The sequence below is a fragment of the Salmo salar genome, chromosome ssa12, assembly GCF_905237065.1.
Source record: "Salmo salar chromosome ssa12, Ssal_v3.1, whole genome shotgun sequence".
Taxonomy (NCBI): Eukaryota; Metazoa; Chordata; class Actinopteri; order Salmoniformes; family Salmonidae; genus Salmo; species Salmo salar.
Window position 1 is genome coordinate 48,194,343 of NC_059453.1, and position 288,358 is coordinate 48,482,700.

General features: G+C 42.3%; 5 protein-coding genes across 9 annotated transcripts; 3 read left to right on the forward strand and 2 right to left on the reverse strand.

Annotated features, from left to right (window-relative positions):
- The first annotated feature begins 17,713 nt into the window (after positions 1-17,713).
- On the forward strand, positions 17,714-28,586 carry LOC106565236 (heme transporter hrg1-A). 2 transcript variants are annotated; one of them, XM_014132130.2, is made up of 4 exons: positions 17,714-17,855; positions 23,175-23,321; positions 26,011-26,178; positions 26,679-28,586. In XM_014132130.2, exons 2-4 carry the CDS (start codon positions 23,192-23,194, stop codon positions 26,813-26,815), a joined length of 435 nt encoding a protein of 144 aa, XP_013987605.1. In that variant the 5' UTR covers positions 17,714-17,855; positions 23,175-23,191; the 3' UTR covers positions 26,816-28,586. The 2 variants fall into 2 exon arrangements, with proteins under 2 accessions (XP_013987605.1, XP_013987604.1); XM_014132129.2 differs by lacking the exon at positions 17,714-17,855 and adding an exon at positions 18,483-18,590.
- A 12,693-nt stretch (positions 28,587-41,279) lies between these two features.
- On the forward strand, positions 41,280-48,992 carry LOC106565235 (twist-related protein 2). The gene is made up of 2 exons (XM_014132128.2): positions 41,280-42,603; positions 47,684-48,992. Exon 1 carries the CDS (start codon positions 41,630-41,632, stop codon positions 42,233-42,235), a length of 606 nt encoding a protein of 201 aa, XP_013987603.1. The 5' UTR covers positions 41,280-41,629; the 3' UTR covers positions 42,236-42,603; positions 47,684-48,992.
- A 4,850-nt stretch (positions 48,993-53,842) lies between these two features.
- On the reverse strand, positions 53,843-149,388 carry LOC106565234 (histone deacetylase 7). Of its 2 annotated transcripts, none has more exons than XM_014132125.2 (25): positions 141,809-142,169; positions 141,440-141,508; positions 105,500-105,693; positions 105,175-105,268; positions 104,245-104,368; positions 103,626-103,732; positions 101,942-102,064; positions 101,442-101,542; positions 98,029-98,284; positions 96,647-96,846; positions 95,610-95,816; positions 92,139-92,376; positions 91,775-91,908; positions 91,124-91,244; positions 87,718-87,767; positions 86,197-86,304; positions 85,851-85,906; positions 84,788-84,875; positions 84,343-84,462; positions 82,842-82,939; positions 63,872-63,990; positions 59,984-60,117; positions 59,029-59,113; positions 57,449-57,602; positions 53,843-55,851 (listed from the first exon to the last, which is right to left on the reverse strand). In XM_014132125.2, exons 3-25 carry the CDS (start codon positions 105,638-105,640, stop codon positions 55,806-55,808), a joined length of 2,904 nt encoding a protein of 967 aa, XP_013987600.1. In that variant the 5' UTR covers positions 105,641-105,693; positions 141,440-141,508; positions 141,809-142,169; the 3' UTR covers positions 53,843-55,805. The 2 variants fall into 2 exon arrangements, with proteins under 2 accessions (XP_013987600.1, XP_013987599.1); XM_014132124.2 differs by lacking the exon at positions 141,809-142,169 and adding an exon at positions 149,220-149,388 and having other exon boundaries at positions 53,844-55,851.
- A 23,722-nt stretch (positions 149,389-173,110) lies between these two features.
- Positions 173,111-175,045, forward strand: LOC106565302 (lysophosphatidic acid receptor 6-like). The gene is made up of 2 exons (XM_014132248.2): positions 173,111-173,185; positions 173,621-175,045. The coding sequence occupies exons 1-2, from the start codon at positions 173,130-173,132 to the stop codon at positions 174,600-174,602; spliced, it is 1,038 nt and encodes a 345-aa protein (XP_013987723.2). The 5' UTR covers positions 173,111-173,129; the 3' UTR covers positions 174,603-175,045.
- Positions 175,046-205,540: 30,495 nt separating this feature from the next.
- On the reverse strand, positions 205,541-287,686 carry LOC106565233 (vitamin D3 receptor B). 3 transcript variants are annotated; one of them, XM_014132121.2, is made up of 11 exons: positions 287,407-287,686; positions 286,734-286,816; positions 242,806-242,953; positions 233,558-233,688; positions 229,267-229,451; positions 226,390-226,489; positions 221,920-222,100; positions 219,765-219,916; positions 216,375-216,491; positions 213,370-213,614; positions 205,541-206,494 (listed from the first exon to the last, which is right to left on the reverse strand). In XM_014132121.2, the coding sequence occupies exons 2-11, from the start codon at positions 286,798-286,800 to the stop codon at positions 206,471-206,473; spliced, it is 1,350 nt and encodes a 449-aa protein (XP_013987596.1). In that variant the 5' UTR covers positions 286,801-286,816; positions 287,407-287,686; the 3' UTR covers positions 205,541-206,470. The 3 variants fall into 3 exon arrangements, with proteins under 3 accessions (XP_013987596.1, XP_013987594.1, XP_013987598.1); XM_014132119.2 differs by having other exon boundaries at positions 287,067-287,686; XM_014132123.2 differs by lacking the exon at positions 205,541-206,494 and having other exon boundaries at positions 213,196-213,614; positions 287,067-287,684.
- Between the last annotated feature and the right edge of the window lie 672 nt (positions 287,687-288,358).

The window sequence follows — 288,358 nt, forward strand, 5'->3', positions numbered from 1 at the left end:
TGGGAAGGTGCACTGGAGGCCTGGTGCATGGAGCCGGCACAGGTTGAACCGGACTGATGACACGCTCTTCAGGGCACCTGTGCTGCAGAATACATCTAACCAACATCTCTCACCGATATCCTTCCTCCAACTGCTCCCTCGACTCCCAGACAGTCTCTGGTACTCTCCTCGGCTCGACCGACTGCCCCTTGTGCCCCCCCCCCCAAAAAAACTTGGGGTTGCCCTTGGGCTGTTTGTGGCCGCGGACCCCGGCGTCGTCGCTGTCCTCCTTTACTCCTCGGCGACTCCCGCCAAGGAAGGGTCTCGCATCCACCCAGTATCTCTTCCCATGTCCAACTCTCCTTCACCTCCTGGGCACGCTGCTTGGTCCTGTAATGGTGGGATATTCTGTCACGATCGTCATATAAATAATTGGACCAAGACGCAGCGTTAGTAGAGTTCCACATTTTAATAATAGTGAAACTTCTCAAAACAACAAAGATATAACGATGTGAAATACATAGCACACATAAGCACTCATACAAAACAAACAATATCCCAAATCGCAGGTGTGAAAAGGAACACACTAAGTATGATCCCCAATTAGAGGCAACGATTATAAGCTGCCTCCAATTGGGAACCATACACATACACCAACATAGAAATATATCTATCTAGAAACCCCCCTAGTCACGACCTGACCTACAACACCATGGAGAACCCCGAGGGCTCTCTATGGTCAGGGCGTGACATAAATAATTCTCTTTACTATTATTCTGACATTTCACATTCTTAAAATAAAGTGGTGATCCTAACTGACCTCAGACAGGGAATCTTTACTAGAATTAAATGTCAGGAATTGTGAAAAACTGAGTTTAAATGTATTTGGCTAAGGTGCATGTAAACTTCCGACTTCAACTGTACATATTGTCCTGCTAATAACAGGGTTAATAATATATCTGTAAGAATATCTAAGGGGCTTTTATATCATTCTAAATGAATAATAGTAATAATAATAATCGCTTTGTTTAAAAAATATCAATATTTTGGAGATGATTTCGTTTTCAAATAACGGAAAATGAGTGAGAAAAAGGCAATTTTTATGGGGTGAGACATTTGTAAATAAAGCGAGTTTGTTATTTAGAATTATTTATTAATATTTTTAGAGGGAGAGAAACCAAAAACCTACAGTCTTCTCATGGATCTCCCAGTTGAGGCCGACACGGGTATTGAACTAGCATCTGTTGCGCCACTAAGGCGGTGTACAACATGACTGGTCGGGAGTAGGCTACAGTACTAAAGATACACAGTAGCACCATGGGACCCAAAATCATAATTAGTGCTCTAACTCCCCCTTGCTTTGGTCTGGAGCAATGAAGTAGTGACACAGGGTACCGTACTAAACCACAAATTACCTCTTAAGTCCTGCAGCATGATTGCAAAACTTTTTGTGGAGCAACCACTGTATGTAATCGATTGAAACACAGACACAGAGCTGTTAGTGCTTAATGAATGTTTATTAAGACCTTTACTTTATTTATTTTACCAGTCCCATTGAGACCAAAGACTCTTTTGCAACTCACAATTACACATAAATCACAGCAGCATAGAAAATACAAACAATCATGTAGAACAACCACATTCCTCAGTAAAGAGGTCCTCAGATCATTTTCTGAATTGATGATGACGTCGCCATAGTCTAGGACCGGAAGAAACGGAGGTGAGGAAACATGGCAACAAATGCGCCGAAATCTCCACTAGAGTGTCATCAGGCAAATCATATTTCCCTGGATGGGTTCAGAGGTGAGGGGTCAGGTGTCAACGTCAGGAGACCAGGCTGCTCCTGAGGGAGGTGGTGACGGCCTTCTCCCTCTCCTGCTGGAGAGAGAGACAGAGAGAAAGAGGCAGGGGTGGTGTATTATTTCAGAAAGCATAGTTGTCATCTGAGCTCTAGGCAATAGGACTATCTTCATCTTGAGTTTTCATCTTCATCAGAGTCATCAAAGTAGAGAGACAGAGAAACACAAACTTTTCTACCTTCAGGCCACTGCTGCACCTCAGCAACTCACTCCTGAAGCACAGCATCGTTGACGTCCTGCTTGACTTCCTTTTCTGGTTGAGTTGCTGGTACCAGGCTGATTGCGGCCTCCCCATTTGATCTATAATGCCATAATGAACAAATACATTTTTTAAATAATGTATTCTATTATTTAAAAAGTCTTTACAATATCCTTTCTGCATACCTCACAAGACCATTCATGCGCCTTCGCATGCTTGACGGAGAGGGTGCATTTTTAGACGCTCCTCCAACTCTGGGCATGCCTGCATGACTTTCTGCAAATATGGCCAGTATTTGCATGCAACATCGCAGCAGAAGAAGCCCACCATGCCAACAGAACACAACTCCTTCTGCAAGTACACTGCGTAGGCATACATTTCGCATCTGCACATGTTGAGGGCCTTGAGGAGCATGTCGGCAAACTGCTATGTCAAGGCCCTCCTCATCTTTAGCAGATGATTTTTCTGTCGTCTCTTTGGCCGCTGTCCACTCTGATGTGCCACACACTCCTTTGCCTGGCATCTACAACATAATAATCACAGTGAAGTGCAGAGATTAACTTAAAGCTATGTTATAGAAACTGTAAGAGAATAATTACACGCTTGGACTTTTTATGGGCATGCCTTTCGCCTGGAAGACACTGTCATAGAAGCCCTTCTCAGAACTAAACAGAGAGTCAGACTGCAAGATTACATCACAAAATTCTACATCAAAGGTGGACGGTAGCTTAGAGGTAAGAGAGGTGGGTTGCTGGTTCATATACCAGACATCTGACAGTGTTGCTCCAACCTCTCGGAGGTGTTTGGATAAAGCAAAAAAATGAATAACTTATTCCCTGAACAAAACATCAACACATAAGAAGGTAGTACAAACCTTGAGGCTTTCTGTAAGTGTTATTGATTGCGATTTCCATTCACTGATATAGCAAGCATCTCCTGTGAGCAGGCAGGACAACGGAGGTCGATTCCACAAAGAATATCTATTTCAAACTGCCAAACTTTTTTTTTGTATTGCATTTCGAATTACAATACAATAACAAAAAAACATAGGTCATTACTACATGTATATTTTCTCTGAAGAAACATAAAATAACATTAAAGTAAAAGACTAAAACCACTACACATAAATTGAGTTTCAAAAGTGAAATTACAAATAATAAAATAAGGTCAGGGGTTACAAATGTACAAACCTATATATAGAGTTGTAAGAATAAATTTTTTTGTTATTGATTAACTCTCGAGATTTGATAAAATCTTGCATTTCAAGTAAAAATGTATTGCACAGATTTCAAATATTTGTTTTTGTATATATAACATTTACCAGAGAGAATGAAGAAATGAATGACTAATTCAGTATCAAATCAAATCAAATGTATTTATAAAGCCCTTCTTACATCAGCTGATATCAGCTGATATCTCAAAGTGCTGTACAGAAAAGTCGTTTTGTTTTAATATGAATAATAACATTTGACATATTTCATTGTAAATACATGGGTCTTATTAGTGAAATAGAAAATGTTGATACTTACCTCACTCCAATAAAATGTGTATAATAGTTTCCCCTTCTTTATCAAAGAAAAGGCATATGTCCTCTAAGTCCATGAATTTAGACACGTTATTGCAAGGGTATATTTTTTGCAAGATATTAAAGTTCATTTATTTTACTTTATTTGATATACAAAATGTGTGAGGGAGCAACCAAGCTTTCTTCCATTCAATTACTCCAGAAGAATTTCCCTCTAGATCTTTTTCTTGGATTAAAAAAGCTTTGTTAAGAATGTATTATTACATTTTTATCCCGTAGGGGGCAACCTTCTGACATAAATTGTGCATCTATCTTGACATGTTCTCCAAAACACAAAGGAGATTTGATTAATTGAGTAAGTCCTGAGGGTATTGCTTTGCGTATAAAATTGTATTCTGTATAATGTATTGGGAAGTTATATGTTTCTAAGAACTTTCTCTAAGAGAGTATATTTACTTCTTTATCAAATAAATCAAGCACAAATATAACCTATCTTTCAAACCACTTAAGAACAAAGACTTGTATTTAACAACAATATCTTTGTTGTTCCACAGAAGTGCCTTGTGAGGGGTGAAGTTGTGAACATGACAGTTTCCAGGCTAAAAGGGCTTGTCAATGAAATTTGATGGGTAATTTTGCTGGAGAATATTTGCACATCCACAAAAATGGAAGACCTCACAATTTCATAAAAATATGACAGGGAATGAAGTACCATATATATTTAGAGCTAAGCATACATATTTGAATACAGTTTACTTTAAAGGTATTGTTGATATCAATGAAGTCTAGTACTTCAAGGTCACCATCAGCTCTTTGTTGGTTTTACAGACTTAAGTTTGTGTTGTTTATTTTTCCAGATAAAGTCTAGGAAAGTTTTGTTGATATCCTTGCTGGTTTGATCAGCTACAAATAAGGATAGAGCAGGGTAGACAAAACATGACAGACCGTCTTCTTTGGACAATAAAACCCTTCCAATAATAGAGATGTCACGCTATCTCTTGAGAGAAATTGAGATGTTGACGGACAATATGGTTTTTCGCCATGTGCACCCACAGATTGGTAATTTGAGTTATGTGTGGACAATATTTCGCATTTATTTAAATTAAGTTCCAGACCAGAAGCAGAAGAGAATGATTTGATAATATTAAGTGCAATAGCAACCCGATCCTTATCTTTTAGAAACAGAGCTGTATTGTCTGCTAATTGAGATATTTGTATTTATTTTCCAAATATTGAAATACCTTTTAATTCAGGGTTGTTTAAAATGCTAATAGATAGTAATTCTACAACTAAAAGGAATAAGAAAGCTGAAATAGGGCAACCCTGGCATACACTACGGTGAATATTAAATATTTTAGATGTGTTACGATTAAACATAATATAACTATTAATATCTTTATAAAACATATTGATAACAGAGGCAAAGCTAGTCCCGAAACCAAAAGTGTACAATGAATGTATTAGTCATTTGTGTTCAATTTTATCAAATGCTTTACAAAAGTGGAGGAATAAAACAATATCCTCTGAGTCAATTGAATCAGCGTAATCAATCAAGTCTAAAACTAACCTAATGTTACAGCTGATGTGGCGTCCTTTCATGAAACCAGTTTGGGTTTCATTAATAAGGTGGTTTAGGCTGCTTTTATGTCTATTAGCATATGCTAAAGTTATCAATTTATAATCTGTATTTAATAATGTAATAGGTCTCCAATTATCTATGAAAAGGGGATCTTTATCAGGTTTTGGTATTAAGGAAATAACCCATTGTTTCATGGTAGTAATCATCTCACCCTTACACGGAACCCAAACCGGCTGCGCGCGTGCGCCATCGTGCGCCATCGTGCATACATTTATTTTGTCCCCCTACACCAAACGCGATCACGACACACAGGTTAAAATATCAAAACAAACTCTGAACAATTACATTAGTTTGGGGACAGGTCGAAAAGCATTAAATATTTATGGCAATTTAGCTAGTTAGCTTGCACTTGCTAGCTAATTTGTCCTATTTAGCTAGCTTGCTGTTGCTAGCTAATTTGTCCTGGGATATAAACATTGAGTTGTTATTTTACCTGAAATGCACAAGGTCCTCTACTCTGACAATTAATCCACACATAAAACGGTCAACCGAATCATTTCTAGTCATCTCTCCTCCTTCCAGGCTTTTTCTTCTTTGAACTTATATGGTGATTGGCATCTAAACTTTCATAGTATTACCACGACGACAGGCAACACAGTTCATCTTTCAATCACCCATGTGGGTATAACCAATGAGGAGATGGCACGTGGGTACCTGCTTCTATAAACCAATGAGGAGATGGGAGAGGCAGGACTTGCAGCGAGAACTGCGTCAGAAATACAAAGGACTTCTACTTTAGTCCTTGGCAATGCAGACGCTCGTTGACGCGCGCAAGCAGTGTGGGTGCAATAATTGAATAACATAGATTTCTACATTTATTTTGCAACGCTTGCACACGCGACACGAGCGGTGTAGTCAGGGTATTAGCTAGGCATTCTTGAGACATGTTGAATACTGGTCCCTCTAAATGTTCCCAAAAGTGTAAATAAAATTAAACAGAAAAAATATCTGTTCCAGTTGCTTTGCCCATCTTCATAGATTTAAGCGCATCTCTAATCTCTACTATAGAAACTCATGTTCACATATGGACTTCAACTCATCAGAACTAATTGGAACATGACCATGGACATGTTTCATAAAATGCTCACATTCAATCCCATTAAAATTAGATTTAAATAGAATTTCATAGAAAGAATACACAAAGCTAGAGATGATCTTAAGGTGGTAGGTAGCCTAGCGGTTAGTGTTTGGCCAGTAAACAAAAGGTTGCCAGTTTGAATCCCTGAGCTGGCAGTGTGAAAAATCTGTCAATGTGCCCTTGAGCAAACCACATAACCGTAATTTGCTCCAGGTGCGCAGTACTACCTACTATGGCTGACCTACACAGTTCACTGCACTCATGTGGCGATATATATATTTTGGGCTCCCGAGTGGTGCTGCAGTCTAAGACACTGAATCTCAGTGCTAGATGTTTCACTACAGACCCTGGTTTGATTCCAGGCTGTATCACAACCGGCCGTGATTGGGAGTCCCATAGGGTGGCGCACAATTGGCCCAGCGTTGTTTTAGGGGTAGGCCATCATTGTAAATAAGAATTTGTTCTTAACTGACTTGCCTTGTTAAATAAAAGTTAAATAAATAAATTGGGTCTTTACACAAGGTATTATCAATATTTAAGGTAGAAAGAGATTTTCTCTTATAATTCCTTTCTTGAAGAGCAAAACAATTGCTTGTGTGTTTTCTCAACCTCCTCAACCCATTTTGCTCTAGATATAATCAAGGTCACTTTAGCTAAATCAATGTACATTTGATCTAGTTATATTTGAGATTTATTCAAGTCTGTTTCTTCCACTGCTGAAAGGGTATCCTTTTCTAAAAGAACAGTCCATTTATTCATAAGCTCATCTTCTTTCAAAAATGTTTGCCTCTTTAGTTCCTTACTGCGTGTAATGGTGATAGAGCTTACTTTGAATTTAAATATTTCCCAGTTACTTCCATGCTTTGGTTCTAAATCATTTGAATTAAATGAGTCTATGATCAAGTTCTTTATGTTCTTGCTAAAGACTGGATAATTTAGGAGTGAATTATTAAATTTCCAGTGTCCTTGAATGCCACTGGATTTTTCAGAATATTCTAACTTCAATAATATATACCGCTCAAAAATATAAAGGGAACACTAAAATAACACATCCTAGGTCTGAATGAATGAAATAATCTTATTAAATACTTTTTTCTTTACATAGTTGAATGTGCTGACAACAAAATCACACAAAAATAATCAATGGAAATCCAATTTAACAACCCATGGAGGTCTGGATTTGGAGTCACACTCAAAATTAAAGTGGAAAACCACACTACAGGCTGATCCAACTTTGATGTAATGTCCTTAAAACAAGTCAAAATGAGGCTCAGTAGTGTGTGTGGCCTCCACGTGCCTGTATGACCTCCCTACAACGCCTGGGCATGCTCCTGATGAGGTGGCGGATGGTCTCCTGAGGGATCTCCTCCCAGACCTGGACTAAAGCATCCGCGAACTCCTGGACAGTCTGTGGTGCAACGTGGCGTTGGTGGATGGAGCGAGACATGATGTCCCAGATGTGCTCAATTGGATTCAGGTCTGGGGAACGGGCGGGCCAGTCCATAGCATCAATGCTTTCCTCTTGCAGGAACTGCTGACACACTCCAGCCACATGAGGTCTAGCATTGTCTTGCATTAGGAGGAACCCAGGGCCAACTGCATAAGCATATGGTCTCACAAGGGGTCTGAGGATCTCATCTCGGTACCTAATGGCAGTCAGGCTACCTCTGGCGAGCACATGGAGGGCTGTGCGGCCCCCCAAAGAAATGCCACCCCACACCATGACTGACCCACCGCCAAACCGGTCATGCTGGAGGATGTTACAGGCAGCAGAACGTTCTCCACGGCATCTCCAGACTGTCACGTCTGTCACATGTGCTCAGTGTGAACCTGCTTTCATCTGTGAAGAGCACAGGGCGCCAGTGGCGAATTTGCCAATCTTGGTGTTCTCTGGCAAATGCCAAACGTCCTGCACGGTTTTGGGCTGTAAGCACAACCCCCACCTGTGGACGTCGGGCCCTCAAACCACCCTCATGGAGTCTGTTTCTGACCGTTTGAGCAGACACATGCACATTTGTGGCCTGCTGGAGGTCATTTTGCAGGGCTCTGCCAGTGCTCCTCCTGCTCCTCCTTGCACAAAGGCGGAGGTAGCGGTCCTGCAGCTGGGTTGTTGCCCTCCTACGGCCTCCTCCACGTCTCCTGATGTACTGGCCTGTCTCCTGGTAGCGCCTCCATGCTCTGGACACTACGCTGACAGACACAGCAAACCTTCTTGCCACAGCTCGCATTGATGTGCCATCCTGGATGAGCTGCACTACCTGAGCCACTTGTGTGGGTTGTAGACTCCGTCTCATTCTACCACTAGAGTGAAAGCACCACCAGCATTCAAAAGTGACCAAAACATCAGCCAGGAAGCATAGGAACTGAGAAGTGCTCTGTGGTCACCACCTGCAGAACCACTCTTTTATTGGGGGTGTCTTGCTAATTGCCTATAATTTCCACCTGTTGTCTATTCCATTTGCACAACAGCATGTGAAATGTATTGTCAATCAGTGTTGCTTCCTAAGTGGACAGTTTGATTTCACAGAAGTGTGATTGACTTGGAGTTACATTGTGTTGTTTAAGTGTTCCCTTTATTTTTTTGAGCAGTGTACTTTTATGATCAGTGAAAGGAGCATGTTTATGACTTACTTCTTGTACATACTGTAAAAGTGGTGGAGAAATGAGAAACAGATCAATTCTGGATCTGACCATCATTGACCTATAACACCAGGTGTATTCGTTAAAGTGGGTATTAAAGAAATGCCATGTATCAACCACTATCAGTTTACTGCAAAAAGAGGTGACGATGTCACTATTCTGAGATATTTGAGCTATTCTAGGTGGAAATCAATCTAAAGAGTTATCAGGTGTTTCATTCAAGTTTCCAGCTATTACAAGCCATGTATTTGTATGCTTGTTTTGCAGCTCAGTAAGCTTATCAGCAAGATCCAAAAATAAAGTCTTATTTGAGGTGTGAGAATTGTACCCATACACATTGCATATAATAAAACAAGCATTGTCTAGTCAACTCCCCCCAAGAAAAAAAATGATAGCAAATAAAATAAAATAAAATTAATTCCCCACCCCCAAGAACCCCCCCCCAATGCACCAGCAACCAAGAAAATGAACTCATGAGAAAAAAGAAAAAGACAAAAGAAAACAGAAAACAACAATGCAAAAAAACAAAGGACATCAAGGACAACTAAAATCATAACAGCAAGGCCAACTGTATATGTTTGAGTGCATGTCTGGCACTATTTACATATATGTGTGTATTTGAATGAGATTGTGCAAATGTACACACACCTCCACGGCATCAGCCTCGGGCAAACCGGCATTAGCTGTAAAAACACTTACTTTCTATTATGTTTTATTTTGACTTTATTTTTTATATATTATCTTTGACCATCATCCTCCCTCCATGCAACTCCACTCCCACTTGTTTCCAATTCCACATCCCAACCCTCAGCTTCCCTCAGCCCATCTCACCTATCTCTGCTGGCCACCATCTTCGGATTTCAACGCAACTTATATCTTTCAACTATGCTGTGATGTTTAACGTACAATTTCAATCTAATTGAATAGAATCCACAGATTGTGAGTTGAAGATAAATACTTTTACTAAGAGTGTTTGTATATTAGTAATTGACTGACCCAGTTTTTCTTGTAGCTACATCTTGTTTGGCCAGCGTTGTGTCAAGTCACTCAGGTTCACACTGACTGTGGCGTGTGCAGAAAGTAGCAAATCACTAATTCAAATTGATCAGGGCATCAATGTTGTTGAGAAAAGTAGCAAAACTTTCGTAGTTCTCGATGGCTAATGTTATATATTTAAAAAATGGCACAGTTGAAAGGACTATCAACACATACTGAGAAGCTCACTTTATAAACAGAAGCATGCTACATTGCAGACCAATCCAAACTCATCTGCCGGCATGTCCAGCCCATCCATTATGTGCAACATATGCCTAGTTTCCTGAAACGAGTCACATACAGTGGATTTAAAAAGTCTACACTCCCCTGTTAAAATGCCAGGTTTTTGTGATGTAAAATAATGAGACAAAGATAAATCATGTCAGAACTTTTCCACCTTTAACGTGACCTATAACGTGAACAATTCAATTGAAAAACAAACTGAAATCTTTGATGGGGAAAAATAAAAAATAAAAAACTCACAATAACCAGGTTGCGTAAGTGTGCACACCCTTAAACTAATACTTTGTTGAAGCACCTTTTGATTTTATTACAGCACTCAGTCTTTTTGGGTAGGAGTCTATTAGCATGGCACATTTCATGTGGCAATATTGGCCCACTCTTCTTTGAAAAAGCACTCCAAATCTGTCAGATTGCGAGGACATCTCCTGTGCACAGCCCTCTTCAGATCACCCCAGAGATGTTCAATTGGATTCAGGTCTGGGCTCTGGCTGGGCCATTCCAAAACGTTAATCTTCTTCTGGTGAAGCCATGCTTTCGTGGATTTGGATGTGTGCTTTGGGTCGTTGTCGTGCTGAAAGGTGAACTTCCTCTTCAGCTTTCTAACGGACGCCTGAAGGTTTTGTGCCAAAATTGCCTGGTATTTGGAATTGTTCATAATTCCCTCCACCCTGACTAAGGCCCCGGTTCCAGCTGAAGAAAAATAGCCCCAAAGCATGACGCTGCCACCACCATGCTTCACTGTGGTGTTCTTTGGGTGATGTGCAGTGTTGTTTTTGCGCCAAACATACCTTTTGGAATTATGGCCAAAAGGTTCAACCTTGGTTTCATCAGACCATAACACATTTTCCCACGTGCTTTTGGGGGACTTGATGTTTGTTTTTGCAAACTTCAGCCGGGCTTGGATGTTTTTCATTGTAAGAAAAGGCTTCCGTCTTGCTACCCTACCCCATAGCCCATTCATATGAAGAATACGGGAGATTGTTTTCACATGTAGCACACAGCCAGTACTTGCCAGAAATTCCTGCAGTTCATTTAATGTTGCTGTAGGCCTCTTGGAAGCCTCCCTGACCAGTTTTCTTCTCGAGGGACGTCCAGTTCTTGGTAATGTCTCTGTGGTGCCATATTTTCTCCACTTGATGATGACTGTCTTCACTGTGTTCCATGGTATATGTAATGCTTTGGAAATTCTTTTGTACCCTTCTCCTGACTGATATCTTTCAACAATGAGATCCCTCTGATGATTTGGAAGCTCTCTGCGGACCATGGCTTTTGCTCTGAGATGCAACAAAGAAAATGTCTGTAAAATCCTGCTAGAACAGCTGAACTTTATTTGTGATTAATCAGAGTCACTTTAAATGATGGCAGGTGTGTAATGACTTGTATTTAACATGAGTTTGAATGTGATTGGTTAATTCTGAACACAGCCACATCCCCAGTTATAAGAGGGTGTGCACACTTATGCAACCAGGTTATTGTAAGGTTTTTATTTTTCATTTTTCCCCCTCGAAGATTTCAGTTTTTTTTCAATTGAATTGTTCACATTATAGGTCACATTAACAGTAGAAAAAGTTCTGACATGATTTATCTTTGTCTCATTCTTTTACATCACAAAAACCTGGCATTTTAACAGGGGTGTGTAGACTTTTTATATCCACTGTATGTCATAAAATGATTATATACTGTAGGTCGTTATATATTATTATTATTATTGATATATATATATATATATATATATAAAATTAAACTACAAGTGCATATCTATGTGGTTTTAATGTACATTAGCTGTGGTTCCTCTTATGTTGGGAGTAATACACCATTTAGATTCTATTTTCAATACATCATTAGGTTAGTCAATCGGTCAGAGGATTTTAAAATGTTATAGCACTACTTTGTATTTAATCCCACATTGAAATGAAATCCAGTGAGCCGCAACAATTGGTCAGTATATTGCAACTGCATTTAGTACTCGTTAGAAAAGTCCTAACAAGGAAGTCATGCTGCCTGACAGTTGAACAACGCTAGCCTTGATGAGGCCCTTACTCTCTTGGGGTTGTTATGTGTAGTGTGATCAAGGGACCTGGCTTGAAGTCTACCTCAGGTCAATACCCCCGCCTACCCTTTGCTACTCTGATGCACAGAAGTGCATGAGGGTCAAAAGAAAGTCCTGTTAAGGCGTGAGGGATTTGTGATAGAGAAAGCACAGGTTGTGTTTTCTGAACCGAGGGAGTAGTGTAACGATCCTAGCCTTGATACGTCTGTTAAGAAATCCCCCAAGGGAGATCTCGTTTTGGCATCTCCCTTGGTGTTCCTTTATGGCAGGGTTTCCCAACCCTCTCCTCACCCTCTATTTTATGCCATTTTTATCGTAAAAAAGCGATAATATTCCGACCGGGAATCTGTGTTTTAGTACAAAGAGAGAGAAACTAAAAACATGGTGTCGCCCCGTGCACGCGCCTCAGCTCATTGTCCTCTGATAGACCACTTAACCAAAGGCGCTAAAGTTTTTCAGCCAGCGGCTGGAATTACATCATTCAGCTTTTTCCCGGGTTCTGAAAGCCTATGGGAGCCGTAGGAAGTGTCACGTTACAGCAAAGATCCTACATTTTCAATAAACAGAGCCAAGAAGCCCAAGGAATGGTCAGAGAGGGTACTTCCTGTACAGAATCTTCTCAGGTTTTTGCCTGCCATATGAGTTCTGTTATACTCACAGACACCATTCAAACAGTTTTAGAAACTTTAGCGTGTTTTCTATCCAAAGCCAATAATTATATGCATATTCTAGTTTCTGGGCAGTAGTAATAACCAGATTAAATCGGGTATGTTTTTTATCCGGCCGTGTAAATACTGCCCCCTAGCCCTAACAGGTTAACATGATTTTTGAATGACTACCTGATCTCTGTTTATTTTATTTTTTTATTTGACCTTTATTTAACCAGGTAGGCCAGTTCTCATTTACAACTGCGACCTGGCCAAGATAAAGCAAAGTAGTGCGACAAAAACAACAACACAGAGTTACACATGGTATAAACAAAAGTACAGTCAATAACACACTAGAAAAGTCTGTATACAGTGTGTGCAAATAAATAGGCCATAGTGGCGAAGTAATTACAATGTAGCAATTAGCACTGGAGTGATAGATGTGCAGATGAGGATGTGCAAGTAGAAATACTGGTGTGCAAAAGAGCAGAAAAACAAAACCAAATATGGGGATGAGGAAGGTAGTTGGTTGGATGGGCTATTTACAGATGGGCTGTGTACAGCTGCAGGGATCGGTAAGATGCTCTGACAGCTGATGCTTTAAGTTAGTGAGGGAGATATAAGTCTCCAACTTCAGTGATTTTTGCAATTCGTTCCAGTCATTGGCAGCAGAGAACTGGAAGGAAAGGCGGCCAAAGCAAGTGTTGGCTTTGGGGATGACCAGTGAAATATACCTGCTGGAGCACGTGCTACGGGTGGGTGTTGCTATGGTGACCAGTGAGCTGAGATAAGGCAGAGCTTTACCTAGCAAAGACTTATAGATGACCTGGAGCCAGTGGGTTTTGTGACGAATATGTAGCGAGGACCAGCCAACGAGAGCATACAGGTCGCAGTGGTGGGTAGTATATGGGACTTTGGTGACAAAACGGATGGCACTGTGATAGACTGCATCCAATTTGCTGAGTAGAGTGTTGGAGTCGATTTTGTAAATGACATCGCCGAAGTCAAGGATCGGTAGGATAGTCAGTTTTACGAGGGTATGTTTGGCAGCATGAGTGAAGGAGGCTTTATTGCGAAATAGGAGGCCGATCTAGATTTCATTTTGGATTGGAGATGCTTAATATGAGTCTAGAAGGAGAGTTTACAGTCTAGCCAGACACCTAGGTATTTATAGTTGTCCACATATTCTAAGTCAGAACTGTCTAGAGTAGTGATGCTAGTCGGGCGGGCGGGTGCGGGCAGCGATCGGTTGAAGAGCATGCATTTCATTTTAATAGCATTTAAGAGCAGTTGGAGGCCACGGAAGGAATGTTGAATGGCATTAAAGCTCGTTTGGAGGTTTGTTAACACAGTAACTAAAGAAGGCCCAGATGTATACAGAATGGTGTCGTCTGTGTAGAGGTGGATCAAAGAATCACCCGCAGCAAGAGCGACATCATTGATATATACAGAGAAAAGAGTTGGCCCGAGATTTGAACCCTGTGGCACCCCCATAGAGACTGCCAGAGGTCCAGACAACAGGCCCTCCGATATGACACACTGAACACTATCTGAGAAGTAGTTGGTGAACCAGGCGAGGCAGTCATTTGAGAAACCAAGGCTGTTGAGTCTGCCAATAAGAATACGGTGATTGACAGAGTCGAAAGCCTTGACCAGGTTGATGAAGACAGCTGCACAGTACTGTCTTTTATCGATGGTGGTTATGATATCGTTTAGGACCTTGAGCGTGGCTGAGGTGCACCCGTGACCAGCTCGGAAACCGGATTGCATAGCGGAGAAGGTACAGTGGGATTCAAAATGGTCGGTGATCTGTTTGTTCACTTGGCTTTCGAAGACTTTAGAAAGGCAGGGCAGGATGGATATAGGTCTGTAACAGTTTGGGTCTAGAGTGTCTCCCCTTTGAAGAGGGGGATGACCGCGGCCACTTTCCAATCTTTAGGAATCTCAGATGATACGAAAAAGAGGTTGAACAGACTAGTAATAGGGGTTGCAACAATGGCAGCAGATACGCTCTCGTTGGTTGGCCTTCGCTTCATACTCGTCGCCAAACCCACTGGCTACAGGTTATCTACAAGTCTCTGCTAGGTAAAGCCTCGCCTTATCTCAGCTCACTGGTCACCATAGCAGCACCCACTCGTAGCACGCGCTCCAGCAGGTATATCTTACTGGTCACCCCCAAAGCCAATTCCTCCTTGGTCGTATTTCCTTCCAGTTCTCTGCTGCCAATGACTGGAATGAACTGCAAAAATCTCTGAAGCTGGAGACTCATATCTCCCTCACTAGCTTTAAGCACCAGCTGTCAGAGCAGCTCACAGATCACTGTACCTGTACATAGCCCATCTGTAAACAGCCCATCTATCTACCTACCTCATCCCCATACTGTATGTATTTATTTTGCTCTTTTGCACCCCAGTATCTCTACTTGCACATTCATCTTCTGCACATCTACCATTCCAGTGTTTAATTGCTATATTGTAATTACTTCGCTACCATGGCCTATTTATTGCCTTAACTTACCTCATTTGCACTCACTATATAGACTTTTTGTTTTCTTTTGTTCTACTGTATTATTGACTGTATGTTTTGTTTATTCCATGTGTAACTCTGTGTTGTTGTATGTGTCGAATTGCTATGCTTTATCTTGGCCAGGTCGCAGTTGCAAATGAGAACTTATTCTCAACTAGCCTACCTGGTTAAATAAAGGTGAAATAAAAAAATGTAATAAAAAAAATTGTCTAGCCCAGCTGATTTGCAGGGATCCAGATTTTGCAGCTCTTTCAGAACATCAGCTGTCTGGATTTGGGTGAAGGAGAAGGGGGGGAGGGGGGGGGCTTGGGCCAGTTGCTGCGGGGGGTACAGAGCTGTTGGCCGGGGTTGGAGTAGCCAGGTGGAGAGCTTGGCCAGCCATAGAGAAATGCTTATTGAAATTCTCGATTATCGTGGATTTATCTGTGGTGACAGTGTTTCCTAGCCTCAGTGCAGTGGGCAGCTGGGAGGAGGTGCTCTTATTCTCCATGGACTTTACAGTGTCCCAAAACTTTTTTGAATAAGTGCTACAGGATGAAAATTTCTGTTTGAAAAAGCTAGCCTTTGCTTTCCTAACAGACTGTGTATATTGGTTCCTGACTTCCCTGAAAAGTTGCATATCACGGGGACTATTCGATGCTAGTGCGTACACCGCAGGATGTTTTTGTGCTGGTCAAGGGCAGTCAAGTCTGGAGTGAACCCAGGGCTATATCTGTTCTTAGTTCTACATTTTTTTGTATGTGTGTGTACCCCACACATACAATTATCTGTAATGTCCCTCAGTCGAGCAGTGAATTTCAAACACAGATTCAACCAGGGAGGTTTTTCAATGCCTGGCAAAGAAGGACACCTATTGGTAGACAGGTAAAAAAAGAAAAAAAAGCTGACATTTAATATCCCTTTGAGCATGGTGAACTTATTAATTACACTTTGGATGGTGTATAAATACACCCAGTCACTACAAAGATACAGGCGTCCTTCATAACTCAGTTGCCGGAGAGGAAGGAAACTGCTCAGGGATTTCATCATGAGGCCAATGGTGACTGTAAAACAGTTACATAGTTTTTTATTAACCTTTATTTAACTAGTTTAATGGCTGTGATAGGAGAAAACTGAGGATGGATCAACAACATTGTAGTTACTCCACAATACTAACCTAATTGACAGAGTGAAAAGAAGGAAGCCTGTACACAATAAAAAATATTCCAAAACATCCATCCCGTTTGCAACAAGGCAATAAAGTAGTACAGCAAAAATATTAAATGTTATGTTTGGGGCAAATCCAACACATTACTGAGTACCACTCTCCATATTTTCAAACATAGTGGTGGCTGCATCATGTTAAGTGTATGCTTGTAATCGTTAAGGACTGGGGGATGTTCCTGAGTAGCTGAGTTACACTTTGACTTACGTCTGCTTGAAAATGTGGCAAGACCTGAAAATGATCAACAACCAATTTGACAGAGCTTTGAGAATTTTAAAATGAGTAATAGGCAAATGTTGCACAATCAAGGTGTTGAAAGCTCTTAGAGACTTACCCAGAAAGACTCACAGTTGTAATTGCTGCCAAAGGTGCTTCTACAAAGTATTGACTCAGGGGTGTGAATTAGGGTAGAATGGCGGGACCCAGTTACCGAGATTTACAGGCCAAAACCACTCCCTTTTCCCGGGATAAATAACTGCGAGAAACCAGTCAATTTTGGCGTGAAATGGAACTGTTAAATGATATGCAATGTCTAAATCTGGTTGCTCTACGGCCTCTGCATGATGAATCAACGCTCAGGGTGGGGACAGACAGCCCATCTCAGTATGGAGTGCAGTTCACAATGCATGTAGACCTATCTTCTCATCATGGTCCATTTTTTCTTGTGACAGGTAGGCCTACATTTGCTACAGAATAGCCTATGCTACAGTAATATAAAGACAGAATGCGCGTCTAATTTACCATTATAAACTGGGTGGTTCGAGCCCTGACTGCTGATTGGCTGAAAACTGTGATATATGAGACCGTATAACACGTGTATGACAAAACATTTATTTTTACTGCTCTAATTACATTGGTAACCAGTTTATAATAGCAATAAGGCACCTCGGGGGTTTGTGGTATATGGCCAATATACCACGGCCACGAGGTGCCTTATGCTTAAATAGACTATTCGAAGAGGGACGCAAGCTAAATGTTAAATACAGTAGCCAATAGAACTCGGTGGTTTGAAAGAATAGCGAATGCGCAATGGCGGTAAGCTATAGCAGTTATTTATTCAGACCCATAACCAATCTTCGTGAAGAGAAGTGAAAGCCTTTTGCATCTAATTATATTCCTATATTATTCAAAGATGACATTAGAATGATGAAGATAAGGACAACGAAACTCAATTCATTTACCTGTTGAAAGCGAGGAAGGAATGAAGCAACACTAGAGAGAGAAAGAGGAGGTAGGCTAATAACATTAGGGGAAATATTATGAAAGGTATATGTGTCAGCCTACTAATTATACAAATAGGTCCTATTACATTTCTAAATTAAAATCAAATTCTCTAGCCTATGCTTGTAACTTTGTAGGCCATGTTCTCTCCCTGCTTTATCGTGGTTTGAACGATGTTTGGAATTCCAGTCCGTATAATACAATACAGTAATACAGTTCACACTCAAAAATATTAGCCTACTGGAGCTCATTATATGTATTTAGCGAAGAGAGCATATAGCTAGCTACGTCTATGGGCTTTAATGTTTTTATGTCGTGCATAACGGCAGTAGCCTATATCATGTGTATTGGCTAAAGGCACAATCCTCTGGGCTTTTTGGGGCTTGGGCTCATTAAATGGGTTTAATATATGGCTCATCAGGCTCAGGTAGCATCAGGCTTGCATATTCAATCAAAGCTCTAATCAAATAAAGACATAGGCTTATTTATATGCTTTATAATGCTGTTGAATGACACTTCCGGTTTTGGCGGGAAATATCGGGTTACCTGGGAGAAAAGTGATTTATTTTCAAGATGGAACATTTGTAAAATACTGGGAAAATATTCAACCCTAACGAGCCTCCTAGGTTTTGTATTGAAGTCAATGTACCAAGAGGAGGACAGAAACTAGCTGTCGTCCGGCTCCACCATGGTGCTACCCTACAGAGTGCTGTTGAGGCTACTGTAGATCCTTCACTGCAAAACAGTATGTTTAAATCAATTATTTGTTGACGTGAATTTATTTAGTCGTTTTATCTAAAAAATGAGAACTTTTTTTGTGTTTCACTATTTACATTTTTCAGAAATTCACTGAGGAGGATGGTCCTCCCCTATTTGTTGATGTGAAAATGTTATATATTTTGCCTGCTGCTTTGCAAGAATATCACAGAAGTCTTCCAAGACTACAGTAGGCGCTGTTTCTCATGATTCCGCAGTCGCTCGAGCATGACACCTATATCTGGTGTGAGGATTTCTTTGACACATCATTGGCTGTAAATATTAGATAACAACATTGTTGAGCTAATGTTTTTTTGTTTTACAAATAGGACACACTGTTCATGTCGTGTAGCCTTTTATATATGTTTCAACTTTGCCATTTATTTGTTGTCGCCTTTGCAGCTACATAATGTATTGTCATTCAGACGTTTTTATACTAGCATGCACAAGCTAGTATTCTGCCTGCAGCACAATCGATGATGACACGATTTATGGTAATGACGAAACCTTCCAAATAAAAGCCATCATTTTAAAACATTGACATTTGGATAACTCGTTCAAAAGAAAAAACTTCCAAATGTTCTCTACACCACATGCCAAAATGCCTTGAATTGCTTAGGGCCCTGACTGTCCCCCTCAAAAACTAACCATGCCTTGTTAGTAGAGACCCTACTGAGTATTTCCCACCTCACTTTAGCTGAGACAGGTAGAACATTTTTCGCTCTACAAGCAAATATGGCGACAACAATTAAATGGCAAAGTCTATTACAGCATTGGGGGCTATGGGGGGGTGGAGAACAAAGTGCTGCTGGATATGTATGGCACAGTCGCCTCCAAAACGACACATATTTGGTTATTAGAGACCCGACAGTATTTCTCAGCCCAGTTTATATGAGACATGTAGTCAAGTTTTTTCTCTACAACCCAAAAAGTATCCCATATACAGTGTATTGCATTGCAGTGAATGGAGTGGGTGGAGTAAGGAGTCACCAGCACTCTGTATTAAACCCGTTGCCCAGCACAATAAATCAATTTAAGTTTTGTAGACTCTATTGAGTAATTTCAATAACAGATATTTGTATTTTATGAAAAGTGTATTTCTTAAATATAAGGGTTCCCAAACCTTTTCACTCGTGGCCCCCCTTCCAGCATTGAGGAACTACCCGCACATACGCGCCACGTCTGTTTCTATGGGCACAAGCACTGTTCATAACACAAACTCTTCACACCCCTCTTGTTGGTGGAGAGAATTTTGTAGGTTTAAAGCTTATTTCCTGCAATTCTACACATTTTGTCATGGGTGCAAAGACAATTTAGCAGTATTAAAGCTCATTTTCTTGCATTTCCATATAGTTTGCAATATCTAATGTGTATTCATGTGATATTTGAGTGACAAAAAAATTACAACAAAATCTATGGGCTAATTATAATTTTTTTTTTTAAATACTTTAGCTGACATGGGCTAGTTGATCAGGACATTTCTGACAAGTTATAAATAGTTCTCTACGGTATGCAATGACTAACATGACAAGAGGAACTGATGATGCATGTATTTGCGTTGTTTGCTCTATAACCCATTAATTAATACGCCACTGTGATATACAATAAGGCAGTGACAACAAATAGACAACAGTCACACAGTGGCGGAATAAATTCATACATTTGTTTCATCACAAAACCAGAGAGCAACATCTGTCCTGTGAAGTCCAAAAAGCAAATATTGCATTTAACAAACAGTTATATGCAGCATGGTCAAGCAAGTTAATTTTTTCAACAGTTTACTAAACAACGACTGATTTAGAACCATGGAGTTACCGCAAGTCAGCACAAAGACAACGGGAGCACTGCCTCGGCTATTCCAGCTCCATTTCAACTTAAACATTTAAACATCATCAAATCAACAAAGCTATATATATGCTTAGTTTAATACATTGAAAACAAACTTAAATATACCAAAAACAATTTAGTCCAATCAATGTTGCTAAATATCATGTGGCTGTCCATGGTACTTATTTCTTGTGTGTGTGCATGTGCAAGTAAAACACATTTTGGGGACTACTTGTAGACTAGTTGAACGCCAATACCGTCCTCTACTCTTTCATGTTGGGAAAACGGTCTATGGCTCCATACGCTTTTCGTTTTTGTTTTCATAGGCTACCTATCAAAAATGCTTGCTAGCCTAACTTCCTCGAATGGGCAACAAATAACCAGCTAAGTTAGCTAGCTAGTTAACATGAGCCTGCTAGCCTGTTAGGGCTAGGGGGCAGTATTGACACGGCCGGATAAAAAACATACCCGATTTAATCTGGTTACTAGTCCTGCCCAGTAACTAGAATATGCATATAATTATTGACTTTGGATAGAAAACACCCTAAAGTTTCTAAAACGGTTTGAATGGTGTCTGTGAGTATAACAGAACTCATATGGCAGGCAAAAACCTGAGAAGATTCCTTACAGGAAGTGCCCTCTCTGACAAGATCTTGTTCTTCTTGTCTCTGTTTATTGAAGACTGAGGATCTTTGCTGTAACGTGACACTTCCTACGGCTCCCATAGGCTCTCAGAGCCCGGGAAAAAGCTGAATGATATCGAGGCAGCCCCAGGCTGAAACACATTATCGCGTTTGCATAGTGGCCGGTCAGAGTACTCTGAGACTCAGGCTCGTGCACGAGGGCACGAGATGTTTTTATTTTTTCTCTCTTTGTACGTATACACGCTTTCCCGGTCGGAATATCATCGCTTTTTTTACGAGAAAAATGGCTTAAAAATTGATTTTAAACAGTGGTTGACATGCTTCGAAGTACGGTAATGGAATATTTAGAATTTTTTTGTCACGAAATGCGCCATGCTCGTCACCCTTATTTACCCTTTCGGATAGTGTCTTGAACGCACGAACAAAACGCCGCTATTTGGATATAACAATGGATTATTTGGGACCAAACCAACATTTGTTATTGAAGTAGAAGTCCTGGGAGTGCATTCTGACGAAGAACAGCAAAGGTAATAACATTTTTCTTATAGTAAATCTGACTTTGGTGAGTGCTAAACTTGCTGGGTGTCTAAATAGCTAGCCCTGTGATGCCGGGCTATCTACTTAGAATATTGCAAAATGTGCTTTCACCGAAAAGCTATTTTAAAATCGGACATATCGAGTGCATAGAGGAGTTCTGTATCTATAATTCTTAAAATAATTGTTATGTTTTTTGTGAACGTTTATCGTGAGTAATTTAGTAAATTCACCAGCAGTGTTCGGTGGGAATGCTAGTCACATGCTAGTCACATGCTAATGTAAAAAGCAGTTTTTTTATATAAATATGAACTTGATTGAACAAAACATGCATGTATTGTATAACATAATGTCCTAGGGTTGTCATCTGATGAAGATCATCAAAGGTTAGTGCTGCATTTAGCTGTGGTTTGGGTTTATGTGACATTATATGCTAGCTTGAAAAATGGTTGTCTGATTATTTCTGGCTGGGTACTCTGCTGACATAATCTAATGTTTTGCTTTCGTTGTAAAGCCTTTTTGAAATCGGACAGTGTGGTTAGATTAACGAGAGTCTTGTCTTTAAAATGGTGTAAAATAGTCATATGTTTGAAAAATTGAAGTTTTTGCATTTTTGAGGTATTTGAATATCGCGCCACGGGATTACACTGGCTGTTGAGCCCAGAGAGGCTAGGCTACATCTAGGCTACATATTGAACTTGAATTGTCTCAGGCCAGTGGCACAATATATTAATTTATGGTTAGATCAGAATCGCCGTCATAATCATTTGCCTGTATGGAGAATTAAGTCAAAACAACAAGTTCAAATCCCCATCTCCATCTATGGTTTAGGAAAAGGCCAATTTAACAAGCTAGCTACTGCAAGACATCACCACAAGCGGACCAGAAACAGACACGTTTTTCTGACAATTATGATGTATTTCTCAGGATGTCATTTAATTGGTGTGAAGCCAAATCCAAACTGGCCTCCCTTGGGGGACATTTTGCTGCACTAGGACAACCCACAGTTGAGCTCAGTTCAATGCTGATTGGCTAATTATTTTATAATTGTTTTATCAAGGGAGGCCAAACGCTTGCTGGCATCAATCAATCAAACGCTACAGCAGCAACATGTCATACTCTTTTGTTCCAGACAGTATCAGATACATGGGCTACACATACTGAGTCAGAGGGGCACTGTTTCCCTCACTCAGATGATTTCTCCAGTGAGATTCAGCCACTTGTGAATTGATGGAAAATTATGAAAACACAGAGAGACGAAAGATACATTATTTTATAATTGTTTTAGTTTTTTTATTGGTCAAACCTGGGTTCCCTTGGCATCTATGAATACACAACATTGACTGCACTAGAGTGCAAAAATAAGATATTCCCAAAGTTTAGCATGTCTTGTGGGGGGACTTTTATTTTGAAACAGTCCACGATCGTGTTGGCAGCATAATATCCTGCTGCTAGGATAACTGTAATTACTTGTTTAGCTAGCTTGAGTCATACAGAGGTGAGCTTCTAAAAATAAGGCACTTGTTTTTAAACGTTGACGTTATTGTTTTTTCCCATTGTATTTGTAGCGTGTCACCTGTGCCCAATGGGGTTCAATAAGACGTACATCAGTATTGGGTATGCCTCTTTTGGCATGCTTATGGGATTCTCAGCGTTTCTCGTGTGGAACATCGCGTACAACCAACCATGGACAGCTGCAATGGGAGGATTATCAGGTAAAGACAAGTATTAGCCAGAATGTAAACAATTATTTATTTTTGTGGATGAGTTTGTGGACAATATGTAACAGTATACACTGCAGTATTTTAAGGATTTACCTGTCCATTGGACTCGCATGAGCTGAATATTGCCACAGTAGGCTACCCATCTCTTACAGTACTGTTACACGATTTTAGAGTGACAAATAGTCAGAAGCCCACACTTTCATTTATCTTTTTAAATTTCTAAACGTTCTACCTAAAGTCCTAAACGCTTTACCTCAGGTATTCTAGAAAAGTTGGACTTTTCAACTTCAGAGAATAGCTACATGGCTATACACCACGCTCCATGATCTCTAAAACGGTAGCTAACATTACAACTTTGGCAAAAAAATGTAGTAACATTACATAGGTCTTATACCATGAATATCTAGGATAACTTTATTACCCAGTAAAAAATAAATGGGTGTATATCCAGCACTGTCTACTTTCGTGTATCCAAAGCATTTTATATTACCAGCTTGGTTAACCTGGAATTCTGGATCTTCCTGATGCTTAAACCACACTGGCCAAAAAACAGTCTGGTGTCAACTCAAACTGTGTTATTTCTGCTTACACTGCTTATTGGGACTAAAAGCTTTTGATACGTTTCCTCAGATGAATTTATCACACGTGTCCCTCTACTCATCCCATTTGAAGTTCTCAGCATCACCATTACAATTTGCTGGCCTAGAGCGGAAGCCTGAACCTACCGTAAAGTAATACTTATCTTGGCATTGAACATAATCTACTCTACGCCTAGTTAACAACCATGTAAAAAAAAAAGTTACTTTAGAATTAAACATTGAATTGCTTAGGCCTAGTATTTGCATGAAGTGACTTTAAAGTATTATTTATGTATTACATAATGGCCCACTAGGGAAGGGGTTCCCAAACTTTTTCACGCAGCCCTCCTTCCAGCATTGGGGAACACATTTTTATCATGGGGTGCAGAGAATTTTTAGCTGACATGGGCTAGTTGATCTGGACATTTCTGCCAAGTTATAAATATCTCTCTAAGGTATGCAATAACTGATGATGCACTACCTAATTTTGTAATTGCGCCTTGTGCTTTCTACTATTACAACTTTCAAGAGTAAATTGAAAGCTGGACCTTCAAATAAAGGAAGTCCCCCCCTGCCAACCCCTCGCGCCCTGCACAGTTTGGGAACCACTGCACTAGGTAACAAGTGGCGCATTTATGGCTGTGAACTTTGTCCTCTCAGGTCAGCAAGCTGATATCAGTGTGACTTTCTTCTCATCTCTCTGATGTAGGCCTATTGGCAAACAGAACAGTAGCTACATTTGCATATTTAGTATTGTAGGCAAATGTCACTGACAGTGCAGGTCTTGCTATTTTAACATGAATGAGAAGGACCTTTTATAAAGTGCACTGTCACTGATGTTCTTATTGAGGCCAAATCCATATCTTTCTTGTGGAGTTGTGATAACAGCATGTGGTGCCTGTGCCAATACAGAGAGAATCAATAAGGGTGCAATTCTTGCTAGGGTTTTTCGTGGCATGTGCTTGGTTGGTCATATGATTCTAGAGACCATGAGATGGGGAAATGAGTGGGGTCAGTATGGCAGATTGACACAGCCGAATAAGCCTATTCCCTCTAGAAATGACTCATGAGGGTCAATTGAACTTACTAGCTTGGCTGCATCCCGATTCTCTTCCCTAAAAAACTCTTCCCTAAAAAACTCCCATCACGGATTTAAAAGCATTGGATTGATATGGCCCTAAGCATTGGCTAGAGGGAATTTCAACAACCATTGTTAGAGCTACGACAGGATGCGTGCAAGTGCACACTTCAGTAGAAGGGTGGGGAACTGTGGCTCAGCTCCACTCACTATCTGACCATGCTTGAAAGGAAGCAAGTCTGGTACTTTCCAACCTCAAACACTGTTTTAACAACCAACCCTGAAGAAAAAAACCAAAAGTTGTGTAGGCTACTTGCTCATTAGTTTTGGGCCCGTATTCAAAAGGAGTGTCGGCGTAGGTGATGATTTAGGATCTTTGTCCATACGGCCCTTGACATTGCCACTTTGTCCTATCTAGCATGGCCAACTAGTGAAGACCATTTTAGCCTAATATTGTGTAAGATGCGGTGAAAGTGGATTCATGAAGGATAGTGCTAAACACTAGTGCTATGTCCAGACCCAAATGTGTGTGGTTATGAAACAGTAAAAGAGGAACATGGAGGAGTGAGTGACAGAACAGTGTGATTTGAGACACACAGCAAAATATTACATTGTTCACCCCTAAAATGTACATGACATTTTAGTAATTTAGCTGACGCTCTTGTCCAGAGCCACTTACAGTAGTGAGTTCATACTTTTTTTTCATACTGGTCCCCCATGGGAATCGAACCCACAACCCTGGCATTGCAAGAGCCATGCTCTACTAACTGAGCCACACACTGACATAGTCTACGCCAACAAGACCTAAACCTCAAATATTGTCTACGGACAGCTCAAGATTGCAGTTAGACAAGCAAAGGCATGTCTTGACTTGAGAGAACCCCTCATCCTCCCAATTCTATGCCATGCAAATACTTGCGATAGTTACACGTGCTTTTCTCATGTCAGTAATTAACTTAGTGTAGGGATTGTGAACGGCCAGCCCCTGACTGTGAATGTGTGTGCATGTGTCTTTCTCCCACAGGTGTGCTGGCGCTCTGGGCCCTCATCACCCACATCATGTACCTGCAGGACTACTGGCGCACCTGGCTGAAGGGCCTCAAATTCTTTCTCTTCATCGGAGTCGTCTTCTCCCTGCTGGCCGTGGTGGCTTTCATCACCTTCCTCTCCCTCGCCATTACCAACAAAGAGTGTGAGTCTCACACACACCTCCCCCTTCTCTCATTCATTCATTCATTCACTCCTCCTTTCATCCTAATTTGCTTCTCCTCTCCCCTTCACTTGCTTTACTGTTCATTCGCAAATGGCTACGTCTCTCCTCCATTTGCTTCCCTTCCCATCCTCTGTTTCATCCATTGTACTTTTTCTTGTTGTGCATTAGGATGTATTTAGTGATTTAGTATTGCATGTTTTAATCCCTTAGGGCACGTCCACATAATGAAATCTATTTCCACACAAAATGACTGCTTGCCAGAGATTGTTTGCTCTGGCATCACATGACTCCATGGGGTTATTCAATGGGAGATCCTTGCCCTTTGTGTATGCTACGAGCCTGAAGCTTTGGTCACTTTTCCTACAGGAACCTTCATTGAGAAGCACCTGACTCAATGAATTGTGTAACAGTGTGCCAACCATGGCTTTTTCTCTGAGTCTGCAAGTCTCTAATGTCTGTCGTATCTCTGTGGTTCCCAGCTATGACTGACCCGAGGAGCCTGTTTCTTTCGGGCGTGTGGAGCTTCATGACTCTAAAGTGGTCCTTCCTGCTGGCCCTCTATTCCCACCGCTACCGCAAGGAGTTTGCCGACGTCAGCATCCTCAGTGACTTTTGATGAGGGCCGTTGAACACCCCCCCCTCCCACCTAATGGAGGTCTATGGAAGACTAACAAGCAGGGCTCCTAACCTGAGGGTGCTAACTAGGGGAGAAGGGAGGGAGTGAAGATTTAAGGTGTTGGTGAAGCCAAGTAGTCATGACGAGGATGAGCGATGGAATGAGGGTTGATCTGAAAGGTGTGGGGTAGCTGCAAATACACGAGATGTCTTCCACCAATCGCTTGATTATAAATCCACGAGGAGGAGTTAACGGGTACACACTTTGGAGAAAAGGGTAGTGAATCGGAACGCAGCCTGTGTATTGTCTGTGTTAATGAGAGAATTAGTTCCTGGACCTCTGTCCATGCCCGCACCTTCTCAGTTAGGTCACACACACACACACACACACACACCCCCTTCTGTATCTGTAAACAGGGTATGCTCAACTCCTGCTAGGCCAGTCTATCCACAAGTTCATCCATATGTTATGGCTTTGACTCTGTTCCTATGCGTATGTATGTGACACTGTCTGTGCTCCTCTTGTATGTCTTAAAAACATGTTTTTAGAGTGAATATCTCCCTTTTTTAATGAGATTTGAATCTTCTTTTTGATGACTTTGTAGGTAATCCTTGTTAATTGTGTACATCACGTGTTAAACTCATTCCACGGAGGGTCTAGTGTCTGTGGGTTTTCGTTCCTCCCTTGTACTTGATTGATGAAGGTCACTAATTAGTAAAACAAACTCCTTTCACCTGGTTGCCTCTGTTTTAATTGAAAGGAAACCCCCAAAACCTGCAGACCCTAGGCCATTTGTGGGAATGAGTTTAACAACCCTGCTGTACATCTTCCTGTGCTTATATAACTAGGAACATATTCTTAACAAGATATACAATTTTTCTCATATAATTGATGTGGTTATGACAGAGAATTCATTTCCATTCTCTTGCCACAAGGGGGAGTCAGTCGATCAAATGTTGCGGCTGTTGGTAAAACAGCCCACTCGTTTAGAAAGTTGTTAGAAAACAAAGTTTATCTGCACACATCATATAATACATACATTATACACAACAAAAGGACACGTCACAGGCCTGTTTGGGAAATCCTAGTAGTCTTTTTTTAATTTTTAATTTATTTTTTAGGATGACTGTTTTGATCTGTGTTATCCATGTGTGAACTTTTAGTCCACAGAAAGCTGCTGTCACCTGGAGTCAGTGTATGTGATGAAGCAACTACATTTAGAGTATCGTGTCGCAACACTATTTGGTAACACTTTGTATTATGATACAGTTATAATGCTTTGGAAATGAGACTTGTATAATGTCTTATAGCGTTATACCTGTCAGTGTTCGACACTATTTCAAAACATCCCCACAAATAGTTTAAAAAAAAAGATTTATATGAAGAAGGATTGCACTACCATCACAGAATGTTAGAACAACTGCTTTTTCACAACAGTTGCCCATGGAAACCCAACTGCCTCGTCTTATTTGAATGGAGAACGTTCAAACGAGGGAGTTCGTTTTGTGGAATTTGTGTTATTGCTGTGCCTTCGCTTTAGCTCGCAAACGTTATTGTTCATCAAACTGCTGTTTATGGAGATTAATTTGATTGTGCTCTACCTTTTTTCCTTTACATCTGTTTGCTTCTCTGTGTGCTACCACATGTATCATATTGTAATATAAAGAAACATGACATTGTGTATATCCACTTGTGTGTATGTAGGAATGTATGTCTGTTGTACAGGTATGTCTGTGTGAGAGCCATATTAATAAAATATAATTTTATGACAGCCGCGTGTATTCCATTGGTAGCGTAGTACATCTCGTACAAATTCATACACAACAGTTGTAACTTTGTGTTGCACATCGTTTGTACAACCGGAGTGTGTACTAGGCCTTGGGTATAGTGGCCATAGACTAATTCGATTTTTATAGTTCTTTTGAATTTGTTTTACTAGTAGACATAATGCTTTGATGGAAAGGCTTAGCTTAACTACATTGTGGAGGAGGAAGTGATTGCACTGTTGCTGTGGTGCACCCAGGGAAGGGGTTGAATTGAAGGGGGGGGGGAGAGGAATTGGGTTCTATCACCTTAATATTTGGACACAACACACAATACATGACCATAAGGATATGGACACCTGTTCATCGAACATCTCATTCCAAAATCATAGGCATTCATATTTTGCTGCTATAACACCCTCCACTCTTCTGGGAAGGCATTCCACCTCCATGTTGGAACATTGCTGTGGGGATTTGCTTCCATTCAGCCATGAGCATTAGGGAGGTCGGGCACTGATGTTGGCCGATTAGGCCTGGCTTGCAGTCAGCGTTCCAATTCATCCCAAAGGCGTTTGACGGGGTTGAGGTCAGGGCTCTGTGCAGGCCAGACAAGTTCTTCCACACCGATCTTGACAAACCATTTCTGTATGGACCTTGCTTTGTGCACGGGGGCATTGTCATGCTGAAACAGAAAAGGGACTTCCCCAAACTGTTGCCACAAAATTGGAAGCACAGAATCATCTAGAATATCACTGTATGCTGTAGCATTAAGATTTCCCTTCACTGGAACTAAGGGGCCCAGCCCAAACCATGAAAAACAGCCCCAGACCATTATTTGTCCTCCACCAAACTTTACAGTTGGCACTATGCATTCGGGCAGGTAGCGATCTCCTAGCATCCGTCAAACCAGATTTGTCCATTGGACTGCCAGATGGTGAAGCGTGATTCATCACTCCAGAGAATGCGTTTCCAGAGTCCAATGGCGGCGAGCTTTACACCACTCCAGTCGACGCTTGGCATTGCGCATGGTGATATTAGGCTGCTCGGCCATGGAAACCCATTTCATTACGCTGCCGACTAACAGTTATTGTGCTGATGTTGCTTCCAATGGCAGTTTGGAACTCGGTAGTGAGTGTTGCAACCGAGCACAGACGATTTTTATGCGCTTCAGCACTCTGCGGTCCCGTTCTGTGAGCTTGTGTGGCCTACCACTTCACTTCACGGCTGAGCCCTTGTTGCTCCTAGATGTTTCCACTTCGCAATACAGTTTTTCCCAATTACCAAAACACAGTTTTGCAAACTAGGCTGGTTTTTATCAAAATAATTAACACAATTCACAAAACCACACACCCAAACTGCAAAATACCTCATATATCCTGCAAAATGAAGCACTGCAACCAAAACTACATATAGCATTATCAAAATCAAACGTTTGCACGAAATGGCACACACTTCATTCATATTACCAGATTTTTGTCTAACCAACTACACACTGTTGGGCATAATGAAAAACACTCTCATCTTTAGTATACTTTGCCATAATACTAAAATAGTTCAAATTGTAGAAAATTCTTCAGATGCACAGAAATATTTGCAGATACACACACATGCTTTTGAAACATTTTATTTTTTATTTTTCACCAAACAAGTCATTGCAACATATGCACAGCAGATATATTTACATTGGACTGAACAAAAATATGCTCACAAAAAAACAGTAAACTGAAAAAGAAAATTGCAGAAAAAATGTGCAGAAAAATTATATAGAAAAAAAGAGGCAAGAAAAATAATTAGGCAGCATCTTGCCGCACAGCTGGGTCTGGCCACAACGCCTCGTCCACATCACAGGCAATATCTTCCCTTGCCAGCCATCGAGGGAAGAAGCGCCTTGAGTGCCTTATCCATCCCTGAATCGCACCCACATCAATCTCATCACATGCCTCTTCCATAGCCTGCACAAGAGGCATGCGCACAAAGGGCTGCCGGTCGTATACCTTCCACCGCCATGCCGAAAATAACTCTTCTATGGGGTTCAGAAATGGTGAGTATGGTGGGAGGTATTGCACGAGAAATGGTGGGTGGTCAGCAAACCAGTTTTGGACTGGGGCTGCACGATGAAAGCTCACGTCGTCCCATACTACAACGTACCGGGTTCTTTGATGGTCTGCATCATTCATACGCTCTGGTGGCATGAGAATGTTGTGGAGTCTGTCCAGAAATGTGAGAATATGGGCTGTGTTGTATGGTCCAAGGTTGGCATGACGGTGGAGGACACCATGCGTATTGGAGATGGCAACGCACATTGTGATGTTCCCACCACGTTGGCCAGGAACATCTATAATGGCTCTGTGGCCAATGACGTTTCTCCCCCTTCTTCTGGTCTTTGCTAGGTTGAACCCAGCCTTATCTATAAAGATGAACTCATGTGGGATTGCATCAGCATCCATTTCCAGTACTCCCTGAAAACAAAGAACAAAAGCAGTCAATATGGTGTTATCCAGTACACTGGGAAACAATGTTGCGTGTAGTGTTCTGCAGTCAATATTGTACTGACATCCACATATGCTCGTCTGACCTCTTTGTTTCTTTGAGAGTTTCTCTCAAACCGCACCTTATAAAGTTGTTTCATTATGATTTGGTTTCGCTTGAGAATGCGAGCCAATGTGGACAGACTGACTCGTTGAATGTTGTTGAATATGGTGGTGTCTTGGATGATGTGGCTTTGAATTTCTCGTAATCTGATTTCATTATTTTCCAAAACCAAGTTTACAATGGCAGCTTCCTGTACCCCGGTGAACATTTGGCCCCTTCCTCCACCATGGTTGTGTCTCTCAGTCCTTTAGAAAAACTAAAATATAGGGCTTGGACAATGCAGCCTAAAGATATTTTCCCCCACAGTAGAGTAAATTCTACAGGAAATTTGTGCAGTTAGTGTATGACAACAGCCATTCATGAAGTAAACAGGTGTCACCCAACTGATACACTATGACATGGGGTGTACTACATAGTGTGAAAGAAATGTTGGTTACATACCTGTACTCCAGTCTAAATGTCCAGATGACACAGGCGACAGTAAAACGGCTCAAGTTGGGCTGCACTCTCTGTCCAGCCTCTCGCATTGTCAGCCCATGGTTGATGACATGATCAACTAAGGTTGCTCTGATTTCATTTGAAAGTTGTTGTCTTCTTTGGCCATGAACTCCTCTAACAGCTCTGCCCCTACCTCTCACTCTTCCTCCCCCTCTCATTCTCACCTTCCCTCTTCCTCTTCCTCTCTCTGCAACGGCTTCCATTGTTGTTGTAAAACAAAAGGTGCTCACCTGTGGTCTTTTCATAGTGCTTACTTCCTGATTGAAGTGGTAACAATTAACCATTGAAGTGTTTGGCCAGGTGGCACATGTATTGGCCAATTAGCTCATGTAGTGTCATTTTGAATGGCAGTGTTTTGAAATGGCAAACATGTGACTTTATGTCAGATTGTTGTGTCTTATGCAGAGAACCGTGTGCAGTGCATTTAAAAAGTGCCATTTTGAATTGCAAAATGTGTGTAAAGCAGAAAATGTGTTTAGACTTTTGGTGACTTGAGAAGAGGTTTTGCTCTCTGTGGGTCAGTTTAAATAATTGTGCTGTGCATGTCATTTTAGTGTGTTAGCAATTGGAAAAAACTGTAACAGCGCAAACAATTGAGCGGGGCAGCTCCAGCAGGGCAGAAATCTGACAAACTTACTTGTTGGAAAGATGGCATCCTATGACGGTGCCACGTTTAAAGTCACTGAGCTCTTCAGTAAGGCCATTCTACTGCCAATGATAGGCTATGGAGATTGCATGGCTCTGTGCTCAATTTTATACACCTGTCAGCAACAGGTGTGGCTGAAATAGCCGAATCCACTTATTTGAAGGGGTGTCCACATTCAGATGCATTATAGGACTTCTCATGGCAAACCTTATTAAACAACATTATAAAGGCTAATACATGGTTATAGCAATTTATAAAGCATTATAGCTTCAAGCTGTTATATATCTGCAGGCTGTTACCCAGTGCTAAAGTAAAAGTAGTGTCACTCATATTATTGTCTAATAAAAATGAATTTAATTCTGCCACCTACAAACCCCAAATGTATCACCTGTATGTATTTTGGTGGTTGTAGTTTAGTTACCATGGTAATGTTTCTCAGATGGAATCTATGAGGGGACTAGGGTTAGAGTGTCTGGGGAGCCCAGTGTGTTTTTTTGAGGGAAGGAAACATTGTCGTTTTTATTTAGCCAGGTCAGCAGGCTAGAGACAGACCCCGGCATTAGAGTGGGATTTACACTGAGGCAGCCATTTTCCAACTCACTCAGCCCACATTATAAAAGAAAACACCCTATAGCACTGCAGGCAACAGTAAACGCTCGGGCAATAACCTGCGCTTTGAAGTTAGGCAATTATTCAAATCCATCCACATTTTTATTTTGCCCCCTCAAAGGGGAGGTGGGAGGATGCAAGGAGTTTTGGTGTATGATTTGGTTTAGACATGTGTATGATAAAAGGGACTTTGAAGTTCATATGAAAAATATGTAAATTACATGTTGGTTACCTCTGTTGAGTTGATTGACGCAACAGATGCAAACGCTGATAGATTGCCAATAACTTTTTAAATATAGTTTTAAAAAAAAATGAGATTACCATAACAGGAAAGCAGTGTGAGTGAAACTAGCACATAGCTCTACCAATTATTTAATTAAATATCTTCAACTTTGATCCTTTATAAGAGACCATTTTGCTGCCCTCATGCTACTTCCCTCATTCTACTCTTTTGTTTTAACAGGATTCTTGTTGGTACTTATATATTTATTGCATTACATTGGTTTGTTTGCAAGCCCTCAGAGTCACGTTGTATAAAGGTAATTGCAATGTTGTGGTTAAGTAGCCATAGCAACATTTTTTTTTTTAAATCTTGCTTGTTATAACATTTTACATTAAGACACTGAAAAACAATCCTCATTACTTTCTATTGAACAAGTCGTAGGGGTTGGACCAAAAGCCCGTCCTATTAAGTTTATGCTGTAGGCAGTAAAATGTGTGTGTCTTTGTGTGGTATGTAAAGGGGGGGGGGGGACTCCTTTCCAGCAAAATCAAGGAAGGAAGTCATCTAAGACTTAACTGGCAGAAATCATGAAATTGAAAAAAGAAAAGGAAACTTAAAAAATGCAGGAATATTTCAAATTTCCTGTTGGAAAAAAAATAACAAAGGTAAAAGGTAAAACCTTTGCGTGTCATTTCACACTACACATCTTAATCAAATGTATTCAAATAATTTTTCATAATCTGATATTTGATATTTTTTTATTTTATATATTCAAATTATATATTCATTTTGTCAGACATACTTAAAATATATTGGTAAATGCCAAACAGCAATTGCACCTAAAATATTGATGGGCCGCATATGACCTATGCATAAAGTAAAGTGATTAATTCTTCATTATAGTATAGTACAGATGGGACAGTCACAGTAGGCTTTACCTGTTCACCTTTTCTTGTTCTTATAACTTCATCATATGGTAACATCTATATAGGAGGTCGTATAGCATTTATAAGGCCATATCCACATGATACCATAGGTACAGTATATACTGCCTTCTATATAAGGTGAACACATTTTGAAGTTTATCTGTATAACCGTCTAAATATGAACAAGACCTTGTTTTCTATATTGGTTATGTGTATTTAAAGTAGGCCTACATCTGTGTGACAACGATATCCATTGTTGCACTTTGCATACAGGAAAAAACGGCTATTAGGAAAATACCCATTCAGCCTCAAACATACTTTGGTTCCTGAGTATTTATAAAAAAGAAAGTATAAAAAAAATACGTGAATGAAAGCGAACATCTTGATTTAGTAGAGAACCAGATGGCTGCTTTGACATTAAAAAGGCGCTTTGGCATTTTGGAGAAGGCAGTTTCGGAATGATTTCCGAGGAACTTCCGCAAAACGCAGTACAAAGCCCACAGATATTTAAGCAATATCCATTGCAATTTACTGTTTTATTTACAAACTGAAACATATGTCTCTGGACCTTTGGCTTCTTTTCCCTTTTCCCCACTCTCTTTCTTCTTCCTCTCTTTTACTGCTAAACCCTCTCTCTCTCCCCCCCCCTCTTTCTTTATAAGTAACATCAGGTGATTAACCCCTTCACTTGGCAGCAGTACAGTAGGATGGCCGACCTTCAGGTTCAATCAATGTTTGCCTCTCCGACTCTTTTGTTTTCTGTGTTGCTTCGCCCATGGACCACAGAACCTTGCATCTGAAACATTTTAGGAGACACATATTTGCAGTTTTAGAGCACAAAGGGATATGCCATGGCAGGGGCAGGCGTTTGAAGTGGCTTCATAGGGAGAACCAGTACCAGAACACGTAGCCGAACATAACTTTCGTAAGGTAATCTAATCTAATGGAAAAGGGGGATTGATTTGACTTTAAAGTATTACGCTTTGAAGCTAGCTACAGAGTTATGTTGATATTTCTAATGCAATTGCTCTGTTCTACGAATGGTGGTACACAGGGCCTGGTCAGAGACATCTTCTGGGTTCACTCTAATGCGTTAGATGTGTTCGGATTGAAATGAATTTTCCTCATGCCCAGTTGGTGCAATGTGTGATCCACCCACTCATCAATGCATTCTGACTCCTTGAGGGGTAGCAATAGATCACTATCCAATCACCCCCTCCACTGTAATGTCTGTGATCTAAGGTTACCTCAGTTGGATGCACCATCCAGAGACAATCCCATCTATCAGATGTTGGGATAGTTCTTAGAAGGGCCCAGCACTGGTTTTGTCACACCGTTAAGATAGAAAACTGCGTAAATCTTGTTCTAAATCTCGATTTTCTGCATATTAATAGCAATGGGCAATGCTAGCTGGCTTAATGTGCTGTACATCAAGTAGTGATAGGGCACTTGTTCAGTCTACGTTCATTTTGTGACAAATGTGAAAGGAGTTAGCAATGCTAATCTAGCTAAGGCTAGCTTTCACTACATAGTTCTGCTTGGCTGTGATTTGGAATGAGCTATGCTAACCTAGCCTAGCCTAACGTGCTCTATATAGTTCTGCTTGGCTGTGAACTCCGCTGGGACTGTTTGTAATGTGCCATGGATGGACCCTGGGACTTAAACACTGTAATCAGAGCCAGCGCAGGATATTGGCTAAATTACACATGAAAGCAGGGACATTTAAGGGAAGCTTAAGTGCTAAATATTATTATAAATTATAGCCTAATATAGGGAGATAAGTCTCAGGCAAACTGGAATAACACAGGTTAGCACGCAGAAGTGTAGAAAAACCCCCGCTTTTAAAGCAGGATTTTTCTTTTTATCTGCCTCAACAGAAAAAGACTTTCCGGTGATGCCTTGCTCTGTCCACACACACAAATGCGGCATAGCGACAAACTGTATGTGTGTGTGTTTTCAAAAGACCAGATTTGCCATAAGAATACATGGATTTCATTTCATTAGCCATCAAAAAGAAAAGTGGAGGAAAAATCTATTTTGCTGGCTGTTGAAGTGAATAAAAGTGCCCAAGACCTGCATCTCTCCCAGCTTCAAACCTCTCAACCCCTCATCACTACTTATACTCTATATCTATATACATCACCATTCGCCCTCTGTTCACCACCCCCGTCCTTCACCGCCATGCACCCTCACTCTCCACCCACCCCCCTCTCAGTCGATACCCCACAGGATGTCCTGCTCTACAGGGGGAAATGGGTCCCAGATGTCTGCTTGTGTCCCATGGGCTCCAGAGGAGGGATGGAGCAGCAGCGGTAGGAGGGATGGGTAGGGGGAATGGGGTGAGCGAACTTTTAAGGTGAGAAGTTTGGTGAAGAGTATATTCTCGGACTCATTTTCAACGGAAACTACATTACTCAATGCTTACATATTATGAGATCGACATGCCATCGATCAGTTGTCTCTCCTCAGAATTTTCTAAGAACTTTACAGGAAGGCAGTAATTGAATTGACAGTATTATGGGTTTAAGAAACGTTTTTTTCTTCGTTGCTCAAAAACTTCAAAAGTCCGTCCTCATTCAACATACACATTCCTCAGTACAGTATTTCAGTACTATGGATCAGTTCGGACTAAACCATATGTGCCAAACTTAAAGTGGACATTACGATTGCCTGTTCTCCTCTTTGATATCGAAGCCATCTCTATATACAGTGGGGGCCGAAATTGTTTGAAAATAAATACTTCAAATACTGAGGTATATTGTATGCAAAAAATAATAATATTTTATGCTAATACAATTGCTCAGATAAATAGATTTTTTCATAAAGGTAGGGGTGAAAATTATTGACACCCTTAAAGATTCTTATAAATAAAGTAGTCAACAAACTCTACAAACTTTTTGGAGGAATTTGCTTTTTGTTTTGGTTGTGTTTCAGATTATCTTATGTCCAATAGAAATTCATTATAAATAATGTATTTTGGAGTCACTTTTATTGTAAATAGGAATATAATGTTTCTAAACACATACATTAATATGGATGCTACCATGATTACAGATATTCCTGAATGAATTGTGAATAATGATGAGTGAGAAATTACAGAGGGTCAAAGATCATACCCCCAAGACATGCTAACCTCCCTTGTTATTTATTGTCTCTGTTTATAAGAATATTTAGGGGTGTCAATAAAAAACGTATTACTTGTTAAACAAAATCTCTTTCTCTGAGTAATTGTATTAGTATAAAATAATATCATTTCCCAATTTTTTGGAGCATACAATATAGCTCAGTATTTGAATTTTAAAATTTTTACAGTCATTATTGCTCATCTTTATCAAGGGTGTCAATCATTTCAGACCCCACTGTATATCCTTTTGATATGGTGCAGTCTATTTGCACCTACAGGAGAGGTTCATTATTACCCCCCGAAAATAAAAGTCAAAAGAGAAACGGGCCGGAGTGTTTAGTGAAACATTATGTAGAGACTCTGACAAGGAAATGAAATGTGCAACATCAATCAGCCTATGAGGACGGAGATCAAACGGCCCTCCACACTCCTGCATCTGGTTCTGTTTGGACTGGCCTTTCTTTTTTCTCTTTCCCTCCTTTCTTTCTTCTCTCTTTTCCCTTCCTTTATTCCTCTCCCATTCTCTGTCCCTCTCTTTCTTTTCTCCCTCTGTTCTGCGTGAGGGGTGCGTGTTCCATGCTGTTCCTGTTAGGCTGTCGTTCGCTCATTCTTTCCATGATGGTGGCATGGAGGCATGCTCGGCTAAGGTAAGCAACCCCAAGGTTAGCCCTGGACGGCCCAACACAACAATGGGCTACGTGTCCCTCTTCACAAATCCACTGTCTCCACCCGGAGGTTGGAGCCAATTTACATCTAATTCCAGGGAAATGACCTGGGAATTTTGGTTGAAAATGTTAAAGGGCCTGTTGCGTAAATAAGACCTGTTACAATTCCAGTGTGATGTTCACTTTGGCAACAATGCATTATTAGCATGTATAAACCTTTATAATCTCTTATAATAAGGCTATGTCAGATTACATATCAACATTTCAACAGACTGAAATTGGCTGGTATATAGTCAGGATCAATATGAGATTATTATACGACATTATAAGGGGGGGTCATACATGATCATAACAAGTCTTACATTGCATTTTAACTGCATCATAATGCATTATACCTACATGCTAATGCACAGTGTTACCTCCACTTCAATACCTTAGCTGCTGGAATTCATATTCTGAGTTGATTGAAGTTGAGTGGAGTTGATCCCAGCTCTCTTCAATACCCCCAAATTAAACGTACCCTTTGCAATCACAGAGTTCACTAACCCCTCTACAAAACCCCTCTCGAATTCTCTATCTTTCTTTAAGTCCTGCTATAAAACTGTCATAACACAAATATAACATCTATCATAACCGAAAATTACAATTCCTATAATTTACTAGAAGTAACTATTCATGTCTACTGATATATTTGAAATCCACGAGAAGGCATACAGAACTATGTTCATTGTCAAGATTTGAAATGGTGGGTTCTTTCTCATTCACTTATTGAACTTTTTGCTATCAACAGCTGTAACTACAGACAATGTTACGTATTCTTTATTTCTCATCCACAGTAAGAATTACTTTTGTATTATGATAGAAGACAGATGTTCTAAGCTAATGTAACACATTTATAAGTTTGACTCTTGCAGAAATCGAGAGTAATGTTCCAGTATTTTAAATGAGCAATGGGAAATTTTCAGGATTGCACCTTTACTGATGAGTAACATCACTGTCATGCATGAAACGGTAAACCTATGCAACAGTTGGTTTTAATGCATATTATTGTCATATTATGTAATTTTTTTATTTTTTATTTAACCTTTATTTAACTAGGAAAGTCAGTTAAGGACAAATTCTTATTTTCAATGACGGCCTAGGAACAGTGGGTTAACTGCCTTGTTCAGGGGCAGAACGACAGATTTTTACCTTGTCAGCTTTGGGATTCAATCCAGCAACATTTCGGTTACTGGCACAACGCCTTAACCACTAGGCTACCTGTGCCAACACCCCCCCCCATCCTATTTGTTTTAGTTTCAGTAGATATAGATCCTTCACATATTGACAATTCTATGTGTGTGTGCGTGCGTTTCTACGTGCATTTGTATGAGTGTGTGTGTTGTCCCTTGTGGTGTGGACCTGCAAGCCCAGATGTGTGTTCCCCTGGGTTACTGGTGTGGAGAGAGAACATGTGTCTACTTCACCAGAGGGCATGGATGGCAAAATTAGCAGCCCTCTCACCTTAGTGGTCACAGGGTCAGAGCTTATACAGGGTCAGAGCTGGGCCATCCCCATGGCTACATCTCTCCCATATAGTGATTGCAGTAGATAATACATGGAGATCGAATTACTTAAATGGAGACACCCATTCTAGTTATTCTATTTCTATGGGATAATGATGGGAATATTAATACAGTAGATTTACCTGTCTGTTTTGAAAAATTATTTAGGAATTCATATTTTGACTGATCTTAATGTACTTTTGATTTATTAGGTTGTGTGGCATATTTTCTATTTTTATACTGAGAAAATGTAAATTCTCTGTGGCAGTATGGTATTAAGGTGTAAAGGTCATGAACAGGCAAAATCATGTTTAATGAAATTGGATGATACTTGAAGGAAACCAGATCAAAGTATGAAGACCAAGGTATGAAAAATGACTGTTGCTTCTACATTGATAAAGTTTGATCATGAAGTTACTGGTCTCCTCCCCCATGTCAAACACTTGGATTCATAATTAAGGTGACATCACCTTGACTCTAATTTTAATACACCAATGTTAACATTCAATTCTCTTACCTAATTTAAATAAGTACCGCCTTGAAACCAACATCGGAGAAGGCGTGTTTGCAGAGGGGCGCGGTTTAAATAGCTAAATAGCTACTCTACTCACGCCAAAATTTGACTGTAGGGAGTCAACAAATATAATAAAAATTGACCCTATTCATCTATGGCAAAGATACTTATAGGTTTCAGCTTTCATCTGGGTCTGGTGTTAGATAGTTACAGGCTAGCTAGGTCTTCAGACAGCATGGGACAAAGGGGGGGGGGTATGTCTTTCAAAACTCAGACTCAGTTGTCAAGTCAACACATCCGTCAGTGCTGCTATGAACCGCATCACAAGAGACATGTTAAACGGGAGGTGTAGAAAACCTACATATAACTGATGCAATTTCAATGTTTTTTAGTTGCTTTGTGTACCACCACATTTGCTTGAAATGATTTTACTGCAAGACTGCTCACTGCATCCAAGTTGCTTGACATTTCAAAGAGCTGTCAGTCGAGGCAAGCTCCCGCCCACTCAGTATTTTCACAATGACTGTTCAGGACTTTTCAAATAATAATAACAGTTGTTTTTTTTTAAGCTTGTGTGAGTTGTCTTGGTGAAATTTCTATTTAGGTAATTTTGTAAACAGAAACGCAAGATCACAACGTTTATGTGAAAATCCGTCTAAAGATATTAATCCACATGTTATTTTCCCCGACTGGCACTGAGGAGTGACCCTTGGCTCGAGGGCTATGTTTTTATAGTATCATGTGATAGATATTAACTATGGCACACAAATACTAGGGAGATCACTTTGACACACTTAATAAATAAGACCTAATCCTATATCTTTTTTATAGAAAACTGTGGTCCTTGAGATATCACGCATAAAATGTTTTCAGTGTAAACTTAGTTTTAGGTATTAAATCGACTTAATCTTCCCCTACCAAAGCATTCACATGTAAGCATATTCATGCAGTACTAACACAATGGCTTTTATCGTCCCCCTTAATCAACAAAGAAAATGTTTCATGTCTTTGAAGTTGTAGTGCATAACAGACCTATGAGTCTCAAAGCATGTAATTAATTGATGAGAAGAGAGACAAGAGACAAACAGACAAGCGGGTGCAGGAGAAAGCCAGGAGTGCTCCAGCAGCAGAAATCTGGAACCTATAAAGACGTGGACAACTTCAGCCGCTTTAACAAGGCCTCTCGCAATTGGCTGAGAAGGCTACTTACCCCCTTTTAAGCCATCCACCAACCTCAAGCTCACTTCCTGCTTCCAAACCACACCCAAAGAAGCCGGTGCTGGCCAATCGCAGCTGCCCGCAGGCCCAGAGTTTGCGGGCGAGTATAAAGGGACAGGAGTTAGCCCAGCAAAGCAGATGGTTTGTTGTTGTTCTGCATGCAGGTTGAGGAGATGGGAAACTGTAGGTGAGGAATTCAGCAAAGAGACACAGGGAGAGACAGAAGTTTTGACTGGGAGTAAAGCCAAAACCTATGGATCTTCAACAGATTGCAGATTAGAAGCGTGAAGTGTATCGGCCTCATTCTTCTTGGTTTCACTGGAGGAAGAAGACTTCTAGGCCTTTGACTCTCTATCAGAACTTCCTGGGATAACGGTTGTCCCACACGGCTATCTGAAGAAGAGAAAAGACAGGGAAAGAGAGAAATAAAGTGCAAAAACCACCCTGCCTCGGAAGGGGAAGAAGGACGGTGGTCCTAAGAGGGAGGAGGAGATGCGCGAGGAGGTGTCCTGCGCCAACTCCCCCGAGGGGGGGCTGGGGGCCAGCGAGGAGGAGCTGGAGAGGGGTTCCAAGAAGAGCGGGCAAACAGGGGGCCGAAAACGGGTGCCGTACCACAAGAAAGACAATCTGGGTCGGGCCGAGGAGAGGGCCGTTGTCAGCGGGAGCCCCAACAGCCTGGTTCCGTCGGGGCCCAAGCGGCAGAAGAAGCAACAGAACTCCCCCACGGCAGTGGTGTGTGTGGCCCCATCCTCGCTGGGCTCCAGCGGCCTCGGCTTAGGCTCGGGCGGCGAGCCCTTCGAGGACCTGCACACGCAGCGAGTGATCGCCAACGTGCGCGAGCGCCAGCGTACGCAGTCGCTGAACGACGCCTTCGCCTCACTGCGTAAGATCATTCCCACGCTGCCATCGGACAAGCTGAGCAAGATTCAGATCCTGAAGCTAGCGTCGCGCTACATCGACTTCCTCTACCAGGTACTGCAGAGCGATGAGATGGACGCCAAGCTGGCCAGCTGCAACTACCTGGCCCACGAACGGCTCAGCTATGCCTTTTCCGTCTGGAGGATGGAGGGCGCCTGGGCCATGTCGGCCAGCCACTAGTGTCCCCATCTGTCCTGCTCTACCCATCCTGTTCTGTCCTAACCCCACTATCTCTGTCCTCCACCTAAGCCACTATCTCTGCCCCCTCTTGTAACCCCTAACCCACTATCGATGTAACCCCTAAAGCCACCATCTCTGTCCTCCTTTAAGCCATTATCTCTGCCCCTCCTTTTATCCACAACCCAGAGTGACTGTTCACTCCCTAACCTTTTTACCCGTTCTGTCCCAACGTGTCACCTACCTATCCACTGCCCCATCACTCCCACCATAGCCGTTCACCATTCGACCTTGCCCCTCCCCTTCCACCTCAAATGCCCCCTGATAATGTAGCCCCTAACTCCACAAGCGTCTACAGTGCACCCCTGCAGGTATGTATAAAAACATGCGCGCGCACGCACACACACACACACACACACACACACACACACACACACACACACACACACACACACACACACACACACACACACACACACACACACACACACACACACACACACACACACACACGTGTCACATATGGCCAAACAGCCAGGCCTGTGGTTTCCCAAAAGTATCTTAAGTATATTGTTAAAACCTTGGCAGGAGCGTTGTTAAATCTGTGAACTGATATTATTTTTTTCTTCAGATTTACCATGTTATACCTTTACTTTGAAGTTTTTTTTTATGAACATGAATGACAACAATGATGAGAGCATGTGTTATCATTCAATACACAGGTTAGAAAAATGAACACATCTGACATATTTGTGCATGAAAGTAATGTAAATATGCCTTTTCTAATTACATTTAACCAACCAAGTGGCCCTTAGGGTGATTCACAATGCAGCATGGTTAGCAAGCTAACCTTAGTAAACATTGCCAAACAAATCAGGATTTCCGACTCCAGCATGTTTAGAAAAGCGAGTTTTCTGTAATGTTCAGATATTGATTTGCATCTTCCTCCAAGGAAAGCTGTTTTTATTTGTTTTGATTCAAGTTTAGTTACATTAAGTGGTAAGTGGGAATGAGTAGGAAATAGTACATGTTGTTTTTAATTTAATAAGGCAAAAATGTGCGCAATAGATAAAAAGGTATAGCCTATTCCTAATCGATTAGTGGGTAAATGTATTTGATAAATATCAGACTGTCACATGTCCATTGCAGTTGTGCATGAGTGCATGCACATCTCTGTATGTTGGTAACTATTGTATAACTTTTAAAAAATGATAAATTTTTAACATAATAAAAAGTAACAACATAGTTCAAACAAAATGACAAATTATGAAATAAGAGTATTTGTATACTAGTCTAAATTACAAATTATAACACCTAGTAATGTGGGATCATAATTACAATATACAATATTACATTTGCTTTCAAATTTTTATTTCAACATATGGTGTGCAGTTTGACAAGATGACAAACATAAAAAAAATACTATTTTCATTCATATCAAATTATTTATATACAGTAATTATAGTATAACAATTGTCTTCTTTTATCATAGAATGCATTATCAATCAAATTGGCTAAACATTAAAACAATAATATTTCAGTTACACAAATATGTTGCTACCAAATGTCGTATGTCATGAAAAAAGCATTTGAATGAAAAAATGTTACTGTAACAAATTATCATAACACGGAATCATTTTACACTTTTTGACATAAATATTTAGCTATCTGTCTTGGTGTACTCTTAAGATAAGAAAAGAGAATGCCTGAAAATCAATTTTCTGTTTTACATAATAGTTCAACCTTATACCAGCCATAACAAATACCAGTAGCCCACTACCTGAAAATCAAATTATTGTTATAGTAACAATATAACACTTTAATTGCGCAAATATATATATATATAACATCATAGAACATTTTCAACAACGGAAAATTGTTAAGTACATCAATGATCGTTGAATGTGTTCGTTTTTTTTTTACCATGTTACCATGTTGTACTTTTTAAGTATTTTTATCCAGAGCCTTATCTAACATACCTCAGGCAGACTAGACCAGAGGAAACAGAAACTGGGGTCCTGCACAGGTATATCAGGTGAAATAAAGAGAGGGAAAGGGAAGGAAAGAGAAAAAGCAGCTCTCCCTCTCTCTCTCTCCTTTTCTCCCCTGCAGCCTTGCCCTTTCTCCTCCAGGATCTTGTATCCAGTGTCGTGCAATCAGGCCCTGCCGGGTCCCAGACAAGCAGGAACCTTTAGATTGGAAACAGTTGTGAGGCATTAGGAAGGTGTATGTGCCAAGGGAGAGTTTGATGGTGTGTGTGCGTGAGCCAATGTATATATATGTGTGTGTGTGTGTGTGTGTGTGTGTGTGTGTGTGTGTGTGTGTGTGTGTGTGTGTGTGTGTGTGTGTGTGTGTGTGTGTGTGTGTGTGTGTGTGTGTCTTGTTTACGTGGAGTTTTGATGTGTTTGTGTATCACTGTGTGTAGCCTATGCACTGGTATGTGTATACTTGTGTGTTTACATGTGCGTGTGTGTGTGTGTGTGTGTGTGTGTGTGTGTGTGTGTGTGTGTGTGTGTGTGTGTGTGTGTGTGTGTGTGTGTGTGTGTGTGTGCACATACATACATGTGCGTGAGTGCATGCCATTTCTTCGATATTATCTGACTTTGTTATCTGTCTTTCCTCTCAGTCTCTTGAAAAATCACAAAGTAAACTTTGCGGAATTGGCGGACACACTCTTCTGAACGCAGATAAGAATCTACAAGATAAGCGTTAATTAAAAGATAAAAGATGAGTGTGGGCTAACTGAAAAGCCTATCAGATAACCAGGAAGACAGGATGAAAAGGGAGAGGTAGGAGAGAATGACGAGCCAAAGAAAGGATGATGCGGTGCAGAGACCAGAGGTAATCCATCAGAAGCCAAACTCATGTTAACCTGGACTAGGCTGTCAAGGGAGAGCAACACAGGAAAGGCAAAGCTGTAGAACCCCTAACCCTAATCCTAACCCAGCGTTTCCCAATCTTGGTCCTGGGGACCCCAAGGGGTGCACGCTTTGGTTGTTGCCCTCACACTACACAGCTGATTCAAATAATCAAACCAGCGAAATGTCCCCACTTTTCAGAATTGTCCTTGTTTTACTATCCTTGTGAGGACTTCTGGTCCATGTGCAGTCTCCAGGTGTTCCCCTTACATTACTATAAAATCCTCGACGGCCTCAAACGCCAGACTTTGAGAGGTCAACCACTGTGGTTGGAAACCCAAACCCTACATGTGGATGAGATTGTCCTTGAAGAGAGGCATAGTCATTACCTACTGTTCTGCTTTCTAACGTTATTCACTCACCTGTGGACAGTTAAATGAACTGAAATGGACAACTGAAATGGACAACTGAAATGGACAATGTCAGTATAAGGAAGACCTAAAATGGTTGTAATTGATTCTGCTTTTAACATATCGGGGATAAAGAAGAATAAAGTGGAAAAAATAGAAATTTCTTCCTAAATGAAATGTGTATGTGCATATTTGTGTACGTTCACAGTATGCTCCTGGTGTGTGCACAAAGCATATTTTTGTTGTGTGCAACAAGTGTTCGGATAAGGTGTGTGTTTATGTGAGTGGTGCATCTTGGATGCATTTGTGTGGCTGTTTTATGAGGATGTGCGTGTTGTTGGTTGCATGTGTGTGCAGCATGTGGCGTGTATTTATGCGGATGTGTGTGTTGTTGGGCGCATATGTGTGTATTGCATTTGTGTGTATTTAAGCGGATATGCGCGTTACTGGGTGTATGCGTGTGTGTGTATATGTGGATCTGTGTGTGTGTGTGTGTGTGTGTGTGTGTGTGTGTGTGTGTGTGTGTGTGTGTGTGTGTGTGTGTGTAGCTGTGATTTAGAATAGACTGCTGTGTTTAACCTGGCAACAACAAGCTCCACTCTGTTTATCCTCCAATTAAAGGGCTGTCACTGTTCTTCCCTCTGCCAGAACCTCTGGCTTTGCATGTGTTTGAGTGGGTTGCAGTTCCTTTGGACTGATCTTGGACCAGTCCAAAGTAACATGTGCATGTATTTTGGGGTTTCCATTTTCACATTGGATCTGATCTCAAACCAGCTGTTATAGGTCCTCTGTGGCACATCTGCTTTTTTTAAGAGCTTCAGAGCCTTGCAAACAGGCCGGTGGTTCCAAGAGTTGTGGGCTTCTGATACTCATCTTTATTTTTAGGGGTTTGAACTTTGAGCTGATGCTAGAGCAGGTGCTGTGTGGATGGATGTGTGAGCATGGGCTGGGCTGTTCCAACAGCTGTAGTGCGTAAGTAGTGTACGTAGTGCACCCCTGAGTTATACACTTTGGGTTTGACACGTATGCAGGAGCAGAGCACAAACCAAGTGGGAGTGTGTAGAAACAGTAGACCATATTAAGATATTGGTCTAATGCAAAGGGAGGTATGATATAGCTCTTCATCTATTATCAATACAGTGTTACAGACCATGTCAGGCAATAGGCAACAAAACAATATACATCATCCATGTGTTAAAGGTATAGTTCAGCGAGATTGCATATTTAGATAGGAAACGCGTATCTAAATGATGTAATATCGCTGAACTATCCCTTTAAGTTGTTGTACACACAGGTTTAACATGAGTAGGCCTCTGCCTTAGAAGCGTTGCAGATGAGGTCAATGCGGCGTAGGAAGACTAAAACGCTCCTGTGCAAGTGCGTGTGCATGTTTGTGCCTAAAACGGCATCAGTTGCTCCTTTGTAAATCAGCCGCACTTAACTTTTCATTTTGGTAGAAAGGGAGATAAACAAATGCCAAGGAGGCTCTACAGGATAGCTATTGTTACTCTGCCCAAATGCAGGCAGTAGAATGGGATCTACTGTACTTTTGTTCAAAGTGACGCTAAGATCACACCACTTGTTATTCGCTGCTGTAGCGTACCCCCATTTGGTATACCGAGTAAACAAGTCATTCCTGGCAATTAGTGCATTATGACGTAAGCACAGCCATCTGAAAGAGGACACCCACAAACACACATGCTTACTGGACAGCTTTCTCTCTCTTGTCTTTTGTCCCTCTTCCCTTTCTCTCTTCCTCGCTCTTATCTTTCTCTCTCAGCATGAAAAGAAACACTGTAATTACAGACAATTGGGAACACTCCAGATGGAATATTGGCTTGTTTAAACAAGAGAAAGAGCAGAAGTTTAGCGCTGTGGGCTTTTTTTTACACTATGTGAGAAGAATTAACTTTGTTTGCCGGTTTATGTGTTTGTTTGGGACAACGACTTGCACGCACGACACATTAACGACTTCTCTGCGGATTTTCGCTCTCAGATATTATTTTCCTATACTGACAAAATGTACACATCCATGTCGGTTTCTTCAGTAAAACAAATGTAAAAAAAAAAGCTTTTTTGCATCAGGTTGTGTGGTTGAATTAGGCTGAAATATGAGGTATAAAACACTAAAACCAAGAAAGAAACTGTTGTTCACGCAGTCTATTTTTCTTTCTCTTTTTTAGGAAGGACGCCAAATGGATGGACTCATCTCCCTCTCTTAAAAAGGTCTGTTCCTGTCGAACCAGTAGTTCCCCCCGCTATACCCTTATCTCTCCTTCTTTGGAAGCCCTGCCCCACAGACATGGGCATTGGACCGGACACATGCTTTGGTTTAAGGACAGATATCCAGTCAACTCTCCTTTTGCAGCCTGACAGACAGTATGATAATGCCAACATACATTATGTGACAAACTTCAGAACTGAAGTGAGGAGGATACTTAAGGGTCACATGATGAACTTTCTGTACGTTAAAAACGTCCAACGCGTTGGCCTGTCACTGAGGCATGACGATGATCTGCCATTTTTATGCCACTTCAAAGACTCTTTAAAAGAGGAAGATTCTTTGACAACTGAGATGACTTAGGATCGTGATAATTGCAATGATGATCATCATAAGGATGCCAAAGTAATCGATAGCTGGTGGTCCCAGCCCAATGAATGTTTACAGCAAAGATGCTTATAAGCTTTAGGCTTTTCAACCTCAAATGTATAGGTAGGAAAAGTCAAAGAAGCCTGACACACATTTTCAGCAGTTGTATAAACTAATCTGCTAGATTTCTGTTGCCTTGTACATGTGTTTCTCTGTTGCATTATTTCCCTTCATAGCGAATGGATTTAGCATGTGCATATGCATTTTACATTATAATGACTTTATATTAGAGTAATTAAGCAATAATCTATGCAGGCAACTTGAGTAATGAGTAATGCACACAGTTTTGTAGCATGCACAGATTATGGATAGATTAGACATAGTGGATAGATTCCACTAAGGTCTTTCTGATATATTGTTATTTGTCTGTAGGATTTAAGTATGAAAACGTGATATGCAAAACAACAATGAAATAATACATTAGAAAAAGAGTAACAGATAAACATATTGTTGTACATTGTAGAAGTAACGGTCTAGTAGTTTTAAATGCAAGATGAGAGGAAAATATAGTTTGAATATTGTAAGTTTAGTAATTCCTCAGGATTTCTGTTTAAGATAGTACTATGCACATACTGCAATACACTATCAGTAAATTGAGAATGTATTAAGAATGGAAAACAGTGCCATGTACTTTTTAAAAACATTTGATAAATTCAGATTTTGTGCTACTGGCTATTGTTAGGTCGTGGCAATGTTATCTGATATACTGTCGCCAGAAAATGTAGTTTGTCAATATTTTTTCATGCTAATGCCCAGCTGTAGTTGTCTTAGAAGATTTTTTTGTCTCCAGCTTTTCATTACATGTGGAAAATAATAATAAATGCTGTTTTAATAAAATACCACTGAAATAGTCTGAAAAAGCAAATTTTCAAAGACACTTTGCATCTTTCTGTCTCATAGAAACTTGTCTAACACTGTGAACATATTGACAGTGTAGTATGTATAACAAAGAGTACATGGATAGGCAAGACAATGCCTTATATGTTATATCTTATAAAATAAGATACAAAAGAAGTGGATAGTAATACCCTTTGTATTTGGACACTGCATCCAAGGATGGATCCAAGATTTTTGTCAAAATGTGTGTTACATTACAAAGTCATGTGTTTTTATATTACCAAAATAGCTGAGTGCTTGGTGTAAGTAAAATATTGCCCAATATTTCAAACATTATTGAAAGGATACAAAATATACACTTCAGAAAAAAACTACGTTAAGAACTTAGTTACCCTTTTATTGAGGAAAACAGTTTATAGAAAAAAATTGAGAAAAAAACAAAAATACAACATCATTTTTTACTGTACAGGTACAAAGTACAAACCAATAAAGACAAACAGTGAGAAAAAAATCCCTATCTAATCTCGACTTGGCTTGTTTTCTAAATTAAGATTCAGTTCAATAAAGCTTCCTTTCTATAGGTTTGTCAGTATAATTCAAAGCACAGGATGTCTGTATTTGGTCTCAGTAGCTATCGACAACATCAATAACCAACCACTCAGAGGAAGAGCAATAATTCAAATTAAGACAATTAAAGGGATTGTTGATTCTTAAAAAATAGATTTACATTTACAGAACATAAATATTCTCAGAAGAATTGAATTAAACAGGAAATAAACCACAATAAAATATGAAATAGAACCCCTCTGATAAAGATATCAACAATGTATTTGTGGTGGCCATTTTGTTCTACTTGATCATAGTCAAATGTATTATTTCATTCTCAATGATGTCATTTTCACATTGTCAATGTAATTAATATCATACATATATTGCAGGGTCTTGTCATGTACACTCTTAGAAAAAAAGGTCCTATCTAGAACCTAAAAGGCTGTCCCCATAGGAGAAGTCTTTGAAGAACCCTTTTTGGTTTCAAGTAGAACCTTTTGGGGTTCCATGTAGAACCATTTCCACAGAGGGTCCTACATTGAACCCAAAAGGGTTCTACCTGGAACCAAAAAGGGTTCTACCTGGAATCAAAAATAGTTACCCTATGGGGACAACCGAATAACCCTTTTAGAACCCTTTTTCTAAGAGTGTAAGGTCTTGGTTGTATAATGTATATTATACAGCACCATTATAAACTATCACATGATAGTTCAAATTATTCTGTAGCACCATCATATTTTCATAAAACACAATACATAAGCACAGCACTGCAAAGGAATTAAAAGGACAACATAGAAATCTATTACATCATTATCTCATGGAAAGGGCTAACAAGAAATGTAAGCAGTTTTTAATCTTTCTTTGGTGATATTTAGCTGCAAAATCTCTGTTTAGATACAATTACTATCAGGAATTCACAAGAATCTTTGAAGTTATGCTCAGAGGCCCTACCAGTTCACGACTGGCATATTGTTCAAATAAGACTTTTAAGCTTTTATTTCTCTCAACCTGTGTCCAATTGTTCTACATGGATAGTCAACTAGCTCAACAAGCTAACTAAATGCTAACTGTCCAACAGCACTTTGGTCCAGGAACAAAAATCATTGACTGTTTTTGTAAATAGAGTGGTTTCAGATGTGAACAAATCCTAGTTCACCTGCCTTTTATATTTGTAGAAAAGTAAGTATCAAGAAATACAGCCTATAGATATATAAAATAGAGCAGGAATGTCAATCAATCCACATATTAAAACACTGGTCTTTGTGAAATCACAACAGAACAACAATTAAAAAAAAGGCATCGCCAGAGTGGAATACACGTAAAAAATAGGTCATTTTACTAAAGCACAATTCCAATACTTAAGACATCGTAAGTGCATTTCTTTTTTGTGAGTCCGGTGTTGTCTACATACAACTTTTAAGTGCCATCCATAATAAAATAACTAATTTATAGTAACTGATCTGAAGTCCATTCAACTGTTTTAATAATCTGCGTTAAACCCAGCACCATTATTATAATATATATTTTTAACCTTATGTTAACACTCGCAAGCTGCCAGCCCAGACAGCATACCAATCTGCCTCCTCAGTGCATGCACAGACCAGCTGGCTGGAGTGTTTACAGACATAAGTCTGTTGTCCCCACTTGCTTCAAGATGTCCACCATTTTCCTGTACCCAAGCAAGCTAAGGTAACTGAACTAAATGACTATCGCCCCGTAGCACTCACCTCTGTCATCATGAAGTATTTTGAGAGTCTCGTCAAGGACCATATCACTTCCACCTTACCCGACACCCGAGACCAATTACAATTTGCATACCACCCTAAAAAGATCCACGGATGATGTGATCGCAGTGCACTGCACACCGCCCTATCCCACGTGAACAAGAGGAATACCTATGTGAGAATGTTGTTTATCGACTACAGCTCTGCTTTCAACACCATAGTGCCCTCCAAGCTTGTCACTAAGCTCAGTGCCCTGGGTCTGAACTCCTCCCTGTGCAACTGGGTCCTAGACTTCCTGACGGGCCGACCCCAGATGGAGAGGGTAGGCAACAACACCACTGCCACGCTGATCCTCAATAGGGGCCCCTCAGGGGTGTGTGCTCAGCCCCCTCCTGTATTCCCGGTTCACCTATGACTGTGTCTATACACAACTCCAACAATCATTGAGTTTCCTGACAACACGACAGTGGTAGGACTGATTACCAACAATGACGAGAGCTTACAGAAAAGAGGTTAGAGTCCTGGTGGAGTGGTGCCAGGAAAATAACCTCTCCCTCAATGTAAAAAAAAAACAAAGGAGCTGATCGTGGACTATAGGAGACAGAAGAGGGAGCACACCCCCATCCACATTGACAGGGCCGCATTTGAGAGGGTCAAAAGCTTCAAGTTTTTTGGCATACACATCACTGAGGACCTGAAATGGTCCCACCACACTGACACCATAGTGAAGAAGGCGCAACCGCACCTCTTCAATCTCAGGCGGCTGAAGAAAATCAGCACTTCTACAGATGCACCATTGAGAGCATTCTGTCGGGGTGCATAACCGCCTGGTATGGCACCTGCACCGCCCTCAACTACATGGCTCTCCAGAGGTTGGTGTAGTCAGCCCAACGCATAACCAGAGCCACGCTGTCTGCACTCCAGGACATTTACAACACTCAGTATCCGCCTGGTAAGGAAGGCCAAAGAGATCATCAAGGACTTCAGCCACCTGAGTCACAGTCTGTTCACTCTGCTACCATCTAGCAGACAGAGACAGTACAGGTGCATCAGAGCCGGGACCGAGAGTCTGAAAAACAGCTTCTATCACCAGGCCATCAGACTGTTGAACAACCATCACTAGCCAGCTGCCTGCCCGGTACTCTACCCTGCACCTTGAGACTAATGCCCCATGTACAGTACATTCGGATCAATCTACACACAATACCCCATAATGACAAAGCGAAAAAACGGGGTTTTATAATTTTTTGCAAATGGTATAAATTAAAAAAAAAAAAAAACTTTATTTACATAAGTATTCAGACCCTTTGCGATGAGACTCGAAATTGAGCTCAGGTGCATCCTGTTTCCATTGATCATCCTTGATGTTTCTACAACTTGTTCAGATTCCACCTGTGGTAAATTCAATTGATTGGACATGATTTGAAAAGGCAACACTTGTTAATATAAGGTCCCACAGTTAACACTGCATGTCAGAGCAAAAACCAAGCCTTGAGATTGAAGGAATTGTCCGTAGAGCTCAGAGACAGGATTGTGTTGAGGCACAGATCTGGGGAAGGGTACCAAAACATTTCTGCAGCATTGAAGGTCCCTAAGAACACAGTGACCTCCATCATTCTTACATGGAAGAAGTTTGGAACCATCAAGACTCTTCGTAGAGCTGGCCACCAGGGCAAACTGAGTAATTGGGGAAGAAGGGCCTTGGATCAGGGAGATGACCAATAACCTGATGGTCACTCTGACAGAGCTCCAGAGTTCCTATGTGGAGAACCTTCCAGAAAGACAACCATCTCTGCAGCACTCCACCAATCAGGCCTTTATGGTAGAGTGGCCAGACAGAGGCCCCTCCTCAGTAAAAGGCACATGACAGCCCGCTTGGAGTTTGCCAAAAGGCACCTAAAGGACTCTCAGACCATGAGAAACAAGATTCTCTGTTCTGATTAAACAAAGATTGAATTCTTTGGCCTGAATGCCAAGTGTCAAGTCTGGAGGAAACCTGGCATCATCCCTACAGTGAAGCATGGTGGTGGCAGAATCATGCTGGGGGGGATGTTTTTCAGCGGCAGGGACTGGGAGACTTGTCAGGATCGAGGGAAAGATGAACGGAGCAAAGTAGAGAGAGATCCTTGATTAAAACCTGCTCCAGAGCGCTCAGGACCTCAGACTGGGGTGAAGGTTCACCTTCTAACAGGACAACGACCCTAAGCACACAGCCAAGACAACGAAGCAGTGGCTTCGTGACAAGTCTCTGAATGTCTTTGAGTGGCCAGACTTGAACCCAATCGAACATCTCTGGAGAGACCTGAAGATAGCTGTGCAGCGACGCTTCCCATCCAACCTGACAGAGCTTGAGACGATCTGCAGAGAAGAATGGGAGAAACTCCCAAAATACAGGTGTGGCGAGCTTGTAGTGTCATACCCAAGAAGACTCAAGGATTTAATCACTGCCAAATGTGCTTCAACAAAGTACTGAGTAAAGGGTCTGAAAACGTATGTAAATGTGATATTTCAGTTATTTATTTTTTTATACATTTGCAAAAATTTCTAAAACCCTGTTTTTGCTTCGTCATTATGGGGTATTGTGTGTTCTCGTTCTGTCATTTCTTTATTTATTTTTTTGATTATTTGTATATTTGTATTGTATTTGTATGACATTCTACTGCACTGTTGGAGCCAGTCAAATCAAATCAAATGTTATTGGTCACATATTTAGCAGATGTTATTGCGGGTGTAGCGAATAAGCATTTCACTGCACCTGTTATAACACCTGCAAATCTGTGTATGGGACCAATACATTTTGATTTGCATTTGATTTGACATCCATAAACATTTATTTTGTGTGTGGTCAAGTGTTGAGTAGGACTTCTCCGTACAGTATGACGGTGTGTGTAATTGGCTGAAACAGCTTTGGAACGTTTGATCCGACTGCCTGTGTTTCCTGATTGAATTGTCTCACTGATCATATGATTAATTCCTAATAACTTTTATCACTAGAATGATAAAGAATGTGAAGATGCCCTCAACTGCTGTCTGAAAGGGAGTGTTAACAAAGTCTTACCCTCACTTTTGCATGTTTTTTGTCCTATGGAAGGAAAACAACTATAAAACCTATCAGGGCCATGCACAGATCTTTCAGGGGGCAGGTGCTCCCCCCCCCAAAAAATGGCACCCCACTACCAAAACAAATACTATTATTCATATCTTGAAATTCCTAACATACCAAATGCCTCTTTTGTGAAAATGTTTACATTTTTTTGCATAGTAAGGCCAGTAGTATTGTTAAATCTCTGTACATGGCAGACTGGGAAACTGGTACAACCGGGCGTGTGGGTTGGCACAACCAATGGACGGGGTGTGGGGTGGCGAACTTGACGACGTCACGACGACTTCTGAACCACAATGACACATTTTTTTTTACAAAAAAATTAATTTGGGGGGAAATTATACCACCACCCAAAAGGCCACTTTGGAGACTGGAAGGGAAAAGGGGCATATGCTTTGCACAGGTAGAGCCCTATCTGTGCACGTGAATCATAGGGTTCGCTATGTGATAATAAAAAAATATTACCATTATGTATTGACGTTTGCAATACAATATGCAATAGATAAAACTTACAATAATTCAATCAGCTTAAAAACACAAATATGATCATTTATATGTTTTATCACCAATCCCAGGAGAGCTTCAATGTGGTCTATACTGTCATTCTCTCCTTGGTTCACATTACAAAATGCACAGTGCAAAAAAAAGTCTGTACAAAATTCTCAGTCTCCTCTCTCTTTTTCTTCATTTTGTTGGCGACGCATAAATACGAATGACATCATCAGAACGAGATGCATTTTAGGTGTCCCCTGGTGAGTGTCCAATGTCTGTTTTCCTTCATAGTGACTTCCTGTGGGGACATGGGACAACTTCCTACTTCCTTTTGTGATTCGGCTCTGTCGGCCTGGCGATGCTCCGCGGTAACCTGTGACCGAGGCAAAAAACAGTTGTCCTCCTCCCCAGAGACACTCTGTTCACAGCCTGCCGTCTAGCTGGTCTTTGTCAAGTCACTTCATGATACAAGTCAAGTCGTAACCTCCCCAGTGGTGTTTGAAAGCGGTTTGGACTAAGGATGTATATTTCACCCTTCCAGTTTCTGCTCAGGTCTGGTGCTCCTCTCCTTCTGTGTCCTCACAATTCACAATGTTATATGGTAATGGGGGAGTAACACACCTGGAAAGGCACGGAGTGGCATGTCAAGAACACAAGTGTTCATTGTCCTTCCTCTTGGTCCTCCTTTTCCCTGTTCATGGGATGTCTTCTCGGTGTGTGGTTAAGTTGCGGTCGAAGCAGGCGAGTGGTCTTAGTAAGGCCAGTAGTACTGTGTTCTGATGAGGTGTAGGAGTGTGTGAGGCGTACACTAGTCAGTTTGACTATAAGAGGTCAGAATGTGGTCTGTACAGTGACAACTGGAGGCAGTGGATTCTGGTCAAGTGAAGCAGCGCCGAGTGGATGACAGTGTGTTTGTCTGTGATGATAGGTTTATCAGAAAGTGCACTTGTCTACATGGAGTCACAGTCCCCCTCCATGAGTTCATCTCTGTGTGTCCTGAATAGCAGGGAGAGAGGAGAGAATAGATTTATATAGCATTCTGGTGAGTAGCCTATTGTAGTATTACAGCGTTAATGTTGTATCTTTCCACAGGATACAGATGTTGCAAATAGTTCTAGAGAATACTGATGCAAGTACCTTTAAGCAAATAGATGTGATGCATATGTTTGAAGACAACACCTGTTTAAATCGGGTTTTAAAGGGAGAGGGATGGTGGTGTCAATGTTGTGTCTTTTGTCAGGGCGTTGTATAGCTAATGGGCAAACGGAATGCCATACCTTGAGAAATATGAATGTATTTTTGTTTTCTCACACTCTCTTCCAAAGAAATTAGAACACTAATTGATTTATCTTCTGGTTCAAAAGCCTAGGGATTAGTGTTGGAAAATAGCACTAATCAAAAGCAGTATGGTGATATTCAGCTGACAGCTGAGGGCTTAATATTTGAAATGTAGTAAGGCAATGTTTTAATTGAATACATATTTTTAAAAAACGGGTGGTTCACCGATGTTTTTCCTCATACCTACAGTAGGCTGCCAGCTTTCAGTCTAGGAAAGACAATGCTAGGCAGAGGCTGCTGAAAGTAACTAAACAACCTAAATTTGCACTTAGGTCGAAAAACAAGCCTACATTTGAAGTTTGATTGAACCATCCCTTTAACTATAATTTCATGTCATAACACTTCACTTAATATTTCATTATATTATACTGATATCATTTGCGACTACAGGGTGTCAGTGATGTTACCTGTCTGTCTGGACGTCTTGAGTGAACCATCCCTTTTAATATAATTTCACGTTATCACTTCACATGATAGATATTATATTATCTTGAAATTATATGAGATGACATTGTGTCAGTGCTGTTACTACATGGTGTCAGTGCTGTTACTACATGGTGTCAGTGCTGTTACTACATGGTGTCAGCGATATAACTACATGTTGTCAGTGCTTTTGTTGGCCTGGTCTTGTTTGATGTTCTTAGAATGTAGAGTTTTTAAAACTCCATTCTGATTTTTATTTTTGTGAGATTGATGCGCAGTTTCTCTAGTGATAAATCAGATCAAAACCGAACTGTGTGATGTAGTAGGGAGTTATAGTTTCTAAGAGGCCAATATTCTACATCATTTAGAAAGTGTGGTAATTAACTACAACGACCATAATCCATTTCGCACCTAGTTGTCCGGTCTGTGTGGGACACGGAGAAGGAGAGAAGAGCGTGCGATCGAGAGGGATAGAAAGCATTTGCCTCACAAGGTATCTCTACCTAAAACTACATGATCTAAATGACTGATAGTTGGTATTCAGCAGTCATTAAAGTATGCCTTATTTACTTTGAAGACCCTTATTTACTTTGAAGACAGTAAAGTCATATGAATAAAGGATGGCTAATAAGCAGTAACGGGCAATCACTACCATCATGGGCCTGTTATTGTTTTATTCTGTGTTCAGCCCACATAACGCACAGTGCATTTAATGTCCACCTTTTTTTTTTAAACGAAATCGAAAACCGTGACTATTTCAAATAAATTATCAAACTGAAGACGAACCGACCTAAAAAAAAAAGCACAAATCGCTCAGCACTAGTAATGTTACCTGTCTGTGGTGAGGCTAGCCATGGAGAGAGAGGCCATTGCGGACACTGTGTTGTTGTGGTCCTCTGAGTTCCGTCTCAGACTCTGTCCCTGGGCTTGCAGGTAGGACTGATCCACTGTGTGGGCCACTGCCCTCAACGACCGCCAGTACTCACCTGGATAGAGAGGGAGAGAAATAGAGAGGGAGAGAGAGAGGGCAAGAGAGAGAGAGAGAGAGAGAGAGAGAGAGAGTTTTTTGGGGGGTTGGGTATCATGTTGCCTCCATGGCGAGTACTGTCTTAAAAATGTAGCTACTCTGTCTTTGAAATGTGTGAACTGTATTCTATTAAGCAATATTGCAGCTACAGTAATACGTGTCTGTGTGTGGTCGGAATAATGGACCAATACGGCCATTTTAATTCAGCATTAGTGTAATTTAAATCGCACAAGTATATCACAAAAACACACATTATGCCACATTCACATGTCATCAATCCCATCTTCAGAACAAGCTTGATTTATACAATATTTTGAGTTGCATGTGTGATTCTGACATTAACATAAATCAATACGGGTTCATACTTCTCATCTTCTCAAGCTCTTTTCATTTAGGACATGCGTGTGTCTCTTGACACATGGCGGAAGGAAAATAAATCATTGGATATTTGTGTGTTGAAGAGCCTCGGTGTGTGTGATGTGTGTGTAAGAGAGCGAGAGGGGGCCATAGTGTGTTTGCGTGTGTGCACGCATGTGTGTTCCCAGTATTCACCACACATATATTTCACCCTCTGCCTAAATGAAGGGGCTTAACATTCTTGTGGCTTTGCAAATATTTTGTATTAATCTAATTGGATTGGGATAACATTTGTGCGCAATCAAGAGGGGATGTTGTGAAGGTCGTGTGCCAGAGAAGTGTTTGAAGATAATTGGAGCCAGGAAGGCTCTCTCTCTCTCTCTCTGTGTGTGTGTGTGTATGTGTGTGTGTGTGTGTGTGTGTGTGTGTGTGTGTGTGTGTGTGTGTGTGTGTGTGTGTGTGTGTGTGTGTGTGTGTGTGTGTGTGTGTGTGTGTGTGTGTGTGTGTGTGTGCGTGTGTGTGTCAGAGAGAGAGCGAGGGAAGGAAAGAATGAGAAGGAAGGAGGGATGAAGGCAGGAGAAAGGGATGGGATGGAGAGAGAGGTGGTCGGAGAGAGAAATGACAGCAAGACAGATGGAGAGAAGAGATACTACAGATAGAGGGATAAAATAAATAGAATGACCGAGGCTGGAGTGGTAGAGATGGAAGAGATGTGGGAAAGAGTGGATGGAACAAGAGAGGTGTACAGGGAAGGCGTGAAGAAAAACAACGAGAGAGAGGGACATGCAGAGTAAGAGAAGTAAAGGAAGACAGAGAGAAAAGAAGATGGGGAGAGCGGGAGAGAAAGAGAAGTGAACATAAAAACAGCAAGAGAGAGACTTGAGATGGTGTAAGAAAGTGAGAGAGACTGAGATAGAGGGAAGATACTCTAGAGTGAAAGACAGATTGGCAGAGGGAAGAGTGATGAAGACAGTAAGACAATGATAATGAGAGAGAAAGTAGATTAGTGTTTATCATCAGATGTTTACCCTGGGCCTGTATGACTCTCTGTAGAGAGAGGACAGCGTTGCGACAGGGTCTCCTCTCCAGAACCGCTTGAGACAGGGGCTCCACCTGGAAGGGAACACACAGAGGAAGACGGGGGGGCGGACGGACGTCAAACGTGGTACTGCATGGCTAGAGCAAAAGCCTGAACCCACAACAGGGTAAGACTACCCAACACTGCCCTAGACAATAATATAAAGGTCAGCAATGTTCTGTTCTCCCTAATAGTTATGGTTAGGATTTAGGGAGGGGTAAGATCTGTGCCTAAGGGGCAACATCCTCCCGCAGGGTAAAGGCATCGGCACGCTTCAGTTCGGCTGGCGGCTAGCCGAAGTTGGCTAGACGAACCGAAAGAGTGTGCTCGCATACTCCCTTAAAAGACCTTCGCTTCAAAAACAAGAAAAAAATGGCAATAGTACTGTTTGGCCATTTTGAGAAGCTGTAGCCACTTCCTCAAAATAGTCAGAATTAATCTAAGATAACTCAAGGTATCTATAATTAATTTTGACGTTTTTTGCAGAGGAGATCTTAGTCGCGCAATTTTACATCTGACTAAGATGTTTAGTGCAGCATTTCTCAATGAAAACATGTGCATAAAAACTAGTCGAATAAAAACGTTGAATGAAAACAAAGACTTTATTGAAGAATCCCTACAGTTGACCAATCACAGACGAAAGGGCGTACACTTCGACTCTTCAACTTTGGCTGGCCTCGAGAAAAAATGTGGTGTACTCGAACAGCCGAAAAAACCCTTACCGAAGTCCAAAACTAACAAAAACGTCACAAAATGTCATCATAATATATGCACGAACTCTTCTGAACTGTTTCGGCTGGGAAGCCCTAGATGCTGATCAAAGGTCAGCATTGTGTTTTTCCCCCTTATGGCTAGGGTTAGAATTTACAGAGGGTTAAGCTGGTTTTAGATCTGTGACTACTGACCTGAGTGCCTAGCAGGATGCGGACGCAGGCCTCCGACGCATCGCAGATGGCCGTGAGGTCGTGACCCCCCTCCAGTGCCATGACAACCCGGCCCCCCGCCAGCCCCATCAGCTGACGTGTCAGGAAGCCAAAACCTGAGGGAGAGATACATTTAAACACTTTATTAGAATTCACAAACTAAAATGAAAAGGGTTAAAACATTCCAAAGGTCACAGATGCATGGATAAAATTGTTGATACAAAAAGCCCCTTCTTCTCCATGTTGCCAAGCACACACACAGGATGTGTGAGAACCCTGAGGAAAAGAGCTGTAATGCTGAAATGTGCTGTTTTTTAAAGATACAGTGCCTTCAGAAAGTACTGTATTCACACCCCTTGACTTATTCCACATTTTGTTGTGTTACAGCCTGCATTTAAAATGTATTCAGTTGAGATTGTATGTCACTGGCCTACACTGGCCTACACACAATACCACATAAGTGGAATTATGTTTTTACAAATTTTTACGAATTAATAAAAAATGAAAAGATGAAATGTCTTGAGTCAATAAGCATTCAACCCCTTTGCTATGTCAAGCCTAAATAAGTTATTGAGTAAAAAGGTGCTTAACAAGTCATATAATAAGTTGCATGGACTCTGTGCAACAATAGTGTTTAACATGATTTTTGAATGACTAGGTCATCTACAGTATGTACCCCATAAATACAATTATCTGTAAGGTCCCTCGGTCGAGCAGTGAATTTCAAACACAGATTCAACCACAAAGACCAGGGAAGTTTTCCAATTCCTCACAAAGAAGGGCACCTATTGGTAGATGGGTAAAAAAAAAAAAAAAGAGAAATTGAATATTCCTTTGAGCATGTTGAAGTTATTGATTACATTTTGATGGTGTATCAATACAACCAGTCACTACAAAGTAACAGGGGTCCTTCCTAACGCCGTTGCCAGAAAAGAAAGGAAACCGCTCAGTGATTTCACCATGAAACCAATGGTGATTTTAAAACAGTTACAGTATAAGGGCTGTGATAGGAGAAAACCTAATTGACATAGTGAAACGAAGGATGCCTGAACACAATAAAAAATATTCTTAAACATGTATCCTGTTTCCGACAAGGCACTAAAGTAATATTGCAAAAAATGTGGCAAAGCAATTAACTTTTTGTCCTGAATACAAAGTGTTATCTTTTGGGGAAATCCAATACAACACATTACTAAGTACCACTCTCTATATTTTCAAGAATTGTGGTGGCTGCATCAAGTTATGGATATGTGTCATAGGCGTCGATGAACGGTGACCAAAATGCAGCGGGTATAGTGCTCATCTTTCTTCTTTATTTGAAAGAACACTCAAAACAAAATAAACAGAGGACGAAACAGTTCCATAAGGCACACAGGCTATACAGAAAATAACCACCCACAAAAACACAGGAAAAAACAGGCTGCCTAAGTATGGCGTCCAATCAGAGACAACGAAAGACACCTGCCTCTGATTGGAAGCCATACCTGGCCACACATAGAAAAAGAAACATAGAAATAGAAAACTAGAACCAAAATCCCCTAGAACCAAAAAACCCCAAAACACAAAACAAACACCCCCTGCCATGCCTTGACCATACTACAATTACAAATGACCCCTTTACTGGTCAGGACGTGACAATATGCTTGTAATCATTAAGGACTGGGGAGTTTTTCAGGATAAAAAATAAACGGAATGAAGATAAGTACAGGCATATTCCTAAAGGAAAACCTGGTTCAGTCTGCTTTCCACCATACACTGGGAAATGAATTCAATTTTCAGCAGGACAATAACCTAAAACACAAGGCCAAATCTACACTGGAGTTGCTTACCAAGAAGACAGTGAATGCTTCTGAGTGGCCTAGTTATAGTTTTGACTTAAATCTGCTTAAAAATCTATGGCAAGACTTTAAAATGGCTGTCTAGCAATGATTAAAAATCAATTTGACAGAGCTTGAAGAATTTTGAAAAGAATGGGCAAAAATTGTACAATCCAGGTGTGCAAAGCTTTTCAGTGACTTACCCAGAAAGATGCACAGCTGTAATCGCTGCCAAAGGTGATTCTAACATGTATTGACTCAGAGGTGTGAATAATTATGTAAATTAGATATTTCTGTATTTCATTTTCTATAAATTTGCTCAAATTTCTAAAAACAAGTTTTCACTTTGTCATTATGGGGTATTGTGTGAGAAAAAAACTATTTTATAAATGTTTAATTCATTTGAACATAATGTGGAATAAGTCAAGGTGTCACGACTTCTACCGAAGGTGGCTCCTCTCTCTGTTCGGGTGGCGCTCGGCGGTCGTCGTCGCCGGTCTACTAGCTGCCACCGATCCTTTTTTCCTTTTCGTTTGGTTTTGTCTGTCTTTTGTTGCACCTGTTTTTAGTTGGCTAATTAGTGGGGTATTTAGTCTCGCTTGTCTAGGTTGGGTTCGTGCGGGATTGTTTGTTGTTACCTGTTGTGGGTTTTGGGGTTACGTTAATTTTTTTCTTTGTCTATTGTGGGCTTGCGTTTTTCTCTGGACTGCGTCCCAGCCCTTTTTGAAGGTGGACATTTATTGTCTGGTTTGTTTCATACCTGTTCATGGTATTTTTGGACTCTGGAATAATAACGCTCTGCGAGTGCAATTTTGGTCTCCTGCGCCTGACTTCTCCCCCTCCCCACCACTCCTTGAGAGCAGTGAAACAAGGGGTATGAATACTTTCTGAAGACACTGTATACCCCTTGATTTATTCCAGCTTTTGTGTTAGAGCTTGAACTCAAAATGGATAAAATATATATTTTTCTCACTTGTCTACACACAATACCCCTTAATGACATGGTCAAAACTTGACTTATTCCACATTTTGTTGTGTTACAGCCTGAATTCAAAATTGATAAAATCTTATTTTTTTCCTCACCTATCTAAACACAATGCCCCATAATGACAAAGTGAAAACTTGTTTTTACAAAGTAGACTCAGCGATATGACATCATCATACACAGTGGGGCGACTTCCTGCTCACAGACATAAACATCAAATCTGCCAAGACTGACACTGCTCTTTGTCAGGAACTAATACAGACAAAACTACTGAATAAACCCCGTGAAATATAGAACAGTCTGATCGACGAAGTAGAACTCCTAAGATAGTTAGGATGAGGTAGAAATAGGTTGCTCTTAGAACAGTATAGAAGGTTAATTTCAACCTGTAAGATCTATAGAAGGTAGAGTAAGGTATTAATTTACCTTCACAATCACATTTTCGCTCTATTTGATATCTATTCTAATCAAGCCGTTTTGGATTGGCTCAGCTAGAGCCAATAGTGAACCAGTAAAGATAGTTAGCTTGATTCTTATTGTGCCAGCTAAAAGTAAAAGGTTGGAAAATAAACCATCTGAATGAATGGTATTTAAATTCCCACAGGTGATAAAACTAATTTGAATAAAAGTAATAATAAAGAACAATTTGAGTACTTTGCTACATCAATCCTTTTGATTTGCTTTGACATGGGAAAACACCAAGGAATCAAAGATGGCTGCCAACATGAGATTATTGAACACTACTTTAAACAAACTGTAGCATAGGCTACTCAATTTGTGCAAGTTTATTTTACCACTGTTACATTTTTGACTCTCTAGCTATAAATAGGCAATGTACTGTAATAAAATAAAGCATTGTTATAAAGTAGTTAGATATTAGGAGAGGATTAGTATTTACAAAAACATTACCATTAAGTCTCAATTATGCTTGTCAAGTACAATTTTTTTTCATAATGTGTGATCCCATGAACTTTTGAATGTGTGTGTGCGTACGTTCAAACGTCTATTTGCATGTGTGTCCTTGCATATGATTCAGTGAGGAACTGACGAGGTGTTTAGTGAGCTTACACTTGGCCGACACTTTGTAGCCCCCCAGCGGCGCCGGATGTCCATTGACGGCATCGAAACCAGATGAGACCAGCACCATGTCAGGAGAGAACTCATGGGCAATCGGCATCACCACAGTCCTGGAGACAGACAGGAGAGAGAAATCAGACCGTTAAACCCATTGACAAGAAAGAGCCATTCAAGTCTTCAACGCTGTTGTAGGTCAAGCACACAAACTAGTACGTTTTCCTGAATCGTCTCAAAATCATTTAAAACAGCATAGCTCATAAGGCGTAGTAAATGTGCTTATAATGCAGGGTATTCATAGAAAGTGTCCCAAAAAAAAGTAGTTAGATATTAGGAGAGGATGTATCCACGTGAGAAAGTAATTTCTGAGCCTGTGTGACAGACGAACGTAGTTGCTAGCAAGACCTTGACACGATTCTTCGGGTCACAAGAGAATAGCATACTATATGTGACTTTGACCCTTTAACTGACTGTACATTTCACACCAGGCTTGGGCGGTATACAGTTGAAGTCGGAAGTTTACATACACTTAGGTTGGAGTCATTGAAACTAGTTTTTCAACCACTCCACACATTTCTTGCTAACAAACTATAGTTTTGTCAAGTCGATTAGGACATCTACTTTGTGCATGACACAAGTAATTTTCCAACAATTGTTTACAGACATTATTTCACTTATAATTCACTGTATCACAATTCCAGTGGGTCAGAAGTTTACATGCACTAAGCTGACTATGCCTTTAAACAGCTTGGAAAATTCCAGAAAATTATGTCATGGTTTTAGAAGCTTCTGATAGGCTAATTGATACCATTTGAATCAATTGGAGGTGTACCTGTGGATGTATTTCAAGGTCGACCTTCAAACTCAGTGCCTCTTTGCTTGACATCATGGGAAAATCAAAAGAAATCAGCCAAGACATCAGGAAAAAAAAATTGTAGACCTCCACAAGTCTGATTTATCCTTGGGAGCAATTTCCAAATGCCTGATGGTACCACGTTCATCTGTACAAACAATAGTACGCAAGTATAAACACCACACAACCACGCAGCCTTCATACCGCTCAGAATGGAGACGTGTTCTGTCTCCTAGAGATGAACGTACTTTGGAGCGAAAAGTGCAAATCAATCCCAGAACAACAGTAAAGGACATTGTGAAGATGCTGGAGGAAACCGGTACAAAAGTATCTATATCCACAGTAAAACGAGCCTTATATCGACCTAACCTGAAAGGCTGCTCAGCAAGGAAGAAGCCACTGCTCCAAAACCGCCATAAAAAAGCCAGACTACGGTTTGCAACTGCACATGTGGACACATATCATACTTTTTGGTCTGTCCTCTGGTCTGATGAAACAAAAATAGAACTGTTTGGCCATAATGACCATCGTTCTGTTTGGAGGAAAAAGGGGGAGGCTTGCAAGCAGAAGAACACCATCCCAACCGTGAAGCACGGGGGTGGCAGGATCATGTTGTGGGTGTGCTTTGCTGCAGGAGGGTTGGTCGCAAATGGGTCTTCCAAATGGACAATGACCACAAGCATACTTCCAAAGTTGTGGCAAAATGGCCTAAGGACCACAAAGTCAAGGTATTAGAGTGGCCATCACAAAGCCCTGATCTCAATCCCGTAGAAAATCTGTGGGCAGAACTAAAAAAGCGTGTGCGAGCAAGGAGGCCTACAAACCTGACTCAGTTACACCAGCTCTGTCAGGAGGAATGGGCCAAAATTCACACAATTTATTGTGGAAAGCTTGTGGAAGGCTACCCAAAATGTTTGACCCAAATGAAACAATTTAAAGGCAATGCTACCAAATTATAATTGAGTGTATGTAAACTTCTGACCCACTGGGAATGATGATGAAAGAAATAAAAGTTGAAATAAATAATTCTCTCTACTATTATTCTGACATTTCACATTCTTAAAATAAAGTGGTGATCCTAACTGACCCGAGACAGGGAATTCTTACTAGGATTAAATGTCAGGAATTGTGAAAAACTGAGTTTAAACGTATTTGTCTAAGGTGTATGTAAACTTCCGACTTCAACTGAACCATACAGTGAGGGAAAAAAGTATTTGATCCCCTGCTGATTTTGTACGTTTGCACACTGACAAAGAAATGATTAGTCTATAAGTTTAATGGTAGGTTTATTTGAACAGTGAGAGACAGAATAACAACAAAAACATCCAGAAAAACGCATGTCAAAAATGTTATAAAATGATTTGCATTTTAGTGAGGGAAATAAGTTTTGACCCCTCTGCAAAACATGACTTAGTACTTGGTGGCAAAACCCTTGTTGGCTATCACAGAGGTCAGACGTTTCTTGTAGTTGGCCACCAGGTTTGCACACATCTCAGGAGGGATTTTGTCCCACACCTCTTTGCAGATCTTCTCCAAGTCATCAAGGTTTCGAGGCTGACGTTTGGCAACTCGAACCTTCAGCTCTCGCCACAGATTTTCTATGGGATTAAGGTCTGGAGACTGGCTAGGCCACTCCAGGACCTTAATGTGCTTCTTCTTGAGCCACTCCTTTGTTGCCTTGGCCGTGTGTTTTCGGTCATTGTCATGCTGGAATACCCATCCACGACCCATTTTCAATGCCCTGGCTGAGGGAAGGAGGTTCTCACCCAAGATTTGACAGAACATGGCCCCGTCCATCGTCCCTTTGATGTGGTGAAGTTGTCCTATCCCCTTACCAGAAAAACACCCCCAAAGCATAATGTTTCCACCTCCATGTTTGACGGTGGGGATGGTATTCTTGGGGTCATAGGCAGCATTCCTCCTCCTCCAAACACGGCGAGTTGAGTTGATGCCAAAGAGCTCCATTTTGGTCTCATCTGAACACAACACTTTCACCCAGTTGTCCTCTGAATCATTCAGATGTTCATTGGCAAACTTCAGACGGGCATGTATATGTGCTTTCTTGAGCAGGGGGACCTTGCGGGCGCTGCAGGATTTCAGTCCTTCACGGCGTAGTGTGTTACCAATTGTTTTTTTGGTGACTATGGGCCCAGCTGCCTTGAGATCATTGACAAGATGCTCCCGTGTAGTTCTGGGCTGATTCCTCACCGTTCTCATGATCATTGCAACTCCACGAGGTGAGATCTTGCATGGAGCCCCAGGCCGAGGGAGATTGACAGTTCTTTTGTGTTTCTTCCATTTGCGAATAATCGCACCAACTGTTGTCACCTTCTCACCAAGCTGCTTGGCGATGGTCTTGTAGCCCATTCCAGCCTTGTGTAGGTCTACAATCTTGTCCCTGACATCCTTGGAGAGCTCTTTGGTCTTGGCCATGGTGGAGAGTTTGGAATCTGATTGATTGATTGCTCCTGTGGACAGGTGTCTTTTATAAAGGTAACAAGCTGAGATTAGGAGCACTCCTTTTAAGAGTGTGCTCCTAATCTCAGCTTGTTACCTGTATAAAAGACAGCTGGGAGCCAGAAATCTTTCTGATTGAGAGGGGGTCAAATACTTATTTTCCTCATTAAAATGCAAATCAATTTATAACATTTTTGACATGAGTTTTTCTGGATTTTTTTGTTGTTATTCTGTCTCTCACTGTTCAAATAAACCTACCATAAAATTATAGACTGATAATTTCTTTGTCAGTGGGCAAACGTACAAAATCAGCAGGGGATCAAATACTTTTTCCCCCTCACTGTATATACCCTGTACCGGGGTATTTGTAAATAGCCACGGGACGGTTTTCAATATCGTCAATATCGTTGTAACTATTTCTTTGAAGTTTTTCAATACATTTGAATATTTGTAGCTATTTTTTAAGTAAATACCTGCAGTCAACTTGTGCAATTCATTAGGAGATAAAGCAGATCACGTTCTTATTTCACCTGTCACATTATTATTATTATTTTACGTTATGAAGTGTACTTAGTTCTCCAGCACAGTTGAGCCAGTCACGTGTTTGTTTGTAAATAGCACAATGGGAGAAAGCGGGAGCAGGTGAGTAAAGCTGTGTCACAGGGGTCATGTTTTATATTGAAAGTCAACAGTGTTTTTCTGCTTCATTAGAGTGATCAGGGACGTGCAACTATAGTCTATAGTTTTCCTTCACAGAAAATAAGTTAGTGCACCACATTCTACATAATATAGCTTCATTTTCATCAGATGACAACAGAAGAGCAATGCTATTTGGCTGGCAGCCACACAAGTAGATGAGCTTACAATGAAAAAGAAAGTTTTTTTTTTTTCAAAAACTATGCATGGCCTTCCTATGTCTAATGTTTAAGCTTATCATAGAAAGAATGTAGCCAGATACATTTCCTAATGTTTTGCGTAAATTTTATTTTGCATTTTACCAGAGAAAAATAGGTTGGCTACACCGAGAAAAGTACCAGAGAAAAGAAGCTACACATCAGTCTGAGCTCTGTCTGCTGATAGAATGCCAGTTGTGAATTCTCATCCGAGTTTAGAAGTGCAGCTGAAGCACAAAATGAGTCTGATGCCGAGCAGAAATTACAATAAGAAGCATTTTAGATCTGCGTTTACAAAACGCAGCAAGATATTTCTTAAGCGTTTTACCTATTTTTCTGGCGTGAAAAACGCAGAATGTGTTACGTGTTAACATGACCCCTAGTTTAACTTGCTATCTAGGTACGTAGCTGAGTTAATAAGGTGACGGGGCATCATATTGTGTTAGTTTCTGACGTGTTTGAGAAGGCAAAGTTGCTATCTTGATTTCCTTGACTTTTTTCCTCCTCTCCGTTCTCCGCCTGTCTGCTAGTTTTTCTGGTGCCCCCTTGTGTACTAAACCGGTAATACCGTAAATCCCGAGATGAAAGGACGGTATGACGATATGAAAATCTGGATACCGCACAACCCTATTTCACACCCTAGCCTCTCCTGACACACAAAACATGCTGTGCTTTATTGCTTACCGTATATGACATGCTCTTGAAGAGAAAAGCGTGATGTAACATTTTTGGTTGGGAGAGATGTACAGTATGTGTATGACCACATGACAAGGCAATTCACAAATAAATGACTGACTACCAAGTCACATTGGGTAACATTTTGAAGAGACATGGTCAAATTAAACCCCATGTTCCACAGATCTAACTTGGTCCAGATCAGTTTGTGCGGTCTTGCCAACACCTATGGTCATTGCGAAACAGCACAAATAAATCCAGAACCAGGCTACCATTGATCAGTCCAACTGTCTGAACCGTTTCAACAAACTCCTAGGTAACATACCCAGGTATGTGACACAATGTCCCGAGTGGCGCAGCGGTCTAAGGCACTGCATCTCAGTGCTAGAGGCGTCCCTACCGACACCCTGGTTTGAATCCAGGCTGTGTCACAACTGGCTGTGATTGGGAGTCCCCTAGGGTGGCACACAATTGGCCCAGCGTCGGCCGGGGTAGGCCGTCATTGTTTTTAAGAATTTGTTCTTAACTGATTTGCGTAGTTAAATAAAGGTCAAATATATATATATATATATATATATATATATATAATTTTTTTTTATTAAAAGTAGATGAAATTTGAAATGCTAACCACATGGTGCTCTAACTCCAGCCTCACATAATAGACGGACAAACATTACATCAAATCGCACAGATACCTTGTAGCCGAACGATAGTTACACAGCATTTACATATCTCTGTTTGATGACATTTCGTGTGAAAACACAGTCACTAAAACTTAATTAAAAATAAACATTTGGACTCTTCCTTGAAATGTAATAATAGTTATATGTGTCTTATATGCAGTGGCAAGGTACACTTGAGTACCTACTCCTTCTCTCTTTCTCTCTCCATCCCCCCCTCTGTCAACCCCTCCGTCCCCGTCTCTCTCTCTCCACTCTCTCTCTCTCTCTCCGGCCGCCAGTTCAAAGCGTTTCGGCGGGCGTCTGGTTCCCATTAGGGGCTCGTCCCTCTTCTCACGTCACTGACAGCCAGCCATCTGGGATCCATTGGGCTTAATTACGCCGTCTTTGGATTCCCTAACAATGCACCCCTCCCACGCCCCCCCCTCCCCATTTTCCCCCGCCATGCACTACCAGACCTTGCAGCCCGTGTTGTGGGGGTGCACCTCCTCATACGCACACATGAATGTACATGCATGTGTACACGCACAAATACATACAGGCGTGCACGCACGCAAACACACACACACGCAAATACACATGGTTGTGCACACCCGCACACAACCACACCAACAAACACACACACTTCCTCTTCAATACACACACACAAGTACCACCCCCCTCCCACCAAGCTTCACAAAAATCCACCAGGCTATATCAACCTCCACCCATAAAAAACACTACCTCATCAGATTCTAACCCCTACCACTGACCCCCTACGCCCCCACATACAGCCCCTTTACCTGACCCTCCTGCCTAGTACCACATACACACAGCACGTTTTACCCCCAACTCCAAAGGAATCCACCAGATTATACTGAAATCCCCCCAAACCACTTAAAATCCTTTTCAACCAGAATCTACCCCTTCCCCTTTGACACACGCTATTTACCCCCCCCCCCCACACACACACACACACACACTATATACGGAAGAGAGGTTGCCATTTTGGAGGCAACCCAAGATCCCTCAGCCTCTGAATGGCAAGATGTGAAATAAACAGAACCGGTCCATTTCTATGCACCAGTACATATGCTTCTAACTGGGAGATTGAAATCTCAATCATGAATATGAATCAAATTAGAAAGATGGCAGGAAGAATGGAACCAGTCACTGCACTTATTACATTTACGGCCATTGCAGAAACTCTTCAAATTGGGTGCAACTTGTCTGGCTGTACAGAAAGTCTAGGGAAAAGTGGCTCAGTCACAGAGATTTTCCTTGCACAGAATCTACACTATATTGCTTTACAGTGTTCGTTGGTGGAATACGGTGGGGGGGAACGCTGTGAAATAATTTTCACATGTAAATAAGTGTTTTAAAGGTGAACTCCTGGGATTTTACATTAGGATTTTTCAATTCCACACCAGGATATAGCCTATAGGCATACAAGAAACAGTTGCTAGGTAACATCTACATGTAGGCTACTGGAAACTAAGTGATAGTTGCTAGGTAACATTTACCTGTATTGAGAGATACTGTAAAAAAAAGGTTGTTGGTAAGCTAAGAAAACATTACTAGAAAAAGTTACTAAGTTACGAGGTAACATCTGTATTAGGTAACATCTAGGTAACAAACACCTGTATTGATAACTACGTGAGATTTGCTAGATTACTGGGAACTACCTGTACACAAAACGAAGGTAGAGTTGCTAGTTAACATACACTTAAACTAAGGGACATTTATCAGTTTCATTTTTCCTTTTATACATCCAGTGAATCAACACAGACTATACTGCCTAAGTGGTTCTCAGATAGTTAGCAAATAGCATAGCATGCTAAGGGCAAACATTGGGCTTAGCGTCTGCCTGTTGCAACCGATGGCTTGTAACGGTACAGCATGGCTTTAGCCGTTAGCATCGTGAGTTTGACGAGCTTGGCCCACCCACGGTGTGTGTATGCACCATACAGACCTCACATACTGTTTAACTGCCTGGTGGCGAGCCAACACCGCTGACAGGAACGCTCAAAGTTCATTATGCTGTAAACCGAGCAGCTATTCATTCAGGGGCTGTGGCTTGAATGAAGTGGAAAGTGCGGTGCACAGAAAAAAAGACATTGGGACGCACTTCCATACAGTGGCATGGATTTACACCATGGGCTCTATTTCCGGCTGCCGTTAAGCCAGCGCCATTGTCAAACACAAAATGTGAGCGGAAAAATTATTTTAGCCAGCTACTGTTATTATTTTGGATATGCGTAAAACCCCTCATGTAGCCTACATGTCCATAAACCCATCATGGTATGAGAGATGACTGATACCGCTGACCCTATTTAGAAACATTTAAGTTATTTTTCTGTTACAATTGCTCGTTTTCTGTTTCATGTGATTAAAAAACAAGCTCTCAGTAGGCTACCCTTACCCTAGGGCTATTACAACGAAAGCTGTTTCAACAGCAATAAGTTGCGTGTATTTCTTATCCTGGCCATGCATTAGCCAAGGAGCCTATCTATAAAATATTTCTAGGTCACACTTTAGTTGGATAGTCCGGATAGTCCATCTGTAGATGCTCTACATTGTCATGCTAAAACAGAAAAGGGCCTTCTCCAAACTGTTGCCACAAAGTTGGAAGCACAGAATCGTCTAGAATGTCATTGTATGCTGTAGCGTTAAGATTTCCCTTCACTGGAACTAAGGGGCCTAGCCCGAACCATGAAAAACAGCCCCAGACCATTATTCCTCCTCCACCAAACTTTACAGTTGACACTATGCATTGGGGCAGGTAGCATTCTCCCAGCCTCCGCCAATCCCAGATTAGTCCGTCGGACTTCCAGATGTTGAAGCGTGATTCATCACTCCAGAGAACGCGTTTCCACTGCTCTAGAGTCCAATGGCGGCGAGCTTTACACCACTCCAGCCGAGGCTTGGTATTGCGCATGGTGATCTCAGGCTTGTTTGAGGCTGCTCTGCCATGGAAACCCATTTTATGAAGCTCCAGACGAACAGTTCTTGTGCTGACGTTGCTTCCAGAGGTAGTTTGGAACTCGGTAGTAGGTGTTGCAACCCCGTTAATAATGTCATAGTAATACGTGTACACACTCCCTTACATAAATAGACCCACCGAGGTCAAAAGAGATTGGCTGGTATTGATGCGTTTATATATATCTGTGAGCAAGTTTCTGATAAAGTCAGGCCTCTATTGTTAGGCTACTATTGTTGGTCCAAGTTTGTCTGTAACATAAAAAAAGGGGAAATAGTTGCTGTGAAAAACGGTAATACAGTTTTTTGCTCATGTTTGGGTCCCCTGTGTTGCCAACCAGAAATATGGGAGAATGTGAGACTCAGAAAGTATTCACACCCCTTTCCCACATTTTGTTGTGTTAGAGCCTGAATTTAAAATTGATTAAATGTATATATTTTTTGTCACTAGCCTACACACAATACCCTATAATGTCAAAGTGGAATTATGTTTTTCAATTTTCTTTTAACAAATTAATTAAAAATGAAAAGCTGAAATGTCTTCAATCAATACATATTCAACCCCTTTGTTATGGCAAGCCTAAATACGTTCAGGAGTAAACATTTGCTTAACAAGTCACGTAATAAGTTGTATGCACTCACTCGGTGTGCAATAATAGTGTTTAATATGATTTATGAATGACTACCTCATCTCTGGACCCCTTGCTCTTGTGCTTAGTTGAGCAGTGCATTTCAAACACAGATTCAGCCACAAAGACAGAGCCACAAAGGGAGGTTTCCAATGCCTCACAAATAAGGGCACCTATTGAGCAGACATTGAATATCCCTTTGAGCATTGTGAAGTTATTAATACACCTAGTCACTACAAAGATACAGGCTTATTTCCTGACTCAGTTGCTGGAGAGGAAGGACAATGGTGACTTTAAAAGTTACAGTTTAAAAGCTGTGATAGAAAGAATCTGAGGATGAATCAACAACATTCTAGTTACTCCACAATACTAATCTAATTGGCAGAGTGAAAAGAAGAAAGCCTGTACAGAATAAAAAAAATCCCAAAAATGCATCCTGTTTGCAATAAGGCACTAAAGTAATATTGCAAAAAATGTGGCAAAGCAATTAACTTTTTGTCCTGAACACAAAGTGTTACGTTTGGGGGAAATCCATTATAACGCATTACTGAGTACGACTCTCTATATTTTCAAGCATAGTGGTAGCTGCATCATGTTATGGGTATGTTTGTAATTGTAAAGGACTGGGGAGTTTTTCAGGATAAAAAATAAACAGAATGGAGCTAAGTTCAGGCAAAATCCTAGAAGAAAACCTGGTTCAGTTTGCTTTCCACTAGACACTGGGAAATGATTTCACCTTTCAGCAGGACAATAACCTAAAACACAAGGCCAAATGTGCACTGGAGTTGCTTACCAAGAAGACAGTGAATGTTCTGTAACTTGGCCACACAGGAACATTCACTGTCTTCTTGGTAAGCAACTCCAGTGCACATTTGGCCTTGTGTTTTGACTGAAATCTACTTGAAAATCTATGACAAGCCTTGAAAATGGTTTTCTAGCAATGATCAACAACCAATTTGACAGGGCTTGAAGAATTCTGAAAAGAATAATGGGCATATTTTGCACAATCCAGGTGTTGAAAGTTCTTTGAAACTTACCCATAAAGACTCACAGCTGTAATCACTGCCAAATGTGCTTCTACAAAGTATTGACTCAGGGATGTGAATACTTACGTAATTGTTTTTGTATTTTATTTTCAAAACATTTGGAAACATTTCTGAAAACATGTTTCATTTTGTCATTATGGAGTATTGTGTGTACAGTAGAAGGGTGAGAAAAAAAATCTATTTAATCCATTTTGAATTCAGGCTGTAACACAACAAAATGTGGAGTAGGTTAAGAGGTATAAATATTTTCTGAAGGTACTGTATATAGTACAGTAGCCTAATCTTTGGCATTTTGTAATCATGTATTTATAGTCAAGGGATGTTATGCTTGTTTTGGCCCACAGAGGGGGCAGCTCGCTCTAGTGCTTAGTTTACGCAGTGTTGCCAATTTAGTGACTTTGTCACTATATTTAGCAAGTTTTCAAACCCCATCCAGCAACCTTTATTTGCTACTTTTCAGGCTGCCTTTGGGGAGTTTTGGCACCAAGAGTTTATATGGTTTTAATGGCAGCTGTGCCACAGCAAGTTAAATTGGCGCTATGATGTCATCGCATCTCTGGCAAAACGTAATCGAGCGACTTCTAGCGACATATCAAAAAGCAAATAGCGATTTTCCCTGAAAAATAGTTGACAACACTTGCTTCTTGTGCTCTCGCTCTATAGTGGCTCCTGCCAGTTGATTGAGAGCGCCAACGGAAAATTGAAGAGAGAAGCACCAGATAAACACATTTTAAACCTTATCTTCATGGTGAGCGAGTTATAAAGCATATGATATAAAACACCAAGTTAAGCGGAGTGTAATGATTTATTGTTGTTCTTTTTTCATTATGTTTTGAAAGTTTAATTCATTTATAAATCTCTATTGGCATAGAAGCTAACATCAGCTAATGTTAGCTCCAGTCAAGCTAGCCTGTCATAGTCATGGCGACACAGGACTCCAACGAAAGTTCACACAGAGAGTGTAAATAAAGGGAAAGATTGTAACTTTGCTATCATTAGGGTTATGTTGAGACTGACATGATGGAAATGTACTGATGAGATACATGTCCTTCATCTTGAATCACTAGGGTGGATAATGAATATAATGTCCTTAAATTCCTTCATTTATGAGGCTGTTTCTCCAAAAAAGCAATGTGTTCCCCAGTTGAAATGGCCTTTCATGTGTATTTATTACTAAATCTAACAATTATGTTTTGTAGAGCTTCCAATGCTTCTCCAAGAAGGGCAGGAGTTTAGGATGGAAAGGAAACAGCATCTCTCACTTTTCTTAGCGTAGAATGAAATTGTCCTAATCCTTTGTGAATGACATAAACACATGTTTAAAAACATTAACAAGGATACATTTATCCTTGCATATCACATCTCACGATTGGAAAAGTGACCACTATTGCCTGAACTTATGATGTGCCTTTGTGTTTTCTATAGGTTGAACTGAAAGAGGGCTCCAAAATCCAAATTTCAAAAACTTTGTGGCAAGGTTCAGCCAAGAACCCCCCCCACCCCAAAAAAAGGTGTTGGAATTGATGAGGGCCCTCTTTAGCCGAGAGATCATGGCAAAATCCTCACTTACAGACAAGAAGGCAAAGCCTTTAAGGACCATGAAGCAAAACCTCAACTCTATCCCACATGAGTCTCTGCCATCTGCTGTAAATTCAAGTTAAAAAACGTTCAGTTTTAGTTTAAAGATATCAGTGTTTTCTGCATGCAGAGTCACCAACAACAACATTTAGCCTATACAGATGCATTTCGACATACAAATGGCAGACCTTGGAAAGTAAACATTGGGAAATGTTATCGAGTGGCAGCGCAACCCCCTCCACTCGTTCTCCACCATTATATGATACTCTATAGCTAGGTTTCCATCCAACTCGCGACAGATTTCCATGAAATTATCCTAAAATCTGCATAAAAACAACACGCCAATTTGCATTTTTCCACCAAATTGACTTGTTGTGAATAAAAAGCTGTGTGTGATGACGCAATACATATAAAAATAACTTTGTGGTTAAAATCCCATGTACCGAATAAAAAATACAAGCAAATGGTTTCCATTGCATTTTCAACTCTAGGCTACAGATCACAAAAAAAACAGCATTACATAGCAAATGTGCCCACTCTGGTCCTTGCACATGCGCTCTAGCCAACAGCTCTCAGATACAGGCTAGCTACCTGATGAGATTATAATGGACAAAAGAGTGAGATAATATTTATTTGTCAAACCGGCAGCCAAGCATCGATCATCATGTCACCAGAACCTTGATATTTATTGGAGAGCAGCATCAAGCTCATGCACGTTCACCACCCTGTGAAGTTCATCATAACTTACTTCATCTGTAGCCTAATAAACTGCATGCTTTCCTGAGTCGTAGTGGAAGGACCACACAACATAAGCCTAGGCAGCTGATCGAGGGCGCTAGATCTACACTATCGTCTAGGATTGATGTGTCCAGCCGGTAATACACCTGTGTCCGCCGTGGATGGCTCGTACATTAAGCATCCTCCATTCAGGCTGCAAAGTAATACTTTTCCTCCTTAACTAGCTTTAACGCGGGGCGTCTGAAAAAAACTGGGGAAAAAACTGGAAAAATATGTGTCTGTTATTTATTTATTAGTATTTAAAAAAATGTAGGGGGTAGATCAGCTTTAATATTGCAGATAGATTGTAGCTTCCATTAATGTAATTGTCTGCATTATTTCGAATACCCCATATAATTTTTTGTAAATATATATATATATATATATATATATATATATATATATATATATATATATATATATATATATATATATATATATATAACACACATGCATATACATATAAATAAACACACACACACACACACACACACACACACACACACACACACACACACACACACACACACACACACACACACACACACACACAGTTGAAGTCGGAAGTTTACATACACCTAGGTTGGAGTCATTAAAACTATTTTGTCAACACTAAGTTGACTGTGCCTTTAAACAGCTTGGAAAATTCCAGAAAAATTCCAGAAAATTATGTCATGGCTTTAGAAGATCCTGATAGGATAATTGACATCATTTGAGTCAATTGGAGGTGTACCTGTGGATGTATTTCAAGGCCTACCTTGTCTGGTTCATCCTTGGGAGCAATTTCCAAACTCCTGAAGGTACCACGTTCATCTGTACAAACAACAGTACGCAAGTATAAACACCATGGGACCACGCAGCTGACATACAGCTCAGGAAGGAGACGTGTTCTGTCTCCTAGAGATGAAGTACTTTGGTGCGAAAAGTGCAAATCAATCCCAGAACAACAGCAAAGGACCTTGTGAAGATGCTGGAGGAAACCGGTACAAAAGAATCTATATCCACAGTAAAACGAGTCCTATATCGACATAACCTGAAAGGCCGATCAGCAAAGAAGAAGCCACTGCTCCAAAACAGCCATAAAAAAGCCAGATGACGGTTCGCAACTGCACATGGGGACAAAGATCGGACTTTTTGGAGAAATGTCCTCTGGTCTGATGAAACAAAAATAGAACTGTTTGGCCATAATGACCATCATTATGTTTGGAGGAAAAAAGGGGAGGCTTGCAAGCAGAAGAACACCATCCCAACTGTGAAGCACAGGGGTGGCAGCATCATGTTGTGGGGGTGCTTTGCTGCTGGAGGGACTGGTGCACTTCACAAAATAGATGGCACCATGAGGTAGAAAAATGATGTGGATATATTGAAGGCATCAGGCCGGAAGTTAAAGTTTGGTCGCAAACGGGTCTTCCAAATGGACAATGACCACAAGCATACTTCCAAAGTTGTGGCAAAATAGCTTAAGAACAACAAAGTCAAGGTATTAGAGTGGCCATCACAAAGCCCTGATCTCAATCCTATAGAAAATGTGTGGGCAGAACTGAAAAGCGTGTGCGAGCAAGGAGGCCACCAAACCTGACCCAGTTACACCAGCTCTGTCAGGAGGAATGGGCCAAAATTCACCCAACTTATTGTGGGAAGCTTGTGGAAGGCTACCCTGAAAGGTTTGACGCAAGTTAAACAATTTAAAGGCAATGCTACCAAATACTAATTGAGTGTATGTAAACTTCTGACCCACTGGGAATGTGATGAAATAAATAAAAGCTGAAATAAATCCTTCTCTCTACTACTATTCTGACATTTCACATTCTTAAAATAAAGTTGTGATCCTAACTGACCTAAAACAGGGAATTTTTACTAGGATTAAGGTGTATGTAAACTTCCGACTTCAACTGTAGTATGCTTATTGGTCATAGTATGGATATAGCTAATATGCCACAAGTTCCCACATGCCGTACAAAATACGAAGTATACAAGAAGTAGACACTATTTCCGTGCTTTTAGGGCCCATACAGTGAGGGGGAAAAAGTATTTGATCCCCTGCTGATTTTGTACGTTTGCCCACTGACAAAGAAATGATCAGTCTATAATTTTAATGGTAGGTTTATTTGAACAGTGAGAGACAGAATAACAACCAAAAAATCCAGAAAAACGCATGTCAAAAATGTTATAAATTGATTTGCATTTTAATGAGGGAAATAAGTATTTGACCCCCTCTAAATCAGAAAGATTTCTGGCTCCCAGGTGTCTTTTATACAGGTAACGAGCTGAGATTAGGAGCACACTCTTAAAGGGAGTGCTCCTAATCTCAGTTTGTTACCTGTATTAAAGACACCTGTCCACAGAAGCAATCAATCAATCAGATTCCAAACTCTCCACCATGGCCTAGACCAAAGAGATCTCCAAGGATGTCAGGGACAAGATTGTAGACCTACACAAGGCTGGAATGGGCTACAAGACCATCGCCAAGCAGCTTGGTGAGAAGGTGACAACAGTTGGTGCGATTATTCGCAAATGGAAGAAACACAAAAGAACTGTCAATCTCCCTCGGCCTGGGGCTCCATGCAAGATCTCACCTCGTGGAGTTGCAATGATCATGAGAACGGTGAGGAATAAGCCCAGAACTACACAGGAGGATCTTGTCAATGATCTCAATGCAGCTGGGACCATAGTCACCAAGAAAACAGTTGGTAACACACTACGCCGTGAAGGACTGAAATCCTGCAGCGCCCGCAAGGTCCCCCTGCTCAAGAAAGCACATATACATGCCCGTCTGAAGTTTGCCAATGAACATCTGAATGATTCAGAGGACAACTGGGTGAAAGTGTTGTGGTCAGATGACTGTAGTATGCAGCATTCCTCCTCCTCCAAACACAACTCAACAGCAGGGGATCAAATACTTTTTTCCCTCTCTGTAATGGAATTCTTCAGGAAATGGGCGTGGCTTCACAACGTTTTCAGATTTGAAGAACACGGTGTAAAATATGCAGCCAAAGTCCGAAGAGAGCGGATCCAAATTCATTGCTTTGACTTATTATGACAAATGTTAAGAAAATGTTGAGCAATGTAATAAAGTAATGACTTTTCAAATAAGTTACGTTACACATTATGTTGGCTGACAATTTGTTAGCTACGTTATCCTTACAAACCGCATAGCATTACTGCCGTATGTACCAGCATGTTAGCTAGTTACCTAACGTTAGTTGGCTACTAATACATCAAACTTGCCAGGAAGTATATTAACTATCTGCTATCTAACTAACTAACTAACCAACATTTATTGACTTGATTATTCACATCATTCTTAACTAAGTGGTATAGTCGTTGTGCGTTTCAATGGACATTGTTAATTCTGGCTATCTACTCCGATTTCAGAGCATTCTTGCGCAGAATATGGCCGGTGTCAGTAAACATTGGCAAAAAAAGTGTAATTAAATTGTTGCCAGCAGCACAGTTACAAAAGGACAATCTGACCACACTCTGGATTTACGAATGCCCAGAGCGCACTGTGGCACTCCAGATTGAATTTATGAACACAAACGAAATCGTAAAATGTCTAGCTAGTCATTTGTTATGCTAACAAGCTAGCAAGCGGTTGCATAACAACAGCATCAACTTCCGGTTGACAGGCAAAGCACTAGTATGCTCAACTGAAACGATACCGTTCGTTTACAATATACTAAAATGAATGAATAGTATGTAGTATGTTGTATATACTCATTAAGTATGTAGTATACACTGCGTGCACAATTATTAGGCAAATTGTATTCCTCTGGATTAATTTTATTGTTGAACAAACACAATGCTCTTTGTCAATCCAAAATGTTATTGAACCTCAAACCTGAATGTTTAACAAAGGAAAAGTGAGTTTTGTCTTTCTCAGGGAAATATATAAGTGTGCACAATTATTAGGCAACTATTAGTGTGCAGAATTATTATTAATTAATTATTAATTACAAAAATAATTTCTCTCAACTCACATGTTTATTCTCAATTTTTAGAGTAAGTGTAACAGATAAGTAACATAAAATGACAATTATATAAAACTTTTGGCCTTTCAAAAATATTCAGTGACCAATATAGCCACCCTTATTTTCAATAACTGCCATGAGCCTTACATCCATGGAGTCTGTCAGTTTCTTGATCTGTTCACGATCAATTTTCACTGAAGCAGCAACCACAGCCTCCCAAATGCTGTTCAAAAAGGTGTATTGTCTTCCATCACTGTAAATCTCACGTTTGAGAAGGGCCCACAAGTTCTCAATAGGATTTAAGTCAAGTGAGGAAGGGGGCCAGGTCATTATTCAGGCATCTTTAAGGCCCTTGCTGGCTAGCCAAGCAGTGGAGTACTTGGATGCATGTGATGAAGCATTGTCCTGCATAAAGATCATGGCCTTCTAGAATGCTGAGGACTTCTTCCTGTACCACTGTTTGACGAAAGAATCTTCCAGAAACTGGCAGTAGGTTTGGGAGTTGAGTTTCAGTCCATCTTCAACCAGAAAAGGTCCAACTACCTCATCCTCAATGATAGCAGCCCATACCAGTACCCCTCCTTCACCTTGCTGGCACCTGACTCAAAGTGGTGCCCTGTGTTCATTACTGATCCAGCCACGGGCCCATCCATTTGGTCCATCAAGAGTCACTTTCATTTCATCTGTCCATAAAACGTTTGAAAAATCTGTCTTCAGGTATTTCTTTGCCCAATCTTGACGCCTCAACTTGTGAATCTTATTCAGTGGTGGTCTTGTTTCAGTCTTCTTGACCTTGGCCATGTCTCTGAGCACTTGACACCTTGTACTTCTGAACACTCCAGGTAGGTTGCAGTTCTGGAATATGGTGGCACTGGAGGATAATGGGTTCCTGGTAGTTTGACGTTTAATTCTTCTCAAGTCTTTTGCAGTTAATTTGCGCCTTTTCTTCCCCATGCGTTTTTTGCGCCCCAGTTGACTATTCGCAACAAAACGTTTGAATGTCCGGTGGTCACACCTCAGTAGTTTAGCTATTTAAATTGTGTCGCATCCGTCTGAAAGGCATTTTACATTTTTGGTTTTTCAGTGTCAGTTAAGTTTCTTTTTTGTCCCATTTTACCTGAGGTAATGAGGCTGCCTAATAATTATGCACACCTTGATATAAGGTGTTATTCACTGTCGACACACCCTCCCTCATTACACAAATACATATCACCTGAAAATGATTAAATCCAATAAGCATTCAAGTTTATATGGTTTGGAGTTTGAAAATGTGAATAGAAACAATGATAAGATCAGAATACTCACTTGCCTAATAATTGTGTGTAACCGATGTGAAATGGCTAGTTAGTTAGCGGTGGTGCGCGCTAATAGCGTTTCAATCAGTGACGTCACTCGCTCTGAGACTTGAAGTAGGGTTTCCCCTTGCGTGGCAAGGGCCGTGGCTTTTGTGGCATGATGGGTAACGATGCTTCGTGGGTGTCAGTTGTTGATGTGTGCAAGGGTCCCTGGTTCGAGCCCAGGTTGGGGCGAAGAGAGGGACGGAACCTACACTGTTACATGTGCACGCAGTGTACAGTATGCTAGTATGGGTATTCGAACACAGCTCTAGTCTTCACCCAGTAGCTCAGATTGTGACATGTAATTTCCCCTTCTTGCATGCTTTTAATTCTGACTCTTTGTGTATTAGGCTATTGGCCTAGTGGAATGTATATAAGAAGAAATTTAAGTTAAAAGCCAATTATTTTTATTATATGCCTTATTTTGTCATTCCAGTTCAATTCTGATTTCAAATTACCAATCCTTACCAAATAAGGAAGACTCAGTATGCTCTAAGTTTTTCTCTATCTTCATTAGGGATTTGTGTAAATGGCAGCTGTTTGAGAAAAGACACACAAAGATACACATTTTCAAAGGTGTTTTTTCTTGACTGATTACCATTTGATTGATGGGGTGCTATTGCATGTCATATCATTTGAAAGGGCTGTTTCTCAGCTTTCAAAACATGTATTACGTTTTCATATATGGTTTGTACAACAAAAAAAAATGTATGAAATGTATGCATTCACTACTATAAGTCGCTCTGGATAAATGACTAAAATGTAAAAAAAAAAAAAATGTAAAAAAATGTTAAATGTTTGACACCAGCAAAGTATGTTCATTAATATACGCTGGTCTCAGTACATTCATGAATTCCCCATGGATTGGATGGCATCACAAACATCCAACTCGCACCACAATATAACATCTGAACACATGACATACATGTCTGTTATATCATAGCTGTCTGTTGTATTTCAAGGATGAGTGAAGAGGTTTGGTAAGACTTCCTATGAATCATTAGCGAGCGCCCCTGGCTTTGACTAGAATATAATCTTTGTGATTTTGTTTAATGTGAATTGGGCTGGAGGTAAAGTGAGGTAGGTTAGGTGTGTGTGTATCTACTGTACCGAAATGCTGCCAGGTATTCAGCGTCGCCCATGGGAGGGTCCAAGCCTCCCGTCCATGCCACATTGACATTGAAGCCTTCACCTGCTCCTGCTCCAACCTGGACAGAGCGGGAGAGAGAGGGGAGAGAGAGTTATGTCTTACTTCATGGAAAGTTGTGCTGAGAGTTGAAAGGTCATGAGATATTTTGCATCAAATGTTCACAAACTATCAGCGCGGTTGTTTAAAAAATGCGCATTTGTTACAATTGAGGAAAAGCCCCGTCACATTTCAATGACATACGGGAGTGATTACGATTTCCAAATGAAAGACGACTGGCCATTAATTCAACGCCTCCATCAACTCAACTATTTCGATTTTTGATACAATTTGTCAAATCTGCTTATAAATCCCTCGCAGCGAACAACAGAACTACACCCAGATTAAGTCCCAGTTTTAACACACCACAGGGACGTACGTATATTCTTGAGTCGGCACTTGGCGATATTCAGTTTCTCGTTATATTTCACATAATCTCCGCACCCAGAACCAAATGTTAACATCTGTCACGAGAGACTATATTTCACTAAATGCCAGGCACAACCGGTGGATGTCTCCCTGATTTGACCTCACGCTCGTGGTGTGGCATACTAACTGATCCCAAGGGTCTTTAGAGGAGAGTAAGCCTTAAAAATGTCTGCTAACGGCTATTTAGCTTTTGAAACTCCTCCGCCATCGCTCAATGTCATGGTGAGGAGATAGTGAGGACTCTGAGTGACACACTCTTGGCAACAAATTGCAGTCCTTTCCTTTGTGTGTGTGTGTGTGTGTGTGTGTGTGTGTGTGTGTGTGTGTGTGTGTGTGTGTGTGTGTGTGTGTGTGTTCGTGTGCGTGAGGATGATGTGCATTGCAGAGTGTCTGACTTGACTCTCTCTCGGTAGACGGGATGTTCACAGGGCAAACTCAAAACACATGAGCTCCGCCACCCACTGCCAACTAGTCACTCTCCCTCTCTTTCTCTCTCTCCATTGTTCTTCTCTTCTTCATCCCCTTTCCCCCCCCTTCTGTTATTCCTTTCATGTTTAAGAGACGCTGGAGCGGATTACGGGTACCCTGATGTTTCTCTGTGGTACCCCTGATGACATCAATGCTACCCCCTTAGTGTGTTATATAGGTACATGGGGCTGTGGTCGAGGGACACAGAGACTCCAGAGGTTTACCACACAGCTCAGTGGCGGTCGAGGGGCCATTTAAGGCTAAGCCACATCCAAGCCAGCATAGCATCTAATGGACCATCCTCCCATGATGAAGAATATGGTAAAACATCCACTTTTTTTTATCCTCCTTATTTGGTGAGAATGGAGTGGGTAGTAACAAACGCTAAAGCGGTTTCAGACTATTGGGCCGACCCAATCCGTTCTGTGCTCGCTCAGACGGGGGTTTTTTTCCCACATGAAAAGACCAATCATGTATTTGATGGGGGAGCATGATGTACATGGTGGTGGATAGTGCAACCTAACTTACCTCGTCTGGGTTCCCGCTACCGGGGAAGAAGTTGCCATTGTCATAGCGATGCAGGGAGATGTACAGCACGCTGGAGTCGTTGTAGAACACTGACTGGGTACCGTTGCCATGGTGAACATCCTGCACATTGGGGATAAAGGTCAAGGGGTCGTCAGACTCGTTAATATGTAGTATGCTTGACCAGTCTCATACTTGCTCTGGATGTTTGCATCTTATTTGTCTTTACAAACCAGGTAGTATTTAAGTGTGCATGTGTTCCAACGTGTGTGTGTGTCTGTCTGTGTCTGTCTGTGTTAACGCTCAGACTGATGGCGGGCCCAGACTCATGTGAAAAGCAGAGATCAGTGTGAATGTTGACACCACGCTTATGGTCAATATGTGTGTTGTGTAAGTAAGCAAGTGTTTAGCTCCCATATGGGGACCAGTGATGGCGGTCATCTCTCACCCAGTCCACAATGAGGATCTTGCTGATGCTGAGTTTGTGCTGGAGCTGCTTGGCTGCGATGGCCACGGAGTTGAAGAAGCAGAAACCCCTTTGGAAAGACACATATGGACTTATGACGACAGAATCAGGACAGGAGGTCCTTAACCCTAACCCATAACGAGACAAAAGACACCCAATGTAATGTGAGGGCGTCTCAGAGAATGTCCTCACAATACACACACTAGGTGATGTGAGGATATTAGTGCCAATGGGTCAAACATGCTTTGTTTCACTGGACATGCACTCATATTTAGGCTTGGTTTAAATGGCGAAGGGCCAATGTATGAATGATGGGAAAAATACACGGCAAGTAAACATCTGACAATCTCAGACAAAAGAAAACCATAACAGAAACAAAAGCAAAACACAAATACGAAAATACTCTCCACATATCAAAATATGTTCTCGTGAAATAACTTCTCGTGACCTGAAATCATTTCTCGTGACCTCCCTCCTCATGCATTTCAGAGAATGTGTTCCTCATAAACCACTTACAGTAAGCTGACTCGTACTCAATATCCGTAGGATATTGTGAGACAGAGAAGGTGTGAGAGAAAGAGTTGATGTATGAAAATGAGAAGAGGAATGTTGAAAGCGGTGGTGTCAGCAGGAGCTATAAGCTCGGCGAGTGTGAACTGTAGATCATATCTACTGGCCAACTCCTTTCCTCCAGTAAGTCTTTATCGACACATAAATTACTAGTGACAAGCACTGCTGAGTACACACACTATCGCGCGTGAACCCACTCACGCATGCACACACACACACACACATACGCTGACGTATGCAAGCACACACAGCTGAATGTGGTTAGCCTTCTAATGCATTCTATTTCAGACTGATACACAGACATGCACCCATACACACACACATGCACACAAGCCTCGGGCAGGTAACGCACATACTCCATACACACACATAACACACACTTTCGGACGGTGCTTTTGATGTGCAGGGAAAACCCTTTGAAATGATTTTAGAGACCTCCTGGCTCCGCGTGTGTGTGCGTCTGTGCAGTACTTACAAGGGGGTAGAGCGGGCTGCATGGTGTCCAGGGGGCCTCACCACTGCAAAGCCATTCTGTGAGATGGGAATAGAAACTGTTACACTTTGGCTCTCTCTGAGAACATCTTACAATTTGATGTTCATCAGTTCAGAATACACCGAATGGTACTGATATAGAAAGGCAATTTTTAAATTCCAATTTCATGTGAAATTCATAAATAATGAACAGATATGACATTATGCTTCACTATCCAGGTGTGTTAATGTATGTTACAGTGTTGACAATTCTGACCAGTTGTGTTACGGCCCTGACATAACTAAGTGGGGGTGTAACCGAGGTGACAATGAACGGTTGGCGGTCTCACCTTCAGCTCTCCCTGTGCTACCCTGAGCGCCAGTTCCGTCACGCTGCCTGCCGCCAAGCGAGACGCCGTCGACGTGTGCGTCTCATTCCAGATCGTATCGTTGTCCACCTGTCAATCATGCAAAACACAGAATTTACCAGGGGGCGGGATCAAAGTTAAAACCACTAGGAGAAACAAGGGCATCGTTTAGAAACAATATAAGTTGATTGGTTGAAACAGGTGTCACTTGATATCAACTATGTGACAGCCCAATGAGGTAAAGAGGAAGTCATGCAGTGGAATTGGGAAACAGAGGTGACGGGTTGTGGTAAGGACTGGATTATTACAGTATTGGATTACAAAGTCTCTACTGTGTTCCAACAATGTGAAGAGTAGCATAATTTATTGGGAGTCAGGGGGATAGAAGTGGCAAGGGTAACATTTACCCACACAAATCACCACAACCTTGACTTTAACTGCTGATGATGACAGTAAAGGGGGTAGTAGAGTATTCCTGTTCTCAGATTCTCTCTCTCTCTCTTTCTCTCTCTCTTCCTCCCTTTGTTATTCCATGTTTCAAAACTCCACATTTCTGGCGGTTTGGCACGACAGACCAATGAAATCCTAGGAATTTCTTTTATCACTTTCTTCGCCATCTTGTTTCAATCAGCTCGCCTCACCAGAGGAACCAAAGGCCGGAAATTCAGGCAGATCAGGCACCTTATCAACACCATGCAAACCCTCCTCTACTCTCCTCTTCACCCTCTTGCTCTCATCTTCTTCCTCCTCCACTCATCCCCTCTTCATCTTCTTCTTCAGTGTCCACATAGTTTTTTTTTCATCATGACTATACAGTCTACCTCCTTCTCTTTTACTCTTCAACGCTCCTCTTCCCCTTCTCTTTCATCTTCATCATCCTCCTGCACTCATCTCTTCTTCAGTGTCTGCATTTTCCCTTTCCTTATCCACCCCATATTAGCAGCATTCTTCCTCCTTATCTCTTCTCCCCCTCTTCCTCCTCCACTCATCCTCTCTTCATCCTCTTCTCTGGTGGCTATATTCTCTCTTTCCTCACATCCCTTCCTCCTGAATAAATTCCCCTCCACTCAACCACTCAACCACAGTTCCCCAGGCACCCCTCCAAGCAAACAATTCAGAGTCCACCCTTTCTTCCTCTCTCTCTTCCTCTCATCTCTCACCTCTTCTTTGCCTTTGATATCTGATTGGCGTTTCGACCGTGTCCCCGCCAACAACAACAGCCTCCACAATTTGTCGCTCTATTAGCTTAATTGTGTAATGAGGTATAATCAAGCATGTAATGTTTGCCATTTTGTAATGTGATTAGATAAGTGGACAGATTTCACATGACTCTTTGATTGTTTGTTACAGGGTCTGTTGAGCTGTTTGCCTGTGTACTGTAAGTGTGTGTGTGTGTGTGTGTGTGTGTGTGTGTGTGTGTGTGTGTGTGTGTGTGTGTGTGTGTGTGTGTGTGTGTGTGTGTGTGTGTGTGTGTGTGTGTGTGTGTTATTCTGAGTAACTCACTCCAACTCCTCCACACGGTAGCATCACAAACATCCTTTGAGATAAGATTCCTGAAAGAGTGAGATAAATCCAATACATTAATCTTACATTCATTCAACACTTGATGATCCATGCATTTGTGTATAGTTCCATGTGTGTGATTATGAGTGTGTAAAAATACTTATGTGTGCCTATTACTAGGGCTGTTGCGGTGACCGTATTACCACCACACCGGCGGTCACGAGTCATGAAGGCAGTCAAATTCCCCATTACCGTTTAGTCACGGTAATTAGGCTACTCCAAGCTCTGATGCTGCTGATGGTCATTAGTAGCCTACCAAACTTGCTAACTGCCTGGTACTCAGCACTCTATTGTCCCTCTAATCACTCTGACATAAATGCAAACGTATTCGAAAATCTAATCAAACACTTCATGAGAGCCCATGAGCTCATGTTGCGCAACATTTCTATAGGGTATGCAATAGCGGGAGAAAACAGAGTGATGGCCGCTAAATAAAAAGAGGAAGATCCCATCAGCTTTCTATAGGCTAGGCCTACTATATTTATTTCTCAACTTCCTAATATTAAGCACATTGCTTATATTTACATCAGGAGTATAGCCTACCTGGCTGACATGAAAATGAAACATGGGGAAAAGTATCCTCCATTCGCTATTTAAGTGCATAGATGACATGTATTTTTTTCCCCTGCCCCTGTTTCGAGACAGGTGCATGATAACGGTCCATTCTAAATCAAATCAAATTTCACACATACCATAATTTCCGGACTATTAAGCGCACCTGAATATAAGCCGCACCCACTGAATTAAAAAAATATATATATTTTGAACATAAATAAGCCGCACATGTCTATAAGCCGCAGGTGCCTACCGGTACATTGAAACAAATTAACTTTACACAGGCTTTAACGAAACACGGCTTGTAACAAAAATAAATAGGCTTTAACGAAACACGGCTTGTAACAAAAATAAATAGGCTTTAACGAAACACGGCTTGTAACAAAAAATAAAAAATTAGCAGTAAGCTTTAGTTGTCTTTTTGCACTGAGTCAATTCCTCACGCTGCTGTTTCCAACGTCTTATCATCGACTCATTAAGACCAAGCTCCCGTGCAGCAGCTCTATTTTCTTTTCCAACAGCCAGATCAATCGCCTTCAACTTGAAAGCTGCATCATATGCATTTCTCCGTGTCTTTGCCATGATGAGGGTGACAAAATGACTACCGTAATCAGAATGATGGGAAGTTTGAGAGTGCGCGATTTTATCTAAACAGTAAACTAAAAAGTTGTTTGACCTTAACCCGTTCGGCAATTTCATTGGTCTAATGAAAGCTTCATGCCGTCCAAAAACTGAGCACGTCACAGAATGTGTTTTTTTGGAGAAAAAAAAATTGAAAGCGGGAAAAATCCATATATTAGCCGCGTCATTGTTTAAGCCGCGAGGTTCAAAGCCTGGGAAAAAAGTTGCGGCTTATAGTCCGGAATTTACGGTATAGTATTTAGCATATGTAAAGACAAGATTAAATCAAGAATAGTCTGATGGGTGACAATATTAGCCTATCACTTGTGAATTATATATTATTACTTGTGAATGATGCCCAGCATAAGAAACAATGGCTTTTTTTGTGACTTGTTCAAATCATAGTCACACACCTCATGTAGCCTAGCCCATAGGCCTACATGTTTTAATAAGGTTTGTATCACAACTAAAGTGGCCAAATAACTTCTTACAATTAAGCACATTAATCCGCTTTACAATGGTTGTAGAGCCAAACTGGCATATATAAGCAGCGCGCGAGTTTCACGTTTGGGGAAGATAATTTTCACCATAAAAATGCACCTTTATAATAAAAGATTTACATGGATAATCGAATTTACGGTCCCTTTTGATAATAGTGTTTTCCACTAATGGGTATTTCGCGCTTATAGCCTACTGCCGTTTGCGCACTGCTGCACTTATAACGTGAAGAAATACACAAATAAATAGTTTATCAACATTTTAAGCTAAACGTTCTGATCTGTTGCGTCAGCCACATTGCATAACATTTTTTTTTTTTATGCTAGTGGTTGTCCCAGACTATGTTTGGAATATTTATTTCTCGCACAGAATAGAATAGGTCGACTTTTGTACAATGGGGGATAGTAGATTGACATAGGCTAGTGCTTTAGCTGTTCGTAAGGCCTACTCATCTTGTTGGCTGACGAAAAGTAAATGTGGACAGTTCTAATATCTTCAATATGCACCTCGGAATTGGATGAGGATGCGCGCAGTTGCGTCCCCGGTGTGTCTGTCTTAACTTGTAGCCTGTGAGAAAGACCCGATTACGTGACTGAGAGCCGTGTGAGCATCTCGGATTGGCAGCACACTCAGGGAGAAGGGCACAACGGGCAGTACTCCGGGCCGCAAAAGGCATGGATTTTTTTAGGTACATTACGGCCACAAAGGGGATGCCGCCGTGGAATTCGAGGCATTATCAGGTGCTTGTCAAATTGTGAATGAGAGACTATTGGAGTGTGTACAGCCTGCTTTTCAAGCTACTTTTTTTTACAGTTATCATTAGTGTCTCATCATGCAGCCTTACAATGTATTAAAATCAAAACATATAGCCCAAAGTTTGTAGAACAACTAAAGTTACATCAATAACTCTAAATGAAGTTTATAGGAGTAGCTGTTTCCTTGTTAACCGCTCAACACAGAATAGCCACATGTGCGCACTCCCTCAAATCGTTTGGAGAATAAAAAAAAAAAATATTCAGCTTTGTTCAATTGTATTCTTCATACTATAAAATAATATAAAATAATGCCACGGAATTATAGGCAAATCTGGCCTGCTATATGAACTAGCCATTTGGCATAGCCACATCAGGACCCAACATAAGGACAACTCAGAGTATGCTATTCTTCTCTTCCCGAAATAGACAACATTTTCTTCATATCATGCTTCTTTAGACCTGTCTAAAATAAATTATGGATTCATTGCGAAGGTGTAGGCTATATTTACATGGATTTATTCAACTTTTTTTTTTTAAATGGCTTCTAGGCTATGCGTGGAAGCCAGGAGATGTGTTTATGTTAATTGACGGTCAATTACCATGAGACCGACAGTTATTTGCTTGACAGTCATCGGCTGATGAAATTTCGTGACCGCCACAGCCGTACCTATTACCTATATGCCCAAGTGAGTGTGAGTGTTTGACAATGAGGTGTGTCAGAGCGGTGTGTGTGTGTGTGTGTGTGTGTGTGCATGCGTGTGTGCGTGTGTGTGTGTGCACGTGTGTGTGTGCGCGTGTGCGTGTGTGTGTATGTGTGCGCGTGTGTGTGTGCGCGTGAAGATGAGCGTGCATGTTTGTGTGTCGGTGTATGTGAGAGAGAGAGAGAGAGAGAGAGAGAGACTGAGCGCGTGTCGCACCAGCCAGCTTGCGGTTGTCCAGTTTGAGGCGGTTGAGTGGGTTGGTGCCGTACAGCAGGACGTGTTTCTCAGAGTGGACAGACTGAAGCTCCTCCAGAGTTGCCTTTCTGCTCCGGATACACTGGAGGAGCGCGCACACACACACACACCATGCCATTTAGAATTAACCAATGCACCACACACACACACACACGAGACAGGCGCATACATGCAGGCACATACACACACTAGTCCACATGCATTCACTCACAAACGCACTCACGAATGCACACACACAGCCATGAACACACACAAGTTACAGCATAGGTACACACACAGGCCTCCCTTGGAAAAGAGGTCTTCTGACCTCAATGGGACTGTTTAAAGAGACAAACAAAACACAAAGTTTGAACTTGGAAACCTGGGCCAGGCCAAAGGGGGGGGGGTGCAGTGCTGGGGTGTAACCCTAGGTGGCAGCAGTGTTCATAACAGGAGTTTCAACCAACATATTTAGTTCTGTGGTGTGTAGAAAGGGAAAGGGAGATACCTAGCCAGTTTTACAACTGCATGCATTTAACTGAAATGTGTCTTCTGCATTTAACCCAAACCCTCTGAATCGAGAATATTGTAGTGTAGTATGTGTTGCTGTATAGTGCTTTATATTGTACCTACCTCACACTGGTTCCTGAGGCCTCTCTCCTGAAGTCTGGACCAGATGCTTTGGATTCTTCCAGCATGCTCGGGGTGTCGGCTATTGTCGCCACAGGTGCACTGGTGCTTCAGCATCTGAGAGTCATACACCAGACCTACACACACACCGACACACGCTGTAGTTTAGAGACCATACAAAATAGGTAGAAAGCCAGCCAGACAGATAGATAGTAGACGGGACCACAGAGACCCTAATAAATGAAGTGCTAATAATTCCATGGATGGGACATACAGCACCTTCTGAATATACAGTATGTTGTACATGAGATACAACAAGATACAACAAGCACTGTGTACAGTACAGCACTCCCCAAGTGTCTCTCACCAGTGGTGAAGCGTAGCTTGGCGGTGGTCTCCGAACCAGGGCCGGCCAGAGACAGTGGGGTGTCCTTGGGCTGTGGAGGAGGGGGGAGAGAGGTGGAGGCGGGGGAGGACTGGGCGCGACCGAGGGGGCGGTGGGCAGGGCCCAGAGCCACGGGCACACCCAGGGGGTCCAGGTGGGTCGCTTGTCTACGCCTGTCTGTCAGGACCTGGTGGTGCCTGGACTGCTCCCAACGAAATGACTGGAGGGAGGGGGGGGATAGATAAAAAGATAGAAAGGGAGGGAGAGCGGGAGGGGAAAAAAGTAGGTGAAAAGTAAAAAAAACAAACATTTAAAGGCTAAATGTTTGTTTACTTGTTTACCCAGATCGTTATTAGGAGTTACTTTAGCAACAACATAAAACAGCCCAACAACAGCACCTTGTAAAAGCCATGACTAAGGGATGACTAACAGAGTGCGCCGTAATGCCATGGCACCCTCTATTGGAGAGCGAGAAAGGTGTCCTGAACTGAAGCTACAAATCCAAACTCATTTTATTGGTCACATACACATATTTAGCAGATGTTATTGCGGGTGTATCAAAATGCTTGTGTTCCTAGCTCCAACAGTGCAGTAGTATCTAACAATTCACAACAATACACACAAGTCTAAAAGTAAAAGAATGGAATTAAGAAATATATAAATATTAGGACGAGCAATGTCGGAGTGCCATTGACTAAAATACAGTAGAATAGAATACAGTACATACATATGAAATTAGTAAAGCAGCATGTAAACATTATTTAAACATTATTAGAGTGACTAGTGTTCCATTATTGAAGTGAACAGTGATCCCATGCCTATGTATATAGGACAGCAGCCTCTAAGGTGCAGAATTGAGTAACTGGGTGGTAGCCGGCTAGTGACGGCTATTTAACAGTCTGATGGCCTTGAAATAAAAGCTCTTTTTCAGTCTCTCGGTCCCAGCTTTGATGCACCTGTACTGACCTCGCCTTCTGGATGGTAGCGGGGTGAACAGGCCGTGGCTCAGGTGGTTGATATCCTTGATGATCTTTTTGGCTTTGCTGTGACATCGGATGTTGTAGGTGTCCTGGAGGGCAGGCAGTGTGCACACGGTGATGCATTGGGCAGAGCGCACCACCCTCTGGAGTGCCCTGCGGTTGCGGGCGGTGCGGTTGCCGTACCAGGTGGTGATGCAGCCCGACAGGATACTCTCAATTGTGCATCTGTAAAGGTTTGTGAGGATCTTCGGGGCCAAGCCATATTTCTTCAGCCTCCTCAGGTTGAAGAGGCACTGTTGCGCCTTCTTCACTACAATGTCTGTGTAGGTGGACCATTTCAGATTGTCAGTGATGTGTACGCCCAGGAAGTTGAAGCTTACACCTTCTCCACTGTGGTTCTGTTGATGTGGATAGAGGCGTGCTTCCTCTGCTGTTTCCTGAAGTCCACGATCAGCTCCTTCGTTTTGTTGACGTTGAGGGAGAGGTTATTTTCCTGGCATCACTCCCCAGGGCCCTCACCTCCCTGTAGGCTGTCTAGTCATTGTTGGTAATTAGGCCTACTGCTGTTGTGTCGTCTGCAAACTTGATGATTGAGTTGGAGACGTGCGTGGCCACGCAGTCATGGGTGAACAGGGAGTACAGGAAGGAGCTGAGCACGCACCCTTGTGGGGCCCCTGTGTTGAGGATAAGCGAAGTGGAGGTGTTGTTTCCTACCTTCACCACCTGGGGGCAGCCCGTTAGGAAGTCCAGGACCCAGTTGCACAGGGCGGGGTTCACACCCAGGGCCCCAAGCTTAATGATGAGCTTGGAAGGTACTATGGTGTTGAAGGCTGAGCTGTAGTCAATGAACAGCATTCTTACATAGGTATTCCTCTTGTCCAGATGGGAGAGGGCAGTGTGCAGTGCGATGGCGATTGCATCAGCTGCGGTTCTATTGGGGCGGTATGCAAATTGAAGTGGGTCTAGGGTGTCAGGTAAGGTAGAGGTGATTTGATCCTTAACTGGCCTCTCAAAGCATTTCATGATGACAGAAGTGAGTGCTATGGGGCGATAGTCATTTAGTTCAGTTACCGTTGCTTTCTTGGGTACAGGAACAATGGTGGACATCTTCAAGCAAGTGGGGACAGCAGACTGGGATAGGGAGAGACTGAATATGTCCATAAAGTATGTGGACACCTGATCATCAAACATCTCATTCCAAAATCATTGGCATTAATATGGAGTTGGTCCCCCCCTTTGCTGCTATAACAGCCTCCACTGATCTGAGAAGGCTTTCCACTAGATGTTGGAACATTATTGCGGGGACTTGCTTCCATTCAGCCACAAGAGCATTAGTGAGGTTGGGCACTGATGTTGGGCGATTAGGCCTGGCTCGAAGTCGGCGTTAAAATTCATCCCAAACGTGTTCAATGGTGTTGATGTCAGGGCTCTGTGCAGGCCAGTCAAGTTTTTCCACACCGATCTCGACAAACCACTTCAGTACGGAACTCGCTTTGAGCACAGGGGCATTGTTATGCTGAAACCGGAAAGGGCCTTCCCCAAACTGTTGACACAATGTTGAAAAAATTGTCTAGAATGTCATTCTAGGCTGTAGCGTAAATCTTGTCCCTTCACTGGAACTAAGGGGCCTAGCCTGAACCATGAAAAACAGCCCCAGATCATTATTCCTCCTCCACCAAACTTTACAGTTGGCACTATGCACTGAAGCGTGAATTATCACTCCAGAGAGCGCGTTTCCACTGCTCCAGAGTCCAATGGCAGCGAGCTTTACACAGCTCCAGTCGACGAATGACATTGCGCATGGTGATCTTAGGCATGTGTGCGGCTACTCGGCCATGGAAACCCATTTCATGAAGCTCCCGACGAACAGTTCTTGTGCTGACGTTGCTTCCAGAGGCAGTTTGGAACTCGGTAGTAAGTGTCGCAACCCCGTTAATAATGTCATAGTAATACGTTTACACACTCCCTTACATAAATAGACCCACCGAGGTCAAAAGAGGTTGGCTGGTATTGCAAACGAGGACAAATTATTTTTACGCACTACGTGCTTCACCACTCGGCGGTCCCGTTCTGTAAGCTTGTGTGGCCTACCACTTCGCGGCTGAGCCATTGTTGCTCCTAGACGTTTCCACTTCACAATAACAGCACTTACAGTTGACTGGGGCAGCTCTAGCAGAAATTTGATGAAATTACTTGTTGGAAAGGTAGCATCCTATGCCGGTCCCACGTTGAAAGTCACTGAGCTCTTCAGTAAGGCCATTCTACTGCCAATGTTTGTCTATGGAGTTTGCATGGCTGTGTGCTTGATTTTATACACCTGTTTGTAATGGGTGTGGCTGAAATAGCCAAATCCACTTCTGTATATAGTGTATATTTGAGAGTGGGACTAATATAATAATTGTGTGTATGTATGACCTATAGGTCTCTTTGTGTGGGTTTGCATGTGTGTGTATCTGTGTTTGTGTGTGTGTACCTGATTCATCAGAGGTGTGTGTTCCATAGTGTGATCTCCTAGGTAATCGCCAGAGGAGGTGGACTCTGTGTCCCACATTGACTCAGTGCTACTGGTCCCACTCTGTCTCCTCCTCTGGTAGCCGTCCCCAGGCCCGCTCTCCGCCGGGTCCATGTCCTTCGAGGGGATCTGTGTGACACGAGGCTTCTCACTGGACTTGGTCATGAGCTGATGAGGGAGGGACACAGGCACACTCTTAAGGTCAAAGGTCATGCATCAGTCTTCCCTCTTCTTCTTGTGTTGGTGAGCACTATTATGCGGTATCTAGATGTAATATGTATTGTGCTGTGTGTGTGTGTGTGTGTGTGCGCGTGTGTGCGTAAGTCCCCACAAGAATAGTAAACAAACAAAAATTTGACCAACTGGGGACATTTGTTTGTTCCATCGAGGTCAAATGCTATTTCTAGGGGGTTTAGGGTCAAGGTTAGAATTAGTGTTAGGGTCAGAATTACGTTAAGGGTTAGAGTTAGATTTAGGGTTAGGGTTAGGAGCTAGGGTTAGGTTTAGGGTTAAGGTTAGGTTTTGGGGTTATGGTTGGGGTTAAGGTTAGGGTAAGAGTATGGGTTAGGGTTAGGTTTAGGGTTAGGGAAAATAGGATTTTGAAAGGGACTGAATTGTTTGTCCCCACAAGGTTAGCTGTACAAGAAAGGAAAGGGGAAAGGGGGATACCTAGTCAGTTGTACAACTGAAATGTGTCTTTGCATTTAACCCAACCCCTCTGAATCAGACTGTGTGTGTGTGTGTGTGTGTGTGTGTGTGTGTGTGTGTGTGTGTGTGTGTGTGTGTGTGTGTGTGTGTGTGTGTGTGTGTGTGTGTGTGTGTGTGTGTGTGTGTGCGTTTGTGCATGTGTGTATGTGTGTATGTGTATGTGTGTGGTGTGTGTGTCTTTGTCTATGTCCCTCTTTAAGATCACCTTGGTTTGTGTGTGCATGTATGTGTGTGTGTGTTGCTCAACAGTCCCTAAAATGTGTGTGTCCAAAAATGGTGTGTTCTCTCACCTTGCCCAGGTGTGTGTTCTGTTTGAGTCTCTCCAGCAGCAGTGCGTTGTGGTACTGCTGCATTAACTGGTGCTGGTGGTGGTGAGAGTGCAGGGGGGGCTCAGAGCGGGTCCGACCCAGGGGTCTGTGGAGGCCCGGGGGAGCCAGGCCTTCCAGTCTGGAGGAGGGGTATTGGAGAGGTCCCGGGCTCAGGCCTCGCACTTAAGGAGAGAGAGGTGGGGAAAAGGGGAGGGAGAAAGAGGAGAGGGGGAGGGAGAGGAAGCAAGGAGGGTGAACATAGAGAGTGATAGGGAGGGGGGAGAAAGAGAGGGAGTGGGAGAGAGAAATAGAGAGGGGAGGAAGGAGGGAGAACGTGGAAAGGGAGAGGGAGAGAGAATCAGAGAGGTCAGGATCCTCATGTTTGACTAAAACGTTATAAAAACGACCAGAGAGGAAGCAGACAGTGTTGTGGAATGTTTTGATTAGCTAGGTCTGTGTAGTCACTCCCAGATCAACCAGATCCATTATAGATTAGTGAAAGTTCCACATGCCTAGATCAGTAGGATAAGTGGCATTCAGTCAAACGATCAATAGAGGGCAGTGTCGCTCCGAGTGTGTTTCTCTTCGTGTGCAGCCGTCCTGAGGGCTCCAGGATGACTGCAGGTGTGGTGTGTGTGTGTTTGTGTGAGTTTGCATACATATCTACACTGACTGTATAAAACATTAGGAACTACTAATATTGAGTCGCACCCCTTTTTGCCCTCAGAACAGCCTCAATTCATCTTGGGCATGGACTCTACAAGGTGTCGAAAGCGATCCACAGGGATGCTGGCCCATGTTGACACTAATGCTTCACACAGTCGTGTCAAGTTGGCTGGATGTCCTTTGGGTGGTGGACCATTCTTGATACACACGGGAAACTGTTGAGCGTGAAAAACCCAGCAGCGCTGCAGTTCTTGACACATTCAAACCGATGCGCCTGGCACCTACTACCATAACCCCGTTCAAAGGCACTTCAATCTTTTGTCTTGCCCATTCAAACTGTGAATGGCACACATACACAATCCCTGTCTCAATTGTCTGAAGCATTAAAAATCCTTCTTTAACCTGTCTCCTCCCTTTCATCTACACTGAATGAAGTGCATTTAAGTGACATAGCTTTCACCTGGATTCACCGCATTCACCTGGTCAGTCTATGTCATGGAAAGAGAACCTAATGTTTTGTACACTCAGTGTACAGTATATGTACGCTATGAGTGGGTGTGCTTGTGTATGTGCTTGCTTGTGTGTGTGTGTGTGTGTGTGTGTGTGTGTGTGTGTGTGTGTGTGTGTGTGTGTGTGTGTGTGTGTGTGTGTGTGTGTGTGTGTGTGTGTGTGTGTGCATATCTATGTGTGTTTCTCACCATTGACTAGCTGTGTGTGCAGCAGCACTGAGGGTTCCAGGATGAGCACGGGCTGGAGGCGTTGGTGGGCCAGCTGGGCAGCACTGAGGCCCTCCATGGGTAGGTAGACATGGGGCAGTACCCTGGCCACCCTCTGATGGCTACCCGACTCCCTGTCACCCTGGGCGGTCAGCCTGGCGCTATTGGTGGGCCGGGCGGTGGAGCAGGGCAAGGAGAAGTGGGCCAGTGTGCCATCCTGGAGCAGCAACCTCTGAGCCTGAGAGGGAGGGAGGGAGGGAGGGGACACAATAGGTCATGTAAAACATAACTGCCAAACTCGCCTGCCTTCATGTACATATCTATAATAGCTTGCACCCCTGCACATTGATCTGGTACTGGTACTCCCTGTATAGAGCGCCATTCTTGTGTATTTTATTCCTCGTGTTACTATATTTATTTGTATTATCATGTTTTAGCTCTGCATTGTTGGGAAGGGCTCGTAAGCAAGCATTTCACGGTAAAGTCTACACCCATTGCATTCGGCTCATGTGACAAATACAATTTGATTGGATTCAATTTAAATAAATTGGCGTTGACTCAAACCACTATAGCCATTGGAACTTGATTCAGTTAAGTAGTATGTACTCAATTACTAACTGCTGGGGTATCAAACTTCAGTCCTCCGGGATTCAATGTCTGTTAGAATAGTTTTAAAGTTTCATTACTGTACAGCAAATTGGCCAGTGTTAATTAATGTTGATTTTTCACTGTATGTGTTTAATTAACACTCATTGGTGTAAAATAACCCTAGGGTTAATACTAGAGTTGAACCAAAACCACGCCCATCATTATCATATTTCCCAGCATGCTCTATTGCAGGTTGATTTTTAGAATGGTTTGTTTCAATATCTATGGTTTTGCATGTACACTGATAAATGAATCTTATGCTACTTAAATATAAATGACATACATTTTCTAAACTTATCCAATATGTTACTTGGACTTATTGCATTTGTTACTGAAATGGTTGTTCCAGTTTAGTTGCTTTAGGTAGTTTTATATCATAGTTTTCCCAACCCTTGTAGTTATTCTGAATGTAGATTGCGGTTAGGGCTGGCACAATTACCGTATAACTGTGTAACCTGTGAAAACGGCAATACAAATAAATTAACAGTCATAACCAGCCTTCGTGTGGTTGAGTCCGTTTCCGCGGTAACATGGACTCTTAAAAACGTGCTAAAACAAGCAAGGTGTTATAGCAAAAGACACTCCGGTTGCCTAGGCAACACCCCCTCCCTGCAGCAGCAGCACACACAGAAATAGAATGAATATAACGTACTTGGAACCTCTAACCCTGTCAATTTCACTGGTAAACTCTTGGGTACACTCGCAATGGTTGCCTGGTATTGTGATGCAATAATTTCCTTGGTAATGTAGAATTTTCATTCAAATTATGTTAACTGATGTGGCTCATGCAATGGAATGTGGCTCATGCAACACTTCCTGCTTTGCTTCTATGGGTACACTCGCAATAGCCACCAGTCCACCCATTATGCCATCATAGACTTGAAATGTGGATTCCTGTTCTATTCTTTCTATTTCTATGGCAGCACATGCAGTCAGGTGCGGAGGAGAGGTGAAAATGTGTGTCTTCAATTTATTTTGATTTTTTTTTTGATATTCAAACGTTTATTATGGTGACCGCAGTCATTTGGCTAGCCAATAACCATCATCCAAAATTCTATGACTGTAACAGCCCTAGTTGCCGGTCGTTCCAAAGGTTGGATATCCCCACTCTGGCTGGATTCCAATAGGAATTACACATCACTTTGCAAGCCAGCATAATGGTATACAGGCCTGTTGTGGCCTGTATACAATGAGTTTCAGGCCACTGTATTAGGGTAAAACTAGGCCCTCAAAATAAGGCCTTATGAAATACTGTACGTTTTGTATTGTGTTAAAGAATGTAATTTTAATGTTAACGTATTAGCTTCGGATCTCACATGGTGAACTCCACAGGACTGAAAATGGATGAATGCAACAACCATGTCTCTGTCACTAACAAATACAGTCATTGGTAGTAACTCTACAATTCACTCGAAAGGCAAGGCACTATGGGAAATATGCAAATAAGTCTTTACACTAGGCAGTGTGTTAATTTAACACTGTTCCAGTGTCTATACAGGTCCACACTTAGTGTTGATTTAACACTGAAGAATTTGATGTGTGTAGTATAAGTATAAGCAGAAAAAATGTCAGATTGCTGAAATCTGAGTGATGAAAAACCATTTTACAACATGTTCTTGGGAAACTGAAAATGGCATGTCATTTGAACATTATTCCAATGTTAATGTGTAATGTGTAATGTGTCATGGTACAGTACAGTCGGGTGGCCAAATGTTTTAAACCGGCCTATTGAAGAGAGAGAGGGCGAGAGAGAGACAGAGAGAGAGAGAGAATCTGAGAACAGGAACAAACATGCGGACAACTGTACTGCCATGTTATTCGCTCAGCCCTTATTCAATTAAAACGTTCCCAAATATGCTCTTTATTTGAAATGGACAGTCTTCAAGGATATGACATATCTTTGATGCCCATTACATATCTGTTGTAGTAAAGGAATACAATTCCATGGGAGGAAACATGTTGAATGCCATTTAAAGCTAATAAAGTTATTTTAAACCTGAACACACAGACCTCACTAAACTTTGTGGGAATCCAAAACCAATTCTGGCCCTGACACTCATGTTGTTCTTATACTGTGATTCTGAAGAAACTGTGTTCTTGATATTGAATCTAGTGTGTGTGCCAATATGATAGTAAATGTGACATTGTGTGTGGTACGAAATGGCTCAATCAAGTATGGAAGTGTTAATTCTGTTGATGCCTGTTGGATAGAGGGGGAGTTGAGCAGAACAGGCACATACTATACTGCAGGGGTAGGCAACTAGATTCTGTCGCCGGTCAATTTTTGTTGGAGCGGATGGTCGTGGGGCCGGATCATAATTATAATAATTTGTACACTGCAAATTGACCACAACTAAGCCCAAAAATAAATTGTATTAGAAAATAACAATTATTTCATATCTTGATTGCATCGAGATACGATCACTTATGTCTCTTTTTTTATTCATGGGAATACTTTGGAACAGATTTCATTAATTAAAATCAGTTTTAGCTGAATTCCAGGTGATTTTACAGTCTTTTAACCAAAAACTACCCCCACCCCCCCAAAAAAATATGACAATAATATATTGTATACATAAACTGGGTCACACTTAACATTAGTGTGATCATTTTTACTGTGAAATGATTCTTATAGTTACCAACATTGTAATTACTCATTGTTACAATATACTTACACTGTACTTGGGAGTACAGTGGGGTTGGAGGAAAGAGGGGCGAAGGGAGGAGGGGGGTTGAGAGGGGCTCACCTCGTGGGCCAGTCCGGTAGTAACTGGGCTATCCGAGAGGAGGCTGTCATTGGGCGAGCTGCACCCCGACACTGGAGTGCTACTGCTGCTGGGGGAATAGTCTGCAGGATGGAAAGGAGGGATAGCCAATCAGCTAAAGAGATACTGACATATAGGATAACAGATTTGTGTGTGTGTGTTAGTGGCGGTACACAAACACTAGTCCGCCCAGCACTAACACACCTGATTCAACTAATCACTTCATCAACAAGACCCTGGCCGTATTCATTTGGCACCAAAGGGATGTAAACTCACTGAAATTGTCCAATTGGAAATGCTTGTTTACATTTACCGCTGAACAAAAAAAATATATTCTACTTTGTGCCCTAATGAATACGACCCAGGTATGTTAGTGTTAGGCCGAGGCCAAAGTGCTCAGACACTGTGGCTACAGCACCAGGAAGAGATAGAGGTTGGTTTGATAGACGGTGGACACAACAAGGCAGGAAGGACTACGTTACCCAGAGTGTCCGGCGTTCTGTGCTTGACAGTAGGGGGAGCACTGGTTTTGCGTTGGAGAGGGTTCTGTCTGGAGTTGATGTGCTTCTTCAGTTTACTCTTCACCTTCAGGATGGGCTCTGAGGCTGAACACACACACACACACGAGCAAACATGCGCAGGCGCACACAAACACACGCGTTAATTCACGCACACACACGTACATGCAAATACACACAAAAGAATGTATATTTTTTGAGTTTGACCAATCCAAGACAATGGCGAAAGTGTATAAAGATGGCGGCCCCCATGTACTTAACACAAATGCTTTGTTTGCTAAGTTCGCTGTATTGTACATTGCTCTCTTGTTACTCTTTTTTTTTAATCAATTCTAGCTCCAAGACGGCAGCAATTTAAAAAAAAAACGAAAAAGTAGATTGCGCCGAATATCTGAATTCCTCCTTCGACATTCTATAACAGACCCCAACAGTATTAAATTACAAATGGCTACAAATCCATAATGTGCTATGTCATCATAAAGCAATTCCTTTTACATAACAAAACCCAAAAGCTCTTCTACACCCCCAGCTGAACAAATAACAAAAGAGTTGACAGCAGTGCCAAAAGTTTCATGTTTACTTTGGCAATGACCACAATAGGCCTAACCAAGCGATCAATCAGCGAGCGGCTTAGCACAGACAAAAGACACCCATGACAGTATGGTATTGTTGTCGGATATTAATACAGAGACAGAGGGGTGTGTAGCCGCAAATGCCCAATGCTGCTAGGGTAACACAGGTAAATAATGGCATTGCAATAGTCCTCCCGGTGACGTAGTTTAGTAGGGACCACTCCTTAGTAGTACTTATGCATATAATGGAAAGAGGCCACACCTACCATCTTTGCAATTGTTCAATTCTGTGACCATGGCATTGAGGGCTATCTCTATCCTATTAATTCATTTGTGCATGGTGGAAAGTTTGGCCTCTATTCACCCCTATGTCCGCACGTCATTCACACGCCCAGTCAGTCAGACAGACGTGTCTGACATTCTCACACATGGTTCATTTTACACATACTTTAGTTACGTAATAGCTTTTGGTCTCTCTCTCTCGGTCTCTCTCTCTCGGTCTCTCTCTCGGTCTTGCTCTCTCTCTCTCTCTCCGGTGTTATTTTTCCTTCCTTGTAGGCTTGGTGCCTCCCACTTTGTCTCTGTCTCTTTCTGTGTCTTTGTCTCTCTCTACATCAGTGTTCGGTATATGTGTGTTAACATGTATCTAACTGCATAACTCACCCAACAACTACAAATGGAAGTAATGTAATATGGCTCCCTTTAAAATGAATCTGTATTGCCTTCTTGAGGCTGTGTTAAAAGGCATGTAGTACCTTCATTTGCTCTGGAGACCTGGGCCGGTATTCATAAAGTGAGTTTATGAGTGCTAGGATCAGGTCCCCCCCTGTCCATGTAATCTTATTCATGATGTACTAAAAGGCAAAACCGATCTTAGATCAGCACTCCTGTGCTCCAGTTTAGCTCGTCATTGATGGCAGACCCCAAACCATTGTCAGGAGTCAACTGCATTTCGTTTACAATGTCACCTCATGACACCATAGTGAGAACAGGAAATTATCTTGTTCTAACTGTGCTGTACAAAGTACAAATGTCTCTACAAAGAAAGTACAAACTACATTAAAATAATTACTCACCTGTTCTTCTGAGGGGCGTGTCCTTGCGTTGGTCACATAGTGGATGATGGACATCAGGGGTCACCATGTGAGGCTTTGGGGTCATGTCAGGATCTGGGGCCAATTCCCTATACAATCAACACAGCCAGTTGAGAGTCATCCACCAAAACCATGAACAATCATTGTTAAGTGTTTGTTGTATTGTGCTGTATCAATTTTGTGCACGTACTGGTGACCTCACAACAATACTTTTGATGAAAATGCACAGTAAAATATTGCATTGTGAAATAATGCTTCACCTGTGGCACAACCATAGATTGAAGTTAGTGAGTCAGTCAGTCAGGCTTATGTATCACCTAATCTAAGGAGTCACTCGGGCTTATCCAAATTGTCTTAGAGGTAAATCTTCCTTACTTCCATCTCTTAATAGGATAATTCGTGGGACAAGATTGGAAAGGTGAAAAGAACAAGATGGTACTCCCACCAAATCCATGGGAATCTAATAACTGTGTATTTTCATGAGTGGACACAGCTCTCTCGCGGTCACGTTTTTTTTGTATTTTTTTTTAAGTCGAATGCAACAAGAAAACAACTTTTCTGTAGAAACTTTAATCGAAGTCTTTACTGGGTTGTCTCTCACCTGTAACCCCTGGGCGTGGTGCTGCTGAAGGGGTTGGAGACGGTCCTCTCCAGGGCGGCCTGCTCCTTCCTCTTCAGGATTTGGCTTCTGAGTTTCTGTTTCACCAGGGGACTGGCCACAGCACCTGTCCGTCAACAGAGTCACCCAATCAGCGACAATAACCTGGAAATTAACCAAAGCCAGGTGCAGCATTCTAAGCTGACTGAATCTGAATCTATTGGTGTCAGCGTAGGGATACAAACAATATATTCCAAAGCACCGATTTTATCTGTATTGTATAATAACTGACAAGCAGTTTCACTATGAGTCAAATATCTATAATCTACTAAACTGAGTATTCAATGTGCCTTCCTGAGATTTCAACATTAGAAAAAGAGGAAAGACGCTAGGCATTTCCCTTGTAATTACTAGTCAGACAAATGTCTGACTGCTATGACTTGGATAATGCAAGTTATTCAAGGACAAGTTATTGAAGCTGAACTTTGAAGGGCAGGTTCTTTGGAATTTGGTGATGGACAGATTGCTAGGTCGCATTCTTTAGTAGGCACTTCCTTCCCGAAAGTAAAAGACAACAAACAACATGACATTTACAATTATTAAGTGACTTGCTTCCTTTTTTTGATTTAGGTTTCATGTGAAAATAGACTGTGACTCATCTTAAGGAACTCCCTCTGTTACAGACAACAACATTCTGAGGATCATATTGGGGCCTCAAAAATAAACAACCGAAACCCATGCACACAAACACCTAAACTACCTACAAGATCGCACTGCTGTCATCATACATTGCATTTCTAAAAATACATTCATGGTCATCATAGTTTACATGGTACTGTAAGCGATCCTTATACATAACATACTGATAACGTTGCACTCATTTCTATTGCATGCCATTTTTCCTCCACACGGCTATGGGGCGTTGTAACTTACTCTGCTCGCTCTTATCCTTGTGCATCAGCTGCTGCAGCTCCTGTCTCTTCTCCTGCTCTTTCTCCTGCCGACTCTGCTCCCTGTCATACTCGTACTGAAACGAGACCATTAACATTCCCATTCACTTGGGTGCAGTGAAGACTATATTTAGGAAGTGATATCAGTCAATGGAAAGAGAGGGATTATATGGAAAGAGGGCACACCTATCTTTTCCATTGATTGCTTTTGTGGCAGCTTGGGCAGCGCAGTTGAGGGCTATTTACATTTTAATGCAGGCTATGTTGGAAGTGTGCTCTCTATCCATCTCTATGGAAGGGATGCTCACCTGGATGTGCTGTGGCAGGTGCTGCTGGGAGTACTTGGCACAGTGCTGGGCTGAGAAGGCCCCCAGGAATGGGGGGAGGTGGGGGGCCAGCATGGCTGAGTCTGGCCCGGGTCGCACCAGCCCCTGGGTACGCAGGTCCATGGGCCGCACCGGCCGGAGTGGTGACGAAGCCTCGCGAGGGATTAGCCCATCCACTATGGAGAGAGAGAGGGAGGGAGGAAGAGAGGAGAAAAAAGAAAGAGGGAGATTATTAGTGATTAGGATCCAAGGCTTTCTTTGTTAGACTGGACAATTAGATTGGAGAATGGGTAAACTAGGAATGAACCGAAGCGGAGGTGCTGCATTCTAAGCCAGACTAAACTTCGTCAATTGGTCTCCGGACAGTCCCTGCTATTGGGACAAAATCCCCCAAATGGAAAACCCTGCCATGACTCTCATGCTCTCCCTTTCTGTCCTCTCTTTTTCTCTCTCATTCTTTTGTGTTGTTTCTTGTCACTGCCCAGTCAAAGCCCCCATGCTGATGTCCGTATCGGGCCACACTTGAAAAGGGATGACTGACCCCATGGAATAGTCTAGACTTGTGTGATGAAAACATACCAATGATGGTATGCACACACACACACACACACACACACACACACACACACACACACACACACACACACACACACACACACACACACACACACACACGCGCACACATAAACCATAGCAACAACCATAACCCTATCCCACACCTGGTCTTTGTCCAAGTATTTAGATGATTCAGGGCAATGAACAACTAGCTTAGATCAAAACAAAACACGGGCTGATTATGAAGTGTAAGAGAGTGTCTACTAGCTAGGCATAGTCCTTACAACAGGCCATTCATTGTCGGATAACGTGATTCAGTGTATGGAAAGTTTGTGTGTTGAGAGTTTGTCCATACGTGTGTGCATTATGTACTTGACTTTAGAATAACAGTCATTCTTCATTCTCGTCAGCCTGCTCTAAGGGACTTGGCCACTGTCCCAAAATTGCATTCAGTAAAAGGAGAGGAAAGAGAGAAAGTGAAGAAAGAAAGGTTGCCACAAAATAACGAAAGAACTAAGGAAGTGAGGGGGAGAAGAGGGGATTAGAACATTGTGTGGCAAAGGCATTTGAGTCATATGCATGCATTTGTCACCTCTTTTTTTACCAGAAACAAGGCTACATTTAGCCAGAAAGTGCGAGACAATAAAACCAAAGTCAGTGTCATGACCCGCAACAATCGTCCCAGAAATCTTTTTGACTTATTTTGAGTCATGGGTTATTGAATAAACATTTAGTGCGCATCAAGGTTAACTACTTGTCAAAACATTATGTTCATGAACTGTTGTTCCTTATTTTAGTCAGGAATTGGCCCCAGATCCTGACATGACCACAAAGCCTCACATGGTGACCCCTGATGTCCATCATCCACCATGTGACCAAAGCAAGGACATGCCCCTCAGAAGCACAGGTGAGTTATTTTTGTTATGTAGTGACACGTTCGTGTGTAGTTAGTGTAGGCATATAAATAATGTAAATCAACCATAAAATGTGTATAGTGCATTGATGGAAGAGAACCTGACTGTGACAAATCATAACAAATATTGCCCATGATGGTAGCTAAATTCACGGGACAAAAAGTCGCCATATTATACTAAACACAAATATCAACACAACATGTAAAGTGTTAATCCAATGTTTCATCAGCTGAAATAAAAGATCCCATAAATTTTCCAAACGCACAAAAAGCATATTTCTCTAAAATGTTGTGCACAAATTTGTTGACATCCTTGTTAGTGAGCATTTCTCCTGTGCCAAGATAATCCATCGACCTGATAGGTGTGGCATATCAAGAAGCTGATTAAACTGCATGATTTTACACAGATACACCTTGTGCTGGGGACAAAAAAAGATCACTCTAAAATGTCCAGTTTTGTCACATAACACTTCACATACATACACTACCGTTCAAAAGTTTGGGGTCACTTAGAAATGTCCTTGTTTTTTATAGGAAAGCAAATACAGTGTAGACATTTTTAATGTTGTAACTATTGTAGCTGACTATTGTAGCTGAAAACGGCAGATTTTATATGGAATATATACATAGGCGTACAAAGGCCCATTATCAGCAACCATCACTCCTGTGTTCCAATGGCATGTTGTGTTAGCTAATCCAAGTTTATCATTTTAAACGGCTAATTGATCATTAGAAAACCCTTTTGCAAATATGTTAGCACAGCTGAAAACTGTTGTTCTGATTAAAGAAGAAATAAAACTGGCCTTCTTTAGACTAGTTGAATATCTTAAAGCATCAGCATTTGTGGGTTTGATTACAGGCTCAAAATGGCGAGAAACAAAGAACTTTCTTCTGAAACTCCAGCCGCGCGCCGACACCGGCCTCGGGGACGACCCGGAGGGCGAGGTGCAGGGTGATCCGAATGGAGACGGTGGAACTCCTGCAGCATTGAAGGGTCCAATACGTCCTCCAGTGGGACCCAGCATCTCTCCTCCGGACCGTACCCCTCTCAGTCCACGAGGAACTGAAGGCCCCTCGCCCGACGCCTCGAATCCAGTATGGTGCGAACGGAGTACGCCGGGACCCCTCGATGTCTAGAGGGGGCGGTGGAACCTCCCGCACCTCAGACTCCTGGAGCGGGCCAGCCACCACCGGCCTGAGGAGAGACACATGGAACGAGGGGTTAATACGGTAATTGGGGGGAAGCTGTAACCTGTAACTCACCTCGTTCAGTCTCCTCAGGACTATAAATGGCCCCACAAACCGCGGTCCCAGCTTCCGGCAGGGCAGGGGGAGGTGCAGGTTTCGGGTCGGTGCGAACACCGGGGCATCACTGCGGTGATGGTCTGCGCTGGCCTTCTGGCGCAGCACGGCCCGCTGGAGGTGAACATGGGCGGCGTCCCATGTCTCCGCGCCTGAACCAGTCATCCACCGCAGGAGCCTCAGTCTGACTCTGATGCCAAGGCGCCAGAACCGGCTGATACCCCAGTACGCACTAGAAGGGGGAGAGGTTAGTGGAGGAGTGGCGAAGCGAGTTCTGAGCCATCTCTGCCCAGGGCACGAACGCCGCCCACTCCCCCTGGCCAGTCCTGGCAATAAGACCGCAGAAACCTACCCACATCCTGGTTCACTCTCTCCACCTGCCCATTACTCTCGGGGTGAAAACCAGAGGTAAGGCTGATCGAGACTGCCAGACGTTCCATGAACGCCCTCCAGATCCTCGACGTGAACTGGGAACCCCGATCAGACACTATATCCACAGGCACCCCATAGTGCCAGAAGACGTGTTTAAACAAGGCCTCTGCAGTCTGTAGGGCCGTAGGTCGACCGGGCAGAGGAAGGAGACGGCAGAACTTAGAGAAACAATCCACAACAACCAGGATCGTGGTGTTTCCCTGTAATGGGGGGAGATCGGTAAGGAAATCGATCGACAGGTGCGACCATGGCCATTGTGGAACAGGTAAGGGGTGTAGCTTACCTCTGGGCAGGTGCCTAGGAGCATTACACTAGGCGCACACCGAGCAGGAGGAAACGTAAACCCTCACGTCCTTAGCCAAAGTGGGCCACCAGGACTTCCCACTCAGACAGCGCACTATCCGACCGATGCCTGGATGACCAGAGGAGGGTGACATGTGGGCCCAATAGATCAGCCGGTCACGGACAGCAGACGGAACGTACAGACGCCGAGCGGGACACTGGAGGGGAGCGGGCTCTGCATGTAACGCCTGTTCAATGCCCGTGTCCAGCTCCCACACTACCGGCGCCACCAGGCAGGAGGCCGGGAGTATGGGGGTGGGATCCATGGGCCGCTCCTCTGTGTCATACAGCCAGGACAGTGCATCTGCCTTCACGTTCTGGGAACCTAGTCTGTAAGAAAGGGTGAAAACAAAACAGGTGAAAAACATGACCCACCTTGCCTGGCGAGGGTTCAGTCTCCTCGCCGCCCGGATGTACTCCAGATTGCGGTGGTCAGTCCAGATGAGAAAATGGTGTTTAGCCCCCTCAAGCCAATGTCTCCACGCCTTCAAAGCCTTGATGACAGCCACCAGCTCCTGGTCCTCCACGTCATAGTTTCGCTCCGCCGGGCTGAGCTTCCTCGAGAAGAAGGCACAGGGGCGGAGCTTCGGTGGCATATCTGAGCGCTGAGAGAGCACGGCTCCTATCCCAGCCACCTCCACTATGAATGCAAAAGAGGGATCCCGATGGGCCAGCACGGGAGCCGAGGTAAACAGAGCCCTCAGGTGACCAAAAGCCCTGTCCGCCTCAGCCGACCACTGCAAACGTACCGGGCCCCCCTTCAGTAGTGAGGTAATGGGAGCCGCTACCTGACCAAAACCCCGGATAAACCTCCGGTAGTAATTGGCAAACCCTAGAAACCGCTGCACCTCCTTTACCGTGGTGGGAGTCGGCCAATTACGCACGGCTGAAATGCGGTCACTCTCCATCTCCACCCATGAGGTGGAAATGCGGTACCCTAGGAAGGAGACGGACTGCTGGAAAAACAGGCATTTCTCAGCCTTGACGTACAGGTCATGCTCCAACAGTCGACCAAGCACCCTGCGCACCAGGGACACATGCTCGGCACGTGTAGCGGAGTATATCAGAATGTCATCAATATACACCACTACACCCTGCCCATGCAGGTCCCTGAAAATCTCATCTACAAAGGCTTGGAAGACTGATGGAGCATTCATCAACCTGTACGGCATGACGAGGTACTCATAATGCCCTGAGGTGGTACTGAACGCCGTCTTCCACTCGTCTCCCTCCTGGATACGCACCAGATTGTAAGCGCTCCTGAGATCTAGTTTGGTGAAGAAGCGCGCACCGTGCATTGACTCAATCGCACTGGCTATGAGAGGTAGCGGGTAACTGTACCTAACAGTGATCTGGTTGATACCTCGATAGTCAATACACGGGCGCAGACCTCCATCATTCTTCTTCACAAAAAATAAACTTGAGGAGGCAGGTGAAGTGGAGGACCGAATGTACCCCTGAATGTACGCCGTCTCCGCCTGTGACAGGGGATACACGTGACTCCTGGGAAGTGCGGCGTCTACCAAGAGATTTACCCGCTACCTCTCATTCCCAGCCACGCCATCCCCTCATCCATGGGGTGGTAATTGAGTCGCCTTCTTTTTGGAGAAGGCGAGAGCCAAATCGGCATATTCGGGGGGAATGCGCACGGTGGAGACCTGGTCTGGACTTTCCACCGTAGTAGCACCAACGGAAACCCCTAAACACCTCCCCGAGCACTCTCGCAACCACTCCGTGAGAGCCCTCCGTTGCCATGAAACAGTGGGGTCATGACAGGCTAACCAGCGTAAGCCTTGCACCACGGGAAATGCAGGAGAGTCAATGAGAAAGAGACTGATTCTCTCCTTGTGATTCCCCTGCATCACCATGCCCAGGGGAGCGGTGGCCTCCCTAATCAACCCTGACCCCAATGGTCGACTGTCTGGGGGATGGAACCAACAGAGCCCGATCTGGACATCTGCGGGTGGCCAGCAGGTTATCCAGCCGGATGGACAGGTCCACCAGCTGGTCAAACGTGAGGATGGTGTCCCTGCAGGCCAACTCCCGACGGACATCCTTGCGCAAGCTGCAGCGATAATGGTTGATCAGGGCCCTGTCGTTCCATCCCGCTCCGGCGGCCAGGGTCCGAAAGTCCAGAGCGAACTCCTGGGCGCTCCGCGTCCCCTGCCGCAGGTGGAAGAGACGTTCACCCGCCGCTCTACCCTCGGGCGGGTGGTCGAAGACTGCCCGGAAACGACGGGTGAACTCCTTGAAGTGGTCCAGCACCGCATCTCCTTCCACCCACACGGCGTTGGCCCACTCCAGGGCTTTCCCCGAGAGGCATGAGACGAGGGCGGACACCCTCTCACGGCCCGAAGGAGCCGGGTGGACGGTCGCCAGGTATAACTCCAACTGCAGCAGGAAACCCTGGCAGCGGGCAGCCGTCCCATCGTACTCCCCGGGGAGGGCGAGGCGAATCCCACTGGGACTGGGTGCAGGGGGAGCGAGTAGTGGTGCTGGAGGGACTCCCTGTCTCTCCCAGCGGTCCATTGTTTGGACGACGCGGTCCATGGCGGCGCCGAGATGATGGAGCATCGCTGCGTGTTCCTGAACGCGCTCCTCTACCCCTATAACAGGGGCACCTGCTCCTGCTGACTCCATCAGGGGTGGGGTATTCTGTCATTGCTGGGTGTAGCTGGTGCATGGAAGTCAGGCGCAGGAGAGCAGAGATGAGTGGACAAAGCACTTTACTGAGGCAATCATTTGAAGCGAATGCAACAGTGTCACAAAAACAAATGCCCAAAGAACAAGTGAGGCAGCACAAAGTACAATAACCAAGTACAAAGTACCGGCTGCCACAAAGCACGGGTGTAAAACAAAACCCGGCGCAAACCAGCCGTAAGCGTGCCAATCTGACAATAAACAATACCCCACACAGACATAGAGAGAACAGAGGGCTAAATACACATAGTAATTATGAGGAGATGTAAACCAGGTGTGCAGGAAAACAAGACAAAACAAATGGAAAATGAAAGGTGGAGCGGCGATGGCTAGAAGACCGGTGACATCGACCGCCGAACGCCGCCCGAACAAGGAGAGGGACCGACTTCGGCGGAAGTCGTGACACAACGTCAACAGTGACGAGGCGACTCCGGGATGCTGGCCTATTAGGCAGTGTTGCAAAGAAAGAGCCATATCTCAGACTGGCCAATAAAAAGAAAAGATTAAGATGGGCAAAAGTACACAGACACTGGACAGAGGAACTCTGCCTAGAAGGCCAGCATCCCGGAGTCGCCTCTTCACTGTTGACGTTGAGACTGGTGTTTTGCGGGTACTATTTAATGAAGTTTTGAGGAAGCGTGCAATTGACATGCTGACTGCACGAATGTCCACCAGAGCTGTTGCCAGAGAATTGAATGTTCTTTCTCTACCATTTCTTGTTTTAGATAATTTGGCAGTACATCCAACCGGCCTTACACCACGTGTAAGTAAGCCAGCACAGGACCTCCACATCTGGCTTCTTCACCTGTGGGGTCGTCTGAGACCAGCCACCCTGACAGCTGATGAAACTGTGGGTTTGCACAACCGAAGAATTTCTGCACAAGCTGTCAGAAACAGTTTCAGGGAAGCTCATCTGTATGCTCCTTGTCCTCACCAGGGTCTTGACCTGACAGCAGTTCGGCGTCGTAACGCACACTGGAGAATGGCCACTGGCACACTAGAGAAATGCGCTCTTCATAGATGAACCCTGGTTTCAACTGTCCTGGAAAGATGGCAGATAGCGTGTATGGCGTCGTGTGAGTGAACGGTTTGCTGATGTCAGCGCTGTGAACAGAGTGCCCCAAGGTGGCGGTGGGGTTATGGTATGGGCAGGCATAAGCTACAGACAACGAACACAATTGCATTTTATTGATGGCAATTTCAATGCACAGTGGTACCATGACAAAATCCTGAAAATGTCCCAGTTCTTCCATGGCCTGCATACTCACCAGACATGCCACCCATTGACCATGTTTGAGATGCTCTGGATTGACGTGTACAACAGTGTGTTCCAGTTCCCACCAATATCCAGCAACTTCTCACAGCCATTGAAGAGGAGTGGGACAACATCCACAGGCTATAATCAACAGCCTGATACAACTGTCATGTCCTGACCATAGTAAGTTGTTATTTTCTATGGTAGAGTAGGTCAGGTCGTGACAGGGGGTGTTTGTCTGTTTTGTATTCCTATGTTCAGTTTCTAGTTTTGTATTTCTATGTTAGTTTTGTTTGGTATGATCTCCAATTAGAGGCAGCCGGTTGTCGTTGTCTCTAATTGGAGGTCATATTTAAGTTGATGTTTGTCCCACCTGGTTTTGTGGGTGATTCATTTTTGAGTAGTGTGTTTTCTCTCTGCGTCACGTTTTTTTTTTTTTTAATTCAAGTATTTAGTGTATTGCATTTAGTTTCACGGTAAATAAATATGTGGAATTACGAACACGCTGCATTTTGGTCCGATTCTTTGAACAGCCGTGACAACAACTCTATACGAAGGTGCTGTGTTGCGCTGCAAGATACTGACTGGTTTTCTGATCCACGCCCCTACCTTTTTTTTAAGGTATCTTTGACCAACAGATGCATATCTGTATTCCCAGTCATGTGAAATCCCTAGATTAGGACATAATTTCAATTGACTGATTTTCTTATATGAACTGTAACTCAGTAACATTTTTGAAGTTGTTGCTGGTTGCGTATATATTTTTGTTCAGTGTAGATTTGTTTATTGATTAAACTTACACCAAGTCATGTTTAGGTGTCAAAAGGATTGAGACATTACTCTTCCTCCAAGCAGTTTCTATGTTCTTGTATGGAATGCTTTATTAAAAATACTGCAGATTGAAAGAAAGGACAGAAATGGAGGGTGGAGACACCTTTCCCCTCAGGGTGGGAGCGGAGGAATATGATGCAAATGTACCACGGTTTCTGAATGCCATGACAAACATTAGTCAGCAGCATTACTCACATACTTCCCGTAGAGGGCCGATGTCCTAACACTGGTATACCCCATTCAGCTAGGTAGGATTAAGGGGCTCACTGTCAAAACAAATGGAAATCCTCCATCATAAAACCTTAGTGAACTATCTGTATAGCTAGCTACACAATGTCCATCACTCTATACCATAACACTGTCTATGAGTCACCTTCATAACACTTACACTGCCATTTATGACCTGGTGAACAGTAGGAGTTCATTAGGACAGTAATAGTGAATAGTAGGCGTACACAATGTTCCTAACTCTTTACCATCGTTTTCTATGAGCCAACTGTTTATAATGTATGAATACACTTATAAATACCTATTAATAAGATTCATGGTGCATTATAATACTGGGTATAAGAGTTACCTAATTAGCATTGGTCCAAAATGAAAGTATGTAATCGTCAATAGAATTGTATTCATTATGACCTGAAAGGAAAAACTGATCCAAGATCAGCACTCCTACTCTGAGACAATTTATGAATATGTACCCTGAGTGGAGAAATGACTAAGAGAGAGACGTCTGCGAGACGGTTCAGTCAAACAGTACTTTCAGAGGGAAAACACACCCACACACGTATTACTGCAGGTCAAATATGCATGACACACAGGCCCATCACCAAACAACAGATTCCAGTACATCTGGAAAACTCTTTATAATGGGGTGTGGGGCCAGTAAGATTGAAACCACTGGAATAACTATTACATTTTAGTATAATAAACCCTCATTACGTCGCCATAATAACTAATAAGAGCCATGAGAGCTATGGTGTGGAGTGTCTTAAGTGTGGGTAACATTGGTTCTGTGTCTGTATGTGTGTTTACATGCATGTGTGTTTTTTACTGACAGAGAGAATGAAAGAGAGAGAGGCTCCAGGTAGAAATTGAAAGAGGTAAGAGTGTACTGAGTGTATTGAATCTCGAGTGTATGTCTCTCTCTCTCTCCATCTATCACCCCCTTTTATTCTATTTTTTTTATAAGAAACATGAATGTGTTGAAAATGCCAAATTGTTTGCAGTCAACTTACACACAGCTCTGACAATCACACTTACCCCACCAGAAATGCCACCAGGGGACTTTTCACAGTCCCCAAATCCAGAACAAATTCAAGAAAACGTAAAGTATTATATAGAGCTATTATTGCATTGGAACTCCGTTACGTCACATTATTGCTCAAATAAACAGCAACCCTGGTTTTAAAAAACAGATAAAGCAACACCTCACGGCACAACGCCTCTCCCCTATTTGACCTAGATAGTTTGTGTATATGTACAGTGGTTCCTCCTTTAAAAGTTGTGAGCTTACACCGTGGGATTTAGAGGTAATTTGTGGTTTAGTACGGTACCCTGCGTCACCACTTCATTGCTCCAGACCAGCACAAGGCGGAGTTAGAGCACTGATTATGCTTTTGGGTCCTACTGTGTCTCTAACTGACAATGAATGGGCGACATAAACCTAAATAGAAACTGATAATTGTGCACGACTTCAGTATTACTTACTAAAACTGTAGTTACACTAAGGTTTTTCTTATTTGATTTTGTTAGGATTATTTTGCTCTTACTGTAGTACTGAAGGCCACTCCCAACCGGTCACGTTGTACAGCGCCTGAGTGGTGCAATGTTCTAAGACACTACATAGCAGTGCAAGCTGTGTTGCTACATAGTCTGGTTCAATACCCATGCCGGCCTCGACTGGGAGACCCAAGAGATGACTGTAGGTTTTTGGTTTTTCTCCCTCTAAAAACAGAAATAAATCATTCTAAATAACAAACTGGCTTTATTTACAAATTAGTAACAATGTCTAACCCCATGTTCAAGAATGGCCTTTTTCTCACTCATTTTACGTTATTTGAAAACAAAATGATCTCCAAAAAATTGAAGGGGCTTTGCACAAATAATAGCGCCGACTTGGGAAACGTTCCTGCTGTTCTGTTCTTAGTGCCAGTCTGCACATTCAAACTAAAACAATGTAACTAATAATGGCATCTTTATGCTTCATTAATAAAATAATGATAAAAATACTCTTTCAAAATGCCAATGTTTATTTAGTTATGGATCCATAACGAATTACTATGGGAATAAATATCAATGAAATACAGAAATATCCTCCAATCCTCCGTATGTAATTATTGGTGGAGAGTCACGTCATATTTTTCGATATGACGTGACTCTCCACCAATAGAATGAGTCTCACTAGTGTTGAGTAATGTGCTGTTAAAAGTGGTGTAGGTCTTATTTATTTAAAGAGCATATTAGAAGTTAGAAGAAATATCCTACTATTTCAGCACCGTTTCGAGCTGCTCTGAGACAAGCATGGTGACTGGTCTTGATAAATCAATTTGATTTTTATTTTCACTGAATCTCCGTTTAGGTATTGGTTAGATTAGGGTGTAGAAATGTTATGCTCTTAGTGTAACCTTTATTTAACTAGGCAAGTCAGTTAAGAACAAATTCTTATTTACAAGGACATCCTACTCCATCGGGGAATTGAACCCGGGTGTCCTGCGTGCTCGCAGGACACTGGATTCTTTAGCTAAATAGCCCAGTACTGTACTCCCAACCATCACGTTGTACAGCGCCATATTTTCCGTTCCATCCTGACAGAAACCCAGAGGGGTTTCCATCATTACAGTAGTGATGGACAGCTGGTAGCATTTTGAAAACAGGTTTTCAAACACCTGATTAGCAGGACAATAGACTGTTTATAGCCCGGCTACTGTAGCTGTGAACATCCCCCTACCTGCAATGTATTCGATGCTTAAGTACTCTGAAGTGTTGCATTTCTAACTCAAAACAGCAGTACAGTATTTCTTCATCAACATCTTTATGCTTTCGTTAATAAAATAATGATAAAAATACTATTTCAAAATGCTGATGTTTATTTAGTTATGGATACATAACGAATTACTATGGGAATAAATCAGTGAATTACAGAAATATTGTAACAAAGTTGTCTAATGAAGGTAAACAAATGGTTGCTTACTGGAAAATACTCTTTCAAACACACGGTCACATTGCACAGCACCATTATGGCTATTAGCAGGGCTATATTTTAGCCTTTATGGGTGGCGCACAATTGTCCCACCGTTTCTCTCCCTCTAAAAACAGAAATACATGATTTGGCCTTTACAAATATTATTTTGTCCTTTATTCAGATTACAATCGCTCTCTTTCGAAATAATCTCCAAAATATCGTTATATATTATCAAGTTGATGACACAGTCATATAGCCGGCACCTACATAAAGCTGAGTGACTCATTCATGGCTCGATGACACACTCATTCAACATTCTTTCTGATAGTCTTTAATAAAGAAATGTTTTGGTTATTCTGACCTGGACACCATGTACAGTATTATAATAGCCCATTATGGGCTATTAGCAGGACAATATACCTTTACCAACACCTCTCTGTATTTTGATACTTTGTGGATGGGGGCTCCGGAATGGATGGGGGTTCCCGCAGCGCAAAATGCGTTGCTAAAGTTGCAGGTTCGATACCCGTGCCAGCTGCCACCGGGAGACCCATGAGGTGGCTTTTGATTTTAATTTAGAATCCTCCAATCCTCTATATGTAATTATTGGTGGAGAGTCACGTCATGTTTTTCGATATACTGTAGGTCTACCATAGGCGACATGAGTCTCAATAGTGTTGAGTAATATGCTGTTAAAAGTGGTGTAGGTCTTATTTATTTAAAGAGCATATTGAAGTTAGAAGCAATAGGATTTGAAGCAAAAGCATGGGGACTGGTCTTGATAAATCAATTAGATTTTTATTTTCACTTAATCTCCATTTGGGTATTGGTTAGACTAGAATTAGAAAATGATGGTGCAGAAAAGTTATGCTCTTAGTGTAACCTTTATTTAACTAAGCAAGTCAAATTCTTATTTACAAGGACAGCCAACTCCTTCCTCCCAGTCGGGGAATTGAACCCCAGTCTCCCGCGTGTGCAGCATTCTCTAGTACAGCCATTATTGAAGGCTATCAAAAGCTTCTGAAATATGCCCTCTGGTGGTCAAAATAGCACTAACTAGCATTAATGGTACCAACTTACCATAGAATTCTGCGGCAACATGTAAGCTGCGCCGCAGTACGCTGCAACTTTTAAAGGAGGAACCACTGTATAGATATGTAGGCTACGTAGTTCTATTCTTGTCTATTAATGTTCTGTATTATGTCATGTTTCATGTTTTGTGTGGACCCCAGGAAGAGTATCTGCTGCTTTTGCAACAGCTAATGGGGATCCTAATAAAATACCAAAAAATACCAAATACCCCTCTCTCTGGGCTGTCACTTGCACCCTGCCTTAATGTCAGTGTGGTAAGACTCAACCAGGATGCCCGACGAGGATGCCCAGGTGTGACCAGCATCACCTGATCTTATTCAATCCAGACACATTGGTATTTCTGTGAACTCACATCAGTGTGTGCATGAGTGAGTGTGTGTGTTCCTGTGTGTATCCAGCTACAGTACATGTTTGTTTCCCATCTCGAATTGGGTATTTGAAGAAGTAGGCACTTTATCTACAATATCCAGTGTGGTACTTCAGTATGGATACATTTATTAACGTTGCCATTTCTCTTCATGCTTGAGAACAAAAACAGCTACTACAGGAATTACCCAGAGGCATGAGAACACTGTGTATTACCAGCATAAAGAGATGTGTGTTTTCAGAGGAAATGGTCGGGGACACACACACGCACACGCGCACACACACAAACACACAGCAGACGACTATAAACAAAGCGTGAGCCCCACTGATTTATGCTTGGGCTGGGCGGTATACTATATACCGGTATTAATTCACAGACCGGTTTGAATTTTGGCTTTACCATCTATTAACGGTATTTCAATGTTTGGTTTGTTAAATGTGATACGCAACTCTGTCCGTTTTTATAGTTTACTCGTTTGCTACTTGAGTAATCTCTGTCCTTCTCATGCTGCTCTATGTCGCTAACCATGCCAAGCCCTGCCCCCTGTCACTCAAGGAGAGAGCAATTGCTGAAAAATTTCAGTCACTGAAAAATGTCTTGCCTTTCATTCTGCCTGGTCAGATGGATGCAACAATGTTGGTGACATGCTGCTTTCCACAAGCGTTCTATAATTACACTATTAGTTTGAGTATCTCACTGTCTGAAACTACTGCTTGCTAGTTTGTCTTTTCTTAGCAAGGTGTTGCTAAAAATATATATTTTTGCCACTAATGCTAATCGCTAGTTCGTACATTTAGCAAACAAGCTAGCCAGTTAAGAGACAGACCAAATGTAGCTAGTTAGCTAGTTCCTACCCTGTCAATAATACCTCACTAGCTAATTCATTCATTGTCATGTCAAACAATGTATTCAAGGTACTGCCCACTATATTCCAGCTATAGAAAAACAATAATCATTATATTTCCATGATCCAACAGTTCACCAATTAAGTAGGCATAGATTGTTTGCCATATCATTCTGCATGGCATAGTGTGGAAATTATAATAAAAGTGCAGGAACTGCAGAAATTGAGGAAAATGCTGAAAATGATTTTTGTTTGGAGTTGGATTGAACAGTATAAATGGAGAAAGACACATTTAAATCAATTATAATTGATGTGTTGCCACCCTAGGGTCATGAGATACTTAGAAATCATATTTAGCACATTTATTATTCAAAAACATAAAATACTGTCAAATACCTTCATACTGTCAAAAATATGAAAAATATTGTTATATGATATGTCATCCATATCTCCCAGCCCTAAATTATGTCCTGATAGGAAACGATCAGGAAGTCTCTAGTGAACAACAAACAACCACCAGCTGTGTTCTTACCATGGAACCACAGCCATGATGTCCCTCAGAAACACTACACCAACTATCGACAGTATACTTTATGTAATGTATGCTACATTTTGCATTCAACATGAAAATGCCAACCACAGATATGAACACAGATATGAAATATAGCCAATCATATTTATAAATCAGAGAACTTGTGAGTTTTTGTAGAACTTGGCTGTCTGTGTAAAGTATACCTGTATTGCACTACCTTGAAGTGATTATGGACACTTTAAAACCGCATTGTTATGAAGTGCTTTTTGAGACACATATAGGAGACATATCTATCCCTCATAAAGTGCCTCAAGTGTAGGCTACCCTTACGACCACATACAGTAGTGTGCTCAGTCAGTGAAATGTTGTCGTAGTCCTATTTGAAGCACAGAGCACAAATTTGGTCACACCCTGTGTGCCTCCATACCCTGTGTGCAACACCAAATTGTTTTTCTCCCTGGTGTGGTAAATGGTACACATAAGATTTAATCATAAGGTCTCAAAAATAGGGGGAAAGACGATGATAATATTAACACGAATAACAGTTATCACATCCGTTTTCTGTTGCTAAAAATAGACACGAGACAAACTTCTGGTCTATGTTGACATCTCAGCTTTCATAACCATCGTTTTTCTCTCTCGGGTGCTGCTGCAACAGCCTACCACCACACACAGACACACACACACAAACACACAAAGACACGCACAGACAGACATACTCACACATGCATACAAACACACACGCACACACACACACACACACACACACACACACACACACACACACACACACACACACACACACACACACACACACACACACACACACACACACACACACACACACACACACACACACACACACACACACACACACACACAGAGAGAGAAACTGAAACAGTGACATCCTGTTGCTAAAGTTAGTCTGCACCATTGACATCCTCTTTTTCATTTAGGCAAGCAGACGCTGCTATTTTGGTTGAATGTGTGTATGCGTGCGTGTTACAGATGCCTGTTATTTTTAACAACTCAACCTCACAATCAAGATATTGTTTATTGTTGGGTGAAGGTGAACTGAAAGTAGCATAGTGGAGTTGCTGGGATAATCACAAAATTCATAAAGGGCTGGAATTGTTGTTATTTTATTAGGATCCCCATTAGCTGTTGCAAAAGTAGCAGCTACTCTTCCTGGGGTCCACACGAAACATGAAACATGACATAATAGACAAGAACAGCTCAAAGACAGAACTACATCAAATTCTTTCTTTTTTTACTTTGCTTATTGAATTTTCAACACCAGCATTTACAAAATAACTGCACTTGTAAGTTATTTGGTAGTAATATAAAACAACATATCAAAGACAACAATACAGAAAAACAGAGAGACAGACATAAAAAATACAAATACAAAAAATATATATTTAAAAAAAAGGTCAAGAAAGAAATTGTATTTTGATACAGTTGTTATACGTCAATAAGCACAGATAATGCAGTCCTTAACATCCGAGATATCGTGTATGCACATACCAGGCCTCTTACATCACCAATATATAAATATATATCACTCTGGAACTGCAGGGAAATGTAGTCATTCAACATAAGAAAAGAAGGGAGCCCACATTGCAAAGAATATGTCTACAGACCCATTGAGTGTGTGTTGAATTTTTTCCAACTTTATGCAATTAAAAACTGATTTAATCCAAAGAGCATGCGAAGGGGGTGCAGAGGACTTCCATCTAAGTAAAATTAATCGTCTCGCTAACAAAGTGACAAAGGCAATTACATCCTTATTCATTTTGGTCAATTGTATTGTGGGTAAGGAAACCCCAAATAGCGCAATAACAGGGTCTGGCTCGATCTGTGTGCCGCTTAATTCTTAGAGTGTGTTAAAGATGTCTTTCCAGAAACCAACAAGAGATGGGCAACACCAAAACATGAGTATATGATTAGCAGGAGACTGATTACATCGTACACAATTAGGGTTCACATCCTTGTACATTTTGGATAATCTTGCTTTGGTCCAGTGGGCCCTATGAATGAGTATGCATTGAATAGAAGTGCTATGTACCTTTTTGAGTGCCCCTTCCCATAATTCATCAGATATTTTCTCACCCAGTTCCTCCTCCCATGAGGATTTAATATTGTTTAATGAGATGGTTTGTAGTGAGCAAATTTGACTATAGATTATTGACAAGGTGCCTTTCTGAGTAGAAAGTGGGATAAGAAATGTGTCGAACTGTGTTTCACCAGGAAGGGTGGGAATCCTGGATCTATGCTGTGGACATAACTCCGAATTTGTAAGAACCTAAAGAAATGATGTCTGGGGAGACCACATTTAGCTGATAATTGTTCAAACGTACTAAATGTATTGTTAATATACATATCCCTGAATCTTTTAATACCGAGACTAGACCATGTTGAGAAAGCACCATCAACCATAGATGGGAGAAAAGCTGGGTTTGAGGCTACCAAAGAAGAGGTTGTCTGAAACCCAAAGTGGCGCCAAAATTGATTCCAGATCTTCAATGTTGTTTTGACACATATATTTTTGGTGAAGGAGGAGTAAGGGCCTGTAACGGAGGAGTGAGCGAGGGAAGACAATGATGCTGGTATAGATGAGGCGGCCTCCATCTCTAGCCAAATTGGGGGTGGGAATATCTCTCTGCTCTGCAACCAGTACTGAATGATCCTAAGGTTAGCGGCCCAATAATAGGTAGAGCTAGACCACTTTCTGGTTTAGGCCCCCTGGGGGACTTTTTGTCCCATATAAAGGGTAGTATTAGGCCATTGATCTTTTTGAAAAATGTATTGTGAAGAAAAATCGTAAGGCACTGATAGAGATATAAGAATATAGGGAGAGTATTCATTTTAATATAATTAATTATTGCAACTAAGGAGAGGTGTAACAAAGACCAGCATTCCAAATCGTCCTTAGTACGGGTTAAAAGAGGAGCAAAGTTGCCTTGAAAAAGGTTTTCAAATCTGATTGTGACATGTACCCCCATCAATTGGCTTTTACTGAGATTCGGTTTATACCCTGATAAGTGACCGAAGGATGCGAAAGTGGCAAGGGCAGCAGGAACAGAGAGAGAAAGGCTGGATGTGTATAATAATAAATCATCTGCATATAAAGACAGTTTGTATTCGTGTCTGTATCTGACTATACCTTTGATAAGGGGGTTGGAGCAATGTGCTATTGCAAGTGGTTCTATGGCAAGGGCAAACAGTAAGGGACTAAAGGGCAACCCTGGCATGTCGATCGTTGCAAAGGGAAGCAATCTGATTGAGTGTTATTAGTCCTGACAGAGGCTTGAGGGGATGAATACAGAAGGCTCATCCCCTCAATTTGGAGGCAAAGCCGAATTTATTTAGAGTGTAAAAAAGGTATTTCCATTCCACCCAGTCAAATGCTTTCTCCTCATTCAGGGATATAATAGCTTCAGAGGTATTGGCGACAGAAGGATTATATGTAATATTAAATAATGATCGAAGATTGAAGTCTATTTTTAATAAATCCTGTTTGATCCGGAGAGATAATTGATGGGAGGACTGTTTCCAGACGCGAAGTTTGGAAGTTTGGCTAGAATTTTATAGTCAACATTTAGCAGGCTAATTGGATGGTATGATACACAGTCAAGATGGTCTTTGTTTTTTTTAAGAATAAGACAAATGGTTGCCTGAGTGAGAGTCTGTTGGAGAACACCATTTACAAATGCTTCATTGTACATTTCAATTAGAATAGGGGCTATTTTGTAGATAAACTTTTTATAAAACTCTGCCGAGTAGCCATCAGGCCCTGAGCTTCTCCCAGATTGAAGGGATTTGACAGCATTAGACAATTCTTCAATAGTGATCGGCTGCTCTAATTTTTTTTACCAAATCCCAGCTGACCGAAGGCACAGCAAGTGAGTGGAAGAAATCATCCAATTCCAATGTATCTGCTTTACTTTCAGAAGTATATAGAGACTGGTACAATCTCTTGAACTCATCATTGATCCCCTAGAGTCTAATGATATCCCAGACGATGTACGAATTTTAGGAATCTGAAATGATGATGATAGTTGACGTAACTTGTGAGCTAATAATTTACTGGCTTTATCTCCTTGTTCATAGTAAGTGCTCCTAGACTTGACAAGCAGTTCAGTAACCTGGTCTGTTAATAATGTGTCAAATTCTGCTTGCAAAGTTAAACATTCCTTATAAATAGCCGGAGATGGTGAAATGGCATAAATGTCATCTAATTGGGCAATACAGCGTGTTAACATAGATAGCCTATCCCTTTTCAGTTTGTTCTCATGTGCGGTGTAGAAAATAATTTCACCTCTGATATAAGCTTTCAAAGTTTCCCAAAGAGTAGACGCAGAGATGTTTGGGGTTCTTGGATTAACAATTGGATTATATGAACATGAAGATATGGAATGGAGGAGCCTGTCATCTACAAGGAAGTAGTCTATGTGTGTAAAAGTGTGGTGAACCGATGACAAAAAAGAGTATGCTTTTCCAGATGGATTAAACATTCTCCAAGGATCTGAGACTTCGAATTCAGACATAAAGGTTCGGACAACTCTAGCTAAGGTTGATCAGGTGGTAGGTTTAGTGGAGGATCGATCCAAATGTGGGTCTAACCAACAGTTAAAGTCACCGCCTAAGATCAACATATGGGAAGACATATGTGGAAGTGTAGAAAAAAACAATTTGAAAAAATCACCATTGTCCCAATTAGGTGCATAAATATTAACAAGAAGTACATTCGTATTGAGCAGCCAACCACTGACAATTATGTATCTACCATGGGAACTGCGATCAAATTAGAATATATGTGAAAGGTACCGATCTGTGATGTAAAATAGCCACCCCTCTTGCCTTACTCTGAAATCAGGAATTGAACACCTGACCCACCCGTCTGCACTTAAGACTTGAGTGTTGTGATACCTTCAAATGAGTTTCTTGGAAAAAGATGATGTGAGCTTTCAATTGATGAAGGTGATGTAGCACCTTACTACGTTTAACTGGGTTATTTATGCCCCTGCAGTTCCAAGTAAGAAAATTAAAGCCATTCCCTCCAGCAGGATGGGCTACACTAGGCTGAGTCATGTCTTAAGAGAGAGAGGACGTGTAAAGGACAAGGTACAATGTAAACTAAAGATCTTAGTTGAACCTAAAAGTGCAAATTTAAAAAAGACAAGCGACGAAGCACAAAAAACATATAAAAACTATATACAAATAAAGAGGGAAAAACAACCTTCCCTCACACCCTCCCTTGCCGAAGCATCTCACCAACTGAGATCCAAGCAAAACCCTAAATACTAAAAAAGTTTCGAGCAAAGCATGATAACTCTTACTCTATGCTACCTGAAATCTGTGACCATTTAACCAGAGTAAGCCAAACATACATAGATTGGTCCCCAGCAGAGTCTACGGGGACAAAAACCTGGTTAAGAGAGGTTTAACAGCAATACAGATGGTAAAATTACGACTGAACCATGAAAACAGCCAGATATTGGCATTAGAGGCTGCAACCTGGGTTGGAAATGAAAAAAATAAAATGTAAACAAAAAAGAGAATGACATTCAAATGTTGATGAACCCAGCAAAGTTGGCTTCGCTAGCCAACCAGTCTGCAAGCCAGCCTGCTAAGAAGACCAGCTATTTTTTACTTTACCTTTATTTAACCTTTATTTAACTAGGCAAGTCAGTTAAGAACAAAATCTTATTTTCAATGATGGCCTAGTGGATTAACTGCCTTGTTCAGGGGCAGAACAACAGATTTGTACCTTGTCAGCTCGGGGATTTGAACTTTCAACCTTTCGGTTACTAGCCCAACGCTCTAACAAACTAGGCTACCCTGCCACCCCGGGTGCTACCATCAGCTACCATCCTCAGTAGCTTTCCATCTAAGTTGATAATGCCAAGAGGTTTGTCATTATTGATCGATAACAATCATTTTTCCACCTCTCCCACACTAACTTTCAAAATTCAAACTTGCAATGCTTTTCTTTCATTATTAGTTTTTTTTTAATGCATGAGTACGATGGCTCATTGTTCGTTGTTGGCATTTCCCACCTAAGTTTTCCCACTTGGCCAATGAAGTAATCATAAAAATAAATGGCAACATCAAATGGTTTTGTGATGAATAAGCCATCTGATTCGATGAAAGATGGAGTTAAATTTGTCTTTCTGCCCAAAATGTCATTTAAAGTACTCCAAAGTTTTTTGGCTTCATAATACAGTTTCTTCCTCTTTTTTTCAGTTTAGTCACATAATTTCTCAATTTGCAGTAAGTCAGCCAGTAAGATGTTCAGCCATACTTATTAGCCATCTCTTCAACCATATAGTTTTTGAATTCCTCATCAATCCATGGAGACTTAACAGTTCTAACAGTCAGTTTTTTAACATGTTGTCACGACTTCTGCCGAAGTTGGTCCCTCTCCTTGTTCGGGCGGCGTTTGGCAGTCGACATCACCGGTCTTCTAGCCATCGCTGATCCACCTTCCATTTCCATTGGTTTTGTCTTTGTTTTCTACACACCTGGTTTTCATTCCCCAATTACATGTTCATGTATTTAACCCTCTGTTTCCCCCATGTTTTTTGTGCGTGATTGTTTTTATGTTCATGTCGGTTCATGATGGCTGTTTTTTTGACGGGTGCTGTTTTCACCCATGCATAATATTTACTGTTTATATTTGGTCAAGTGTATTTGTTACCTTGCGCCTTGATTTATGAGTAAAGTACATTGCTCACTCATTTTTGCTCTCCTGCGCCTGACTTCATGCACCAGCTACACTCACCTTCTGACACGTGCATGTTTATCAATAATTGAAAGAAGGAATTTTCATGCACCAGCCACACTCACCTTCTGACACGTGCATGTTTATCAATAATTGAAAGAAGGAATTTTCATGCACCAGCCACACTCACCTTCTGACACGTGCATGTTTATCAATAATTGAAAGAAGCAATTTCATCAATTAATCAAGTGCAGCATCTAGATGCTCCTTATTAATCACATCAGACCAACAAATATTTGTAATATTATCCACATAAATGTAACAGCAAAATCTTTTGTTTGGTCTCTTAAACATACCACCATATTGCTAACACCTATCTGACCATTTCGGGTTCATCGAGCGGCCATTTTGGATCGAGCGGTTGTGGTTGCCAAGGCTCAGTCTTTAATACAGTCCAGCAGCTGCCTTCCCTACAGTGTCCCCTACTCAGTGCCCCAGTCATCAATTTACAGCAGGTACAACCAACTGGGGGGGGGGTTGTACCCGCTGTACAGTAGGATCTTGATCACCCTGTTGCAAGAGAACTTTCCTGAAACGCACGAAATGTAAATCTTGTAGTCTATTTGAGGTTTGAAAAGGCTTCTACAGTCTGTAATTTCGACAGTCTGAAATTTCTAAGTCGAAATTACAAATTTTAGAAGCCTTTTTAAACCTCAAATAGAATACAAGTATTACATTTCTTGGATGGAAAGTTCTCCTGCAACAGGGTGATCAAGATCCTACTGTACATCTGTATAAGACCAATTGCAGATATAACAATAGTTCTAACTTGGCATTCTGATATAATTAGTTGGAACACACTAAGCCAAACTAAGCTGAACCAAGCTGTACATATCAGAGTCTGCACTGTTTGACATGGTAGTGTGAAAATGGTAAGCAGCTACTTTCCTAGGACCCCTCCCTCCATCTCTCCCTCCTTCCATCCCTTCATCCTTCCATCCTTCTCCTTCACTACTGGAGGAATCCACAGCTGTTGGGGACATTCTGTCCCCCTGCTTCCAAGCAGCTGGAGAATCAATCCCCTTCCTTACTGTGTGTGTGTGTGTGTGTGTGTGTGTGTGTGTGTGTGTGTGTGTGTGTGTGTGTGTGTGTGTGTGTGTGTGTGTGTGTGTGTGTGTGTGTGTGTCTAAGTAAGCCTATGTATGCCTGTGTGTGTCAGTCGAGTGTGTTTATGAATGTCCGTGTGTGTGCCAGTGTATTAATAGTGCACATTTGTCTCTTTACGGCACACAGCACGTCTTTGTGTGGGTTGAAGTAGTATATGTAGGTAACTAGGCGTGCTAGTTTATTTATAGTGTCACCTGTTGGTTAACACTTGTGTCACTGTGAATATTCCTGCAAAGCAAGTGTGTGCATATGTTCAAGTGTATGTGTGTGTATGTATATACTGTATATATATATATTTATAGCATCACCCCGCTTGCCACTTACACACATTTGTCTCTTTGTGAGTGTATGGCGTGTTTGTGTGTGCATGTGTGGTATATATGCATGTCAATGTATTAATAGTGTCATGAATTGCATGCACACACTCGTGTCTTTGTGTGTTTGTGAATGGTGTGTGTGTGTGCTTGTCAATATGTTCAGCCTCGTATGGAGTCCTATGGAGGGTGTGTGTGGAAGAGAATGTTTACTTACACAAACCATGCGATTGGCATTGCTTTTCCATGCATTGTAATGCATACAAAGCAGCATAGAGTGGATGCATATTTAGGCTGCTTTGTATGCATTCGATTGCATGGACATATCCAGCTAACAATTCTAAGGAGAACATTTTTGTAATGTTGCCCATAACGTTCCCCAGATGTTTGAGTGTCCAGTTTTCCGTTACATGCTGACCAGACTGGACACGTCGCGTGCGTGAGGGTCGCAGAATACATTTAGAAATCCATGTTATTCAATTATTGCACCCACACTGCTCGCACGTGCCAACGAGCGTCTGCGATGCCAAGGGCTAAAATAGAACTCCTTTCTATTTCTGAAGCAGATCGCGCTGAAAGTCCTGCCTCTCCCATCTCCTCATTGGTTTATAGAAGCAGGTACCCACGTGCCATCTCCTCATTGGTTATACCCACGTGGGTGATTGAAAGACGAACTGTTTTGCCGGTCGTCGTGGTAATACTATGAAAGTTTATAAGTTCAAAGATGAAAAAGCCTGGAAGGAGGAGAGATGACTAGAAACAATTTGGTTGGCCGTTTTATGTGTGGATTAATTGTCGGAGAAGAGGACCTTGTGCATTTCAGGTAAAATAACAACTCAATGTTTATATCCCAGGACAAATTAGCTAGCAACAGCAAGCTAGCTAAATAGGACAAATTAGCTAGCAAGTGCAAGCTAACTAACTAAATTGCCATACATGTTTAATGCTTTTCGACCTGTCCCCAAATTAATGTCATTGGTTCAGAGTTTGTTTTGATATTTTAACCTGCGTGTCGTGATTGTGTTTGGTGTAGGGGGACAAAATAAATGTATGCACGATAGCGCACGCGCGCAGCCGGTTTGGGTTCCGTGTTACTTAGGGGAACATTCTATAAGGGTTGGGCGCTATACCGTATATACTGTATCCCGGGGTATTTCGAAATACCCTCGGTATGATTTTCCAATAGTGTCAATACCGTTGTTTTAATACATTTTAATATTTGTACTTTTAAAATAAATACCTGCAGTCAACTTGTGTACTATGCAATAGATAAAACAGATCGTGTTCATCATTTCGCCTGTTAGATATTTTTTCCTTTTAAAGCTTTCTGGTACTAGTTTTCAGAAACAGTGGTTTGAGACAGTCATGTGTTTGTGTTGATGGGATATTCTCTAAACCCACAGAAAACTGAACAGATGAATGTTCATGCAACGTTCTCCTGAAACGTGCCTAGAACATTAATATCTGATATTCTGAAAACACGGCCACCATATTCTGTGAATGTTTCATGGGACATTGTTGGAATATTCTCTTAGCCCACAGAAAACTGGACACATGAATGTTCATGCAACGTTCTCATAAAATGTGTCTAGCTCATTAATAGAGGGCTCCCGAATGGCGCAGTCTAAGGCACTGGATCTCTGTGCTAGAGCCGTCACTACAGACCCTGGTTCGATTACATGCTGTATCACAACCAGCCATGATTGGGAGTCCCATAGGGCGGCGCAAAATTGGCACAGTGTCGTCCGGGTTAGGGCTTGGCCGGAGTAGGCCGTTATTGTAAATAAGAATTTGTTCTTAACTGACTTGCCTAGTTAAATAAAGATTAAATGTAAAAAATATATAAAACAATATCTTATATACTGAAAACATGGTGTCACGATCGTTTGTAGAAACGGACCAAGGCGCAGCGTGAGTATCGTTCCACATCTTTATTACGATGTGAAACTATGCAAGACATACAATAAACTATAAACAAAACAACAAACCTTGACGACAGAGGTACAACATGCACTAACTCAAAATAATCTCCCACAAACACAGGTGGGAAAAACAACTACTTAAATATGATCCCCAATTAGAGATAATGATGACCAGCTGTCTCTAATTGGGAATCATACAAAAACCCCAACATAGAAAGAAGAAACTAGAACACAACATAGAAAGAAGAAACTAGATAAAACCCCCCAGTCATGCCCTGACCTACTCTACCATAGAAAATAAAAGCACTCTGTGGTCAGGACGTGACACATGGCAACTATATTCTGTGTATGTTTGGTGGGACGTTGATGGAATATTCTCTTAACCCTTAGAAACCTGGACACAGGAATGTTCTTAAAACGTTCCCATGAAACGAGTCTAGAAAATTAATATAGAATATTCAGAGAATATGGTAACCACGTTCTGGGTATGTTCTGTTTGACAGTAAGGGAATGGTCTCTTGGAAACAGTCTTTGCACGTCACTGGAACATTCCTATGAAAACATTAGGTAATGACCAGTGTTGGGGAAGCTACTCTGAAAATATAGTTGCCAAGCTACCAATGAATTCACACTGGAAGAACTTAAGCTACACTAAAGCTACACTTAATACACATACTAAAGTTACTTTCAAAAAGTAGTTCACTACAGATATTTTCAAAAGCCAGCATGATGAAGTAACAACTAACTTTGCCACCGCAAAAGTAACACTTCCTCTTACTTGACTATACCAATTTTACTGGGTGGCACAAAAAGACACTTTGTACAAAAGAGGCACTTTCTCACTCACTCACTCTCTCACTGACTCACTCACTGTCTCACTCACTCACTGTCTTACACTCCCCTTTCAAGCAGTCTTCCACTCTTTTCCTCTGTCTCTCTCTCTCTTTCACTAACTCTCTTTCACTTTATCTCTCTTTCACTCTTTCTCTCTCTTTGTTAATTTTGTACTTCATCCTTCCCAATGGCTCCACTTCACTGTAATTGTGTTGGAACACTGGCCGATCAATCAAAAGGTCAGAGGTCAAAGTCATGGGTGTGTCAAGTCCTTTCACGAAGCGATCCCCTCAGGGCTAAGGTGAGGGGTCGCTGACTCATAGTTGAGAGACGAGAGAGACATTAGAAAGAGAAAAGGAGAAAGATGTGTGAGAAAAAGAAAGAGAGAGAGAGAGTCACAAGCCCACCAGTTCTTAAGCATGATGCTCAACATTTCTCACGGCTAAAACAGACTCACAATTGTTAAACGCAGCTCAAAAGGTCAAGAGAGCCAGGTTTTGGGCTGTGAAAAACAAGTGTAAAAAAGTGTAAAGTGTAAAAAACTGACGTAACATTCTCAGAAGTAGAGGCTCATAACAATGTCATGAGATTGACTTGATGCCTGTGCTAACTTGACAATAGATACGGTATAACACTGGTATAACATGGTATATATATAATAAATACTTTATTAAAACACACTGTTTTGCAATGAAAGTAGCTTCAACAGGTTTGCACCATGGTGTAGCCCGAGGACAGCTAGTTTATGTACATTGACTTCAATACAAAACCTAGGAGGCTCATGGTTATCACCCCATACCTTAGACTTACACAGTAATTATGACAACTTCTAGAGGACATCCTCCAACCTATCAGAACTCTTGCAGCATTAACTGACAAGTTGTCCACCCAATCAAAGGATCAGAGAATGAATTGGCTACTGAAAGCATAAGCTACAGCCAGCTAGCACTGCAGTGCATAACATTTGGTGAGCAGTTGACTCAAAGAGAGAGAAAGACAACAGTTTAACAGTTTTGAACAAATGTATTTATTTAAAAATAAAGGACAATCAAAAGAGCGAGAGAGAGAGAGCGAGAGATAGCTATATTTGTTGTATTCTTTTTTACTTTCACTTAGCCAGTGAATGCAGCTAGCTAGTTTAGCCTACTCAAACACCCGGCTCAAACAGAGAAGGATGCTATGTTTGCTAGCTGGCTATGACTATCCCATAATGGAACTTTTTCAAGTCAAGATATTCGTTTGGTTTTATTAATTTATTGCCACCGGGGCCCACCGGTATAACTGCTAAACTGCTCGCTGCTGACTGTACTGCGTGACTGTAGGGGGTTTACTAACACGTTAGTTCTAGTAGCTATGTTGACTATGATGGTAATATGAATGGCGACAGAGGGAGATGGCTGCCGTTTTACGATCCCGTAACCAACTATGCTATTGTGTATGTTTTTTCGCGTTATTTATAACTTATTTTCTAAATAATGTTTCTGCCACCGTATCTTATGACCAAAAATAGCTTCTAGATATCAGCACAGCGATTACTCACCCCGTACTGGAGGAATACTTTTTCTTCAACGAGTCAGACGGGAAGGATTTACTTCAGATGCCCGACAAGGCCCTCATCCCTGTCATTCGCAGGAGAAAGAGATGGAGGTATTGGGGACGAAGGTCCAGGTGCCTTGTAAGGATCCGACGCCGAGAGGATAATCTAACTTTACCATCGGTCCTATTAGTCAATGTACAATCAATCGCTAATAAAATAGACGAACTAGAATCACATATATCCTACCAACGGGACATGGTACATACAGCTGGCGGGTTTTAAGCTTTCTCGGTAGGCCTCTGGTAAGACAAGGGGTGTCGGTCTATGTATATTTGTAAACAACAGCTGGTCCACGAAATCTAAGGAAGTCTCGACGTTTTGCTCGCCTGAGGTAGAGTATCTCATGTTAAGCTGTAGACCACACAATTTACAAAGAGAGTTTTAATGTGTATTTTTCGTAGCTGTCTGTATACCACCACAAACCGATGCTGGCACTAAGACCGCACTCAATGAGCTGTATACGGCCATAAGCAAACAGGAAAACACTCATCCAGAGGTGGCACTCCTAGTTGCCGGGGACTTTAATGCAGGGAAACTCAAATCCGTTTTATCTCAATTCTACCAGGTATTTTCATCAATAAGTTTGTCGTCCCCAAAGTGACCGTAAGTACATACCCCAACCAGAAACCATGGATTACAGGCAGCATCCACACTGAGCTAAGGGGTAGAGCTGCCGCTTTCAAGGAGCGGGACTCTAACCCGGAAGCTTATAAGAAATCCCGCTATTCCCTCCGAAGAACCATCAAACAGGCAGAGCATCAATACAGGACTAAGATTGAATCGTACTACACCGGCTCCGACAATCGTCACATGTGGCAGGGCTTGCAAACTATTACAGACTACAAAGGGAAGCACAGCCACGAGCTGCCTAGTGACACGAGCCTACCAGATGAGCTAAATGACTTCTATGCTCGCTTCGAGGCAAGTAACACTGAAGCATGCACGAGAGCGATCGCTGTTCCGGATAACTGTGTGATCACGTTCTCTGTAGTCGAAGTGAGTAAGACCTTTAAACAGGTCAACATTCACAAGGCCAGACGGATTACCAGGATGTTTACTCCAAGCATGCGCTGACCAACTGGCAAGTATCTTCACTGATATTTTCAACCTGTCCTTTACTGAGTCTGTAATATCCACATGTTTCAAGCAGACCACCATAGTCCCTGTACCCAAGAACAGTAAAATAAACTGCCTACATGACTACTGACCCGTAGCACTCACGTCTGTAGCCATGAAGTGCTTTGAAAGGCTGGTCATGGCTCACATCAACACCATTATCCCAGAAACCCAAGACCCACTCCAACTTGCATACCGCCCCAACAGATCCACAGATGATAACATCTCTACTGCACTCAACACTGCCCTTTCCCACCTGGACAAAAGGAACACCTATGTGAGAATGCTATTCATTGACTACAGCTAAAAATTCAACACCATAGTGCCCTCAAAGCTCATCACTAAGCTAAGGAACCTGGGACTAAACACCTCCCGCTGCAACTGGATTCTGGACTTCCTGAAGGGCAGTCCCCAGGTGGTAAGGGTAAGTAACACCACATCCGCCACGCTGATCCTCAACACGGGGCCATCTGGGGTGCGTGCTCGGTCCGTTCCTGTAATCCCTATTCACTCATGACTGCATGGCGAGGCACGACTCCAAAACCATCATTAAGTTTGCCGATGACACAACAGTGGTAGACCTGATCACTGACAACGACGAGACAGCTTATAAGGAGGAGGTCAGAGTCCTGGCCGTGTGGTGCCAGGACAACAACCTCTCCCTCAACGTGATCAAGATAAAGGAGATGATTGTGGACTACAGGAAAAGTAGGACCAAGCACTCCCCATTCTAATCGATGGAGCTGCAGTGGAGCAGGTTGAGAGCGTCAAGTTCCTTGCTGTCCACATCACCAACAAACTATCATGGTCCAAACTAGAGGTCAACCGATTAATCGGAATGGCCGATTAATTAGGGCCGATTTCAAGTTTTCATAACAATTTATTTTTATTAATATTTTTTTTTTTAGACCTTTATTTAATTAGGCAAGTCAGTTAAGAACACATTCTTATTTACAATGACGGCCTAGGAACGGTGGGTTAATTGCCTTGTTCAGGGGCAGAATGACAGATTCTTACCTTGTCAGCTCGGGGATTCAATCTTGCAACCTTACAGTTAACAAGTCCAACGCTCTAACCACCTGCTTTACATTGCACTCCACGAGGAGCCTGCCTGTTACGCGAATGCAGTAAGAAGCCAAGGTAAGTTGCTAGCTAGCATTAAACTTATCTTATAAAAAACAATCAATCAATCATAATCATATATGCGTTGCATATAATCGCTTAGGTACACGTTGCTCCAACCATACACATCAATGCCTTTCTTAAAATCAATACACAAGTATATATTTTTAAACCTGCATATTTAGTTAATATTGCCTGCTAACATGAATTTCTTTTAACTAGGGAAAATGTGTCACTTCTCTCGCAAACAGAGTCAGGGTATATGCAGCAGTTTGGGCCGCCTGGCTCGTTGCGAACTGTGAAGACTATTTCTTCCTAACAAAGACAGCCGACTTCGCCAAACGGGGGATGATTTAACAAAAGCGCATTTGCGAAAAAAGCACAATCGTTGCACGACTGTACCTAACCATAAACATCAATGCCTTTCTTAAAATCAATACACAGAAGTATATATTTTTAAACCTGCATATTTAGCTAAAAGAAATCCAGGTTAGCAGGCAATATTAACCAGGTGAAATTGTGTCATTTTGCGTTCATTGCACGCAGAATCAGAGTATATGCAACAGTTTGGGCCGCCTGGCTCGTTGCGAACTAATTTGACAGAATTTTACGTAATTATGACATAACATTGAAGGTTGTGCAATGTAACAGGAATATTTAGACTAGGGATGCCACCCGTTAGATAAAATAGGGAACGGTTCCGTATTTCACTGACAGGAAAACCTTTTTGTTTTCAAGATGATAGTTTCCGGATTCTACCATATTTACATTTACAGCTTAGTCATTTAGCAGACGCTCTTATCCAGAGCGACTTACAGTAGTGAATGCATACATTTCATGCATTTTCTTTTTTATATAGTATTTTTTTTTACCGGCCCCCTGTGGGAATCGAACCCACAACCCTGGCGTTGCAAACGCCATGCTCTACCAACTGAGCCACAGGGAAGACCATATTAATGTATTTCTGTGTGTTATTATGTTATAATTAAGTCTATGATTTGATATTTGATAGAGCAGTCTGACTGATCGATGGTAGGCAGCAGCGGGCTCGTAAGTGTTCATTCAAACAGCACTTTCATGCGTTTGCCAGCAGCCCTTCGCAATGCATTGCGCTGTTTATGACTTCAAGCCTGTCAACTCCCAAGATTAGGTTGGTGTAACCGATGTGAAATGGCTAGCTAGTTAGCCGGGTGCGCGCTAATAGCGTTTCAAACGTCACTCGCTCTGAGACTTGGAGTAGTTTTCCCCTTGCTCTGCATGGGTAATGCTGCTTCGAGGGTGGCTGTTGTCGATGTGTTCCTGGTTCTAGCCCAGGTAGGAGCGAGGAGAGGGACGGAAGCTATACTGTTACACTGGCAATACTAAAGTGCCTAAAAGAACATCCAATAGTCAAAGGTATATGAAATACAAATCGTATAGAGAGAAATAGTCCTATAATTTCTATAATAACTACAACCTAAAACTTCTTACCTGGGAATATTGAAGACTCATGTTAAAAGGAACCACCAGCTTTCATATGTTCTCATGTTCTGAGCAAGGAACTTAAATGTTAGCTTTTTTACATGGCACATATTGCACTTTTACTTTCTTCTCCAACACTTTGTTTTTGTTGACCCTCCAATAATCGGTATCGGTGTTGAAAAATCATAATCGGTCGACCTCTAGTCCAAACACACTAAGACAGTTGTGAAGAAGGCACGATAAAGCATATTCCCCCTCAGAAGACTGAAAATATTTGGCATGGGTCCTCAGATCCTCAAAAGGTTCAGCAGCTGCACCATCGAGAGCATCCTGACTGATTGCATCACTCCCTGGTATGGCAACTGCTCGGCCTCCGACCGCAAGGCACTACAGAGGGTAGTGCGTACAGCCCAGTACTGGGGCCAACCTTCCTGCCATCCAGGACCTCTATACCAGGCGGTGTCAGAGGAAGGCCCTAAAAATTGTCAAAGACTCCAGACACCCTAGTCATAGACTGTTCTCTCTGCCACCGCACGGCAAGCGGTACCGGAGCGGCAAGTCTAGGTCCAAAAGGCTTCTTACCAACTTTTACCACTAAGCCATCAGACTCCTGAACAGCTAATCAAAGGGATACCCTGACCCCTCTTTTACACTGCTGCTAGTGTCTGTTTATTATCTATGCATAGTCACTTTAATAACTCTACCTATATGTACATATTACCTCAATTACCTCGACTAACCGGTGCCCCCGCACATTGACTCTGTACAGGTACACCCTGTATATAGCCTCGCTATTGTTATTTTACTGCTGCTGTTTAATGAATTATTTGTAACTTTTATTTTCTATTTAACACTTTTTTTTCTAAAAGCATTGTTGGTTAAGGGCTTGTAAGTAAGCATTTCACTGTAAGGTCTACACCTGTTGTATTCAGCACATGTAACACATTTGATTTGATTTGAATATGGTGACAACGATGTAGGCTGTGTTTAGGCTGTGTGTATCTGTCACCATGATTACTCAAATTTCTCTCGACCTTTGCAACTATGATGTAAACTTTCATTCATAGGCTAGGCTTTTGATGAATATAGGGAATAGAGAACATTTGAGTATAATGTAGTAGACTAAACCTATCGATGTGACAGTCATCCAATATGCTGTAATAGAAATAAGGCCATGCGTCCTCCCTCATCTTAAACGGAACCGACGGCCACTGGTGCGGTATGCAGAAATCGCTCCTCCATTTCCTGGTTGCTAAAATTCTAATAGTTTGCCTAATTTCAGATTTCGTGACAAAACAAGGTATCTTGTTATTGTACCACCTAAACTGCTGTAAAACGTTTTCAATATCCAAAAAATATAGTATTTTCATCTGTTTGAAGCTGGTGTACAAAACCAAAGATAAAATACACAAAAAATGTACTTTAGGATGGGAAGCCTAGAAATAGCGCACATAGAACAGATCTACCGCTTCTTAGATTCAATGAGAATGACAGATCTATAAATCACATTTCTATGTGAATTTCGTCAACCAAAAAGTTATATATTGCAGCTTTCAATGGCTATAAGGTTACAGTTGAAGTCGAAAGTTTACCTACACTTAGGTTGGAGTCATTAAAAATCGTTTTTCAACCACTCCACACATTTCTTGTTAACAAACTATCGTTTTGGCAAGTCGGTTAGGACATCTACTTTGTGCATGACACAAGTCATTTTTACAACAATTGTTTACAGACATTATTTCACTCATAATTCACTGTATCACAATTCCAGTGGGTCAGAAGTTTACATACACTAAGTTGACTGTGCCTTTAAACAGCTTGGAAAATTCCAGAAAATGATGTCATGACTTTAGAAGCTTCTGATAGGCTAATTGACATCATTTGAGTCAATTGGAGGTGTACCTGTGGATGTATTTCAAGGCCTACCTTCAATCTCAGTGCCTCTTTGCTTGACATCATGGGAAATCAAAAGAAATCAGCCAAGACATCAGAAACAAAATTGTAGACCTCCACAAGTCTGATTCATCCTTGGGAGCAATTTCCAAACGTCTGAAGGTACCATGTTCATCTGTACAAACAATAGTATGCAAGTATAAACACCACGGGACCACGCAGCCGTCATAACGCTCAGAATAGAGACGTCTTCTGTCTCCTAGAGATGAACGTACTTTGGAGTGAAAAGTGCAAATCAATCCTAGAACAACAGCAAAGGACCTTATGAAGATGCTGGAGGAAACAGGTACAAAAGTATCTATATCCAGAGTAAAATGAGTCCTATATCGACATAACCTGAAACGCTGCTCAGCAAGAAGCCACTGCTCCAAAACCACCATAAAAAAGACAGACTACGCTTTGCAACTGCACATGGGGACAAATATCGTACTTTTTGGAGAAATGTCCTCTGGTCTGATGAAACAAAAATAGAACTGTTTGGCCATAATGACCATCGTTATGTTTGGAGGAAAAAAGGGGAGGCTTGCAAGCCGAAGAACACCATCCCAACCGTGAAATGCAGAAGTCACAGCATCACGTTGTGGGGGTGCTTTGCTGCAGGAGGGACTGGTGCACTTCACAAAATAGATGGCTACATGAGGAAGAAAAATGATGTGGATATATTGAAGCAACATCTCAAGACATCAGTCAAGAAGTTAAAGCTTGGTCGCAAATGGGTCTTCCAAATGGACAATGACCCCAAGCATACTTACAAAGTTGTGGCAAAATGGCTTAAGGACAACAAAGTCAAGGTACTGGAGTGGCCATCACAAAGCCCTGACCTCAATCCCATAGAAAATGTATGGGCAGAACTGAAAAAGCGTGTACGAGCAAGGAGGCCTACAAACCTGACTCAGTTACACCAGCTCTGTCAGGAGGAATGGACCAAAATTCACCCAACATATTGTGGGAAGCTTGTGGAAGGCTACCCTAAACGTTTGACACAAGTTAAACAATTTAAAGGCAATGCTACCAAATACTAATTGAGTGTATGTTAACCTCTGACCCACTGGGAATGTGATGAAAGAAATAAAAGCTGAAATAAATAATTCTCTCTACTACTACTCTGACATGTAACATTCTTAAAATAAAGTAGTGATCCTAGCTGACCTAAGACAGGGAATGTTTACTCGGATTAAATGTCAGGAATTGTGAAAAATTAAGTTTACATGTATTTGGCTAAGGTGTATGCAAACTTCCGACTTCAACTGTATGTGTGCACATATCATGTTTATTTTTGTTTCAAATGCGATCTGTGTAGACAAATGTGATGTTAGTTTGGTTGCTCACACATGCATGTATGCAAACACACACACACTGCAGTACTGCTATACTTTGAGGGAGTGTGTGTGCGGTCAGCTGAGCTGGTTTAAAAGCAGGAAGAGGCAACAACGTGATCTTCACGTCTAGTCCTGTCCAGCCCACAACACTATCCATATTGTCTGTACTGCTCTCTCACACTGGGGGGGGGTTAAGTGGTTTTTCAGTAGAAAATAAAAAAAATACACAGAGGTAGAGCAGCCAATTCCCTGTCCAGAACATCCACTTAACCCAAGTACCAACCAAGTTATATTACTTTCTTTGCTTACCTGAAAAAGTCTGCTAAGACATAGTCATGTTAACACATTCTGTTTACATTATAAATGTTTGTCATTTAGCAGACGCTCTTATCCAGAGTGCATACATTTTCATACTTTTTTCCCCCAGTACTGTTCCTCCGTGGGACTCGAACCCACAACCTTGATGTTACGAGCGCCATGCTCTACCAACTGAGCAGACACAAAAATAGTAACAAGCATTTTATTGAGTGAACAATCACTTCATTGATACATATCAAATGACTAGCAACCAATGTTTCAGCAGGGTCTTCTTTTTAAGGGGAAAAGGTAATGGCTAGCCATTTGATAAGCATGAATAATGCATTGTTCCGGCCAAATGAATAACTTGGCACGACGCATGTTGTATGGATTATGTTGTCATACTGTCACACTTTCCCCAAGTTATAGCACACAATATGTTACATAAAGAAAGTCCCTAAAGGACTATGGGCTGGTGTCCCAGACTGAGCTTTTTGAATGGAGATTTTCCATCGAGCATGCTCTTAAATCCAGAACTAGGCTTAATCTGTGTCCAGGAAACCACCCCCAAGAGTTTAGTCTGCATCATGTTTTCCTTCTTGCTATGGGAAATGTAGTATCGTAGTATCGTGATACCACCCCATGAGTAAAAGTGTAGTTCAAACCCCGTACACATGGCAGTGGCACCTAACAGAAACCTCCAAGGTAAGGTTATAACATTTCACCTGAACCCTCAATCCCAGTCTCCTTTACACTTGCACGACTAAACAAATGGCAGTCATAACAACTGGAGTCGGCCTGAGGCTGTGACTATCCCTGTGTAATGACACTTTCAGGCAAAGTGATACTAAAAATGTTTTAGCGCATCTATGCAGGCACGCACGCACACACACACACACACACACACACACACACACACACACACACACACACACACACACACACACACACACACACACACACACACACACACACACACACACAGGCATGCAGACAGGCATGCGGGCAGGCAGGCACGTACGCTCACACAGTGAACTAAGTTGGTTATCGGAGAGGGGTGGAGAGAAAGAGGGAAAGAGGAGAACAAGACGGAGAGAAAGAGATCTAAAAGGCTATACAAACGGAGAGTGGTGTCGATTCCTCTGTCATGGCACACGTGAAACTGGCGTAACTATATCCTCACATTACTATGACCTCATCCTGACTAGTGTGTGTGTGTGTGTGTGCTACTCTCATGTGTCCAGGTTTTTTCCTTTTCTCATACACACACACACACACACACACACACACACACACACACACACACACAGACACACACAAACACAGCTGCTCTCCCATTGCTACGAAACATCAGCCATACTCATAAACTACTGTAGCCTACAGTACATCAAAAAACCAAAGTGTTTTGCCCATTGCATGAGTCAAACTTTTCAATGACTTTATAGGTCGTATTTGAGCCTCTTATAAATGTAATACCTTCACTGACAATAAGGCTATTCTGTCCAAGTGTATGCCTTAGTTGCACAATTACACGATTACCAATGGTCTATATCACCTTTTCTAGTAATTGAGGCAAGCTTAACCTACAATACATGGTGCAGAATACAACCACCATGGAGTTAGCTCACTCCTTTCAACAGGAAATGTAGCCTTCATTAGTTTACAGACGCACCTGATACTACCTCAGGTTACACTACACCTGGATTCCAGACAACCTTGATATTAGTGAAATATGGAATCCTACCCGTCACTGTCGAAAAACGTCTTTCCAGTCTGCCTGTCTCTATTTGAGGTCCAGATTCTATTGGTCCATCTGTTAGGAAGTAAAGGAAAACAATCGTGAGTACAACATACATTCAGCACTGAGTGAGTTTTGAGGTGCACCATTTAAGTGCATCATCCCTTTCTGATGGGCAACCAGATGGCGCGAGAGAATTGTTTCAATAAATGGCTAATCAAATACGTGGGTAAATGCAAAAGCGTGATGACCTTTCACACGCACTAAACTCTGCCTCAATTCTCCCAACATAATGCAAACGAAGAATTGAAGATTATATTATACATTTAAATTGTACAGACTATTCAAGAGTAGACCAAATAATAAGTAGCCTACCTCCGCGGTTACTATTTGACACATAAATTTGAGATCAGTTTTCTGATTTATTGATGTCTTCAACGCTGATATTAATTAGCGAATAAAATTCAACAGGGGAGCAACATGTGGTCCAATATTGCGAAACATACAGGCCGTCTGTAATATGAGGCTACTGTAAACGTAGCGAATGAAATATCTTGACAACTCAAAAAAAAACTGATTAGCCTACTTCCCTTCGTCTAACGCGCAACAAAAACTAAACGAGAGGTGTTGACATAACCTGTCTAATTTTCGCATTGTTGAAGCTATCATTTCTGCGACGTTTCTGTTGAGTTGATCTGTTAGTCTAACGTTCATCTCCTTTGAGGAACAGTAAAATGAGCCCGTTCGGTCTCAGGGCTCCACCTGCTGAACTCAAAATACTCTGCGTGTCAGAGTGCGCGCACCCATTTTATCAGCCTGTCTGTATCGTGTCCGTTTGAGCTAAAAGTGGAGACCACACAATCAATCGCACAATAACACTGAAACAGCTCACTCTAAATATAGGGCTTTATTCAATCTGTAACGGCGAGGCGTTATAGGCCTACAGATTCTGCCCAAGAAATGTAACGGTGATTTCCGATTGAGCCGAAATGTGCCGCATTGACCGCTCCGCTAACGGGAACATTGCCTTTAACTTTCAATCGCGATGTAATGCTGCATTTCTCTATAGAGATTGCTGCAAGGATAATAACGAGTATAGAAAGGATGTGGTATATTGTGTTGTTATAGAGGATTTCGAGTTCAAACACACAAACAGAAAGTCATATGCAAGTACTGATGAAAACTACAAATAGCAAGAGACATGTAGAAAATACCTGCAAAAGCATTATAGTAAACAATACGGTGTTAACTGAATTGTACTGTATGTACGTGTATGAATGTCGAGTAGCAATTAGCAAATTAACAAAAATAAACAAACAGTCAGAAACTCACAAACAAACACAGACAATACTAGTGCACTGCCCTGATGTCCATAGGCAGACTGTTCAGAGTGTGAGGGTAAGATAAGGAGCATGGCAGGGAGGGAGAGGCGAGATGAGTGCAGACAATGTACAGTGCCAGCCTCACCCTGCTGGAATAGACAACAACATGAGGTGCCAAACACACATACAACACACTCCAACACAACTTAATTGAAAACAGGTCATGACCTTGTCACTGTAAAGTCAAAGCTGGACGTTATTTTTCTCTGTTGAGCAAAGAAGAGGGATAACTCCTTCTATTCAGCTTACAGTTGTAAAACATGGTGGTGTAAAATAATATAAAAAAAATGGCAATTACTTTTAGTGTTAGGCAGATATGCCAAAAGAATTTTCCCTTTTCAGTCTGTGTGTGTGCCTCTGTAAAGTCAAACATCAGAAGGGATGTGGCTGTATAGCAGTTTACCTCAACAGCATTTGCTTTGAAATCATGTACTGCTTAATGTATAATAATATGTTCCTAACATACTTTCAAAGAATCAAACATTAAATCTAAATTATGAGAGTACAAATTGGGGCCACAATTAATCAAGGATGGACCGCAAATGGTCCCCGGGCCACAACATTAATATAAATTGTGTATTGATCCATGGGAGTGCGGAGTTGAAATTCAAGCTACAAGCACGTATCCCAAGTTAGGATTGGGTCCACCCCACAGTCATACCCATGACTTGTTGGCTGAATACTCTTGCCAAAGGAGAGACACTAGCTATGTTGTATTATGGTTCTGGTAAACTTGTTGATATCAGTTTGTTTTGAGTGGAATTGTAATTTCACCTTAAATGAACTTAAGAGAGCCAAAGTGTAAACAGTGCCAGACTGGTTCAGACAATTCCAAAAGATGAACTGACTTGATTTGAATCTATTTGACCATCCCAAATCAGGTTAGAGTTATCTCCATGGGCCGGGCTCAACGACATATTGTAGACATAGGGTGGATTTGGCCAAATGGAGAACCTTTAGTCTCATTTAAAGGGAATAATCCTATTATCTAGGAGAGTGAGTTGAAGAGTGGAGGCTGATCTGACTGAGAATGACCAGGATTGTGAGAACTAAGAGTTCAGCTGTGACTGTGGCAAATGGGCCAGACTGCTACTGCTGTTGTGTCTTACAGAATGTTGTCAGCATACTGATGGAGTTGAGTAGATTTTACATTCCTTCCAATATAATAAATATACAGCGTAAAAATAATAGGCCCTAAAACTGAACCCTGGAGGACCCCCTTCGTAAGCTGTTGAAACTCACATTTCCGTGCCTTCCTGTACCACACATTGTGTTCTGTCAGAGAGATAAATGCTGAGGTGTCTGTGGGTGAGGACGGGTAGAGCTGAGAGAGATGGGGAGGAGGACAAGTGAGGTGGAGAGGTACAGAGAGAAACAGAGAGGAAGAGAGAGATACCATGCACATATTCCTCAGTAATACTGAAATGTACAGCTCTGAGCTCTATGACCAGTGGGGTGCCAGCTCCGCTCCCAGGCACAGGAAGCCAATAGGAATGAAAGGAATGCAGTCAGGCAATGCAGTGATGGAGGGAACAGAAGTTACCGTACACACAGGGCAGATTGCCAAAAAGAAAGAAAGAAAGACAGAAAGACAGAAAGACAGAAAGATAGAAAGATAGATAGATAGATAGATAGATAGATAGATAGATAGATAGATAGATAGATAGATAGATAGATAGATAGATAGATAGATAGATAGATAGATAGATAGATAGATAGATAGATAGATAGATAGATACATACATACATACAGCACCTATCAAAGTGTTCAACATGTACATGTATATGGCATAATTAAATATTCGATGTAGAATATTTGATAGAGGTTATTATTATTATTATTATGAGGAGTCCTACTGTAGCTTCATGCAGTGTTATGATTCCTGGAATATGTCATATTATCTCAGTCACAGATTTCCTGGTACTGGGTGGAGGCCTGAGGGTATATCCCTGGGCAAACACTCATCTGTTATTCAATCTCTGGGGGGGGCACAGGGTGTGTTCACCACCCTCCATCTATTTATTTCAGTCTCTCTGTTCTGTGTCTCTGCTCTGTTCTGTCTGTCTGTCTGACGGTCTCTTTCTCTGATTGTGAGACACACCGGCTGAGTTCTGACTGCTGTGTGTCACTGAGCAAAACTGTCCTTTCCAATGGCAAGGCAGAGCAGGAAGTGTGAAAGAACTGAGAGAATGAATGTAATGGATCATTGTTGTGTTCCAGCCTTTCCCAGGCGCGTGTGAAAGATGTGGTTGCATTTAGCTTTGACACTTGGAAGGTATTATCTTTTTTGGGTGTATAGTAATGGTATATTCCATTTCCTGATATTCTATTTGCTGTCTCTCTCTGCCATTACATCAGTTCCCTCTCATATCAGAGTAGTGTGTTTTCTATCAGAGACCACTCTAGTCAACGTCCTGTAACAAACCTCAGACTCGACTGTTGCTAGCTAGCAGTGGTGTGGTGACTTTGAAGGTGTTGAGATGCTAGCGAAAATGGGTTGCCTTTCAGCCTTTCCATTCCTGGTAGAGATGCTATGTTACGCTAAGCCACAGAGAAGACAGATAAAACACACTTGCTTCGTTTCACTGGAAACAGAGATGCTGGAAAGAGCAGCGATACGACGCCCTCACACACTCCTCTGTGTGTGTTTTTTGTGTGTGTGTGTGTGTGTGTGTGTGTGTGTGTGTGTGTGTGTGCGTGCGTGCGTGCGTGCGTGCGTGCGTGCGTGCGTGCGTGCGTGCGTGCGTGCGTGCGTGTGTATTGTAAATGTCTTGTCTTATGTCTTGCTCTCTGCAGGCAACAACTTGAAATCAATGACATCAAATGTAGGTTTCATTTAAACCCTGTGCCCTGACTCCTTTGAGACCACGGGAACGAGTTGAAACTCCGTAAGCTAGTATTAGGTACGTTTCAAATCTAAAATGCTCAACAAAGTTCATTCACGTGGAACACACCTCTTTGATGACAACAAATTGAAAAGACGAGTGAGGCCATGAATAATGGATAGAAATAGAGAGTGCAGCATTTTTCCTTCCTGTCTATATTGCTATTAGTGGGTTTCCTTCCACCCCCAAGTGAGAATTGAGAAAAGTTGTTAGTCATCATACATCCAGCATCACCTTTTACTGCAGTGGGCTAAATCAGGGTCGAACAGAGTGTTTCTTGGTAGTCTTAAACAAATCTATTTCGAAACAAAAGTATACACCTCACGCACATGGTTAAGGGCTTAAAAAAATAAGACCCCTGTACCATGTCAGATATAGAGTTGAAATTTATTCAATTTTCAGTTTGTGTCCCAATATTACACTATATACATCAGAGAAGACTGAAATATAACAAAACCGTTTGACAAAGGAACACTAGATTTTTGTCCGGTTTAAAAAAAATACAACTTTATTCATGATACAATTATGAAAAATATTAATAACATTCCACCCATGAGGCCAAAGAGGGTGCTTTTGGTCATTCACTGCTGAAAAAGGCTACCACTTCCCCTTTTGCACATACCTGCAAATCTCCCTTTCCATCACCCAGTGTCTGTGCCCCTTTCAAAAGCTACCTTTCAAAATGACAACTACAACTAGTGATGGTTGGTCATTATTGGTATATAGTTTTGCAGTTATAATTGTGGGCGGCAGGTAGCCTAGCGGTTAGAGCGTTGGGCCAGTAACCGAAAGGTCGCTGTTTCATAATACCAGAGCCGACAACGTGAAAAATCGGTCGATGTGCCTTTGTGCAAGGCACTTAACGCTAATTTACTCCAGGGGTGCAGTACTACTATATCTGATCCTGTAAAAACAACACGTTTCACTGCACCTATCTGGTGTATGCGACAATAAAACGTCTATTTTTGTTGTATTGTTACAGAAATATACTGAGAGTCATGCAATGACTAAACTTTTCCAGCAGGGGGTGGCAGTTAACGAACCATTTGACCACCATGAGGCTGCAGTACTTCTCATTGAATCTCAACATTGGCTAAAGCCCAAGGGAGTCTTACCATGAACAAAAAATAACCCATCACACATCCTTTTTATCCATTATGCACAATAATTCCCTCTCTGCACTTGACCTATGGTCCATGTCACTCCTCTACTAAGACTGAGAGTCAACTACTGTCCCAGAGAGAGTGTAATGTCCCAGTGGGCTACTTCTGTCTGACAGTGACCTTTTGACGTCTTGACCTAGTGACCTCCACAGACTAAACACAGTCTGAGTTGGAAGATTTATCACTGCAACAGAAATACTGGCCATAAGTAATTAAAGCAGTGGCTGATTACCCAATCTGGCATTTCACAGAGAGAGTTTCTGTTCCACTAAAATTAAATTTATTTGATTGAATTTAAATTAATGTAATAATCAGAGAACTCATACCATTGGTCCAAGAAGCATAACACAGGGTGCAATCATAGTGGTTACCATGCAAATATGACCAATTTGAACTTTTCATAACTAGGTACCGAGGGCATTTTGTGAAATATCACTGTTTTGCGATGTTATGCTATTTTCTGTAACTCTCAAGAAGAGTTGGTCTGGAGTGAGATACCATCTCTGTTATGGAAATACTTCATTTGTGTGTTATATACACTACATACTCTCATCTACGTCTCATATAACTTCAATGGTGAGCAGTGAGCGTCTATGAAAACAGTGCACATCTACAATATGAATTCATCGAATTGTTCTGCTTAACAGTAGAGATTTATTTAGGTACAGATGACATCAGTCCAAACCTCCTATATGAAGCGCTTTCAACTCTCAAACCAACAAGAACTCCTTGGACTGTAATTTGAGTTTGTCACCTCCAAGTCAGAGCAAAATAGCTTGTGAGTGTCCTCATTATGGACCATTATTGTCAAAAAGGACATAAAACTCCTGATTTAGGAGCTCAACAAACCACACATACACAACTATATATATATGGAGTAGCCCTGGGAAGATTAAAAATAGAGAGGAACTTTAGTGTTTTGGGCAAGAGAGTGAGCAAAAGGCTGAGCCATGAGTTCAGTCGTGTTTTTTCAAACTAGATTTAAGTGTGGTGCACTGTAAGTTCAAGATGAGGAGGATCAAGAAATCAAGAGCTGGGAGTGCTCTGCACTCTGTTTTTTTTGTGTCTTATGATGACTAGTTTTGATCTAGTCTCTGATAATGACTTTATGTTTTCAACTTTTGGTTGCCTGAAGATTGTCCCACGCCATAAAAATACAATCAGTGGTAAAGTACACAAATGTTGAACTATACAGCTAGGACAGCATTTGTAGCTATACAACTAAGAAAACGTTTGTATGTTGCAATTTCAAATTGCGCTATCGCTATCATAAAGACAGTTTTTCAAAGGAATAAGAAGACGTGTGCCAATGGACAGGAAGGGAGTGAGGGGGGAAATAAGATGTACAAATTGCAAGCACATTTAGTTGATTTGTTCTTTTCCCCTGCTTAGGGACCTGTAGGGCAGTGATCAGTGCTGTGGGACACATGGAAATACATTGGTCAGATTATGAAAGCAGGCCAATTCACTCTCAACGCTCCTAGCTATCTCTCCTCCTTCTCACTCTGCAAGCTCTATTAACCGTATGGGGAGAAAGTAGCACATCAGAGTGATCAAAACAAAACAAACCATTAGGAAATTTCCCCTTACCCTGTGTACTCTCTCTGTTTCTGTGTGTGTCTCTCTCTACACACATGCACACACGCGCACACGCACACACAGACACACACACACACACACACACGCTTGCACGCACAAACACACGCACGCACACATGCACACACACACACTCTGACACTGTTGGTGGGACTGTTGTTTTGTGTTCCCTTCTTCTGAGCGGACTGACTAACTCTCAGGGGTGGGTGGGGTCTGTTTCCAATTTTCAACCCTCTCCCCGTCCCGAGTGCCAAGCAACATCACCTCGGAATTCAACGACAAAAGGAAAAACCTACTGTAGGTACAATAATCATATTTTCCTCCGAAAGCCCAGAGTTTTTCCGCATGTGATATTAGTGTGGTATTATTTAACATGAACAACAAAGCGAGTGTGGGAAGCTACATCACAGAGAGAGGAAGAACCAAAGCTAAAGCTGTTCTCCAGAAACGCACAATGAGAGACTTGACACATGAACATCTGCCGGGGAGTTTGACTCAAACAAGATGACAACAAGGATGAATCAACAAACCCTGTCTTTACCAACTTGAATAAACAACATATCTCCTCATCTGTACACTTGTTACCCTTCCTCTCTAACTTGAGCATGTCAAGTACAGTGGAGTTGAAGTAAAGTGTAAAGTGACATCTCATTCTCTTGTCAGCCCATCTCTAATAGCATAGAACCCCTGAGAAACCAGATTGCAGAGTGACACAAAAGTACCCATCTGAAACAAAACAGTAAAACTATTTTTTCTTACCAGTATTAGATTTGGACAGCCAGTGTTAGGTGCTTTCTTGTCCCTCATACAGCAGTTAGCAAGCAGGTCAATCTCAGAGGGACGGGTTGAAGTGGGTGGGTGGGTTAGATACTTGCTGGACAGCGGAGTGGGTAGAGAGCAAGTGTGTACGTTCAAGGAGAGAGAGAGAGAAGAAGTGCTTGAGACAAGGGGCTTGCTCTGCCTTTTGAGCCACTCTCACTTCCGCTCTCTCTCTCTCTCTCTCTCTCTCTCTCTCTCTCTCTCTCTCTCTCTCTCTCTCTCTCTCTCTCTCTCTCTCTCTCTCTCTCTCTCTCTCTCTCTCTCAGACTCACACAGTTGCTCAGCTCTATCAGTGTGATGTAGGTTTTGTCAGTGCAGCCCCCGAACCAGAAGCTACGAGGAGAGGAAGGAAAAAAAATGGAAAGTGTGTGTGAGCAGTGGTGTAAAGTACTTAAGTAAAAATACTTTAAAGTACTACTTTAGTCATTTTTTGGGGTATCTGTTCTTTACTTTACTATTTCTATATTTTTTACTACTTTTACTTTTACTCAACTACATTCCTAAAGAAAATAATGTACTTTTTACCCCATATATTTTCCCTGACACCCAAAATACTCGATACATTTCGAATGCTTAGCATGACAGGAAAATAATTGAATTAACGCATTTATCAAGAGAACATCCCTGGTCATGCCTTCTTCCTCTGATCTGGCGGACTCACTAAATACAAATGCTTTGTTTGTAAATTATGTCTGAGTGTTGGAGTGTGCCCCTGGCTATCCATAAATAAAATAAAAAACAAGAAAATAGCACCGTAAGGTTTGCTTAATATAATAATGGTGAAACGATTTATACTTTTACTTTTTATACCAAATACTTTGACTTTTACTGAAGTAGAATTTTACTGGGTGACTCACTTTTACTTGAATCATTTTCTATTAAGGTATCTTTACTTTTACTCAAGTATGTCAATTGGGTACTTTTTCCAACACTGTGTGTGTGTGTGTGTGTGTGTGTGTGTGTGTGTGTGTGTGTGTGTGTGTGTGTGTGTGTGTGTGTGTGTGTCTGTCTGTCTGTCTGTCTGTCTGCCTGCCTGCCTGCCTGCCTGTCTGTCTGCGCCTGTGTCTGTGTCTGTGTCTGTGTGTGTGTGTGTGTGTGTGTCTGTCTGTGTCAGAGAGAAAGAAAGAGTGAGAGAGAGAAAGAAAGAGTGAGAGAGAGAGAGAGAGAGAGAGAGAGAGAGAGAGAGAGAGCGAGAGTGTGAGAGTGTGAGAGAGCGAGAGAGAGAGAGAGCGAGAGAGAGAAAGAGAGAGAGAGAGACTGTAGCAGCCAGAGGCAGACATAGACAATGGCAGGAAATGTTGTATCAGGATGCACTGTATGAAAATACAAACAGTAAAATCAAATAACACCCATAAAAACAACTTGAAAACACATTGACCTCAAAATATCCTTTAGGAAGGTAGTATTTTGACAGTTACTGTACGTTTTTAACCTGGCATTACAATGCAATATCCCTTGGGCATAACAATGTATCTTGTAGAGGGCTTTTACAACAAATGACTATTTATTTATAGTGACTGGTTCAGGCAGGTATCTCACAAACCATGATCAATAAGTTGAATGTGTTATTAGTCATATATACGGGATACGCATGGAATACATCTTCCAACAAAATGCTTACTCGCAGGTTCCTTCTCGACAATGCAACAACAATAATAAATAATAAAAGAAAAGAATATGAACATAAAGTAAATGGCAGTAGAATAGAATAATACATTTCATTTTAGTATAAGTATAATACAGGAAGGCACAATTTATAGTTGTGGTGGCAGGGTAGCCTAGTGGTTAGAGTGTTGGACTAGCAACCGAAAGGTTGCAAGATTGAATCCCTGAGCTGACAAGATACAAATCTGTCGTTCTGCCCCTGTACAAGGCAGTTAACCCACTGTTCCTAGGCCGTCATTGAAAATAAGAATTTGTTCTTAACTGACTTGCCTAGTAAAATAAAGATACAATTTAAAAAATAGTCCAATATTTACACCTATATTGGGGGTGGGGGCAAGTGTACAAATTGAGCAATATAATATAATGTGTGTGTGTGTGTGTGTGTGTGTGTTAAGGTGCGGAGATACAGAGCAGGTGGTCTGTCCAGTTCAAGTGTTTAGCAGTCTGATGGCTTGTAGATAGAAACTGTCTCTGAGACGGTTGGTATCAGACCTCATGCTTTGATGCCATCTACCCGACGGGAAGTGAAGGAACAGCTCGTGGCTGGGGTGTGTGGGTTCCTTGATGAAGCTGCGTTCCTTCCTTGGGCCCAATTTTGAGTAGATGTCCTGGATGGGTAAGTGTTGTGTATTTATTGGTTGCAATCGCTGCCAATTTACCAATATTAACTGGAAGAACAGAGTCAGCTACAAAAATAATAAGGGAAGGATCTAGTGGTACCGTCATATTAGTGACAAAAACATATGCATAAGTGTGCCTACACCCGTTTTACATCTTGGGCAAAATGTTGCATTTTTACAATTTATCTTATACACTCTCTCAGGTGTAGTAGACCCTATGTAAAATATTCAATTGCATCAACTTGTGCCTTGTGTTAAATGAAAGGTGCTAGGCATCTAAAAATAGTTTTCTCAATTTTTCATCCTCAAAAATGAGACCAAGATCATCATGCCACTTCATGCAAGCCTTCAGGGCTTCATCATTCCCTAAAAGAGCTTGAAGACTAGAGGACATGTGAGAAATTAAACCTTTTACCCCTTTGCTCTCCAGTCACAATTTATCAGTTGTAGGTTTACTCATGGGCTGAATCCTACATCCCTGCTGAGTGGCAATATAATGCCTAACCTGTAGGTACTTGAAGAAATGAGTTTGAGGTAACTGAAAATTAGATGCCAGTTGTTGAAAGGATAGTAGTTCACCTTCTCTATACAGATGACCAAATATTTTAATTCCTTTGTTGAACCAAGAAAATGTAATACCATCTCTCAGGGCTTTGGGTAAGATGGGGTTTTTATAGAAATGTGTTTGTTCATATATAGATCTATGCCCTTCTGTTTGTTTACAGACTTCAATCAATATGTTTAGATTGTTTTTAATTAAAAGGTTGTTTATCAGACCTAGCAAAGCTTTAGGTGGGCTAATATAAGGTATAAATGCCAATGAAACAGGGGAAAGACTATTCCTCTATCTGTCTCCAAGAGGGTGAACATGTTGTATCTTGCCATAGCCACAGCCTTTAACTGAGATGCCCAGTAATACAACAGGAAGTCAGGTAGAGTAAGCCCTCCTTCTGAGTATGGTTTGCATAAAGTTGTGTGTTTCACTCTGGGGGGTTTCCCTTTCCACATAAATGAAGAGACCTTCCTATTAAGTTGTTTGAAGAAAATTTTGGGAATAGGAAAGGGCAAGGTTTGAAAAAGGTACAGAAATTGTGGTAATATATTCATCTTTACAGAATTGACCCGCCCAATAAGAGAAATGGGTAAATCCTGCCATCTATCCAATTCTTCCCCAACCTTTTTGAGAAGTGGAGTATAGTTCAGTTGATATGTCTTAATATTTTCAGAAGGAATTTGCAATCCCAGATATGTCATTTTCGGGTGTCTCCAAGAAAACGGCTGGTATAAAATTGGGTTCTGCATAGTTGCCCTGTTAAAAGGCATGATTATACTCTTTCATAGGTTTATTTTATATCCTGAAAAGGTCCCGTATTCTTTCAGGATGTCAACTAATGCTCGAAGTGACATTTCTGGTTTAGTGAGGTAAAGCAAAATGTCATCGGCGTATAGCAAGACCAGACGTTTGCGCCCACCTATACGAACACCATGGATGAATGGATGAGATCTAAAAGCTTCCGCCAGTGGCTCGATAGCCAAAGAAAAAAGGAGAGGACTAGCGGGATAACCCTGTCATGTGCCACGTGATAGGGAGAACTGGGAGGAAACGTTTCCATTAGTCAGGATCTGAGCTACCGGACATTTGTACAGTAATCTAATCAGACCTACATACTTAGGTCCAATATTCATCATCTGTAAAACTTCAAACAGGCAATTCCATTCTATGCGGTCAAAAGCTTTTTCCGCATCAAATGAGGCCACCACCACACGTTCTTGGTCATTCTCTACATAATGCATACTATTAAATAATCTTCTGATATTATCAGATGAGTGGTTTCTTACAAAGCCTGTTTGGTCCATATCAACCAAATCAGGATGAACCTTGTCTAGTCAAAGAGCTATGAGTTTTGCAAGAATCTTATATGAAGTGTTCAATGGAGATATTGGTCTAGTCAACCCACAAAGCAGAGGATCTTTCCCAGGTTTTTAACAAAACTGTGACCAGTGCTTGTTCAAGTGTGCCTGGGAGCTTTTCTGTCTCTATGGCATGAATAAACATATTGCAAAGAGTCTCAATTAGTTTGGGTAAAAAGGATCTATAGAATTCAATAAGGAATCCGTCTAACAGTTTTGAAAATGGAATCTCTAATTTCCTCAGATGTAATCTCTTTTTCCAAGTACTGTGGCAGGGGCATCCCCTTCAGACTTGTACAGTGCTTCATAAAACTCCCCAAAGACTAGATGAATTTCATCAGGACCCTGAACAACTGTGTTAGTAGTTTTGTTTTGTTCTCCTAAGTGCATGTTAGATTCCAATTGCTTTGAGTGAAATTTTTGTAGAGTTGAGTTGTCAAATGTTATACTATGTTAATTTTCCAGATCTCAAATGTATTTCTCCAACAAATCTACTTGAGCCTTATACATCTTAGGAGCACCTAATATAAACAAAATGATTTGCCTTCTCAGATATGCAAGGAGAGCGTACAATTGGGGGGAGGCAGAGTTGTTATTGGTGCTAAAAAACATGTGGATGAGTGTTCAGAAATGTTACAAATGTGAGATTATTTAGTAAGTATGTGCCAAACCTCCACCTTCTTGAGGGTGGTTGTGTTTTACTCACTGGTAATGAAGCCAGCATGGCAGAATTATCTGATATAGGTTTTGGTAAATACTTACACCCCGTAGTTAAACTTCCCTTGCCAGCAGGAATAAGAAATAAGTCAATTCTAGAGTAACTGTTATGGACTGAGGAGTAAAATTAGTATTCTTTGACCTTTTGGTTGTGAAATCTCCATATGTCTACAAGTCCAAAATCTTTTAACATTTTAGCTACTTGTGTGAGGTTGATACTATTAGAGGAAGATATATCATTGGAAGAGTCCAGTACCAAGTTAAAACCCCCTGCCATTATTATCTCTGATGAGGGGCACATTGACTTCAGAAAGATGTCTTGGTAAAATGTAGGATCATGGTTAGGCCCATACACATTCACAATGGTTGTGGGCTCAGTGTTAATGGAACCTTGAATGATCACAAATGTACCCCTTTTGTCTTTAATCTGAGATTGTAGCTGAAAGGGGCAACGCTTATTAATGAGAATGGCCACCCTTCTTGCCCTAGAGGTGAAAGATGAATAGTACACTTGACCCATCCACTCTCTCTTCAGTTTATCACTCTCAGAGTCAGTCAGGTGTGTCTCCTGAAAAAGAGCTATGTCAACCTTATGCTGCTTTAGATTATTCAGAATGCACTTGCGCTTGACTGGGCATTTAGTACCCCTAATGTTAAGTGTCATAAATGTATAGTTATTAGGTACTGACATCTTTAAGGAAAATGAGAAAAAGGGAAAGAGATAGAAACAAATGATACAAAAGGAAATTAGGAAAGTATAAAATAGTCAACATCTTGTGAGCTAATACCCTACCACAAACCCACCCAAACCCCTCCCCAACTGAGGGAGTTAAAAAAACATACCATTAGATGCCAGTCTTTAAGCTACATGTACTTGTTATGCATAGCATCACCCAAATTAGGTTCATTCTAAATTATATGTATAGTGCATAAAAGTGCATTGACTGTTCCCTATAACATGAAAATGTTGTCAGTCGAGTCACAAAATAAAATGTGAATCAAAGCGAAGAACATTGGAAACAAAAATGACCGGACTATTAATCCCCGCTTGAGCATGTCTCCATCAAACCCCCCCAAAAACACAGAGGATGCGTTCATGGACACCAGCTGCGCCTACCTGCACAATACAAATGTCAACCAATCAACATTCCCCAAGGCGCCCTGAAACGTGTGCCACGCAACAACAAAAGTGATGACCACAAACGCACCCAAGCAGCACAGGAAAAAATAGATCAAGCTGTGATGAATAAATGGAAACCTTTTCCAGACAATAACTATCATCCCTCAAATATGAAATAGGGACAATAAGTTAAACAATCACCATCATCCTGAGTTCACCCTCAAATGTGCGCTCACCATTCTTGGTTTCGATCCACAAAGTCGCTGGCTAGCGCAGATCGTATACCAAGCCAGCCTGCCGCAGTAGCCTCTTGAGTGGGGAGAAAGCCATCCTCCTCTTGTGAAATATGGATGACAGACCTGGAAAGATCATGATTCTGGCATCTCTGTACTTGAACTCTCCCTTTACTCGAGCAGCAGATAGGATGCGGACAGTGTCCTGGGATGGTAGCAATTTAATGACAATTGCCCTGGGTGCAACCTGGCCAGGAAGCTGCCTCCATAGTGTGTGATGGGCCCTCTCAATTTCCAGTGGGTGCATGGAAGGGGTAGATCGAGGATTTTGGGAATCCATTCCTGTACAAAGACGCTCAAATTCGAGTGCCTTTGGACATTTTTATAAGATTCGATTTGCTCCTCGAGTTTAGAAATGGCATCTTCCAATATCTTGTACTTTTGATCCACATCCTCGTGGACGTCCAGGATGGCAGCCTGGTGGTCAGCATGGTATTTTTCTAACTTTGTCACTCGTCCCTTTGTGACTTTCTGGTCTTCGTGGAGTTTATCGACCAGCACATACATTTTGATGAGGCGCTCAGAAAGTGTCTCTTCAATGTTTTTTATACCCTTGTCCATCTCCATTCTGAACCATGCTGGTGCTTCTTCCGAGCTAGCATCCACCAAGGCCGAAGAAGGGCGGACAGAGGGGGAACTTCTCCATGCCTCATCTGAGTCTTTGCAAGATTGGGCATCTTTTGTTTTGGTGATAAAAGAGACATATTAACTTCCAACTCACTATTAACAAACAGGTCAACCATGTCAAAATGCCTTAAAAAATGTCAAAGGTTCGAAGACGATATTCAGACACATCTTGTTAGAGCTTTGCTATTGCCGGAAGTCCAAGTATTCACTCTTTTGAGAGTTATCCTCACATCAGCCTCAGAGAGCGAAAGCAACTGGTCGCCCGGAGAAGCAAGAGTCTTCCTGGATGGCTCAGTATTGTATGCCTCGAAGCGAACATAGAATGTGTCTGGGAGGGAGGCTTTGGTGGGCAATGCACAGCTGGATTTGACAATAAGTTAACCAGATCATTTCTGAAAAGCCTGATCTGTCCTAGTTCACAGAGAAATATTAAATTAATATGGACATGGCATGGCCTAACTGACTCTGTATAACCCACATTCAACTTTAGTTTAATTTAAGTGTTTATCAAAGTTAGCTGGCTAGCTTATTGATCCTGCTTTCTGAAATGCAACGTTACTATGGTAACAACGTGCAGTGGCAGTGTAAAGACACAAATGGGCCATTCTCTGTAATCACAAACATGAACCGACATTTTTCACTGATTCGATTTCAGCTTGAGTGAAAGTTAATGATAGAAAAATGGGGAGGATGTGGGTGATATGGAAAAAACAATTGAGGCAGGAGGAGATTCAGAGCTTTTAGTAGTGGTTGGACCTGGAATTGCTGAAATTATTGGTTTATAAATAAATATTTGCTTCAAACTGAGAGTAAAAAATACTTTCAGAGAGGCAACTGAGGAAATGTAGGAAGTTCATGTAGGAACATGAATACTACTGTAGATGATCCTCAGTGGTGCTCTGGTTATGGATTACGAAGGATAAAGCTTGACTTGGTCGCACACACATGCACACACACAAGCACATTAATACATATCTGCATGCACACACTTCAGAAACAGTGCACACCAAGGACATGTAGGCTACAACACCATGGAAGTAAACACTTGACCGCCTTTATTTTTCCTTTTCTTTAATGAATCAACATTACGCTTTCATTTCACCTATCAAAACAACTCTAGCCCCACCAGACATAACTCAAAGACAGAACGAACCAGACAAAACAAGTCAACAACAACTGCCATGTTAAGGCTAGGTGACACTAGACTATGCTAGGTTAATTAACACCAGGTACATTGCTAATGCTAACATTAGCAATGTTATTGTGGATTCATGTGTTTGTTTGAAGGTGGCACATGAACTTAGACTTCCTCTGTCAGTCGACTGAAACAGCAACTGCTCCCTTGGAGAGATAGTAGGAGAAGTGGCGAAGGTTGAGAACTTGCGTGACCTGGGCCTGTGGTCTGGCTCTCTGCGCTATGGCGCTAGCCACCGTGGATTAGCTAGCCATCCAACTGTAACTCCATCCTTTGGGAAAACACACTGACCAAAGGGGACGCGTGTTTGTGGGTTCTGACATTTTGTTTTCTTGGCGAAGCAAAATAATTCTTGGTTAGGCTTCCCCCCTGGTTTCAAATCCTCTCCAAACAAACAAGTTCCATGGGCAGAATGTTGACTAGAATCCTGTCCATTTGCTCTGTGTACAGTATTGTCATAATTACAGGGTCAAGAAGGTGAGCTACAAAAATACATTTAAGCTATAATTGCACAAACAGAACAATTAATGTAAAACTATAGCCTACAACATATGCTAATCATAATAAGGAGTAACTTTATGAAAAATATGTTTATTATGGTATACTGTTATTTATCTAAAGGACTACTCATGAAGAAGCGTGGGAGGTCTACAAAGGGGAAAATAATGCTCCTATTATCGGTTACAGTGCCTTCGTAAAGTATTCAGACCCCTTTACCTTTTCCCCATTTTGTTACGTTACAGCCTTATTCTAAAATTGATTAAATAAATAAAACATCCTCAGCGATCTTCACAGAATACCCCAAAGCAAAAACAGGTTTTTAGAAATGTTTGGAAATATATAAAAAAACAAAAACAGAAATACCTTATTTACATAAGTATTCACATCTTTTGCTATAAGGCTCAAAATTGAGCTCAGGTACATCCTGTTTACATTGATCATAATTGAGATGTTTCTACAACTTGATTGGAGTCCACCTGTGGTAAATTCAATTGATTGGAAATTGTTTATAAAGGCACACACCTGTCTATATAAGGTCCCACAGTTGACAGTGCATGTCAGAGCAAAAACGAAGCCATGAGGTCAAAGGAATTTTCCGTAGAGCTCCGAGACAGGATTGTGTCGAGGCACAGATCTGGGGAAGTGTACCCAAAGATTTCTGCACCATTGAAGGTCCCCAAGAACACCTTGGCCTCCATCATTCTTAAATGGAAGAAGTTTTGAACCTCCAAGTCTCTTTATATAGCTGGCCGCCCAGCCAAACAGAACAATCGGGGGAGAAGGGCCTTGGTCAGGGAGGTGACCAAGAACCCGATGGTCACTCTGACAGAGCTCTACAGTTCCTCTGTAGAGATGGGAGAACCTTCCAGAAGGATCACCATCACTGCAGCACTCCACCAATCAGGCCTTTATGGTAGAGTGGCCAGACGGAAGCCACTCCTCAGTAAAAGGCACATGACAGCCCGCTTGGAGTTTGCCAAAAGGCACCTAAAGACTCTTAGACCATGAGAAACAAGATTCTCTGGTCTGATGAAACCAAGATTGAAGTCTTTGGCCCGAATGCCAAGCGTCACTTCTGGAGGAAACCTGGCACCATCCCTACGGTGAAGCATGATTGTGGCAGCATCATGCTATGCAAATGTTTTTCAGCGGCAGGGACTGGGAGACTAGTCAAGATCGAGGGCAAGATGAACGGAGCAAAGTACAGAGAGATCCTTGATGAAAACCTGCTCCAGAGCACTCTGGACCTCAGACTGGGGCGAAGGTTCACCTTCCAACATAACAACAACCCTAAGCACAGAGCCAAGATAATGCAGGAGTGGCTTCGGGACAAGTCTCTGAATATCCTTGAGTGGCCCAGCCAGAGCCCGGACTTGAACCCAATTGAACATCTCTGTAGAGACCTGAAAATAGCTGTGTAGTAACACTCCCCATTCAACCTGACAGTGCTTGAGAAGATCTGCAGAGAAGAATGGGAGAAACTCCCAAATACAGGTGTACCAAGCTTGAAGCGTCATACCCAAGATAACTCGAGGTTATAATCGCTGCCAAAGGTGCTTCAACAAACTACTGAGTAAAGGGTCTGAATACTTATGTAAATGTGATATTTGAGTTTTATATTTTGAATAAATTAGCAAAATGTCTAATATCCTGTTTTTGCTTTGTCGTTATGGGGTATTGTATGTAGACTGATGAGGGGAAAAAAACAATATAATCCATTTTAGAATAAGGCTGTAACCTACCAAAATGTGGAAAAAGTCAAAAGTGTCTGAATACTTTCCGAAGGCAATGTAAGTGTGTGAAGATTGGTGGGGACATGGTTAATGTGGCCAGTTGAGTTACAGCAGCTGTGTTCTGAATACCCATCACCACATTTACCAAGTGTGCTGTTAGTGTGCTAACATGGTGAAATGAACTACACCATTCTTCACCTGCTTATGACAGGCTTCCTTCAGGCTTCCTTCCTCAAAAGCTTGACTGGAGACTATGATTAGTTGATGAGTAGAATAAGTTGTGCTACGGCCTGGCTGGAACAAAACCTGGACCAATGTTGTGCAGGGTATTGCCAACCCCTGCCCTAAATCATGGACAAAATAAACAAAGTCAAATTGCCTCACTAAAGTTGGGGTACACAGGGAAAAAACTATCAAGCCCTAATGGAAAAATAATGATGTTGCTTGACAGATATATTTAGATGTACAAAGGGGTTCACTACTGGATGTGTTTTGTCCATTGTGTGTCCCAACTGTTAGCACTTTGTTGTGTGCAAATGTGTCTGTTTACATGAGCAAGAGAAGGCGTCTGCAACTGATAAAACCTCTTTACAAATGCACTGGTTGTACCCCCGACACAATGTAACGCATTCACTGCGATCTGGAAACCCTGAGGGCTATGGTTAAGTTATTACAAATGGCAAAATTATTCATTTTCCAATACGGAGAGAAAAGAAGGCGAAAAATACGTCAATGCTGGCAGGAAGCAGGTTAGGAGTCCTTGAGGAGTACAGTGGGATCTGCATCATCTGGAAACATGAGGCACGCGTAGGCCGATACAAGACCCTAAAGATCAGTAGGAGGAGGAGGAGGATGAGGAGAGGAGAGGAGAGGGTGGCTTTATATGTAGGATACAGTTGAGATACATTCATGTTAGATGATAACTGTAAATGATACATGGAATGGAACTGAAAATTATACTATATTCTATTCCTGAAAAAAACACAACTTTGTGATCCGCATCATCTGGAAATATGAGGCACGCGTGGTGGTAACAACACCGTGAAGATCAGTGGGAGGAGGAGGAGGATTAGGAGGAGATGATGGTGACTTTATCTGGAGAACTAGTTTAGATTCACGGTAGATGAAAACTCGATGAAAACATTACTTTGTGCTATCATGATTCAGTAAAAGGTCCACTACTCAAATAAAAGATGTACACTGTGAATAAACACATGATAAATATACACACATGCGTGCACACACGCACACACGCACACACACACACACACACACACACACACACACACACACACACACACACACACACACACACACACACACACACACACACACACACACACACACACACACACACACACACACACACACACACACACTTACTTACTTCCAGGCATTTTCTGAGTGTTTTTTAGCTTTCAATCAGCCGCAAGGCCCGGCGAGCCAACCTTTCCAGCAACGACGGGACAGACAGGAAGTGAGTGTTTCCTGAAAGGTCAGGGGCCGTCCAGCCAGACAAAACAAAACGCTAATTGCGTTATTTGTAGGCCTGCTTTCCATGTTACCTCTTTTTTTCCTTTGTTTATAATTCCCAGTCTATTACCTGCAGACTATGTCTGTAATAGGAGTTTGGAGGAGGTAGGCTAGTGGCAAGGCCCCATAAATGTTGAGAGTAAGTATTAGTATTTAGTAAGTATTAAGTAAGTAATGTCTGCCCTACATACAGAAACAAAAAGCATTAGGATATCTTTAAGCATTTAGGAAATATAGACCTGTAAACACACAGATACAATAGGTGGAAATATGATGAATGTAATCTTCACTTTTTGGTAGCTGTTTAATAGACAACTTTGTCAAGTCAAATTTGCTCTCATTCAGTGCTGTATGGTCACGCCTGACAAAAATTGATACAGTAAAACATTGTTTTTTTTTATGTTGTGGCTATTGTAATCGGCTCTAAGGGAAACAATTGGGGTCAGACATTGAAATTACATTTTTGGGGGTCCAGGATTCCTTAAAGGATTTTGTATCATTAGGCCCTAGTCTTGCAATTAAGTAAGGGGGCCATCACAGATGATCTTTATATTTTGCCTCAAATCCAATATGGTGGACAAAATCTAATAGAAGTTAAAACACCTGTAAATATTAATTTTGTAAATGAGAGTCATGCCTATAAAGACCGTTTGGCCAACATGATTTACATTCAAACACCTTCGACTGCATATAGGTAGCCCTTATTAATTTTGTATTGTGTTATTCTTTCTTTAAAATGGTTTCATAAGGCTTTTGGTATATCTAGGACTATGAGTGGCACTGCCATGCCTCTGTTGTGTTTGAATAGCTGAAGCAAACTAGTTGTTCAATGTGTGTTCATGTTTTAATCTTATTCACACACTTACAGCATTTTAACAATGGGCAATTCCACAAAATATAATAACAAACACACAGTAGCGTAACCAAGCTACAGGAAAGCAACCGTAGCATGCTGACCACACCGCTCACATCACGTGCATTGCAAAATAAATTTACACATACATGCTATTCAATCATTGCACCCACACTGCTCGCACGTGCATCAACGAGCGTCTGCTTAGCCAGGCACTAAAATAGAACTTGGTTCTATTTGTGACCCTTCACATGCTACAAGTCCCGCCTTTCCCATTTCTTCATTGGTTTTTAGGAGCATATATCCACGTGCCAGCTCCTCATTGGTTTTTAGGAGCATATACCTACGTGGGTGATTGAAAGATGAACAGAGGTCCACACTCCAGTCCAGTCGGTAGTGGTAATGCACCTTAAAGTTGGTTGCCAACCACCATATAAAGTCCGAAGAAGAAGAAGAAGCCTGAAGCAGGAGAGATTACTAGAAACAAACGTTTTCCGTTTTATCTGTGGATTAATTGTCGGAGTAGAGGCTCTTGTGCATTTCAGGTAAAATAACAATGTTTACATCCCAGGCCACATTTGATAGCAACAGCAAGCTAGCTAGTTAAATTGCCATAAATGTTTAATGCGTTTCGACCTGTCCCCAAATTAATATAGTTGGTTCAGAGTTTGTTTTGATATTTCAACATGCGTGTCCTGATCACATCTGGTGTGGTCTGGTAAGCATGTAATATAACAGTCAGCTACTTTAGTAGTGTATATGCACAGCCCTCTTATCCCACTAAAACTAAGTGTGCAAGGTTGATTCAAAGTCTCAAGGTGACCAGGACATGAGTGAGTCCTAAAGGGTGAGGAGACAAAGTAGCCAGCGGTGGTTGTAGTTATGGGGTCTGACCAGCTTGCACAGCTGGTTGTGAAGGAAAGTTTGTAAATAGGCTGTCACAAAAAGACTTGCCTTTCGATCTTTCTAATGTCTAATTGGCCTGTGGCTGGATTTTTTTTATGTTGAATGTGGCAAAATGTCTTGAAGGTCACATCCAACATATTTCTTTATATTCCTTTGGAAGTCAGGTAGGATGATACTTTGGCCTATATTAACTGTGGGTGGTTGGCATTGATTACAGACTACTGGGGCATGCCCAGCAAGAGATGTGGAGAGTGACAGAACCTGTGAGGGTGACCTCAGGTTACTTAGAGTGTAGCTAGGTCATAGACCAGTGTTGTAGTACTCCAGTCCGGTCTCGAGATCACATATTGAGTGTCTCGTCTTATGTTGGTGTCGGATACATTTGTACTCGGTCTTGACTCGGTCTCGGACAGTAAGGACTCGTACATTCTTCCTGAGACCAGCTGAGACCAGCAGACCAGCGGAGTAAAAAACTCATAATAATCAGCTTCCATTCAGTCAGCGGAATAAACCGCTTCGCCAGGCCAAATATGTCAATGTCAATCCAATCAAATTAGCAAGGGCAATGATCACAAGTCAGTCATAATGTGGCTAATAGGCTGGCGTATATATTTATATAGCAAGCTAAAAACACAGAGCCTGATGTTAGCTAGATAGCTAGCTAGCTGCTAGGAGGATGTCATGTCATGCCATTGGAAGAGTGAGTGAGAGACTGACTTTATCCCCTCATATCGTTTTTCGGTGGCTATACACAGCTAGATGTAGGTATCATTTGATTAGCTAGATGTAGGTATCATTTCATTAGCTAGCAAGAACTTGAATGACTGTTATCCAGTTAGCATATCACTTGCGTTCACAAATTCACTCTGGCTATCTACTCCGATTTCAGTGCACTCTCGTCTGAGTGTGCCAGAGCGCAAAACCACTGATGAATTTATGAACGCGCAACACCTGCTGAATATGACTGGTGTCTGTAAATATTGGCAAAAAAAGTAATAGTTAGTCAAGGTCTTCCCTGTGGCTCAGTTGGTAGAGCACAGTGTTTGCAAAGCCAGCATGGTGTGTGCAATGCCAGGGTTGTGGGTTTGATTCCCACGGGGGGCCAGTACAATTTTTTTTCATGAAATGTATGTATTCACTACTGTAAGTCACTCTGGATAAGAGTGTCTGCTAAATGACTTAAATGTAAATGTAAGAATGTGCTAGATAACATGTAACCAGCTCAGCCTAACCAGCTCATATGTGTCTGGAAGTAGCTTGCTAGCAAGCTAGCCAACTTTAGCCACTTAGCTTGGGTGCATGGTTGGGACAAGCATGCATTAGCAGGCAAGCTGCAGAAGGACGGGGAGGCTACAATTCCCTATCGTTTATCAGTGCAATTTTGTTGGCCAACAGCTGAAAAAGTTTGAGAAGGTTTATCTAATGTTCCTTCGTTAGATTTTAGCTCATCTTGCTCTGGTTAGCAGTAGTTGTTGTTGATGTGCATAACTGAGAGAGAGACTACATTTTCATGGTTGTTTGATCAATAGGACTGTAAAGTTCCCAAATGTAATTGCATATTTTCAGAAATCTATTCAGGTGTATTTTGTGGCTTTTGGCGAATGCGTTCTAATGATCTAAAGTCACACTGTTGTAACTGCCTGTAAATACACAGTACGATTCAAAGAGAATGATAGCAGGCCTGTGTGGCAAATGGCTTGTTTGTATAAAGGCTTACGGTAGCTCTGATTGGCTACAGCGCACCGGTCTGTGTAGACTCCGGTCCTGGACAAGACAGATGTTTTTTTTCTGTTTTATTTACTGCTTTGTCTATTAATTGTCCAAACGCACGGCTGCTTTCCCACTCTACTGTATATTGTTATAGAATTTTCACAAAGGCCTTAAGTATACTAAATTCCAAAACATTCTGAGAATTATCTAAATTATCTAAATATTATCTAAATATCTAAATCGTTGCTTGTCAGAAAATGTTTTTAAAAGATTTTAATAAGATTTCATGTTGCTAAAATTGTGACGACCCTCCCACTCTGTCTGCCAATTGTTTTCTCCTTGCTCTTGTTTTCCTTAACAGGATGTCGGTAGGCGGAGCTGGGAGGGTCGCCAGCAACATGGGACACACCTGGGCCCGGGTGTGTCCCGGGATAAATACACCTGTTCCCCATTCATCGAGGAGACTCTCTCCATGCAGACACACTGATAGATTTTGGTTGTGGCATTTTTGTGGCTGTTTTATTTGTTTGCTTTGGCACCTTTCAACACCACTCATTATAACATCTATGCACGCATCCACTGACTTACACTTTTGATTATTGACTACACACACCATTGTTAATTGTATTTAGGTTACATCAGTTAAGAAAATATATTTTTGTTATTCCTTATCTCCACCTTGTCTCCCTTTTTGTTACGGACTTCGAGCCGTAACAAAAACGTTCCACTTTAAATGCAACAATGTTTCACACACAAGTTATTTTCAATGATAAAAAACACAGTTCCACTCACCAGATGATAACCCTTTGAAACGTATCTTCTTGTTGAAAGTTATACTTGATAAGGGAGAAGCTAATAAATTAGCAATAACATCCTCTTTCATAACACCTGCTGCAGCTGCTGAAAACTAGTCAATAACAAAAGCTAGCTAGCTACCAAGACTGTGGGAAAACTACTGCTTGCTATTGCGCAGTGACCTGTTGGCCTTCAAGAAGGCAGAAGTTCCCATACATTTTTGTAAAAATGGTCCCATCCATTAAGTCAAAATGTGATTGGTAGATTCCACTGTCACTACAAAATGTTACCCTAATACAGTTGAATGGCAGATGCCTTTATCTAGCTTCTGATGGCCTAGCCAATGGCTGACTTGGCTAGCTAGATTTATCTCCCCAGAGACCAGCAAAGAAAAATCCTGATTGGATATGTTTTTCTCTTCAGTGTTAACTCTTACCTTTCCAACAAAAACTGAAGAGCCAAGAAACACGAGCAATGGACATTAGACCCGTGGAAATCTGTCCTTCGGTCTGATGAGTCCATATTTTTGGTTCCAACCGCCGTGTCTTTGTTCTTTGTGAGATGCAGAGTAGGTGAACAGAGGATCTCCGCATGTGTGATTCCCACCGTGAAGCATTTGTCTCTTTTGAGGATCTGAGGACCCATGCCAAATCTTTTCAGTCTCCTGAGGGGGAATAGGTTTTGTCATGCCCTCTTCACGACTGTCTTCGTGTGCTTGGACCATGTTAGTTTGTTGGTGATGTGAACACCAAGGAACTTGAAGCTCTTAAACTGCTCCCCTACAGCCCCGTCGATGAGAATGGGGGCGTGCTCGGTCCTCCTTTTCCTGTAGTTCACAATCATCTCCTTAGTCATGATCACGTTGAGGGAGAGGTTGTTGTCCTGGCACCACACAGCCAGGTCTCTGACCTCCTCCTTATAAGCTGTCTCGTCATTGTTGGTGAATCAGGCCTACCACTGTTGTGTCATCGGCAAACTTAATGAAGGTGTTGGTGTCGTGCCTGGCCATGCAGTCATGAGTGAACAGGGAGTACAGGAGGAGACTGAGCACGCACTCCTGAGGGGCCCCCGTGTTGAGGATCAGCGTGGCGGATGTGTTGTTACCTACCCTTACCACCTGGGGGCTGCCCGTCAGGAAGTCCAGGATCCAGTTGCAGAGGGAGTTGTTTAGTCCCAGCATAGTGATGAGCTTTGAGGGCTCTATGGTGTTGAACGCTGAGCTGTAGTCAATGAATGGCATTCTCACATAGGTGTTCCTTTTGTCCAGGTGTGAAAGGTTAGTGTGGAGTGCAATAGAGATTGCATCATCTGTGGATCTGTTGGGAATGCAAATTGGAGTGGGTCTAGAGTTTCTGGGATAATGGTGTTGATGTGAGCCATGACCAGCCTTTCAAAGCACTTCATGGCTACAGACCTGAGTGCTATGGGTCGGTAGTCATTTAGGCAGGTTACCGTAGTGTTCTTGGGCACAGGGACTATGGTGGTATGCTTGAAACATGTTGGTATTACAGACTCAGACAGGGAGAGGTTAAAAATGTCAGAGAATACACTTGCCAGTTGGTCAGCGCATGCTCGCGGTACACGTCCTGGTAATCCGTCTGGCCCTGCGGCCTTGTGAATGTTGACCTGTCTTACTCACATCGGCTGCGGAGAACGTGATCACACAATCGTCCCCGAGGTGGTATACAAGTACATCTTTCCAAGATGCATTAAGATATCCTAATGATATTTGTTTGTGTATGTACAGTAGGGCAGACAACTAACTACTTGTATTCCACATTTTTGCAATATCAGAGCTTACAGTTTTGTGTACATGTAACCACATGAGCTTAGGTGCATTATTCTGCACTGAGTTAAGGGTGTGTGTCACAATATCGATCAATTTACTTTTGCTGTAAAATATTTTTATACAACCATCCATTTCATATATGGGAAACCTTAGAGATATGGAAAAACATGGCTGTGCTTTGTTATATCTCGGGTAGGGATATAACAACGGGGCAACAGGTATACTTCTAGAGCCTAAAAGGGTTCTTCGGCTGACTCCATAGGAGAACACTTTGAAGAACTATTTTAGGTTCCAGGTCGAACCCTTTTGGTTCCAAGTAGAACTCTTTTGTGTTCCATGTAGAACCCTTTCCACAGAGGGTTCGACAGGAAACCAAAAAGGGTTATCCTATGTGGACGGCCAAAGAAACCTTTTGGAACCCTTTTTTCTAAGAGTGTAGACAAGCAATTTCAAGGGTTGGGCCAGTAATCGAAAGGTTGCTGGTTTGTATCCCCAAGCCGACAAGGTGAAAAATCTGTCGATGTGCCCTTGAGCAAGACACCTAACCCTAATTGGTCATATAAGTCGCTCTGGATAAGAGTGTCCGCTAAAGGACAAAACTGTTAAAATGGGTATCTCAGAAACTAAAGCCCTTTTTAAAGATTGGCCATTAGCCTAAGGGTGGGGGCGAAGGAGTGAGACGAGGGAAGGAAGGAAGGAAAGCCGAAGGAAGGCATTGACTGAGAATTTGAGACCAGTGGTTGTCGTGATTGGCCCTAATGGGGTGTCTCTCCCTCTCTTTTTCTCCTTATTTCCCTCTCTCCCTACCCATCTCTCTCCCACATCTTGTCTGGATATATCTAAAAATAGATGGAGCAGGAAGGTGCTTATAGGATCGAGGGGAGGGATAAGGGAGCAAAAGGAGCGGCATTGAAGTAATTAGCCAGAGACAAACAGCTGGGGAACACACGGTGTGTGTGTGTATGTGTTGGGGGTTGACTCCATGCAGCTGTGGGTTGTCTGTCAGAGTCGACATCCCTCTCAGACTGTTACATAGCCGAAAACACATACACACACACACACACAAACACACACACAGCAGGAAAGAGAGTAATGGGTCCCTGACAGCCAGAGCCCTAAAGAATGAAAGAATGTGCAACATGAGGCAAAGGAACAGCTGTATAGGGAAGTGGGTTTAAAGTTTAGGCTTTTTTGGCGGGTATTGGGATATGGCCTGAATTGAAGGTTAGAGAGAGAGAGAGAAAGAGAAATGGGAAGGAAGATTGAGAGGGCGTGATGGGGAGTTTAAGAACATTGTTTGACAGAGGGAAATACACAGAGAGGTAAATTGTATAAAAAGCAGTTTAATTAATTGATGATTCAGTAATTTCATTCGAGCTTCAACTTAGAATTTCCTGCCTCCGAAATAATAGCTTCACATATGTCTCGATCAGCTGAAGTATTTAGACTTAGATCGTCAGGTTAACTAAAGCCGGATATCTTTAGAAAATCCCTGATGTGTTTAAGCCCTTTCTAAAACTACCTGCAGAACAGGAGAAAAGTAGCGAATATAAAACAACACACTCACGCAAGTGTACGCGCGCACGCGCGCACGCAGGCATATACACGACAGACCACAGTTCCCTATGTGGGTGGGCTGGAAATAAAATAATGGCATCATGGTTAGGTGGGATACAAGCTTTTCGGGGGGTGATGATCCATGTATTGCATGTGTTCATACTGTACCTGGAAATACTGATTCATGCACAAAGCCATACATTGTGTGCACACATAACACTCTCTCAGTCACGCAGTATGCACACACACATGAACACACACACACACACACACACACCTCTAACAATACTATCATGTGTCAGACGAATACATTTGTTGACGCCTTTTCCGCAACACTTAGAGATTAGGACAAACTAGGCTAAGTACATGCAGTTACGCAATACTCATCCCTTTGTCTTTACTTGGACAACAGATTTAGCAGTAGTAAGTTTTTAGCTAGATGTACTAATATACTGTCCTATTACATCAGTTGTTCTGTTACAGTTACCCTTACAGTTACCCTGGCATAATGCCTATTTCCTTTTAGCTCTTTCCCATTACTTCTTTGCGTGTGGGTGTCTGTGTGTTGCCTTGTCTCTTCCTCTCTTGGAGATAAGAGCAGTAGACAGCACCTGGATGTCTGTGGTTGACAGTGTAACTCTTAGACCCTTCAGAAAAAAACAAACCACACTAACTCTAAAACACACTAAGACAATATTACCAAGAAAGCAGCAGGAAATAACTTGTGAGCAGCTACAAAGGATTTTAGACACAAATAATTATTATACATGCTCAAAATTAACATACACACACACACAGTTTTGTATTGCTATCCTTGTGAGGACCAAATAATTGATTCCCATCCAAAATCCTATTTTCCCTAACCCCTAACCCTAAACCTAACCCTAACCCTAACCTTAACTCTAAGCCTAACCTAACTCCAAACCCTAAATCTAACCATGACCCTTAACAAAATGTCTCCACATGTCCAAATTCTCCTCTTTATACTATCCTCGTGAGGACTTTTGGTACCCACAAGGATAGTTAAACAAACACACCCCCCCCCCACACACACACACACAGTTTTGTACAGCTAACCTTGTGGGGACACACAATTCGGTCCCATTCAAAATCCTATTTTCCCTAACCCCTAACCCTAAACCTAACCCGTACCCTAACCTTAACCCAAAAACCTAACCTTAACCCTAACCCTAAACCTAGCTCCTAACCATAACCTTAAAAATAACCTTAGCTCCTAACCCTAACCCTAAACCTAATTCTAACCCTAACACTAATTCTAACCTTGACCCAAAACCCCCTAGAAGTAGCATTTGACCTTGCGGGGATCAACAAAATGTCCCCAGTTGGTCATATTTTTGTGAGGCCTCCTCTTGTGAAATTCCCCTTACAGTGGTTCTACTGAAAACTTGACTATCACCATAGTAGACGTGACTTCATCAGAGCAAGTGTGTGGTGTGTGTGTGTGGTTGATAGGGAACAGGGGCGACATATTGACACACCTGCATACTGCCGGAAATGCACCCGGCAACTCACCGCACACACACACACCATCTGCACTGTAACACTATTCTGTCTCTCCAAATGTTAGTCTCTGATATACAACATGACCATAGTCAGTAATTATGTCATTCAAACAATGGTCATACAGAAATAATTAGTGTCCCAAGTCATAAAAAAAATAATGGGCCCTGATAGGCTCATTTCAGTGTGGAGAAAGAGGGTTAGGTACAACAACACACGTGCATTTACCTTATTAGGACTCGAGGGACAGTGATTGTGTGTATGTGTGCATGCATGCATGCGTGTGTATGTGTGTGTGTGTGTGTAGAGACAACACTCTCACGCTTGTCTGTGCAAGAGATAAGTTACAGGCGGCGTAGGAGAAGTAGGAGGAGAAGTCTTTACTATCCATATCTGCTCCCACACACTTCCTTCACTTAGTGCCTCGTCCCTCTGAGATTAATAGGGAAGAAAGGGAGAGGAATTAGGGAACCTCCCTGTTATGTTACAAACCTTTGTGCCATTGACAGACATACACACGCACACACACACACACGCATGCCTTACAAACTGTACACATACAGACACACACACAAGCTTGCACACCAACACTGCACACACACACACACACACACACACACACACACACACACACACACACACACACACACACACACACACACACACACACACACACACACACACCAGAATAATAGAGATACATGTGTCAGGCCAGTAGATCTAACATGTCTAAAAACAACATTTTCTACAACACCCAATCTACCCCAAAGTCTCAGGGGAGGTCACACTGTCTTTTTGATGTATCCAAGAATCCCTTCTCCCCTCCTCCCGATATAGACATAAACATAAACAAAGTTATAGTCAAAATCCACAAGCTTAAATATAGCCACTTGTGTGACACACTCCTTTTTAAATAGCCTCACGGTAATTGAGTATGTGTGTGTATGGGTGGGTGGGATGGTATAGAAAGTTTAGAGGAAAGACGAATACACTGCGAAAGGAAGAATAAAGAGAAGGCACATGTTTAGGGCCCAATTCTTCCCAGAAAGAGGAGCCTGGATGCGATCAAGTACCCTTTACTTTAAATTTAGTCAACTGAAATACAAACATTTGGCATGGAAAGGAAGAGTTGACAAAAGCTGTCTCATCTGGGTTGTGTTCAGTAGGGCATAACGTAACAAAATGTTTAAAAAGGAAAATTTAATATTTGGCATGGCAATGAAGAGTTGACAAAATCTGTCTCATCTGGGTTGTGTTCAGTACGGCATAACGTAGCAAAGCTTTAAATAGGAAAAGGAAACATTTTAATTCAGGTTGGACAAGTTCAGATACTACCTCCATTTCACTGTTTCTCCTGTATTGTGCCCACTGAACATGACACAGGCACTACTTAGGTCAGGGATCATGGTAACCATTGGCACTGGAAATCTTTATTTGCTTAGTTAAAGGACACCTATAATAAGCCTTTCTCTCTTTGCATGTCCCTCTCTCACCCTGTACTTTCCTCTTTCTCACTGTTAAGTGTATGTAGGTCAATGTAACCACAGGGCTGAACTGGAGCTCTACAGGTGTCCTGGATCCACAGCTGTGAAGCACAGAGAAGCCTGTGCTTTACACAGAAAACACCCTGCTCCTGTACATGGACCATATCACAGGCTGTGATATGGTCCGTGTAGCAGGATGTTTTCTGTGTATTATGCACAGTGCTCAGCCACAGTCCTGTTGCAGGGAAATCTAATTACAACTTGGACACACATGCACACAGAGATAACCAAATACCCATGGCTTACTGTATTGCTCAATGTTTTCTTTGTCCCACCTAGGGCTTTAGAAAACCACAGAGGTGCAGCTTAAGTATTTGACATTTACACGACACAGTAACATTCACAGCCCTGAGTCTTCAATATATGCCATTTAGCAGACTATTCTATCCAAATTGACTTACATTCATGCGTGCATACGTGTTACATGCGGGTGGTCCCGGGAATCAAACACACTATCCTGGGATTTCAAGCCCAATGCTCGACCAACTGAGCTGCAGAGAACAACAGTCTCACCACTCCGTTTGATTCTAAATGCCCTTGCTATAGAGCTTTTACATCTTTCTCTCATCTCTAAATCTCATCAGATCCATTTCTGTGGGTATAACTAACAATATACACTGAGTGTACAAAACATTAGGGACACCTGCTCTTTCCATGACATAGACTGTCCAGGTGAATCCAGGTGAAAGCTATGATCCCTTATTGATGTCACTTGTTAAATCCACTTCAATCAGTGTAGATGAAAGGGAGGAGACAGGTTAAAGAAGGATTTTTAAGCCTTAAGACATGGATTGTGTATGTGTGCTATTCAGAGGGTGAATGGGCAAAACCAAATATTTAAGTGCCTTTAAATGGGGTATGGTAGTAGGTGCCAAGCGCACCGGTTTGTGTCAAGAACTGCAACGCTGCTGAGTTTTTCACACCCAACAGTTTCCCGTGTGTATCAAGAATGGTCCACCACCCAAAGGACATCCAGCCAACTTGACACAACTGTGTGAAGCATTGGAGTCAACATGGGCCAGCATCCCTGTGGAATGCTTTCAACACCTTGTAGAGTCCATGCCCTGATGAATTGAGGCTGTTCTGAGGGCAAAAGTGGAGCGGGCAACTCAATATTAGGAAGTTATCCTTAATGTTTTTCAGGCTACATCAATAAAGTGTTAATGTTTCACTATCTCACAATCAGAGACCAACTTCTCTGCCCTTTGGCCTCTGACTCATGTTTTCTAACATCGCTTTACAGTTCTAAGGTCAACTTATATGGATTGCAAGATCGCTTCATCAACGGTGCTTATTCTCTTGAATTCGTATAAAAAGTAAGTTAAAGCTGTAACACAGGGTATATCTCGCTTCAGCCTTCGTATCCACATCCTAAATTTGACGAAATAAAGGCAATATGATTAATAAGCGGATCATTTTGCCACAGCTGCGTATGCTTATAATATGATTTTGAGTAGCACCTTATTTTACGGTTACAGGTATTTACTGAGAAATGACATGGTAAACTTAGCATTTTACAACAATAACCAACTAACTAGAAAGAGAGACTACTTATTACTGGATTTCCCATCAAGTTGACATAACATGTAGCCAACAGTTAAATCTCCGTGAGGCTTAAATCTCCATCTGTTTACTCTTGCTCAATCACCATCCTGACTTGATTTATTTTGTATACGTTTAATTAAACTTGTATAAGTGAAAAGTGATATGACAGTTTCCCAGATGCCTATTATGTCGCAATCTGTTTGCAGCAAAATGCCACTGTGTGACAGTGCAGTGTGCTTCATCCAGTGGATAATCTATGTCCCCACATTTGTGGTGGGTCTACCTCTCAACATGGCTGCTCTGTGGCTACTCCTCTTCAGAATCCGTCGATGGACTGAGTCCACAGTGTACCTCAACAGTCTGATCATCAACGACAGCCTGCTCATCTTCTCTCTGCCCTTCAAGATGTACGCCTATGAACACACCTGGGGCCTGAGCATGGGCTTCTGCACCTTCCTGGAGAGCCTGGTATTCGTCAACATCTACAGCAGCATCGTACTGATCGTATGCATCTCGGGTGACCGCTATGTTTCTCTGCGCTTCCCCCTTCAAGCCAAGCGTCTTCGTTCGCCATACAGCGCCACCTTCCTCTGCCTGGCCGTCTGGGTGACGGTGTTCACTTTGACCAAGCCCGTCTATGAGCTCCACAACAACAAAAACAATGCCACCAGACTGCCAAACAATAACATCAAAGAAACCAGGATGTGTTTCCAGAGCTTCTCCAGTGAAACTTGGAAGAAGAAGTGGATCCTCATCGTCATGGAAACCGTGTTTACGGTCAGCATGGTCGCCATGCTGTTCTTCTCGGTGTGCGTGATACAGATCCTGAAGGACATGCGGCGACGGAATCCACGGGACGAGAAGCTGAGGAACAACAAGTCTTTAAAGATCGTCCTGAGCAACCTGGTGGCCTTCCTGCTATTCTTCATCCCCTACCATGTGGCTGCGCTGGTCTACTTCCTGGCCAAGAACCGCACGGAGGAGCCGGGCATCATCGGCCCCCTCAGAGACTTTGTCCACATCAGTACCTGCGTGAGCAGCATCAACTGTCTGATGGATGGGGTCTGCTACTATCTCATCCTGAAGGAGCTGACTGCCAGCCAGGAGAGGAGGAGGCTGTCCGCTAGAGGAAACATGGTGGGGAGGCCCGGGGAAATTAACCAGCTACAGCCGATGGGCAACGTCTAGGCCAATGACCTTCTGCAGAAACCCAAAGAAACAGGCTCAGACATCTAAGTCCATGGATTCAGATAAGACTTTCTAGACATATCTTGCTTATCACTTCTTAGGGTGTTCAGAGTGAAGAGCAGGGTGGAGACTCATTCCTTACAGATGGATGGCTATCACCTCTGACAAACAGGAAACTCAGATCCCCACAGCAGAGGAGACAAGTCTCACGAAAAACTCTGAATTAATGAATGAAGACGGAAGAAAGATGTTTTCAAATGAGTCATCCAACCTTCAGGTTTATGTTTCATTGTATTCTTATTTATTTATTTATTTTTTTTATGTTAAGGGGTGGATCAGCTTTAATATTGCAGGTAGATTGTTGCTTCCATCAATGTAATTGTCTGCATCATATCCAATCCCCCATATATTTTTGGGGTAAATATATATATCCATATACAGTCGTGGCCAAAAGTTTTGAGAATTACACAAATATAAATTTTCACAAAGTTTGCTGCTTCAGCGTCTTTAGATATTTTTCTCAGATGTTACTATGGAATACTGAAGTATAATTACAAGCATTTTGTAAGTGGCAAAGGCTTTTATTGACAATTACATGAAGTTGATGCAAAGAGTCAATACTTGTAGTGTTGACCCTTCTTTTTCAAGACCTCTGCAATCCGCCCTGGTATGGTGTCAATTAACTTCTGGGCCACATCCTGACTGATGGCAGCCCATTCTTGCATAATCAATGCTTGGAGTTTGTCAGAATTGTGGGTTTTTGTTTCTCCACCCGCCTCTTGAGGATTGACCACAAGTTTTCAATGGGATTAAGGTCTGGGGATTTTCCTGGCCATGGACCCAAAATATCGATGTTTTGTTCCCCAAGCCACTTAGTTATCACTTTTGCCTTATGGCAAGGTGCTTCATCATGCTGGAAAAGCATTGTTCGTCACCAAACTGTTCCTGGATGGCTGGGAGAAGTTGCTCTCGGAGGATGTGTTGGTATCATTCTTTATTCATGGCTGTGTTCTTAGGCAAAATTGTGAGTGAGCCCACTCCCTTGGCTGAGAAGCAACCCCACACATGAATGGTCTCAGGATGCTTTACTGTTGGCATGACACAGGACTGATGGTAGCGCTCACCTTGTCTTCTCCAGACAAGCTTTTTTCCGGATGCCCCAAACAATCAGAAAGGGGATTCATCAGAGAAAATGACTTTACCCCAGTCCTCAGCAGTCCAATCCCTGTACCTTTTGCAGAATATCAGTCTGTCCCTGATGTTTTTCCTGGAGAGAAGTGGCTTCTTTGCTGCCCTCCTTGACACCAGGCCATCCTCCAAAAGTCTTTGCCTCACTGTGCGTGCAGATGCACTCACACCTGCCTGCTGCCATTCCTGAGCAAGCTCTGTACTGGTGGTGCCCCGATCCCCTAGCTGAATCAACCTTAGGAGATGGTCCTGGCACTTGCTGGACTTTCTTGGGCGCCCTGAAGCCTTCTTCCAACAATTGAACCGCTCTCCTTGAAGTTATTGATGATCCTATAAATGGTTGATTTACGTGCAATCTTACTGGCAGCAATATCTTTGCCTGTGAAGCCATTTTTGTGCAAAGCAATGAGGACAGCACGTGTTTCCTTGCAGGTAACCATGGTTGACAGAGGAAGAACAATGATTCCAAGCACCACCCTCCTTTTGAAGCTTCCAGTGTTATTCGAACTCAATCAGCATGACAGAGTGATCTCCAAGCTTGTCCTTGTCAACACTCACACCTGTGTTAACGAGGGAATCACTGACATGATGTCAGCTGGTCCTTTTGTGGTAGGGCTGAAATGCAGTGGAAATGTTTTTGGGGGATTCAGTTTATTTGCATGGCAAAGAGGGACGTTGCAATTAATTGCAACTTATCTGATCACTCTTCAATAACATTCTGGAGTATATGCAAATTGCCATCATACAAATTGAGGCAGCAGACTTTGTGAAAATTCATATTTGTGTAATTCTCAAAACTTTTGGCCACAACTGTACATACATACATATACATAAATATTTATATATATAAATATATAACATTTATACATACACACATATATACATACATACACATATATACAGTTGAAGTCGGAAGTTTACATACACCTTAGCCAAATATATTTAAACTCAGTTTTTCACAATTCCTGACATTTAATCCTAGTAAAAATTACTTGTCCTAGGTCAGTTAGGATCACCACTTTATTTTAAGAATGTGAAATGCTGAATAATAGTAGAGAGAATGATTTATTTCAGCTTTTATATCTTTCATCACATTCCCAGTGGGTCAGAGGTTTACGCACACTCAATTAGTGTTTGGTAGCATTGCCTTTAAATTGTTTAACTTGGGTCAAATGTTTTGGGTAGCGTTCCACAAATTTTTGTTTTATCAGACCAGAGGACATTTCTCCATAAAGAACAATCTTTGTCCCCATGTGCTGTTGCAAACTGTAGTCTGGCTTTTTTGTTGGTGGTTTTGGAGCAGTGGCTTCTTCCTTGATGAGCGGCCTTTCAGGTTATGTCGATATAGGACTCGTTTTACTGTGGATATACATACTTTTGTACCTCTTTCCTCCAGCATCTTCACAAGGTCCTTTGCTGCTGTTCTGGGATTCATTTGCACTTTTCACACCAAAGTACGTTCATCTCTAGGAGATAGAATGTGTCTCCTTCCTGAGCGGTATGATGGCTGCGTGGTCCCATGGTGTTTATACTTGCGTACTATTGTTTGTACAGATGAACGTGGTACCATCAGGTGTTTGGAAATTGCTCCCAAGGATGAACCAGACTTGTGGAGGTCTACAATTTTGGCTGATTTCTTTAGATTTTCCCATGATGTCACTGAAAGAGGCACTGTGTTTGAAGGTAGGCCTTGAAATACATCCACAGGTACACCTCCAATTGACTCAAATGATGTCAATTAGCCTAATAGAAGCGCCTAAAGCCATGACATCATTTTCTGGAATTTTCCAAGCTGTTTAAAGGCACAGTCAACTTCTGACCCACTGGAATTGTGATACAGTGAATTATAAGTGAAGTAATATGTCTTTAAACAATTGTTGGAAAAATTACTTGTGTCATACACAAAGTAGATGTCCTAACCAACATGCCAAAACTATAGTTTGTTAACAAGACATTTGTGGAGTGTTTGACAAATGAGTTTTAATGATTCCAACCTAAGTGTATGTAAACTTCCGACTTCCACTGCATATACATACATACATACATACATACATACATACATACATACATACATACATACATACATACATACATACATACATACATACATACATACATACATACATACATACATACATACATACATACATACATACATACATACATACATACATACATACATACATACAGTGGCTTGTGAAAGTATTCACCCCCTTGGCAATTTGTCCTATTCTGTTGCCTTACAACCTGGAATTAATGGATTGGATTTGGGGGTTTGTATCATTTGATTTACACAACATGCCTACCACTTTGAAGATGCTATATAATTTTTATTGTGAAACAAACAAGAAATTAGACAAAAAAAAAACGGAAAACTTGAGCTTGCATAACTATTCACACCCCCCCAAAATCAATACTTTGTAGAGCCACCTTTTGCAGAAATTACAGCAAGTCTCTTGGTGTACTATGTCTCTATAAGCTTGGTACATCTAGCCACTTTTCACCAATTTGGACTATTTTGTGTATGTCCAAATAAAAATCTATTTATATTACAGGTTGTAATGCAACAAAATAGGAAAAATGCCAAGGGGGGTGAATACTTTCGCAAGCCATCATATACACACTTTTTCCAGAATATACCTTTATTATTCCCCGCAAACCCCACCACCCCTCCCCCAATTGGAGCAAACTAACAAACAAGAACACTCAGGCTTCTACCTTCAGCTCATGCGTATTATACACATTTTACAGACACAATCTAATTTACAATAGCTATATTTTGTCCGTTTTTAGTCCTTCATCTATTTCTGATGTCCATCCAGTTTGATTTCTATTTGTGCTATTTCACAAAATCTCTGAACCCATATAGTGTCACGCCCTGACCTGAGCGAGACGGTTTATTTCTCTATTTTGTTAGGTCAGGGTGTGGGGTGGGCATTCTATGTTTTGTATTTCTTTGTTTTGGGCCGAGTATGGTTCCTAATCAGAGGCATTCCATCAGATCGTATTGTGCTTTGATGGAGTTGAGGTTAGACAAAAATCTGACTGAGTTAACAAAAATTGTTGACAAAAATAGAATTGTTCTTCTTTATTCAAGTGTTATACACAGTAGCAATTTAGTTTTTGCTTTATGACTCTAAAACCTAATTAAATGTAACATATTTGGACCAAAATTCATATTCTATCAGGTTGACAGTTTAAGGTTGTGACCAAGGTGATTCCAATATTGTTTGTTTAAATCTATCGAAAGTAGAGAAATGTACAGACCGTAAGTGGTCTTGTTGCATTACATCTAATGAGGACATGTAGAAGGGGTACTTACGGTAAAGCTAACCCTGATCATTCCTGATTATTTTAGCATTTTAGACATATCTGACGGAGTTGACCAGATCTCCAGACAAATCTTTAAGGAAAAATATTATTTAAGTCACAGAGGTGGACATTGTGAGTTAAGACAAATCAGAACTCAGACATCCCCAAATGGGCAATTGCCTACATTTGTACGCAGAAGGCCAGGTACTGTGTGCTCAGGCGCAAACGCTCCCACAACATTATCAGGACACATGGAGCAAAAGACAATGAAATAATTTACAAAAATGGTTATAAAATCAACCAAAACTTCTTTCTCAAAAGTGTAGCAGGTTGTGAACTCTTGCAAACAATGTTTCCACTTTGAGAATGAGAACAGTAAATTACTGTAATTAATACATGTTAATGTTACCAAAATGTTGCCCAGCAAGCACAGTGGATCTGGGCCGATTCCGTCTGAGAGTCAGGGCACTTGGCTGAGAGTCAGACTTGCCGATGTCATGTGGCCTGATTCTGGGCCGCCTTCGGCAGTATTACTTACGGAGCATGTACACTAGATAGAGGCAAATTGCTGCGTGCCGCTTAGGCCGCCCATTGTGACTCGCTTGTGGGCGTGCTGGCAGCATATAGTACGTTCAGATGTGCGTCAAGAATTCAGCATATCAAGTTAGTATGAAGGTCTGGTTATTAAATGGGTACATAGTTCAATAGTAATATCCTCTAAAATGCTCTGGTGACAAACAAACTTTGCTGCCCTGTTTCCAGTTGTCCACATGGCTGGGAGTGCATATTCAAGTAAGTAAATACGTTTCGAAAATGTAAAGAAAATATGTATTATTAGCTAACTATCTACAGTGCAGGCTAACTCAAATGAGCTGCTAAATGAGCTAGCTAGCAATCTAGCCAACTTCACATACTGTATAGATAGCTAGCTAAGTGAATGAAATACCACCATCTACCTAACTTCATATTAGCTAGCTATCTTGATGTATTTATCACAGTAAAAAACAAACTCCAAATGCATTTGTAAGTAGCTAACTAACAGCCATGGAGGAGGGTGAAAGGATAGCAGCCCCAACTGCAGAACACATTCGTTCTGACTGTCTACTCAGACTAACAGCATCACCTGTTCCTCCTGTCATTCAGACACGCAGTGTCAACCAATGAACCAAAGATGCGTGAGGGAGGTCCGAGCCAACTCACTCACAGTCAAACACTTAGCAGCCGAGGAGAGAGAGGAAGGACAGCTGTGAAAACAACAGCTGAAAAAGGAGTCGGAAGCACAGTAGCATTTGGATGCATTTTAATAATGTAGACAATGTTAGAGCACAGTGTAGAATTTGCCAAAACAAAATCTCATATAAAGCCGGTTCTACGCACAACCTACACCGGCATATGCGAACTGTGCACCCAACTGTGAAGCTAGCTGCAGCTGAGCTTCGAGAAACTAGCGGGCCTGCTAGTGATAGTGGTGTAGCCAGCACCTCCACACGTGGAGATATAGTAGGACTACTCCGCGAACCACAGCAACGCAGTCTTCTATGGACCAATTTATGCCAAAGTCTATGTCAGATCAGTGGAGAGAGGCAGTTATTACTAGATCATTATTTCATCCAGAAATATATATGTATATGAGCAGTAGATGAAAATGCAGTATCAGTAGATGCAGTATCAGCTATGTGACAGCCTCAAAAATGATACTCCTGTGTAAGGGTCTGCAGTGAATCACAGCCAGCCGCCAGAGAGAAGCAAATGTAACCACAGGACTTGTGACAGAGTTGATGGACACCCTATGTTCATCAATGGACAGAAAGTTCCACAGAATGGAATATAATCACGTGCTATCAGAAACTGCTACACTTGACCCCAGGTTTAAGAAGTTCACTTTCAGTGATGCCAGAGCAAAGAATAACCTCAGCAGCAGGGAGGGACAGCCCCAGCAGTCAGCTGGCTCAGGCACCAGGACAACAGGAAGAAGAGGGATCAGATGGAGCAGAAGCACCAGCAGTAGTGCCACAAACGTCTGCTGTTTGGATGCTGTTTGACAAGAGAGCAAAGATCTGCAGATCCTCTGAGCTGGTGGAAGAACAAGCCCTCTGTCTACCTATGGCTTACTAAAGTCATGACAGGGAGACACTGCATAGCGGCCACATCCGTTCCCTCTGAGGTTCTTCTCGAAAACGGGACAAATCATTACTGAGAGAAGAAACTGCATCAGCCCTTCTAAAGTGAGGCAGCTTGCATTTCTGAATGCAAATCTCTCATAAAAGCAAAATATGGTAAGCATTGCTGTGTGCTGCTGGTTATAACATGGCAATAAAGAAGAGAGAGAAAAGAGGGACCAGTTTAATGTTTTAAGTGGGATGCTGCAGTTTTGCGCATTATTATTTTATTTTTCTTTGATATGGTTCAATATTCTATTATTATGTTATTCAGATTGTATTCATTTTGAATTGTTACATTTATATGCACTTTGTTTATATACATTGAATTGTTACATTTATATGCACTTTGTTTATGTACATTAAAAAAGTTATACTTTAAATGCACATGTCACGACTTCCGCCGAAGTTGGTGCCTCTCCTTGTTCAGGCGGCGTTCGTCGGTCGTCGTCACCAGCTTTCTAGCTGCCACCGATCCACGTTTCTTTTTCAATTTGTTATGTCTTGATTGTTCACACCTGGTTCCCATTATGTTATGATTATTTCCCTATTTAACCCTCTGGTTCTGGGGAAGGGGAATGGGGAAGTATAGACGCCACGTTGGTCCACTATGAGGATTTCACCGCCGCTTCCGGGCGGTCTTCGATCATCCACCTGAAGGGAGAGCGGCGGGGGAACGCTTGTTCCATCTCAGACAGGGGATGAGGAGCGCACAGGAATTCGCACTGAACTTCAGGACCCTAGCTGCCAGTGCGGGATGGAATGAGAGGGCCCTGATCGACCACTACCGATGTAGTCTACGTGAGGATGTCCGTCGGGAGCTGGCCTGCAGGGACATCACCCTTACCCTCGACCAGCTGGTGGATTTATCCATCCAGCTGGATATCCTGTTGGCCACCCGCGGACGTTCGGATCAGGGTCCGTCCATGACCTATACGTTTAGGCTGAGAAATGTCTGTTCTTCCAACAGTCCGTCTCCTTCCTAGGGTATCGCCTGTCCGAGTCAGGGGTGGAGATGGAGAATGACCGCATTTTAGCCGTGCGTAATTGGCCGACTCCAACCACGGTTAAGGAGGTGCAGCGAACCCAGCGGAACCCATCCAACTTGAAGGAGCTGGAGCAGTTTTGCCTTGAAGAATGGGCAAACATTCCAGTGGCTAGATGTGCCAAGCTTATAGAGACATACCCCAAGAGACTTGCAGCTGTAATTGCTGCAAAAGGTGGCTCTACAAAGTATTGACTTTGGGGGGGTGAATAGTTTTCAGTTTTTTTGCATTATTTATTCCTTGTTTCACAATAAAAGAGTTTTGCATCTTCGAAGTGGTAGGCATGTTGTGTAAATCAACTGATACAAACCCCCCAAAAATCTATTTTAATTCCAGGTTGTAAGGCAACAAAATAGGAAAAATGCCAAGGGGGTGAATACTTTTGCAAGCCACTGTATCAGCTGTGTCAGTGAACCCCTCCCGCATCTGAACTGGCTACATAGAGGGCACAGCATGATCATAGGTGAGAGGTCACTTGGTCAGGTCAACAGGAAGTATTATTAAAGAGATGCTTTACATTGAAATACAGATAGAGATGCAGTAGTCCCAGAGTTAATGATCCAGGGTCAGTTTTGCATTTTACCTCCTGATTATTATAACTAACAATGTTAGAATAAAAAATGTAAACACAAGGCTTAAACATGCTCTCTCTCTCCATCTGTCTCTCGTCTGCAGATATGTTTTGATGCGAGAGAAGATGCCAACTCCCAGTCCCATCATCACCACCTCACCCGATTTTAAGATAACCTTTGGGCCGACTAGAGACACTATTATATAATTGTGATGAACTGAAATAATATTTGGGTTGCACTGTGATTCATTAATCATATGCTGCCGTCCCTTCTCCTATGTTCTTACCTCTTTCCCTTTCTGTCTTTTACACCTCTCTCGCCACCTCATCTTTCTTCATCTGTTTTTATAATGCACAACAGATGTGCATCGAAGTACAGATTGAACTTGTATTGATAATATTATTATATTACTTCTTTCAATAAAGCGTTTCACATTCTCTACTGGTTGAAATGAAGTCTCTCATTTGATGAAACACTACGCCTATCCTGTTTATCAGATGCAGATGAAGGGCATTAGATATTGAGATTAACCGATTTTAGAGTATTTACATGATGCATAGGAAGTGTACAGTAGTGTACTGTTTTTAAAAATCTATTTCTGTATACATGAATTGCAAATCAGCCTTTTAACTAGTTAAATCCTGTTTGTAGTCTATTAGTTACAATGTGTAACCATTGATGTCCCAGGACCAAGATTGGTAAACACTGTTGAAGTGTGTAATTGTAATACATACATGCAGATATAGCATCATTCAAAGACTGGAATTTGATACTCCTGGTAGTGGATATGACTGAAAAATAGTCTCAAAGACATTCACACCTGAACTGCACCTTTATTTGCCATGGTAGATTACATGATCAGTTAATATATTAAATGTACAGGCTACAATGTGGGGATCTCATGCATGGTAATAACTACATGTATATACAACTTGCATCCTTGGCACAAAGTTATATTATATTCTACTCAATCCATAGGCTTCATTAATGTCATTCAGACTGTTTTGATGTTGATACAACTGGCTATGATAGCTGAGGTTCATAGCTAGGTTCTAAACTAATATGTATACCAAACATTTAGGTCCATACACAGATCAGCTAGATAGCTACACATCCATAGGCATACAGGTATTTTTATCCTCCACTGCACAATAAGCAAGAACATAGCTAGCTACGTTACTTCATCTATCTGCATTGCATGGCAAATATCAGCAAGGCAAGCTTATAAAATTGTACATTCAATTTTCAGTAAATGCTTTAGCTAGCTAGATTCTTTACATCCACTGTTTCACAAGCCTGGTTTGCTGGTTGTTTCAGGAGTCCCTAAAACATTAAACAATCAGAATTACAATTTCATACTCATGTCACAACACCATAAAGCTAGCTGGCTAAATCACCATTTTTGTAAATTAATTTTATGATAAAAAAATATGCACAATCGTTTGTCTCTACATTAACTAACATATTTCTGTCAATTGTACATTTTTTGCATGATTCGTTATGACGTTATAATCACTTACATTTGCTTCCATCCTAGTATTTTTGTCAGCCATGTTTGCTGAAGAAAGTCTTAACATTTCATTATTTATTTTTCCATATTTTTTCATTGTTTCTGTGATCAAAAAATACAATTAACATATAAATGAAATCATTTAAGAGTCCTGTGTAGTATTTTAGTACACTTTGTGCAACACAATTGATAAGCATTAACAGCTTTGTGGATGGAGCCTCCCGAGTGGCACAGCGGTCTAAGACACGCTACAGATGCTGGTTCGAGACCCGTGCCAGCCGCCACACACAATTGGCCCAGCGTTATCTGAGTTAGGGGAGGGTTTTTCCGGCATGTCCTTGTCCCATCGTGCTGTAGTGACTCCTGTGGCGGGCCAGGTGCATGCACACTGACACAGTCACCAGGTGTATGGTGTTTCCTCCGACACAAAAAGTATATATTTAATTATATTTGCATCGGTCCGCTTCTGGGAATTCTGGTAAAATGCCGGCAAAGTCAGCTGAATTCCGTAAAATGGAAATGGCCCGATGTACTTGGGCCAATTCTGGGCAGTCATTCATTCTGATGCCGGGCCGAGTCTGACACCCGATTCTGGGCCGATTCAATCAGTTTCGGCCCCCCGGAAGAAGGCCACTTCTGGGCCGATTCCTCATTGCTAGCTGGGTGGGATTAACCATACATTTACTAGGCCTACTGGTGACCAATGTTCCCTCTACACTGTGTGCGTGTGCTGCCATGCAGAAGAAATGCCATGCGGTGCAGAAATGCAAGAGATTGAACTTCACTGAGTTCGCCCTATTAGTTTGCACTATATAGATCAATGTTTTTTTCTGTGATACAATCAACATTATATCAGACCCTTTTCAATGCAACAAACCAAAACAAATATAACTTTGCATGATTGAGTCTGTGATTTTGTTGTAGGCAGAGCCAGAACGGAATAGAAATATATTGGCAGGGGTAGCCCACCACCAGTCTTTCTGCAAGTGAATGTTTTAATTCAGTTCTGATCAGAGCGCAGAGCCTTGCGTGCACATTTGTTGATATTCTTTTCTAGTTAGCGACTTATTAGCCCAGTTATAGATACGTAAACTGTATGTCAGAAATGGGGAGTAACTGCTTCCTACAATAGCACAAAACATGTAGTCTACATTTCAAACTGTCTTTGAAAAGCGAAAAAGCTTATGTCTTAAATAAAGGGGCAGTGTTGTATTTTGAGACAGGCTTGAATATGCAAATAAGCCTATAGGCAGAGGGGTAGCCTACAATTTCTAATGCTCTGTATGGTAATAATAATTACTTTTATTTTGTAAAGTGGTTTCTTGTATCATACATTGCAATTTACAGGCACCTATTTGGCCCATGGTGTTACATACCAAGTAAAAAATATATATATAATTAATGTCAGGGCCTTAATGGAAAAACGTTTTTAAAAATCTCATGCAATGTAGGCCTGCATTGAACACCACATATACAGTGAGGGGAAAAGTATTTGATCCCCTGGTGATTTTGTACGTTTGCCCACTGACAAAGAAATGATCAGTCTATAATTTTAATGGTAGGTTTATTTGAACAGTGAGAGACAGAATAACAACAAAAAAATCCAGAAAAACGCATATAAAAAATGTTATAAATTGATTTGTATTTTAATGAGGGAAATAAGTATTTGACCCCCTCTCAATCAGAAAGACTTCTGGCTCCCAGGTGTCTTTTATACAGGTAACGAGCTGAGATTAGGAGCACACTCTTAAAGGGAGTGCTTCTAATCTCACCTTGTTACCTGAATAAAAGACACCTGTCCACAGAAGCAATCAATCAATCAGATTCCAAACTCTCTACCATGGCCAAGACCAAAGAGCTCTCCAAGGATGTCAGGGACAAGATTGTAGACCTAAACAAGGCTGGAATGGGCTACAAGACCATCGCCAAGCAGCTTGGTGAGAAGGGGCAACAGTTGGTGTGATTATTCGCAAATGGAAGAAACACAAAAGAACTGTCATTCTCCCTCGGCCTGGGGCTCCATGCAAGATCTCACCTCGTGGAGTTGCAATGATCATGAGAACGGTGAGGAATTAGCCCAGAACTACACGGGAGGATCTTGTCAATGATCTCAAGGCAGCTGGGACCATAGTCACCAAGAAAACAATTGGTAACACACTACGCCGTGAAGGACTGAAATCCTGCAGTGCCCGCAAGGTCCCCCTGCTCAGGAAAGCACATATACATGCCCGTCTGAAGTTTGCCAATGAACATCTGAATGATTCAGAGGACAACTGGGTGAAAGTGTTGTGGTCAGATCAGACCAAAATGGAGCTCTTTGGCATCAACTCAACTTGCCGTGTTTGGAGGAGGAGGAATGCTGCCTATGACCCCAAGAACACCATCCCCACCGTCAAACATGGAGGTGGAAACATTATGCTTTGGGGGTGTTTTTCTGCTAAGGGGACAGGACAACTTCACCGTATCAAAGGGACGCTGGACGGGGCCATGTACCGTCAAATCTTGGGTGCGAACCTCCTTCCCTCAGCTAGGGCATTGAAAATGGGTCGTGGATGGTTATTCCAGCATGACAATGACCCAAAACACACGGCCAAGGCAACAAAGGAGTGGCTCAAGAAGAAGCACATTAAGGTCCTGGAGTGGCCTAGCCAGTCTCCAGACCTTAATCCCATAGAAAATCTGTGGAGGGAGCTGAAGGTTCGAGTTGCCAAACGTCAGCCTCGAAACCTTAATGACTTGGAGAAGATCTGCAAAGAGGAGTGGGACAAAATCCCTCCTGAGATGTGTGCAAACCTGATGGCCAACTACAAGAAACGTCTGACCTCTGATTGCCAACAAGGGTTTAGCCACCAAGTACCAAATACTGTTTTGCAGAGGGGTCAAATACTTATTTCCCTCATTAAAATGCAAATCAATTTATAACATTTTTGACATGCGTTTTTCTGGATTTTTTTGTTGTTATTCTGTCTCTCACTGTTCAAATAAACCTACCATTACAATTATAGACTGATAATTTCTTTGTCAGTGGGCAAACATACAAAATCAGCAGGGGATCAAATACTTTTTTCCCTCACTGTAGGCTACTGTAGGCTATATCATAGAATTCAAAAGCTATTTCCATTTGAGAATATTATGGGATTTGGTTTAGTTGGTAGGCCTACTTTATGCACAAATAGCCACAATAGCATATTGGCTACTGTCTAAAACTGTAAAGGTACAGCCTCAGTGTTTACTGTAAATGCACGCCAGAAGTTGCACCAAATTCTCACAACGTTCAAGTTTCTGCTCATAAGACCTAAAATTTGCTCAGTGCCCCCCAAAATTTGAGGGAACATTGCTGGTGACATATGTAATGGGCAACTGATACAAATAAACAATCAAAGGTCAAACAATTCACACAACAAAGTAATGAATGCGCATGAATTGGCGGGAGACAGTTGAGTACATTCTGGAGAGCTGAGTGCATGCATTCTGGAGAGAGACAGTCCATATCTTAGCCACACACCCCTCCCATTCTTCTTCTCAACATTTTAAATTATACTCAAGACATAATCTTCACAAATATTTTAGATTCTTTTCACTGACAGCTGCAACTCAATAATCAGCTAGGTCTATTGCCACGTGGGCTTCCTAAATAGGCATAGGCCTATGTGCTTGTGATTAGATTTTTTTTGAAGAAGCTAATGATCCTCTGTGACTAAGTCATGCTCTCTGGTGAAGTATTTTGAATGATTTTATTTAGACAGGAGTAATTATATAATTTTGGCAAAACCAATTTATTTTAGGGGAAGCCAGCATCTGAACAGTGCACTGTGTACATCAAATCAAATTACATTTATTTATAAAGCCCTTCTTACATCAGCCGATGTCACAAAGTGCTGTACAGAAACCCAGCCTAAAACCCCAAACAGCAAGCAATGCAGGTGTAGAAGCACGGTGGCTAGGAAAAACTCCCTAGAAAGGCCAGAACCTAGGAAGAAACCTGGAGAGGAACCAGGCTATGAGGGGTGGCCAGTACTCTTCTGGCTGTGCTGGGTGGAGATTATAACAGAACATGGCCAACATTTTTTAAATGTTCATAGATGACCAGCAGGGCCAAATAATAATAATCACAGTGGTTGTCGAGGGTGCAACAGGTGCACCTTAGGAGTAAATGTCAGTTGGCTTTTCATAGCCGATCATTCAAAGTATCTCTACCGCTCCTGCTGTCTCTAGAGAGTTGAAAACAGCAGATCTGGGACAGGTAGCACGTCCGGTGAACAGGTCAGGGTTCTATAGCAGTTGGCAGAACAGTTGAAACTGGAGCAGCAGCATGGCCAGGTGGACTGGGGACAGCAAGGAGTCATCAGGCCAGGTAATCCTGAGGCATGGTCCTAGTGCTCAGGTACTCCGAGAGAGAGAGAGAGAAAGAAAGAAGGAGAGAAAGAGAGAAAGAGAGACAAAGAGAGAAAGAGAGAGAGAATTAGAGCGAGCATACTTAAATTCACACAGGACACCAGATAAGACAAGATAAATACTCCAGATATAACAGACTGACCCTAACCCCCCGACACAAACTACTGGAGCATAAATACTGGAGGCTGAGACAGGAGGGGTCAGGAGACACTGTGGCCCCGTCCGACGATACCCCCGGACAGGCCCAAACAGGCAGGATATAACCCCACCCACTTTGCCAAAGCACAGACCCCACACCACTAGAGGGATAACTTCAACCACCAACATACCATCCTGAGACAAGGCTAAGTATAGCCCACGAAGATCTCCACCACGGCACAACCCGTAGCGTACGTGTAGGTATGTGCGGCTGGTCCAAATCGGAAAGATAGGTAGGAGCAAGCCCATGTAATGCTTTGTAGGTTAGCATTAAAACCTTGAAATCAGCCCTTGCCTTAACAGGAAGCCAGTGTAGAGAGGCTAGCACTGGAGTAATATGATCACATTTTTTTGTTCTAGTCAAGATTCCAGCAGCCGTGTTAAGCACTAACTGAAGTTTATTTAGTACTTTATCCGGGTAGCCGGAAAGTAGAGCATTGCAGTAGTCTAACCTAGAAGTGACAAAAGCATGGATGAATTTTTCTGCATCATTTTTGGACAGAAAGTTTCAGATTTTTGCAATTTTACGTAGATGGGAAAAAGCTGTCCTTGAAACAGTCTTGATATGTTCGTCAAAAGAGAGATCAGGGGTCCTTCACAGTTATATTTGAGACAACTGTACTACCATCAAGGTTAATTGTCAGATTCAACAGAAGATGTTTCTTGGGATCTAGAACAAGCATCTCTGTTTTGTCCAAGTTTAAAAGTAGAACATTTGCCGCCATCCACGTCCTTATGTCTGAAACACAGGCTTCCAGGGAGGGCAATTTTGAGGCTTCACCATCTTTCATCGAAATGTACAGCTGTGTGTCATCCGCATAGCAGTGAAAGTTGTCATTCGGAAACATAATGTTATCACCAAGAGGTAAAATATATAGTGAAAACAATAGAGGTCCTAAAACGGAGCCTTGAGAACACCGATTTACAGTTGATTTGTCAGAGGACAAACCATCAACAGAGACAAACTGATATCTTTCCGACAGATAAGATCTAAACCAGACCAGAATTTGTCCGTGTGGACCAATTTGGGTTAGCAATCTCTCCAAAAGAATGTGGTGATCGATGGTATCAAAAGCAGCACAAGGTCTAGGAGCACGAGGACAGATGCAGAGCCTCGGTCTGACGCCATTAATTAAAAGGTTATTTACCACCTTCACAAGTGCAGTCTCAGTGCTATGATGGGGTCTACAACCAGACTGAAGCGTTTCGTATACATTGTTTGTCTTCAGGAAGGCAGTGAGTTGCTGCGCAACAGCTTTTTCAAACATTTTTGAGAGGAATGGGAGATTCGATATTGGCTGATAGTTTTTTATATTTTCTGGGTGAAGGTTTGGCTTTTTCAAGAAAGGCTTTATTACTGCCACTTTTAGTGAGTTTGGTACACATCCAGTGGATAGAGAGCCGTTTATTATGTTCAACATAGGAGGGCCAAGCACAGGAAGCAGCTCTTTCAGTAGTTTAGTTGGAATAGGGTCCAGTATGCAGCTTGAAGGTTTAGAGGCCATGATTAATTTCATCAATGTGTCAAGAGATATAATACAAAAAAACTTGAGTGTCCCCCTTGATCCTAGGTCCTGGCAGAGTTGTGCAGACACAGGACAACTGAGCTTTGGAGGAATACGTAGATTTAAGAGGAGTCCGTCATTTGCTTTCTAATGATCATGATCTTTTCCTCAAATATTTTCATGAATTTATCACTGCTGAAGTGAAAGCCATCCTCTCTTGGGGAATGCTGCTTTTTAGTTAGCTTTGCGACAGTATCAAAAATACATTCAGGATTCTTTTTATTTTCCTCAATTAAGTTGGAAAAATAGGATGATCGAGCAGCAGTGAGGGCTCTTCGATACTGCACGGTACTGTCTTTCCAAGCTAGTCGACTTCCAGTAGTGTCTTTCCAAGCTAGAAGACTTCCAGTTTGGTGTAGCGCCATTTCCGTTCCAATTTTCTGGAAGCTTGCTTCAGAGCTCGGGTATTTTCTGTATAACAGGGAGCTAGTTTCTTATGACAAATGTTTTTTGTTTTTAGGAGTGTGACTGCACCTAGGGTATTGCGCAAGGTTAACTTGAGTTCCTCAGTTAGGTGGTCCTTGGGTAGGTGGAGGGAGTCTGGAAGGGCATCTAGGAATCTTTGGGTTGTCTGAGAATTTATAGCACGACTTTTGATGATCCTTGGTTGGGGTCTGAGCAGATATTTGTTGCGATTGCAAACGTAATAAAATCGTGGTCCGATAGTCCAGGATTATGAGGAAAAACATGCCAACTTTCCTTTCCAATTCGGAAGTGGCTGCCTGAAACCAGAGATCTGTATATAATGACAAGATGCTCATGTCTCCGCCCAAATAAGTGAGTTGTTGTCCCAAAGGCGGGAATGCATGCGACAAGTTTCGGTCTGCATTTTAAGCCCATAGAAACGCATTGGGTTTATTCCTGACAGATTTGTGTGAGAGTGAGCCCTGTTGCTTCGCCTCTTCCTCTCTGCTGAAACAATCTCACTGAAGAAAGCATCCAAGCAAGCAAAAGAGTGCCCCTCTGTCTTACTATACTGTATGTAGCCCATGTATTTGATGCTGTCTGGCTAAAAATAGTATGACATGTCATACTCTTTTTGTCCAGACAGCATCAGATACATGGTTTACACATACGGAGAAAGAGGGGCACTGTTTTGCTCGCTCAGATGCTTTATCTGAGATTGATGTGTCTTGCTGCGCATCTCGGTAAAATAAATAGATCCAGACCCAGTGAGTTGAGACCTTGACAAGTTAAAGATCAAACGTATGTGGTCTTGAGTGGTCTCAACACCAAGACCACTAAATTTCTTCTGTACTGTAGGTGTCCTTCTGCATGCATTCATAAAGACTTTTTAACAGCTATATAATACATAATACCGCTCATAAACTGTCATAAGTAGCTGTCAATAGTTATGAGTCATGGCATGAGATGTAATAAAACTTTATTATAATGGGTGTTAAAAATGACTTCATCATATGCTCTAATGTCAAATGTTAATAACAATTGCTACTGTACAGTCTGCATGACAATGTATGTCATATGTTATTACATGCTACATAAGAGTCTACACACCAAATGTTATAACTGGGTGTTATGTAATTTACCAACCTCTGTGTCACATTATTACATTGAATGGAATGATGGGCATCATAACCATGTCATATGCCCTTATAGATTGTGCATTGACACCTTAAGTAAAGTTACATTAATTTGAGGTGTTATAAAACAGTTACAAATGTGCTTATACCACAGGATGTAGGCATACTTAGGATTTTTTTAATCAAAAATCTAAATGGAGGCAAATGGAACTTCACAAAAAAAATCTACTAAAAAAATCAGCTGTAGCCTGTGAAAATAGGAAGATGTGTAGGCTACAGTAACAAACAGTTTATAAAAAATGGATAGCTAGTTTTTGATTGGATCTGCAAACTGTCCATTTGTGTCAGCGATTCACACAGCTAAAATGTCATGGACAGTTTGGAGATCTAATGAAACGTTATTGAGAGCTATTGTGCCAGCAAATCATATCGTTGAAATCGGAAGAAGGGTGGGATTAACATAAAATGGGAGAATGTTTATTAACAGAAAACGGTCAATGTGTTTAAAGTGTAAGTGAAAGAGGATGTTCATGTGTAATGTGCATTTTTTAATTCCACATGTAGCTAGTGAAATTAGCTAGCTAGCTAGTTCTAGCAGATTGCTAGATACCTAGCCATTGGTGGGTCGACGAAATGTTGCAATATCTACTAGCTAGCTACTCAGTTACCTGATTAACTAGCCATTTTTTTCATAATATAGCTGTCTTTGTTAATGTAGCCTGCACAGCATCTTCCTTTTTTTCACAGCTGTCACAAATCATGTTGTGCACCATGCAATGTTGATTTTGTTGTCCATTTTGTTTCAACATTGTTTTTTTGGCAAGTTGTTGGTATTATTGTGTCCTTAACCTCATAACCTCTACAGGATCGGTGGGTCCCCCGCGGACGGCTGAGCTAATGTAAGCTAATGCGATTAGTATGAGGTTGTAAGTAACAAGAACATTTCCCAGGACATAGACATATCTGATATTGGCAGAAAGCTTAAATTCTTGTTAATCTAACTGCACTGTCCAATTTATAGTAGCTATTACAGTAAAATAATACCATGCTATTGTTTGAGGAAAGTGCACAGTTATGAACTTGAAAAGTTATTAATAAACCAATTAGGCACACTTGGGCAGTCTTGGTACAAAATTTGGAACAGAAATATAATGGTTCATTGGATCAGTCTAAAACGTTGCACATACACTGCTGCCACTGTGGCCAAAATCTAAATGGCACCTGAGCTGGAATAATACATTATGGCCTTTCTCTTGCATTTCAAAGATCATGGTACAAAAGGAAACAAAAATGCATGGTTTTTGCTTTGTATTATCTTTTACCAGATCTAATGTGTTATATTCTCCTACATTCATTTCACATTTCCACAAACTTCAAAGTGTTTCCTTTGAAATGGTATCAAGAATATGCATATCCTTGCTTCAGGTCCTGAGCTATAGGCAGTTAGATTTGGGTGTGTCATTTTAGGCGAAAATTGAAAAATAGGGGCGGATCCTTAAAAAACACCTCCAATTAATGTCACTTTACTTGAGGTGTCCGAGCACACTCTATAAGAGCATATGACATTGTTGTGATGCCCATCATTCCATTCAATTTAATAATGTGACACAGAGGTTGGTAAATTACATAATACCCTGTTATAACATCTCGTATGTTGACTCTTATGTAGTATATAATAACATATTACATAAGTTATCATGTGGACTGTGTAATACTGTCACGATCGTCTAAAGGAGTAGACCAAGGCGCAGCGTACTTAGAGTTCCACATGTTTAATAAATATGCAACTCACCAAAACAATATAGATGAAAACGAAGCGTGACATTCTGGGCTGCTCACAGGCAGCTACACAAACACAAGATCCCACAAAGCACAGGTGGGAAAAGGCTGCCTAAGTATGATTCCTAATCAGAGACAACGATAGACAGCTGCCTCTGATTAGGAACCCTACTCGGCCCAAAACAAAGAAATACAAAAACATAGAAAAGGGAACATAGAACGCCCACCCCAGTCACACCCTGGCCTAACCAAAATAGAGAACCAAAACCCTCTCTATGGCCAGGGCGTGACAAATATCAGTTGTTATTAACAGGATGACAACAGGATGAACAGTCGTTTTTAACAAACATTATAACCGGTTTTACAACATCTCATGCCGTGACTCATAACTATAACTACTTCTGACAAATGCTATAATGTGTTGTATAGCTATTATAAATGCTTTATGAATGCATGCATAAGGACACCGAAAGTAAATTGTTACCCAATGTATTACAGGTGCAGTACAGCTGTTTTAAATTCAATAAAAAAAACATTTTTGTGTAACAATAAAGTCACAACTGTTTTCAATTCAAATTGTCCATTTTATTTTTAAATAACAAGATCCAGGCCAATCAGTCCTTTTGGTCCTTTTTCCATGAATGTACTCATATAGAAAAAACAACAACTTTGATTTTCAGTTTCTATTAGTCACTGGCATAAAGTTGTCTTGTTTCATTGTTTACGTGTGATTCAGGGTTGGCGTCAATCCCAATTGAAGTTAGTCAATTTAGGAAGCAAACTGCACTTACAATTCAACAACTCAAAAGGAGAAGCTAATTAATCAATCAATTAATTAAATCACTGCTGTGATCTCTTCCCAACATTGTGTAAGTAGTCCTCTCACATTTTGATAAATACCATAGTACCAGCAACTAACACAATCTAATTGTTACACATACAGTGCATTCAGAAAGTATTCATACCTCTTGACTTATTCCACATTGTGTTGTGTTACAGCCTGAATTCAAAATGTATTAAATGGATTGTTTATTCTCACACATCTACACACAATGCCCTATAATGACAAAGTGAAAACATGTTTTTAGAAATGTTATCAAATGTATTTAAAATGAAATACAGAAATATCAAATTGACATTAGTATTCACACCCCAGAGTCAATACATGTTAGAATCACCTTTGGCAGTGATTACAGCTGTGAGTCTTTCTGGGTAAGTCTCTAAGAATTTTGCACACCTGGATTGTACAATATTTGCCCATTATTCTTTCCTAAATGTTTCAAAGCTCTGTCAAATTGGGTGTTGATCATTGCTAGACAATCATTTTCAAGTCTTGCCACAGATTTTCAAGCAGATTTAAGTCAAAACTGTAACTAAGCCACTCAGGAACATTCACTGTCTTCTTGGTAGATTTAGCCTTGTGTTTTAGGTTATTGTCCTGCTGAAAGATGAATTCATCTCCCAGTGTCTAGTGGAAAGCAGACTGAACCAAGTTTTCCTATAGGATTTTTGCCTGCTCTTAGCTCCATTCTGTTTATTTTTATCCTGAAAAACTCCCCAGTCCTTAACAATTACAAAAATACCCATAACATGATGCAGCCACTATGCTTTAAAATATGGAGAGTGGTACTCAGTAATACGTTGTATTGGATTTGCCCCAATCATATCACTTTGTATTCCGGACAAAAAGTGAATTGACCACATTTTTTGCAGTATTACTTTAGTGCCTTGTTACAAACAGGATGCATGTTTTTGAATATTTTTATTCTGTTCAGGATTCCTTCTTTTCACTCTGTCAATTAGGTTAGTATTGCGGAGTAACTACAATGTTGTTGATCCATCCTCCGTTTTCTCCTATCACAGCCATTAAACTCTGTAACTGTTTTAAAGTGACCATTGGCCTCAGGGGGGAAATCCCTGAGCGGTTTCCTTCCTCTCCAGCAACTGAGTTAGGAAGGACGCCTGTGTCTTTGTAGTGACTGGGTGTATTGATACACCATCCAAAGTTAAAATAATAATTTGACCATACTCAAAGGGATATTCAATGTCTGCTTTTTTTTACCCATCTAACAATAGGTGCCCTTCTTTGTGAGGCATTGGAAAACTTCCCTGGTCTTTTTGGTTGAATCTGTGTTTGAAATTCACTGCTCGACTGAGGGACCTTACAGATAATGGTATGTGTGGGGTACAGAGATGAGGTAGTTATTCCAAAATAATCTTAAACATTATTATTGCACACAGAGTGAGTCCATGCAACTTCATATGTAACTTGTCAATCACATTTTAACTCCTGAACTTATGCTTACCATAACAAAGGGGGTTCAATACATATTGACTCAAGACATTTCAGTTTTCAATTTAATTAATTTGTAAAAAATTGAAAAAACATAATTCCACTTTGACATTATGGGGTATTGTGTGTATGCCAGTGACCCCCCAAACAAACTACATTTAAGCCATTTTGAATTCAGTCTTTTATTATTGAAACATGCTTTGTTGTCTCTGTGTAGTCCACGCCTGTACCATGGATCTCCCATCCTCCTCAATTTTTCAAATTACCAGACTTCACTGACACACACACACACACACACACACACACACACACAATTGTGTTTTGTGAACTCAAATCTGAACCTATACATGTGATGTCTTACTTTCAGGCTGAGTATGAATGTAAAGCACGAGGGAATGTTTGGCTGTGAATGGCCTTATTACACACACACGCACAACATATGCAGGCATACAAACATAGACACAGACAGACTCACCCACCCACCCACACTTCCCTCCTTCAATCTCTTCTAGCTCTGCCCTCTTCCTCGAGCCTGCTTGGAGTAAAGTAAGAAGGGCACACGCAGGAGGGAAGAAGTCAAGTTATTTTTCTTTCCTTTCTTTGGAACAATGTCAAACAAAAGTGCAAGAGAGAGCGAGAGAGTATATTGATAGAGAGGGGGGAGGGAATGAGAGTGAGAGTGTGGTATCATCTATTTGATACTTGCAGATATACAGATAAATACATTTGGTTTGTATTATATTCAAGTACTCTTTTGAAAAATGCTTATTTTTTCAAAATAACTTTCTCCCTTAAATCCTGTACAGGCCCATCTCAATCTCTGTCCATGTTTGAACAATTCTTCTTCTTACCAAAGTTTCATATTCTTACAACCCCAAGCTCATTGTTAGCTCTTCTCATAATCTTCAATTCACGTTGGGTACGTGTACATAATTATAAATACGATTTTTGTGAATAGTCAGATTAATATAGCAGTTTGATAAAAACTTTTGCATGCTTGAGGAACGATTTCCCTAATAATCCTGTTTACATGGACACATCTGAAATCGGTCTACCCAATGGGACCTTGATGAATGCAGAAAATTGCCAATCAAAATAAACGTTCTGCCACAGCGACCATGTCATTTTTGGGAAGCCTATTTGATTCTGATTTCAAATATATAAAGTCTGAATGTGAAAACTATTTCTAAGATGCATACTTTCAGTTTTTCTGAACTCTCTTCACTGGCACAAAAGAGGGAGGCTCGCGCTGCTGGTACACCTCCGGAACTCGGATTAAGGTGTTCACATGTCCAAATAATTTGAAAGATTGCTAAGAAAGGTGTTTTAATCGGTGTATGCTTACTTCGATTAAGACCTTATGCTAATTCAGATAAGTAAAGTAAGGTGTTGACTAATGACTAATGACCAATGCCATACTCGGCCTACTGCCATAATCAGTTTAATATCAAATTATTAGTGTGAATGTAAACCTACACATTGACATGCTTGATAATCTAAAATCAATACATAAAGCATTGTACTGGGCTTGGCTCTTGCGCTTGTGCTCACCAAGACTCTTTTATTGCTAACCCTAACCATTAGCTTTTGACCCATGTTCAGTCTATCAAGCCGCTAATTCTGCTAGCTGAACCGCTAACCATTGCAAAAACAAAGGTTTATTTAAAAACTGTATGTAGTTCGAGGCTGTCTCGACCTTGAAAACTCTGAGGGGAAAGAATGTTATTCTGCCCCAAAAGAGGGCAAAAAAAATAAAGAAACATCTATGTGATATCTGTATGCGTTCCAGACATTCTCCAGTAAACCACATGGTGGGTTTGCAGTAATGATATTTGGATGACTTGCATCAAGGGCATCCAACTTTCAATCTATATAAGTAGACAGAGAATTAATAGAAAATGAGGAGAGGAAAAGGAACTTCTTTCTATGAGGCGCACGCACACACACACATACACACACACACACACACACACACACACACACACACACACACACACACACACACACACACACACGATGGACAGACAGACACATACACAGAGTGTCATTCACAACATAAGGGTCCACACACAGGTAATGCATGAGTTTTACATTAGAGAGGCAATTGCATCATCGCCAACTCAGCAGGCATACCCCAACTGGAACGTAAAATATAACACACTTCTGATTATGCCAAGGCACTTTCTCAGTAAAAAGTACAGTTGCATTTGGCGCGTAAGACAGACTCCCATATCAGTATGCCCATAAGCTGTGTCTCAGTGGATTTCTGATACGAGGAGGCGGCCACCAGTTACCACCCTTTGTATTAATACCCCCTATACAGACAGAAATAAATGCTAATTCAGGGGCCGCTCCTCCTTGGCATTTGAGCCAATAAACCACGCTTTCTCCGAGCCTTTATCTGGTGCCCTTTATCGGTCCAGACCTCGCCCGAAGAACGCAGCAGGGCCAATGGCATGCTTCCAAGAAGTCGTCCTGAGCTGACCCGACACTGCCGCTGACTGCGCTGCATGAACAGAAAAGAGGAGCGCTCATTGACAGATCATGGAGGGTTAGGGTGTAGGGGGGTGTCCGAGGTGTCCTCCTCCTGAACATTTATTTTAAGAGGAAAATGATATTCTATTATAGAAATGACTTTTACAAGTATAACAGGTAAATGGTACATGTTGTCAGGTAAATATAATTGTAATGAAGAATAGTGCACATTTCTATAGGGTGTACTGGGGGGTGGGGTAGGAAGGAGAATAAGGAAATATCTTCCCCCACCCAATTGTATTTTGTTGATGACACTAGCTTCGACTTCCAGGCCTTGCTTTCATACCTGGTATGTAGACGCATTTCTTACTTGACATCTGATTTAAGGTCCAAAAGGTATAGCAGCTGAAGAGTGGAGCATGCATATTGTTAAAAGGGCATAAAGGGGTCTTCCCTTGAGGGTAAAAAGTGAATTATGTTGTCATAAGCGTATATACTGTACCTTGTAACATGCAGGCAAATATAATAAGTATATGAAGGCATAAAAGGAAGAGAGGATGCCCACACACCACTATATCTCGTAGTAGTGAGTAGTGAAAATGTCTCAAATCCTTTGCATTCAAAACTCCTTGGGAAAACATTCCAGGAGGACTATGATAAATGATAGTCTATATGTTGCGTGGTTGAAATGTCATTGCATGACTAATTGTATTGACAATTCCTCATGATAACAGTTGGATGATGAGCGCCATAGCACAAAATACAGTGCCTTGCGAAAGTATTCGGCCCCCTTGAACTTTTCGACCTTTTGCCACATTTCAGGCTTCAAACATAAAGATATAAAACTGTAATTTTCTGTGAAGAATCAACAACAAGTGGGACACAATCATGAAGTGGAACGAAATTTATTGGATATTTCAAACTTTTTTAACAAATAAAAAACTGAAAAATTGGGCGTGCAAAATTATTCAGCCCCTTTACTTTCAGTGCAGCAAACTCTCTTCAGAGGTTCAGTGAGGATCTCTGAATGATCCAATCTTGATCTAAATGACTAATGATGATAAATAGAATCCACCTGTGTGTAATCAAGTCTCCGTATAAATGCACCTGCTCTGTGATAGTCTCAGAGGTCCGTTTAAAGCGCAGAGATCATCATGAAGAACAAGGAACACACCAGGCAGGTCCGAGATACTGTTGTGGAGAAGTTTAAAGCCGGATTTGGATACAAAAAGATTTCCCAAGCTTTAAACATCCCAAGGAGCACTGTGCAAGCGATAATATTGAAATGTAAGGAGTATCAGACCACTGCAAATCTACGAAGACCCAGCCGTCCCTCTAAACTTTCAGCTCATACAAGGAGAAGACTGATCAGAGATGCAGCCAAGAGGCCCATGATCACTCTGGATGAACTGCAGAGATCTACAGCTGAGGTGGGAGACTCTGTCCATAGGACAACAATCAGTCATATACTGCACAAATCTGGCCTTTATGGAAGAGTGGCAAGAAGAAAGCCATTTCTTAAAGATATCCATAAAAAGTGTTGTTTAAAGTTTGCCACTAGCCACCTGGGAGACACACCAAACATGTGGAAGAAGGTGCTCTGGTCAGATGAAACCAAAATCGGCAACAATGCAAAACGTTATGTTTGGCGTAAAAGCAACACAGCTCATCACCCTGAACACACCATCCCCACTGTCAAACATGGTGGTGGCAGCATCATGGTTTGGGCCTGCTTTTCTTCAGCAGGGGCAGGGAAGATGGTTAAAATTGATGGGAAGATGGATGGAGCCAAATACAGGACCATTCTGGAAGAAAACCTGATGGAGTCTGCAAAAGACCTGAGACTGGGATGGAGATTTGTCTTCCAACAAGACAATGATCCAAAACATAAAGCAAAATCTACAATGGAATGGTTCACAAATAAACATATCCAGGTGTTAGAATGGCCAAGTCAAAGTCCAGACCTGAATCCAATCGAGAATCTGTGGAAAGAACTGAAAACTGCTGTTCACAAACGCTCTCCATCCAACCTCACTGAGCTCGAGCTGTTTTGCAAGGAGGAATGGGCAAAAATTTCAGTCTCTCGATGTGCAAAACTGATAGAGACATACCCCAAGCGACTTACAGCTGTAATCGCAGCAAAAGGTGGCGCTACAAAGTATTAACTTAAGGGGGCTGAATAATTTTGCACGCCCAATTTTTCAGTTTTTTATTTGTTAAAAAAGTTTGAAATATCCAATAAATTTCGTTCCACTTCATGATTGTGTCCCACTTGTTGTTGATTCTTCACAAAAAATTACAGTTTTATATCTTTATGTTTGAAGCCTGAAATGTGGCAAAAGGTCGAAAAGTTCAAGGGGGCCGAATACTTTCGCAAGGCACTGTAGCTGCCCATCTAAACCAAATGGAAGGCGCACAATGTACTACTACACTAAGATTAGAAGCTGCATGATAGCAATAAATATGTGTTGTTATTGTGTCTATTGCATTCCAAACTTCTTTTTTTTTACATTCTCCTATACAACAGTGTGTGGGTCTCTATCTGTGACCTTACCTTGTTGAAACCAGTGCACCTGTGACTGGTACTGACAGGCCTACTAGGCTTAGGTCTATACAAAAGCAGTGGGTATGAATGCTATGCTAGGAAAATACAGTTAAGATAATGCAACCACTACTGTACTGAGAACAGACAACCAACCAACGGCCTCACCTAGAAGACGTTCTCCTCATCCCAGCCCTATGGGGTCTAACACTTCACCCCTCACCAAACCGCACTTACACGGCCTTATCAGTGCACAAGCAAGTGCCACCGCTTCATAAAAACACTGACAATTAACTGTCACAACGCTGACTGGATGCTCTGATAACCTTTTATTTTTCCCCCTGCACGTACCCCATACATGCAATCTCTCTCTCCATTCCTAGAGAAAGGGGGATGTGGTGTGTGTGAAGGGGAGGACAGTGACCTGAAATCTCTTCTCAATGTACTTGGAACATATTCGCTAAAATCACACAGCAGCATGATAGGTCTAACTGAGAACCAACAAGGGGCATTATGTAGACCGAATGGCAGCAGCATTGAATTAGAACAGCCCTGAAACTTGTACAATGCTTTTAAAGGGGAGCCATGCAGTGGGTTTTAGTTTAGCCAACCTATTATAGCTAAGCTAGCACATTTTAAGCACAATGTACACACCTGTTGAACTCAAAAGTTGAAAAAGAAGGGTCAATGGGTTAAAAAAAAAAATGTTTTAATCACAATAGGAAACACTACCCTCTACTGGAAAATAGATTAAATGATAGTAGGAGTACAGGTGGTAGGACAAGGATCATCAACTAGATTCAGCCGGGGGCCAATTTTTTGTTGAGAGGATGGTCGGGGGGCTGGAACTTAATTACGAATAATTTGTAGACTACAATTTGATCACAAGAAGCCCAAACATATGTTTGACTAAAACATAATCATTTCAAACCTTGCTTACATTTGTATACAATCACACATTATGCTTGGGAATACTTGGGAACAGATTTCTTAAATTAAAATCAGTAGGAGCTGATTTCCAGGTGTTTTTAGTCTTTTATGCCCAATAATAAAAATAAAAAAGAATAAAACATGTATTTATTTTGGCTCAGAAAACTTGAGGGGGCCAAATGAGACCACCGGCCCACGGGCCGCCAGTTGGGGAACCCTGCAGTAGGAGATAAAAACACAACAGATACAGAACAAACATATCACAAATTGGGGTTGTTTTAGAACATGGAAATGTTTTTAACTGACACCAAAGCTCCAAAGCTTTGAAAAAAGTTCAATGTATTTTAATGTATTCCAGATATTCTAGATATTTTATGTTTTTAGATAAAGCAACCACATAAGACGTTGTCTGACAGTAATTCAGTCGCCTTGCGGTCTTTCCTACGTCTTCCCACATTAATCTTCGATCAACCAAACACGCATCTCATCCGCTCCAAAAATACTTTACAGCAACCGAAATGTGTGTAATTATATAGACTATTAAATATCAGTTCCCCACATTGTTGTGACATCACCAAAACACTGGATAAAGTTGGTGCCACAAGCTTAGATGCACCACTTGTACAGTATGTTACTCCACCACATGAGCGCAGTTCTGCCCATTCAGTTTATAGATTTCTCTCTGTAATTGTATTTTAGTTATATTGACTAGACTATTCACTCATGCAGCAGTGTCCAAGAACTGTTGAACCAATAAACATAGGTTTTTAATTCATATTAAACCTATCACATAAATGTTATGCATACAATAAAGATCAAACAGAAAACACAACACTATGCACAGTCGTTTATTATTTGATTTGCAAAACATCTGACAAAAATAACATTACATAAACACCCATTTATAATGTCTGTTGTAATAGAAAAAAAAACATCTTAAAAAGAAATAAAAACAAAGAACATACATTGCAAGAAATTAGACAAATTACTTTGATAATTGCAGCCATATAACGCTGACATCGACAGGCAGTAATTGATAGCATATTCATCCAAATGTACGCATTGTGTTACAAACAATACTCTAAGTGCTTTTGTTGTTTCTGTCTTTCCATCGAATGTGATGTGGTGCAGTGTCTTAAAAACAGGATTATTAATTTAACAAGCGAACATTTTACAAATAATTCTTAAACAACTCAATTTTCTTGCCAATAAAGACAGCTCAAGTAGAATCACCGTCTGTTGCTAGAATAATAGGTTATTAAGTAGTATTGACCAATCTTTGAAATAAGCCATCTTGAGAAACAATATATATATATTTTTAATAGTTTTAACATACTTGAAAAAGATAATTGGAAAAGTTTGCTTGCTAACTTTCTAATCCTGCTTCACGAAACACTCCAATCTTCAAAAGGTTCCTATAGGCACTCAACTCAGGCCCTGAAGGGCCACAGTGTCTGCTGGCTGTCAATACCTATAGCTAATCGCTACTAATTCTGAACTCCTTTCACTCCCTGCATTGTTCCCCAAAGTGTAGAGTGAGGAGTACATGGGAGCCAATTCCCCATTTTCTTTGGGAAAAAGGAATTCTTTGTGAATGCAGGTAACTTTAAAGTACTTTTGAGTTAGCTTCTATCGATTTCATGTGTAGCAAGGTCTACATACACTACCGTTCAAAAGTTTGGGGTCACTTAGAAATGTCCTTGTTTTTGACAGAAAAGCTCATTTTTTGTCTAATAAAATAACATCAAATTGATCTGACAGTGTAGACATTGTTAATGCTGTAAATGACTATTGTAGCTGTAAATGGCAGATTCTTTATGGAATATCTACATAGGAGTACAGAGGCCCATTATCAGCAACCATCACTCCTGTGTTCCAATGGCACGTTGTGATAGCTAATCCAAGTTTATAATTTAAAAAAAGGCTAATTGATCATTGTAAAACCCTTTTGCAATTATGTTAACACAGCTGACAACTGGGGTGCTGATTAAAGAAGCAATAAAACTGGCCTTCTTTAGACTAGTTGAGTATCTGGAGCATCAGCGTTTGTGGGTTCGATTACAGGCTCAAAATGGCCAGAAACAAATCACTTTCTTTTGAAACTTGTCCGTCTATTCTTGTTCTGAGAAATGAAGGCTATTCCATACGAGAAATTGCCAAGAACCTGAAGATCTCGTACAACGCTGAGTACTACTCCCTTCAAAGAACAGCGCAAACTGGCTCTAACCAGAATAGAAAGAGGAGTGGGAGGGCCCGGTGCACAACTGAGCAAGAGGACAAGTACATTAGAGTGTCTAGTTTGAGAAACAGACGCCTCACAAGTCCTCAACTGGCAGCTTCATTAAATAATACCCGCAAAACACCAGTCTCAACGTCAACAGTGAAGAGGCAACTCCGGGATGCTGGCCTTCTAGGCAGAGTTGCAAAGAAAAAGCCATATCTCAGACTAGCCAATAAAAATAAAAGATTAAGAACACAGACACTAGACACAGGAAGTTAAGAAAAAAGAGTTATGGACAGACAAATCTAAGTTTGAGGTGTTTGGATCGCAAAGAAGACAATTCTTGAGACGCAGAAAAAATGAAAAGATGCTGGAGGAGTGCTTGATGCCATCTGTCAAGCATGGTGGAGGCTATGTGACGGTCTGGGGGTGCTTTGGCGGTGGTAAAGTGAGAGATTTGTACAGGGTAAAAGGGATCTTGAACAAGGAAGGCTATCACTCCATTTTGCAATTCCATGCCATACCCTGTAGACGGCGCTTAATTGGAGCCATTTTCATCACAGGACAATGACCCAAAGCACAGCTCCAAGCTATGCAAGAACTATTTAGGGAAGAAGCAATCAGCTTGAATTCTGTCTATAATGGTAGTTGCCAGCACACTCACCAGATCTCAACCCTATTGAGCTGTTGTGGGAGTAGCTTGACTGTATGGTACGTAAGAAGTGCCCATCAAGCCAATCCAACTTGTGGGAGGTGCTTCAGGAAGCATGGGGTGAAATCTCTTCAGATTACCTCAACAAATTGACAACTAGAATAACAAAGGTCTGCAAGACTGTAATTGCTGCAAATGGAGGATTCTTTGACGAAAGCAATGTTTGAAGGACACAATTATTATTTCAATTAAAAATCATTATTTATAACCGTGTCAACGTCTTGACTATATTTCCTATTCATTTTGCAACTCATTTCATGTATGCTTTCATGGAAAACAAGGACATTTCTAAGTGAACCCAAACTTTTGAACGGTAGTGTACCTCCAATAGCTAGCATGATGATTGATTATCAAACTGGCAGATTTTTCTAGACACATTTTGTCTTTTCTTATTTAAAGTTCTGTTTGAAAACAAATGGTCAAAATTGAGACAGTTAGTTGGAAAGATAGTAGAGAGCATTGCCAAAAAGTATTCAAAAACAGTACTCAAAGATATTAAAGCAGTTACTCAACATCTTTAATTGGTACTAACTGAGCAATGTCGGGCAGGGCAGAATTGTTTTTGTTTGCCCGCGCTACAGACGGCTATATAGGTCCACTAATACAGGACTTGTAAAGGCCTACCTTTGTTAAAAAAATAAAAAATAAAAAAATGTTTTCATAATGTAATTACGATTTTTCAGGGGGTGCTGCAGCACCCCTACTTCCCGCGGCTATGGTAGCTGGCGATTAATATTACACTGATCAATTAAAGCGGTTTAATCAAAGTTTATAAATGGGCATCTACTTCCTCAAGTCCACATTGTTCAAATAGGAACTTGCCCCATGTGTGCTTTTCTAGAACCAGCTTGTCCTAGCTTCAGACCAACCTAAACTACTCAGCTTTACAAAAACTACACAACACGACACTGTGGCCTCCTATGTCCTGGTTAGCATATTTCTGCTGGGTGATACTCAACCGTGCCAATGGTAGTAAGAATAACAACATTCCCATCAATCTGTGATGTTCTTGATAAAAGCAGCATTAAATGGATACTGAGGGTTGTCCTCTCAGAACTTTTGCCCTTTCCTGAAAATCTGAAGATCTATATGGAATAGTCTACTCTAAAAAGGTGGGTTGGTGCATAAGAGTGGAGAAAATGAGCTGAGAGAAGGAGGGAAGGAGAGAGAGAAGAGATGGATTGGGGAAAGGGGACAGAGTGAGAGACATCTAGTGAGGGCAAAGACCATTCCAACTGTGCCAAGAGGAGCAGACACTCCAACTCTCTGACCGAAACCATATGACTCATGACCTCTCTATACAGAGGTCACAGTTAAGTCTCTGGCTGCGTTTCATTCCAGGATGTTGCTCCCTCCCTTCTGTCCTTCAATGAAAGCCGAATATGGCGGAAACCAGGTGGAGGTATTTCTTACATACAGCTACCCAGTTGTCAGACGTGCGATATGCGAGTGAACTAAGAAAAAAAGGGAGGAAACCACGTATTAGAATGAAACGCAACCCCGGCCAACCCAAACCCAGCCTGGAATCCCATTGGTCAGAATGCAGGCACAATTAAACCACAACCTCTGGTGGGTTTTTGTGCGTTACTTAAAAAATGCAATGCTTTTAGTTGAAAAATACTTTACAAAAAAATAAAAAATACCAATGACTTCATTAGCTGTATAGTCTCCCAGTCTGCATGATGAGACATCTTTGAGGTAATCAAAGTGTTTCATTAGACAGCAATAAATACCAACACATATTACAAAAGTAAAAACAGAGGCAACTGCTTTAATGCTAAAGCATAATCTGTAGCTAAAAGAGGTAGATCATTGTTGTGTACATCCATTGTGGACACTCCTTTTTAATGTTTGAAGAAGAACAAAATAAAAATCTACACGTCGAAATCAACGGTACTGTGTATCAATCCCTGTCACATTCAAAACATTTATTGAAAGGCAATCTCACTCGATCAAAACGATTCGTATAATGTTCTTTAAAGAAAAAAAAAATCTATTTGTGAGTTGAATTTCTAATCATTTTTTAAAACTGGATTTGTAATGGGTAATTGCTTTGTACAACCTTTATACATAAGAACTTCAAATATGAGACTGTTAAGCTAGCTGATGCTGGTGTACCATGGGCTGTAATGTAGGCGTTCACCCTCTGTTTGACATAGAAATATAAACAAGACAAGAAAAGACATAGCCTACTGTATTAACCTCAACATTTCTAGTTGAATTTCGTTTAATAAATGGTTCCTAAAGGTAACTGACAAAATAAAGGAAACGCCAACAAAGTGTCTTAATAGGGCGGTGGGCTGCTACGAGACACCAGAACAGCTTCAATGGTCCTTGGCATAGATTCTACCAGTGTCTGGAACTCTATTGGAGTGATGCGACACCATTCTTCTACGAGAAATTCTGTTGAAGGTGGTGGAAAATGCTGTCTCAGGAGCTGCTCCAGAATCTCCCATTTGGGTTGAGATCTGGTGACTGAGACACACACACCCTTTAAACCCCCTATGCTAATTTGAGACCCCCCCTCTTTCAAAGTCACTGAGATCTCTTCTTCTAGCCATGGTAGCCAAAATAATGGGTAACTGGGCATTTTTATACATGACCCTAAGCACGATGGGATGTTAATTGCTTAAATCATTTAGGAACCACACCTGTGTGGAAGCTCCTGCTTTCAATATACTTTGCATCCCTCATTTGCCCAAGTGTTTCCTTTATTTTGGCAGTTACCTGTATGTTCCAGTTCGGCGTTCAATAAAAATGTCAGAGCTAAAATTGAGACATTCTAAGTCGATGAATGAAAATGAAAAAAATGCTTAATTTGGATTACTGATCAAAAATCTATAGAAATAAACTTAAGAGTTTGCTTGTCCGACCCATTGTTAATGCTATTGAACAGCTTATTAGGTGAAAAGTCAAAAGTTTATATCAATGGTCATAAAGCCACATTAGGCCTTTTCTTCATCAAGCGTTTTGGAATATCCCCTCCGGTTGTTGACTGAATATTGAGCAGCGATAACTGTGCAAACCAGATGCGAGCGAGAGAGACCTCTCCTTACCCTGTACTTCTTTAAAGGGGAGATTTGTGACAACATCCCGCCCTGTGGCACTTACATGATACCCGAGCCTTATACGTACATATCGAAAATCAATACTGTATATCTATATCTCATCAACTGAAAACAATCAACTCTCTTTATGTACACACAGAGATATGCATGTGGAAAGGAAATTAAAAACCAAAGCCGCCCAAAATGCACAAGTCATCTAACAACCGTAAACTCGCAACACACCATAACCTTCACCAAACTGACATGAACACGAGTGGTACTGAGTAAAAGGAATCATGTAGCCTATCATCACCTTAATAAAACACATCCCGAGAAAGAGGAACTTGTCAATCAACAGTATGAACTAAAATAATTCCACGAATCATCAGGTGCCTATGTAAGTGAATTCCTAACACTAGGTATTTAGTGTGTTTTGCAAAACAATATCACTTCATACGACTTATATAGCTTATCGATAAAAATCCATTAAAAAGTCATTTTTCTGCAGTCATTCAACGGAACATTTGCTATGGTGGCTGGGAGGGGACATAACAAAATAATGAATGACTGTCAATAAGGGGGAGAGTGATGGAATAGGCTGTGGTCCACTATCTGACGTCTAATGTTGATGTTGATGTTTTAAAGCAATGACAAGGTTTACTGTATGCTAAGAACACAATGTTCTGATTACGTTCCTTCAACAGTAGGAAGACAGAGTCCTTGTTCTCACCCACGTCCTGCAAAAAGACCACAAAATAGCCCTCTCTGTAGCCTATAGTGATGATGTCATAACTAAGTGCCACAGTAGTTTCTGTTTGGCCAATCACGAGTCCGGTTGAAGCAGAAGTGGCACTCGCGTACAGGGACTGAAGGACAGGATGTACAATAGAGAGCCGTCTACCTCGACTCACGCAATTCATTTACCCTCTTTTTGACAATTTCCCTAGATGATGTCAGTGTCTTAGCTTCGAGGCCACAGCTATAGGCTGACATAATTGGAAGTCAATGTGTCATGCCCATTAAAACAGAAGGAGATACTATAGGCTCCGGGGACAAGTAACCCCTAGGTACAGATCAAGGCTCAGCTTCTTCCTTCCCCAATCCTAAACTTAACCATTAGTAATGGAAATGACCCAATGTCAAAGTCTAAGGGCAACTTCACCATACACCAAGATCTCGCTATAGCCTCTTCGGCCAGTTTCCGGCACACAGATTAGGCTAAGCCTAGTCCTGGACTAAACATGAATTTAATAAAATGTGTCCAGGGAAAGCGGTCCTCAGTGTCCATTCACTTGCTTTACAATATCATATACATGTAGGTCATTTTGAACACTGGAGCAGGTGATATGACATTAAATGTGGTCAACAGGTGCTCCCTAAAAACCTTTAAGGTCTCTGTAGGGTAGCCTTAATAGTTCATAATAAGGGATTGGAATGAAGTGCTTTACATTGTATGGGTGAACTCACCTAATCCACACAGCCAATGTGTTGCCCACCCTTGGGTGACCTTACACACTGTTCGTGCATGGACAGGGGAATGAAGAGATCGAAAGCATATGAGTTGATTCTACTTTACACAAGTACAATAGCACATCTGAGACATAGAAATAAACATATTAGATATATCAATTGTGTATCTACAGCCCAATGAAATCAATAGCTACTAATGAATACGAGCCACATTTCTTTAAACTGGCTTTTTTTGTATTTATCTCCCTCTATATGGCTTATATTAGAGAGCAGCACTGTATATTCAGCTTGTATAACATCCTTTTTCTCCCAAATGACTAACCAAAGTAAAGGCGCCAACCACCCATCGACGACACAACCTTAGCCAACGCGTCAATCAATCACTCACCCACACCCAAAAATATATAGATTCATCTATATAGATATATATATATATATATATATAAGTAGAAAAGTTTGGACACACAGACTCATTCCAGGGGTTTTCTTTATTTTTTTTACTATTTTCTACATTGTAGAACAATAGTGAAGACATCAAAACTATGAAATAACACATATGGAATCATGTAGTAACCAAAAAAGTGTTAAACAAATCAAATATATTTTAGATGTTAGATTCTTCAAAGTAGCCAACCTTTGCCTTGATGACAGCCTTGCACACTCTTGGCATTCTCTCAACCAGCTTCATGAGGTATTCACCTAGAAAGGATTTCAATTAACAGGTGTGCTTTGTTAAAAGTTAATTTGTGGAATTTGTTTGTGAGCCAATCAGTTGTTTGTGACAAGGTAGGGGTGGAATACAGAAGATAGCCCTATTTGGTAAAAGACCAAGTCCATATTATGGCAAGAACAGCTCAAATAAGCAAAGAGAAATGACAGTCCATCATTACTTTAAGACAAGAACTTTGAAAGTTTCTTCAAGTGCAGTCGCAGAAACTGGCTCTCATGAGGACCGCCACAGGAAAGGAAGACCTAAAGTTACCTCTGCTGCAGAAGATACGCTCATTAGAGTTAACTGCACCTCAGATTGCAGCCCAAAATAATGCTTCAAGTAACAGACATCTCAACATCAACTGTTTAGAAGAGACTGCATGAAATCAGGCCTTTATGGTCAATTTGCTGCAAAGAAACCACTACCAAAGAACACCAATAAGAAGAGACTTGCTTGGGCCAAGAAACATGAGCAATGGACATTAGACCGGTGGAAATCTGTTCTTTGGTCTGATGTGGCGAAATTTGAGATTTTTTATTCCAATCGCCGTGTCTTTGTGAGACGTAGAGTAGATGACCGGATGATCTACGCATGTGTGGTTCCCAGAGTGAAGCATGGAGGAGGAGGTGTGATGGTGTGGGAGTGCTTTGCTGGTGACATTGTCAGTGATTTATTTAGAATTCAGGGCACACTTAACCAGCATGGCTACCACAGAATTGTGCAGTGGTACGTCATCCCATCTGGTTTGCGCTTAGGGGACTATCATTCGTTTTTCAACAGGACAATGACCCAAAACACACCTCCAGGCTGTGTAAGGGCAATTTGACCAAGGAGAGTGATGGAGTGTTGCATCAGATGACCCGGCCTCCAGAATCACCTGACCTCAACCTAATTGAGATTGGAATGAGTTGGACCACAGAGTGAAGGAAAAGCAGCCAACGAGTGCTCAGCATATGTTGGAACTCCTTCAAGACTGCTGGAAAAGCATTCCTCATGAAGCTGGTTGAGAGAATGCCAAGAGTGTGCAAAGCTGTCATCAAGGCAAAGAGTGGCTACTTTGAAGAATCTAACATCTAAAATATATTTTCACTTTTTTGGTTACTACATGATTCCATATGTATGATTTCATAGATTTGATGTCTTAACTATTATTCTACGATGTAGAAAATAGTAAAAATAAAGAAAAACCCTTGAATGAGTAGGTATGTCCAAACTTTCACTGGTACTGTATATATATATAAAAAAAAAGTTGAGAAAGCATAGTGTTTCAGAGAGAGAAAGTGAGATAAGTCATAAAACACGGTCATCAATATCATGTTTGCATATATAATCCAAGAATATCTTACTAAGCGTTAGTAGTAGTAATATCTATGTAGCCCTATGTACAGCTGCGCGGTCATTGTATCGATACGTAGTATTTACAGGATGCAGCCACTGGAGGGCTGAGCAGCATACAACACCGGAGGACTCAGACGTGTCAAAAAACTAAACAGAAAACGGTCCATCCGAGTCCTCAAGACATTCTTTTCAACTAATTCCACTTCCGAGTTGGAAACGAAAGGGGTGATATCTGTGAAGAAGCAGCTTTGAAACACTCCACCTACTAAAAACTGTACATTTGAGGAAAAAAAAATGAACAATTCATGGAATTGTTTTAAGATCCTGTCCAGATAACTTGCATGGTTTGTGGCTATAATACAAAAAGACGTGGACAGTAGAGTAACTGACCTAACTATGCATTTCCAGTCAGAGTTTGGCATTGTAGCCCTTTAAAAACGGTGGTATAACTTAAACATAGACATATATTAATAGATACGCATGAGTACAGGTAGCAGTGTTCGTGATACATAGAAGTTGTAGCTAAGTCTATTTAGAGCTATCATAATCCCCCCCCCCCCCACCCTAAACAACCAGAGCTCTGGCTTGGTTTGATTGACAGCTTGTTTTAGTGACTAAACAGCCACAGCTCCCACACACTATTCCGACACCAAACTATTTCCAGGTTACAGATAATATTCCGTAGGCTGTATGAATCTATTCAGAGTATACACATTTCCTTCATCAATTCCTAGAGGCTAGTTAGCAAAAGCTAGCGCAAATGGTGAGTGTGCACATAAAAGGCATCATGTGGCTACACTAGAAGCCTGGAAGCTTAGAGAGCGTTGACAATACCTTTGGCAGAGGTGAAGAACGTGCGTTTTGCTGCGTATACGGTACACTCAAACACTTGCCCTTGAGGGAAGCGATTGAGCGGAATAACCGGAGAAAGGATGAGAGAAACATGTGGAAATACTTTGCAGGCACTGTTTTTGCTCCAGGGAGGACGTAGTATGTATTTGCTATCCACGATTGAAATGTTATCATGCATTTTGAAGGTTCTATACTGTGTGTATTTCTGAATACAAAAACTGAGAGGAGAAAATCAGAGGTAGCTCCAACATATTGGCTAACTGTATAAGTGAGTGTCCTTACGTGTGTGTGTATGTGTGTAATCATATGTATGAGTGATCATACACCGCCATGCATAAAAGCAGCACTTGCATGACACACACACAAAAAGCACACGGTGTACTGTATGTACCGGCACACAAGACGCAATACTGTTTGGCAATATACTGTCTCTTAAATACCAAGGTAAGCGTACATGTCAAATATAGGCAGAAGTTCCATGTATGTATGGTTCTGAAGTAAATTCCCTTGTTTGTATCATTCGCTCCCCATCGCTTTGCATGTTCCAGTCAACAGCTCCTCAGGTACCCAGTCCCAGGCCTGACCTACCGAAGCTCCTCACGCACACACGGCAGGGAACTTTCTAACACACACACACACACACACACACACACACACACACACACACACACACACACACACACACACACACACACACACACACACACACACACACACACACACTTCTATTACCCCCCCTCCCCCCTCCCCCCTCCCTCACAAGACACACTTACATTCACACCATCCACAGTCCGTCTAACCACATTCCTCATAGCTCCCACCTCATACTCTCCTCCCACCTCTCCTATGACCCTTCGTCCACCTCATCCACCTCCATCAAAGGTCACCAAAAAGTGTTAATTTAGGAGACCTCGCTGCCGAACACCTCCAGCACCAGCGGGGTCAGCTGCATGCTGTGCTCGGGCTGGAAGGACAGCGAGCGGTACTGCTTGGAGTGCTCTTCGTTCAGGCTGCGCAGGTCCGCCAGCTTCTGGATCATTTTGGCATACACGAGGCGGCCGCCAGGGTGGTGCAGCTGGATGTAGGCCTGCAGCGTCTCCGACAAACGGTCCTGCAGGGTCTCGATGCGCCCGTGATCCTGCACGCCCGGACGGTCTGGAGGGGAGAGAAAGGAGGGAGAGGCGCAAGGAGACACGGACGGTAAGACTTTTAAAGGGCTTCTTCGTATTCAGCATCGTCCAGCGCCATACTAGACAGTGTCTACACATGAAGGGAGGGGGAAGACATGGCTGGTAAGACTTTAAAGGGCTTCTTCATTCTCATTATCTCCTGCACCATACCAGACAGTGTCTACACATGAAGGGAGTGGGAAGACATGGCTGGTAAGACTTTAAAGAGGCTATATAGAACTTTTGCCTCAGAGAGGTGCTCTTGAGCCAAAATGAGTCCGCTAAATGTCCAGAAATGAAGTCCAGAAATTACCTTATTGTATGAAAAGTGGCACACCTCCCCATAGCCATGACCAAAAGCTTATGGTAGCCTAACATCAGCCTAAAACTAAGCATATGTGTGGTTTCATAGGAAAATAAATCAATTAGGTTAATATTATATAATGTACAAATACGCTTGCATGTATATTTTAGCCTACAGTAAACTGGGAAATCTACACTGAGTGTACAAAACATTAAGAACACATAGACTGTCCAGGTGAATCCAGGTGAAAGCTATGATCCCTTATTGATGTCACTTGTTAAATCCACTTCAATCAGTGTAGATGAAGGGGAGGAGACCAGTTAAAGAAGGATTTTTAAGCCTCAAGTCAATTGAGACATGGATTGTGTATGCGTGCCATTCAGAGGGTGAAAAGGCAAGACAAAATATTTAAGTAGCTTTGAACGGCGTATGGTCGTAGGTGCCAAGGCACCTGTTTGAGTGTGTCAAGAACTGCAACACTACTGTGTTTTTCACGCTCAACAGTTTCCTGTGTGTATCAAGAATGGTCCACCACCCAAAGGACATCCAGCAAACTTGACCCATATTGACACAAATTTATGCTGTTCTGAGGGCAAAAGGGGGTGCAACTCAATATTAGTAAGGTGTTCCTAATGTTTTTGTATACTCAGTGTATATACACACATATTATCAGACACTAAGGAATTCATGAGACAAGAAATTGAATAATATTAATTTACAAACACAGGCACGCAGTGCATGCATGTACAGTGCATTCAGAAAGTATTCACACCGCTTGACTTTCTCCATATTTTGATTCGTTACAGCCTTATTCTAAAATGGATTAAAAATAATAATAATCACAAAGCAAAAACAGGTTTTTACACATTTTTGCAAATGTAAAACGGAAATATCACATTTACATAAGTATTCAGACCCTTTACTCAGTACTTGAAGCACCTTTGGCAGCGATTACAGCCAGATTACAGTGTCTTCTTGGGTATGACGCTACAAGCTTGGCACACCTGTATTTGGGGAGTTGCTCCCATTCTTCTCTGCAGATCATCTCAAGCTCTGTCAGGTTGGATGGGAGTGTCGTTACACAGCTTTTTTCAGGTCTCTCCAGAGATGTTTGATTGGGTTCAAGTGCGGGTTCTGGCTGGGCCACTCAAGGTCATTCAAAGACTTGTCCCAAAGCCACTCCTACGTTGTCTTGGCTGTGTGCTTAGGGTCATTGTCCTGTTGGAAGGTGAATCTTCGTCCCAGTCTGAGCACTCTGGAGCAGGTTTTCATCAAGGATCTCTCTGTACTTTGCCTCCGTTCATCTTTCCTGAGATCCTGATTTGTCTCCCAGTACCTGCCGCTGAAAAACATCCCCAAAACTGCCACCACTATGATTCACTGTAGGGATGGTGCCAGATTTACTCCTGACGTGACGCTTGGCATTCAGGCCAAAGTGTTCAATCTTGGTTTCATCAGACCAGAGAATCTTGTTTCTCATGGTCTGAGAGTACTTTAGCTGCCTTTTGGCAAACTCCAAGCGGGCTGTCATGTGCCTTTTACTGAGGAGTGGCTTCCGTCTGGCCACTTTACCATAAAGGCCTGATTGGTGGAGTGCTACAGAGATGGTTGTCCTTCTGGAAGGTTCTCCCATCTCCCCAGAGGAACTCTAGAGCTCTGTCAGAGTTATCATCGGGTTCTTGGTCACTTCACTGACCAAGGCCCTTCTCCCCCGATTGCTCAGTTTGGCCGGGCTTGGTGGTTCTAAACTTCTTTCATTTAAGAATGATGGAGGCCACTGTGCTCTCAGGGACCTTCAATTCCTTTGACCTCATGACTTGGTTTTTGCTCTGACATGCACTGTCAACTGTGGGACCTTATATAGACAAGTGTGTGCCTTTCTAAATCATGTCCAATCAATTGAATTTACCAAAGATGGACTCCAATCAAGTTGTAGAAACATCTCAACCATGATCAATGGAAACAGGATGCACCTGAGCTCAATTTTGAGTCTTATAGGAAAGGTTCTGAATACTTATGTAAATAAGGTATTTCTGTTTTTATTTGTAAGAAATGTACAAACATTCCTAACCACCTGTTATCACTTTGTCATTATGGCATATTGTGTGTAGATTGATGAGGGAAACAATTGATTTAATCCATTTCAGAATAAGGCTGTAACGTAACAAAATGTGGAAAAAGTCAAGGGGTCTGAATACTTTCCGAATGCACTGTATATGCACATGTTATCGTCAACCTCACTGACGAAAATGTACAAAATATACACACACGCACAGGTGTGTGAACTTCAGCACAAAGACACACAACCCCCCCCCCCACACACACACACACAAGCTAACTGATCCTCACAAAAACAAGCAGACTCACATAAACAATTCATGACAGACACACACACTACCCGAACCCCCCCCCCACACACATACACCCAGTGTCAGCGTGTACCTGGGGAGAGTAGGCAGATGGCCATGAGCAGCACGTGTTCCTCCTCGTGGAGGTTGAGTTTTTTCAGGCCCACCTGGAATTTGACCAGAGGCTCCAGCAGCTCCAGAGTGTGGCCCGCTGCAGGACACAACACACACACGCACACGCACACACACACACACACACACACACACACACACACACACACACACACACACACACACACACACCGTCAATCAGATCAGATAACAATCACGATATACAGTACCAGTCAAACGTTTGGACACACCTACTCATTCAAGGGTTTTTCTTTTTATTAAGAGTGTGCAAAGCTGTCATCAAGGCAAAAGGGTGGCTACTTTGAAGAATCTCAAATATAAAATATATTTTGGATTTGTTTAACACTTTTTTGGTTCCGTATGTGTTATTTCATAGTTTTGATGTCTTCACTATTATTATACTATTATTCTGCAGTGTATAAAATAGTAAAAATAGAGAAACACCCTTGAATGAGCAGGTTTGTCCAAACTTTTGAGTGGTACTGTATCTCTCATTATATTGTTTAACACTAAGGATTGGTGTGGTTTTGTGAGATAAGAAATTGATTTATATTATATAATGTATGTGATATATTATACAGTATATCTACACTGAACAAAAAATATAAACACAACATGTAAAGTGTTGGTCCCATGTTTCATGAGCTGAAATGAAATGTCTCTAAAACGTTGTGCACAGATTTGTTTACATCCCTGCTAGTGAGCATTTCTCATTTGCCAAGATAATCCATCCACCTGACAGGTGTAGCATATCAAGAAGCTGATTAAACAGCATGATCATTACACAGGTGCACCTTGTGCTGTGGACAATAAAAGGCCACTCTAAAATGTGCAGTTTTCTCACACAGCACAATGCCACAGATGTCTCAAGTATTGAGGGAGCATGCAATTGGCATGCTGACTGCAGGAATGTCTACTAGAGCTGCTGCCAGAATGTTCATTTCTCTACCATAAGCCAAGCCCAATGTCGTTTTAGAGAATTTGGCAGTACGTCCAACCGGCCCCTCAACTGCAGACCACATGTAACCACGCCCAGGACCTCCACATCCGGCCTCTTAACCTGCGGGATCGTATGAGACCAGCCACATGGACAGCTGATGAAACCATGGGCTTTGCATAAGCAAAGAATTTTTGCACAAACTGTCAGAAACTCATCTGCATGCTCGTCATCCTCACCAGGGTCTTGAGCAGACTGCAGTTCGGTGTCGTAACCGACTTTAATAGGCAAATGCTCATCTTCGATGGCCACTGGCACACTAGAGAAGTGTGCTCTTCACAGATTTATTCCTGTTTCAATTATACTGGGCAGATGGCAGACAGAGTGTATGGTGTCGTGTGGGCGACCGGTTTGCTGATGTCAACGTTGTGAATAGAGTGCGGTAGGGTTATGGTATGGGCGTGAATAAGCTACTGACAACAAACACAATTGCATTTTATTGATGGCAATTTGAATGCACAGAGGTACCGTGACGAGATCCGGAAGCACATTGTTGTGCCATTAATCCGCTGCCATCACCTCATGTTTCAGCATGATATTGCACGGACCCATGACGCAAGGGTCTTTACACAATTTCTTGGAGCTGAAAATGTCCCAGTTCTTCCATGGCCTGCACCAGACATGTCACCCATTGAGCATGTTTGGGACGCTCTTGATCGACGTGTACGACAACGCATTATAGTTCTCATCAATATGCAGCAACTTCGCACATCCATTGGAGAGAAGTGGGACAACAATTCCACAGGCCACACTCAACAGCCTGTTCAACTCTAAACGAAGGAGGCAAATGGTGGTCACACCAGATACTGACTGGTTTTCTGATCCGCACCCCTACCTTTTATTTAAGGTATCTGTGACCAACAGATGCATATCTGTATTCCCAGTCACGTGGAATCCATAGACTAGGGCCTAATGAATTTATTCCAATTGACTGATTTCCTTATATGAACTGTAACTCAGTAAAATCGTTGAAATTGTTGCATGTTGCGTTTATATTTTTGTTCATTGTATGTCTCTTATTCATTATAATTTCAAAGGCCAAACTGATCCTAGTTTAGCACTCCTAGATTACAAGGGCCCAGATAACAAATAACTGTTGATTATGGTTTCCCTAACACTCCTCTCAATGCCATTTTCAAAGATGTATGGGTTTATTTCCAATTATTGATCTTACGGTTTTCACATGGTTTCCCTAACACTGAGGATTTGTGTGGTTTCATGAATAAGAAATGGATTAACTGAATAGCATACAAGTCGTAGCGTTGTCGACGGAAACGTGTAGTTTACCTCAGTTCACTTTAGTTAGGTGGTAAACGCAACTACATGTCTCCTGGTTGTCTACTTTGGAACATAACAAAAGGAAAATGAGAAAAAAGCAAGTTGCCAACTTAACAACCAAAAAAAGTCTACTTGTGCGTTATCAATTGTTGAATGAATTGTTAGTTATTAATTATCTCTATTTACTTCTATTGAATAATACTGCAGCTGGTTAACAATCATAGCCTGCTTATTCAAATCGCCTTGTAACAAAGGAGAATGGAGTGTCGCTAGACAAAAGCTGACAAAGTAACTATAGCTACAGAAGACAACAACAGCATCATTTTGAGTGAAAATACAAAATGGGTACAATGCTTGTTTTCCTTGTTTTCAGGAAAAGTCTGGCTAATTTGCTGTCGAGCCCGACTAAAACTCCAATTGACTGGTCGGCCACAGAGATGCCATGGCTAACTTAGGTTTGTCTTCTAGGACAAAGCCAAATTCGTTCTGTGAGAGACCAGACACTTTGTGAGAGTCTTGGTCTAGAGTGACATTCTTCGGTTGATCTGTAAAAATACCCGAGGCTTCTTTGAAAGGCAAATGAATGCCGTGCCTTGAGGGTCTGCGGATGGGTGTATGGTGTGTGTGAGAGTACGTGTTTATAGGTACACGTGCCAAAGTGTGTTTACACTCCATTTCAGCGTTCCTGGCGGAACTGACACACAGTCATGATAGGAAGGCCACGGGACATGTACTGGAGAGTGTATTGGAGAGTGTGTATCTGTGTGTTTTGTGCCTGCACAAACGCATGCATTTTTGTTACCCTTTCTCGCTCACCTTTAGTGGCAGCAATGGTTGTCAAGTGAGTGTGTGTGGGAGTGTCACATTGACTCGCCTTTTTTTAAAGTGGTGTCCCCCACAGTTTCAGAACACGTCCTCTAAGCGAAATGACTGGTGTTTGTGTGTGTGTGCTAGTGCTAGTGCCATCGTTGACAGAGTACAATGGTTTATGACTGCCTATGTTGTGTGTGTCGATCTCAGGGTCTGTGTTCCGTCCTCACACATACATGTGTGTGCTAGCCTGCCTAAGTCTCGTACCTTTAGTGACGTCGTTGACGCAATACTTGAAGTCGGGCCCTCCGCAGCTCCAGGACATGTCCTCCAGGTTGAAGGACTGGTTGGAGCGCAGCATTATCACCTCGATGGCACTCGATTTGAGCAGGGCAATCTGGTCCTCAGCCGTCAGCTCCCTGGAAGGATTACAACCAGGGGTGTATTCATTAGCGCACACCGCAGAAAAAAAAGATTTTGCAGCGGGAAACAGAAAGGAGCGTTTCTCATTGTTTAAGTCGTTTTTCTTCCGTTTGGTAGTTAATGAACGTGAATCAGGAAGATGGCATCTGTTAAAAGAAGAGGACATAATCAGTCGGCTTACGGTCTTCTTACGGTCAGAAAGAGATTGAGATTTAGGTTGTAGATTGAGATTTAGGAGACGGTTGGTTCCAGCCCACGATATCTGATTGGTCAAAGAAATCAGTCGTTCCAGTCGCACAGTGGGCTAATGGTCAGACAGGGGTTAAGTTAAAAGGCTGGGGGATCTAGATCTAGCTATAGGGGGTAAATAGTGGAAGGATCTGGTGACACTTTAGATAGATGGGGCACAAGATAGCTATTGGCTATTCATAACACCTTTATAAACTCCACTCACAAGTGGTGATATAAGGAAGTTCATGTCATGTTCATGTAGGTGGTTTTCCTACCCTGTCATTGAGTTACCAAAGATGTATACCCATTAGTTTGAGCAGTTGTGTTGTGCAATCGAGATAAATAATTGTCTAGAGTTGTAAGGCGCTGTATCTCACACATGCATGCGCGCGTCCACACACACACACACACACACACACACACACACAATGTGTATAATGACGTCCAGGAAAGACAGGCCCTTTTCCATGACCTCCATGACACTGAGCGATGGCCTCTGTTGGCAAACTTGACATGCACCAAAAGGAGCAAACACTGTACGACAACACAAGGTCTGTTGTCGGGTGAAAAAACAACAACCCGTCATATCTGTCACGGCAGAAGTTAAGAGTTTCCGCAGGAACTTCTATGTCATATCCGTCACAAACTCTGTCATATTCGTCACGGCAGGTGTTACGAGTTTCCCCAGAAACTTGTATATCCATTATGGCTAACGAGCTGCAATCAGTAGATATTATAGCCCCTGAGGGGATAAATGAAGTTGTACAGGATTGAATTGAAAATGTTATTTATTTTTGATGATTTGTTTTGTATTCTTTGTACTATTTCAGGGTAAACGTACTGAAGACCCCTAGTTCTTTACTGACGCAATATGACCTTCGACCTAATCAACCAATCACATCTTCAGTGCGATGTTAAAGATGCAAGCTGTAATTTTGACAGCCTGTTTCTGCCACTAGGCTTGCTTTAAGCTGAGGGATGGGGCTTGAGAAAGAACCACTCTCAAATACATAAACAGCGCTATGGATGCATGAACTAGTTTTCAACATATTGAAGCTATACTGTTTGTATAGCTTGTTAACAAAAGACTCAAAAGACAGAAAAAACATTTGACTAATACAACAATTCAGCTGTAGTAAGACATTCATAATGTGTATTATAGTCTTCGAGAAGCAACGGCTTTCTAACATTAATTGTAGAGCACTGACAAGCCTTTAAGCTCAAAGCTCTTCTTGGGTCAGAAGACAGCTTACGTGATCATGACTAACAATGCCCGTTACTGTGTCCTCGACCTCACTTTACTCTGCCACCCGGGGGGGATGAAGACAGAATGTACACAGTGACGACCACACACACGCCTAAGGTTACTGTGACGACAGCCACTCGTGTCATGTGTAGGACAGATATCAGCTGCTGATAACAAAAGATAACAGAAATAATTGCATGTGTAGGCACATTTGTCCTTGTTTGTAGGAACACTCAGACCCTTAAACGAGTAAACACACAAATAAGGCTTCGTTCACAAGTGGTTTTACTCATATTGGAGTATCACATATACACATTTTTTGGGGCACATTGTAGGAACACACACAAACACATGAACGCACACAATCTCTCTCTCTCTCTCTCTCTCTCAAAAAAACAAGCACACAATGTAAAGTACAACCCCCCCACACACACACACATTTACCCCCCTTGCTATCCCCTCATCCCCTACCTAATCCACCCACCCACCCACCCCCCTTACCCCACTCAGCCCTCCACCCACCTGAAGCCAGGGATCATCTTGGCGAAGCCGATGACCTTTTGGATGCTGTAGCTGACCAGGTCGGCCAGGTGGGGCAGCATGGAGAGCTTGGAGCCGTCGTCGTCGGAGTCCGGGCTGCCCCCCTGCTCCTGGTACATCATCAGCAGGTTACTGAAGTTCATCAGCTTAGTGTCCACCGACTCTATATGGAGGGAGGGTGGAGGAGAGGGGGGGGCGAGCGAGCGAGAGATTAGATGAGTTAAAAACTCTTCGGAGAAAAACAACATTCCCATCAGATCCTGCTGATAAAGGGAAAGGGGACACGGAGAGAGTGACAGAGAAAGAGTGAAAACATGAAAACACAAGAAAGAAACATAACATCTACGTCAGTCGGATAAAAAAAACCTGGATACTGTGGTAAACCACACACACACACACACACACACACACACACACACACACACACACACACACACACACACACACACACACACACACACACGCACGCACGCACACACACCCACCCACCCACTCACATGTAAATCGAATGAATGACTCAACACAGAGCAAGGTTTGTTCCATTGAGGAATGGAACACAGTGACCATCAGAAAACAGCTTAGATAAGAGTAAGAGAGAAACAGAAGTAGAGTGATTGACAAAAAGAGATACGACAAAAGGATGATAGAGAGAGAGAGAGAGATAGAAAGAAACAGAGTAGAGATACAGTTGAAGTCGGAAGTTTACATACACCTTAGCCAAATACATTTAAACTAAGTTTTTCACAATTCCTGACATTTAATCCTAGTAAAAATGTCCTGTCTTAGGTCAGTTAGGATCACCACTTTATTTTAAGAATGTGAAATGTCAGAATAATAGTAGAGAGAATGATTTATTTCAGCTTTTATTTCTTTCATCATATTCCCAGAGGGTCAGAAGTTTACATACACTCAATTAGTATTTGGTAGCATTGCCTTTAAATTGTTTGACTTGGGTCAAACGTTTCAGGCAGCCTTCCACAAGCTTCCACAATAAGATGGGTGAATTTTGGCCCATTCCTCCTGCCAGAGCTGGTGTAACTGAGTCAGGTTTGTAGGCCTCCTTGCTCGTACACGCTTTTTCAGTTCTACCCACAAATTTTCGATAGGATTGAGGTCAGGGCTTTGTGATGGCCACTCCAATACCTTGACTTGATGTCCTTAAGCAATTTTGCCACAACTTTGGAAGTATGCTTGGGGTCATTGTCCATTTGGAAGACCCATTTGCGACCAAGGTTTAACTTCCTGACTGATGTCTTGAGATGTTGCTTCAATATATCCACATCATTTTCCTCCTCATGATGCCATCTATTTTGTGAAGTGCACCAGTCCCTCCTGCAGCAAAGCATCCACACAACATGATGCTGCCACCCCGATGCGTCACGGGTTGGGATGGTGTTCTTCAGCTTGCAAGCCTCCCTCTTTTTCCTCCAAACATAATGATGGTCATTATGGCCAAACAGTTCTATTTTTGTTTAATCAGACCAGAGGACATTTCTCCAAAAAGTATGATCTTTGTCCCCATGTGTCCCCAAACCGTAGTCTGGCTTTTTTATGCCGGTGTTGGAGCAGTGGCTTCTTCCTTGCTGAGCGGCCTTTCAGGTTATGTTGATATAGGACTCGTTTTACTGTGGATATAGATACTTTTGTACCTGTTTCCTCCAGCGTCTTCACAAGGTCCTTTACTGTTGTTCTGGGTTTGATTTGCACTTTTTGCACCACAGTATGTTCATCTCTAGGAGACAGAACGCGTCTCCTTCCTGAGCGGTATGACAGCTGCGTGGTCCAATGGTGTTTATACTTCCGTAATATTGTTTGTACAGATGAACGTGGTACCTTCAGGCATTTGGAAATTGCTTCCAAGGATGAACCAGACTTGTGGAGGTCTACAACTGTTTTTCTGAGATCTTGGCTGATTTTTTTTGTTGATTTTCCCATGATGTCAAGCAAAGAGGCACTGAGTTTGAAGGTAGGCCTTGAAATGCATCCATAGGTACAACTCCAATTGACTAAAATTATGTCAATTAGCCTATCAGAAGCTTCTAAAGCCATGACATCATTTTCTGGAATTTTCCAAGGTGTTTAAAGGCACAGTCAACTTAGCGTATGTAAATTTCTGACCCACTGGAATTGTGATACAGTGAATGATAAGTGAAATAATCTGTCTGGAAATAATTGTTGGAAAAATTACTTGTGTCACACACAAAGTAGATGTCCTAACTGACAGGCCAAAACTATAGTTTGTTAACAAGAAATGTGTGGAGTGGTTGAAAAACGAGTTTGAATGACTCCAACATAAGTGTATGTAAACCTCCGACTTCAACTGTACATAGAGAGAACGAGAGAGAAAGTGACAGAAATAAAGAATGTGTCACGTTCTGACCAGTAAAGGGGTTATTTGTTATTGTAGTTTGGTCAGGACGTGGCAGGGGGTGTTTGTTTTATGTGGTTCGGGGTTTGTTGGGATATGTGTTTATGTAGAGGGGTGTTTGTTTAGAGTGTTCCGGGGTTTTGGTTAATGTTCTGTTAGTATATTTCTATGTTCTAGTCTAGTCTTTCTATGTTTAGTTGATGGGGTTGACCTTCAATTGGAAGCAGCTGCTCTTCATTGCTTCTAATTGAAGGTCTTATTTAAGAGGGGTGTTTTTGTCATGGGATTTGTGGGAAGTTGTTTTTGCACTGCTGTGTTTAGCCTGTAATACTGTGCGTTTGTTCATTTTCTTGTTTTGTCATTTAAGTGTTCTAATAAACGTTAAAATGAGCACTCAACCCGCTGCGCCTTGGTCCACTATATACGACGACCGTTACAGAATGATAGAGATTTAGAAAGAAAAGGAGAGAGAAAGAAAGATAACGAGCAAGTGAGAAAGAAACAAAGAAATAAGGGGAAATAAAAAAAGGTTGAAAAATACATGTATCATACAATATCCCTGTAACAAGGTAACAACACATCCACCACACTGATCCTCAACACAGGGGACCCTCAGGGGTGCGTGCTCAGTCCCTTCCTGTAATCCCTGTTCACTCATGACTGCACGGCCAGGCATGACTCCAAAACCATCATTAAGTTTGCCGATGACAACAGTGGTAGGCCTGATCACCGACAACGACGAGACAGCCTATAGGGAGGAGGTCAGAGACCTGGCCGTGTGGTGCCAGAACAACAACCTCTCCCTCAACGTGATCAAGACAAAGGAGATGATAACAGGACTACAGGAAAAAGAGGACTGAGCACGCCCCTATTCTTATCGACGGGGCGGTATAGGAGCAGGTTGAGAGCTTCAAGTTCCTTGGTGTCCACATCACCAACAAACTAACATGGTCCAAGCACACCAAGACAGTCGTGAATAGGGCACAACAAAACCTATTCTCCCTCAGGAGACTGAAAAGATTTGGCATGGGTCCTCAGATCCTCAAAAGGTTCTACAGCTTCACCATCGAGAGAATCCTGACTAGTTGCATCACCGCCTGGTATGGCAACTGTTCGGCCTCCAACCGCAAGGCACTACAGCCACCCTAGTCATAGACTGTTCTCTCTGGTACCGCACGGCAAGCGGTACCGGAGCGCCAAGTCTAGGTCCAAGAGGCTTCTAAACAGCTTCTACCCCCAAGCCATAAGACTCCTGAACATCTACTCAAGTGGCTACACTGACTATTTGCATTGACCCCCCCTCTTTTACACCGCTGCTACTCTCTGTTGTTTCAATCTATGCATAGTCACTTTAATAACTCTATCTACATGTACATATTACCTCAATTACCTAGACTAACCAGCACATTGACTCTATTTTACTGCTGCTCTTTAATTACTTGTTACTTTTATTTATTTTTCTTATTTGTACTGCATCGTTGGTTAGGGGCTCGTAAGTAAGCATTTCACTGTATTCGGTGCATATGACAAAGAAAATTTGATTTGATTTGCTGTTTTTGAAGCCAGGGAACGCAGGCTGTGAGGGCCATGTCCCTCTGTGAGTTCATTTCATTATGAGCGGATGTGTTAATGGGAGACTGTGGTCTGAAGGTCTACAGGGTGTCCAGAGAAACCCCTGAAGATTCTGAGTAAAACCGCATGAGGGTTTGACACACACACACACACGGGAATCAATCCCTGATGACAACTAACACCAATTGTGTGATCTGCACCATCTGCACCATGTGTCCGCTTCACCATCTCATTCTGAATTGCTCAACTTTTCCCATTTTTTTGTGTGTGTGTGCGCGTGCATGCATGTCTAACGGAGGTAAGAATGTGCCGTAAGCTCACTCCATAGCTAGCTTGAAATGTTGCCAATGGTGTTATCGAAAATAATATTTTTCTATAGCACAACAGGACGGTACGTTGTCAAAACGGGCGGTCACGTGTTTGCCATCAGAGGACCACCGGTTCAAGCCCAGTAAGGGGACAGGGACAGTGGAGGAAGCGACGCTGTTAGAAGCACACTGGCATTTGTTTACCTGGAGAGTGGCTGAAGGAGTCAGATGAGGCATCAGATAGAGAGTGGAGAGAGGCAGCTCTGCTGGCACTGCGTGTCACTGGGCCTTCTCGGACCGGAGGCTAAAGGAAAACACACAAACCATTTAGTATACATTTTTACATGAATATAAAATCAAACCCACAATCCTGGCATTGCAAGCGCCATGCTCTACCAACTAAGGCTGACCGTAATTAGTCGACTGGTCGATTGTTTGGTGGATAGTAGCATATAGTAGTAGTAGCATATATAGTAGCATATATATACAGTTCATTCGGAAAGTAATCAGACCCCTTCCCTAAAATGGATTAAATAAAAAAAAATGTAATTGATTAAATTGTTTTTTTCCCCCTCATCAATCTACAAACAATAGCCCATAATGACAAAGCAAAAACAGGTTTTTACACATTTTTGCTAATTTACTTAAAAAAAAATAACGGAAATATCACATTTACATAAGTATTCAGACCCTTTACTCAGTACTTTGTTGAAGCACCTTGGGCAGCGAGTACAGCCTCAAGTCATCTTGGGTATGACACTACAAGCTTGACACACCTGTATTTGTGGAGTTTCTCCCATTCTTCTCTGCAGATCCTCTCAAGCGCTGTCAGGTTGGATGGGGAGCGTCGCTGCACAGCTATTTTCAGGTCTCTTCAAAGATGTTTAATCAGGTTCATGTCTGGGCTCTGGCTGGGCCACTCAAGGACATTCAAAGACTTGTCCCGAAGCCACTCCTGTGTTGTCTTGGCTGTGTGCTTAGGGTCGCTGTCCTGTTGGAAGGTGAACCTTCACCCCAGTCTGAGGTCCTGAGCGCTCCTGAGCAGGTTTTCATTAAGGATCTCTCTGTACTTTGCTCCGTTCATATTTTTTAGTCCCTGAAACTAAAAAACATCCCCACAGCATGATGCTGCCACCAGTATGCTTCCCTGTAGGGATGGTGCCAGGTTTCCTCCAGACGTGACGCTTGGCATTCAGGCCAAAGAGTTCCATCTTGGTTTTATCAGATCAGTAAAAGGATGTCATGTGCCTTTTACTGAGGAGTGGCTTCCATCTGGCCACTCTACCATAAAGGCCTGATTGGTGGAGGGCTGCAGAGATGGTTGTCCTTCTGGAAGGTTCTCCCATCTCCACAGAGGAACCCTAGAGCTCTGTCAGAGTGACCATCGTGTTCTTGGTCACTTCCATGACCAAGGCACTTCTCCCCCAATTGCTCAGTTTGGCCAGACACCCAGCTCTAGGAAGAGTCTTGGTGGTTCCAAACTTCTTCCATTTAAGAATGATGGAGGCCATTGTGTTCTTGGGGACCTTCAATGCTGCAGAAAGGTTTTGCTACCCTTCCCCAGATCTGTGCCTCAACACAATCTGCGGCAATTCCTTCGACTTCATGGCTTGGTTTTTGCTCTGACATGCACTTTCAACTGTGGGACCTTATATAGACAGATGTGTTCCTTTCCAAATCATGTTCAATCAATTGAATTTACCATAGGTGGACTCCAAGTCTTAGAAACATCACAAGGATGATCAATGAAAACAGGATGCACGTGAGCTCAATTTTGAGTCTCATAGCAAAGGGTCTGAATACTTATGTGAATAAGGTATTTCTGTTGTTAATTTTTTATCCATCTGCAAAAAATTCAAAAGAAATCTGTTTTCACTTTGTCTTTATGGGGTTTTGTGTGTAGAACGTAACAAATTGTGGAAAAGTGAAGGGGTCTGAATACTTTCCGAAGGCACCGTATGTAAAAATACACTTTTAAAAATGTTGACCAATCGATTGCTCGAAAGAACAGACGACTTCCAGTCAATCAATACTTTTTTAGTCGGGGAAAGCCCTACTATCAACTGAGCCATACAAGACCACGGGTACTCAGTATAGTGTGTATCACTGACCATCGGACAATTAAATGCCACACTGCACACTTCGGGATTTCATCCCTGGAGCTATAACCATGACGATCAATTCAATGTAGCTTCCTCCTATATAGGTGTAGGTGTGGGGCGGTGTAGGTGTCTGACTGTTACTGTTGTTTGATTCTTGCTGTATTTACTATGTGATTTGTGTGTGTAATGTGTGAGGTGAGCTAAGATTCTTCTTGTAGGACAATAAACGGCAATCTAATCTGGCAATATTGTGCAGGCAAACAGTCAATTTGTATGACTGTATGCACAGTATACTTCAATCCGTAAGTTCCTTGATAGGGAAATTGTCCTAAGGTAAATAAAAGGCAGAAATTGAGTTATGGAGTGGTCTGACTTCAACGTGAATGACTCTCACTGAGGTGACCGAGTGGGAGTTAAGTCTATGTTATGGGGCGCAGAAGTCCAGATACCAGAGAAGGAGTGGTATTTGCAGGTGGGGGGAGACTGGGAGTGAAGAAATGGAGTGGACACGGACTCTGACATACAGCTTATACATCATTGACACTGACCCTGGAGCAGGAAATGTCTGTTGTATAGAAAGAGATACTGCAGTGGGTGTTGTGTAACATGATGGATGCTGACAGAGTAGCAAATAGTATCAGGGTAGGGCTTATCTGTGGACAATTGAAATAAGAGTGGTGTTAGGAAGTGGAGTATGGTGTTACAGAGTTGACACTAGTGTAACAGAGTTGGCACTGGTGTAATGGAGTGGAGACTGGTGGTAGAGAGTGGAAACTGGTGCTTTAGAGTGAATACTGGTGTTACAGATCAGAGACTAGTGTTATAAAGTGAAGCCAGGTATTAGAGAGTGAAGGCTGGTATTATAGAATTGAGTCTGGTGTTACGGAGTGGAGGCTTGTGTAACGGAGGGGAGGCTGGTGTTACGGAGGGGAGGCTGGTGTTACAGAGGGGAGGCTGGTGTTACAGAGTGGACACGGACCCTGAAGCGGTTGAAGTCGGAGTAGGAGTCGTCGTAGGTCTTGTGGTGAGCCTCCACCAGCGTGGCGATGACCTGGCTCTGCTCCTCGCTCAGCCGGGGTCGCTGCGCCTCCCTCTGCGCCTCCTCATCCTTCCTCCGTTGGATCAGATCCTTCTTCCTCTGCACCTCCTCGTCTGTCAGAATAACTGGGAGAAAGAGGTTTAGAAGGAGAGAGATCAGGGTTATAAAAAAGGATTAGAGCGAGAGAGAGAGAAAGGGTTAAAGAAAAAGAGAATGTGTCCAATGCCGTAGTTTTTATATCAATATAAATCATTTCTGGGTAACAATTAAGTACCTTACTGTAGATTTCCATTAAAATGGCAAAAAAAACGATTTCTCAAGCAATAATTTTGCTAGGACTGTCTAGGAGTGGTATGAGTGGAAAGGAGAAAACTGAAAAGTAGCTGTAATTGGCAGAAATCTCTTTATTGGTCTATTTACCAATTTAACGCATGGTGACGTCATGCTGATTAGACAGTCCCATGTAGATTGTATTTTCACCCAGCAACTATCAGAAAATTACACATCATTTTTTTTTCTCACACTTTTATAGTGTTAGTTTCATCAGATGATGCACTGTACAACATAAAACACAGGAAAAGCTGACTTTTGACTGGGCCTTTAAGGAGTTTAAAAGAGAGAGAGGAGCTCCAAAGAAAAAAGTGGTGTGACAGAAAGTGAGAAATGGAGATATCCCCATGAGTATATCAGACTGAAATGATTGGGACAAGGGCAATATGGCCAAAATATCACATCGCAAAATTATTCTCATTTTTGATGGTATGCTGGTATTTGACTGTATTCAATGTTTCTGAAAAATACAAGTTTTTAATGTGTTTTTATGATTCGTGCATAATCCAAGAATGGCAACAAACTAATTCGAAGTGATTTAAATTATCTTTCTCCATTAAGATGGTTTTACACTGAAACAAACTAGGACAAAACTGACAGTGAAATATCCCAATTTGTAGTACTTTTCATTTAATTTAGCATTGTATCAAAACATCATTATAAACTCAGCAAAAAAAGAAACGTCCCTTTTTCAGGACTCTGTCTTTCAAAAATCCAAATAACTTCACAAATCTTCATTGTAAAGGGTTTAAACACTGTTTCCCATGCTTGTTCAATGAACCATAAACAATTAATGAACATGCACCTGTGGAGCGGTCGTTAAGACACTAACAGCTTACAGATAAAGATGCCCAGGGTAGGGTCCTTGCTCATCTGCGGGAAAGTGACTTAGGCATGCTGCAAGGAGGCATGAGGACTGCAGATGTGGCCAGGGCAATAAATTGCAATGTCCGTACTGTGAGACACCAAAGACAGCGCTACAGGGAGACAGGACGGACAGCTGATCGTCCTCGCAGTGGCAGACCATGTGTAACAACACCTGCACAGGATTGGTACATCCGAACATCACACCTGCGGGACAGGTACAGGATGGCAACAACTGCCCGAGTTACACAAGGAACGCACAATCCCTCCATCAGTGCTCAGACTGTCCGCAATAGGCTGAGAGAGGCTGGACTGAGGGCTTGTAGGCCTGTTGTAAGGCAGGTCCTCACCAGACATCACCGGCAACAACGTCGCCTATGGGCACAAACCCACCGTCACTGGACCAGACAGGACTGGCAAAAAGTGCTCTTCTCTGACGAGTCACAGTTTTGTCTCATCAGGGGTGATGGTCGGATTCGCGTTTATCGTCGAAAGAATCAGCGTTACACTGAGGCTTGTACTCTGGAGCGGGATAAATTTGGAGGTGGAGGGTCCGTCATGGTCTGGGGCGGTGTGTCACAGCATCATCGGACTGAGCTTGTCGTCATTGCAGGCAATCTCAACACTGTGCGTTACAGGGAAGACATCCTCCTCCCTCATGTGGTACCCTTCCTGCAGACTCATCCTGACGTGACCCTCCAGCATGACAATGCCATCAGCCATACTGCTCGCTCTGTGCATGATTTCCTGGAAGACAGAAATGTCAGTGTTCTGCCATGGCCAGCAAAGAGCCTGGATCTCAATGCCATTGAGCACATCTGGGACCTGTTGGATCGGAGGGTGAGGGCTAGGGCAATTCCCCCCAGAAATGTCTGGGAACTTGCAGGTGCCTTGGTGCTAGAGTGGGGTAACAGCTCACAGCAAGAACTGGCAAATCTGGTGCAGTCCATGAGGAGGAGATGCACTGCAGTACTTAATGCAGCTGGTGGCCACACCAGACACTGACTGTTACTTTAGATTTTGACCCCCCCTTTGTTCAGGGACACATTATTCCATTTCTGTTAGTCATATGTCTGTGGAACTTGTTCAGTTTATGTCTCAGTTGTTGAATCTTGTTATGTTCATACAAATATTTACACATGTTAAGTTTTCTGAAAATAAATGCAGTTGACAGTGAGAGGACATTTCTTTTTTTGCCGAGTTTAGATGGTTTTGTAAAAATGTCATATAGGTATGTGGATTCATACTGGTAAACCGGTATTCACGATATATCGTCCAGCCCTAATTGGGACATAGGCAAAATAGAGATGTTAACACTGATGCTGTGTGTGTGTCAGAACTAGCGTATGTAAGTGTGTGTGTGTGTGTGTACACACAAGAACAAACCAGCGTGTGCTCTACGACGTGATGAGGCTGCCGCGGCGCCCGCATCGGAAGGGCTTGTTGTTGTCAGGGGGGTGTCCGTGAAAAAGACTCCCTAGTGCTGTCGTCAACACAGCACGCATTGTCTCCGTTCCGTTCCGCCTGTTGTTGCCCCAGCCACTGAATTAGCTCACACTCCGCTCTGCACTACAACATGTTGTTGTCCATGCAGCAGCAGCAGCTCCAAGAGCAACAGCAGCAGCAGTAGCAGCAGCATAAGTGCATTCCAATGGCTCCCATTCATGTACAGTGTTCGGAGCAGTGGCGTCACTCTCCGGGAATTCACTGTTCAATCTCAGGGGGAGAACAACATCCGGAACCAGCCCCTGCTTCAAATACAAAATCTAAACACCCGCCTGGACAATATCCGGATTTCACGGGAAAACAACAGAACGACCAAACCTTCCATTTACGGACTCTGAAAACAAACAGTCCATTGGATTGAAGCGTGGCCAAAACATCAGCAGGTGTCTAAAGTTCAGATGGGAGCATAATGTACAGGCTCTCCCAGAACGATCTAGTACTTCTAGTGGACATTATAAAACAATCTCATGAGGGCAATGGCCTAGAAGGACTTGACCAAGGAATCCCAACGTTGTGTAACACTATCGGTATATAACAAACACTATACGGTGCATGCCTGCCTTGCGCTCTAAAGGCATGATGGCACTGTGGCACCGTAGATGTGTCCAGTGTGTGCGTGTGTTTGTTATTGCTATTGACACGCTAATACATGTTTTAAAGCTGACACGTATTTGCTTCTAAGAGGAAAGGAGCTTTGTTTCGTTTAAATTCCCATTTTCCTCCAAGAGTGGCTGAATTATTTCCTGTTATCAGCGTGTCATTACACACCATCAACAGTTGCCGAACAACAGACTGATAGAAGCACATCTCTCTCTTTAGTGCACTTTCTACTCTTTTCAACACACACATCGTCATGGTTCAAGAGATTGTTCATAATTCAAGAGATCATTCAGCCACTCATGGAGGAAAATGAGTGTATTTGCCTTAGAACCGGCTGAAAAAACATGCTCTTCAGAGTAAAATGCCATTTTTCTTTGTGTGATCATGTGTATATCTGATCTTATACCTCAGTAGGACAACACCACATGATTCAGTGGCTCAAACCTAGTGTTTCTCAGTCCTGGTCCTGGACCCAAATGAGTGCACATTCTTGTTTTTGCCCTAGCACGACACACCTGATTCCACTAATCAAAGGTTTGATGATGAGTTGATTATTTGAATTAGGTGTGTAGTGCTAGGGCAAAAACAAGAATGTGCACCCTTTTGGGTCTCCAGGACCTGGATTAAGAAACACTACTTTAATCTGCAAGGCTATCCTCTATTAGTCAAAAAGAAACCAAGCAATTCTGATGGAAGAGATTAGGAAGAAGGAGTGGGATAAGGTCGCCCCTAGGCAGTGCTCTACGGTCAGTTTTCCATTATACTCCCTAAAAGCTGATGGTAAGATTTGGGAAAAGGGAAGCTGATCTCATACACTCACATTCCTTAATCATGCTGGTCTTAGGTCAGTTTTGCATTATTCCCCCGAATGGCTGACATTAGGATTTACTGAAGCGGAAACTGATCCTGGATCTGTGTACAAGACACTCACACTCTTTCATCATGCCGATGTCCACGCAGCGCTTGAGCCGGCAGGCCTGGCAGTGGCGGCGGTTGTCCTTGGTTATGGTGCAACTGCCGTTGAAGGGACAGGTGAAGCTGGCCTTGCGCTTCATACTGCGTCTGTAGAGGAAGAGGGGGAAGAGGGAGAGATAAGGATAGAGGGAGGGAGAGGGAGGAAGAGCGAGAGAGAGGGAATGTGATGAGAAATAAGGTCCGTATATCTGGTGCTGAATGTGGCGTGACCCTTTCGCCACACTTCACATAGCACGATACTACTTCTGAATGATTTCTTTAAAATCTATAATGCAATAACCTGACTAAATTAACATAACAATAAATAGAAAGATACATTTAGAACATTAATGTGCATCACAGTTTTTTATATTACCCTTAAAACTACTACTACTACTTTGAATGTTATAATTATCAATTGATAACATGCCCATATTAGCAGAGTTGTTTCATTTCAAACTTCACATTTCTCTAGTATTGGCTACTTGTAATTAACAATATCATCATAATGTCCTCGATGAGTGGTCTGTTTGGTTGATGCCGGTAATTTCCGGTTTATCTTCCTGGCTCTACTAACCATCAGTTCGAAGTGGGACCCAAATGTGTAATCATAGTGTAATAGTTACATAAATATTTATGTCCTTCAGCTTTTCACTCTGGATCCTACTCAAAGAAGCACAACCATGAACACATTCCAGTTGAGGCAAAAAGAGAGAGGGGGATGCTTAAAAGCCATGCATAATAACTAACAGAAACGCACATGTAAACATTCGTGACACACACGCGCGCACACGCACGCACACACACGCACACACACGCACACACACACACAATCATCATCATGTCTCTATTTTACCCAATCATTTCAGTCTGACATACAGTACCAGTCAAAAGTTTGGACACACCTACTCAAGACATCAAAACTATGAAATAACACATATGGAATCATGTAGTAACCAACAAAGTGTTAAACAAATTAAAATATATTTTATATTTGAGATTCTTCAAAGTAGCCACTCTTTGCCTTGATGACAGCTTTGCACACACTTGTTAAACACTTTTTTGGTTACTACATGATTCCATATGTGTTATTTCATCGTTTTGATGTCGTTCTACAATGTAGAAAATAGTAAAAATAAACAAAAACCCTGGAATTAGTAGGTGTGTCCAAATGTTTGACTGGTACTGTGTTCATGATGCGACATCTGCATTTCTCACTTTCTGTCGCACCACTTTTTTCTTTGGAACTCCTCCCTCTCTTTTAAACCCCTTAAAGCCTAGTTTCTTCTCCTTCAACAACACATTCTCTCTTTCTTTAATGCATAATTACTGTAAATAAATATTTTTTTCGTTTGACACACACACACGCACTTGTCTGTCTGTCTGTGAGAGAGAGAGAGTGTTAAACAACGTGATAAGGCTGAGTCAAATCAAATGGTATTTGTCGCACGCGCCGTGAAATGCTTACTTACAAGCCCTTAACCAACAATGCAGTTCAAGAAATAGAGTTAAGAAAATATTTACAAAAAAAAAAAAAAAAAAACGAACACAATAAAATAACAATAACAAGGCTATATCGAATCAAATGTTATTTGTCACATGTGCCAAAGCCCTAAACCATCAATGCAGTTGAGAAAAAATAAGTGTTAAGAAAGTATTTACTAAATAAACTGAAGTAAATAATAAATAAATACAAATGGGGTAGTGACTAAGCATATAGATAATAAACAGCGAGTAGCAAATATGGGGGGGGGTGCTCCAGTACCGCTTGCTGTGTGGTAGCAGAGAGAACAGGCAATGACTTGGGTGACTGGGGTCTGACAATTCTTTGGGCCTTCCTCTGACACTGTCTAGTATATACAGTGAGGGAAAAAAGTATTCGATCAGCTGCTGATTTTGTATGTTTGCCCACTGACAAAGAAATGATCAGTCTATAATTTTAATGGTAGGTTTATTTGAACAGTGAGAGACAGAATAACAACAACAAAAATCCAGGAAAATTAATGTCAAAAATGTTATAAATTGATTTGCATTTTAATGAAGGAAATAAGTATTTGACCCCCCTGCAAAACATGACTTAGTACTTGGTGACAAAACCCTTGTTGGCAATCAAAGAGTTCAGACGTTTCTTGTAGTTGGCCACCAGGTTTGCACACATGTCAGGAGGGATTTTGTCCCACTCCTCTTTGCAGATCTTCTCCAAGTCATTAAGGTTTCGAGGCTGACGTTTGGCAACTCGAACCTTCAGCTCCCTCCACAGATTTTCTATGGGATTAAGGTCTGGAGACTGGCTAGGCCACTCCAGGACCTTAATGTGCTTCTTCTTGAGCCACTCCTTTGTTGCCTTGGCCTGTGCTTTGGGTCATTGTCATGCTGGAATACCCATCCACGACCCATTTTCAATGCCCTGGCTGAGGGAAGGAGGTTCTCACCCAAGATTTGACGGTACATGGCCCCGTCCATCGTCCCTTTGATACGGTGAAGTTGTCCTGTCCCCTTAGCAGAAAAACACCCCCAAAGCATAATGTTTACACCTCCATGTTTGACGGTGGGGATGGTGTTCTTGGGGTCATAGGCAGCATTACCCCTCCTCCAAACACGGCGAGTTGAGTTGATGCCATTTTGGTCTCATCTGACCAGAACACTTTCACCCAGTTGTCCTCTGAATCAATCAGATGTTCATTGGCAAACTTCAGACGGGCATGTATATGTGCTTTCTTGAGCAGGGGGACCTTGCGGGCGCTGCAGGAATTCAGTCCTTCACGGCGTAGTGTGTTACCAATTGTTTTCTTGGTGACTATGGTCCCAGCTGCCTTGAGATCATTGACAAGATCCTCCCGTGTAGTTCTGGGCTGATTCCTCACCGTTCTTATGATCATTTCAACTCCACGAGGTGAGATCTTGCATGGAGCCCCAGGCCGAGGGATATTGACAGTTATTTTGTGTTTCTTCCATTTGCGAATAATCGCACCAACTGTTGTCACCTTCTCACCAAGCTGCTTGGCGATGGTCTTGTAGCCCATTCCAGCCTTGCGTAGGTCTACAATCTTGTCCCTGACATCCTTGGAGAGCTCTTTGGTCTTGGCCATGGTGGAGAGTTTGGAATCTGAGATGATTGATTGATTGCTTCTGTGGACAGGTGTCTTTTATACAGGTAACAAGCTGAGATCAATCTACACCCATAATTCTTTTAGACATTTTTCAGACCCTTTACTCAATACTTTGTTGAATTTTTATTTATTTTATAATTTATTTAACCTTTATTTAACTAGGCAAGTCAGTTAAGAACTAATTCTTATTTACAATTTTTTATTTTTTATTTATTTATTTATTTCACCTTTATTTAACCAGGTAGGCAAGTTGAGAACAAGTTCTCATTTACAATTGCGACCTGGCCAAGATAAAGCAAAACAGTTCGACAACATACAAAAACACAGAGTTACACATGGAGTAAAACAACATACAATCAATGATACAGTAGATAAAAATAAGACTATATACAATGCCGGCCTATCCCGGCCAAAACCTAACCCGGACAATGCTGGGCCAATTGTGCACCGCCCTAAGGGACTCCCAATCACGGCCGGTTGTGATAGTTAGTTGCCTTTTTGGCAAACTCCATTCAGGCTGTCATGTGCCTTTTACTGAGGAGTGGCTTCCGTCTGGCCACTCTACCATAAAGCCTGATTGGTGGAATGCTGCAGAGGTTGTCACCTCCCTGACCAAGGCCCTTCTTTCACAATTGCTCAGTTTGGCTGGGCAGCCAGCTTTAGAAAGAGTCGGTGGTTCCAAACTTCTTCCATTTAAGAATGATGGCGACCACTGTGTTCTTGGTGACCTTCAATTCTTCAGACATTTTTTGGTACCCTTCCCCAGATCTGTGCCTCGACACAATCCTGTCTCGGAGCTCAACAGACAATTCCTTCGACCTCTTGGCTTGGTTTTTGCTCTGACATGCACTGTCAACTGTGGGTACTTATATAGACAGTTGTGTGCCTTTCCAAATCATGTCCATTCAATTGTATGTACCACTGGTGGACTCAAATCAAGTTGTAGAAACAAGGATGATGTCACGTCCTGGCCAGTATATAAGGTTAATTGTTTTGTAGTTTGGTCAGGACGTGGCAGAGGGTATTTGTTTTATGTGGTTCGGGGTGGTGTGTTTGTGTAAAGGGTGTTTGATTTAGTATTTCCGGGTTTTTGGTTGATGGTCTATGTGTTTGTATTCTATGGTTAGTCTGGTGTGTGTGTTTCTATGTTTGGTTAATTGGGGTTGGGACTCTCAGTTGAAGGCAGGTGTTGTCTATGATTGAGAGTCCCATATATTAGGGTGTGTTTGTGTGTGTGATTTGTGGGTGATTGTTCTGTGTTGAGCTTTGCTTTGCCAGACTGTTTGTTAGTTGTTCGTTTTTCGGTTTTGTTATTTTGTATGTTCATTTTTGAAGATAATTAAAAATCAAGATGAGCATTCACGTACCTGCTGCGTTTTGGTCCTCATTCACCGACAACAACCGTGACAGAATCACCCACCACCAAAGGACCAAGCAGCAGAGGAAGGAGCAGACGGAGTTCGAGTTGGACTGGCGGGAGAAGTGGACTTGGGAGGAAGTTCTGGACGGGGCCGGACCCTGGCATCAGGCTGGGGATTATCGCCGCCCGCAGTGGGAAATTGAGGCAGCCAAGGCAGAGAGGCGGTGGTACGAGGCCAGAGTGGACGCGCTGAAGGAGATGCACGAGAGGCACCCCCAAGAAAATGGGGGGGGGGCACACGGGTAGTTTGGCTAGGCGTAAGAAGAGCCGGAAGCCAGCTACCCGTGGTTATATGGAGGAGCGTATGGGGTGGAGAGCGCTATGTTTCGCTGAGGAGCGCACTATCTCACCCATACGCACGCACAGTCTGGTGCGCGTTATTCCAGCCCCTCGCAGGTGCCGTGCTAGAGCGGGCATCCAACCTGGTAGGAGGATGCCTGCGCAGCGCATCTGGTCGCCGGTACGCCTCCGAGGACCAGGCTACCCAACTCCCGCTCTACGCACGGCTACCATCAGGCCCCTGCACAGCCCAGTCTGCCCTGTACGAGCACCCCGCTCGTACAGGGCTACTAGTTCCATCCAGCCAAGGCGGGTTGTGCAGGAGGTAAGATCTAGACCGACTGTGCGCCTCCATAGCCCTGGGTTTCCAGCTCCTGTCTCTCGTGCGGACCCGGAAGTGCGTCAACCCAGTCCGACTCGTCCTGTTCCCGCTCCCCGCACTAGCCTGGAGGTGCGTGTTCATAAGCTGGTATATCCGGTACCAGCACCACGCACCAGGATTATAGTGCGTCAGCCCGCCAGTCAACAGTCATCATCAGAGCTGCCCGCCAGTCAACAGTCATCATCAGAGCTGCCCGCCAGTCAACAGTCATCATCAGAGCTGCCCGCCAGTCAACAGTCATCATCAGAGCTGCCCGCCAGTCAACAGTCATCATCAGAGCTGCCCGCCAGTCAACAGTCATCATCAGAGCTGCCCGCCAGTCAACAGTCATCATCAGAGCTGCCCACCAGTCAACAGTCATCATCAGAGCTGCCCGCCAGTCAACAGTCATCATCAGAGCTGCCCACCAGTCAACAGTCATCATCAGAGCTGCCCGCCAGTCAACAGTCGTCAGAGCTGCCCGCCAGTCAACAGTCGTCAGAGCTGCCCGCCAGTCAACAGTCGTCAGACATTCCCGCCAGTCAACAGTCGTCAGAGCTGCCCGCCAGTCAACAGTCATCAGAGCTGCCCGCCAGTCAACAGTCGTCAGAGCTGCCCGCCAGTCAACAGTCGTCAGACTGCCCTGAACTGCCGGAGTGGCCAGACTGCGCTGAACTGCCGGAGTGGCCAGACTGCGCTGAACTGCCGGAGTGGCCAGACTGCGCTGAACTGCCGGAGTGGCCAGACTGCGCTGAACTGCCGGAGTGGCCAGACTGCCCTGAACTGCCGGAGTGGCCAGACTGCCCTGAACTGCCGGAGTGGCCAGACTGCCCTGAACTGCCGGAGTGGCCAGACTGCCCTGAACTGCCGGAGTGGCCAGACTGCCCTGAACTGCCGGAGTGGCCCGAGTGGCCAGACTGTCCCGAATTGCCACACTGCCCAGACTGTCCCGAACTGCCAGACTGCCCAGACTGTCCCGAACTGCCAGACTGCCCAGACTGTCCCCCGGCGATGCCAGACTGGCCCGACTGCCCCTCGGCGATGCCAGAGTGGTCCGACAGCCTGGAACGGCCGGAACCAGAGCCACCTCCAGAAATAGGTGGGTTGGGGAGGGGGGGTGTCGCACAGTGCCGTTGTTGACGGCAGCCACCCTCCCTTCCCTCCCTTTAGAAAAGGGGACTTTTTGTTGGTGTTGCTTGGGGTTATTTTTTGTTAAGGTGCTTCTGGGGTAGCACCTTTAAGGGGGGGGTACTGTCACGTCCTGGCCAGTATATAAGGTTAATTGTTTTGTAGTTTAGTCAGGACGTGGCAGAGGGTATTTGTTTTATGTGGTTTGGGGTGGTGTGTTTGTGTAAAGGGTGTCATCAGAGCTGCCCGCCAGTCAACAGTCGTCAGAGCTGCCCGCCAGTCAACAGTCATCGTCAGAGCTGCCCGCAAGTCAACAGTCGTCAGAGCTGCCCGCCAGTCAACAGTCGTCAGAGCTGCCCGCCAGTCAACAGTCGTCAGAGCTTCCCGCCAGTCAACAGTCGTCAGAGCTGCCCGCCAGTCAACAGTCGTCAGAGCTGCCCGCCAGTCAACAGTCGTCAGACTGCCCTGAACTGCCGGAGTGGCCAGACTGCGCTGAACTGCCGGAGTGGCCAGACTGCGCTGAACTGCCGGAGTGGCCAGACTGCGCTGAACTGCCGGAGTGGCCAGACTGCGCTGAACTGCCGGAGTGGCCAGACTGCCCTGAACTGCCGGAGTGGCCAGACTGCCCTGAACTGCCGGAGTGGCCAGACTGCCCTGAACTGCCGGAGTGGCCAGACTGCCCTGAACTGCCGGAGTGGCCAGACTGCCCTGAACTGCCGGAGTGGCCCGAGTGGCCAGACTGTCCCGAATTGCCAGACTGCCCAGACTGTCCCGAATTGCCAGACTGCCCAGACTGTCCCGAACTGCCAGACTGCCCAGACTGTCCCGAACTGCCAGACTGCCCAGACTGTCCCGAACTGCCAGACTGCCCAGACTGCCCAGACTGTCCCCCGGCGATGCCAGACTGGCCCGACTGCCCCTCGGCGATGCCAGAGTGGCCCGACAGCCTGGAAGGGCCGGAACCAGAGCCACCTCCAGAAATAGGTGGGTTGGGGAGGGGGGGTGTCGCACAGTGCCGTCGTTGACGGCAGCCACCCTCCCTTCCCTCCCTTTAGAAAAGGGGACTTTTTGTTGGTGTTGCTTGGGGTTATTTTTTGTTAAGGTGCTTCTGGGGTAGCACCTTTAAGGGGGGGGGTACTGTCACGTCCTGGCCAGTATATAAGGTTAATTGTTTTGTAGTTTAGTCAGGACGTGGCAGAGGGTATTTGTTTTATGTGGTTCGGGGTGGTGTGTTTGTGTAAAGGGTGTTTGATTTAGTATTTCCGGGTTTTTGGTTGATGGTCTATGTGTTTGTATTCTATGGTTAGTCTGGTGTGTGTGTTTCTATGTTTGGTTAATTGGGGTTGGGACTCTCAGTTGAAGGCAGGTGTTGTCTATCTGCCTTTGATTGAGAGTCCCATATATTAGGGTGTGTTTGTGTGTGTGATTTGTGGGTGATTGTTCTGTGTTGAGCTTTGCTTTGCCAGACTGTTTGTTAGTTGTTCGTTTTTCGGTTTTGTTATTTTGTATGTTCATTTTTGAAGATAATTAAAAATCAAGATGAGCATTCACGTACCTGCTGCGTTTTGGTCCTCATTCACCGACAACAACCGTGACAGATGATCGATGGAAACAGGATGCACTTGAGCTCAATTTCGAGTCTCATAGCAAAGGGCCTGAATAATTATGTAAGTAAGGTATATGTCTTTATTTTGAATACATTTGTAAAAAAAACTGTGTAGATTGATGAGGAAAACATGTAATTTTATACATTTTAGAATAAGGCTGTAACAAAATTTGTAAAAAGGGAAGGTGTGTGAATACTTTCCGAATGCACTGTAGGTCCTGGATGGCGGGAAGCTTGGCCGCAGTGATGTACTGGGCCATACACACTAACCTTGCGGTCGGATGCCGAGCAGTTGCCATACCAGGCGGTGATACAAACGGTCAGGATGCTCTCGATGGTACAGCTGTAGAACTTTTTGAGGATCCGGGGAACCATGCCAAATCTTTTCAGTCTCCAGAGGGGGTGCCCTATTCACAACTGTCTTGTGTGTTTGGACCATGATAGTTTGTTAGTGATGTGGACACCAAGGAACTTGAAACTCTCGACCCGCTCCACTACATCCCCATCGATGTGAATGGGGGCGTGTTCGGCCCTCCTCTTCCTGTAGTCTTGCACACGTTGATGGAGAGGTTGTTGTCCCGTCAAGCCTAGGATCCAGTTGCAAAGGGAGGTGTTTAATCCCAGGGTCCTTAGCTTAGTGATGAGCTTTGTGGGTATTATGGTGCTGAATGCAAAGCTGTAGTCAATGAACAGCATTCTTACATATGTGTTCCTTTTGTCCAGGTGGGAAAGGGCAGTGTGGAGTACGATTGAGATTGTGTCATCTGTGGATCTGTTGGGGCGGTATGCGAATTGGAGTGGGTCTAGGGTTTTCGGGATGATGATGTTGACGTGAGCCATGACCAGCCATTCAAAGCACTTTATGGCTACCGACGTGAGTGCTATGGGGCAGTAGTCATTTAGGCAGGTTACCTTCGATTTTTTGGGCACAGGGACTATGGTGGTCTGCTTGAAACATGTTACGTATTACACACTTGGTCAGGATTTTTTTTTTTTAATGTCAGTGAAGACACTTGCCAGCTGGTCCGTGCATGCTCTCAGTACACGTCCTGGTAATCTGTTTGGCCCTGCAGCCTTGTGAATGTTGACCTGTTTAAAGGTCTTGCTCACATCGGCTACGGAGAGCGTGATCACACAGTTGTCCGGAACAGCTGGTGCTCTCATGCATGCTTCAGTCTTGCTTGCCTCGAAGCATAAAAGGCATTTAGCTCGTCTGGTAGGCTTGCGTCACTGGGCAGCTCAAGGCCCACAATGGAGGGTCTTGTTGTTGCCAGGAAATGTGTGCATGTGTGTGTGTGCATGTGTTTACGTCTGTCCATACCTGAAGAAGCCCTTGCAGCCCTCGCAGGTCATGGCATTGAAGTGGAATCCGGAGGCCTTGTCCCCGCACACACCGCAGATCCGTGGCATGTTCCTGTCAAACTCATCATTGGCCAGAGTGGTGGTACTCACAGCCGTAGTCTCCATTACTACAGAGATAGAGAGAGCGAGGAGGAAGAGAGAGAGAGCGAGAGAAAGCATGAGAGAATGAGTGAGGGGGGTGAGATGGAGTGGGAGAGAGGGAGAGAGAAATAGAGAGCGATAGAAGGAGAATGGGGAAAAAAAGGCTCATCAACGACCGTTGACCTGCAATGGACACTGTGGGATTGGTCAGTATGTGATCGGTCCTCTGACCCCCTTCGGACCTATGGCTGAATTGTGGGTCATGTATGTATACTGTTGAATTGTATGGCTGCATAGACTGAAACCATCCTGAAATAGGATACATCTCACACAGACAGAAATATCAGTGTTTGCGTGTGTGTGTGTGTTTGTATCGTGTGTGTGTGTGTGTGTGTGTGCGTGTGTCAGAGAAGAAGGAAGCAAATATTTGCATGTGGAAATTGTTTGACGAAACGAAACGTGACAACATCTTGCCCAAAATCTTATGGTCATTGTAGAACACTGTCGCCTCTCAATAACCCAACCCGTCGTCCAAGTCGTGGGAGGCGGAAACAGGTAAAGTCCGGGATTGCCAGACAGGGCGAAGCATGGTGGGTGGCTCTTCCACCCGGGCCGCTAAGGTTACCATAAAGGCCTGTCTGGAAACACGCTGGCCAACAGGGCTCTGGTAAAGCCAGGTGAACCAATCATCCATTTAGTGGAAAATACAATTTACAGAAACATTCACAAAGAAACTACAGCAAGATTTGGAAAAGGAAGGTGTCTCAAGTCAGACAAGAATAATGCTGCACAACCAAAACCGAAAGGAAGTTGCACAGTTGACCCCCCCTTCAAAAACGGAGAACAATTCAGTGACTTCTGTGCATTCCACAACCTTGCCATTGGAGGGATTGTCTTCCCACGCGAAAGAGTGCACAAGGCCACATAGGTATCTCCAGACCACACCAAGGAAAACCAGATACGTAGATCCTAAACTCAGCAAAAAAGAAACGTCCCTTTTTCAGGACCCTATCTTTCAAAGACAATTCGTAAAAATCCAAATACCTTCACAGATCTTCACTGTAAAGGGTTTAAACACTGTTTTCCATGCTTGTTCAATGAACCATAAACAATTAATGAACATGCACCTGTGAAATGGTCGTTAAGGCACTAACAGCTTACAGACGGTAGGCAATTAAGGTTACAGTTATGAAAACTTAGGACACTAAAGAGGCCTTTCTACTGACTCTGAAAAACACTGAAAGAAAGATGCCCAGGGTCCCTGCTCATCTGCGTGAACGTGCCTTAGGCATGCTGAAAGGAGGCATGAGGACTGCAGATGTGGCCAGGACAATAAATTGCAATGTCCGTACTGTGAGACACCAAAGACAGCGCTACAGGGAGACAGGACGGACAGCTGATCGTCCTCGCAGTGGCAGACCACGTGTAACAAAACCTGCACAGGTTCGGTACATCCGAACATCACACCTGCGGGACAGGTACAATCCCTCCATCAGTGCTCAGACTGTCCGCAATAGGCTGAAAGAGGCTGGACTGAGGGCTTGTAGGCCTGTTGTAAGGCAGGTCCTCACCATACATCACCGGCAACAACGTCGCCTATGGGCACAAACCCACCGCGGCAGGACCAGACAGGACTGGCAAAAAGTGCTCTTCACAGACGAGTTGGGGTTTTGTCTCACTGGGGTGATGGTCGGATTCGCGTTTATCGTCGAAGGAATAAGTGTTACACCGAGGCCTGTACTCTGGAGCTGGATCGATTTGGAGGTGGAGGATCGTCATGGTCTGGGGTGGTGTGTCACAGCATCATCAGACTGAGCTTGTTGTCATTGCAGGCAATCTCAACGCTGTACGTTACAGGGAAGACATCCTCCTCCCTCATGTGGTACCCTTTCTGCAGGCCCATCCTGACATGACCCTCCAGCATGACAATGCCACCAGCCATACTGCTCGTTCTGTGTGTGATTTCTTGCAAGACAGGAATGTCAGTGTTCTGCCATGGCCAGCAAAGAGCCCGGATCTCAAACACATTGAGCACATCTGGGACCTGTTGTATCGGAGGGTGAGGGCTAGGACCATTCCCCCCAGAAATGTCCGGGAACTTGCAGGTGCCTTGGTGGAAGAGTGGGGTAACATCTCACAGCAATAACTGGCAAATCTGGTGCAGTCCATGAGGAGGTGGTGCACCACAGTACTTAATGCAGCTGGTGGCCACACCAGATACTGACTGTTACTTTTGATTTAACCCCCCCTTTGTTCAGGGACACATTATTCCATTTCTGTTAGTCACATGTCTGTGGAACTTGTTCAGTTTATTTCTCAGTTGTTGATTCTTGCTATGTTCATACAAATATTTACACATGTTAAGTTTGCTGAAAATAAACGCAGTTGACAGTGAGAGGACGTTTATTTTTTTGCTGAGTTTATATGCATCAGCAAAATGCAGCATCAGACCACCACTTCATAATAGGACTGCTCATACTGAAACTCAAGAAATTCACAGACACAGCAAGAAAAAACAGTTTAATGTCAGCCTACTCCAAGACCAGAACATAAGAGAGCTACTCCAGATCAACCTTTCAAACAGGTTCAAACCTCTTGATATCTGATGAGGAAGAAGAGAAAACCCTGGACCAGAGGGTCCGAACACCCTATTCAGGTCCATACCAACAAGCCCTGTAAACATTAAATAGAGAAAGCCATCCAAAAATGGAAAAACAGAAAAGCACCAAGACCTGACGGAATACCTCCAAAAGATATCAGAGCAGACCCTGAGAAAGCAACCGAAATGCTGCACCAACTTCTGGGACAGATATTGGATGAAGAAAGAGTACCAACGAAAGGATAGAAGGACACTTGGTAAAGCTTTCCAAAAAGGGCAACCTCAGAGACCGCAATAACTACAGGGGCATAATGCTTTTATCTGTGCCAGGAAAAGTCTTGAGCAGGATCATCCTGGAAATACTTTCAAAAGCACTGGACAAAGAACTCAGAGACCAACAAGCAGGATTCCGACATGATAGATCATGTACCGACCACATTGCCACCATTTGCATCATTGCTGAACAGACCCTGGAATGGAACACATCTCTAGTCCTCACATTCATCGACTTTCAAAAAGCATTCGTCGGTCTGGACCGAGAAACCTTGTGGAAGCTCATGGCACACTATGGCATACCTAAGAAGTTCATCAACATCACCCAACAGTTATATCTATCTACAGTCATCCTGCAGAGTAATACACAATGGACACCTCACTGACAGCTTCCCCATAAACACAGGAGTTCGAAGGGCTGCCTGCTGTCCCCCCTTCTCTTTCTGATGGCAGTCGATAGGATAAAACTTTGGCATACCGTGGACCCAACTAGAAGAACAAGACTTCAAAGACCTCAAAACTGGCTTTTAGGCTTGGGTGGTATACGGTTTATACAGGTATTTGGAAATAGCCACGCGGTGTTTTTCAGTACCGTCAACACCGTTGAAACTATTTCTTTGACGTTTTTCAATACATTTTAATATTTGTAGCTATTTTTTAAGTAAATACCTGCAGTCAACTTGTGCAATGCGTTTAGGAGATAAAGAAGATTGTGTTCTTATTTCACCCGTCAAATTATGAAGCTTACTTAGTTTCCCAGAACCTTTGAGCCGGTCATGTGTGTTTGTTTGTAATTAGCACAACGGGAGAAAGAGGGAGCAAGTGAGGCCAGCTGTGTACTGACAGTGGTCGCGTTTTATATTGAAAGTCAACAGTGTTTATTTTTCTTCAATAGAATGATCAGGGATGTGCAACTATAGTTTTTCTTCACAGAAAATACATTAGTGCAACACATTTGGCATAATATAGCTTAGATTTCATCAGATGACAACTGAAGTACAACATTATTTGGCTGGCAGCCACACAAGTAAATGAGCTTACAATGAAAAGGGTATTTTTTGATAAAACTATGCATGGACATCACATTTCTAATGTTTTGCTTAAAGTTAATCTTGCATTTTACCTGAGAAAAACAGGCTGGCTACACTGAGAAAAGTACAGGAGAAAAGAAGCTACCGACACATTGGAGCGCTGTCTGCTGATAGAACGCCCGTTCTTGAATTCTCATCCAAGTTTAGAATTAGAAGTGCAACTGAAGCACAAAATGAGTCTGATGCTGAGCAGAAATTACAATAAGAAGCATTTTAGATCTGTGTTTACAAAACGCAGCAAAATATTTCAATTGCATTTGATCTTTTTTTTTCTGAGTGAAAAATGCATAATTATTTGTTTAACACGACCCCTCGTTTAACTTGCTATCTAAGGAAGAGGCTGAATTAATAAGGTGACAGGGCATCATACTGTTAGGTTTCTGCCATGTTTGAGAAGGCAAAGCCCTTTGGATGAGTTATTTTCTCCTCTCAGTTCTCAGCCTGTCTGCTCCTCCCCCCTCTTCTCCAAGCAGAGCAGGCAGGCCTGTTGCCCTAGCGACTCCAGACTCCACACAGACAGCCAGTAGACATGCTGCTGGAGAGCCAGCACTGCATGCGTCAAACCTTGTTCATTTGCACAATGTCTCTCGTTCACATTTGCTTGTAAATGTCCAAACTCACCAAGAATGACATTAGGTATATTGGCCAAACATCATAAGGAATGAAAATCTCTGGGAAATCACACAGCAAGAACATATTGACACTCAAATAAAATGCAGGAAATGAGGCTGGATTGGGCACACCTTAAGAAAACTACTCACCAACATGACCAGACAAGCTCTAACCTGGAAAGCATAGGGAAACCAGGAAGACCCAGAAACAGCTGAAGGCCTGTGAAGACAGAACTTAAAGTTGCAGGATCATCCTAGAAAGAAGCAAAGAAAAACCGCCCAACACCGAACCCACTGGAGGAAGTTTGTGAATGACCTATGCTTCCCAAAGAGCAAAAGGATTTAAGTCAAGAACAGTGTCACAGGCCGCCAGTGGCCAATATCCCACAGTCAAGTCACCTTTGAGGACAGCTCTCTTGCTCTCGAGTGAGTCCAAGTCTACAATGAAAAATGTGAAATGAATCTAGACTTACATTGCAAAGAAGAAAGAATGAGGAAAGAGAGCGAAGTATTGCATTGCATTGCATGCAGTTGCCACTGCCTTCTGCCGAGGTGACTGGAAACCAGATAAGCATTTTGCAAACGTGTTTCTGATGGCTCAACCTTCAATACCTTGGCCCTCCACTAAAATGTTTTGAACAAAACTGCATTTCCAGCTTAACATTTTACATATACATTTTAGTCATTTAGCAGACACTTATCCAGAGAGACCTTGTGAGTGCATACATTTTCATATTTTGTTTTCATACTGGTCCCCCGTGTGAATCAAACCCACAACCTGGCGTTGCAAGAGCCATGCTCTACCAACTGAGCTACACGGGACAATATGATTTGTGTGGAGGGACACGGTATGTTTTTCAAAAGTTAAACCTTGCTCCTTTGCCTCGTCCTCCAAATGAAGACTACAAACAGGTAAGAGCCCACTTTATGTAGGCTGTGTCGACATTTTGCCAGTATAACGGTCTGCATCTATACTGCCATCATGGTGGAGTCTTCAATTGACTTAGTGGAGAGGTGAACTCCAGTGGCTTGGAATATTACCCGAAGGATTAAAGTGGAAAAACCCTTGTTCTAGTCCAAATGTCGGGTCTGAGTTACATTTGATTACATAGTACGCAGAGTATCAATTTCACTTAAGAGTGTCTGTGAGGGGGAAAAAAACATGTCACCGCAAGGGTAGCATCCCCATAAACAAACAATCACTATCCTTTACAAAGCCTTTTCCCATTCCTTTCCACTGCCAACGAGTGAAAGGAAAGCAGAGACGGAGGGATGGATGGAGGAGGGATGGAGGGGAGACAAAAGGACGGTGACAGAATCTCAATACTGTACCGACATGAATATAAACAAACTCACAAATCACGAGCAATGGGGTAAGGAGGCAAGTTGAATAATTTAAGCCGTTTTGACAGAGCTCTCCATCATCACTTGCTGCAAACCTGGGTGTCTAAAAACATGGGTGCTAAACGCCTCCAAAACACATCTTGACACATATAGATCTATATGAATCAAGCATGACAGAGTGGGAGTGCTGATATACATTGAGTGTACAAAACATTTCCATGACATAGACTGACCAGATGAATCCATGCGAACGCTATGATCCCTTATTGATGTCACCTGAAGTGCCTTCGAATGGGGTATGGTAGTAGCTGCCAGGTGCCCAGAACTGCATCGCTGCTGGGTTTTTCACACTCAACCGTTTCCATTGCATATTAACTTGACAAAACTGGGAAGTATTGGAGTAAACATGGGCCAGCATCCCTGTGGAACACGTTAGACACCTTGTAGTCCATGCCCCGAAGAATTGAGGCGGTTCCTAATGTTTTGTACACTCAGTGTATGACATTTTTGGAAAAGCAAACAAATATTTGCATGACTATGGTTAGCAGATGTCCTGAGCTAGCCTTTGCTATGAAAACCATGGCAAGGAAAGACCCAATGTTGATGAGTAAACACTTTACAGAACCACTCAACTATGAAGCAGATTGTTTTTACAACGAAGAACAGCTGAACAGCTGGAGGCTTGCCTCAACACCGTGACGCAGAATGACAGCTCTACTTAACGGTATAACACAGATTGGGAGATACAGTCAATATCACAGCCCAGAGAGAAAGCAATACTCAATACCACGACACAGTATGAGACTTCTACTCATCAACACCACCAAACAGTGGTGACAGTTTGAATCAACACCGTGACGCAGAATGACAGCTCTACTTAACGGTATAACACAGATTGGGAGATCCAGTCAATATCACAGCCCAGAGAGAAAGCAATACTCAATACCATGACACAGTATGAGACTTCTACTCATCAACACCACCAAACAGTGGTGACAGTTTGAATCAACACCGTGACGGACTTGACAGCTGCACACGACAATTTCACACCACTCATTGCGTCATGAAACGTGGGCGTCGGCTTCTCTCAGCTAAGATGATTGAACAGTCAAGAGTGTCTTATTTTTTACCCAGATTGTTTTACTGTACCCCCCCCACACCGAGCTCACTTACATTAAGTACAATAGTAGCCTAAATCAAAGCATATCATAGGAAAGTAGACAGTAATATAGTAAAGTATAGGCTAGTGTATAGACCTAATATTATCTGGTTACAAAAATGATATTACCGATTCATTATTTGTAGTCTATTATTTGTAGGCTTTGTTTAACATATGGTTAACCCCCAAAACAGGACATTCCCAATGCAAACAGGAAGATAGAATGAAAATACAGTTATGTGCAGACAAAGTTTACCAAGTTTCCTGTTTCTCCCCCAGGTCTCAGCTTTCCAGGTCATTAGTTTCTTAATAACACTGATTTCATGGGAAAATTGCTTATTTTAAGGACAATAAACACTTCTTGCACTGTATGTGAGACACTGAAGGGAGGTCTTCCGATATCTTGCTGAGTTTTTGTGAAGTGAGGCAATTGAAAATATCCTGTAGACTTGCACATCCACAACCTAACATATTTAACTCAGCAAAAAAATAGACGTCCTCTCACTGTCAACTGCGTTTATTTTCAGCAAACTTAACATGTGTAAATATTTGTATGAACATAACAAGATTCAACGACTGACACAAACTGAATAAGTTCCACAGACATGACTAACAGAAATTTAATAATGTGTCCCTGAACAAAGGGGGAGTCAAAATCAAAAGTAACAGTCAGTATCTGGTGTGGCCACCAGCTGCATTAAGTACTGCAGTGCAACTCCTCCTCATGGACTGCACCAGATTTGCCAGTTCTTTCTGTGAGATGTCACCCCAGTCTTCCACGAAGGCACCTGCAAGTTCCCAGACATTTCTGGGGGGAATGGCCCTAGCCCTCACCCTCCAATCCAACAGGTACCAGATGTACTCAATGGGATTGAGATCCGGGCTCTTCGCTGGCCATGGCAGAACACTGACATTCCTGTCTTGCAGGAAACCACGCACAGAACAAGCACTATGGCTGGTGGCATTGTCATGCTGGAGGGTCACGTCAGGATGAGCCTGCAGGAAGGGTACCCCATGAGGGAGGAGGATGTCTTCCCTGTAACGCACAGCATTGAGATTGCCTGCAATGACAACAAGCTCAGTCCGATGATGCTGTGACACACCGCCCCAGACCATGACGGACCATCCACCTCCAAATCGATCCCGCTCCAGAGTACAGGCCTCAGTGTAACGCTCATTCCTTCAACGATAAACGCGAATCCAACCATCACCCCTGGTGAGACAAAACCGTGACTCGTCAGTGAAGAGCATTTTTTGCCAGTCCTGTCTGGTCCAGCGACGGTGGGTTTGTGCCCATAGTCGACGTTGTTGCCGGTGATGTCTGGTGAGGATCTGCCTTACAACAGGCCTACAAGCCCTCAGTCCAGCCTCTCTCAGCGTATTGCGGCCAGTCTGAGCACTGATGGAGGGATTGTGCCTCCCTGTAGCGCTGTCTTAGGCATCTCACAGTACGGACATTGCAATGTATTGCCCTGGCCACATCTGCAGTCCTCATGCCTCCTTGCAGCATGCCTAAGGCACATTCACGCAGATGAGCAGGGACCCTGGGCATCTTTCTTTTGGTGTTTTTCAGAGTCAGTAGAAAGGCCTCTTTAGTGTCCTAAGTTTTCATATCTGTAACCTGAATTGCCTACCGTCTGTAAGCTGTTAACGTCTTAATGACCATTCCACAGGTGCATGTTCATTAATTGTTGATGGTTCATTGAACAAGGGGAAACAGTGTTTAAACCCTTTACAATGAAGATCTGTGAAGATATTTGGATGTTAACGAATTATCTTTGAAAGACAGGGTCCTGAAAAAGGGGCGTTTCTTTTTTTTGCTGAGTTTAGGTTAGCCACTCTCGTTCAACCGGTTCATACAAGCGCTATTGGCAAATGTAACACATACAGTGGGGCAAAAAAGTATTTAGTCAGCCACCAATTGTGCAAGTTCTCCCACTTAAAAAGATGAGAGAGACCTGTAATTGTCATCATAGGTACACGTCAACTATGACAGACAAAATGAGAAAAAAAATCCAGAAAATGACATTGTAGGATTATTAATGAATTTATTTGCAAATTATGGTGGAAAATAAGTATTTGGTCACCTACAAACAAGCAAGATTTCTGGCTCTCACAGACCTGTAACTTCTTCTTTAAGAGGCTCCTCTGTCCTCCACTCGTTACCTGTATTAATGGCACCTGTTTGAACTTGTTATCAGTATAAAAGACACCTGTCCACAACCTCAAACAGTCACACTCCAAACTCCACTATGGCCAAGACCAAAGAGCTGTCATAGGACACCAGAAACAAAATTGTTGACCTGCACCAGGCTGGGAAGACTGAATCTGCAATAGGTAAGCAACTTGGTTTGAAGAAATCAACTGTGGGAGCAATTATTATCAAATGGAAGACATACAAGACCACTGATAATCTCCCTCAATCTGGGGCTCCACGCAAGATCTCACCCCGTGGGGTCAAAATGATCACAAGACCTGACCTGCAGAGAGCTGGGACCAAAGTAACAAAGCCTACCATCAGTAACACACTACGCCGCCAGGGACTCAAATCCTGCAGTGCCAGACGTGTCCCCCTGCTTAAGCCAGTACATGTCCAGGCCCGTCTGAAGTTTGCTAGAGAGTATTTGGATGATCCAGAAGAGGATTGGGAGAATGTCATATGGTCAGATGAAACCAAAATGTAACTTTTTGGTAAAAACTCAACTCGTCGTGTTTGGAGGACAAAGAATGCTGAGTTGCATCCAAAGAACACCATACCTACTGTGAAGCATGGGGGTGGAAACATCATGCTTTGGGGCTGTTTTTCTGCAAAGGGACCAGGACGACTGATCCGTGTAAAGGAAAGAATGAATGGGGCCATGTATCGTGAGATTTTGAGTGAAAACCTCCTTCCATCGGCAAGGGCATTGAAGATGAAACGTTGCTGGGTCTTTCAGCATGACAATGATCCCAAACACACCGCCCGGGCAACGAAGGAGTGGCTTCATAAGAAGCATTTCAAGGTCCTGGAGTGGCCTAGCCAGTCTCCAGATCTCAACCCCATAGAAAATCTTTGGAGGGAGTTGAAAGTCCAGCGACAGCCCCAAAACATCACTGCTCTAGAGGAGATCTGCATGGAGGAATGGGCCAAAATACCAGCAACAGTGTGTGAAAACCTTGTGAAGACTTACAGAAAACGTTTGACCTGTGTCATTGCCAACAAAGGGTATTTAACAAAGTATTGAGATAAACTTTTGTTATTGACCAAATACTTATTTTCCACCATAATTTGCAAATAAATTCATTAAAAATCCTACAATGTGATTTTCTGGATTTTATTTCTCATTTTGTCTGTCATAGTTGAAGTGTACCTATGATGAAAATTACAGGCCTCTCTCATCTTTTTAAGTGGGAGAACTTGCACAATTGGTGGCTGACTAAATACTTTTTTGCCCCACTGTAGATGTGTAGGCCTATACTACATTGGCAATTTGGCACTACTGCTGCACAACCATACAATAAACAACACATAGGCTACAGAAGAGCACCCATCGGCAACAACCACATACTTACATACAACACATACGTATCAGCACATTCAAGGCCGAGGTCCAACTTTCTGACTCACCCCAACTTTGGCAAATCAGTGAACAGACACTTATTATGAAAACATTATTAATTACTTTTTCTATATCGTTCCACTCTATCAGAGAAAGTCGATCCATTGTGATTCAACTCGGCCCTGACAACCCATTAGACTAAACTCACAACAGCATACAGTGGAGCTCTAAATAATGAATGAGTCTATTACAGCAGACCTGCTGCCACTAGTGCCCAACACGGAAGAGGGGAAACGGTAAATAATAATAAGAAAAACCTGTGCCCCCATCCCAGTATTGATGAATTAATATTCAGACAATGTATGGTCCTGGTCAGATGTGGGAGCAGTATCAATCAAGTTGCCAATATATGTTTATGCAGTGGCTTTTGTTTACACGACTACTGCTAATTCACAAACAGGTCGAGGCAGTACAGTATGACATGTAACGTAGGTTAACTATAAGAGGAGACTACCTGCTCCGTTTACATTACAAAGCCTTATGGGATGTCCCTTTGACAATGGGAGAAAAAAGGGTATGTTTATGCCAACGAAAGAGAAAATCCCACCGGATCCGATGTTGAACCGTTAACGGAATGGAAGTGTATGTCCGTAACGCTGATATGCTCCCAGTCCCGACTGAGACACAATCAGACATGGACGTTTCAATCCCCATTGGAATCATGGTCAGGATGTTGATATGCGCTAGTGTTTGCATAAATACTGCAATGCACCGTTTTATCATGGGATAGAGTTCGCTGGCTACTTAGTGCTGCCTGGTGGAAAGCCCCTCTTCCACATGGGATAAGAAGCAGTCAATCTACGCCAAGCCATAAAACAATGGGAGATCGATAGTTCAGGGTAGCAATGAAAATACACGTTTATCGTGGTGGTACAAAGACGGAGAGGAGAGCATTCCTCGGGTTTAGTTAGCGGGGCGTTGCGTAATTGTGTTCTTGAATGTTACATTGCAGAGATGCATAGAAAGTGACACACTTAAAGCAACTCTCTGGGATCTTGGCTTGAATCTAGGCCAAGGAGCTACAAGGGATAACGCGGCCTTACTATCATCTATATAAAGTGTGTCACGTTCACTTTGCATTACACATTTTCTATTTGATTGGCGAGCTGCTCGTGGTAAGCTCAGGTATCTCTACAGTACGTGACCACTGAGTCGGTTCAAGACTAGAACTGACTCTAATCCGGTGTGATAACAGTGCTAAAGACACAATCTTTGAGATTTGATTACCATACAAGAGTTGGGCCAGGGCCCACCAACAAAACCCTAAACCAGGGTATCCCAGCTGGCGTCCGGTGATTTTATTTCCCCCCCCGCAAGTAAAAATAAATATACTAAGTACACAAAATTTTAGGACCACCTTCCTAATATTGACCATCCTTTATACACACAGGCAGTGTTGGAAAAAGTACCCAATTGTCATTCTTGAGTAAAAGTAAAGATACTTAATAGAAAATGACTCAAGTAAAAATGAAAGTCACCCAGTAAAATACTACTTTATTAAAAATAATTTTTAAAAGTATATGGTTTTAAATATACTTAATTATCAAAAGTAAGAGTATAAATCATTTCAAATTCCTTACATTAAGCAAACCAGATAGCACCAGTTTCTTATTGTTTTTTACTTACGGATAGCTAGGGGTACACTCCAACACATCATTTACAAAGAATGAATGTGTGCTTAGTGAGTCCGCCCGATCAGAGGCAGTACGGATGACAACCAGGGATGTTGTCTTGATTATTGTGTGAATTGGACCATTTTCCGGTCATGCTTAGCATTCAAAATGTAACAGTACTTTTGGGTGTCTAGGGAAAATATACGGAGTAAAAAGTACATTACTTTCTTTAGGAATGTAGTGAAGTAAAAGTAAAAGTAGTCAAAAATATAAATAGTAAAGTACAAATACCCCTTTAGTACTTTAAAGTATTTTTACTTAAGTAATTTACACCACTAAACACGGGAAACTGTTGACCGTAAAAACCAAATCAGCATTGCAGTTTTTTACACAAACAGGTGCAACTGGCGTTGAGTATAATCGATGCGGTGCCTGTTAATTTCTCATTGAATCACAGCCTACTTCGACAAACGGGTGTTGATTTAACAAGCGCATTTGCGAAAAAAAGCACTGTCGTTGCACCAATGTACCTAACCATAAACATCAATGCCTTTCTTTAAAACCAATACACAAGTATATATTTTTAAACCTGCATATTTAGTTAATATTAATTGCTAACATGAAATTGTGTCACTTATCTTGCGTTCATTGCACGCAGTCAGGGTATATGCAACAGTTTGGGCCGCCTGGCTCGTTGCGAACTAATTTGCCAGAATTTTACATAATTATGACATAACATTGAAGGTTGTGCAATGTAACAGGAATATTTAGACTTAGGGATGCAACCCGTTAGATGAAATACGGAACAGTTCCGTATTTCACTGAAAGAAAAAACTTTTGTTTTCGAGATGATAGTTTCCGGATTCGACCATATTAATGACCTAAGACTCGTATTTCTGTGTGTTATTATGTTCTAATGAAGTCTATGATTTGATATTTGATAGAGCAGTCTGACTGAGCGGTGGTAGGCACCAGCAGGCTCGTAAGCATTCATTCAAACAACACTTTCGTGCGTTTTGCCAGCAGCTCTTCGCTGTGCTTCAAGCTGTTTATGACTTCAAGCCGGGTGGGTATAATTTGTGGAACGTTCCAACAGGAATCTATTCCAAAAACTTCGTAAATAACAAGGTTGCCAAAAAACAACGCATACAAAGTTGTATAGCCGCAGAATAAGATACCGGGTAGGGAGTGGTCTATTTCATTGCGTTTTTCACTCCTCAAGTTTATTCCGAAAAATGTCTGTCCTCACTCTGGTTGCCTATGGACAAACATTAAGAATAAGCTACATGGCGAGTTGATGCCTATTCGGCAGCTAGTTAGCTAGGTTTTTATGCGTTGCTACTTTGTATGCGTAGTCGTTGGCAACCTTTTACTTTACGTTTTTTGGAACAGATTCCTGTTGGAATGTTCCACAAATTATACCCACCCCTTCAAGCCTATCAACTCCCAAGATTAGGCTGGTGTAACCGATGTGAAATGGCTAACGAGTTAGCCGGGTGCGCGCTAATAGCGTTTCAAACGTCACTCGCTCTGAGACTTGGAGTAGTCTTTCCCCTTGCTCTGCATGGGTAACGCTGCTTCGAGGTTGGTTGTTGTCGATGTGTTCCTGGTTCGAGCCCAGGTAGGAGCGAGGAGAGGGACGGAAGCTATACTGTTACACTGGCAATACTAAAGTTCCTATAAGAACATCCAATAGTCAAAGGTATATGAAATACAAATCGTATAGAGAGAAATAGTCCTATAATTCCTATAATAACTACAACCTAAAACTTCTTACCTGGGAATATTGAAGACTCGTGTTAAAAGGAATCACCAGCTTTCATATGTTCCCATGTTCTGAGCAAGGCACTTAAACGTTAGCTTTCTTACATGGCACATATTGCAATTTTACTTTCTTCTCCAACACTTTGTTTTGCATTATTTAAACCAAATTGAACATGTTTCATTATTTATTTGAGGCTAAATTGATTTTATTGATGTATTATATTAAGTTAAAATAAGTGTTCATTCAGTATTGTTGTAATTGTCATTATTACAAATAAATACACTTTACAAAATCGGCCGATTAATCGGTATCGGCTTTTTCTGGTCCTCCAATAATCGGTATCGGCGTTGAAAAATCATAATCGGTCGACCTCTACTTAAAAGTCTTTCTTTAACCTGTCTCTTCCCCTTCACCTACACTGATTGAAGTGGATTTAACAAGTGACATCAATAATGGATCATAACTTTCACCTGGATTCACCTGGTCAGTCTGTCATGGAAAGAGCAGGTGTTCTTAATGTTTTGTATACTCATATGTGTATGTTATTTCTTATTTATATTTTTGTTGGACATAATCGACTGTAAAAACACTAGCAAATCAGCTCCAACTGATTTGAATGTTGGAAAATCTGTCCCAAAGTATTCCCAAGCATAATAGAGAGATTTTTGTGATCGTATACAAATGTAAGCAAGGTTTGAAATTATTATATTAGTTTCGGACCCCTGACCATCCGCTCAAGAAAATAATCGGCCCATGGCTGAATCTAATTGATGATCCCTGCAATGGAAACAATATTTCAAGGTACATTCGTAATCAGTAAAAAAAAATTCTGCCTCATAGATTTGCAATATGTGGTTGGTTGGGCTTCTGAACACACTAGAAGAATCCTATTTGAAAAACAGCTGTGATGGTTTCTCTTAAGCGACCAAAAGAGAACATCTTGGAATCAATCACTATTTTTCACATGAATATTCACTCTCATGAATACGTTTCCCTCCGTGCGGTGTGGTCAAAGAAGAGCGGCCAACGTGGCATACATCAACATTTGGGACTCAGACCTTGTTGTTATCTTGGAATCTTGGATGCTTCACATTTTGGGTAGCCATCTCCTGCGGCCCCCTTGAGCTTGACACTAGGAATTCCTGCCACACATGAACTGCATTGATTCAAATGTTCATTAATACTTATTTCCTCTTGAATCCCTTAATCTAATTACCAAATTAATTGTGAATGAGACACAGGGCAATTGTGCTCCTCCTGACAACTATACTATTGCTTCAATGAGATATGAGTCACGACTTTAGGGTGTACGTCCCAAACGGCACCCTATTTCTTATATGGTGCTCTACTTTTGACCAGGGCTCTGGTCAAAAGTAGGGCACTATATAGGGAATAGGGTGCCATTTGGGATGCTGGCAGGCACTGTTGCTTCTCTACAGGGACTATTAGCCTGAACCCTCCGCTGCTGCCCTCTAAATGGCCTCTCGCTGTTGACAGCCAGGGAGAGGAAGTGGCAGCCCACGGGCTGCAGAGCTAGCGTAGGAGGGAGGGAGCGAGAGATGGAGGGAGGGACAGACAGAGAGAGAGAGAAAGAGAGAAAACTATGGAGAGTATGAAACAGAGTAAGAGAGGGAGCTAAAGAGAGGGAGCTAGAGAGAGGTCCGAATAAGAGAAGGGAAGAAAGCTCATCAGAAACCACGACAAACCGAGAAAGAATAGTGTGTCAGAAATCAGCAAACAGAGCGAAAGTGACAAAGATGGATTAAAATAGATAGAGATGGAAGGCGAGAAAAATCTGAATCAGAGAGAGAAATGAACAGCGAGAGAATGAGGGAGCGGTGGCGGTGGTGACCTCCTTGTCTCAGTGACATTGTGTGTCACAAAGCCCCAGTGTGCCTGATGCGGATACGAAGCAGGAGTTGGAGGCAGCCCAGGAAAGGACCAGTGGGCCAACAGCATGAGGGAACAGAGTAGTGAAGAGGACAAACAGACTGTTTTTCTGTTATTCAAACGGCGGCTAAAAATATAGCTATCTACACACAGAGTGCCGGGTAAAATTGCTAAAAATAAAACACAACACATCTCTCGACAACTATTTATCTTCTTTAGATCTATCAGCGATAAAATGAAAAAGGGTGAGGCCTGCGTTTGTATTCCGGAATGCGGAATGGCCTAATAGCTAGTGGTGTGATGTGTGGGACTTGTCTTGCGGTGTGTGTCTAATGTGTGTGATGTGTGTTGACGGAGTGCGAGGGAGATGGAGGACCCTTTTTTCCACATCCTGGCCAATCGGGCCATTGTATACATTGACTGTACAGGAAGGAGTGCGCCGATCTATGGCAGACAGGGGCCACGAAAGTGGGCGGGGTGACATGTTACAAACTGACTGGAGCAGTATCTGACACGCCCCCTCACGCCATGGGTCAGGGGGTCAAAGGTCCCTCACTGTACAGTGTCACTATAGGGTCTCAGCTGCCGGGATCTCATTGGTTGGAGGAACAAGTGCCTGTTTCACACTATAGGTCCAAACCAAGCCAAACAGAGCTGTACTGAGCTGGCCTGGTTACTCCTCCACCATAGATGCTGGAACCATGCTGGTAAGGGCAATTTGAATTGAAAATATCCTGGCCTGCACAGTAGGGTCAGTTTTTGTATCACTGTAAGGTTAAGGTTGAGGGTAGGGTAATCTTAATTCAAACTTGGTAACCAAGTGTGTGAAATGTCTGGCCAATCAATGATTTTACCTGATCAATCAAGTGTTAAGGAGAAAGGAAAACCTGTAATACAGCAGTCATCACACAGCCCTGGTCTAGTGAAATAACTCATGAGAGAGATATGAAGTGGTGGTTAAGATGAGAAAGCGGCGAGGCGCGCTATAATTACACGCTAGGCCACAAAATCGAGTACGACGTGCCATTTCAAGTGGGTGATGATAGCTACGAAATGAGCCATACCCATTTGAGAAAAAACATGGGCCTGTTCAGAAGGGTGCAAAAACATAACAAAACATTCAGATGGAAATACGTTTTGTAGAACGGATGTGATTTTCCGTCTTACCAGGTCTATTTGACACATGCATGAGCGCACGCACGCACCCACACAAACACACCGTCAATCAGATCAGATAACAATTACGATATATCTCTCAATATATCGTTTGCCTAACACTAAGGATTTGTGTGGTTTTGCAAGATAAGAAATATATTTATATGATATAATATTTGTGATATACAGTGCCTTCAGAAAGTAATCACACCTCTTGACATATTCCACATTTTCAAAATTGATTAAATCAAATTTTTTCTCACCCATCTACACACAATACCCCATAATGACAAAGTGAAAACCTGTTTTGAATTTTTTTTTGCTAATTTATTGAAAATGAAATACAGAAATATCCAATTTACATAAATATTCCATTAAACCATTAAAAACAGCTTATAACAAATTCCCAAAACACCATTCCTTGTGTTTCGATGTGTAACATATGCAAAACTTTCTAGCCTATTGTTTTATTGTTTTTTACTTTCCTAAAACAATAATTTTCCACATCACGATTCAGCTGTCGGAGATTTGAGCACTAAATGTCCTAAATCAGGGGAATTGCATGCATAGGCCTATAGGCTTCCACTGTATGATATTAACATTTTAAAAAATCAATACAAAAAGGAAGAGAAGCTTAGGCTTAGCCCCAGAGAGATAGAGAGATATGCCGGCAGCATGCTACGACACCGTCATGCATTTCTTTATCCTTGTCAGATAGGCTACTGCGTCTGCTACACAGATATAGGCATACAGAAGAGGCTAACTCGTGAATTTTCTATCAGAATATATTTTTATAAAGATAAGCATTATATTGTTACATTATAGGAGTAAGTCTGCTAGGCATAAAACATTCTTCCTCACCTCAAGTTCAACTGTCCGAGTCATTAGGAGAGCCAGTGCGCACTGCCTTCATATCATAGCCCTGCAGTAGCTAAAGCTTAATAATAGCCACACCAAACCTTAACAAAAGTTCCTAAACTTTATTAGGGTAATATAAAAATAGATCAAGACATTGATTATAGTGAAAATACTAACAGACTATTATATTGCAGCAAACACAACACTACAGTTAGAACGTAATTAAACAAAACACTTCACAAAAAAATGTAAACAGGCTATATTGCAGCAATTACCAAGAAAGGCTAGTGCCTACCATACCCAACAAATAACAGCAATAGGCTAATGATTTTTATTTTTATTTTTTACAACATCTTAAACTAATTTATCCAACAAAAATGTTTCAACAGAATGAAAGAAAACACACATCTAAAGAACTGGTAAAGATTAGTAAATAAGCCTACAATATTAACAATTATATACAATAATAATAATAATAATAATAGGCTACCTGGGGCGACAGGTAGTGGTTAGAGCGTTGGGCCAGTAACCGAAAGGTTGCTGGATCGAATCCCCAAGCTAACAAGGTAAAAATCTGTTGTTCTGCCCCTGAACAAGACTGTTCTTAACTGACTTGCCTAGTTAAATAAAGGTTACATTTAAAAATAAACTTACTTTCATTTTACTTCAATGAAAAAGGCCTCCATCTTCCTGAAAATTTGTCCGGCTACAATTGTATTTATCAGTTTTTCTTTTTTTTGGTGGGGTCAAAAGCCAGCAATTACCAGCTAAAGGAAACCCTGCTTAGATTAGTAGTGTTTCTGGGGGGGCTTCCTACTCTGCTGGAGGAATTAAAGGGATAGTTCATCCATAAATCTACATTTCTTTTATATTTTCATACCTCAAGAAAGGGTCCAGAAAATACATTATTTGCACCATCAGTTATTTAGGCTAGGTCCTGCATACATGTCTTATTCCAGAACAAATGAGAAAGATTGGCACCATCCAATTACATACAGCAAATTATATGGTGCCAACCATTCCCATTACTTTAGTTTTTCTTTCTCCTCATGCATATAGCATGATCATATAGGCCTACACAACAGATGTCATTGAATAGGTGAAGCATTCAGCTTCACCTAGGACCACTTTTGTAAACATCCACCAAACTTTGACTAATGGGTGACATAAGATGGCATCGACAGAGATGGTCGCCTCGCTTCACGTTCTTAGGAAACTATGCAGTCATTTGTTTTTTTTAATGTATTATTTCTTACATTGTTAGCCCAGTTAATCTCAAGTGTTATTAAATACAGCCAGGAAGAACTTTTGGATATAAGAGCGATGTCAATTTACCAACATTACGACCGGAAAACGACTTTCCCGAAGCGGATCCTTTGTTTGGACTTCCACCCTGGACATTGGATCTAATCCCAGAGGCTGACCCAAAACAACATCATCGCCGCAGGAGAGGCAGACGGAGTGGCCTCCTGGTCAGACTTAGAAGGCGAGCACACCATCCACCGCTTCCGAGCATATTACTCGCCAATGTCCAGTCTCTAGACATAGACAACAAGGTGGACGAAATTAGGGCACGAGTTGTAATCCAGAGAGACACCAGAGAATGTAACATTCTCTGTTTCACGGAAACATGGCTCACTCGGGATATGTTGTCAGAGTCGGTACAGCCACCGGGTTTCTTCATGCGTTGCGCCGACAGAAGCGAACATCTCTCCGGTAAGAAGAAGGGTGGGGGGTGTATGCCTCATGATTAATGACTCATGGTGTAATCATAACAACATACAGGAACTCAAGTCCTTTTGTTCACCTGACAGACAATTCCTTACAATCAAATTCCGACCGCATTATCTCCCAAGAGAATACTCTTTGATTATAGTCACAGCCGTGTATATTCCCCCCCAAGCAGACACCTTGAAGGCCCTGAAAGAACTTCACTGGATTCTATGTAAACTGGAAACCATATATCCTGAGGCTGCATTAAGTGTAGCTGGTGATTTTAACAAAGCTAATTTGAGAACAAGGCAACCTAAATTCTACCAGCACATTGATTGTTGTACCCACTCGAGTGAAACATTGGACCACTGCTACTCTAACTTCCGCGATGCATACAAGGCCCTCCCCCGCCCTCCCTTCGGCAAATCTGACCATGACTCCATCTTGTTGCTCCCCTCCTATAGGCAGATACTAAAACAGGAAGCGCACGTGCTTAGGTCTATCAAACGCTGGTCTGACCAATCGGATTACATGCTTCGATTGCTTTGATCACGTGAACTGGGATATGTTCCGGGTAGCCTCAGACAATAACATTGACGTATACGCTGACTCGCTGAGTGAGATGATTAGGAAGTGCATTGGAGATTTTGTACCCACTGTGACTATTATAACCTTCCCTAACAAGAAACCATGGATTGATGGCAGCATTTGCGCAAAACTGAAAGCACGAACCACCGCATTAAATCCTGGCAAGGCGATTGGAAACGCGACAGAATTCAAAACAGTGTAGTTATTCCCTCCGTAAGGCAATGAAACAAGCAAAGCGTCAATATAGAGACAAAGTAGAGTCACAATTCAATGGCTCAAACACGAGACGTTGTCACGGTTGTCGTAGGAAGGAGCGGACCAAAGTGCAGCGTGTGTGTCGTTCCACATTTTATTTTCACTGTGAAACTAAGCAATACATACAAAATAAACTGACTGAACAAAAACAACAAACCGCGAGGAAGAGTTAACATGCACATACTCCAAATCAATCTCCCACAAACCCAGGTGGGAAAAACACCTACTTAGGTATGATCTCCAATTAGAGACAACGATGACCAGCTGCCTCTAATTGGAGATCATCCCAAACAAAACCCAACATAGAAATACAATGACTATCACCCCGTAGCACTCACATTTGTCATCATGAAGTGCTTTGAGAGACCAGTCAAGGATCATATCGCCCCACCCTACTTGACACCCTAGACCCACTCCAATTTTCTTACCACCCCAATAAGTCCACAGATGATGCAATCGCCATCACACAGCACACTGCTATCTGGACAAGAGAAATACCTACCTAAGAATGCTGTTCATTGACTACAGCTCAGCATTCAACACCATAGTACCTTCCAAATTCGTCATTAAGCTTGAGACCCTGGGTCTCAACCCCGTCCTGTGAAACTGGGTCCTGGACTTTGTCGGGCCGCCCCCAAGTGGTGAAGGTAGGAAACAACATCTCCTCCCAGCTGATCCTCAACACTGGGGCCCCACAAGGGTGCGTTCTCAGCCCTCTCCTGTACTCACTGTTCACCCATGACTACGTGGCCAAGCACGCCTCCAACTTAATCATCAAGTTTGCAGATGACACTACAGTGGTATAGTCTTGATTACCAACAACGACGAGACAGCTTACAGGGAGGAGGGTGAGAGCCCTCGGAGTGTGGTGTCAGGAAAATAATCTCTCACTCAACGTCAACAAAACAAAGGAGATGATCGTGGACTTCAGGAAACAGCAAAGGGAACATCCCCTATCCACATCAATGGGACAGCAGTGGAGAATGTGGAAAGTTTTAAGTTCCTTGGCGTACACATCACGAACAAATGGTCCACCCACACAGACAGCATGGCGAAGAAGGCGCAACAACGCCTCTTCAACCTCAGGAGGCTGAAGAAATTTGGCTTGTCACCTAAAACCCACAAACGTTTACAGATGCACAATCGAGAGCATCTTGTCGGGCTGTATCACCGCCTGGTACGGCAACTGCAACTGCACCTGCACCGCCCACAACCACAAGGCTCTCCAGAGGGTAGTGCGGTCTGCACAACGCATCACTGTGGGCAAACTACCTGCCCTCCAGGACACCCACACCACCCGATGTCACAGGAAGGCCAAAAAGATCATCAAGGAAAACAACCACCCAAGCCACTGCCTGTTCACCCCGCTAACATCCAGAAGGCGAGGTCAGTACAGGTGCATCAAAGCTGGGACCAAGAGATGGAAAACAGCTTCTATCTCAAAGCCATCAGACTGTTAAACAGCCATTTTACATTTACATTTCAGAAATTTAGCAGACGCTCTTATCCAGAGCGACTTACAGTAGTGAATGCATACATTTCATTAAAAAAAAAAAATTACGTACTGGTCCCCCGTGGGAATTGAACCCACAACCCTGGCATTGCAAACACCATGCTCTACCAACTGAGCCATCACCAACAAAGACAGGCTGCGCCAACATACAGACTCAAATCACTGGCCACTGTAATAAATGGATTTAATAAAGGTATCACTAGTCACTTTAAATAATGCCACTTTAATAATGTTTACATATCCTACATTACTCATCTCATATGTATATACTGTATTTTATACCATCTATTGCATCTTGCTTATGCCGCACAGCCATCGCACATCCATATATTTACATGTACATATTTTGATTCCATCCCCTTACATTGTGTGTATAAGGTAGTCGTTGTGAATTTGTTACATTACTTGTTAGATATTACTGCACTGTCGGAACTAGAAGCACAAGCATTTAGCTACACTCGCATTAACATCTGCTAACCATGTGTATGTGACCAATACAATTTGATTTGAACTATCCCTTTAAAACTAATGCAATCCCTTTAAAATGGTGTACTAATATAATATAAGCTTGGTGTTGGATGAATGCACATGAAGACATTCAATGAAAGGGTACAGGTACATGCACTCCCACAATTCCATCCAATTTAACAGAGTCAATAAATCAGGAGTACATGGTGGTTAGAATTTTGTACCGAGGTGTATACATTTCCACACCTTGTTGCGGCATGCTGTATCTCCTATCCTCTACCCACAGTCAGTTGGCACTGTTACAAGCTCCTATTGCAAAGAGGACAGAGGTGCAGTTGTGGTACGTCCACAAACTGACCTTGGTAGTGTTCCAACCCTCACAAAATACCTCCTTTCCTTGCTTCCTTTTTGTTACTCACCATATAAAAGTGGACAGGTAGGGAAACTAAACGTTGGTTTCACCTATCCAGTTGTTTCGGGCTTGTGGTGAGGCAAAAAAGGAGACAAGGAAACCGGTGGGCCAATGCAAAATGTTTTGAACTCGATTTCCATGAACGCCATTAGAGGCCGGGCTTCCCACCAACCTGATTAGGTGGTGATGTTAGAAACCTAGCATTACGTCTAAGTAAAGGGTGATTATGGAATACCGTAAAAGAGGGAGGGGAAGAAGGTTAGGAGGGGGGAAGGAGGATGCAGACGGGATTTTCTAAAAGGGATAATTTGCCTTAACTGCGCACAGACACGCAAGAAAGTGGAAGAAAAGAAGAAAAAAAAAACGTCTCGGCATCATGCCTCAAGAATGTCAGCAATGAGCTTACAGACCACATCCCTGACACACAAGAGTCGGAGCCGGAATCACATCCAGACCTATAACAAAGCTGGAAAAATGAGAGGGGATGGAACGTCGGTGGAGCGAGAGAGAAGGGGGCCTTCTCCAAAACGACAGAGCCCAATGAGCGGCTCCCTACCGCATCACATGACGCAATCCTAGAAATGGCTTGGAAATCACTCCCGACTGCCAAGATTTTCCCGAAAGGAAAAAAAAAGAGAGAGAGGAGAAAACACAAGGCGATGTGTTTTACTGCATACCTCTGGCTGGGTCACTACGAGTACAGAACAGACATAAAACAAATCAGACCTGGAATGACCCTCGCCAGAGAGAGAGAGAGAAAAAGAGAGAGAGAGAGAGAGAGAGAGAGAGAGAGAGATAGATAGATAGAGAGGGATAGAGAGAAAGAGGGATAGAGAGAGCGAGAGAGAGATAGAGAGGGATAGAGAGTGAGAGAGAGAGGGGATAGAGAGCGAGAGAGAGGGATAGAGAGAGAGCAAGAGCGAGAAAGAGAGGGACAGAGAGTGAGAGAGAGGGATAGAGTGTGTGAGAGAGAGAGAGAGAGCGCAAGAGAGAGAGAGAGAGAGAGCGCAAGAGAGAGAGAGAGAGAGCGCAAAAGAGAGAGAGAGCAAGAGGGAACTAACTGGCCTATATGGAAATACACTGGCCATACACTCCACATCCACACACAGCAAGATCAACTAAAATCTGCAGAGAGAGGAGGAGGGAGGGAGAAACGAGCAACTTTACGAGGCGAAGAAAAGTGGGGGGAGGAGGGGGAGAAAGGGAGAGAAAGAAAGAGTCAGAAACACAGGCAAACAGAGCGAAAATAAGAAAGGGATATAGAAAAACAGGGAGAGAAGTGTCAGAAGAGATAGGGAACGCATTAATGCAACCCATAAAAGACGGTGATCGACTGGCGGAAAAAAAGAGAACGAAAAGAACAATAGACAGAGAGACAATGGGAGAGAGAGAGAGAGCGAGAGAACGTGGAACAACAGAATAGGCCCCGATAGACAGGAGTGAGTAACTGACAGAGCAGACTAGTCCAGTCCTGTCATTCCATTTGCCTTTCTCTCTCTCCCGCTTTCTTTCCCTCCGTCTTACTCCCTGCCTCGTGTTCTATTTTTTTCTCTGCATTCACAGAGAAGCATGCGGCGGCAGCACATGACGAGGTGACCTGTGCCCCACAGGATGGGCTGGACTGGGGGCCGGGGGGGTGCCATGTTCTGTGACCAATCCCCATGGTCTCCACACAGAACACACACCCCTCTCCAGGCCCCATTGCGAGGGGAGAGAGGCAGTAGTGGCCTGCCCTTTCGCTGGGCCCCTCGCTAGACTCTGGAGAGGGGAGAGAGGACGAGGCAGGGAGAGGCCAGTTTGGACACAAACAGACGAAACACACACAGACAGGCAGCCCCGTCTCTGCAGAGCTCGGCAGCAATTGAGTGCTCTCGCTCTCTCGCAAACACACACACACAGTCACACACTCTGAACTAGCAAGGACAGGAACGAATAGACAACAGACATGTGGGTGATGTGGGTGCGTAAGCACTTAGCTCTGGTCCCAGTTACATAACCTCAACCCAAAAAGTACAAACCTTGGCGACGTGTACTATACTCAAAGTCAATCGTCAAGTCATTAAATTCCAGGAAATAATGCCATGCTGACTTTGTATCATCATTATGGGTGGATAGTAAAGCATTCTATTTCCACACTACTAACTCATAGTAAATCATACCAACTCACTCATACTAACTAAATCATACTAACTCTTAAAGGTCATGAACAGTCAAAATCATGTTTTTCATGAAATGTGATGATATTTAAAGGAAACCAGATCAAAAAATGACTGTTGCTTCTACATTGATAAAGTTCAATCGTAGAGTTACTGGTCGACCTCCCCTATGTCAAACACTTGGATTAATTATTAAGAGGACAAGGTGGCATCACCTTAACGCTCATTTTAATACACCAATTGTAACATGATATTCTTTTACTTCATTTAAATATGTACCGCCTTCTAAGAAAGCGTGTTTGCAGAGGGGCGTGGTTTATATAGCTACAGTGCCTTCAGAAAGTATTCACACACAGACTTTTTACAATTTTGTTACTAAAGTATTGATAATGAAATACAGAATTTACATAAGTATCAACACCCCTGAGTCAATACATGTTAGAATCTCTTTTGGCAGTGATATTTCTGGGTAAGTCTCAGAGCTTTGCACACCTGGATTGTACAATATTTGCACATCATTCTTTTCAAAAATTCTTCAAGCTCTGTCAAAGTTGATTGTTGTTAATCGCTAGACAGTCATTTTCAAGTCTTGCCATAGATTTTCAAGCCAACTATAGTCAAACTAGAACTACGCCACTCGGGAACATTCATTGTCGTCTTGGTAAGCAACACCAGTGTATATCTGGCCTTGCGTTTTAGGATATTTTCCTGCTGAAAGGTGAATTTGTCTCCCAGTGTCTGTTGGAAAGCAAACTGAACCAGGTTTTCCTCTAGGATTTTGCCCGTGCTTAGCTCTATTCCATTTATTTTTATCCTAAAAAACTCCCTAGTCCTTGACGATGACAAGCATACACATAACATGAGGCAACCACTATCATGCTTGAAAATATGAGGAGTGGTACTCAGTGATGTGTTGGATTTGCCCCAAACATAACACTTTGTATTCAGGACATAAAGTTAATTTCTATGCCACATTTTTGGCAGTTTTCCTTTAGTGCCTTATTGCAAACAGAATACATGTTTTGGAATATGTTTTATTGTGTACAGGGTTCCTTCTTTTCACTCTGTCAATTAGGTTAGTATTGTAGAGTAACTACAATGTTGTTGATCCATCCTCAGTTTTCTCCTATCACAGCCATTAAACTCAAACTGTTTTAAAGTCACCATTGGCCTCATAGTGTAATGCCCGAGTGGTTTCCTTCCTCTCCGGCAACTGAGTTAGGAAGGACTCCTGTATCTTTGTAGTGACTGGGTGTATTGATACACCACCCAAAGTGGAATTCATAATTTTGCCATGCTCAAAAGATATTCAATGTCTGCTTTTTACCCATCTACCAATAGGTACCTTTCTTTGCTAGGTATTGGGAAATCTCCTTGTTGTTTGTGGTTGAATCTGTGTTTGAAATTCACTGCTCGGCCAATGAACTTAACAGATAATTGTATGTGTGTGTGTAATTTGTTTTATTCATTTGTCAAAATTTCTAAAAACATAATTCCACTTTGACATTATGGGCTACTGTGTGTAGCAGGCCTGTGACACAAAATCTCAATTTAATCCATTTAAAATTCAAACTGTAACACAACAACATTTAGAAAAAGTCAAGGGTGTGAATACTTTCTGAAGGCTCTGTAGATAAATATTCTACTGGTGCCAAAATTTTACTGGAGGGTGTCAGAAAATACATTTAAACGTTTACCATAATCATCTATGGCAAATGTACTATATGTTTCCCTTCATCTGTGTCTGGTGTTAGCTAGTTACTAACTAGCTAGGTCTTCAGCCAGCATGGAACAAAAGGGGGAGGGGTCGTTCAAAATGCTGATGCAGCTGTCAAGTCAACACATCCGTCAGTGCTGCTGTGAACCACATCACAAGAGACATGCCAAACGGGAGATGTATAAACAGAAACAAAAAACATATCATTGATGCAATTTTAATGTTGTTTGAGTTTCTTTGTGTATCACCACATTTGCTCGAGATGATTTTACTGCAACCCTGCTCACTGCATACAAGTTACTTGACATGGGCGTTTCAAAGAGCTGTCAGTTAAGGCGAGCTAAGCTCCCCGCCCACTCAGCCTGTCTTTTCAAGAGAAAAAGTGTTTTTCAGAATAACTTTTCAGGACCTTTAACAACTAACTAATACTAACTCACTAATACTAATTCCCTCATACTAACTCCCTCATACTAACTCCCTCATACTAACTCCCTCATACTAACCCCCTCATACTAACCCCCTCATACTAACTCCCTCATACTAACACACTCATACTAACTCCCTCATACTAACTCCCTCATACTAACCCCCTCATACTAACACACTCATACTAACTCCCTCATACTAACTCCCTCATACTAACACACTCATACTAACACACTCATGCTAACTCCCTCATACTAACCCCCTCATACTAACTCCCTCATACTAACTCCCTCATACTAACCCCCTCATACTAACACACTCATACTAACTCACTCATACTAACTCCCTCATACTAACTCCCTCATACTAACTCCCTCATACTAACTCACTCATACTAACTCCCTCATACTAACACACTCATACTAACTCCCTCATACTAACACACTCATACTAACTCACTCATACTAACACACTCATACTAACTCCCTCATACTAACTCCCTCATACTAACTCACTCTTACTAACTCACTCTTACTAACTCACTCTTACTAACTCACTCTTACTAACTCTGCCATACTAACTCTGCCATACTAACTCTGCCATACTAACTCCCTCCTACTAACTCATAGTAACTCATTCAGGAACCAAACAAAGCCAGCTGGGTTTCTCCTTTGCTCACGTTCCCAAGAAGTCGTATTATTCTACATGACTACCGCCTGCCTATACTTAAAACAGTAAAAATGATATGTGACGCGTCGAGCGTAAGAACCACCAATCACTGGACGTTTCAACTTGGACCCAAAACTAAAGGGCTATTTATACCCTACGGTGCGTAGCGCAGTGTCACAATGTCGTTTTTTGACACAAAAGGGGCAGCTCTTTGTAGTGCGCTCCGACATTCTATGTACTCTCTTGATTGTAACGCGCCTTATCATTCCTTGAGTAGCCATGGAGGCAGTAAGCAATGAAGTTCGCTTGGTTCCTTGATCTGATCTATAGGCAATGCATCAAAGTAACCTATTTTGCATTGATAAGTAAATATAATCTCAGCGACTGTTCAAACAACAAACCAAACAACATTGTAGCCTTATTAGAATCTCCACCAAAATGTATTTTGTTTGGACGTAATAACTATTGATTCCAGGCTATTGGTTAAAACAGCTGCGAGATATGTGCTTTTTCTCTGCGTCCAAAACACGATGACATTCAATTTTAAGCTGATATGGGAGTGAAGACTTTTGAAGCAGCATATCAAATTGGGATAATATTGTAGGTTACACTGGCCAGTATAAGAATATTTGCGAGGGCATATTATTTAATTATAAATCTAATTATTTCACATGGCGATGTGGGAAGCTAATCAACTTCAAAATCACAAACATTGTAGCCTTATTAGAATCTTCCCAAAATATATTTTGTTTAGAAGTGATAACTATTGATTCCAGGCTACTGGTAAAAACAGCTGCGAGATATTTGTTTAGAAGTGCTAACGTTATTCTCGGCTATTTGAAAACATAAAAACATATAGACGTGCTTTCTTTCTCTGTGAATAAAAATTAAGACATTGTATTTTAAGCTGATATGGAGCGAATACACTGAAGCAGCATATCAAATTGGGATCATGTTTTCGGTTACACGAGCAAGTATAAGAATATTTGCCAGGGCATGATATTTAATTAGAAATCGGATTATTTCACATGGCGATGTGGGAAGCGAAAAGGCTAGCTAGCTTGTAGTGTTTTGCCAACTTGCTAGCAAGGGAAGACGAGCGACTCTTCTTTTACTGTAACAATAAATGAGAAGACAACAAGAAAGCCTCTGTCGCCCCCTTGTGAATGTTGCTATTTGGGAGTCTGGATTGGCGAGTTATCATGTTACCCCAAAAAATCTAACTCCCCCAGCGCACGCATGCACATAGGTCTACGCACGTTAAGTGTGTTGAAACCTTAACACGTCATTACTCCCAACAACAACTTCAAATGTGCCCTGTATACGCCTATACGGCACACACTCACACAAAAGCTCATCTTGCGGTGCCTAGTAAAGGGTAGCTCTATAGGAGGCCTATACTGTTACATGTGGGAGAGGAGGAAGCAACCAATTACTGGTCATGGCGGGGGTGGGGAGGGTTGGACGACTGTACTGCTGTCGCAGAGTGGACAAAAAGCTAATGGACTATACCAACACGACTGCTCGGCTCTCGTACACAACCTGCCATTGTTGTAGCAGTGACTGGCCGGAGCTGAACATGAGCCTACATTACAATGCCCTTGGCTACTGTTCTAGGTTCAGCTCTTGTTGTGCAGCTCCTAGTGGGATAGAGTTTGGAGTAATGCGGGAGGGCTGTTCCAAAGTCAGTTGTTAAGGGCACAAAGTAATCACTGTGTGCCAGTGAGGCTCTCCCTCAAAGCTTTCAAATGAATGGCCGAAAGAATAGCTTGGTCTGAAATGAAAACACCCCCCTACGCCTCTAGTGTTTCAGATCGGAAGGAACTGGATAGGTGTAAGAAGAGGTAAGCAATATGGCGGAAGCTCCCCTGAGACCATTGAAAAAGACTAGGTGGAACCGCCACCATCACATTGCTGACTTACACTTAAGACTCAGATCTGAAAACACTGAAGAAGTGGGGGCTAGGGGAAGTGAATATGAGGGGGCTAGGGGAAGTGAATATTTGTTTTCTTTCAACCGAGAAGGACTTCTGCTTTCTTTAGATCGTATCACGTTTATTCAAGTTTTCCAATTCTCTAGACCCAGTGGTGGAAAAATATGTCTCTTTTGCAACTTCTGGATAAAATCTTTACAGCCTTTAACAACAATGAATATGTTCTTGGCATCTTTTTAGTTTTATCCAAAGCTTTTGACACGGTTGATCATGAAATATTACTTTCTAAATTGCATTATTACGTTTTTCATAAATATACACATGAATCAGCAGTGGTGGAAAAAGTACCCAATTGTCATACTTGAGTAAAAGAAAAGATACCTTAATAGAAAATGACTCAAGTAAAAGTCACCTAGTAAAATTCTACTTGATTAAAAGTCAAAAAGTATTTGGTTTAAAATATACTTAAGTATCAAAAGTACATTTAATTGCTGAAATATATTTAAGCATCAAAAGTAAAAGTGTAAATAATTTCAAATCCCTTATATTAAGCAAACCAGACGGCACCATTTTCTTGTTTTTTGTTTTATGGATAGGCAGGGGTACACTCCAACACTCAGACATAATTTACAAACAAAGCATGTTTGTTTAGTGAGTCTGCCAGATCAGAGGCAGTAGGGATGACCAGAGATGTTCTGTTGATAAGTGCATGAATTGGACCATTTTCCTGTCCTACTAAGCATTCAAAACGTAATGAGTGTCAAGGAAAATGAATGGTGTGAAAAGTACATTATTTTATTAAGTAAAAGTAGTTAAAAATATGAACATTAAAGTATGGATACCCCCCAAAAATGACTTAAGTAGTACTTCAAAGTATTTTTACACCACTGACTAGACCAGTGGTTCTCAAACTTGGTCCTGGGGACCCAAATGGGGGCACATTTGAGTTTTTGCCTTAACACTACAGAGCTGGTTCAAATCATCAACTTATCATCAAGCTTTGGTGATTTGAATCAGCTGTGTAGTGTTAAGGCAAAAACAAAAATGTGCAGGACCAGGATTGAGAACCACTGGTCTAGACTCTAGAGGTGAACGCACTGTACGTCAATTCTACAGGCCTCTAAACATGTCCTCTTGGCAACTTGACTTCACCCTTTCTCTCATCGTCCCCTCTTTGGCAGAGGAAGTGTGATTGAGCAAGGGAGTGTGTTGGGGAGAAATTTGGCACCCCGACCAGGTTCATATAATCTTATTACACGGTCTTGTACATAGCAACCAGGAACTGCACGTTCCACAACAAGAGGGACTTAATTAGGGGTGCTGCAGTGTACACTGCAACTTATCAGTACCTTGTCATCTGCTGATAAATGCTCTCGAGTCCCATCTGAGGTGATGGCATCCGGTGGCAGGAGGACCATAACATTAAGACAAGGATGGATCTTTTATTGTCCCTAAGAAGGAAATTGTCTTGGACACACAGTACAGCTGTAGGCTATAAAACAAACACTATACATTACAAACTTGACAAATACATAGTACAGGCCTACATTGCATGTTACCCCTGTCATACACATCATACAGATCTATCCTTAGTGGGTTACATAGTTCTTTGGTCCGCGGTAGGCCAATCCCTTGAATGACGCTACTATAATATTGTGTGTCAAGAAAAAAAAGGGGGGGGGTTACACTTCACATTACAGTGCTCTTATGACTCTTATGTATTATTGTTCATAGTAAGTGTATACAGTATCCTCAAGTACAGGGTAAACATTATTGTCATGACTTATTGTTACACTGTACTTACACCGTACGTAGGATTAGGATATGGGTTAAGGGTAGGGCTAAGATTTGGTATAGTCTACAATTGTAAAACAGTAGAACAACGAGTAACCCTTATACTCTGTTATACTGCACTTACATGTATATTTACGCAGGAATGAAAACACTGTGGTGTAAAGTGTTAAACAACATGGCTATTCTAATGTAATTGAAGTGGTTTATTGGTCTAAACCTTTTACATTTTTCAATCATCTAGGCCTGAGTAAAGATCTATCAGAGGCAGTATGAGAGGAATAACGTACCAATAACACAGAGAGCACTGATATCAATTCACAATTCTTAATAGCTCGAGAGGACTATCAAATGAACATTTTCCTTGGATTCATTAAAGCCAACCAAAGCATGATTCCTACAATAACATGACCAGTTGCCCCAGGTCACTTATGACAAATCAATGACGTTTAACTCAGCATTGTGAGTAGTGAGTAGCACTGTTTTGTGAGTAGTGAGTAGCACTGTTTTGAATTCTCATCATTCCTAATAGTGAAATCTCATATGCAATCACTCGTCAACACCTTCAGTTACAAAGGCTGCGTAGTAAAACAAAGGACACTCCTCACTTCTAAATGGAAACCGGGTCATGTTCAGTAGGAGCAAATGGTAGAAAAAATGTTCAAGCAGAGAAGGGGCTGCATGTGAACGTGTCTAACAAGAGCACTGATTTGTTTTCTGTTTGACATTGTGTCCTACACGATTAGAAAAAAAGGGTTGTGAAAAGGTTCTCAGGTTGTCCCCATAGGAGAACCCTTTTTGGTTCCCAGTAGAACCCTTTTTGGTTTTGGGTAGAACCCTTTTGGGTTCCATGTAGAATCCTCTGTGGAAAGGGTTCTACATGGAACCCAAAAGGGTTCTACCTGGAACCAAAAAGGGTTCTTCAAAGGGTTCTCCTATGGGGACAGCCGAAGTACCCTTTTAGGTTCTAGATAGTACCTTTTTTTTCGAAAAATGAACATAACTATTGACTAAAATAAGAATGTGAGGTAGCATAAGTTCACTTACGCACAGGGGTGAAAATAAGGCGGTACCGTCCATTACAGCGGCCCGGCAAAAAAAATTGTAGGGGTACGCTGTACCGTTAAAACATGAGCCATATTACACAACTATTTATCCTTACCACATGTCAGAGGCATGAAAAATGAGCGAATTGACTTCGAAAACAGATGATAGCCTATAGCCTACGCTCCAAAATGTGATGTGGTTCGATGAGAACATTGACATTTTGCCAAAGTAGAGATTAGTAGCCGAGACGCGCACTGACAGCAGTGGACACATAAATTCTGGCCTAATGACAATTGCCAAATGTCATTACACTTTTTTTTTTTGTGTAACAGATGTCTCTTTCAATTCACCACTGTTTGGAGGATGGAAATATATTGCGAGTGGATTAATGTGCACGGGTAGCCTAGTAAAGGAAACCTTTGAAGTGATTGTTTGACAAGCGCGTGCACACATAGGAGGTCACATACCGGGACAAAATGTATTCTACTTTCACCCCTGCTTATATGTCACCTATTTCCAGGATAGTTTTATGCATATGGTGCACATTTGTGAATAAAAACAAACTTGATTTGTTTCAAACATACACTATATATATATATATATATATATATATATAAAAGTATGTGGACACCCCTTCAAATTAGTGAATTCGGCTAATTCAGCCACACCCATTCCTGACAAGTGTATAAAATCGAGCACACAGCCACGCAATCTCCATAGGCAGTAGAACGGCCTTACTGAAGAGCTCAGTGATTTTCAACGTGGCACCGTCATAGGATGCCACCATTCCAACAAGTCAGTTTGTCAAATTTCTGCCCTGCTTCAGCTGTCCTGGTCAACTGTAAGTGCTGTTATTGTGAAGTGAAAAACGTCTAGGAGCAACAATGGCTCAGCCGTGAAGTGGTAGGCCACACAAGCTCACAGAACAGGCCCACCGAGTGCTGAAGCTCGTAAAAATCATCTGTCCTCGGTTGCAACACTCACTACCAAGTTCCAAACGCCTTCCGGAAGCAACGTCAGCACAAGAACTGTTCGTCGGGAGCTTCAAGAAATTGATTAATTTGGCCGAGCAGCCACACACTGGTGTAGTGTACAGCTCGCCGCCATTGGACTCTGGGGCAAGGGAAATCGGTCTCTGGAGTGATGAATCACGCTTCACCATCTGGCAGTCCAATGGGTGAATCTGGGTTTGGCTGATGCCAGGAGAACGCTATGTCCCCGAACGCATGTTGCCAACTGTAAAGTTTGATGGAAGAGGAATAATGGTCTGGAGCTGTTTTCATTGGTTCGGACTAGGCCCCTTAGTTCCAGTGAAGGGGAATCTTAACACTACAGCATACAATGACATTCTAGCCGATTCTGTGCTTCCAACTTTGTGGCAACAGTTTGGGGAAGGCCCTTTTCTGTTTCAGCATGACAATGCCCCCGTGCAAAAAGCGAGGTCCATACAGAAATGGTTTGTCGAGATCGGTGTGGAAGAACTTGACTGGCCTGCACAGGGCCCTGACCTCAACCCCATCGAACACCTTTGGGATGAATTGGAACGCCGACTATTAGCCAGGCCTAAATGCCCAACATCAGTGCCCGACCTCACTAATGCTCTTGTAGCTGAATGGAAGCAAGCCACCACAGCAATGTTCCAGTGGAAAGCCTTCCCAGAAGAGTGGAGGCTGTTAAAGCAGCAAAAGGGGGGACCAACTCCATATTAATGCCCATGATTGTGGAATGAGATGTTAGAGCAGGTGTCTATCTACTTTTGGTCATGTGGTGTATATTTGATTTAACCTACGTATTGAACCCATTAAGACGGTAGATGTTCAGAGACAAAAGTTAATGTGAGACATCACAAGAGGCCTATTTTCATAGTTTTATGGTCTAGTAACAGAAGCCTAAAATGTAATTCCTGTTATGTAAAATAGTAGTAGTCTGTCACATTTGGGGCAAGGGTGTCTTCAATTCTCTCAAGCTTTTAATAAGCCTATCGGTCACACTTTATTTGGATAGTCCGGATTATCCAAATAACAGATGGTCACACTATTAACAAACTATCTGTTGATATGCAACTGCTTACTAAGGTTACGGTTAGGTTTAGAATATGGGTTAGAGTAAGGGATAAAGTTAGGGTTAAGTTTAGGGTTGGGGTTAGTAGATAGCTAGTTGAAATGTTATTCGATGGTCTGTAGAGATAAAATAGCAGGAAAATATTCAACCATAGTCGGTAGAGTAGGTATTATCAACTAGATTCAGCCGCAGAATGATTTTTCTGGAGTGGATGGTTACGGGGCCAGAACATTAATTACCAATAATTTGTAGACTGCAAAAAAAAGGCCAAACAAATATAATATTTGATTAAAGCATAATAATTTCAAACCTTGCTTCCATTTGTATACGATCACATCTCTATTATGCCTGTGTCAGGTGCGTCGTAAAAGGTGGACCAAAACGCAGCGGGTGTATGAATACTCATCTTCTTTTATTAGAAGAAAACCCAAAACAAAACACTTATACAAAAACAACGATGAAAAACAGTCCTGTAAGGTACTCTGACTATACATGGAACAACTACCCACAAAACCCATGGAAAAACACCCCAACTCAATAGGACCTTCAATTAGAGGCAACGAGGAACTGCTGCCTCCAATTGAAGGTCAGCCCAATAAACTAAACATAGAAATATAAGAACTAGAACAAACATAGAAATATATTAACATAGAACATAACCCCCCAAAAAACGAAACACACAAAACAAACACACCCCTGCCACGTCCTGACCAACTACAATAACAAAATGACCCCTTTTCTGGTCAGGACGTGACAGTACCCCCCCCCAAAGGTGCAGACACCGAATGCACATTAACCATAAGAAACAAACAAAACCCCACAACTACAGGGAGGGAAGGGAGGGTGGCCACCGTCAACGACGGTTCCTGTGCAAACACCCCCCTTCCCCAATACTCCCCCCTACGGAGGTGGCTCTGGTTCTGGCCCTAGTCCCCAACCTAACCTGTCCACCCCCGCTGAAGGCTCAGGGCTAAGGCGCGTCGCTGGAGACCTCGGGCTGAGGGGCGTCGCTGGCTGCGCCGGACTGGAGGGCGACTCTGACTGCGCCGGACTGGAGGGCGACTCTGACTGCGCCGGACTGGAGGGCGACTCTGGCTGCGCCGGACTGGAGGGCGACTCTGGCTGCGCCGGACTGGAGGGCGACTCTGGCTGCGCCGGACTGGAGGGCGACTCTGGCTGCGCCGGACTGGAGGGCGACTCTGTCGGTTCCGGACTGTAGGACGTCACCGGAAGCACTGGACGGGGAACTGTCGCCGGAAACTCTGGACGGGGAACTGTCGCCGGAAGCTCTGGACGGGGAACTGTCGCCGGAAGCTCTGGACGGGGAACTGTCGCCGGAAGCTCTGGACGGGGAACTGTCGCCGGAAGCTCTGGACGGGGAACTGTCGCCGGAAGCTCTGGACGGGGAACTGTCGCCGGAAGCTCTGGACTGGACAGGCGCACTAAAGGCCTGGTGCATGGGGCTGGCTTTGGAGGCATCAGACTAGGGACACGCACCTCAAGGCTAGTGCAAGGAGCAGGAACAGGACGTACTGGACTGGGCTGATGCACTACAAGCCTGGTGCGTGGGGCTGGCTTTGGAGGCGCCAGACTAGGGACACGCATCTCAAGGCTAGTGCGAGGAGCAGGAACAGGACGTACTGGACTGGGCTGATGCACTGGAGGCCTGATGCGTGGGACTGGCTTTGGAGGCGCCAAACTAGGGACACGCACCTCCAGGCTAGTGCGAGGAGCAGGAACTGGATACACGGGGCCTTGACTACGCACTGGAGGTCAAGAGCGCACAACCTGCACAACCCGTTCTGGCTGGATTGTTACCATAGCTCGGCACTGGCGGAGTGCTGGCCCCTAGCGAACTGGGCTGTGCTGAGGCATGATGGCTGCCATGCGTATTGCCGCATAGCTTGGTGCCTTCATGATCCGTTGCTCACCATAATAAGCACAGGGAGTCTACAACCTGACTTAGCCATACTACCCGTGTGCCCCCCCCCCCCAAACATTTTTTGGGGCTGCTTCTCGGGCTTCCTTGCCAGCCGTGTTCCCATATAACACTCCTGGTCCTCTCCAGCCTTCCTCCATGGTCCTTCTCCAGCTAGTATCTCCTCCCAGGTCCATGACTCCCTATAGCTCCTTTGCTGCTCCTTTCTCCGCTGCTTGGTCCTCGTTTGGTGGGTAGTTCTGTTAGGTGCGTCGTAAAAGGTGGACCAAAACGCAGCGGGTATATGAATACTCATCTTCTTTTATTAGAAGAAAACCCAAAACAAAACACTTATACAAAAACAACTATGAAAAACAGTCCTGTAAGGTACTCTGACTATACATGGAACAACTACCCACAAAACCCATGGAAAAACACCCCAACTCAATAGGACCTTCAATTAGAGGCAACGAGGAACTGCTGCCTCCAATTGAAGGTCAGCCCAATAAACTAAACATAGAAATATAAGAACTAGAACAAACATAGAAATATATTAACATAGAACATAACCCCCCAAAAAACGAAACACACAAAACAAACACACCCCTGCCACGTCCTGACCAACTACAATAACAAAATGACCCCTTTTCTGGTCAGGACGTGACAGTACCCCCCAAAGGTGCAGACACCGAATGCACATTAACCATAAGAAACAAACAAAACCCCACAACTACAGGGAGGGAAGGGAGGGTGGCCACCGTCAACGACGGTTCCTGTGCAAACACCCCCCTTCCCCAATACTCCCCCCTACGGAGGTGGCTCTGGTTCTGGCCCTAGTCCCCAACCTAACCTGTCCACCCCCGCTGAAGGCTCAGGGCTAAGGCGCGTCGCTGGAGACCTCGGGCTGAGGGGCGTCGCTGGCTGCGCCGGACTGGAGGGCGACTCTGACTGCGCCGGACTGGAGGGCGACTCTGACTGCGCCGGACTGGAGGGCGACTCTGGCTGCGCCGGACTGGAGGGCGACTCTGGCTGCGCCGGACTGGAGGGCGACTCTGGCTGCGCCGGACTGGAGGGCGACTCTGGCTGCGCCGGACTGGAGGGCGACTCTGTCGGTTCCGGACTGTAGGACGTCACCGGAAGCACTGGACGGGGAACTGTCGCCGGAAACTCTGGACGGGGAACTGTCGCCGGAAGCTCTGGACGGGGAACTGTCGCCGGAAGCTCTGGACGGGGAACTGTCGCCGGAAGCTCTGGACTGGACAGGCGCACTAAAGGCCTGGTGCATGGGGCTGGCTTTGGAGGCGTCAGACTAGGGACACGCACCTCAAGGCTAGTGCAAGGAGCAGGAACAGGACGTACTGGACTGGGCTGACGCACTACAAGCCTGGTGCGTGGGGCTGGCTTTGGAGGCGCCAGACTAGGGACACGCATCTCAAGGCTAGTGCGAGGAGCAGGAACAGGACGTACTGGACTGGGCTGATGCACTGGAGGCCTGATGCGTGGGACTGGCTTTGGAGGCGCCAAACTAGGGACACGCACCTCCAGGCTAGTGCGAGGAGCAGGAACTGGATACACGGGGCCTTGACTACGCACTGGAGGTCAAGAGCGCACAACCTGCACAACCCGTTCTGGCTGGATTGTTACCATAGCTCGGCACTGGCGGAGTGCTGGCCCCTAGCGAACTGGGCTGTGCTGAGGCATGATGGCTGCCATGCGTATTGCCGCATAGCTTGGTGCCTTCATGATCCGTTGCTCACCATAATAAGCACAGGGAGTCTACAACCTGACTTAGCCATACTACCCGTGTGCCCCCCCCCAAACATTTTTTGGGGCTGCTTCTCGGGCTTCCTTGCCAGCCGTGTTCCCATATAACACTCCTGGTCCTCTCCAGCCTTCCTCCATGGTCCTTCTCCAGCTAGTATCTCCTCCCAGGTCCATGACTCCCTATAGCTCCTTTGCTGCTCCTTTCTCCGCTGCTTGGTCCTCGTTTGGTGGGTAGTTCTGTTAGGTGCGTCGTAAAAGGTGGACCAAAACGCAGCGGGTATATGAATACTCATCTTCTTTTATTAGAAGAAAACCCAAAACAAAACACTTTTACAAAAACAACGACGAAAAACAGTCCTGTAAGGTACTCTGACTATACATGGAACAACTACCCACAAAACCCATGGAAAAACACCCCAACTAAATAGGACCTTCAATTAGAGGCAACGAGGAACAGCTGCCTCCAATTGAAGGTCAGCCCAATAAACTAAACATAGAAATAAAAGAACTAGAACAAACATAGAAATATATTAACATTGAACATAACACAAAAAAAACTGAAACACACAAAACAAACACACCCCTGCCACGTCCTGACCAACTACAATAACAAAATGACCCCTTTTCTGGTCAGGATGTGACAGCCTGGGAATACTTTGGAACAAATTTCCAAAATGTATGTGTGAAATCAAACTGTCCACTTAGGAAGCAACACTGATTGACAATAGATTTCACATGCTGTTGTGCAAATGGAATAGACAACAGGTGGAAATTATAGGCAATTAGCAAGACACCCCCAATAAAGGAGTGGTTCGGCAGGTGGTGACCACAGACCACTTCTCAGTTCCTATGCTTCCTGGCTGATGTTTTGGTCACTTTTGAATGCTGGCGGTGCTTTCACTCTAGTGGTAGCATGAGACAGAGTCTACAACCCACACAAGTGGCTCAGGTAGTGCAGCTCATCCAGGATGGCACATCAATGCGAGCTGTGGCAAGAAGGTTTGCTGTGTCTGTCAGCGTAGTGTCCAGAGCATGGAGGCGCTACCAGGAGACAGGCCAGTACATCAGGAGACATGGAGGAGGCCGTAGGAGGGCAACAACCCAGCAGCAGGACCGCTACCTCCGCCTTTGTGCAAGGAGGAGCAGGAGGAGCACTGCCAGAGCCCTGCAAAATGACCTCCAGCAGGCCACAAATGTGCATGTGTCTGCTCAAACGGTCAGAAACAGACACCATGAGGGTGGTATGAGGGCCCGACGTCCACAGGTGGGGGTTGTGCTTACAGCCCAACACTGTGCAGGCTGTTTGGCATTTGCCAGAGAACACCAAGATTGGCAAATTCGCCACTGGCGCCCTGTGCTCTTCACAGATGAAGCAGGTTCACACTGAGCACATGTGACAGACGTGACAGTCTGGAGACGCCGTGGAGAACGTTCTGCTGCCTGCAACATCCTCCAGCATGACCGGTTTGGCGGTGGGTCAGTCATGGTGTGGGGTGGCATTTCTTTGGGGGGCCGCACAGCCCTCCATGTGCTCGCCAGAGGTAGCCTGACTGCCATTAGGTACCGAGATGAGATCCTCAGACCCCTTCTGCGACCATATGCTGGTGCGGTTGGCCCTGGGTTCCTCCTAATGCAAGACAATGCTAGATGTGGCTGGAGTGTGTCAGCAGTTCCTGCAAGAGGAAGGCATTAATGCTATGGACTGGCCCGCCCGTTCCCCAGACCTAAATCCAATTGAGCACATCTGGGACATCATGTCTCGCTCCATCCACCAACGCCACGTTGCACCACAGACTGTCCAGGAGTTGGCGGATGCTTTAGTCCAGGCCTGGGAGGAGATCCCTCAGGAGACCATCCGCCACCTCATCAGGAGCATGCCCAGGCGTTGTAGGGAGGTCATACAGGCACGTGGAGGCCACACACACTACTGAGCCTCATTTTGACTTGTTTTAAGGACATTACATCAAAGTTGGATCAGCCTGTAGTGTGGTATTCCACTTTAATTTTGAGTGTGACTCCAAATCCAGACCTCCATGGGTTGATAAATTGGATTTCCATTGATTATTTTTGTGTGATTTTGTTGTCAGCACATTCAACTATGTAAAGAAAAAAGTATTTAATAAGATTATTTCATTCATTCAGATCTAGGATGTGTTATTTTAGTGTTCCCTTTATTTTTTTGAGCAGTATATATATATATATATATATATATACACACACATCCTAACAACACAACCGATTGGCTCAAACGAAAGAAATTCCACAAATGAACTTTGAACAAGGCACACCTGTTAACCTTTTCACACGTACCAACAAATGGGTGTGATCATTCTACAGTGGTCCCTTTAGCATACACTCAAACCGGTGTGATTAGAACGCTTATTTAGAATGCTTATTTAGAACGTCTAGTTTCCATTGACGCAACAGTCAGCATTTGAGCTAGCCACACTGTTTCTTCACAGAAACATTTTGCACAAACACTGTCCTTACAAAGTTATGTCTTGAATGTGACTAGTTAATTTTTGGATGCAATGTTCAGACATTCGCAGAAGTAGCTACAGCATAAACAATCATCCAAACCGGAAAATGTAAGCTACATTAGTCCTAGCACTATCTGAAGAAATATTGATGTTACACAAGTGGTCATATTTAGATAACGACAGAAACCACAATATGAATTAGCTAATAGCAATTACTATTGATAATTCATCACATCACAGGTGAGCTCAACATTGATCTAAATAATTGAGTAAAACACTTTCTAGAAATCAAAAGTAATCTGATGGGTAGTTTGTGCGCGCCTCTGTTTGTTTTTTGCATCAACCAAATATAATAAGCAGAGACAAGATGAGTTTGGTCTTTTTTCAGTATGCATGTTGAAGGGGGTGTGTTGTCTACGATCATTCACTTCCCTTCATTCACTTCCGGAAGTTTACCCGAAAGAGGAGTGAATCATTCCTTCACGTCATTATAACGTCTTTGGTCTGACAGACGTTTACGTGACACCCAAAATGCATTGTATGATGTCAACAAACATGGCGCCACACATAGCTGGCAAATAGATTAGCATTACCTCATTATAAATCAGTACAACCTTCAAAAAGGTATTTTACACACATCATAGGTGTCCATTACAATCTATGCAATAATCAGAATGCATTATTCGTCACCAGTACTTGAAAACATGTGAATAAAACTGTTAATACATTATGCTCCATACATAAATACTTCATGCTACAGTAACAACGACAGCATGATATGCAGAAAATAAGGCACTTACTTTGATAGGAACGCACACATGTCCAAAGTTATTATTTGTATTGAAACAACAATGGAGGCATTGGGGAAGGGCTCTCCTCGAAGAGGGAAGTTTGTCCGGCTCAGTAAAGCCTCAAACATAAATTGTCAGCAACACTGAAATGGGCTACTTCTATGTGAATTAACGAGGCGGAACACACCTCAATTCAAACTGTTGTTAGAAAATAAAACTTGTTAGAAAATAATTTGAAATTGACAAGTTGAAACATAGATAATTAGCAGGGAGTGCATGTTAACTGTCCTGTTGTGTAACAATCACATTTTGGAACATTGAGTGCATTCTGACATCACGTGCATAAAACAACTCACACTGGGGCGACTGTTAGAGATATTTGGAACTTACGTATGAAAAGGTTAATTGAAATGCATTCCAGGTGACAACCTCAGGCAGCTGTTTGACAGAATGCCAAGAGTGTGCAAAGCTGTCATCAAGGCAAAGGGTGGCTACTTTGAAGAATCTCAAATACAAAATCTATTTTGATTTGTTTAACACTTTTTTGGTTATTACATGATTCCATATGTGTTAATTCATAGTTTTGAAGTCTTCGCTATTATTTTACAATGTAGAAAATTGTAAAAACAAAGGAAAACCCTGGAATGAATAGGTGTGTCCAAACTTTTAACTGGTACTGTCTTTCAGGACCCTGTCTTTCAAAGATCATTTGTAAAAATCCAAATAACTTCACAGATCTTCATTGTAAAGGGTTTAAACAGTGTTTCCCATACTTGTTCAATGAACCATAAACAATGAACGAACATGCACCTGTGGAACAGTCGTTAAGACACTAACAGCTTACAGACGGTAGGCAATTAAGGTCACAGTGATGAAAAAGTAGGACACTAAAGAGGCCTTTCCACTGACTCTGAAAAACACAGAAAGACGCCCAGGGTCCCTGCTCATCTGCGTGAACGTGCCTGTTGGACAGGTACAGGATGGCAACAACAACTGCCCTAGTTACACAAGGAACGCACAATCCCTCCATCAGTGCTCAGACTGTCCGCAATAGGTTGAGAGAGGCTGGACTGAGGGCTTATAGGCCTGTTGTAAGGCAGGTCCTCACCAAACATCACCGGCAACAACGTCCCCTATGGCCACAAACCCACCGTCGCTGGACCAGACAGGACTGGCAAAAAGTGCTCTTCACTGACGAGTCGCGGATTTGTCTCACCAGGGGTGATGGTCAGTCTCGTGTTCATCGTCGAAGGAATGGAGGGTCCGTCATGGTCTGGGGTGGTGTGTCACAGCATCATCGGACTGAGCTTGTTGTCATTGCAGACAACCTCAACGCTGTGCGTTACAGGGAAGACATCCTCCTCCCTCATGGGTACCCTTCCTGCAGGCTCATCCTGACATGAATCTCCAGCATGACAATGCCACCAGCCATACTGCTCCTTCTGTGCATAATTTCCTGAAAGACAGGAACGTCAGTGTTCTTCCATGGCCAGCGAAGAGCCGGATCTCAATTCCATTGAGCACGTCTGGGACCTGTTGGATCGGAAGGTGAGGGCTAGGGCCATTTCCCCCCAGAAATGTCTGGGAACTTGTAGGTGCCTTGGTGGAAGAGTGGGGTTACATCTCACAGCAAGAACTGGCAAATCTGGTGAAGTCCATGAGGAGATGCACTGCAGTACTTAATGCAGCTGGTGGCCACACCAGATACTGACTGTTAGTTTTGACCCCCCCCCCCCTTTGTTCAGGGACACATTATTCAATTTCTGTTAGTCACGTCTGTGGAACTTGTTCAGTTTATGTCTTGTTGAATCTTATGTTCATACAAATATTTACACATGTTAAGTTTGCTGAAAATAAATGCAGTTGACAGTGAGATTACTTAATTTTTTTGCTGAGATATATATATATATATTACAATTGCTTGGAAAACTGGGAGGGCAAAATCCAGTCTGCTGGTTGGAGAATCCTGCTGTAGAGCATCTATTGATGGACTATCCAAATAAAGTCTATAATAAAGTCTATTATCTATAAATTGTGACAGATAATACATATTTGGACATATACAGCTGAGATTAAATGCATGCATTTTATACAGGTGTAGTTTGGCTATGAATGCAAGGATTTAAAACAGATCAAATTAATTTACCTGAGATTTTGGCATGCCCTTTTTTGTAGATGGGAGATAAAGACTTGGCAACTCTCTTCTTAACCATAAAGATATCTTAAATCCTGAAAAATAAGAAATTGGCTTGATCAATTCGGACCTTGTTTCAAACAGTTTGGTTGTTTGAATAATAGTCTTATCATATATTCTCTGTAAAGAAAAGCATGACAATTATTTGAGCAACATGCGTGCAATGGTTTGATTGTAAAGATTATTTTGGTAAACTGACAGCCTTGTAACGCTGCGTTTGTTTTGAGCTCGAGCCGCAGAATAGTTTCAGCTTTCACATTCCTTCTCTGGATGCGAGTTTCATACCTGCGTACAACTTTTTCCAAGACCAAGTTTCCCTTAATCCGTTTGTCGTCGTCAATCTCTTGAAAATAAATTCATTTCCATGTTGACTTGTGGTATGAGATACTGTGTAATAACTGCGTTATACAAATATCCGCATGTGATCGACTCGAAACGTCAAAACTATCACGCCCAAGGAAGGTTCTAAATGTTGGCTGGCGAGCTGATACTGATAGCTAGCGTGGCTAGATGGCTGGTTAACCCTAAATTGGTGTATCAAGTTCAGGCGATATATCAACTATATTCAGACCGAACGCGACTGCAATTAACGAATACGGCTAGTAATAATGGTTACGATATTTACCTTGTTCGCTCTACAAACGGCGAATTCTATAGAATAGCTATGAGAAACCCCCTGGCCAGACCCTAAATAGATGGCCATTACTTTTTGGTATGCCCCGCCCCCGGACTTCCACAAAATGGGATATTTTCTCCAAGCTTCTCCAATAACCAATCAAAGGTGCAATCTGCGTGTATCCCGTCTATCCCGTGTTTTGGTTGGTGACGGCTTACACCAGCCCTGCTTTGCTTGGTCAAATCCAATGCTCGTAACGTGTGTGAGCGACTCCCCTTCCCCCAAACACAGGGGTGTGTCATGACGTCAGAGGTAACGAAGAGGTAAACAACTTTGACCGCGTGAGGTTTAAAGCAACATTGTTTCTTCGCAGGAACTGATACAGTGCTACAATAACATTGTAACAACATGATCATAGATGCGCTGAAAAGGAAATTCTATCATTATATATACCACAAGTCTGTGCAACGCACTCTCCTTTGTTATGTGGCCACACCGGTGGCAGCATTGTAATAAAATATGGAGTTACAGAGAGGCACTGAATTAAACATTGTAGCGACATATCGCCGATATTTTCGTGGTCTCGGAGTTTTTATTATTATTATTATTATTTTAAATTTTAGGATTGTGCGTATGCGGAAGCGCGTGTGTGAGAGAGACAGGGAGAACGAAAAGGACAGAGGGGTGTGTCTGCGGTGTGCTGCGGATGGCGTGTCAGCTGCCTAACGTAGCATAAACATGCTTTGTTGCTATGATTGTTATGCAATGTACTTGTGGAACAAACTGTAGAGTACCATGACCCTCCCTTCCTCTCCTTTTAGACACAGACCGGGATACCCACTGAAGAATGGTAAGTGAGGTTAGCTACAAACATTCAAATTTAACATGGGTGATATTGATATTTTACATAGGTGGTTTCAGTTCGGTTCATATGTTTCTGCATGATGTATTGAAGGATTAG

What these genes read in the sequence shown, in the direction of transcription:
- LOC106565236 (XM_014132130.2), top strand. Translation starts at nt 23,192, where the DNA reads ATGGGGTTCAATAAGACGTACATCAGTATTGGGTATGCCTCTTTTGGC. An exon ending in TGCAATGGGAGGATTATCAG is followed by an intron (nt 23,322 to 26,010) that starts GTAAAGACAAGT and finishes TTTCTCCCACAG; the next exon opens with GTGTGCTGGCGCTCTGGGCC. An exon ending in CGCCATTACCAACAAAGAGT is followed by an intron (nt 26,179 to 26,678) that starts GTGAGTCTCACA and finishes TGTGGTTCCCAG; the next exon opens with CTATGACTGACCCGAGGAGC.
- LOC106565235 (XM_014132128.2), top strand. Translation starts at nt 41,630, where the DNA reads ATGCGCGAGGAGGTGTCCTGCGCCAACTCCCCCGAGGGGGGGCTGGGG.
- LOC106565234 (XM_014132125.2), bottom strand. Translation starts at nt 105,640, where the DNA reads ATGGACCTGCGTACCCAGGGGCTGGTGCGACCCGGGCCAGACTCAGCC. An exon ending in TAGCACAGGGAGAGCTGAAG is followed by an intron (nt 85,907 to 86,196) that starts GTGAGACCGCCA and finishes CCCATCTCACAG; the next exon opens with AATGGCTTTGCAGTGGTGAG. An exon ending in GCAGCCCGCTCTACCCCCTT is followed by an intron (nt 84,876 to 85,850) that starts GTAAGTACTGCA and finishes GTCTTTCCAAAG; the next exon opens with GGGTTTCTGCTTCTTCAACT.
- LOC106565302 (XM_014132248.2), top strand. Translation starts at nt 173,130, where the DNA reads ATGGATTGCAAGATCGCTTCATCAACGGTGCTTATTCTCTTGAATTCG. An exon ending in CTCTTGAATTCGTATAAAAA is followed by an intron (nt 173,186 to 173,620) that starts GTAAGTTAAAGC and finishes ATCTGTTTGCAG; the next exon opens with CAAAATGCCACTGTGTGACA.
- LOC106565233 (XM_014132121.2), bottom strand. Translation starts at nt 286,800, where the DNA reads ATGGTTAAGAAGAGAGTTGCCAAGTCTTTATCTCCCATCTACAAAAAA. An exon ending in AAGATGATCCCTGGCTTCAG is followed by an intron (nt 219,917 to 221,919) that starts GTGGGTGGAGGG and finishes TAATCCTTCCAG; the next exon opens with GGAGCTGACGGCTGAGGACC. An exon ending in CGTCAACGACGTCACTAAAG is followed by an intron (nt 216,492 to 219,764) that starts GTACGAGACTTA and finishes TGTGTCCTGCAG; the next exon opens with CGGGCCACACTCTGGAGCTG.